Here is a 288,358-nt window from a genome sequence, read left to right as displayed (position 1 = left end):
TCTATTTCCAGTTTTGTTAATTTGTATATTTTTGGTATGTATCTCCAGCTTCATATAAATTTCAAAGCTTTAGGGGGCATACAACTGACTATTAGTAATTTCTGATGTTACTCATTTTCTCTCTATTTTTTGTAGCTTTTTTCTTTTTTATCTTGACAATATGGTTTTTCTCTCTCATTTTGGATTAAGTTACATAGTTGTTATTTCTTTGTTAATTAAAAAAAAACAACGGTTTTTTGGTTTCATTTGTTCTACTTTAAAAGATTGCTCCTCTCCTTTGGTTTAAAAAAATTCTTTTTGTTTTGAAACTAACAGTTAGTTGGTTTTCTAGTATTTAAAACATCACAGTCTTATTAGTCCTCCATTTTTCACTTTTGTAAATATGTATTCAGAGAAATGATTTTATTTGAAAGACCACTTTACTCTTTTTGTATAAATTTTGTTATGTTGTCTCACTGGGACCATTCTCTTTTCTAATTAGTGCATGAATAAATGAATGAAAAAGTATTTATTAAGAACATTCTATGTACCCAAACAAAGATGAAAGTAGAGACTGTTCTTGCCCTCTTGAAGCTTATATTCTAATGGGGGTAAAGGGCACATGGCATATTGGGAGATTGAGAAGAGTACTTTGGTCCAGAAACTTGGGAGGATGGTGAGTGGGGTCACAGGGAAGTAGCTTGCCATACCTTATACAAGAACAGTAGCAGATTTAATTTGATAATAGTTCATGATTCCAGAATTGGGGCTGGGGTTGGGGGACGGAAGAAGTAGAAAGAGAGGAGATAAGGAAGTAAATCATGGCTGGAGCTTTCCTCAAACGGTTTTTACCAATTAGGAAAATGGATCCTTAGGGCAGAATTTCTTCTAGGGTGACTGGGTATGCTCTCCCAGGCAGTTCTAGTGGAGGATGTGGAGAAGATGGCTTGAGAGGAGGCAGTGAGTCTTCTGATTTTATGATTTGTTACTTGACCCCCATGTTCTTTAGGATATTTTATTTAGTCTTTACTTATTTTCACATTTTGATAAAATTTCCAGTTTATTATTTTCATTGCATAATGATATAGAAAATTGTAATATTTTTAACTTTCTGCATTATTTATAGATTATTTATTCTCAGCTTTTCAAAAGATGCTGTTAATCCCTAAAAATGAAGCTATTTAAAAAAAAATTCCCATCCTAATTACTTAGGTTTGTTACATCTAGTTTCTCCCATTTTATGCTAAGATCCATAATCTTCATCTCTCTTTCTGTTAGATTTCTCATGTTCTGAGACACATTAAACTACCTACATTTGCTTTTTTACCTAGATCCAGCACATAGCACAATGTCTAGCACATAGCAGATGTTTAATAAGCTTATTGTGTACAATGGTTCTGGTTCTGCTCACTTCACTTTGCTTCAGTTTATGTAAGTCTTCCCAGGTTTTTCTGAAGTCACCCTTCTCATCATTTCTTATAGCACAATAATATTCCAGTGTGACTGCTTTCTAATGGTATCATATGGGTTAATCTACATTTAGTGTTTTCTCCTCAATACTTAGTTTTCTTATATGATTTCCTAGGTTTTGAATTTTATCGTGTTTTTCTGTGAGTTCAATAATCTTGGTGGTCATCTTGCTGAGTTCTAACTTCAAGGTAAGTTACTTTGGTTTGTAAAGAACTCCAATGTTCTTGCAATTTTGCTTGTCTTGATTTTACTTTGAGATTTTTTTTTTGTTCCATATGTACTAACTATTGCTATATATTTTTGTGTTGTTATGCTCTATCTCTATTTTTCAACATTCACTACATTATTAATATTTTCACATTTGTTCTAAATAACCGATTCCTTTGGTTGTCTTTTAAATTTTTTTTTAAAGAGCTCTAATTTCCCTCCTAAGCTCTTCTTTTAATCATTTCAATAATCTTACTCATTCTGGGAGATTTTCTGCTTTTCCCATTGTCATTTTGGAGATCCTACCTGTTGTTATTTCAATATCTTTCCTTTCTTCTGGAAATTTCTCCTCACTTTATTTTAGCCCTAATTCATTGTAATACAGAGTAGAAGAAAGGTAGCCTTGGAGGATGAGTTACTAGAAGCTGTAGTGGTCTGAAACGGCCTCCTGAAAGAAGTAATGCTTGTTCTAATTTTAAAGGAAGCCAGTCAGAAGTTCTGTTTCTATCAAAGGCAATGTAGTTCTTCCAACTTCGAAGTTTGCAATACCAGGGTTATCCTGGACTCTTCCCTCTTATTCATCCTAGTTGCCACTCCTTTAGTTGTCAAATATTACCTCTATAATATCTCTCCCATCTGATCCCTCTCTCCATTCACGAAGCTAGTTTTGGCCCTAATAATTTTGTGCCTGGACTATAACAATGACCTCCTAATTGAATCCTTTGTCTCAAGTCTTTCTTTCTCTTGTTTTCTTTCTTTCTTTTCTTTCCTTCTTTCTTTTTCCTTCCTTCCTTGCTTCCTTCATTTCTTCCCCTCTTCTTCCTTCCTTCCCTCCCTCCCTTCCTTCCTCCTTCCCTCTCTCTCTTGCTTTCTTTCTTTCTTTCTTTCTTTCTTTCTTTCTTTCTTTCTTTCCCTTCCTTCCTTCCTTCTATCTTTCCTTCCTTCCTTCCTCCCTTCCTTCTTTCCTTCTTTCCTTCCTTCCTTCCTTCCTTCCTTTTTTCTTTCTTTCTTTCTTTCTTTCTTTCTTTCTTTCCTTCTTTCTTTCTTTCTTTCTTTCTCTCTCTTTCCTTCTTTCTTTCTCTTTCCTTCTTTCTTTCTTTCCTTCTCTCTTTCTTTCCTTCCTTCTTTCTTTCCTTCCTTCTTCCTTCCTTCCTTCCTTCCTTCCTTTCTTTCTTTCTTTCTTTCTTTCTTTCTTTCTTTCTTTCTTTCTTTCTTTCTTTCTTTCTTTCTTTCTTTCTCTCTCTCTCTCTCTCTCTCTTTCTTTCTTTCTTTCTTTCTTTCTTTCTTTCTTTCTTTCTTTCTTTCTTTCTTTCTTCTCAGTGCTTAATATAGTAAATGCCCATGCTGATTGAATGATTGATCAGTTGTAAGGCGATGAAGGGTATCTCCCCTAGATCCTATGACTTTAGCTGAGCTTCCTCATTCTCCCCATTTTATGTTTGTGAAGACTTTTTAGCTGTACCTTTTTATATTTATTTCTATTAAATTATACACACACATACATACACACACACACACATGCTTTGACTTATTCTTGCCTGTTGAGATATCTTTTTTTTTCATTCTATCATCTAACATTTTAGCTTTTCTATTCCTCCATCCTATTCATTGATAAGAATCTTGAATAGAACAGGTCCAAGGATAGATGCGTGGAGTTAACATCAAATAGTAGTGGGCATAGATGGGAGAAGAACTATAATGAAGGGATTTTGCACCAAAGGTGAATATTGTAAGAACAAAGAGAACTCCAGTTGTATGGTAGAAAGACAGAGAGGTATAGACATTTTTCTGTAGGGTAAAGCCAAAGGCCCTGTGTCACAGTTGATACTTAGTTGCCTGAGTTGGGAAACAAAGAATCACATAAGAATGTCTACCCTAAGGTAAAGTGAGATCTCCAACAGAGACACAGCTTCAACTTTCAGGAAATACAGTTAAAAAATAAAATTAAGCCTCAGAATTCCAAATAGCTGGCTGTGGCCTTGCTGTGTGTTCTAAAAAGTGTTGTATTAGGGGAAAAGAATATCCTCCTGGCAATGAAAACTTCTTCTAGCCAAATCTTTGTAAGAAACAGGTAGATCTTTCCTTGAGGAAAAGAAGCTAGGAAGATTTTTTTTCCTCTTCACTAGTTTAACTAGTTTCCTAGTTTTTTTCCTAGTTTTTTTTCCCTTAGTTTTACTAGTTGGATGTGTTTAGAGTTTATACTTTCTACTGGAGGCAGATCAAGAAAAATGACCACTACAACCACAGCAATAACCTCAGACACTATGGCCTTTAAACTGAAAGAGCTCTCTCTTTCCATGAGAAAAAGGTAAAGATAATAGCTAAAGATAATAAATGAAGCCAGAAGCTGGAAGCATAAAAACCTACACAACCACATATATAGTGAAGCAATGCCCAGCAGAAGCCACAATAACAAGGGGGCCAATGAAATAACACCAAGCAACAGCCACCCCAAATCAGGAGAAACAATGGTCAAAAGAAATTATCTGGCAAAGACTATACATGTAGTAAAGACCATTTGTCCAGCAGAAACTATGAATTCTATAGAAATTACTTGCTACATGAGATTATAGGCAATCAGACCAGAGAGTAGTAGACAGATGATATCATGTGAAGACACTAGGGATATTGTGTATCAGAGACTATATTGCTGCCCTCCCATTTGTGTGCCTTGGAAATACAGACATTCCCTCTGTGTGTGCCCCTGCTTCTGTCTACTCATCCTACTAATGATATGTTTATTTGAAGGTCACACTATGACCTATGTTTCTGAGAAAAGTATTTATTATTACTTTTCTTGCCACATTATTCCATGAAATGGCCTTTCCTTGAACTAATCATATTCCCTGGCTGACTAGTAAAGGTAAGCACACCAGTAGGGGCTCATGATTTATGGTTTTGCTTGGATACAGTTCCATAGAGTATCTTGATACAGGAATAGACTTATTGGTGAATCCACATGGATCTGGGTGTGCTCCCAGGTGCTACAGTACCATTTGGTCTCTCTCTAAGCCAAATGATAGCGTATTTGTTTGATAACTTGTTTGCTTTTTAATTGCTCACATCATTTATTTAGTATTTCATAAACAGGCCCCCAGTAAGACTGCGCTTGTTTAAATAATGGTGTCTAGAAATCAGTGCTGATAAAATACAAGAATAGCTTGAATAAATAGATTTCATTCTTATATAACAAGTGATTAGCTTGGTGACCCTTGCTACATCATTTATTAGTAGCTAAATTATTAATAGTATCAGTAATAAAAATAATACTACTCCAACAGCTATTATAAGAATATATTGAAGAATTTATCTCCTAGGAATGTCCATTACCATTTAACCACCAAGTAGCATTTATAGCCATTTGATGGGGAGTGACACACATACTGGAAGTTTTGTGTTATTCAAAAGTTGGAAGTGCTAACTGTATCTTCTCTATAGTTACCAAAGAATCCATTACCTGCTATTCCTCAGCTTTCTCTCTCTACAGGCCCGGACTGGTTCACTGTCAAGGAGTGTACGGATTAGTGGATCTATCCAACTGTATTCTAGGAAGTGTTAGTCATGTGAGTTTAACAAATTGTTGTCTGCTTTATATAAAAAATGGTCAAAGATGCTGGGATAACACATTCTCCATTTAATTTCCTTATGCTCTATCCAATCAGTTGCCAAGCCATGCTGTTTCTACCTTGACAACACATCTTATATCTGATCCCTTTTCTCTTCACTGAGTCATCATGTTAGTTTAGGCCAGGGGTATGCTGAAGCAAATGATACATATCAGGGCTTGATTTTTTGATTATATAGACTAAAGGAAGTAACAGGAAAGTATTAACAATGCAGATTAAGCTTTGGAAGTTTGTCACGAACATTTTTTTCTGGAAAGCTGGTTGTTAAACATTTATCAGCACACCCATGGTTTAGGCCTTCATCACCTGTCCCCCATATTACTTCATTAGCCTATTAATTAATCTTGTTTCAAGTTTATTTACTCCAATCTATCCTCCACACAACTGTCAACGTGATTTTCCTGAAGTATGAATCTGATAGTTACTTCCCTATTCAATAAACTCCAGTGGTTCCATATTGCTTTTAGATTGATCTCTGTTTAGCTTTTAAAACCCTTCACAAGATGACCCCAGCCCATTTTTGTGGGTTCACTCTATATAACTCTCTATTTCATACTATGCAAGTCAGCCAAGTTAGTCTTTTCTCTGTTTTTCACACATGGTGCTCCATTTCTCATCTTTGTGTCTTTACATTGTCTGTCCCCATACCTGCAACATATTTTCTCCTCACTTCCACTTCACAGGGTTCCTCTCTGCCTTCAAGACATAGCTCAAGCACCATTGTATACATGGAGTCTTTCAGATTCCCTCAACTACTAGTGTCCTCCCTCACTAATTACTTTGTATGGATTTGTTCATATTTATTCTGCATGTGTATATATATATACACATATATATACATATGTATATATATATACACATACACACATATGTAAAATGTGTATATTTCTGTATACACACGTATATATATATATTTGTATGCATATATACATGCGTTTGAATTTATTTCCCCATTGGAAGATACTCTCCTTGATAGTAGGGATTGTTTCATTCTTTATATTCGTATCTTCAGTGCCTAACACAGTGACTGGTATACAGTAGTTGCTTAATAAATGCTTGTTGATTGGCTGATTGAGTATGATTGAGCCAAAAAAAATCGTAATAAAGCAATGGAACCTCTTTTAAGTGACTACAAATGTGTCATTTACTTAGATTCCAAGTCCCCAAACATAAACAGTGACCCAGAAGTTCCAGGAATTGCTTGGTTTGTGTTGGTCTAGTTCCCCTCTACTGTATCACTGTAGTTGAGGAATAGAGCCCCTATGGAACATTTGATTCACACTTCCAGTAAGATGGGTGGTCAGAAGCAAAGACAGAAACTCTAGACCTGGGACTAATGGCAAGGGAACATAGAATTCATGGAACTTGGGGTCCAAGTGCAAAATGGAGACTGGGAAGGTTCATGCTTTCCTTTGTCTCTCCGGGCTGGGAGTTGGCTGGGATTTTCTGGCTGCTTCTGGCCTGAGCTAGAATCTTGCAGATCAGGGTGACTGACTGGACTTAGTAGTCAAGCTGGGCAAAAAAGTAGTGCCACTATTAATGGTCTTCAGGTCCCTCCAACCTTGAGTACCTTACTTCTCTGCCACAGTGGCATCTCTCCCCTGATTTCTTATTGTGTCCCTCAGGAAAATCCTAAATTGTGCAGCAGGAAAGGGGAAGGACAGGCAAAGTGAGACAGGTGCTACATCTATAATGTATGATACAGAAATCAGCTATTTGAAGAAAGGTCATTTATAGCTCCCCTTCCTCCCAAGAAAAGCCCCTCTCATCTTAGCAATAAGACTGTAATAAGGAGCTCTCTGTTGTTTTGTAGCCAGCTAATTTTTCCTCATTCTCTTCCCATCATTTCTCCTCCTTTTAAATGAGAAAGCTTTGACCCAAATTTTCCCAAGTCAAAATGCATTCTAGTTCAGCCTCTTGCTCCTTGCCCTTCCCCTATAATTCAGGGTCAGACTTCTCAACCAGTCTCCATTGATCTATTCAGCATCATTACTGGGTACCAGGAAGATGGCATGTAATTGAATTGGTATCTTTGCTGTCACCATCAATTTATGCAGGGAAAGGGACTGAAGAAACACAAAAGGCAGAAACCATAATTGAATCTGGTAAGAGATAGTTGAGATTTTCAGAGTATGGAGAGTAGTGTGTGTGTGTGTGTGTATGTATGTGTGTGTGTGTGTGTGTGTGTGTGTGTACATGAAAAGGAGGACAGAGAGAATAAATAAAATTAATTATCCCTAAGGGAATAGGTGAGCCAAAGAGGCAAAATTCTGAGTCACAATGAATATCCAGGAACTTACAAAAGTTAGCCTCTTCCTGGCATCTCTTCAATTGTTTTTCTAGTCCAGTGGAAAGATGCCTGGGTAAATGCAAAGTCAGGAACACTGAACTCTCTACCTAAATGACTAGTTCTGTTAACCTTGGACAAATGACTTAATTTTCCTGAGTCTCAGGTCCCTCAGAAATGCCAGTTAAATCCAATCGAATCTGTAAAGTGAGGATGATTGTAACTGACCTACCTGTCTCACTATGTTGTTGTGAGGATCAAAGGAGATAATAAATTTAATATCTTCCAAATATTGCTTGAAAAAGTACTTTGAAAAGCATAAAATGCTGTACAAATGCAGATACTATTATTATTGTCATCAGTGCTTCTGAACTGACTGGTAAAAGCTGCTGATCCATTACGGGAAAACACCATAGACAAATGGCTGGGAGCAAATCACATTCACTTAACTTGAAACCCCTCAATTATGCTGCAATATCACGATGAGGCCTTTAAAGCTGTTGGGAAATTCAGAAGCTGAGATTTGAATAGAAGGCTTAAATTTCTTCCCCAAAATGTTAGATCAACTTCCTTCTTGGCAATTTTAGTTCTGGAAGTTAAGACGAATCCTATTTTATCATTGTCATCTTCTTCCTGTGTTTATTATAAAGTCTAACCTTGTAACCCTGCTAATTAAACGTTATTTTAGGGTGACTTTGATGAGGTGGTCACATGATTACACAAGAGCTGACAGTAAAAAAGAAGAAGGCCAACCATCTCATTTCTCCTTCACCTTTTTCTCTTCCAACTCAGCAATTTTCTCTTTCACTGTCTTCCCTTTTCCAAAGTCTGGTGTATTTCATTATATTCCAAGAGTTCATTTAATGGTTCTACTTCAGTACTGCCCTCAATTAGTCATTTAACAGGAGTGGTAGGAGCTGCTTATGTGATCCCTGTCACTCGCCTAATGCACATGCGTTTCTCTGTGTGCAAGCAAGGCCTAAAGGGACAACTGGCTAAAGCCTCCCCTCTGTGCTTCCCTGTCTGAAATGCTGGCAGCTAGATTAACAGCTGGAAGTTATCAATCCACCAGAGAGAGGCCTGGATGTGGATGAACTCCTTTGAGATTCTATCTTTGAATTACAGACTCTTAGAGCTGGAAGGAACCTTAGAACTCATTTTATTCAATCCCTCCCTCCTCTTCCTCCCCCTTCACCCATTTTACACACAAAGAACCGGAGAGTCAGAAAAGTAGTTATAATATCATCTAGTGTCAGAGTCTGGATTCAAATAAGACTCCTACTTTTTAGACCTAGAGGTAGCTGGTGGCTCAGTGCATAGAGTTCTGGCCTGGAGTCAGGAAGACCTGAGTTCAGATGCAGCCTCAGACACTTACAAGTTGTGTGACCCTGAGCAAGCCACTTAAGCTCTCTGTTTGCCTTAATCCATTGGGGAAAGAAATGGCAAACCAATTTGGTATTCTTGCCAAGAAAACCTTATATGGAATCATGAAGAGTTTGACAAGACAGAACAATTTATAGACTAGTTGTCTTTATAGGGAGCAGTTAAGTGATTTCAAATCTAGCTTCAGATGCCTGCTAGCTGTGTGAACCTGGGCAAGTCACTTAACTCTGTTTGTCTCAGTTTCCTCAACTGCAAAATGAGCTGGAAAAGTTAATGGCAAACCACTCCAGTATCTTTGCCAAAAAAACCCCATGTGGGGTTATGAATAGTTAGACACAACTGAAATGACCAGACAACACAAGTCTTTATAGGATCATAGTTTTAAAGCTAGAAGGCACCTTTAAGACTATTAAGCCTACCCCTGTAATTTATAAGAAACAGTTAATCAACAATCATTTATTGTTTTCTCCCTGCCATGCACTAAACCAGGGATATAAAGACAAAAGAAAAAGAGTTCTTGCCCTCAAGGAGCTTACATTCTAATTTGGGAGCCAGCTTGTCAATATGTAGGTAAATAAACATTGCAAATAAAAGGTAACCTTGGTGAGTTGTGGTGAGTTGAGGGGGCAGGGAGAAGGCCTCCAACAGAAAGTGGTACTTGAACTGAGTCTTGAGAACCATCTGGGGATTTAAGAGATGGAGTTTTCAAAGGAGAATATTCCAAGCTTAGGGGATAGTCTATCGGATAGACGATGCAAAATGAGCTGAAGACCTGATAGGTTCCAATTAGGAAACTGAGGTTTACAGAGGTTGTGATTTACCCACAGTTACACAGGGAGTAAATAGCAAAGATGTGATGCCAGAACGTGAACCGAAGTCCCCGATTCCAAATTCAGTGTTGTACCAAATCTCACTGATGTTGGGGGAAAAAAACCGCAAAAAACCACATAAAGTCTGTTATTGCAGTATTGGTCCTTAAAGAGAATTAAATGTTTGTGGTAAATCTCCGACAAAAGAGTCCCAGGGTTCTTATAAAGGTTACAGGAATCCTACCTAGGCTGTTGATAGTGCAAGAGAGATATATTCCAGCAGATAAAAAAAATAAAGGGTAAGTTTTATTGCCACAATATGGATTTTTTTTCCCCGTTGAGCAGCTCTTTTTATTTCATTCTCTAGATTTATAATTTACCAGATTCTTGCTAGTAAGAGCTCACACCTGTATAACACATGGCAAATTAGAAAAGCTCTTTCTTCTACACTGTATTGTCCAAGTGTTATTCCCATTTTATAGATAAGAACACTAGATCTCAGTGAGATTAAATGATTTATACTGGTTCACAGGATACGAAGTGGGAGAGTTAGGCCTGGAACCCAAATTCAGTTCTCTTTCTACTGAAATGTCTGGTGTGATTGAAGTTGAAATGTTGGTGGCCGGCTACATCATCTCCATGACCCAAGGCACCTGGTCCATTGCATCATGTTTCATGTATTTAAGCTTTGTGTTAATGGGCCCTCTTGAGTTTTCTGAGGTCGTAGTAATTTAATGTGAGTGATGAATTCTTGAACCAATCAGCAGGAGCAGAAGGCAGGAGTCCTTGGAGTTTTTGATTCCCAGAACAGGTGGTCCAAATAGACAATTAATTTCAACAATTCAGCTCGCTTTTATTAAGTGATTATTGTGTGTAGAGCATCATGCTAGGGGCTGGGTGGGTCACATCTGATGCATTCTCTGACTTCATGGAGCTTGCTATCCAGTAGCAGATTGTTTATTCAAGCACAGCTCTAATAAAAGATGCCATGCTAAGAGAAGGAAAGCAAAGTGCTTGGTAGGGTTCACAAGGGGCAGAAGGTCTTTACCAACTGAAGAGACCAAAAGAAGGCATGGTAGAGGAGCTGATATTTGAAGTGTCATTGGAGGATGGTCATGAATTCAGCAGACAGAGAGGGAGGAAGGAAGATCTAAGCATAGGGAATAACTCAAGCAAGATCATGGCAGTGGGAAATTACAGACTGTATATGTAGGATGTTATCTGCACTTGCTTTTGGAGAGTAAACATTGTAAGATTTCACACTTGCAACACATTTCTTGGCATGGTGGAAAAAGCGCTGACTAAGAATCAGTTATTTTTTTTTTCATTTAATGTTGGGGCCTTGAGCAGTTTCTTCTCCTTCCTCAGACTTAGTTTCCTTGTGAGTTAATTAGGATAATAAGATGTTACTACCTACCTTAAGGGACAGCTTGGTGGTGAAGTAGAAGATTGTTCTTCATGAGTTCAAATCTGGCCTCAGACACTTACGAGGTATGTGACCCTGGGGAAGTCACTTAACTCTGTTTTCCTCAGTTTTCTCATCTGTAAAATAAACTAGAGAAGGAAATGGGAAACTGCTCCAGCATCTTTGCCAAGAAAACTGCAAATAGGGTCACAAAGAGTTGGACATGACTGAAGCAATTGGACAGCAACAACAACCCACCTCACTGACAGTTTTGACAATCTGATGGGAACATTTACACAAAAGGGCTCTGAAAAATGTGAAGCAGTATAAACATTTTAGGCATCTGTGGGAGGGTTTTTTTTTTTTTTGAGAACCATTAGGGCTAAATTTTCTTCTGTGTAATTAAATGCTTCTTAGAAATCAGCCAAGCGATACACCCAATAAGTTCTATTACTGTTGTTTCGTCATTGCTTTCACAACGGGCAGTGTGAAAAATGCAGGTGCTATTTCTTAATCTATGAAACAATTTCTGGTGAATGGTGATGACTTATAAAAGTCCTTACCACATTCCTCACTGTAATCCTATGAGGTGGGAAATCCAAGCCATGTTATTATCATTTTATTTTACTTATTTTCATTTTTTATATAATTTTATTTTTCCTTCAATCATACGTTGCTACCATTATAAAGAAGAAGCCGAAGTCCAGAGAACTGAAGTGACTCAACCAGGGTAAAACAACTATTCAATATTAGTCAAGTTTAGAAGGAGCCAATACAGGAATTTGTTTTGTTTGACCATAAATATTTGGAACAGTTTTGCTTTCTTTTTCAGCTACGTGGCCCAGTGGATAAAGTGCTGAACCAGGTGTCAGGAACACTTGAGTTCAAATCCAGCCTCAACTAGCTATGTGACCCTGGGCAAGTCATCTAAAACACTGTCTGCCTCAGTTTCCTTATCTGCAAAATGTGGATAATAATAGCACTTACCTCCCAGAGTTGTTAAGGATAAAATGGTTGAAAGGAATTAAAAAGTGGTTGGAGATAGAATGAGATAATAGTCCTGAAGCACTTTGAAAATCTAAACAAATATGAATGCTACCTGACGTAACCCATCAGGTTGTGAGCTTCTTAAAGTTAGGGACTGTCTTTTTCCTCTTTTTAAGAGTATACACAGTTTCCTTAGCACAGTGCCAGGAACATAGTTGACACTAAATAAATGTTTATTGATTGATTTTTCAGTGGGGAGGGGAAGAGAGATAGAAAGAAGATAGATCTGCATGAAAATAAAATAAAATAAAACTCAATTTAAAAGTATCAGTTTGTAGTTTTTAAACCTAACACCACTAACTCGAAGATGGCTGTTCTTCACTTATTTACTTATCCATTCAACAAATAGCTACTGAGAATTTAATCATTATTGTTCAACTGTGTCCAACTGTAGATAACGGGAAATGAGGGCATGTTGGCTGAAGAGTTCAAGGATATCGGAGAGCTTGTTGAGAACACAGTAGGGATTGCAAAGGCCATTGAACACCGGTCTGGGAGATAGACCGCCACGGTATGAGTAGGCCTGGGTAACTCTTGTCATTATACCCTGCTATTGGTAGACTTGATGTATTTTCTCATTGATTCTTTTTTGGGGGTGGGGTGGGGGAGGCAGGGCCATTGGGGTTAAGTGACTTGCCCAAGGTCACACAGCTAGTAAGTGTGTCAAGTGTCTGAGGCTGGATCTGAACTCAGGTCCTTCAAAGTCCAGGGCTGGTGGCTGCCCCAACTTGAGTAGTTTCTGTCACTATGGTCCATCTGATGATGATGATGGTGATGATGATGATGATGATGATGATGATGATGGCAGTAATGATAAAAATCACAACAACATTTATATAGTGCTTACCTTGTGCCAAGTGCACTGTGCTAAACACATTAGAATCATTATCTTGATTTCTTCCTCACAACCACCCTGGGAGGTAGGTGCTATTATTATCCCCCATTTTACAAGTGAGGAAACTGAGGCAGAGGTTAAGTGACTTACCCAGGGTCACATAGCTAGTGAGAGTCCAGGTGGTACAGTGGATACAGCAATGGGCCTGGAGTCAGGAAGACCCGAGTTCAAGTCTGACCTCAGATACTAATGGTGTGACCCTGGACAAGTCACTTAACTCTGTTTGTCTCCATTTCCTCATTTGTAAAATGAGCTGGAGAAGGAAATGGCAAACCACTGCAGTATCTCTGTCAAGAAAACCCCAAATGGGGTCATGAAGAGTTGGACATGACTGAAACGACTAAACAAAAACAACAAATGTCTGGGGCTAGATTTGAACCCAGGTCTTCCACTTTATCCACTGCACCACCTAGCTGTAGTAGACATAGCCAATATCTTCAAATCCATAGGTATTGGAGACAGAAAGAACTGGCCACTGTTCCAGTTTTCACTCCAGAGGCAGCACGGTACAGTTGAAAGAACACTGAATTTGGAGTCAAAGGATTCAGGTTCAAATACTGGCTCTGCCATTCACAACCTGTGTGACCTTGAGCAAGTCATGACCTATTTAGACCTCAGTTTCCTCACCTGTAAAATTATAAGAATGGACTAGAAGGCCTCTGAGGTCCCTTCTAGATCAATGATTCGTCAGTCCTTGCCCACGTATAGAAGATGTGACAGTTTGGGGTTTAAGTTACATTCAGTTAATTCCCAACCAAATGAGAGTCTGAATAAAATATCCCTTTTAGGGAAACCATCACCTGTTTCTCATGCTAAACTAAACTGAAATCCAGGCCCTTTTCACACATTTCACAATTTCTACATTCTCCCTTTTTCCTTAGCAGCTATTTCTGGGAGGAGACAGATTATGAGCTCAGGCTGTCAATTGCATTCAGGTAATCCTATCAAGTACATGGATAGAGATAGAATGAGCACTCAGATTCTGCCAAGAAATCACTGTGTTGAAAAAAAAAAATCTGAGGTAGGAAAAGAGACAGCACTTGCAGGCCAATTCTTTATCTGCTTCTTGGGGATGTTTTCCAATTTCTTTTTCAGAGGCAGCATGGCAGCAGGCCATGTGACATAGCCAGGCCTAAAGGTTAGTTAAATGAGAGTAGGGCCTACTTATCCCTTGGAAATGGTGCTGACCACTCACAGCTGGATGAGGAATATGGTAGGATAACATTTTTGTGTTCTCAAACTCATTGGTTCTGTATTCTGTAAAGTTATTTTGTTTCTCTAAGCTGATAAAAAGTCCCAGGCCTTGTTCAAATTTTGACCATGCGATTTTTTAACCTGTGCATCCTTGGATAAATGGCTTTACTTCTCAGGGCTTCCATGCCAGGCTGGCATAGATCACCTCCAGCTCCTGAAACTCTGGACAAACAGAGCAGAATAGAAACAAACACCGTTCCAAAAGAGAGGTAACCAGGGAAAGACAAATCCCTCCCCTCTCACCAGTCCTTCATGGGACCCAGACTGGGTGCAGCAGATAGAAGGCCTCCAAAATATCATAGCTGAAAGAAGTAAAAAGAGGGCAAATGGCTCAGTCTTGCAAGTTTTAAAGATGCAATTGAAGGAGGCCACCCCTAACCTCACCCAGTGGACTCCACATTAGAACTGGGCATGTCCAGAAGCTCCCTACGTAGGTCTAACACTTCTATTTGGTAAGCCTTCAAGTATTTGAAAATAAGATTTATACCCTACCTTTGTCTTTTCGAGGGTCAACACCCCAATTTCCTTCAACCTTTTCTCCATTTGCAATTATCTTTGCACCCTCCTCTATGTAACACTGAGAACCCTTATTTCCATGACATCTATCTCTCTTCAATTTGATGTTAACATCCCCCTGTCTCTTCAACCTGATGCCAAGAGCCTGCTCTTAATTTTGTGCCCTGTAAGAGTTAGATATTGTTGTTTGAATTTCTCAGAGGTATGCCATTACTTCTAATAGTAAATATTATTTGTTTATGCAGAACATTGCAGGACTAAATAATGTTACAAATAAGTAATAATACCTTCCCCTTCTCCAGCCGGTAGATAGCTTTCAAGAGTTTCTGAGGCTAAGAGCTTGGCAGCCCAAGGCCAGTATGGGAATGGGCCTCTTCACACCCAGCTAGAGCAGTCCTCAGATGATGGACATGCCGTTCATCAGGCTAAGCTTGGTGGGATTTGTCAGTTTGCTCTCCTTTAGGATGGCCTTCCAGAATACAAGTTCCCCCCCAGACATGACATGATAAAGCATTGAAAAGGGACTTTTAGTGAAAGCACCAAAACCAAAATGAAGAATGTGTCTGTAACAGAGGGTTGAGAGTTTACTGGTGTCTTAGGATTTATAGTCACAGAGAAAAGCATTCCCTCTCAGCCCTGTTCTCAGACTTCTATTACACATCAAAAAAGGAAAATCTTTAATCATTGGCCATTTGATGAGTCTTATTGATTCTACCTCAAAAAAAGAAAAAAAGTCAAATCCTTCTCTCCACTCACACAGCCCCTACCCTAGTTCAGGCCCTGGTTGCCCCTTTCATGGACTATTGTAATCATCTCCTAATTGGTTTCTCTGACTAAAACCTCTCCTCATTCCAATCAATCCTCCACATAATTGCCGGAGCCTTCTGGGTATGCCACCCTTTTTTCAGTATGTTGTGATTCCCTCTCCTCCAGGGCTTCTCAACCATTTTTTGACATGGGCTCCTTTAGCAGTCTGGTGAAGCCTATGGATGGATCCCTTCTTAAAATAATGTTATAAATAATGAGTATAATAATAATAATAATAATAATCTTTTAAAGGCAAAAATATAATACGAAGTGTTATAAAAGAAAATCAATTTTATTGAAATTCAAATATCTAAATATTAAAAAAAATAGGTTCATGGACCATAGGTTAAGAAACACTAATCTAAAATCAAACAAAACTTCTGTTTGGCATTTAAGGCCCTTCAAAATCTTCACAGCATTCCTTTTCAGTCTTTTTAGTGATGGCTAGACTTATTACCCATTACTCCCCTTTAGGTGCTCTTTGGTCCAGCCAGACTGACCTTCTGGTTAGCCCTCACATAAAATATCTCATTTCCTTTCTCATGTTTTTGTACAGGCTGTCACCTCATGCTTGAAATCTACTTCTTTCTCATTGCCACCTCTGGGAATCCCTGGCTTCTTTCTTCACATGAGGCCTTTACTGATCCCCCATCCCTTAGTGCCTCTCCAGCCTGAAATCATCTTGTATTTACTTTGTACATATTTTGGATGTATGAGAGGTAGTGGTTGTTGTTGTGGTTCATCTTTCCTTCTCCAAGAGGACCAATGACATTGCGGAGATGATATCTGGCTTGCAAGTGCATTGGATTCAAGTGAGGCAGAGCTGCTCAAAGTCATTAGCCTCACTCTCTTCTCCAGAGTCTTTGGAGTCTGGTGTAGTGAGGCATAGTCGAAAGAGATTTGGCCTCCAAATAAGGAAAACCTGGGTTCAAATCATGTCATGATTCTATACTGTCTGCATGGTCTGAGAAAGTCATTTAATCTTTCAGTAACCCAGGCAAGTCTGTAAGACTGATTGATGAGAGGGTGTTGACCTTAGAAGATTTTCCTATAATAATGAAAACACAGACCTAGTCCAAAAAATATTTTAGATAATCATAAATATGCAGATATATTGTGGTCTAGTGGATAGAGGACCAGCCTCAGAACCAGGAAAATTTAGATTCAAATCCAGCTTGTGGATTCTAAACACATACTGGCTGTATGCTCCTCAGCAACTAGCTACGATTATAAATTGCAGAGAAAGTATGTATCTGCTTTGGTGGAGGGGTTTTTCTCCTCTGAGTGTTCTCTACACTATTGAAACTGCAGGTACAGCTTGCATATGGTTTCTCCCCATAGTCTGTGAGTCATGTTTTTATGACATTTTTTTCAGACATATTTTTATCTGCATATACCCAGTACCTACCATCCAGCACCCTACCTGGCCTATGGTAGGTGCTTAATAAATGCTTGTTGGTTGATTGATAGTCTCAGAAATAACCAGAGGTAACGGGCTATAGTTTCAATATGCATTTTTACACTTTGCCACTAAAATAGATATTTAAAATAAAAATACTACTCATGAATATGTATTAATAATAGCAATGCTTCTGTCTGGTAGGCTAGTCTTTCCTCCTTGATTAAATTAGTTTATTTCTTAAATGGCAGAAGGCACAGAGAGGTGTTTGGTGAATGCAGGAGAACATGGAATTAGTACTACTCCAGCTCCTTCTGGTAATCAAATTGGAACTGCAATCTTTCCCATCTCTCAGGGGATGTGGCAAAGAATAACATTTCATGGTTAATGTCCTACCCCCATCCCCCTCTCCTAGTGTCTCCTACTGACCCTTTCCCTTTCATCCTCCACCCAGCTGCCTGGCTAGCCTTTTCTTATTGAATTGGATTGCAAATTTATGAATGCCTCAGTGGAAGTGCATCCTGGCCCACCCCCACCTCCTTGGGGAAAGGCAAGAACCCTGAGGAAATGCAGTCAGCCCCAGTTAAGTGAAGCCTCTGATCAGATTAGCTCCCTCTCTAATAAGAATTTCCACGGGCTTCCCAGCTGCTCTCCAGCCCATTTCAGGCTGGGTCAGCATCGACAAGAGGGAAAGGCCTTTTGAGGCTCAGTGTGGGAAGTCATTTAGAAGCCTGTCCTTTCTTTGCAGTCCAGGATCAGGAGATTGCTGATGAGTTACGGTCTCCATTGCCACCTGCCTGTTTTGGAGTGGGAAGTCTTCAGATATAGTGGAAAAAGCGATGGCTTTGGAGAAAGAAGACCTGATGGTTACTACCTGTGTGACCTTGTCACACAGTCATCATCTCTAAAGTGAGGTGGTGGGAGTAGGAGGAGGATTGAATTTGATGGCCTATGTGGTCTTTTCCAGCTTTACAATCCTATGATGACATCCTTTCCTTTTTTTGTTTAGTCATTTCTGTCATGTCCAACTATTTGGGACCCCATTTGTTATCTATTTATTTATTTTTGGGGGCAAAGATACCAAATGGTTTGTTATTTTCTTTTCCAGCTCATTTTACAGATGAGGAACTGAGGTTAAGTGACTTGTCCAGGGTCACAGAGCTAGTAGGTGTCTGAAGCTGGCTGTAAACTCAGGAAGATGAGTCTTCCTGACTCCAGGCCTAGCACTCTATCCACTTTACTACCTGGCTATCTATTTTGGACATGGCTAATGTAGGTTGAAACTAATCAACATTCTTAATTTGGGTGGGGGATATCATCTGTTTCCAGTCAGAAATTCCATCACTATTTAAAGTCAATCAACCCATTTAATAGGTTATTAAGGCCAACAACTTGCTAGGTATTGTGCTAAAAATGGGCAGTACAGAGTTGAAAGTTGAAATAATCCTTGTCCTCAATGACTTTACATTCTTTTTTTGAAAAATTTATTTTTTATTTTTAGTTTACAACACTCAGTTCCATGAGTTTTTGAATTCCAAATTTTCTTTCCCTCCCTCTCCTCCCCCTCCCCCTGAAGATGGCATGTAATCCAAAACAGGTTCTACATATACCTTCACATTGGACTTATTTACGTAATAGTCCAGTTGTAAAGAAGAATTATAACCAATGTAATGAAACATGAGAAAGAAGAAATGAAATCAAAAAAGAAGGAAAAAGGAGAGCAAATAGTTTGCCTCAATATGCTTTCAGACTCCATAATTCTTTCTTAGGATGTACATGGCTCTTGGAGCTGTTTTTGAACCTTGCATTGATGAGAAGAGCCAAGTCTATCAAAGCTAGTCATCAGAGATACAGTATGTCTGTAATCATGTATAATGTTCTCCTGTTTCTGCTCCCCTCACAATGAGTTTACATGTTCTCTCTCTCTCTCTCTCTCTCTCTCACTCCCCGTCTCTCTCCACACATGCACACAAGATCTGGTCTTTCAAGTCTGAGCCAAATGATGAGGAAGATAATTGATAGAGTTACTTCTAGGAAGTATTTATATTCAGAATTTTCTTTCCGAAGTCACTGGACTTCACCCCAGTTATAACTGCCAAAATAGCTAAAACCATCTATGAAACAACATATGAGACAACTGAATCTTTCATTGTGACATTCACTAGAATGTCACCTCCTTGAGACGGCAACTTTTTTGTTTTTACTTTTTCAGTTTGCACATAGTAAGTGCTTAATAATTGCCTTTTCATTTATTTCATTCTTTCCAGTTGCCCCTGTAGAATCAGCCAGTAGTTTTGTGCTACCATCAGTGAAGCTGATATCAGGTTAATTGAATCTATAAAATTTTGCCAACTCTGTACTGACCTTGTTTTTTGGTTGCTCAATGCTTCCAGCTTGAACCTTCCTTCCCAGTGCTATGTAAGGGAAAGAGTCCTGGTTGTTGATTCTACAACAGACAGATGGATAGATACAAATGTACATATATATATATATATATATATATATATATATATATATATGTACAGGCATAACTTGGATATATTGTGAGTTTAGTTCTAGACTACTGCAATAAAGTGAGTCACAGGAATTTTTTGGTTTCTCAGTGCTTATAAAAGTTATCTTTATACTCTACTGTAGTCTATTAAGACTGCAATATATTATGTCTGAAAAAATAGCATATACACCTTAATTAAAAAATACTTTATTGTTCAAAAATGCTAAGCATCATCTGAGGCTTCAGTAAGTCATAATCTTTTTGCTGATGGAGAGTCTTGCCTTGATGTTGATGGTTGCTCACTGATCAGGATGGTGGCCTAAGCTTTTGGTCTATCTCAGGTTTTGATATGATCTTCCTCACCAAGGCTACTTATTTTTAGATTTTGATTTAACATAAGAGATGTGAGACTCTTCTTTCACTTGAACACTTAGAGGTCATTAACCTAATTTGAATATTGTGTGTCTCAGGGAATAGGAAGGTCTGAGGAAAGGGAGAGATGGATGGGGGAATGGCCGGTTGGTGGAGCAGTCAGAACACACATTTATCGATTAAGTTTGTTATCTCATTTGGGCGTGGTTCATGGTGCCCCAACACAATTAAAATAGTAATGTCAAAGATCACTGATCATAGATTACCATAACAGATATAATACTGATGAAAAAGTCTGAAATATTGTGGGAATTACCAAAATGTGACAGAGACATGACATGAGCACACACTGTTGGAAAAATGGCACCAATACACATGCTTGACACAGGGCTGCCACAAACCTTCAATCTGTAAAAAATGCAATATCTGTGAAACACAATAAGGTGAAGCACAATAAAATGAGGTATGCCTATACCCATGCATACATACAGCATTTATTATGTGCTCACTATGAGTCAGGTATTAAATGCTGGAAATATAAAAACAAACAAGCAAAATCAATCTCTACCCACAAGGATCTTACCATCTAATGGGGAACATAACACAACACATAAAAGGAAGCTCAAAAAGGAGTGTGTGTGTGTGGGGGGTGGGACACAAGGTGGAAAAGACTGGAGAGTTAGGAGCAGAGCCAGAAAATAAGTGAATGTGGATGGCCAGATGGCTTGGGCACTTCCTTATGTGGTGGTCCTGAGCAGGACCTCACCAGTAAGATGAAGTAGATGCAGGGGTAGAAGCATCCCCAGGCTGTGAAGGCTGCTGGAGGTGGAAGTAGAAAAGTTCATCAGAGGACATGGATTTAATTCCCACTTTTAAGGAGGTCTGTGTGACCCTGGGCAAGCCATTTGACCTCTTCAGTTGCCATATTTGTAAAATGAGAATGTTTGGTGTAGTTGGCATCAGATGTCCCTTTCAGTTTATAATCCATGAGCCTATGATCCCTGTTGTCCTCCAACGTGCAAGTCCTTTCCTCTGCTACACATTTTCGTTCATATTTCATATTTTGGTGTAAATCTATCATAGTTTTACTTCTCTTTAATCTCTCATTCTCTCTGCCTGACCTCCAGAACTCTGATCTATTGTCAACAAAATACTTTTTCCCCTAGAACTTCCTCTTGTATTCCTTCCATTTTTTTCCAACACCACTTTAAAACTAGTTTTACTCTACTGAGGTCTTAGCATTCCTCATCACCTCCTCCAATGTTGGTTACTTCTTCCCTCATAGCTCTCCTCCCTCCCTGTACTCCAGCTCTCAGGACCAGAAAGCAGTATCATCGTATTCCATATTCCCCACAGATAGGTACTTCAGATCTTTTCTCTTCCACCATTACTAATCAGTTTCTCCTTAGAAGTTCACCCCACTGCATCTCTCCCCTCCAGGCTTACCTTTGCTACTCCTATCTAATGCCTTTTAGAAGATTCTCCCATTTCCTCAATGATTTCAGAACTTAGTCTTTCTCTTTTCCTATCATCCTTGGTAATTTAGATATTCACATTAAAAACTTTGTTAAATCTCTAGCCTCTCAATGGCTTAACCTCCTCACCTCCCTACATATCCCTTTCCACTATGCTTTTTCTAGGTACAGGAGTTTTCATCCTCCAGTTCTGGGGTTCTTAACATTTTTTGTGCCTGGATCCCTTTCACAGTCTGGTGAAGCCAATGGACCCCTTCTCAGAAAAATATTTTTAAATGCATAAAATAAAACACACAGAATAACAAAGAAAGCCACTTATATTGAAATATAGTTATTAAATATATATAATATACATATACATGTATACACATACATATATTTCATACACCCCAGTTTAAGAACTTTTGGACTGGGTCATGTTATTATTTTTTTTGGCAGGGCAATTGGGGTTAAGTGACTTGCCCAAGGTCACACAGCTAGTACATGTGTCAAGTGTCTGAAGCCAGATTTGAACTCAGGTCCTCCTGACTCCAGGGCCAATGCTCTACTCACTGTGCCCTGGGTCATATTATTACTCAAAACTGCCTAGCCTCCAAGATCTGAGCTCTGAAATTCCCTTCTGATAATAATCACTTGTCCTTATAGCTCTCTCACATTCTCATTCCTGCTGATTTTGTTCTTTGCCTGGCAGTCTCTCAGTCCTTTCCTCTTCTCTGGCCTGTCATCCCTGTTCTGGCTTCAGTTTCCATCCTTCACTCTTTTACAAACCCTTAGGTCAGCCATTTCAGTCATATAGCACCCTCTGTCCTTGGATCCCTCATCTTTCTGACTGTGCAGTGATCCTATGCGGCCAATCTCTAACCTCTTCCTCATTACACTTGAGAGCAGGGACTGTTATTGCCATTTTTTGTATACTCAGGGCATAGCACAGTGCCTGACACATAGTACACACATAATAAATACTTGTTGATGACTTCTTTTGGTATTTATTTGGTATTATTTGGTATATATGGTAAAGGGTAACTTCTACCATATGACGTCTCCACTCCTTCTCCCAACATAGCAGAATGAATGTTGGACTTTGAGTCAGGTAGGACTAGATTCAAATTCCAACTTTGGCACTTAGTAACTCTATGACCAACAGGAAGTTACTTGACCTCTCAAAATCTCAGTCTCATCATCTGCAAAATGGGATAACATCACCTAGAATGCCTACCTCACAGGCATATTAAAAGGTGGAAAAGTGATAATGTATGTAGCAAGGACTTTGAGGTCATTGAAGTCTTAAACAAAATGACAGAAATTATTCTCTAGAACTGACAAAGTGCCTTGAATCGAATTGAATGAGTTGGAAGTATGGGGTTGGGGCAGGGAAGGAAAAACTGTAGAGAGGAAACTGTATTTGTGAAGCAATTCTTTTCTACCAGCATCAAACAAGTTGCTATAAATTGTTTACAAAGCAAGCAGAGCAGAGGAATTCCAGTTTACTTTTACTCTCTCTTTTTTCTAAACTTTCAGTTTTAATTCTGTAGCCTTCTTCCCTAATCTGAATAATCCCTTATGCTTAGTTAAAGTAAATCTTGGAAAAAGCCAAAATACTCAGACTATCAATCAACTAAATTATCAATAAGAAGTTATTAAGGCCGTTGTCAGGCACTGTCGAAGGACTGGATATGCAAAGGAGAGATAGATAGATAGATAGATAGAGACAGAGAGGGTGAAAGAAGTAGAGAGAGAGAGAGAGAGAGAGAGAGGAGAGACACAGACAGAGACACAGAGACAGAGGCACAGATAGAGATACAGACAGACAACAGACAGACAGAGACAAAGACAGTGAGAGACCCCAAGACAGAGGACAGAGAAAGAAACAGGCAGAGACAGAGAGAGACAGGGAAAGAATAAATATCAAAATAAGTCATCAACTAGCATTTATTGAATGTGTACTATGTCCCAGGCACTGTGCTAAGCCCTGAGTATACAAAAAAGGACAAAAACAGTCCTGCTCTCAAGTCTAATGAGGGAGACAACATGAAAACTACCATGTACAAACAAGGATCAGTTGTGGGTCTTCTCAGAGGGAAGGCATGGAGGATTGGGAAAGGTTCCTTGTAGAAGGTGGCATGTTAGCTGAGATTTGAAGGAAGTCAGGGATGCCAGGGGAAAGGGATAAGAGCTTTCCAGGCATGGCATAAGATCGTGAAGAAGAAGGGCACTGGTAACTGGTAGTTGAGGGGATCTTGAAAGGCTTGATCTGCATCTTGAAGGAAATCAAGAATTTTGTGAGGCATAGGAGAAGAAGGAGTGAATTCCAGAAATGGGAGACAGCCAGTGCCAAAGCACAAAGATGGGAGATAGAATGCTATATAGTTAAAATATTGGTTTGGCTGAACCATACAGTATGGAAAGGTGGTAATGTACAATGAGGCTAGAGCAGGCAGGGAAAGGTTAGCCAGGAATTTGGGCTGTATGCAAACCCCAGGTTGATCCAGTAGAGTCTACTGGAGATACTTCTTAAGTTATCCTGCAGGGATAACTTACAATCTAGGATTATTCTGACCAAACACACCTGTATGTTCATGTTAAAGCAAATCAAGTCAACAAACATTTATTAAGCACCTACTATATACAAGGCACCTTTGGATTCTCCGGAAAAAAAGGCAAAATACAGTCTATGCTTTAAAGAAGCTCACTGTCTAATGGGGGAGAAAATATCCAAACAATTAAGTACAACAAAAGCTATATATAAGATGAATTGGAAATAATCAACAGAAGAAAGACACTAGAGTTAAGGGGGAACAGGAAAGACTTCCTGTAGAAGGTGGGAGGTTTCTTGGGATTTGAAGGAAGCCAGAGAATGGCCTCAATTTTTTTCAGTGGAATATGAGGCAAGGTTCTCAACTGCAAGGGGGAGGGGAAGGAGCCATGGGGAGTTTGAGGAAGGATGAAAAGGTTTGGAAAAGTCACTCTAGTGAGTGGAATAGTGAGTTGATTGGAGTATAAAAGCATTGCTTTTCCACAATGAGGGTCCAGTTGAGGTTATGTAACATAAATATGTAGTGGTTCCAGTCAGCAAGTACTATGATTTTCTTCATCTTCATTAAGTAGCATGTGAGTAGGAACTAAGGCAGCAAATGGGAAGAGAGATCCAAGGCCGAGGCTTAGCAAGGTAAGAACATCAATAGGATAAGAGCACAAGGGACTTGAGAGAAGAGGACATTGTAGAGTTGAATCAGTTCACTTAAGGATCAAGATGAAAGTCTTGCAGTAGGGGGGCAGAGCCAAGATGGCTGGAAAGCAGGGACTTGTGTGAGAGCCCCCCGGCCCCCCCACCACCAGGTCACTCCAAAAACCTATAAAAATGGCTCTGAACAAATTCTAGAACTGCAGAATCCACAAAAGAGCAGAGGGAAGCAGGTTTCCAGCCCAGGACAGCCTGGATGGTCACTGGGTAAGGTCTATCGCAGGGAACTGGGAGCGGAGGGAGCAGACCCCAGAGTGAGCCACGCCTGGACCAACCAGACTGGGAGCCTGGTGAAACAGGCCCTAGCATCCAGAATCAGTGAGCTGTGGCAGTTACCAGACTTCTCAACCCACAAACAACAAAGACAACAGGGAAGAACTGCAGAACCTACTAAATAGCAGAGGGAAGCAGGGCTCCAGCCCAGGACAGCCTGGATGGTCACTGGGTAAGGTCTATCGCATGGAACTGGGAACAAAGTGGAGCAGAGCTCAGCATGGGCTGCTCATGGACCAACCAGACTGGGAGCTGGGCAGAACAGGCCACATTGCCCTGAATCAGTGAGCTGTGGCAGTTACCAGACTTGTCAACCCACAAACACCAAAGACAACAGAGAAGGTTAGTAGGAAAAGCTTCTGAGACAGAGTGAAAGGAGTTCGCAGGTCAGCCACTGCCCCGGGGGCAGCAAGGGTGGCACAGCTACAGAACCACAGCTGCAGTTGCTTCCAGCCCCAGGCCCACCTGGTGGGAGGAATTAAGTGGCAGGATCATAGTGGGAGTGCAGAGCCTGCTTAAGATGTGAGTCCAGTCTGGGTTGGCGGTTCTTGAGGGAGGAGAAGTGCTGGTATGGTAGAGCTGGCTGTATAGAAATAGCTCTGAAAACAACAGTGTATCCCCTCAAGCTTGGAACAAAGTACTCTCTACTCTACAAGCAGTCATACCCCGATGAAAAACTCAAGGGTCAAGTAGTTGGCTGGGAACACGGCCAGGGAGCAAAAACGGACTCAGATTCAGACTCAGACTTTGGAATCTTTCTTTGGTGACAAAGAAGACCAAAACATATAGCCAGAAGAAGTCAACAAAGTCAAAGAGCCTACATCAAAAGCCTCCAAGAAAAACATTAACTGGTCTCAGGCCATGGAAGAGCTCAAAAAGGATTTGGAAAAGCAAGTTAGAGAAGTAGAAGAAAAATTGGGAAGAGAAATGAGAGTGATGCAAGAAAATCATGAAAAACAAGTAAAGGACTGGCTAAAGGAAACCCAAAAAAATACTGAGGAAAACAACACCTTAAAAAATAGACTAACTCAAATGGCAAAATAGCTCCAAAAAGCCAATGAGGAGAAGAATGCCTTGAAAGGCAGAATTAGCCAAATGGAAAAGGAGGTCCAAAAGACCACTGAAGAAAATACTACCTTAAAAATTAGATTGGAGCAAGTGGAAGCTAGTGACTTTATTACAAATCAAGATATTATAAAACAGAACCAAAGGAATGAAAAAGTGGAAGACAATGTGAAATATCTCATTGGAAAAAACTACTGACCTGGAAAATAGATCCAGGAGAGAAAATTTAAAAATTATTAGACTATCTGAAAACCATGATAAAAAAAAAGAGCCTAGATATCATCTTTCAAGAAATTATCAAGGAAAACTACCCTGACATTCTAGAGCCAGAGGGTAAAATAGAAATTGAAAGAATCTACTTATTGCCTCTTGAAAAAGATCCCGAAAAGAAAACTAGAAATATTGTCACCAAATTCCAGAGCTCCCAGATCAAGGAGAAAATATTGTAAGCAGCCAGAAAGAAACAATTTGAGTATTGTGGAAACACAATCAGGATAACACAAGATCTAGCAGCTTCTACACTAAGGGATTGAAGGGCTTGGAATACACTATTCCAGAGGTCAATGGAGCTAGGATTAAAACCAAGAATCACCTACCCAGCAAAACTGAGTATCATGCTCCAATTCAAAATATGGATTTTCAATAAAATAGAGGACTTTCAAGCTTTCTTCATGAAAAGACCAGAGCTGAATAGAAAATTTGACTTTCAAACACAAGAATCAAGAGAAGCATAAAAGGTAAACAAGAAAGAGAAATCACAAGGGACTTACTAAAGTTGAACTCTTTTGTTTACATTTCTACATGGAAAGATGATGTATATGATTCATGAGACCTCAGTATTAGGGTAGCTGAAGGGAATGTACATAGATAGATAGATAGATAGATAGATAGATAGATAGATATAGATATATAGACAGAGGGCACAGGGTGAGTTGAAGATGAAGGGATGATATCTAAAAAAATAAAATCAAATTAAGGGATGAGAGAGGAATATATTGAGAGAGGGAGAAAGGGAGAGATAGAATAGGGTAAATTATCTTGCATAAAAGTGGCAAGAAAAAGCAGTTCTGTAGGAAGGGAAGAGGGGGCAGGTCAGGGGGGAATGAGTGAATCTTGCTCTCATTGGATTTGACCTGAGGAGGGAATAACATACACATTCAATTGAGTATCTTACCCAACAGGAAGGAAGGAAGAAGGAGATAAAAAAGGGGGGATGATAGAAGGGAGGGCAGATAGGGGGAAGAGGTAATCAAAAAACAAACACTTTTGAAAAGGGACAGGGTCAAGGGAGAAAATTGAATAAAGGAGGATAGGTTAGGAAAGAGCAAAATATAGTTAGTCTTTCACAACATGAGTATTGTAGAAGCGTTTTACGTAATGATAGACATGTGGCCTATGTTGAATTGCTTGCCTTCTTAGGGAGGATGGGTGGGGAGGGAAGAGGGGAGAGAATTTGGAACTCAAAGTTTTAAAAACAGATGTTCAAAAAAGTTTTTTCATGCAACTAGGAAATAAGATACACAGGCAATGGGGCATTGAAATTTATCTTGCCCTACAAGAAAGTAAGGGAAAAGGGGATGGGAGGGGAGTGGGGTGATAGAAGGGAGGGCCGACTGGGGAAAGGGGCAACCAGAATATATGCCATCTTGGAGTGGGCAGGAGGGTAGAAATGGGGAGAAAATTTGTAATTCAAACTCTTGTGAAAATCACTGCTGAAAACTAAATATATTAAATAAATTAAATAAATAAATTTTAAAAAAAGAAAGTCTTGCAGTAGTCAGTGCAGGAGTCATGGTATATTAGCAACTACACTAGCACACAGGGTGGGCTGCTAGCGCATGTTCTTGATCTGCTTTTCTAAAGGAAAGATAACTTCAAAGGGGTTAATGATCTTACTTTAATTAAACAACGCAGTAACAAACAGAGAAACAGCGAGACATTAGAAACAAGGTATCCAATAGACAGGGCTCCAACTATCTTAACAATCTTGCTACATACTTTACCATTTACATATATCACTAGACCAGGAAAGCACCAACATCTGAGTAGTTGGGGCTGGCGGGCTTTAGCAAACAGCTACCCAGAGTCCCACCCAGGAAATCAAAGGTCCTTCCCATGAGTAAGCCCCCAAGGTAAAATACCAATCTTCCAGTATATACAGTCTTGGCACCTGATTGGCTTGGAGCAGAAAAATGTAAAAACTTATGGAACCCAGCATCTAATTGGCTCTGTGCCTATGTGACTTGGCACCTGATTGGCTAGGCAAAATACTTGGAAACAGGAGATGGCTATGGCCATGGGTCCCGGAAAACTAAACTCCAAGAAATCTACTTTGCTTATGCTTACAGATGGCCTGAGAAAGAACTGAAGGTTTAAGGAACTGGAAGTCACAGTGAGGATAACGACAAGTTTTGGGGTTGTGAGGAAGAGGGAGAAGTGAAATGACAAAAGACTGTGATCAGATAAAGAACTTTCAGAGATCTTTAACATGGAAGTAGTGCATTTGTTGGGGATGGGAGATCAAGGGTATGACCATTTCTGGGTATAACTGAGGTGGGATGGAGTTCACGGCAAAAGAGTAAATTAAACACTACAAGGTTAGTGTGTTTGAGGGACTATCAATATATATACATATTGATGATTCTCAGATGTACCTTTCCTATCCCAAACTCTCTGCTGACCTCTAATCTTACGTCTCCAACTGACTTTCATTTATCTCAAACTAGATGTCCAGTAGACATCTTACACTCAATATGTCCAAAACAGAACTCATTGTCTTTCCCCTAAACCCTGCCTTCCCTCTTATCTTCCCTAATATTGTAGAGAGCAACACTATCCTCTGAATCCCTCAGGCTTACAACCTAGGGGTCATCCTGAATTCCTCATTGTCTCTCATCCCAGCAAATCCAATGTGTTGCCAAGGCCTGTCAACAGCATTTTTGCAACATCCTATGAATATGTCCCATTCTCTTCTCTGACACTCCAACTACTCTAATGCAGACCTTCATCACCTCACAACTGGATTATTGCAATAACCTGCTGCTGAATCATCCTGCCTCAAGTCTCTCCGCTCCAAATCCATTCTTCCTTTAGTCACTAAAGAGATTTTCCTAAAGCACAGGTCCAATCATGTCATCCATCTATTCAATAAACTCCAGTGGTTACCTATTGCCTCCAGGATCAGATACAGAATGCTGTTTGGCATTCAAAGCCCTTCATAACCTGATCCCCTCCTACCTTTCTGGTCTTCTGACACCTTCCTGAAATGCAGTCTTTGATCCGGTGACACTGGTGTCTTGTCTGTTCTGGGAATAAGACATCCATTTCTCAGCTCTGGGCATTTTCTCTGGTTGCCCCCCATGCTTGGAATGTTTTCCTTTCTCTACTCTGACTGAATTTGATACTTGTAATTCATTGTAATGGTTTCCTTTGCAGTCCTACATATTTTATTTTGTATATTAAAGAACATTACTCTGAGAAGGGGTCTATAGACATCACCAGTGTCAAAAACATCTAAGGTACCAAAAAGGTCAAGAACTGGTAGACTGGGCTCCCTTCATGTTCTAACATTCCGCAGCTTAATTATGTTAAGCACTCAGTATTCAAATGCTGCCTGGCGCCGTACCTACTAGGTGCTTAATGAATGTTTGTTCGTTGATAGATTGATTCACTGCTTTATGATCAAAGCTTCACCAAGTTGAAAGAGGTTACCTTAGAAGAAGCTTGTGCATTCTCCCCAGGTTTCCTTTCTTTGCATTTCCTGAACTGAAAGGGGTGGAGCTCTCAATCAGTTCTGTTCTTTAATGAAATTTAATTCAGTTCAGCTAGGTGGCTCAGTGGGTTGGGCCTAGAGTCAGGACTGTGAGCAAGTCATTTGGTATTTATATGCCTCAATTTCCTCAGTAGTAAAATGGAGATAATAATAGCATCTACCTCCCAGGATCAAATGAGATAACATTTGTAAAGTGCTTGGCACAGTGCCTTGTACATTGTAGGCATTTAACAAATGTTTCCTTCCTTCCTCCCTCTCTCCCTCCCTCCTTCCCTCCCTCCCTTCCTTTCTTCCTTCCTTCCTCCCTTCCTTCCTTTGTCCCTCCCTTCCTTCCTCCCTCCATCCCTTCCTTTCTTCATTCCTTCCTTCCTTCCCTCCCTCCTTCCTTTTCTTCCTAGGTAGTGAGTCCCTGTCCCCCCCCCCCACCCCCGCCCCACCTTGGAGTCAAAGGCTAGACAATCACTTGTTGGATATGGTAGAGGGGATTCTTGTTTGGCTTGGGTTAGACCAGATGACCTCTCAGGTCCCCCCAACTTTGAGATTCTATGATATGGTCATTCTGAGAGGGGAAAGACTAGGAAAGGAAAAGGAGATATGATGTAGTCTAGCTTGGCAGAAACAGCGCCTAGGTAAAGAGGGTCAGCATCAGATAAGGGGGAGTTTGGAGTATCAGTAGTTATATTGCTATAGGGGCACAGCTAATGTCTGACTCCCTTCAATGGGCACATGGAAGACTACTGCCATTTCCAGTATCATCAAGGGAGCTCTATCCACTGCCCAGGAGGTTGTTATCAGTAGGATCTGTGGGACCCCTCCCTCTGCAGTCCCATTCTTCAGCAGGTTTTCCAGTCCCTGTTAATTTCCCATTGTGGTATTTTTCCAGGCCCTGTTGAGTCCCCATTATAGTATTCCTAATATCTCTCTGGGAAAAGGGACCAGAGTAATGTTCACTATGGTTCAGGAGCCCCCTGCCCTGGGGTCAATGCTATCTATTTCATAGAATTACAGAAGCATCAATTTAGAGCTGGAAAGGACCTCAGAAACCTTTATTTTACAGATGATGAAACTGAGGCACAGACAGGTTCAATGACTTGCCCAAGGTCACATAGCAAGTAAGCATCTAAGGTAGGATTTGAACCTATAGCCCACTAAATCCAAGTCTGGGGCTCTGTCCACCACACTATCCTGCCTCTCCTTGAAGCCTGCTTCTCTCAGGGCGTAAACAGGTAGACATGGGCATGGCTGTACTTTGCTTTGTAATTTTACCTCTGGCCAGGTGCAGAGGGTGGCATCTGTATCTCAGTGGGGTTTAATGGAAGAAGAGAAAAAAATGCACTGCAGAGGTGACATCCCCCTGAAGAGAGCATTTCAACACCAGAGTCTTTGCCCCTTTGGTCCCTGCTGTCTACAACACACACACCTTTCCAGAACAGGCCCTCCAGCCACATCCTCCGCAAACACAAAGAAACGGAAGGCACGTTCTTTCATTGCTCAGTGGGCTCATCTGACTCCGTTACTGCAAAAGACAGGTCTGCATTTTAGCGTGCAGTTGCTGCTCTTCATCTCCCACACCAGGGGAAAATATAGAATGGGAAATGCAGTGTGGCAGGAAGCAAAGGAGCAGCACGCAGGCTATACTGCATGGGTGGAACAGGCAGCTGAGGCATTGGCTTGGGAAAGAGAAGAGGTTTTCTCTTTCTGCACACTACAGGTTATTCCAACACAGGAAGATGAGCAGAGTGCCTTCATATTTGCCAACACTGAAGGGAAGGCTGCTGTAGCCACTGTGGAAGTAGATTTACCGCTGGGGGTTGGAAGGCCAGAGAAAAAGGCCTGTTGTCTCAGATTAAACCATCCCCACCTTTAACCGCCTGTTTTATGTAATAAAATGGTCTTATCCCTGGCATGGTGATTTATCCTTCCACAGTCTCCTGCCCATAGAACATAGACATTCTCACTTCCTGCCATCTCAGTCTGGTGGAGGGAGTGGGTGGGAACAGATGCTTTTGAAGTGGTTCCTCTGTTAAAGTATTCCAATGGCTTGGCTCCTCAGGGGGATGAAATATTTTTTGAGGCTCCACAGCAGTTTCACTAAGCAATTGAAGGAGAGAATGAGTGGGGGGAGGGGAGGCAGGGAATGAGGCTTGGGTGGAGAGCTGCTTAAATGGATGAAAGTTCTAGGCATCAATCAGAGACTAGCGAGAAAGCAAGGAGAGATTCTTTCCTCTGCTATAAGGGAGTCTAATTAAAAACAATGAGATGAAATTAAGGATAAAAAAAAATTAGACCGTCTAGCAAAGAAAATTGGGCAGGCATTTAAAAATAGCCTGGTCACATCTCCACAAGGTATGTTGAAAAGGGCAAATGCATCTGGATTTCTCAGTTCCTGTGCTAGCTTGTTGTGGCAGCCAGGCTTTGCTGTGGTACACCCCCATGATGTGTGGATGCACAGGAACAGGCTAGTAGCATTGTTGTTCACAGCCACTGTCTATCGGTGCCATGTATAGAATCATGTAGGGAGAAGATTTTCCAGGAGTGTGTCTCAGGAGACTGACTGCAGGGACAGCAGACTTTGCCCTGGCGCCAGTTTTCCAGTAGGAAATTACAAACATGGTAATTAGGAGCTATCTTTGTGAACTCCCTAAGTAGGTAGAAGAGAAGGAAGATGAGGAGGAGGGGAAGGGAAGAAAGGGAAGAGAAGATGTGGGAGAAGGGCAAAGAAGGAGATGTTTACTCTCCCTGAAAACTGGAAGAAGAAGATAGAAAACAGGAAAAATAAGCAGGAAGAACTGGGTTATATGTTTACTGTTTGGATGTAATCTAAACCCACTGATTAATCTAGCGCTGGCAAAAAATGTAAGAGACAGGTATACCATTTATTACTGGTCTTAAAGTGTGAAGTTTGAGGGTTTATGCATAGCTGCCTTGTCATGGATGCTCTCTCACTCCCTTCTCTTTCTCTGGGTGGGGGACACATTTCTTATCCACTTTTGATTTTAAGCATGCAGAAATCCCACCCTTTCCCTGAACTCTGAAAGTTCAGAGAATCTCTGAAAAAGCCACTAGAGGGCCATTCATAACTTATGGCAGGGAGAATCACAAAATTGTAGAATGTCAGAGTCAGAAGGAGCCTCAAAGGTCACCTGGTCCAAATCCTTCATTTTACAGATTAGGAAACAGATCCAGAGGTTAAGTGCATTGCTCAAGGCTGTAGGGCTAGTAAGGGGCAGAGCTGGCTTCCATGCCTCTTGACCCCTGTGCTGTGTTGGAGTGGGATAGAGATGTTCTGTTATCTAAAGGTTATGGTAACATGAACTCCCACAGAAGGTTAATTCTTTTTGGAAGGGATTACATTGGATCTGTTTCTACTTTTTCAAGGTAACACTTTCTGACCATGAGAAGCTGTTCAGCTATGTTTTCATCTGTAATAAAGCTTGTCCCAAATAACTTCTGTTTGAGGGGAGTGAAGGGAAGGGAGGGAAACAGATCTTTATTAAATGCCTACTATACACTAGGCACTGTGCTCAGTGCTTTACAAATATCTTCTCATTCGATTCTCATGACATGTGAGGTAAGTTTTATTATTACCACATTTTACTGTTGAGGAAACTGAAGCAGGCAGACTTTAAATGCAGTCACTACAAGCACAGTTGTGCCTTGTCCTCATTCTATGAAATAAAAATAATTTTAAAAAACCAAACAAACCCAGATGCGGAGAGAATGACCTTCTACAACCCCTCACCAAGATGCCTATGGGCTCCCCAAGGGCCCAAACTAGGGACATGTTATAGTGGGTAGGGTGCTAGATCTGGAGTCAGGAATACTCGGGTTCAAATCCCACCGTAGATATTTTATTAGTTGTGTGACCATGGGGAATTTATTTAACCTTGTGATCAGTTGGACTTGATTGCCTCTGAAATCCCTTCCAGCTCCAAATCGATGATCCTATGAGTCTCAATGGCTCTGAAATGACCCCATGGTAAAAAGCAAAGACTGGATGAGAAAAGAGCAAAGCTTCTAAGGCAGAAGGAACATTTTCTATTAGGTTTTTTAATTACATGTAACAAATACTTATTCAACTTCTGCTGTGTCCATAGCACTAGGCTCTGTGCTAAGGGAGAAGCACCATTTTGCTCACAGGTTAGCAAGGGCAAAGTGACACCTTTGAAAATAATTGTAATGCAAAAGAGAACATAGCACATCCATAAAAGAGGTAAAAAATGCTGTATGGGACTCATCAAAGGAAAGGTCTGATTTCTGATTTGCTCTAGGAGGGGGAAGTCAACAAACACATTTAATGCAATAAACACTGGTTAATCGCTTACTATGTGCAGAGTGTGTGCTTGACTGGGAGAGCTATGACTTTTAGATAAGAGCTGTTGTCATCATATATGTTTATGAAACACCCAGTCTGCTACAGGGATAAAGACCACGATAAGTATTAGATCTGCATAGGAAACTGACAGATGAGGAAAATTCTACCACTGGATATCCATGCTCTCTCTGAAACTTAAAGTCATAGAAAGTTGCTTAAGCACTGAGAGATTAAGTAATTTGCCTGGAGTCACATAGCCTGGAGTTGTCAGAACTCAAACCCAGATCTTTTTCATTCCAAAGGTAGAACTCTATGCACTGTGCTAGGCTGCCTCTAAGTAGAAAGATGAGACACAATATTACACAGAAAACACATTGGAGACACTCAAGAGAGAATGCTACATGAGGTTTTAGGGAGACAAATGACTGGGGAGATGAGGGAAGATTTCATGGAAAGATCATATTTGAGTTGTTTTAAAGAATAGGTGAAGACATAGGAGAGACAGCATTCCAAACAATGGGAATAAAGGGTATATAGGGGGTGGGAAAGAGGAGTTCAGTTAGGCTGCAATAAGTTTCCCTCTTTGTAAAATGAGGGAAATGGAATGGAGATTTGGAGATTTCTAAACTCTTTCCCATCTCTAAATCTTGTGGTGTTCAGTTGTTTTTCAGTCATGTCTGACTTTTTGTGACCACATTTGGAGTTTTCTTGGCAAAGATACTGGAGTGGTTTGCCATTTCCTTTTCCAGCTCATCTTACAGATGAGGAAACTGAGACAAACAGGGTTAAGTGACTTGTCCAGGGTCAAACAGCTAGGAAGTGTCCGAGACCAGATTTGAACTCAGAAAGATGAGTCTTCCTGACTTCACGCCCAGCACTCTATCCACTGCATCACCTAACTGCCCTAAATCCTGTTATCCTATGAACTGATAGTAAAGCACTATGTGGTAGGAAATAGCATAAGGTAAAATTGAAAAGATAGGGAGACACTTTCGTGGAGGGCCTTGAAGGCTAAATAAAAGGATTTGGATTTGGAAGGCAAAAAAGAGCCAATAAAGATTTTTGAATGGAAGGGTAATGTGACTAGATCTATGCATCATGAATGTTATAAGTAGAAGCAATATGCAGGATAGATTAGTGTGGAGAGAGACTTGGTGTGGGAAAGACCTGCTAGGTTATTACATCTTCTGGGAACCATTGATGAAGTTTCATTGCAATGAAAGCTTGACAAATACAAATTATCCTCATGTCTGGAAAAAGGGAGAACTATTGCAACAGGCTAGGTCTTGCTAATGAGAGTCTGTGCAGGATGATGGCCATGAGCAAAGAGAGGAGGGAGTCAGGGAACTCCATGAGGAAGCGAGCTTCTTGGGAGCAGGGACAGTCTCTTGTCTTTCTTTGCTTCCCGAAGGCTTAGCGCAGAGCCTGGCATATACCACATGCTTAATAAATGTTTATTGGACAATTCAATGACTGATCCCATGACCTCGGTTTCTCAGGTGATCCTTTAAGACTGTAAGTTATAGAATGGTTGCTGCTCTGAACTGGTAGAGGGAATTTTTTCACTATGAGTTCTCTATAGCAATGAAACCATAGTCCAAACCACTCCCTCCTTCTGCAAGGTGGGGATGGGGAAGAAGCATGGGAACAGAAGGATTTCCACAGGTGCATGTATGGGTGGGAGGGTCATTATAAGCATAGGAGACAATATCAATGAGCAAAGGCATGGGAGGAATAGACTGTTTAGTCATTCTTCAGTTGTCTGACGCTTCCTCACCCAATTTGGGTTTTTTTTTTTGGCAAAGATACTGGAATGGTTTGCAATTTTCTTTTCCAGTTCATTTTCCAGATGAGGAAACTGAGGCAAACAGGGCTAAATGACTTGCCGAGGGTCACATAGTGTTAGAGGCCAGATTGGAACTCAGGAAGATGAGACTTCCTGACTCCAGGTCTGGCACTGCTAGCTGCCAATGGGAGGAGGAGAGGGCAGGATAAAAGCAGGGGATGAGGTATTGTCCAGTTTGACTGAAACACAGAAAACAAGGAAGGGAGTTGTTTGAGGTAAGTCTGGAGAAGCAGTATGGCACCATATTGTAGAAGACCTTGATTGCCAAGCTTAGAGGGAGTTGGAAGCTGCTGATCAATGAATGAATGATTTATGGGTACCTCTTTGCTTTCCACCTTCTTTGCAATCTTCCCCACAGAGTTAGACTAACTGCCTGATTTATTTTCCTCCTATGTAATTTTTTAACGGTAGTGATAAATTTTTTAAACACCTGTCCTTGTTTCAGTGAATGCTTCTGATGCCTCTTAAAAACCGACTTATTTCCAGAAAAGCCCCATAATGAAAGGAACAGCAGAGGGAATTCAGTAGCCATCTGGTTAGCCTGACCAAAGCAGGAGATTTTCCCAGTTGTAGTAGAGTAAGTGTGAAAAATTTTTTTAAAATGACTTAGAAGCTTAATTTAATTGAATTTAAAAATAAATGAAAAAAAAGGCTTTCAGAAGCCAAGTTTGCGCCTCAAACATGGGGAGAGTGGGCAGCAGCAAGCATTCTATGTTGCTTATTGTAAGGGGGAATCTTTGTCCCATGAATATGTAATCCTTTAAACATTGGCTCAGTAGAATACAGAGATATGACCTGTTACTTAGAATTGAGGCTATTGATGGCATCTAGTAGATTCTTCCCTCCATGGGAGTAAATGGTGTTTTGGAATTACTTATGAATTTCAGTTATCCATGCTCTCCAATTCCTCATTTCAGCAGGTAATCAATAATTAATTCCACTTTGAATGTTGTTCATACCTGTCTTCTAAGGAGGTTGAAAGCCTTGCATATGTTTTCTTGTTAACACTCTCAATGCTACAGCAGCTTCAGAGGTAGGTAGGCTCCAAAAATCTCTCAGACAGTAAAGTGTTCTTCAGCTTGTCTAATCCTTTTTTTTTTTAGTGTCACAGCAAGGCATTGGGTAGCCATAATCAACGTGCTGAAGAATACAGTGCAAATTCTATAGGCCAATATACTTGTGTTATTTAGATTTGCACTAGTGCACAGCATGATTAATTTTGTTCCATTCTATTCAACAAATACCTATTAGGAGAATCCTACATGCAAAACACTGTACTTGGGGCTGGACATCAGAGATGAAGATGAAATAGTACCTTCCTTCTATTTTAAGGGGGAGAGACACACACAGAGAGAGACAGAGACACACAGAGAGAGACAAAGAGAGACAGAGAGTGAGACAGAGAGACAGAGACAGAGAGAGGCAGAGAAAGAGGAAGAAAGACACAGACATAGAGAGCACAGCAGCTCTTGGTTGGGCTGAGAGAATCAGAAAAGAACCTTAGAATCATAGATCTAGAATGGAAGAGATGCAGATAAGGTACTTCTACTCTTCCTCCTTCATTTTGCTGATAAGTAAACTAAGAGAGATTAAGTGATTTGTTCAAAGTCACACAAATTGCAAGTTCCAGGGTTAGGATTCAAATCCAGATCCTCTGACTAAAAAGAGACTGCTCTTTTTACTTCACCTCAGAGGTCCACTATCTTAGCTGAGCCTTGAAGAAAGACAAGCATTCTGTGAGACTGAGATGAGAAGAGAGTGCCTTCCAGGCACAGAGATAGGAGATGGAATATAGATTTGGGAGCACTAGTAAAGCAGTTTGGCTGGAAGGTAGAATATGTGAAGAGGAGTAATGTGAAACCCAGTTGGAAATGTATGAAGGATCTGGGTTGTGAAGGTGCTTGAATGAGAAGCTAAGGAATTTGTATTTTATCTTGAGACAACTGGGAATTGCTGAAGGTCTTTGAAAAGGGGAATGACACTGTTTGACCTCTATTTTAGATTATTTTGGTAGCTAGATTGGAGAAAGGAGAAACAAGTCAGGAAGACTATTAGGAAGATGTTAAAATAGTCTAGATGACAGGAGATGTGAACCTCAAATAAAGGGATGATCATGCAAATGTAGTGAAGGGGACAGATGTAAGATATGTTATAAAGGCTGAGTCATTGAAACTTGCCAAAAGACTGGCTGTGGGAGATAGAAAGGGAGAGGGAAGAACAAAGAATAACTCCATTGCTATGAAACTGGGTGATTGGGAGGATGGTGGCGCCTTCAACAGAAATAAGGAAGTCTGGAGTAGATGAGAGTTTAGAGGAAGAGATGATTAGTTCCATTCTGGACATGTTAGTTTGAAATACTGATGGGTCTATGTTTATTGATTTGGCATGTTATGGGGGCAGGTGGTAATAGGGGGATTTTTTTTAAAGAAATGGGAAAGCCAAGCTCCCGAAGATTAAGTGATATAATATTGGGATCTTGTACAACAAGGAATCAGGGACACAGGACAAGAAGTTGGGATGAGAACAACAGAGATATGAAATTGCTGAAGATGTGAAAAAGTACATATCTAGGTAAGATGATAGGACCCAAGAAATACAGATGCCAGAAGTCAGAAACCATGTAAACAACCAAAAAATCCAACATGAAGCACCAGAAACAAGAACCTAATAATACAATTTCTGCCTCAGTCAGGAAATCTTTTATAAAGCTCCCTTCTAAGATAGGAACTAATACAAGGCCCTTGTTTTTGAATCTGTTTCATTTTCTGTGACCTCCTGCCCACTTTAAATTTCTGGACCTTGCAGTCAAATTGTATTCTTGGAATCTACCTTCTTTGGAAGTTCTTCTGTCTAGTTAAAAAGTCTGGACACTGAATCTTGACTGATTACTTAAAACCCTCCCAACACTGTAGCCTAAACAGTCCCACATACAGTCAAAATAACCATTGAATTTCCATTGTATTTGACTGTAAATCTTAGATGTATAAAACCCTAATGGACTGCCCTACCTTCTATACCCAGACTCTCCTGTCTGATAGTAATAATAACTCTTTACATGGGCCCTTAACACTTGAAAAGCGCTTTACATATATTTTCTCATTTGAGCATCATAAAAAACTTGTGAGAAAAAGAAAATTGAGGCAAAGAGAGGTAAAGTGACTAATCTTAAGTCACACAGAGAATAATGATCAGAATTGGGATCTGAACTAAAGTCTAACTCCAAGTTCACCATCATTCTATGATGCCAAAGTTCAGACTCTTGTAGTATAAATCTGGTCAAAGACATATAATATGACTAGAGCATGGACATTAACTAACTTCTCATGCCTGTCTTTAGAATTGTATCCTACTTAATCAACTAAAAGTTGGAGCAGATAACAGTTTTCAAAAGCCTATGATCAAGACCACCTATGCATATGTCCCTAGTAAAACATTAATGAAGGCAGAGATGTCATTTGTCAGAGAAATTTATTTTTCTGGTAGGATTTTAGTCATCAACTATAGAATGTTAAGAGATTATTTAGTTAATCTGGAAGTGCTACCATTAGGCAACTGGAATCACTTTTCAGAAGTTGTTTTAAGAGACTTGGTTCTGATGGTACATCTTGGCAAACAGTTGTTGGTTTTGTGCCTTCTGGAGAAACTAGGTCCTTCCCAATGCCAGTGGCCTATTTTCTTTGTAATATCATTTTAACTTTATGTACTAAATAAAAGTGCTAGATGAATTTATTCTGGAAAGTGAAGAGAAGATGTGGATATGAAAAAGATTTGTGAATGTATTTGTGATTGATAACCATAATTGTCATAGAAAGAACTCTAGTGGGTGGTTGCATATATGCAAATTCTGTCAGAGAGAGGAGATTTGATTATTTTGTTTCTGATTTGAAAACACACAGTTAATACCACTGTATTATTTGAATTTGGGTAATAAGCTGTGCTGTGGAGATACTAGGGGTATGTATGCATTATTTCTGGAATCTCAAAAAAACACCCTTAGAATAATGATTCAGAGTCTCAGAAACAGTGATATAGTAGAAATGAAATCTCAATTATCTCTGGTATCCTCCTTATTACATATTTTGCTTTTACTGGAATACTGACTCTTTACTGCATAAAAATAATGTCAAATGTTGCCATGAGACATCTAGAGGAGGAGGACACACACACACACACACACACACACACACACACACACACACACACCCATTACTACCCTGCTGCTTAGCACTGTAGGGTGAGGTGGGGGAAAGAAATATCCAAATCAGAGATGCTTCTCTGAAATCCTATATATACAGTGATATCCTTCCCACTCCTATTGCTTCACCTTAGTCTCGCTCTTGATTTGTAAAGACCTATAAAAGGCACAAAAGTAGAATAAACTAAATTAATCTACTAGACTCTTCTACCTCCTTAAATATTCTTTTAATGTTTCCCCTGAGTACCCTTGCAATATCAGTGGACTACAAGTGGCTGGCACTGTTCATTGCTTCAGTTCTGAGCTAGCCATTCAATGTTGATGTAATCTCTGACCATGGTGCTGAAACTTTTAAAACTACTGTAACAACTGTCTAGGAATACTAGAAAGCCTTTTCAGAACTAGGAAGTAAATTAAAATTTCTTAATTGGATACTGTGCTTTCTAGTTTGAAATTTTTGAAGGTTTTTTAGTTTGACTACAATTTAAGACCATTAGGTAGGTTTAAGTTGGAGGTTATTGGTAAACTTTGAGTGCTAGGTACATTTAGATATCCCACTTCCCAAAACAGGGTTTTCCCCCTATATTCTATATTATGTTGATGGCACCATCATTTTCTCAGTGATCAGGCCTGAAACTCCTAACTAATTTTTTATTCTTTCCTACAGTTCATTATCAATGACTAATTACTGAATTACTAAACAAGTCCTGTTATTTCTACTAGCACAATTTATCTTACATCTGTCCTCTTATTTCTAGCCCCATAGTTACCACTCTAGTTAAGACTCTTATAATTTCTTATTTGGGCTATTGTAATAGGTGGAGTCCCTTATCTAGTTGGAGTCTCTTATCTAGTCTTCCTGTCTCCAGTCTTTCTTCTCCAATACACCCTTCATACTACTGCCTTGCTAACCTTCCCAACCACATCAATCTATCCTTAAAAAAGTCCTTAAGTGACAACTCCCCACCGCTGTCTACAGAATAAAGCATAAATGCCTAACTTAAACTGTAAGACCTTCCACAATCTGGCTTTTTCCTACTTTGTAGATATTTTATGGTAATCCTATTTTTATACTCTACATTTCAGCTGGACTGGACTACACACTATGCTCTGGTCTAGCCTGGCCATTGTTAGTATAATAATTATGGATGTTCAGAGAGAGAGAGAGAGAGAGAGAGAGAGAGAGAGACAGAGAGACAGAGAGACAGAGAGACAGAGAGAGAGAGGGAGAAAGAGAGAGAGAGACAGAGAGAGAGACAGAGAGAGACAGAGAGAGACACAGAGGAGACAGAGAAAAAGAAACACATACAGGGTGTGATAGAGAAAGAGATAGAGATAGAGAGAAAGAGGGAAAGAGGGAGGGAGGGAGAGAAATATACAGGCAGCAAGAGAAAGAAAGAGAGAGAAAGAGGTAAAGTCCAAAAATTATTATTAACTTTGGCAAGAGGTAAAATGGCTTAGTGGATAGAAGGCTGGCCTTGGAATTCAGAAGACTTGAATTCAGGTACTGCATCTGATATATAACAGCTATGTGACCATAGGTGAATCAAGTCCTTTACCCTGTCAGTTGTCCAAGGAACTCTTTGAGACTGAAAGTTAAAGTCCTGATTGATATCAGTGGAAAATATTTTTCCCCACAATAGTGAAATCACAGGTCTGGATGATAAACACTCGCAGATACACACGCACACATGCACACACACACACACACACACACACACACACACACACATTCCTACACACAGATACGAACATACTGGGGCAAGCAGCCCAAAATATGCCTTCAAATTTACTTTGTAATTTATGGTGTGAAAATAATTCAAAACAATGATGAATTAAGATAAGTGCAGTTGAGTGGGGAGGAGGATTTGTTACTGTAATGACTCAGGAGATAGAATCTTAGAGTTGGAATGGATCTTCAAAGTCATCTATTCCAACCAATGGGATCTGGGGCCTCATGTTCTTTATACTCCATCAGAGATGTCTTGGAAAGGCTCCCTCCCAATCAACATGGAGAAGGTCAAATAATACTGGGATTATTATTTGTTCTTTCTAGGAGAAAATATATCTGCTTTGGAAAGAGAGCTGGAAAGGGGCTGATCTACCTGGTAAAGAGAAAAAGAAGGGAAAACTCTAGAAGTAGATAAGGTAGATTGGGTTGGGGATTTGTGTGATGGATGGAGAGAAGAGATGAGCAAACAGGCTTACACACAACAATAATCCTTACTAAAGCAGAGAATAATACCCTGTTTTTCCCATCTCCATCTATCCTCTGCAGGGTCATCAAATTGCTATTCCCAAAGCACAGATCCAACCATGTCAATCCTCTGCCTAAAAACACTCAAAGGTTTAAATCTAACCTCTAGGAAAAAAATACAAATTCCTTTGTTTGACACTAATACATCATTGGTGGAGCTATGAAACTGTACAACAATTTCAGTAATTTGGAGTTATTCAAAAGAAATGACCAAAATTTCCATACCTTTTGACCCAGAGATTTTAATGCTATGCATATACACCAAGTAAGTCAATGACAAATGGAGTGTCCACATATATCACTTTTTGTGGTAGTAAGGAAATGGAAACAAAATAGGTGGCCATCAATTGGGTAGTTGCTGAACAAGTTGTGATGCTTGAGTATAGTGGAATGTTATCATATTTTAAGAAATGGTGAATATGATATAAATAGAGAACAGGAAGAAATATATATACACACACACACACACATATATACATACACACACGTATACACACACATATGTATGAACTAATGCAAAAATCTAGGTTCTACTGGTAGAAGAAGTAAACCTCTTTCAAAGTTTTTGAGGGAAAAAAATTTTATATAGACAGTTCATACCAGGCTGTTTAAGTCTGACAGAACCTCCCACTCTATTGATAAGAAAGGGGAGAGACATAATACCCAGAATGAGGGAGCTAACATTCCCACTGTCTCTAACCTGGGAAAACATTAGACATTCTTTACTTTTTCAGAGGGCAGAAATAGTTGCAAAGAGCTCAAATTAGATTAGATTTGATGAAAAATTTCTTAACAATCAGAGCTATTCAAAAGTAGAATGGTTAGCTTCAAGAGGTAGTAGTTTTCCCTTTGTTGGAAAAGGCTGAATGATCTGTTGTCTTAGAGAGAAGTGTTGTTCAGGAAATGATTGGAATTGACATGCTCTGAGGTTTCCTTCAACTCTGAGATTCTATAATTCTTTTCCAAGACCTTGAACTGTATTTGTTGACTTTAGGTGTGTTTCAAGATGTCTGCCTACAACCACCAAACCACAGTGTTTCCTTATTATGGGAAAAGGTAAATTGTGACATACAGAATTTTTTTTGCTTGAGATTTCTAGGGTTTGGAAAGAACTAGTGAAAACTCCAGGATTTCTGTCAGTCTTGTTCTAAGAATGTGTCATATGACTGAATATAAAAGTTTGAATTCTGATTGACTGAGGGCCACCAGACTATGAGAGATAATAGCTTACCAATTTTCTTTTTGCTATGCCACTCTAGTACAATGTCTTAGGTAGGGGTTTTATAGCTGAAGGGGGTCTTTAGGTTTATATTCTTTGTGCAGGTAAGTAAGAAGGTAAACCTGGTGAATATGTGAGTCAAATGGTGTGCAAATGAGTAGAGTAACTTGAATAGGTAGGCAGAATAGATTCTTTCTTCTCAAATTGAAATAGTTTATTTTCATAGACAAGACATCTACCATACCATTCTTAGTCTAGAGTGGCTATAAAGTTATAATGTAAGAATAATAAGATTTATAAACCTTTATGGATTTTCAGACATTTCATTTCTCTGGGTTGCAGTAGTCAATATCATACCATTTTTTAAGGCCATTCTGGTGACTAACAATTGCCCATACCAGATATCATAATTCTGTTCTATTAGGATCAGTTCTCTTGAAATTAACAATGACAATTTATGTCTGTATCAAACCATTCTAATGCTATATCTAATATAAAACAAGATAAAATTACTCTAAAGATTTAAAAATTATCCTTAATACAAAGAAAAAACCAATTAGGTAGAATCTGCTCTTGTAAATCATATGAGTGTAGAGTAAGTAAGGCATATGAAGTATATAGGTTGGCTGGCCCTTAGTAGGGAATAGTTGCTTAATAGCCTGGCTTAGTGTGTTATTTTTATGACAAAATATTGGGATAAGTCAGGGTGGATTAGGATTAGAGCACATGTAAAGGATGACTTCAGGAGTTAGAGGCAAACTATGACTTGCATTTTTTTTCCAGTAGGAGTAGCCATTCTTTCTTGAGAATCCTGTATAGAGAGATACTATGATGAGAAACTTTAACCATTTGTGCAAATTAATAAACCACAGAAAACATTGAACTCTCCTGACATTTGTCAGCTAGGTGACAGTGAATAGAACATTGGACCTAGCATCAGAAAAACCTAATTTTGAATTCACATAGACACATACAAACTGTATGACCCTGGACAAGTCCTTTAACCTTTGTCTTACTCAGTTTCCTTGTCTGTAAAATGGGGCTAATAAAAATAGCTACCTCCAGGGTTGTTGTGAGGATTGAATGACATAATATTTTAAGTCATTTAGAAATTTCAAAATACTATCTAAATTCAAGCTCTTATTTCTATTATTTGTGAATAAATGCCACATTATGATAATTTATGCGAACCTTATATACAAGATCATGAACCTCAAGATGTTTTCTCTGCCCAATCAAACTTAAATTTCTCCAGCTTTCCACAGAAGCGATGTTCTCCCTGGTGCTACAAAATTAGATTTACATACTGGGATAAGCCTGTGTGATTTTCTGAAAAAAAAAAATTGAGCATATTATTAAAATATAATGCTATGGCTACTACATACATATAGGAGAGTCTTGGAAAACATCACAAAGTGTTGAAATAGAGAAGAAGCATTGCTGAACTAGAATAGCATTAGCATCCTTCTCAACACCACATTACAAAATAGTTTGAACTGCTGTTTGGGCAACATCCAAAAGTCATTTTCAAGACTTAATATTGTCAGTAGCATGATGTAGCAGCCAAAAAAGATAATACAAGCTTAATCTGCATCGAGAGAATAGAATAGTGTCCAAAGTGAAAGGACTGATTGTTCCTCTGTACACTTTCCTCATCAGACTTCATCTAGAGAAGACAGTTATTCCCCCCTTTTTTTTTTGCATGTCATGGACCCCTCTGGTAGTCTAGTGAGGATGATGGACTCCTTCTCAGGATATCTTTAAATGCAAATAAAATTCAGTTATCTAAATTAAAAAAAAAACAAATGCACAGACCCTCCAAAACCTATCCATAGACCTTACTGTATTAATTGTTAATGCAAAATATTGGAATAAATCAGAGTGTCCATAGACTCTACATAAAGAAGATATTAAGTCTGGCACCATTGGTGAGCTTACAGGAAAGGAGAAGGGGAGAACACAACAGGCTGCCTAAGGAAGGAAAATCAGCCTAAGTTGGAAATGGAGTCAGTCAAAGGTCCCATGCTGATCAGTAGTGGAATTGGTAGGGAAGTGACTTCTGTACTTCCAGACTAAGAAACACAAGGGAGACCCCCCCCCTCTCTCACACATACACACTCACAGACACACAGACACACACACACACACACACACACACACATGCTCTTGATCTGGAGTATTTGCATACAATTTTAGGTACCATATTTTAAAAGAAACATTAGCAAAGTAGTGTATATCCAGAAGTGGGTGAGCAGAATCATGAGGGGACTGGAAATTATGCCTTTGGAGGATCTGCTGAAAAGACTGGAAATATTTAGTGTAAAATAAGAGAAGATTTAGAGAGAATAGTATAGCTGTCTTTGAGAATTTAAAACATAGAGAAGGAATTAGCTATATATATATATATATACACATATATAATAAATATATAATATATATATATATAGTGTGTGTGTGTGTGTGTGTGTGTGTGTGTGTTGACCCAGGTGGATTGAATTAAGACCAATCAACAGAAAATTTCGGGGAATAACCTCCCAGTGACTGGAGTTATCAAAAAAAAGCTGTTGGTTCTTCATGGGTATAATGAGGTCCCTCTAACTCATGTCTTCAAGTTGAGGTTACTGACCACTTGTTATGCTGTGGAGAGCAGTCATGCTTTGAATAGGGATTGGTCCTTTACAATTCTGTAAGTATGATTTGATATTAAAACCACCATACTTACACCAATAACAATTGATTGACAATATTGACTAAGCATCTGTTTCGTGTCAAGTACTCACAAGGAGCTTACATTCTAATGGGAGAGATTTCAAGTATACACATATGTACATATATTCAAATGTAAGGAGAATAATCCAAAGCAACACAAAAGTAGTACAAGGTAGTTTAGGAGGAAAGTCACAAACCTTGCAATGATCAAGAAAGTATCCATGTAGAAGACAGTACTTCAGTTTCATCTAAAACAGAGGGACTCTATGAGGTAGGGGGAAGGAGGGAGTATATTCCAGGCATGTAGGAGGCCCAGTGCAAAGGCATGGAGACAGGAGATAGAGTGTGTGAAATTGAAAATTGATATCCCATTTTATTTTGTATAATTTAATAAAGCTTAATCAATTTATTATGCATTCATGATCAACCTACTGTATATTGGTTGGCCCCCTCATTACGTGAGTTTGAGCTCTGTTAAGCCTGTAACTTCAGTTGTCCACTATGAAATTTGAAAATTGATATTCTATGCTTAATCATTTATTGAGAATTATATCTAATCGGTGTATTTAATCAGAATCAACATTTGTGAATCACATTCAGACTTGTATAGGCCCTATTAGTAACATTCATAAGAGTTTAACTGCCTCATTCCTATGGGCTAAAGTCCACCCACAAAGTTTAAATCTGTGAACTTTTGCTGCCCATGGGGGGAGATGAGTCAATCTGGTGAAAGGATGTTTGCCCGCCATGAGACTTTCCAAAGGATATTAGTTAAGGGATGTTGGCCCACCTGTGAGGAACTGATGTAAGCAGCACCAAGCAATCAGGAGTGAAATATGTGTAAATTTTATAAGGTATTAGGACATGTAGAGCCATGAAGCTCTTCAGCAGATTAAAGGTTTATGAAGTTACTGGCTGCACTGGCGTGAAAAATGACTAGTACTGGGGATGCTTCCCTAGGGAAGGTAGCAGATGTAATGGCAATGAGAGGTATTGGAGCACAGGGATAGAAGAGAAGTATTTTTCATCAGTTATGTGGGGATGAGCTCACATACCTGGGCAGGAGCCAACTCTAGGGTGTGGTCAGCCTGGGCCTACAGGTGGAAGCAAGTGTCATGTTATGGATAAGGTAAGTGATGGAAGCTGGTAGGAGAATCTTACATGGATCCAAAACAGAGAGAGATCCTGCCAACTGATGATTGATAGTCAATAATAAAGATTCAGTTCATTTGAGCCCTGTGTTTCTGTGTTAGCCCCCCAATTGTGCTGTGTTTAAAGCATTTCAAATACTTTTATCACTACTACAGGGGAGTTAGCAATGCAACCCTCTCTCAATCTTTTTTTAAATCTGTATAATATTAGATACTTAAAAAACTTTTAAAGCAATTTTATCTTAAATTAGACAGTATTTGAATGATGCAATATATTGTCATCGTTAATTTATTTTTATAAATTTATTTCTAATGTTAACTCATTATGGCAATATAGGTCTTATTAATCAAGTATATTATGATCATCTTTTATTGGCATATAGATCCCTTGATAACAGGTCGATTGTCTAGATTGTCACTTTCTGAAAGAATGCAAAGTAGATAGAACCCACCCTGGAGCCAGGAGGAACTGAGTTCAAATCTGGTCTCAGAAACTTAGTAGCTGTGTGACCCTAGGCAAGTCACTTAACTCTGTTTGCCTTAGTTTCTCATCTGTAAAATGAGCTAGAGAAGGAAATGGCAAACCACTCTAGTATCTTTGCCAAGAAAACCCCAAATGGGGTCACAGAGAGTTGGAAATGACTGAAATGACTCAACAACAGCAGTAATTATCATTGTTATTATTTATACTTTGAAGCAATGCCAGGACTTTAATCCAGGTCATAGAATTATGGAACTAAAATTGAGGTCATCTATCCAACCTTCTCATTTTCAAGATAAGGAAGTGAGGCTTAGAGAGATTAAGTGACTGGCCTCTAAAATGTACATAGAAGCAGTTAGTAGCAGAGTAGGGATTCAAACCCTGGTCCTATGAGTCCAAATCCAGTATTTTTTCACAGTAGAAGAATGGTATAGGGGACAGAGAGATGGTGCTGGAGCCAGGAAGCATAGGATTCATAATCTGCCTCTGACACATACTAACTCTCTGACCTTGGGCAAATCACTCAGGTTCTTAATGCTCTGAATGACTCTCTACGACTGTATAAATTAAGCCAAATCTCTGATTTGCTCAGGTGGAGAGAGTTGCCACAATGAAGTGTTCTACCCTGATTGAAGTATGGTGTGGGAATATTAACCAGTTTTACCTTAAGTAATATATATACTCTCACAGCTAAAGTTTCTAGACTGGGGTGATAGCTTTGTGAATCTTTTTGATAGACCACATATACTCTTTTTATCATCTCTGGACACTGGAGATGAAGACAGAGAGGGATCTGCCTTCTAACCAGTCACCAGGGAACAAATGTATTTTCAGAGGCTCATGGATTCTAACTCTATGGTCATTGATTCACCTATAAATGGAATCAGGTCACTTCCTCCAGTGCCAGCAGGATATGCTGGTAACCTTGGCAACACCCTGAGCCCTACCCATCCCAGGGACTGCAAAATGGCCTCCCCTTCCTCTTTTAATTAAAAACAGTTGTTGCTAGGGAACTGCTTAAAGCCAAGTAGGGGAAGAAACAGGGAGGGGCAGAGAAAGCAGGAAGCAGCGGTGGTTGAAAGGCAGACTGGACACTGCAGGGAATGTGGGGTGAAAGCACAACTGTAGAGAATGGGGATAAAAAAGGAATGACGTTTTTTCCTCGCTAACAGCAGAGAATTTATCATTCATTTTAATTCTGGCTGTTCTCAAGCAAGTTACTCTTTCTTGTCATGAATATTTTAATGTTAATTTGGAAGTAGAGGATAGATTAGCTTATTTTGTATTTTTACTTATTTTTAGATTTTGACTTATTTTTTTCCCTTCAGGTAAGATTTTCCTGAGGGGAGGGGAGGGATACTTTATTAGCTCCAGTACCTCATTGGACCATTATGATCTCATTTTGGTACTGGAACCTGACAACCTGACAGTGAAGGGAAAAGAAGGGGAGAGAAGCGGAGGGGGAGGGGAAGAGAAGATGAGAAAGAGGAAAGGAATTTATGTAGTACCTACTATGTGCTAGGAATTGTGTTAAGTACTTTATATGTTTGTGCTTACAGAAGGGCCATGGATAGAGGGATGGACCTGGAAGACATGAGTTCAATCCGACCTCAGATACTTGTTAGCTGGGTGGTCCTGGACAAATCACTTAACTCCATTTACCTCAGTTTCCTCATCTGTAAAATGAGCTGGAGAAGGAAATAGCAAACCACTCCAGTATCTTTGCCAAGAAAACCCCAAATGGTGTCACAAAGAGGGAGACATGGCTGAAATGACTGAACAGTAACAAAAGACTGAGGGTAATCTCCAAGGGAGAAGCACCCAGGGTGGAGAGAGCAAGAAAAGCTTCCTGCACCATGTATGATTTGAGCTGGATCTTAAAGGATACCAAGGAAGCCAAGATGGCAGAAGTAGGAGGGAAAACATCCCAGACATGTGGGATAGCCAGTAAAAAAGACATGGAAAATCTAAGTTCTTCTGTCCTAGTAATCACCTCCTCAGCCTCTTCATGGAGAGAAGTTTCCTTTTCTTTTGTTCTCTGTGCTTAAACTATAGTAAGAGGTAAAAGGTTATAATCATTTTGGAGAGAATTGTAACTTTTCCCTCAGAAGACTAAAAATGAAAATCAATGATGAGTGAGACAACCCATAGTTATGGACTGAGCGCCCCCTCTACTTTGTCTTCAGAGGTAGTGGAAAAAACCCTGGTGTCAGAAGACCTGTACTCAAACCCTCCCTCCTTCTTTCATTCACTACTTATGCCAATCAACAAACATTTAGGCACTTAAGTGGTGCAGTTGATAGTGTTAAATTGGGAGCTGGGAAGACCTGAGTTCAACTCTTGCCTCAGACACTTACAAGCTGTGTGACCCTGGATGAGCCAAATAACCTCTTTTTGCCTCAGTTTCTTCATCTATAAAATGGGAATATTGATATAACTCACCTCCAAGGGCTGTTGTGAGGATAAAATGAGATGATATGTGTAAGTGCTTTGCCAACTTTAAAGCAGTCTATAAATGCTAGCTGTTATTATTTATAAAGTTCGTACACTGGACCAGGCATTGGGATAAGCACTGGGGATACAAAGAAAGGCAAAAATGATGTAACTCTGGGCATGTCACTTAACCAATCGAGGCCTCAGATTTCTCATATGTAAATGAGGGAGTCGGAATAGATGATTTCTAAGGTCTCCTCTAGTTCTGTATCTATGATTCTGCAATATCCCTCCCCCAATTCTAGACTGTGGGTGTATTATATATGATAATATGTAAATTATATATATACATATAATTTGTATATAATTGTACATAATAAAATGTACATATATAATGGATATAATAAGTTGTATGTAATATATAATGTATAATGCATGTAATAAATGCTTGCCACAAAGCAGTTCACTGCCTGTTTGACTTTGAGCACAGCATTCTCTGGCCCTGAGTTTCCTTTCCCGTAAGATGAAGGCTTGGATCAAATGAACTTTAAAGTCCCTTCCAACTTTAAAATGTAATATTTTCATGGAACTTTGTGAATGTGTCATTTGAGGTTAATGATCCTTAAGGTATCATCATCATCATCATCATCTTCATCATCATCATCATCATATCTAACATTTATATAGCACCTACTATGTGTCAGGCACTTTGTTAAATGCTTTACCAATATTATATCATTTAATTCTCACAACAACCCTGGGAGATATATGCTATTTTTATTCCCAATTTACAGTTGAGGAAATAAGGCAGACAGAGCTTAAGTGACTTGCCCAGGGGTCACACAGCTAGGAAGTGTCTGAGCCTAGATTTGAACTCAGTTCTTCCTGATTCTATTAACTGTGTCATCTAGCTGCCTCTGAAAGTCATTGATATTTTCCAGCAAAAGTTTATTTTGTGGGGGCAGCTAGGTAGTGCTGTGAATAGACCAATGGCCCTGGAGTCAGGAGGACCTGAGCTCAAATCTGGCCTCAGACACTTTACTCTTACTAGCTGTGTGACCCTGGGCAAGTCACTTAACCCCAATTGCCTCACCAAAAAAAAGTTTATTTTGCTAGGCATTATTAATTTTTGCAAGTCAAAGTCATTAGAAGACTGAGCCCGCCTAAACCCTCCATTGGCAAGTTGCTGTACTTTGTTCTCATGTAGGTTTTTAAGGTCAAAATAATAAGTGGACTTGCCTTTGAATCCAAAGTTGCTCTCTTGGCCAATGGTTTCTTAGATGGTCTTTGAGTGGAGTTCCTGCATACCCATTTTGAATCCTCATTCCCAGTTTCCTTTTTTTTTCTAGAAATGCATTCAACTTTGTTTTGGTCAGGTTCAAGGCTAGTGCCAAATAGATCAGAAACCGTTAGTTGAGAGGCTTTCCTAGGTCATCAAGAGCTAAGTTCGTTCTGGAGTCGATGTCAGCACCAAGTAATCCTTTTCAATACATTGCAGTTTATTCACTAGTTGATAAATAAATTCATTCATCTAGTGCTAGGAGGGACCTCAGAAGCCATCTAACATAACCCCTCATTTTTATAGACGAAACAGAGGCTTAGGGAGGTAAAATGACTTGTCCGTGATCACTCACATAGTTAAGTATCAGAAGTGGAATTTAAACCATGGTCCTCTGACTCCAAAACCAATGTTCTTTCTACTGCGTCATCCTGACATGTTGGTGGTAGGAATTTATTAGGGTAATACTCAGATAGCCAAATGAGTTGCCACTGGTAGACCCTAGCCAATGAAGGTTGGAGGAGGATGGCAAGAAGATTGCCTGGGTGGGATCTCCCACCAGACAAATTGAATATTTGAGTGTTACAAGCAAAGCAGCAATAAAATGTATGTGATAAGCATTGAAGATATTATAAACTCATCTAGTTTTACATACCCGGTATAGTTCCTGATGTGATCTTAATTTTGATCACAAAATTGAAATTGAAAAACTATTCTCATTGTAAGTAGGAAAAACTTCATCAGATCAGAAATTAAACAGCCCAATATTTTTATCTTAAGAAATGGGTCAATATATGGAGAATATACAAAATTATACAAAGCTAAGAAAGCAAGGCCAGAAAATATGGCAGCTACGTGTAAAAAAAACACTATAAATGTTACTTTGGACCAGTTATTTGTATATGCATCATCTCTCCCTACTAGACTCTAAGCTCTGTGAGGGCAAGGACTCTTATTTACGCTTTGTATCCCTCCCAGCACTTAAAACAAGGTTTGTTGTTCAGTCATTTCAGTCATATCTGCCTCTTCAGGATCCCATTTAGAGTTGTTTTTTGGTGAAGATACTGGAGTAGTTTGCCATTTCCTTCTCCAGCTTGTTTTACAGATGAGGAAACTGAGGCAAAAAGGGTTAAGTGACTTATCCAGAATCATACAACTAATAAGTCCAGATTTGAACTCAGGAGGATGAGTCTTCCTGATTCCAAGCCGAGCACTATATACATTGTGCCACCTAGCTGCCCTAACACAGGGTTTAATGAATGATTATTATGCATTATATACCCTTATACTGCATTTCATTGAATGGAAGATAGAAAAACATGTCATCACTCCTACTAAAGAAGATCTTTATCCTCCCAACCCCTTTGCTTGTTGTTAGGATTAAAGATGAAAACAGGTTACTATTACTTCATAGTTCTATTTTTCAACCATTTATTTAAAACCTGGGACTTTCCTTGCTAAGCTTCATATATCTTTGGCATTGTGCTTTGTTCAGCCTATATATGCCCTACGGAGCACAGTCAGCTAGGAATATCACAATGTGATATTGTCGCAATGTGAAGTCACATCTTTATTCAGGAGTTGTATTTCAGCTCTTTCTTCTCACTAATATAGTGGGAAGAAGACTGAAATTGGAAGTAGAGGACATGGGTTCAAATAAAGGTCCTCTTATTTACTACCTTAACAAATCACCTCTCTGGGTCTCGATATTCTCTCCTGTAAAATAAGGGGGTTGCATTAGGTAATCTTCAAGGTCCCCTCCAGTTCAGACATTCTATGAGACTATTGTCTGGCTTGGGACAGGGCTCACCATCTGGTTATTTGGGTATGGCAAAGTATGTGGACAGCGATAATCTCAATTTAGCCCAAAGGGCAGATGAATAAAATGAGGACCCTGATGATAAGACTTCTATCTTCAAGGTACATCAAAGATCGTCTAGTCCAATCTCCTTATTTGAGGGTTGAGAAGCCTGAGACAAAGAGAGATAACATGATTTGTCCAAGATTGTATGGCTGGTATATAAAAGAATCTGGTCCTCTTGAACCCAGGTCCTTGGCCTCCAGATCCAATGTTCTTTACAATGACACCATCCTGAGCTGTGAGTAGCCATTAGCCATTGGACTTATTGATCTTTTCCCCATGAACCCAAATCAGTCACTAAGTCCAGAACCACATCAATCTCTTTTTTCTTTCTTTTAAAATCCCTGTCCTCTCAGCTTCATGCTCATTGATATTTCTCAAGCTTTTAATGTTCCAACATCTTTATGATGGATCTTCAGAAGCCTCACCATTACCAGTACATGCATTCATCCTTTCTCTTTTTCATCCTACCTTTTAACCCTTTCACTATGTGGCAATTGTCTGTAAAATTGAGGCTGAGTGGGATGACTATTAAAAGAGTTGGAGGTTCATAACATGACTAATATGGGAATGTGTTTTGCATGATTACACATATATAGCCTATATCAAATTACTTACTGTCTCAGGAAAGGGGGGAAGGGAAGAAAAGAGAGAGAATTTTGAACTCAAATTAAAAAAAACATTAAAAGTCAAATATTTTTACATGTGATTGGGGAAAAAGAAAAATTTATTTTAAAAACAGAAAAGAGTTGGAGGTAAGGAACAAGACGGATGTCTCTAAGTTCTGAACATTCACAATACTTCAAACAAAATGAAACCCACAGGGTCAGGTATCTTTGTTCTTATATGACAGGAATGGATAGTATTACTTCTTGGCAAAGAACTAAAGCCCAGCTTTCTTACAATAGAGGCTAACATACCTCTTCCCCAAAGGGAAGCAATCATTTTTTGACATAGAAGGCCTTTCTCTCACAGCTTCTATGAAGATTAGAGTAAATAAAAATCCCATTTGCATTACAGCATTAATTAGATAGATGACAAGATCATTAAGGATTTGAAAGATTAGTTATAGATGTTCTGCCACTGGATAACTGAGTGTTGTAATCTGGGGGCACTTTCACTATTTGAGATTTACAGATCCTGATTTGTTTGAACAATTAGTTTTAGCCTATGAAATTCATCTCATACATGAGGTGAATTGCGGCAGCTGTTTGCCAAAGTGAATAGAGTGCTGGGCCTGGACTCAGGAAGACCTGAATTCAAATCCATCCCCAGACACATACTATCTCTGTGACCCTGGACAAGTCACTTAAGCTGTTTGCCTCAGTTTCCTCATCTGTTAAATGAGGATAATAAGAACACCTACCTCCCAGGATTGTTGGGAGGATCAAATGAGACGATAATCATGAAGCATTTAGCACAGTGCTTGGCACATTTTTGTTCAGTCACGTCTGACTCTTTGTGACCCCTTTTGGGGTTTTCTTGGCAAAGATATTGGAGTGGTTTGACATTTCCTTCTCCAGCTCCTTTGACAGATGAGGCACTGAGGCAAATGGGGTTAAGTGAATCGTCCAGGGTCACATAATTTGTAAGTGTCTGAGGCTGGATTTGAACTCACAAAGATGAGTCTTCCTGACTCCAGACTGGGTGCTCTGTCCCCTGTACCACCTAGCACCCTACAGCACATAGTAAATGCTATATAAATGTTAGCTACTACTACTCTTATTACCATCTCAAAAAAGAGAATAAAATCTCTCAATGTTCTCAAGATATCAGAAAAACTACCCAAAGAACTTTGGCAGAGAGGTACTGCCAACAATATTTCTCATGTAGCAATTTTAGTTTGGGGGGAAGGAGGGCAGATATGTTCATAAGCATGCATTTTCCCTTTTGACTCCATAACTAGGCTGGTGGCAATGCCCTTTTTAGCAGGTCCCTCGTGCCCCAAAGACAAAATAATGCTCTGCGGGAGGCAGTTACAATGTTAATGGAGAATGAGGTCTTAGAGATCATCCAAGTCAACCCATCCTTTTTCAGGTAATGTTTGATCTGTTCCTTCTTCCTCTTCTCCCCTTTCACTCAACACAAAGAGTTGGAAAAATGACCTCTGGAAATAAAAGTGGTTTGGAGACTTTGGGATTTTTCTTATTCTGTGCTATTTTGAGGATTACTTAGTTTCAGCCTGCAGCCAACTTTTATATTGAGCATTTAACAACTTTTGCTTTCATCTTGTCTGCTTCCTCTGCCCATTCTCTGCCTAAGAGCTCTTCCCTGTTACACCCCCTCTCCTATCATCTTCCTCTTCTCACTTTGTCTTTTTCCCTGCTCTCTCCTCCTGTTCCCTGAGGGAGGCTGCCTCCATTTTTGTAGATTTATGCGTGCTATTAATGAAACTGTATTCTATAGTTGATTATTTGTAAGACCATATATTTAGAGTTGGAAGGGATCTTAGGACTCATCTAGCATAATTCCCTAATTTAACAGATGAGGAAACTGAGGCTCAGAGTGGTATGGATAGTAAGTGGCAGAACCTGGATTTGAATGAAGGTTCTTTGACTGCAAACTCAGCACTATTTCAACAGTACCACACTGCCCCAAATACTGGGGTGTCGAAGTTTTCTTTTTAGTTTCTGGCAGAGAAGAGAAAGCCCTCACTTTCTGAAATTCCCATAATGAGATAAAGCTGATGAGAGAGAGATTGACAATTCCAGTAATGCCTCAGATGCTGAGGGATAAACACCCCTCCTTTGTACTCAAGATCATTAGCTCTCCTCTTGGCTTATCCCTTAAGGATGTTACATTGAAAGAGGTTACTGGCAATACCCCTTTCTTCTCTCTCACCCTAGCCCTTCCTCCATTTTCACAACCAGGTGCATTGCTTTTCTTCTGCCTGATGCTGACCTGAGAACTCAAGAACTAGTTCAGGAGTTTAACTCATAACCTTTTCACCTGATAATGGGTCCCTGTCACATTTTTCATGTGTAAAATACTATAATGACTGTTTTTCTCAAAACTAGTACCTGACCCATGAGCCATGGTCTCACCCATCCTCAGAAAGATGACCCTGATGTGCCTTGCATTTGTTACAGACTTAGAGTGTCACTGGCATGTTCCTTCATCTTTTCTGTAAAGTCTGAATTCAGGTATCTTGCCACAGTTTAATGAATCTAGCAGTTGGAAGGTCAAGATTGTTTGCTCTACCTACATTGACTCTGTGACATTGGCTGAATAATTTAATCGCTTAGACCTTCCATTTTCTACTCTGTAGAATCTAACTGTAGAATCTAATCTGACACTAATCAAACATTGACCCACGCATATGCTACATGTATTTCACAAATTTGTTGTACAAATAAGGTGAGAGAAACCACATTAAAGCTTGTTTCTCTTGAAAATAACTTGAGAAGTGATTTTGACTTTTCTCTTCCTAGAGTCAGAAGTTTGGAATAGCTTTGCAAGGGGTCACTCAGTCCTTTCAACCATCTTCAGACAGACTCACAGGGATATGTTTCCACACTGAGGAGAATTCAACTTATTTTCTAATGACTTCCAGAGAAAGAGATTATAAACTTTCCCCTGGTAAACCATTTGATCATCGGTCTGGAAATTCTTTTATCTGAACTCAATCTTTGATGTTACCATTTCAGCCCCTTTCTACTTGAAACAGAATTACAAAGCTCTTGAAGGCGATCTGTTCCAACCTCCCTGCCAGGGCAGGCATCCTCCCTACAATGACTCTAACTGATTATTATCCAGTCTTTGCTTGAACACCTCCAGGAATGGGTAACTTTCTATCTCACAAGGGAACTCATTCTACTTTAGGACAGGTTCTAATCATTAGAAAGTATCTTTACGAGCAAAATCTGTTTAACTTTCCATCCACGTTTCTAGTTTTGCTCTGCTTAACTTTCAGAATAAGCCGAATACCAACATTACAATCCTTCAACTTTTTGAACACAGTTAACACTTCCAACTTTCCCTCTCCTTTTTTCAAATCAAATTAATTTCATTTTTAATTTATGAAATAAAAGAAGTATTTCTATAACACAGTATGACAAAAAAGATAATTGTACCTGAAACTGTAAATCTGCTATATATAACTTGTTATTCCTTTTAAATATATAATAATCATGTAAATTTTTTCCCTTTTTTTCTTCTTCCTGCCCTAGAGATGACCACAATTAGACACAAATAGGTACACACACACATACATACACACATAAAATTATTCTATGTATGCTTCTATTATTTCTTCAGATGCAGATAGCATCTTTCTTCATATGTCCTTTGTTTTTAATTTGTGAATTTGTAATAGTCAAAAGGACTTAGTCTCTCAAAGTTGATCCTACCTTTACTTTAAAAGCCTCCCCCCTACCCCAATAAATCCATTCCTAGTTCCTTTTTCACATGATAGGGTTATGGCTTCCCACACCATCCTGGAGGGCCTGCCCTTGTACTTGAGTTTGTCAATATGCATCCTAAATCATGATACCCAGAAAAGAAGCTTGTGTGAGAGATATAAATTGAATGATATTGAGTGATTACTTTGATGAGAAGTAACTCTCCTGGTTTTGGACATGGTTTCAAACAAAGATTGCTCTGATGAGGCCTATCAAACGGGAAAGGTTTCTGTCCTCAGAAAAGTTCATTATTAGAAAATTGTCCACAAAGTGATGATCATTTTCAGCAATAGTACATTATGAAGGTCAACCAAAGTGTAGAGGTTGTTGCTAACTGTACATTCAAAGCTGTTTTCTCAGTGATGAAATGATAGGTCTTGGAAATATTGAAATATGTGTTACCTCTGAAATGAGTCAAGTATTACGTAAGTATCTGGGCTTTAATCAATCAATCAAAAAGCATTTATTAAGTACTTAATGCCCTGAAGATAGTCCAGGACTCTGAACTCAAGATCCTTTAGGTATAGCAATGCTTCCAGACTAGTGCCTGAAGCCATCATCCTGGGAAGTAACTCAGTGGAGATGCAGTCTGGCACCTGTTTTTACAAGTGCTATGGCCAAAGCTACTGAGGACCAAGAAAAAAAATTCTTGTCACCAAATTCCTTGGCATGATTCAACATCAGAAATTGGTATGATTTTATCAGAGGAAATAACATCAAAGAAGACACATTAACATCTGCTATGGCTCTATTCACTAAGGAACATGGGACTTTTCCACTTGAGAAACAGCTGAAACCTTCCATATCTGTTTTCTTCCTCATTATAATGTGAATCTATTGAGTGCAAAAACTGTCTCACTTTCCTAATTTATCCCCAATGTTTAGGCCAGTGATTTAAACAGTAAATATTTAAGTGGAAGTGGAGACAAGATGTTAGAGTAGAGGCAGGAACTCAGTTGAATTCTCCCAACATACCCCTCCAAACATCTTTAAAATAATGCCTCAAATATAATTCTAGAATGGCAGAGCCAATAAAAGGTTAGAGTAAGACATTTTTTTCCAGCACAACACAACTTATGAGGTCAGTAGGAGAGGTCTGTGGTAGAAGCTAGCCTGGAGTGCAGCCAGTGGCAGCACCAGCAACAGACATTGGAGGAGGCTACAATAGTGGCAGCAGGAGCTTCAGGTGCTCTCAGCACAGAGATGGTAAGGAGGTCAGAAAACTAGTCAGAAAAAGATTACATGGGACCCTTTGCTGGCACTGTGTACAGGACTCTGTTGCATTGCCCAAACAAAGTGCTAGGTCTCAGTTCCAGGGAGCAGTTCCAGGATGAAAAGGAACACTACTAGCACTTGTGGCTGCAGATGAGCTGGGGCCCTTGTCACCTGGTTCCATGATGTGATTATTCACAAGGGAGCAGGGGCCCTGATCTTAGTTCCAAGGCAGAAAAGAAAAGTAGCATTTGTCGCTACAGGAGAGCAGGGGACCTGGTCACAGTTACAGCGCCAAGAGTTATGTTATTACTTGCAGCTGCAGGGAAGCAAGGTCCATGAAAGGGTAAAGAGCAGGGGCTAGGAGTGACCACACCTCTCCATGGATCATACCACTTTGGAAGCACCAAAAACTTATAGACTCCTATATAGCAGCACAAAAAACCTGAAGTTTAAGACATCCCCCCTACCCCTGCCAAAGAGCAGAATCCAACTTTAATATGAAGTTAAAAGTCAAGAAATAGACTAGCAAAATAAGCAAACAACAAAAAAGGACCTGACCATAAAAAAGATACTATAATGACAGGGAAGATCAAGACACAAACTCAGAAGAAGCTGATGATGTCAAAGAAGCTATGAGCAAAGCCTCAAAGGAAAAAAAAAGTAAATTAGACACAAGTCCAACAAGAATTCCTGGAAGAGCTTAAAAAGAATTTTAAAAATCAAATTTTAGAGGTAGAGAAAAAGCGGGAAAAATGAGAGTGATACAAGAAAATCAAGAGAATCAACAAATTGGCAAAAGAGGTACAAAAAACTGAAAAAAAAAAAAACAACCCACCTCAAAAGCCAGAATTAGCCAAATGGTAAAAGAAGCACAAAAATTCACTGGAAACAAGAGTGCCTTAAAAAGCAGAATTGACCAAGTGAAAAAAAGAGGTAAAAAACTTGATGAAGAAAATAAATACTTAAAAATTAGAATGGGAAAAGTGAAAGCTAGTGACTCCATGAAACAGCCAGAAATAATAAAACAAAGTCAAAAGAATGAAAAAAATAGAAGTAAAATTGAGATATTTCATTGGAAAAACAACTGCAAAATAGATCAAGGGGAGATAATTTAAGATAATTATTAAGATAATTATAGGACTACCTGAAAGCCGTGATAAAAAAAGAGCCTAGATATCATATTTCAAGAACTTATCAACTAAAACTGCCCCAATATCCTAGAATCAGAGAATAAACTAAAAATTCTAAGAATCCATCAATCAACTCCTGAAAGAGATCCCAAAACACAAACTCTCAGAAATATTATAGACAAAATCCAGAGCTCCCAGGTCAAGGAAAAAATATTGCAAGCAGCTAGAAAGAAACAATTCAAATATTACAGAGTCACAGTCAGAGTCACACAAGATTTAGCAGCTTCCACATTAAAGGAGTAGAGGATTTGGAATAAGATATTTCAGGCAAGGGAGCTAGAACCAAAAATAACCTATCTGGAAAAACTGAATATAGTGGGAGTGGGGGTGGGGAGAAGGGGGGAGGAGGGGGAGGGAAATAGATATTGAATGAAATAGAAAACTTTCAAGAATTCTTGATGAAAAGACCAGAGCTGAATAGAAAATGTGGCATTCAAGCACAAGATTCAAGAAAAGCATAAAAAGGTAAATGTGAAAGAAAAATTTTAGGGGACTTGATAAAATTAAGTTGTTTACATTCCGACATGGGAAGATAATACTTGTAGCTCCTAAGAACTTTATCATTATTAGAGAAAGTTAGACCCAGTCTACATAGATAGAGGTCCTAGGTTATGAGTTGGCTATGATGGGAAGATTTCCAAAAAATGAAATTAAAGAGTGAGAAAGAGGGAGAAGAGGAGTAGGAAGAGGAAGAATGGGGAAGAGAATCTCACATAAAAGAGGAATGAAAGGAAGAGCTTTTATAGTGGAGGGGGAAAAGAGAGAGGGGAGTGGTGGGAAAGGCTTGAACTTCACTCTCATAGGAATTGGTTTAAAGAGGGAATAACATACACATTCGATTGGATATAGAAAATAATATGCACTCATTTAGGAAAAGAAATCTCTTTTACCCAACAGGGAGTTTGGAACAGAATGGGATATGAGGAGGGAGGTTGATAAAAGGAGGCGTGGTTTGTGGGAGACAGTGGTTAGAAGCAAAACACACTTTTAAGAAGGGGCAGAAGAGAGAGAGGGAGAGAGACAGACAGAGAGAGAGAGACAGAGAGAGACAGAGACAGAGAGAAAGATAAGCCAGAAAAAAAATAAGATGGAGGCAGTGGTGGGATTCAAATAAATTAACAACCAGTTCTCTGCCCTAAAGACCATTTTAAGCATACAAAAAGATATATCAAAAGATAGTTTAATATTTCATGCACTTAATGTTCAAATAGGAACAATGAAAGAGGTACACAAAACTAGAATTTGTTATAAGAAAGAGTTTTAAAATATTAATAAAAATATTAAATAATACCTGACGAAAACATATCCTTATGGAGTTAAAGCAGTCACATGACCACAGCAGCCAATGTTGGAACATATGCAGAACTAAAACTCATTCTATCTATTCTAACTCTTTTTTTCTTCTACTTCCATGGCTTCTGAAATGGGTGATGAGATAACCCTTGAAATCTATATTTCTATTGGTTCATTGTGTCCCAGCTTCCTATTGGTTTCACCATTCAGGGAACACCAGTTGCACTCATAATATCTCAGGGAAATTTTGGGCATAACACAAAGCAGAAGACAACTTGTCACCCCCTGGTTGTTTGGCACTTTTTCACTCTACATTATATGTTTGTTTACCGAAGTAATGAAAACAAAGAATTAAAATGTAGTATTTCATCAAAGGTATATTGAATTTTAAGAAATGAATAAATAAATGTTATAAGCATAATTCTGTCAATTTTTTTCACCTATGGAATGAACATTACTGCTGGTGCTTAGAAAATGCTGTTATGCAGATGAACGTTAAAAAAGAGTAAGGAATGTAAATTTGTGATTTCCACATTGGGTGACTTCCTGGCTGACCACTTTAGAAAGAACCCTGATTACAAGTGCCATTTTAACAATGGGTTTGCTGAACTCAACGTAAAATTAGGTATCAGTTCTACTGAACCAGTGCAAATGGGCTGAATCCCACCACTGGGGCGAGGGAAATGCACAGTCAATAATCATAACTGTGAATGTGAATGAGATAAATTCACCCATAAAATGGAAGCAGATAACAGAATGGATTGGAACCCAGAATCCAACAATGTATTGTTTATAAGAGACACACTTGAAACGTAAGGATATTCACACAGAGTAAAAATGAGCTAGACGACAGGGATCAGCACATAGTAAACATTTAGTAAATGATAGTTGACTGACTTTTTCCTGAGGTTAAAGTTTGATTATATCAGTCTCCTACTAAAACAACAACTAGTGGATAAAAATTCAGTAAGTTAAGTTCATTCTACTTTGGCTCCTTCCTATCTCTCAGTCTTGTTCACACTACTTCTTTTCACGAAATCTATGAGCCAAAACCAGCCACTAACTTTCCCCCACACTTGAAACACCATCTTCCACTACCATGCATTTGTATAAGCTATCCTTCATGTCTAGAATTTACTCTCCCCTTATTTCTACTTTACAAAAGCCTTATCTTCCTTCAGAGATCAGTTCAGATTCAATTTATTCTTTTCCCAGTTTAACAGTGCTCCCTAAGTCCTCAATTTTCCTTTTATTTATTTATGAATAGCTTTTATCCTCCCAGTAGGATGTTAACTCCTTAAAAGCAAATACTGCTTCATTTTTCTAGTATCCTGTTTAACTGAGTGTCTTGTCCCTAGTAGGTCCCTAATAAATGCTTTTGGGATTGGATTTAGTTGACACTGCAATTGATTTAAAAGGAAATTCAAGACTTCCAAGTCTTTAAAGTTTTAGGTTTGAACTTTTTCCCCAAAGGTCTTTTATTGATTACAATTTTTATGTTGTGCTCAGTAAAGGATGTATTTCATACATTTACTTTTCTATATTTGTTTATGCAGTTTTTATGTTTTAGCACATGGTCAGTTTTTAGAAAGATGCCATTTACTATTGAGAACCCCTTTCTGTTACCAATCATAATAACCAGACATTTATCATAAATAATGTTTGCAAAATTCTACTTAGGTCCTTAACTTTTTCTTCTTTCTCTTATAGATTTCTCTAGGTCTGAAAGGGGCACATTAGATTTCACATCTATTATAGTTTTACTATCTATTTCTCTATGTAACTCAATTTTATCTTCCTTTAAGTTCTTAGATATTATCCCATTCAGTGTACATGTATAAAATATTGATGCTGTTTCATTGTCTCCAGTATCTTTAAGCAAATGTAGTTTCCTTATTTATCTTTTCTAACCACATCCCTTTTTACTGTTGCCTTGTTTGAGATTGTGATTGATCATTATGATCAGAGTGTACTTTGGGTATGCTTTGGGTTTTCAGTCACTTTGTAGCTCACCAATCCAAGTACTTCAGGCTTCCTGCTTTCTAGATGCAGAGCACTGTAGGTTTCAAGAGTCCCTGAAACATCTTAGGTCTGAAAAACTACTAACCTGCTTACCTGTGCTCATGTTGGCTTTCCAGGTGAGACTGCTTTCCTAGCACCCACTGGCTTCTGTCTTTTCATATAACTATTCTTAGGTTGGATAAAAGAGTTTGTTCTTGTTTCTCTTTAAATTTCTTAATCATTATGCAAATTGGTGATCTTTTTAGATCTTTAAAGTATATGTAAGAGATTTCAGATCCTTACTGAAATTTTCTACCTCTGTATTAACTGGAAATAGAAGTCCTTACTTCTTAAAACAAGGACTGACTTTTCTATCTCAAGCACTGACTGGACTTAAAGACTTGGTTTTAAATCTTACCTCTGGTGCTTGCAACTTGTGTGATCCATAGGTTAGTCACTTCACTTTCCTAGGCCTCAGGTTCTCTATAAAATAAGGAGGGTTGGAGACTAGATGACTTTTAAGGTCCCTTCTAGCTCTGTACCTATGATCTTATAGTCCTATGATCCTTCTCCCTTTGTTGTAATCTTGCAATCCTTTACTCTCTCCCTTTCCTGGACTTTGAACATATGGAGTTTATGGAGGGCATAACAATCCTAATTTTAAAAAAATCTTTTATCAATCAATAGTGAGGGTTGGGAAACACTTGGCTTGAAAACATTTTTGAGTCACTGAAATATGATCCAAAGAAATCAGTAACTCCCTCTGGTTCCATGTTAGAAAGCCATCCCTGTCCTCATCTACATTCTACATTGACTAAAATTTCACCATTTAGATGAATTCCTTTGATTTAAAATAGGTGTGCAAATCCTCTAAAGACCTGAAAGACAAAAATCAAATGAATGTCAAGTACAATTTAAAAAACAATTTAATTTGGGACTTTGGAAGAAAATAAAAATTAGTCTGTTATTCAGTTTAAGAATGGGACTTCATTTAATGATAAAATTATTACAGTAATAATAACGATAGCTGGCATTTATATGGTGATTCAATTTCTGCAAATTCTTTACATATGCTATTTCATTTGATCCTCACAATCATCCTTCAGAATAGATACTGTTAATTCCCCCATTTTACAGATGAAAGAACTGAGGCTGAAAGAGGTTAGGTGATTTACCTAGGCCTAAAGAGCTGATAAAGTTCTGAGGCAGAACTTGGACTCAGGTTTTCTTGACTCTAAATCCAGCATTCTACCAATACAAAAAAAATTGCATTTCAATTCTATATAGTGGCCAATTAAAGAATAAAGAAAGGTAGAGGAAACAAGAAAAAGAAAGTAAGTGAAGAAAAGAATTTAAAAAGCCTGGGGTAAGGGAAGGACCAAAATTTCCCATCCACAGTCTTTCCCTTCCAATTCCATCACATTTAGGTTTCTGCCTTCGTGGCAATTTCTAGCTAACCAAAGGTTAGCTAGAATCATATCTATCCTGGCCTCAGTTCCCTAATAACAAAGGCTCTCTCTACTTTCCTGCTCAGGGTCTGATACCAGCTCTTTCTTAGGTAGTCATACCATTTTCCCTGACCAACTTGAACAAGGAAAAATTGATCCCTTTTCCTTCATCGTCAGCCAACATTCCCTGAAATCTCAGCCCCATTTCCCTGCAATCCTCTCCTTAGATGACTTACTGTTAAGACTGAAGCCCTAATCCTTCTGTTCCACTCTCCATCTGCCAAAGTTTTCTGTCTCCTTTTTGATTATCTTTGTAATCAGCATAAAGTGGGTCGAGCACACTGGGACAGCCTTGACCTTGTTACTGTCACTGTGGTACCAGTCCCATTTCCCCCTAATACTACCACCATAACAACCTTCTCTCTATGGGAATGCCATGCCAGAATCAAGTGATAAAGTTTGTTGTCTTCTGCAGTCACTTTAGTTTAAAAAACATGTTCAAGTCACATGAAATCAAATCAAGAGTTGGATTGATTTATAGGTTAAATTTCCCTTGTTCTTATTGTTCATTCATTTCAGTCATGTCTGACTCTTTGTGACTTCACTTGGGGTTTTCTTGGCAAATATGCTGGAGTGGTTTCCATTTCCTTCTCCAGTTTATTTTATAGATGAGGAAAGTGAGGCAAAAAGGGTTAAGTGACTTGTCCAGAGTCACACAGCTAGTAAATATCTGAGGCCAGATTTAACTCAAGAAGTTGAATCTTCCTGACTCCATGACCAGAACTCTATCCACTGCACCACCAAGAAGATATATCTATAAGCATGTTCTTTTAAAATACAAATACTCATACCAAAGAAGAGAAAAAAAATGTATCTCTCCCTCTTCTTTGCAGAGATGGGCAGCTATGGGTATGGAATATTGCATACATGATTAAACTTAGACTGATGTTAATTAATTTAATTAATTAAAATTAGACTGATGTATTGTTTAACTTGCCTTCTTGATTCCTTCTTTCTCATTTTTGATTACAGTGGCTGGCATTCTCAGTAGGGGAGGGAGGAGGTTAAATTTAAAAATGATGAAGATGTGAAGGCAAAAGATAATTTTTTTAAGAAAAGTAAAATAAAAAATAATAAAATGATAATAAAAAATAAAATTAAAAAAGAAGTAAAATAAGATTTTCCAGAAAGGGGAACTACATTGAGCTTTTATTTGTCATATATATATTAGCATGCATTCATTTATGAGATAAACCCAGACATAATCAGGAGGGCAGAGTGGGGAGGTAGAATATTGGAGGCTGGGCCGTGCTTAGATAGGATATTATAGATGGGATGCATATGGTATGTGAAGCCACTGGACTCTTAGGGGACTGGTGCCTGTAGGGGGGAATAGAGTATTGAAATAACAGAAATAGCTGAGGTACTGGGACAAACCTCACTTCCAAAGTTCTGCCTAGGACTAGGGCTTGGGCTTACAGTGATTATGAGATTCCTTGTTATGTGGTGAGGATACATGAGAGGTCAAAGAGAAAAAGGAATTCTGGAATTAGTCAGGAAATCTTGAGTGATCTCAACACTTAACTAGCTGTATGACCTCAGGCGAGTCACTTAGCTTCACTAAACCTCAGTTTCCTAACATGTAAAATGGGGATAACATTTCTACTACCTGTATCACAGGTGTGCGTGTATGTGTGTGTGTGTGTGTGTGTGTGTGTGTGTGTAAGCTTTGTAAATCTTAGTGCTTTATAACTAGTGAGCAACTATTATCTAAAATGAGAGATTTCAGCAAGATCTTTGGGTGTTGTCCTCATGAATGCTGTCCAAGTAACACAGGAGTCAGAATAAAATCAGAATTCAGCTGTAGGAGTGCAGTTTACACTCCATTTGCGGTGAGAAAATCCTTCTTTCTGTCAAATTTGGCAGGGAACCCTCTGCTGCCCCCTCCTCTCTTTCTGTGGCAAGGCGATGCTGTCTCTCCAGTGAGCGTTACTATGGTTACCGTGTTACTTCCCATTGAGATCCTGTTGAGGGGCAAGCTGAAGTTGATCCAACCTTGTATTAGTCCAGGAAGTCTAGATTTCCTTGACATACAGTTGGGGACACAGGTGTGTTTCCACAAATTGGTTTCCTCCCTTTCAGTACTTAAAGTATGGCTTACAGTCAGCAAAGAGATGCAAAAGAAATATTTCAGCATGCCTACAGGGAATATGGCTGAAGTGTGCATGTACGTGTGTGTATGTGTGTAGTGTGTGTGTGTATGTGACCTCCATTCATGGGGGTGATTGTGGTTCCCTTCTATACCATGAAGTGGAGATGGGGAGGAGCATATGCATGGAGGCAGAGGGACAGAAATGAGATCCATGGCCAACCTGAGTCAAAATGACTGCAGAATCACTAGGCAGCAGAAATTGTCAAGGCCATGGCAAAGGCGGAGATCAAGCTGAATGGGTGAGAAAATGAGAAATAGCCTATTCTGGGGGTCAGAAGCCATGCTGTACAAGGCTAACAAGTTGTTCTGATTGGTAGGGAGGTGGCTTAATGCAGAAGAGTCTATTCCAGGGGTGGGGAACCTGCGGCCTTGAGGCCACATGTGGCCTTGAGGCCACATGTGGCCTTGTGGATCCTAAAGGCCACACTTAAGGACCTATAAGGCCACATGTGGCCTCAAGGCCGCAGGTTCCCCACCCCTGCTCTACTCCAAGGTCCTGATTTGGGCTTCCCAGGGCAGCCAAACTAGATTAAAATGTGATTGGGAAATATTTAACAAAATAATCTAAAAACACGTAGAACACAGACAATGTTACTATTTGGTTTTCTAAGGCAATGTGTGGTCTGTATGTATCCTTATGTAAGGTTCAGTGGCCCCTATTTCTATTTCAGTTTGACATCACTTAATGGATAGAGCATAGGACCAGGAGTCTGGAAGACCTGGTTCAGATTTTGCCTTAGATGTCTACTAGCTGTATAATCTTTGGTAAGTCCTTTAACCGCTGAAACCTCAGTTTCCTCCTCCATTAAATGAGGAAAATAAGAAGACCTACCTGACGGTGATCTTAGGAGGATCGAAAGAGACAACATGTAAAGTGCTATATAAACGCTAGTTATTACTACTATTATTACTATTGGGCACTGTGGCCCTTAAGCTAGCTCATGTCAGATGGAGACTCAGGAAGGATTACTCTAGAACCCATCTCTCGAGTCCTCTGCCTCCCAGGAATGCCACCCCAGTGATGCTCTGGGGACCAGAGATGGTCTTAAGAGTGGACTGGGAGAGTGAGCTCAGAACCCATGTGCTACTTATTTGTTAAAGGTGAGAAAAGACTGCAGAAACCTGTAACATCAATGTTGCTAGCAGCTGCTGTGGAGGTGAAAGACCAACGTAAAACCAACAAGAGCACACAGGAGGGCTGCTAGTCCAGGTTCTTTGATGTGCTTTTCTAAGGAAAGCAACTTAAAGGGGTTAACAATCTCACTTGAATTAAACACACATGTATCATTCACTTAGTTCAGGGGGAAAAAGCCAGCTTCTGAACTTCAGAGAGAATACAAGAATACAAGCAGAAATTACATAAGCAGAGCAAATAACACCAACCAGCAGACAGCCTTCTAGCTGTCTGTCCAACATCTCAATACATAGTTACAAGAGAAGCACCAACATCTGGGTTTTTCAAACCCTAGGCGGGGCTACTTCAACTACTACCCAGAGTACCCAGAGTCTCGTCACCAACATTCTTTCAATGAGTGTGCCTCCCAAAGACAAAACACTAACCTCTGAGTTTATATATACTTCTTCAGCGTCAAAGGGCGTCACAACCACGAGACTCAAACCTATGTGAACTACGCTTTCTTGTTTCTTAAAGCAGGTCAAAGACTCTTGATTCAATCAAAGAAGCAAAAGACAATAAAAAGTTCACTTTGCTTGCCATTACATTTGAAAGGCAAGACTCATAAAAGGTACTTGATTATCTCAGCATTCTAAAAGAGAAAACAGAAAAGTCCCACCCTAATTACTATAACAAAACCTGACCTGGCCCCTAGGTTTGAGATCAGTGCTCTCCATCAATCAATTAACACTTATTAAAAATCAGACACTGGGCTACTATGAACTCTGAGAATATTTCATGTTGTGGGTAAATGGAAGGAACACATGTATACAGTGTAGAACAAAGGCAAAATTGGGAAGCAGGAGCCTGTCCTCACCAGCCGCTTCCCTTTCCTACACCAAACCCTTGATCTGCCCCACACTCCAGGGCCCTACACGGTCCAAGTTGCCTCTTACTTAACCCTAGACAAGTCCCTGTTAGAAGATCAGAATGGAGCAACTCTGGGAGGTCTAGAGGAGCAAAATTCCCGTTCTCCAGCTAGTCACATCAGAAAGGGAAAATTGAGAGCTTCTTAAATTTAGAGCTGGAAGGGATTTCAAGGGCCATTTAGCCCAACCCCCACATTTTACAGATGGGTAAACTAAGGCCAGGAAATGTTACATGACTTGGCTCAAGTTCATGGAGGTAGACTTGGTGGCATGGCAACAGAGCCAGGATGTGAGGCAGGGTCCTCTGATGGGAAATCCATCATCTCTTCCATTGCTTTCTTCCCCCCATAGCTTTTACAGTTGCAGAAATGGCTGTTAAAAGGGATGTTAGTTACACTGGCATGTTTCTCATGGGTGCCAAGAAGGCTGGTAGTATATTATATGGTCATCTATTTAGAGCTAAAAGGGATATTAGAATACACCCGGTCTAACCTCCTCAATTTAGATGTAAAAGGTAACAGAAATTAAGTGACTTGCTTAGGTTTTCACAGCTAAGTGTCAGAGGGAGGATTTGAACCCAAGTCCTCTGACTCCCTTGGACAGACTTCAAAAGATAGTGGAGGCTACAAGGGCCTGGAGTGCTATGGTCCATGAGGTCAGGAAGAGTCAGACACGACTGAACAGCAACCACTGACTCCAGAACCATTGTTCTTTTCACTGTACCATGCTATTTTCCACTATCTTATATAAAAGAGGAATTATTTTCAGAGATTAGTCATGATTTGAAATGTAGATATAGAATTTAATATTTGGCGTGGAGAGAATATTTGGCGAAAGAGTAGAGGAATATGGAGAAAGAATAGTAAAGTCTAGGAGATTAAGCAAATGGATAAAGGCACTAGATCTTCTTCCCTTGAATGTGTGTGTGTGTGTGTGTGTGTGTGTGTGTGTGTGTGTGTGTGATCATGGGTGTTGATGCAGAATTGTATCAGCTGAATTTCCTGTTCTTAGATCAGGGCATCCATAGTAAACCAGTACTGGACTTCTCTCCTTCCATCTTTCATATCCATCCTTGCATTTCTTTCCTCTGGCTATGTCCTCCTAAACCTATTCTTTGTTTTCACCAAGACTCACAGTCATTCATCTATCCCTCTCTACTTTTCTAGTCAATCACCCCTGCTCTGACTTCACTTTCTTCCCTTTGATATCCTGATCCTAGAGTTAACTCAATTCAAATAGAAATTACGTTCTGGTCTTGAATGCCTCACTCCCTGTCCTTTTGTCCTGTAGCTGCTCATACCTCACCAAGTCCTAACTCTGGGTGATTCCCACCACCTACTTTCCCTACTTCATGCTTCTAGAGACAGTCATGAGCCTGGGTCGACTACAAATTTATGCAGGACGTTTCCAGATGCATCAGAATTCTTTTTGTTCTCCCCTGCTTGACTACCTCACTCTCCACTGTGGTGGTTCAAGCCTTCTCTTCTGTCTTCAGGTCTTGTATCTCACCTCTTTATTCAGTCCTGTTCTCAGAAGCAGGCTTTGTCTCTACTTTACTCCCATCCCTAATGAGCTCCTTCTCCCCTACTCTATGCTTTAAACCCTTTATATTGCTGCCCATTTTCCTATAATTTTCTGTCTCTGATTAAGAAGTGGCTTGTCTGACTGAGGCCAACTTACTACTTTTATCCCATCTGCCTCCATCTTTGCTGAGCTTGCCCCTTTAATTAACCATTCTAAGTATATATGTATGTGTGGTGTGTGTGTAGTCATATCAGAAAGGGAAAATTGAGATGTATATATGTATGTACATATATACATACACACATACATACATATATGTGTATACACACACATAATCTATACCAAGCTTACCTTGTCTCCCAGCTCCTTTCTTGCTGCTTTCCATTGTGTCTAGGTCTCTTATGTCCCTAAAATATTAATAAATCTTCACATTACACTGCCATTGCCTCAAGGAACTGTTTCAGAGCTAAAATGTCTACTTGTTGACTCAGTAGCTCACAAGAAACGTGAGATGCACAAATTTAGAGACATCTTCTCTACTCCAGATGTCCATATGGCCTATTTGTGCCCCACCTGTGATAGAGCATTCTGAGCTCATGTCAATCTAAGCAGCCGCAGTTGGACACACTTGACCTTGACCTAGACATAGTAAGGCCATGTTGGTTCTCTTTAAGCAAGAAGGAAAACAACTATCAGCTTGTTGACTCCATATCCTCATTTCCCATTTGTCCCTCAATCTAACATAAGGTCTAGCATATAGTAAGCGCTCAATAAATGTTTGTTGATTGATTGATGTTACTACCACTTGACTAAAACTACTCTCTCTAAGGTTACTTGTGATCATTAAATTGCTAAATATGATGATTTTCCTAATTAGCTGGTAGATATATAACTCTTTCTAGTAGTTTTTGAATTTTATAAGAATATAAGAGGTGATCCAAAGGCACACATGCCTAAAGACAGAATGATAGGTACAGTATTTCTTACTCTGGAGATGCTGTTGCCCTATAGCTTTCTTTTATGATTGTTGAATCATTGGCCTGGATGGATATTTTATGAGGTGCCTTGGCCATGTTCAATGCATTCTTTGGACTTTACCTCCACCCCAAGGCTGTGGGAATCCACTCCCCCTTTCCCTTATTTCCAGCTCTTTTCTATTTGTCATATTCACCCATTAGAACATAAACTCCTTGCAGATAGAGACTGTTTATTTTCCTTGTATTTGTATACATGGTGCTTAGCACAGTACCCGACACACAGGAAGCAATTAACAAATGCTCTATTTTATTTGTCTATCCACTGAGTAGATAGGTGGAGTGGAGAAGGGGCTTTCTCAGTACTCCTTAAATCATACAATGTATGTTTTATATATGTATATATGCAGGACAGCTAGGTGGCTCAGTGGATAGAGTTCTGGGCCTGAAGTCAGGAAGTCTCATCTTCCTGAGTTCAAATCTGGCCTCAGACACTTATTAGCTGTGTGACTCTGACCAAGTCACTTAATCCTGTTTGCCTCAGTTTCCTCATGTGTAAAATGGATCTAATAAGGGCATCTACCACCTAGAGTTGTTGCTTAACTATTATTAGCTAACATTTATATAGAACCTACTACGTGCTAGGTGCTGTGCTAAGCACTTTACAAATATTATCTTTGCTAGGAAGCACCTCTGTTCCCCTGGACTCCTTCTTCTTGAAGATTACGGGCCTTGCCGCCAGGAAAATACCACCAGAGAAATTATGGGAATTGTAGGCTTCCCTCCATGAAATCACACATCTCTATGATTTCTTCCCAGGTACCAAATTTTATTGAAAGCCATTTAAATACATAAAAGATAGATTCATTTAAAAGTATTTTTCAGATGTAATTTTTTAAATTTCAAGAATGAAATGAAGTGAATGTATATATTATATTATATATTGCATATCATATATGTGTATGTAACATTTGTTTTTGTTCAGTCATTTTTCAGTCATGTCCAGTTCTTTGGGACCCCTTCCTGCCAATGACAGAAATGTAGAAAGTCCTTCCCCTAGTTTCATGACAGGGTAGCAAGCCTGCCAAGCAGAGGCTGCTGTTGTTGCTGTTCGGTTGTTTCAGGGATTTTCTTGGCAAGGATACTGCAGTGGTTTGCCGTTCCTTCTCCAGCTCATTTTACAGATGAGAAACTGAGGCAAGCAGTGTTAAGTGACTTGCCCAGGGTCACACAGCTAGTATGTACCTGAAGCCAGATTTGAACTCTGGAAGACAGAGATCTGGCGCTGTATCCACTGTGCCAGCTAGGTGCAGCTGACACAAACATAGAAGGTCCTTCCCCAATGGCCTAGAATCATGACAGGTTAGCATGCCTGCCAAGCAGGAGTAATCTGAACTTATTTACTATGGCTACCATGGCCTCTTTTAGGTCTTCTTCCTCCCCAAACCTCCTTTATTCATCTCAAACCAGTCATTATTGGTATTTTTCCCACTTCTTTTTTTTAAAGGAATAATTAAGCTCTCCTTCACAGATGATCCTTAAGTGTCACCCTTTCTTTCTGTTATTTTCTCATAGCTTACTTCCTGGGTAAAATAAGCACACTGATAGTGAGTAACTGCAGTGAGTAACTCCATCAATCCTTTGAAAATCATAAAGAATCCAAGGTACATGAACCTAACCTTTAATATCCACCATTTGGCCATTGTATTTGAAGTCTAAATTGCTGTGTCAGTCTGATGTAGTTCATTAGCTTCTAGGATAAAATCTATGTCTTTTTCTTTGTCTATTGGTGCACTATGTACTTGCTGCTTTAAAAAACATTAGGTATAATAAATAAAAAAATGATGACAGTTGCACCAGTCTTCTAAAATGCGTCTTCAATATCTCTTACTTGGAAAAGTGGTAAATACTTCTTAGAAAAATCCAAGCACTTAGTTTGACAATTCTAGCAAACATTAAAAAGAGTGAATCAAAGGAGATTATATTATCTGGTAGAGTGTGTTCCTAAGGTAGACCTTGAAAATAGGACAATAAGATAGCTGATCCAGGAGAGGGGTCCAGCCACCTGGACTATTTTTTCTATAAGTCATACTTAGCTCCAGATGAATGTTTCTCACATTTTTATTTTAATTTTTTCAGATCTGAATGGCATACTTGACTCTGGGTACCTCATTTTATTGATTTTTCATGCAAAACATTTCCATGTTAGCCACATTGAAAAAGAAAACAAACAAAAACCCAAGAAAAATAAAGAAAGTTTAAGAAATATGCTTCAATTTGCACTCAGAGTTCATCAGTTCTGTCTTTGTAGGGGGACAGCATTTTTCATCATGATTCCTTTGGAATTGTCTTGGGTCATTATCTTGTTCAGAGCAGCTAAGTCTTTCATGGTTAATCATCCTCACAGTACTGCTGTTACTGTGTACAATGTTCTCCTAGTTCTCACTTCACTTTGCATGAGTTCGTGTGAGACTTCCCAGCTTCTCCTGAAACCATCCTATTCCTCATTTCTTTTTTAAAAATTTATTTATTTATTTTTAGTTTTAGTTTACAACACTCAGTTCCTCAAGTTTTTGAGTTTCATATTTCTTCCCCTCCCTCTCCTCCTCTCTCCCCAACCAAGACGGCATGCAACCTGATATAGGTCCTACATATACCTTCACACTAAACATATTTTCACAATAGTCAAGTTGTAAAGAAGAACTATAACCAATGAAATGAATCAGCAGAAAAAAGAAACAAAACAGAAACAAAAACAAAAACAAACAAAAAAAGAGAGGAAATAGTGTGCTTCAATCTGCATTCAGACTCCATAATTCTTTCTCTGGGTGTGAATCGCTTCTTCCATGATGAGTTTTTTGGAGTTGTCTTAGAACCTTGCATTTCTGAGAAGAGCAAGTCTATCAAAGTTAGTCATCAGAGATACTATGTGTCTGTAACGAAGCATAATGTTCTCCTGGTTCTGCTCCCCTCACTCAGCATCAGATCATGTAAGTTTCTCACATTTTTATAACTCTAGACTAGAGCATGGATTCTTCACTTTTTTTCCTGTGATATGGACCTCTTTAGTAGTCTGGGTGAAGCCTATGGAGCCCTTCTCAAAATAATATTTGTAGCAGCTCTTTTTGTGGTAGCTATGAACTAGAAATGGAAAGGATGCCTATCATTGGGGGAATGGCTAAACAAGCTGTAGTATATGATTGTGATAGAATATTATTGTGCTATAAGAAATGACAAGTAGGATATTTTCATAAAAGACTGGAAAGCCTTACATGAACTGATGCAAATTGAAATGAGCAGAACCAGGAGAACGTTGGATATGGTAACAGCAATATTTTATGATGAAGAACCATGAATGTTATTTTCAACAATACAATGATCTAAGACAATCCCAAAGGACTAATGATGAAGCATACTATCTGCCTCTAGAGAATGAACTGGTATTGTCTGAGTGCAGACTGAAGCAGGCTATTTTTTGCTTTCTTTCTTTCCTTCTTTCTTTCTTTCCTTCCTTCCTTCTTTCTTTCTTTCTTCCTTCCTTCCTTTCTTTCTTTCTTTCTTTCTTTCTTTCTTTCTTTCTTTCTTTCTTTCTTTCTTTCTTTCCTTCCTTCTTTCTTTCTTTCTTTCTTTTCCTTTTATTAAAGTCTTCTTGTACAAAATGACTACTATAGAAATGTTTTACATGATTGCACATGTGGGGAGGAGGGAGGGAAGGATAGAATTTGGAACTCAAAAGTTAAAAAAGGTTAAAATTGTTTTAACATGTAATTGAGGAAAATAAAATATTAAAAATAATGTTTTTAAATGCATAAGTAAAATATATGGGATTAAAAAGGAAGCCAATTATATTGAAATTAGCTTCAAAATCTTTTTTAAAAGAAAAATTTTCAAAATATAAGTTAAGAATCCCTGCTTAGAGCTACATTTGCGATTAACAGTAAGCAAGAGCCATCTGACCCTCATGTGCCCAGGAGATTCTAGCAAAATGTAGCATTCTAATACAAAAATGAGAGGCTTTGAAGGGTCCCAGGTTACATGTGATGAATCCATGAGTATCATTGCATTAGTGCTCTAAGATCTCGTAGTAAAGCAAGTGCCAGGAAATACAATGGTTAACCTGAAGGTCACAATCAGTAGGCAGAAAAAAAAATCAGATATATATCTCTTTTTTAATGTCTTCAGGTTTCTAGATGGTGGGATCTAGATCTAGATTGTTCCAGAGTGTGATCACAGGAGGTAATGGCTCTCTTACTCTTTCTGCTCTTGGCCTTGGTTTAGAAATTGACTCTGTTCTCCTTGGTTCTTTTTTGAAATTTATTTTTATCTTTACAGAATAAAACAAGCATTTCCATAGCATAATAGAATAAAAAAAGATGACCGCACATGAAACTGTAAATCTACTATGCACAACTTGCTGTTCCTTTCAAATATACAACAAAATTATCATGTAAATTTCTTTTTTTCCTTTCTTTTCTCCCCACCCCTCTGCCCTAGAGATGTTTATCATTACACCCAAATAGGTATCTGTTCTCCTTGGTTCTTGACTTTGGCTTGACAGCCACATTCTTGTTTTCTGAGTTCCTGATTCCCTTTCCTCTCTGTTGCACCTGCTTTTCCCTTAGATCATGAACAGCAGTGGAAGGAAGGACAAGGACCATGGAAACAGAGCCCACAGCACAAGCTCAGTGTAGCAGTGAGGTCAAGAGGCCAACTCGACAAACCAATAAAAAATATATAGGAATAAGAGCAAGATGCAAGCCTCCAATGCCACACAAAGTCACCAACTATGAGATGTTCAGGGCAACCTGAAAAATCTTAGTGTATTTTTAAGCTTAAAACCACACTGAGATTTTTGAGATAACATTAGGTAAATTAGAAAACCAATGAGAGGCAGGTGGCCACAGGATCAGATACTGAGGGCAGTTTTCTATCTTAGCTTCAGCTGTTTTTACTTCTCTCTCCTCCTGGTTAAATCCAGTCTTGAGCAAACCTGGCCTAGACATTGGCAGGTGGTGACAATTGAAAACAGCTGACTGGTAGTACGCATAGAGTTAGTGAGCAGATGTGACTACACTGGCAGATATTTCCGTGACAAGATCCTGAGTGCCAAGTTTCTGATCCTCACCTGGCAAATGACCCTGGCCCCTCATTGCTATTTATCCCCTGATGAGTTGGCTTGGTATTCTGGACCCTAGATCTAATCATGACTCTGATGGACTCTGGGTCAGCATCTCAGCAGCAGGGACTTGAACCAATCCTCCTGATAGCATTGTAAAATAATGGATAAAGAGATGGAAACATCCAAATTTCAAGCTTAATCCATTTCTTCCAACTCTAAATGTCCTCATATTTTCCTCCAAAACTCTGCCTTTGTGACCACTCACACATTTTCAGAAAATTACTTAGAGCATCTCTGTAGGATTCTATTTAGGTTTGTGGGATCACATTTGGATGTAAAACCAAAAAGTTCACTTAAAAAGCCAAATGTTTGATTTACTTAATGTCAGACCTTCCAATTTTGGGGGAAAAAAATCAGAATTTTTTTTCCAGGTGTTCAAAATATCCAAATGTTTGGAATCAAATAACTAAAAACTTGGCTTCCTGATTGAAATGTTTGAGCTTTCATCCCAAGCTTTTTCAGCAGGTTGCTCCAACCTCATTCTTCAGGAGCAGTAGCTGTGCTAAAATGTCAATGGATTGTTGCCTTCAGAACCGGAAGAGACCTCAGAGATCACCTAGCCCAAATGCTTCATTTCACAGATTTGAAAACTGAGGCCCAGATTAATGAAGAGACTTGCCCAAAGTCACTAAGAAAGTGAGTAGATTTCCTCTTTGCTTATTTGCCTAATGTTTCCTATCTGACTATGCTTATAATATAGCCACAGCATGGAGGGAAAGATAGAATGCTAGGCTTCAGGTCAGCAAGCCCAGAGACCAAACCTTACCTCTAGTTATGTGACCTTGGGCAGGTCACTTGGGCATGTGATTCAAGCAACTTCTTATCCACCATGCCAAGGCAGGTTGGGATCTGCATTGGTGGAATGAGTTCCCAAACCTGGAATATCCCATGCTGACAAAATCAGATTTTCATTAACCTCTTAGTTTAGAAGTCTTAGTTTCCTAATCTGTAAAACAGGATTAGAAATAACCTGAAATACTTACTTCACATGGTGGTTGTGAGATTGAAAGAAGTATATGTAAAGTGCTTTGTGAGCCTTTAAACACTAAGAAATGTCAGTTATTGTTACGATTTAGGTCATTGTCATGGGGGACTCCCAGATAGGAAACCCCCTCAACCAATGGAGATTGGTACAGTTCTTCAGTTTAAAATCTTAGTTGTCTAGGGTACTGGGAATAAATGACTTGTATACAGTCTGATGGCCATTATGTTTTAGGTCTTTCTAATTCTGAGGTCTGTTTTCTATCTGCCTTCCTATCCTGCCCATCATTGCTTTGTTATTATTTCTCCTCTTCTTCCTCCTCCTCCTCCTATTCCTCCTCTTCCTCCTCCTTCTTCCTTCAAGTTCAGAAAGAAATAGTTGTTGCTATCCTGCTATTATTCTTTCTTATTTAATATTCTCGAGATTAATGTACAAGTGGATAAAATAATTGTTTTTTGCAATTTAATCAATAAGCACTTCAGTATCTACTATACGTAAAGCACAATGCCTATAATTAAATAAATGGATATTAAATGGATATAAGCTGATCTTCTGAATGCTCACTGAAAGCATCTTTGGGACAAATCTAGTAGCAGGCAGCATTTTAGTTTGATGACAGGGAGAATGATCGTGATGACAATGCTCCTGTAAAACTTCATTTGTAAACCTGAACAGCCTCATGACAGTAGCTCCTCCTATTCTTCTAAATATTTTTAGTCTGGATTCCCTAAAGCCATTCTGTTAGATTCTGCTCTTGAGATCTGATTTGGTTAAAATATAATCATCTTAATTTATAGGCATTTCTAATTCCTTGTGACATTTGCATGACTTCACTAAGGAAAGTAAAAAATTGACATCCAGGATTTTCCATCACAATTCCATATTTTGTATGAGTATGTACATAATAGACTAGAAAACCTATATAGATTGCCTGATGTCAAGTACAAGCCTCAGTTGTAGTGACATGACAGGTCTGACCCAGATGGGCAGCGTGCAGAACTAGGAGAGATAAGGAGAGCTAGTGAACCCTCTGGCTTCTCAGGGCTCCTGGGGAGCCTGAGTTCCTGGAAGATCAGTTCACCTTGAAGTGATCTATGTACCAAGCTTTCAATTTCTGTGTTCTAACATAGTGTTATCACGTCACTTGGCTAGATGACTGCATACTGGTGCGCCTCAGGTCACAAAGGTTCTTTGGGGGAAGCTTTAATGTCTGTCCCATGGGGTTCACTGGCGATCGAAGGTTCTCATTGGGTTAGCATAACAGCCTCTCAGATGAAAAGAACTAAGTAGCAGCTTCTGAGGCAGAGAGAGCAGGCACCAGGTAACAAACTGGTAAGAATTCAGCTAATAGCTGCCATTTGATAGAAACAGCCCATCAGATCAATGAAATGGCTAAGTGCTTTATTATAACCGTTACATTTGTCTCAGAATGATTGAGGCAATTTTCCCCGCTCAGTCACAGCTGAACAGTCAGTGTGGGTGACATTGACTGAATTTGCTTTGTTTGAACTTGGTGTAGCTTGTTGCTGTTTGCTAAGTCGCCCCCGGTGATGGGAAAACCTTAGGGGCAACGACATGTGTGCGTGTGCGTGTGTGTGTGTGTGTGTGTGTGTGTGTATGTATGTATATATACACACACTCTCTGAAGGTCAAACGCTCACCAGGATCTTGGTCCATTTGTTCCCACTCCACCCCCATCCCCTGGGCTTTTCCCACAAGGCCATTAATAGGGTTCAGAATTATGTCAATGAGATATTTACATCTGCCACATCTGTGTTATCCCAGTCTAGAGACTGGGATGCAGGACCTCCTCCATAACAATCAGCTTTAGGATTTCACATACATCAGGCTCTCTGGCTGTCCAGATTAGGGATGGAGACTAGGGGCGCTAACCTTTTGTGAGGCTTTACTTCTTAATCACCCTCCCCACACACTTCCTAAATTGACATTCACCCCAAAGTCCTCTAGTTGTTCAGGGATCTGCAACTGAACAACACCCCCATTCACAACCCAGGTTGACTCACACCCCACTGCGAATGCTCTGACTCACAGGCCTCCTACTTGTATGCATGCACACTGACTAGTTGCTCCCTTTATTTTCATACAGTCAAGGTCCACTCACAAAGTCTGCCACAAACACCCGGAAACCAGCTTCCTGTTCTGATGCTCTCTTCTAGCCTGAAGCTAATTACTGATTATGTGCAAATGGCTTTAAAATCTGGCATCTTGAGGGTCTAAGATGGAGGAGAAACTTTCACAAGGCCCTAGAAGATAAATTATAATCCTTCCTAGATTTGGGACTGGAAAGAACCTTACAGGTTATGTAGCCCAACCCCTCTGCATCTTTAAATTGGCAGGAAGGGGTTTCAAATAGATGGTTTCTAATGTCTCTCCTAGATTTCAGCCTCTGTGATTCTAAGAGTCTGCACTGCTTCCCATACCAGGGAGACCTCCATGAGCTCTGAGGAGTGATACTGCTTGTCCTCTACTAATACTCATGTACTTTGACAAACTTAGTAGAAGGGAGAAATTGATTCAGCATCTTCTATGTGCCAAGCACTGTGCTAAGGGCTTTACAAATATTATTTCATTGATCCTCATGGCAATCTTGGGAGATAGGTACTATTATTATCCTCACTTTTCAGTCCAGGAAACTGAGTCAGACTGAGGTGAAAATAACTTGCCCAGGGTCACAAAGCTAGTAATTGTCTGAGGCTAGATTTGAACTTCTGTCTTCCTGATGGGCATTAATTACTAGCTCTATCCACTGTGCAACCTACCTGTCTACAGGGAGATTAGTTGCTCTTTGGGGGCTGATATGAAAATAAACCATGAGAGGCAGTAGGGTACAATGGACAGAACACTAGATTTGGAATCAGAGAACTTGTTTAACTCCTGACTTTGTTACTTATGATCCGTATGCTCTTATCTCCCTGGGCCTCAGATTCCATGTCTGCTAAATGAGTGGAGGTTTGGGGAGAGAGGTTGGGGTAGGGGTGGTGTAGGGGGATGAACCAGAAGAGCAACACAAAGGTCCTGTCTAGCTCCAAATCCATAACGTTGCTACTTGTTTTGTTTTAATTCCTGTCACCATCATGGAGTCAGGCCACAAAGCAATACTAGGTTTTGGCCAAGGCAACTCCTTAAATAGTCTGCTAAGGTGCGGAGAGGCTATTATCTGCATCCATAATAGGGGTACCTATAGAAATGAAGTCCTGGATTCCCAAAGAATTGAATCACCATTGCCACATCTATCAAACATTTTTATTAAGTGGCTAATAGCACATAGTGTGTTGGTTGGTTGGTTGTTGTCCTTTGTTCTTGAAATACTACAAAAAAAATGTAGGGACTTAGCTCCTTCCTTCTACGAGGTTATGCTCTAATTGTGACAAGTTCTACTTTTCTCTCAGACTGCAACCCTCCTTGTGAATATGGGTGATAGCTCACAAGTTGTGAACATGAATGAGAGCCCAGATCTGCAGCTCCGGTCTACACATGAGATGGTATTTGGGGCCAATTTTCATCATCTGCCTCTGCCCCCAGGAGTCTCTCCTAGAATTGCTACTTCCCAGCCTCACACTTAGATAAGTACACCCTCCCCCACTTCCCCAGCAGGGAAGCCATTTAGGGCTCCCTGAAAGTAGTAGAACATGCACATAATATGAGGAAGGTTGGGAGCACTCACCAAATGGATTGGGGTCAGCATTCACTGAAAGTTTGGCTCCCCAAAGAGCAGGTTCATAATATTCAAGGTTATTACTCTGAGAAAACCTCAGTATTGTTGAAAAAAATGGCCCATCAAGGTAGCCAGCAAGCTAACCAGGATATGAACTCTCATTGGCACTTTATAGTTATGGTGCCATGGGTTCATTACTGGGTATATAGGATTGTGGCTTTGCTGAATGGGTTATAGCTATTGAGTGGAGTGTTTGTTGGCTGGCTGGAAAAGCTTGGGGTTTTCAGATCCTGGGCAGTAGCTGTTTTTCTGGACTGCAGTCAAGGTCTGGGTGCTGTCACTAATGATCAGTTTGGCTGAACACACAGCCTGGATAATTACTTGCCCCCTTATTTTTGTCCTGCTGAAAAGACCATTCAATCCTACGTGAAGTAGGCTATTAAATGACTCAAACCCCACCCCCCCCCCAATTAATTTTGGTTAAATTATTAGGGTAAATTCCTGGAAGTTATCTGAGGGTTTAAGGCAAAAGTGGGATAAGATTTTTTGGGGAGGAGCAAGAGGAAGAGGAGGGAGGGAAAGAGGAGAGAGGAGCGAGAGAGCAAGAGTGAGAGAGAGCGAGAGAAAGAGAGAGAGAGAGAGAAAGAGAGAGAGAGAGAGAGAGAGAGAGAGAGGGAGAGAGAGAGAGAGAGAGAGAGAGCGAGCACTGCAGTATAAGAAGTCTGACCTTTAAGGCAGAGAAAAAGAAAAAAAATGGGTGTGGTTAGGCACCTAGATACTCAGAGATAAAATTCTGGGGACTGGAATAGAAATACTCCAAGGAGCATTTTGGGTGGGTTGGAGGATTGCTGGAGGGAGAGTGTGTGAGATTTTTTGCAAAAACATGCTATAGAACCTGGAATTGAAATATCTCCTCCTCCACCTCCCTGCCCCCCCCCCCCCTTCTGAGGCTTGGGGAGGAATAAGGAGATTTTGATTCAGGACAAGTTGATTTTCATCATATCTACATACAGCACCCTGCCTTCTCCCCTCCCCCAAACCATTCAGAAGTTCCCTGTGAACTGATTGGCAACTGACAATCAGTCATGGGTTTCTTTTAAATGGTGAGTGGCTTTGTGAAAATCTTTTCTTATTGATCTGGCCAGATGTGTTGCAGAGTAACCTCATGTGAATTTTCTGCTCAGACTTTCCTCAGTAAGTGTCTTCTCATCAGAACCCAAGAGAATATCCATTACTTGTGCTTGCACAAAGAGACTGTCTATAATGACCTTCCACAGAGCTCAGAGGCCTGAGGCCAACCCAATTATATCATGGATGAGATGGAGCACCTTGTGTTGGGCTGTAAGAGAGTTTAGAAGGTGGAATGATAAATCCTTATGATAAATCCTTATTGTCAGACAGACGGAAAGAAGCCCTCTCACCCCACCCCAATTTTCTTTTTCATTAGCCTCCTGATACCATTCCCTGAATAACTTCTAAAGTAAGCAGCCCATAAATATTGCACGAGTTTCCAATACTAAAAGCTGATAAAGTTTATTGTACTTATAAAATAAATAGAAGGAAATGCTTTCAGTTTCCTATTTATAGGTCTCTGGGGGGGATCCCAGGTATAATTTATTACTTCAATTTTAAAAATGTAATCTCTTCACACATGCTCACTCCCTCATACATTTGTTCATTACATTCAGTCTTACACACATATACACACCCTCACACACATCTATTCAGACCCACATACACATTCACATGTGTAAATGATTAACACAGGTGCACATTCACACTAATACATTAACATATTTGCATTTATGCACATTCATTGTTTTACCTTCTGTTATTTGCTACCTTTTATTGATCTCATTCATGCACCATTCCCCACCCCACCTCCCACATTCAAAATAGAATAATTTCAGATTTTTTTCTCTTTCTTCTTGTGCCCACCTCTTTTCTTTGGTTAACAGATGCGCAGCTGTGGCTTTTTCCTCCCCTCTACTTTGTATTTCCAGTTTTACACTTATATTATGGGACAACCACCTACTTAGATATGCCCCCACAAATTAATAAGTTGGAAGAGCTGTCAAAAAGAATGCAAATATAGATGGCGCTATCAATGTAGAAAGAGAAAATGGTACATGCCACTTCTTCTCTTCGGGGGCCAAGAGGTAGCCACTATTTTACATCCTCCAACTACAGCCAATAGTGAAGAGAATCTGAATTATAACAGCAAAAGAGAAAGATTAATTACCCCTCAGATTTCACAGGCCTTCTATCTCCTCAATTCTGATTGGCCAGTCTAATTTACAACTTCTATCGGCTTCATTTTTCTCGGGTGTCAACCTTGGCAGAGGCAACTATGATCATCTGGTGGTATACCTCTTCATTTGCACCCCCATGGTTTCCTTGTTTCTGAGGAGCTGCCTGTCTGAAACAAGTTTAGACTTGAATTATCACCCTATATTTTTGGAATCAATTTTACATTTAAACCCTGCTTAATTAATTGCACATTCACACCAGACAATATCCAGCAAAGCAGCAGCAGTCTATTTTGTTTCAAGGTAGGAGGGGTGTGTGTGTGTGTGTGTGTGTGTGTGTGCGCGCGCGCGCGTTGGGGGAGGGGGCTGTAGGTGATTGAGTCAAAAAATAATTACCTGAAACAATATTTTTCTTTGGCATGGCTAATAGAAATGGAGAGCATTTAGAAAAAATATTAGTATAATAGTGAAGAAATGGAAGAATTTGCAGTGTGGAGTAGTGATATCTTTGAAATATAGGCACTTCACTTTATAGAAAGGATGCATACATGAGTTCGTATATGTGTGTATGTGTTCCTGAGAAGACATGTGTAAATTAATTACATTAAGGTTTCAAAAAGCACTAAGGAAATTTCCTACTTAAAATTCTCTGTGGCTGACATTTTTGCAAAATGAACAATCCCCCTATTAAATCAATTTCATTAGCTGAGTTTTTGGTACATAAAAAGGCTTTTTCTTTTTTAAAAAATGGGAGCACACCTGGATTATAATTTTGCTTCTGTTTTGAAGTTTATAGCTGCAAGGTGATTTATATTAATTTTTAGACTCTATAGTGTTGATCGAAAGTTTATACCATTTTGTAAATTGTTTAAAAAAAAACAAACAAGGAAGCTCATAAGCAATCTAGAGTCATGCTTTTACTCCTACCTACTAGACCTAAGGCAGCCTGTGGTCTTCTAGGGGAGACCCATAGTCCTAGCAAAGTATAATTCAAAGAGATCTGGATTGGTAATTAGGAATGAATGAATGGATGGATGGATGGATGGATGGATGAACAATACTGTTTCAAGTGCTTACTGCATGCCAAGTACCATGCTAAGCATTGAGGATTCAAATAGACAAATGACATAGTCTCTGTTTTCAAAAAGCTCACATTCTAATAGTAAGGAGATGATACATATATGAAGGTTCAGTTGCAGCAAGAATGGGAAGACACAGTGATCCTTAGGGTGGAGTGACAAGGGACATGGTAAGCCTCAGGAGTCCAGAGGCTGCAGTTGCGCAGTAGATGGTAATGCCTGAGGGTCTAGATGGTACAGTGGCCAGGCAGATAACCATGCCTGGGGGTCTAGAAGGTACAACAGCAAAATAACAATGTTTCTGGTCCTGGATCTACCACTCACTAGTTGTCCTGGATCTACCACTCACTAGTTGTCCTGGATCTACCACTCACTAGTTGTATGATTTTGGACAATTTAATTCACCAGCAAACATTTATTAAACACTATATGGAAGACATGATGGAAAGGGAAAAAAATGACTCCTGTATTGAACTTTATAATGAGGACTTTAAAAGTCAGAGATTCTCAAGGTAGAGAGCTAGGATGTGCCTCATTGCTGTAACCAGGGTAAAATATGAGTGGGAGCAATAGCAAAGGGGACTTGACATGGACTTGTCCAAGCCATAAATCCAATGAGTCCATGTATTTCCCTAGCCTATGACCAAATTGTTTTAAACCTACTATAAGGATACACAAGCAGATGAGTGGTTAAATGGCCCCAGATGAAGAGAGGCAAGAGTAGGAAGCAAGTCTAGAATGTTCTAGTGTTTCTTTCTTTCACTATTAGCCAAATTTCTCTACTCACTTTTCTCTGAACATGACTCGTGATTTCCCATTTCCCTATTTTTTTGAATGACCTTTTCCTCTCTCTGGTTATCCATTTCCAGCCATTTTTTGAGGCCATCCTCCAATGTCACCTTTCCTGTGAAGACTTCCCTGATCATAGGATCACTACTGAACCTGGAAGTATCTCTGTCTCTCCCCTGAATTCCTGTGCCATTCACATGGCCCTTTTCTCAAATTGCCTTATATTGTAGTTTTTAGAATATGTGACCTATATTGGAATGTAAGCCCCATGAGGGCATAGATCCTGTCTATACACTTACTATAATGCTTGTAGCTTTCTATTTTTTCTTTATGTTTCCAAAGTCACAGAATGGAGACTTAAAGTAAAGGCAAACATGATTAGAATTTTTCCTCCACTTAGAAGTTCATAGCTACAAAGTGATTTATACTCATTTTCGTGCTCCGTGGTTTATAGATAGTTCACCACGATTTTTTATATTAGGGGAAAAAACAACCAATGACCTCTCAATACATATTTGTTGAATGAATGATGAATGTGTGAATAAAGCAAACTAGTTCTAGATACTTTTTAGATATATTTGTAGATTCACTTCAATTCAATAAACATTTATTAAGTGCCTGTTACATGCCAGGCACTGTGCTAAGCACTGTGGATACAAAAAGAGGCAAAAACCAGTCCCTGTCCTCAAGAAGTTACAATCTAAAGAGGAGGCAACATGTAAGTGAATATATACGAAGCAAGCTATATGCAGGATAACTAGGAAATAATTAACAGAGGGAAGGCACTGGAATTAAGAGCGGTTCAGGAAAGCTTCCTGTGGAAGGTGGTATTTTAGATGAGACTCAAAGGAAGCCATGGAGGTTAGTAGTTGGAATGGAGGAGGAAAAGTATTTCAGGCATGAGGAACAGCCAGGGAGAGGGCCTGGAGCCAAGAGACAGAGTGTCTTCATCAAGGAACAGCCAGGAAGCCAGTGTCCCTGCAATAAAGAGGACATGTGTAAGAGTAAGCAAGGTGAATTTTAGTTATTATTTCTTGGAGTTTAGTTTCCCAGGATCCGTGACCATAACAATCTCTTGTTCCCAGGTATTTTGCCATGTCAATCATGGATATCTTGCCCTTTTGAACTCTGGCCAGTTCACAGCTGTAACATATCCAGTGCTGAGTCATGTAGGCTTCCAAAACTGATGGCACTGGGCCAATCAGGTGCTGAGTCACATAGGCTTTTGCATCTTCTAGCTCTAAGCCTATCAGGTGAAAGTGTATGTATTTTGGGGATTGGTATTTTGCCTAGCAGTTTGCTTATGGGAAGGACGCTTCACTAGGGATCTTTTGATTTCCCAGACCAGACTCTTGGTAGCCATTGTTCAATGGCTGGTTGTTTTGAACCCAGATGTTGGTGTTTGCCGGGTCTGGTGATATATAGGGGGAACCCTTGAGGATAACCTTTAGGGCTGAATGCACTAGCTGGGATGCTGTGTATGCCTTGACTGGCCCCCATTGAGGCTTGAGGGGATTTAGGGGAGTGCACAAGTTTTGCCTGTCTCAACTGACCCCATCAAGATGTAGGGGAATTTGCCCCCTCCCCCACTTCTCAATGACCCTCACGAGGAGAGTGATTAGGGAATGCTGTAGGAGTTGGTGCTCAACAACTCTTGGGAGAAAACTAGATAGAATAAACAAAATTATTAATGCCTCTGAAGCTGTCTCTGCTTTATAGAGCAGATTAAGAGTGAACCTGTGTTAGCAAACAGCCATTCGGTGCGGAAAATTACATTAATGGCTGAATGGAGAATGGATTGGAATTGGGAGAGACTTGAGGCAGGTAGGCCCACTAGGGGCTATTGTATTAATCAAGACGTGAGGTGATGAGGGCCTGTACTAGAGTGGTGGCAGTGGTAGAGAAGAGAAGGAAGTGTATTTAAGAGATGTTGCAAAGGCGAAATCAGAAGACCTTAGCAACAGCTTAGATATGGGGGTGGGGTGGGGTGAGACACTGAGGAATTCAGGATGACTTCTAGGTTGTGAGCTTTAGGGATGGGGAGGATGGTGTTGTCCTCTCCAGTAATAGGGAAGGTTTAGGGGAAAAATGGGTTCTGTTTTGACTTCATGGTGTCTGCTGGATATCCAGTTTCATGATGGGCACAATAGTGACTAGTAGAAGATGGGTTAAGCAGCACAGACAAAACACTTATTACCTCTTTACTTTCTTTTACGTCCTCTACATTTTTCACTGGCTGCCTGAAATCCTTCACTGAGCTGCAAGCGGCCCATGGGCTGTATGTCGTGTAGGTCTATCTTAGTGATTTGTAACTTTTGTAACCTATCTCAGCCTGAATCCTTCAGAAACTGAACTATTTCTTAAAAGAACCTAGTCTAGCTTATCTATAGAGCACAATAGCCATAGGCTTCCTGGACCAAGATTTAAACTAGTTTTATGACAATAGTAAAAGTATTCAGTTAAAACAGAAACAAACTCCAAGTTCAATAAGTTAATGAGCATAATAAATAACTAGAATCAGAATAGAAAACCATTGGAAGAAGAACAGAGAGCAATAAGCAATAAACCTTTGACATGCATTTGTTTTAGACTTTGTACTCTTTGAGGACAGGGGCTGTGCCTTTTTTCATTTTTATATCTTCAGCACCTGGCACAGGGTTTAAACAGAGTAGACAATAAATGTTTGTTGAATTTAATGTGTTATTGAATTCCCAAAATATATCTGTTTCCGAAATGAGTTTTCAATGATTTGGATTAGGAAACAATTACACCAGCTAAAAATTGAGTGAAAGACTTTTAGAAACACAGACTGATCTAGTTATATGATGCCAAATATATTTGGAGCCAGTCAGATAATTGGCTAGATTTTTGAGCTTTTATCCGAATGTTGGCCTCAGGTAGACAATGTCCAAGTCTACAAAGGCAGAGTGAAATCCAAAGTCTTTCAAATAACTGTGAGGTGGATTTATGTAGAAAGTCAATATGCATCTTTTCTGCCTACAGTACTATCTTCCCATTCATTTTGCTTGAATCGGTGCTCATGTTATTCCTTGTAACTGGCAAGCCTCCCCTTCTCTCCCCTGCCTCTTCAATTCTCTAAGATGGAGCTGAAGCCTTTTGCTTCCATAAAGCTGTCTCTTACTGATTTAGTGCTTTCTCTGAACTCTTAACAGCATTTAAGGTGGGTGTAATTATTTCTTCGGTGTTAAGTTTCCTGCTCCCAAATAAATTGTAAACTCTTTCAGGAAAGGAGAAGTAAGGTGCACACAGTAACTGTGTGATTTGGGCATAGCTCTGTGGATAAGCATACAAATAGAGTTAAGGCAATGTGTGGTTGGTATAGGGGGGCAGCTATTGACTAATGGAGCTCAATAATGGCCTTTCCGATATGAGAGCCATAGCTTTTCTTAACCAACCAACCAACCAACCAACCAACCAACCAACCAACCAATTATTCTATTATTCTGTCATCCTGGCAGGATTGAACTGTTCTGATTGTTCTGTTGCATCTGATCTACCACCATGAAAGCTTGAGCTAAAAGCACCCAGAATGATCTTTAGTCTATGCTTGTTATCATTTTTTCTCTCCATTATACTCTGATTGGAATAAGAGGGTATATGTTCAAATACTGATCCTAATACTTATTGTGTGACTTTGAGCAAGACCTTCATCAAGATGATCTTCTTCTACTCCTCCTTCTCTTACTCCTTGCCCTTCTCCTTTCCCTTTCCCCTTCCCCTTCCCCTTCCCCTTCTCCTTCCCTTTCCCATTTCCCTCCTCCTCCTCTTTTTCCTCCTCCTCCTCCTTCTACTTCTTCTTCATCATCATCATCATCATCATCAGCTTCTTCTTCTTCTTCCATTATATCATCAAATCTCCATTGTGTTTATCAAGAGTATTATCATGTCCTTATGAGTATGATAGTCATTGTATCAAAAGAAACTAGCCTGGAAGTTTCAAGCCACAGAGTTAGATTCATTTACATCCTTCTTCAATTTATCCCAAATATAATGTTGCTAAATTACGGGGAATACAAGGTCTCCTTCTGATCTCTGGCTTTGCTCCAAAGCTCTCTTCCAGTTTTTCAAGAACTAATCTCCTTATGCCTTTCTAAGAAAGCTTCTTTCCCACATTTTGATCCACCAAAGATCTTCTCATTCAAACTGGCAGATCAGAACTCACCTTAGATGCTTACTAGCTTTGTAAGTGACTGTGACCAAGTCATGTAACTTCTATTTGCCTTAGTTTTTTCAACTGAAAAAATATGAGAATCAAATGAGATAATATTTGAAATAACAATATTTGTAAACACTTAGCACATTATGCAGTACATAGTAAGTGCTATATAAATGTTTCTATATAGGCAAGTCACTGTTCTGGGTGCTGGTGACATCAAAACAAAAGGAGAAAAAGTTCCTGCCCTCAAGGCACTTACATTCTTTCTGTTTTTTGAGGCTCCATGGCAGAATGCAACATGAACACAAATAAGAAAATATAAGATCATTTGAGAAGAGGGAGCAAACCAATCCCTAGAACAAGTGTTCTTAAGCTGGGGAGCCATGAATAGATTTTAAGGGGTACATGAAATTGGATGAGAAAAAAATCACATATGTTTTCAGTAACCTTTATTTTACTTTGTAATCCTTTGTATTTTACTTAATTTATGTAATAACATTATTCTGAGAAGAGTTCCATAAGCCTTACCAGACTCTAAAAGGGGTCCTTAATTAAAAAAGAACCCTTGAGGGGGAGAGAGCCAAGATGGCAGCTGGAAAGCTAGGACTTTCATGAGTTCTCCCCCAGATCCCTCCAAACACCTATAATATGGCTCTGAACAAATTCTAGAACTGCAGAACCCACAAAATAGCAGAGGGAGGCAGGGATCCAGCCCAGGATAGCCTGGATGGTGTGGGGGAAGGGTCTATCACACAGAGCTGGGAGCAGGGCAGAGCAGAGCCCAGCGTGAGCTGTGCCAGGACCAACCAGACTGGGAGCTGGGTGGAACAGGCCCTAGTGCCCTGAATCAGTGAGCTGTGGCAGTTACCAGACTTCTTAACCCACATACTCCAAAGACAACAGAGCAGGTTAGTGGGTAGAACTGTAGGAATGGAGAGAAAGGAGTAAGCAGTCAGTGCCAGCCCCAGGGCATGGAAGTGGTGCAGCTCTGGGGCTGCTTCCAGCTGCAGTTGCTTCCAGTCCCAGCTCTACCAGGTGGGAGGAATTAAGCGGTGGATCAGAGCAGGAGTGCAGAGCCTGCTTGGATCTGAGTTGTGGTCCAGGTTGGTGGTTCTTGGGGGAGGAGGAGCCTGGTGTGGCAGAGCTGGCTGTGTAGAAGTAGCTCTGCAAACAGCAGCACAAGGCCCCTGAAGCTTGGGACAAAGCACTGTCTATTCTACCAAGCAGTCATACCTTTACAAAAAGCTCAAGGGTCAAGAAATTGGCTGGGAACATGGCCAGGCAGCAAAAATGGACCTAGATTCAGACTCAGACTTTGGAATCTTTCTTTGCTGACAAAGAAGGCCAAAACATACAGCCAGAAGAAGTCAACAAAGTCAAAGAGCCTACCTCAAAAGCCTCCAAGAAAAATAGGAATTGGTCTCAGGCCATGGAAGAGCTCCAAAAGGATTTGGAAAAGCAAGTTAGAGAAGTAGAGGAAAAATTGGGAAGAGAAATGAGAGTGATATGAGAAAACCATGAAAAACAAGTCAATGACTTGCTAAAGGAGACCCAAGAAAATACTGAAGAAAATAACACCTTAAAAAATAGATTAACTCAAATGACAAAAGAGTTCCAAAAAGCCAATGAGGAGAAGAATGCCTTGAAAGGCAGAATTAGCCAAATGGAAAAGGAGGTCCAAAAGACCACTGAAGAAAATACTACCTTAAAAATTAGATTGGAGCAAGTGGGAGCTAGTGACTTGATGAGAAATCAAGATATTATAAAACAGAACCAAAGGAATGAAAAAATGGAAGACAATGTGAAATATCTTATTGGAGAAACCACTGACCTGAAGAATAGATCCAGGAGAGGTAACTTAAAAATTATTGCACTACCTGAAAGCCATGATCAAAAAAAGAACCTAAATATCATCTTTCAAGAAATTATCAAGGAGAACTGCCCTGATATTCTAGAGCCAGAGGGTAAAATAGAAATTGAAAGAATCCACCAACTGCCTCTTGAAAAAGATCCCCAAAAGAAAACTCCTAGGAATATTGTTGCCAAATTCCAGAGCTCCCAGATCAAGGAGAAAATACTGCAAGCAACCAGAAAGAAATAATTTGAATATTGTGGAAACACAATCAGGATAGCACAAGTTCTAGCAGCTTCTATGTTAAGGGATGGAAGGGCTTGGAATATGATATTCCAGAGGTCAATGGAACTGGGATTAAAACCAAGAATCACTTGCCCAGCAAATCTGAGTATAATACTCCAAGGCAAAATATGGATTTTCAATAACAAAGAGGACTTTCAAGCTTTCTCAGTGAAAAGACCAGAGCTGAATAGAAAATTTGACTTTCCAACACAAGAATCAAGAGAAGCATGAAAAGGTAAACAAGAAAGAGAAATCATAAGGGACTTACTAAAGTTGAATTGTTTTGTTTGCATTCCTACATGGCAAGATAATGTGTGTAACTCATGAGACCTTTCTCAGTATTAGGGTAGCTGAAGGGAATATACATTCATACATACATACATACATATATACATACATACATACACACACACACACTCATACATAGACAGAGGGCACAGGGATATGATGGGATGATATCTAAAAAAATCAAATTAAAGAATGAGAGGGGAATATGTTGAGAGAGGGAGAAAGGGAGAGATAGAATGGGGTAAATTATCTCACTTAAAAGTGGCAAGAAAAAGCAGTTCATTGGAAGGGAAGAGAGGGCAGGTGAGGGGGAATGAGTGAATATTGCACTCGTTTGATTTGACTTGAGGAGGGAATAACATACACATTCAGTTGGGTATCTTACCCCACAGGAAAGAAGGAGGAAAGGGATGAAAAAGGTGGAATGATAGAAGGGAGGGCAGATAGGGGGAGGAGGTAATCAAAAACAAACACTTTTGAAAAGGGACAGGGTCAAGGGAGAAAATTGAATAAAGGGGGACAGGATAGGATGGAGGGATAGGATAGGATAGGATAGTCTTTCACAACATGACTATTTATGGGAGTGTTTTGCATAATGATACATATGTGGCCTATATTGAATTGCTTGCCTTCTTAGGGAGGGTGGGTGGGGAGGGAAGAGGGGAGAGAATATGGAACTCTTGGAACTCAAAGTTTTAAAAGCAGATGCTCAAAAAAAAGGTTGTTTTTGTATGAAACGGGAAAATAAGATATACAGGCAATGGGGCATAGAAATCTATATTGTCCTACAAGAAAGTAAGGGGAAAAGGGATGGAGCGGGGAGGGAAAGGAGGGTGAGAGAAGGGAGAGCTGACTGGGGAATGGGGCTATCAGAATATATGCCATCTTGGAGTGGGGGGGAGGGTAGAAATGGGGAAAAATTTGTAACTCAAAATCTTGTGGAAATCAATGCTGAAAACTAAAAACATATCAAATAAAAAAATCTAAAAAAAAAACAACTCTTCAAGTAGAAGGATCAGTAAAGGCTTCCTGCAAAAGATGATACCTGAGCTGAGACTCAAAGGAAGTTAATGTGAAAGAGAGGAGAGGACACTCCTGAGGGAGAGAGAGAGAGAGAGAGAGAGAGAGAGATTGAGAGTTTGAATTGGTCATAAGAGATATTATGTTGAGTGTTGGGAATCACCAGCAGGCCAGTTTGACTGCAATTTAGCTATGTGTATATGAGAGAGAATAATTTTAAATAATCCTGGAAAGGTAAACTGGAACCAGATTGTGAAAGGCTTTAAAGGCCAAGAAGAGAGCCTTAATACCCTGAGTCTTTATAGAGCTTTATGGTTTATGAAGCATTTTCATATTCATTTTTCCAACCGATATTGACAACAACCTTGTGAGGTTGGCAGGGCTAGATATGATCATGCTTACTTTACAAATGAGGGACCTGATGCTCAGAGATGTTAAATGAACTATCAAAACTAACACAGCTAGTATAGTTCTGAGCCAGGATGAGAACTTGTTTTCTGACTTATATGCAGTGTTCAAATGATAGGAAAATTAGAAAAATAATAATGCCCTGCCTAGAAGTTAGAAAGCCTGACTCACACTTGACAAGTGGTATTTAACATGAGGGTAATGAGAACCGATATATTTGAGGAAAAAATAATCCAAATATTGATGTCCATGGAGAAGCCTGGAGTTTTGCCTAGGCTAAGACGTGAAGCTAGTTGGAACTGACACTCCTTCGGTTCAGTTAAAGACTCAATGGGATTGCCCCTTCTCAAGAGCACCTTGGTGATCCTGTTCTTTCCTGACCCTTAGTCTCTCTTAAAAACTTAACCCTTCTATATCTTATTGCCTCATGGACCTCATTGTAGTTTATAAAACTGAGTCTGAGAAATGCATTCCTTCAAATATATTAATGAGCAATACTAACTTCTTCCCTTCCTGTTCAGTCATTTCAGTCACATCTGACTCTTTGGGACTCCATTTGGGGTTGGCTTGGCAGAGATATTAGAATGTCTTGCCGTTTCTTTCTCTAGCTCATTTTAAAGATTAGGAACTGAGGCAAACAGCATTAAAAGACTTGTCCAGGGTCATGTAGATAGTAAGTATCTGAGGCCAGATTTGAACTCATGAAAATGAGACTTCCTGATTTCAAGCCCAGTGCTCTATCCACTGCTCCACTGAGCACTAATAGGGGCCTTGACCTTGACCTTAAAGAACTTCTTATGTGGTTATTTCAGGTACTAGATCAGGCTGGTGGTAGAAACATTTTTTAGTAAAATCATGGCAGGTATGTGGCACCCTACTCTTCATACATAGGACTAACCCTGAGTAGGAGAAAGCTTGGAAACGATATGGGAGTTCTTTATTATTACTATTATTTTTAAAAAGTCTAACATATAAAACTTTAACATAACAAAAACATAAATTAGGTACGAAATGGATAAATTTGGGTTGTTTTTTTGTCACTAAAGAATTTTTATGAAAGGATTATGTTCATAGCAGAGAGTCTTTTAAATTGCAATTGCCCCAAAGAGGTAGTGTGGTGTAGTGGATAAAGCCCTAGACTTGGAGTCAGCAAGACCTAGATTTGAACCCTATCTCAGATACTAACTAGATGTACGACCCTGGGAAAATCACTCCATCTCTCAGCCTCAGTTTCCCCATCTATAAAATAGTGATAAAAATAGGACCTACTTCATAGTGTTGTGAGGATAAATGAGATAATACATGTAAAACATTTTGCAAACCTCAAAATGATATACAAACTTGGGTGTTATAATAGCTATTTAGTATGTACTTTGTTGACCAAAAAACAAAACAAAACTAGGAAGAGGTGGGAAAGGCATTAAAAAATGTTTTTGGCTCTTTCTTGGTGGTAAGGTAAGCCTCTGTGTAGGTAGAGGACCCTGGCTTTCCTCCTCTCCCCATCTCCTTAGCTCCCCACCCTAGCCCCCATTTGGGCTGTGAATGCACAACCCTGCTATTTCTTCTTACTGGGTTGTATTGAATATTTCTTTACCTTAGGTGGGGGAATATTGGGGACAGAACAAACTTATGGGCTCCTTGTGTCAGAGGAATGACAAGGAGCCATATCAGCCCTGAGGAGTACCTGCATAGCCTGGCCAGCAGAGAATGAAGAAGGCACCTAAGACATTATCACCTGAAAGTAAGAGAGCAGCTTTTCTATTCACTGCACCACATTCAGAAGTGACCTTGGCAGAAAGAATGTGGAAACCACTTTAAGTTGCAATTCACTCTCTCTAAGGACCAAGGCAGTAGAGAGAAGAGTGTACCCCCAGTTTTGGGCAGATACGTTTGTACTTCTTTTCTTACCAAATAACTTGTTGTAAAGTCTAAGATAAATGAATAATGAAATGAAATGGCCATATCTGGAATATGTTCCATTCTCCCTTCCACTTTAGCTTCCTTCAAAGCATGGCTCTACTCATGTGTCCTCTTCTGAAAGGCTTTCTTGATCTCCCTCATTCACTGATGCTTTCTCCCTCTTGAATTTTCTTTGTGTTACCTTTTATTTAGTGTGTACATTGTATCTTCTCCTCCTGGCTCAGTGTTAATGTAAATAATAACTGATTCTCTTTTGGCCAGCAACCCTGAGGGTCTACCCCTCCCAGCTTCATTTGTTTATTTATTTATTTTTTTGTTTGTTTAAATTAAAGGGGCCATCCCTTGACTCATTTCTTAAAGCCCACTGAATGGGTGTTATCTTACTCAAAGTGAGAACCTGAAAAGATCTTAGTCTAAAAAGGCCAGCATCTCCCATTGCATGGTGGGCCATCTCTGGTTGTCCTGGTGAATATCTGGCCACTGGACCCAGATGGCTCTGGAGGAGAAAGTGAGACTGGTGACCTTGCAGAGGCCTCCCTTACTCAAACCAAAGTCAACTGCAAGTCATGTCATCATTTCCCTGATATCATGGTCCTCTTCTAGAACAAAGGACAATCACAAGGACAAGCATAACAACAACAATGGGTTGTATCTTTGAAGTAGAATGTAAGCTTCTTGAAGCCAGGCTCTTTTTCATTTTTGTCCTCAGGGTTTACACATAGTAGGTGATCAATAAATGTTGATAAATCCAGTTATTGAATTATATAAGTCAATAGAAAATGGGATGTGATTTAATAATGTCTGGTTAAATGTGACTTCTCAAAAATACATCTATTCATGCAGCAAACTTTTATTTCCATACCTTAATCTCAACTGCACAGAGACCAAACCAGAGGTCCTAGCCCAAAGCCTGCTCACCCAAATAGCAACAGGATCTCCTCTTACTAAAGACCTCTGAACATTGCTATCCACCCTGAACATGACTTTCCTATGTATATCATCCCTCAATTAGAATGTGAGATTTTGAGAGCAGAGATTGTCTCAGCAGCATTTTTGTTGTTGTTGTTGAGTTGCTTCAGCTGTGTCCAGCTCTTCATGACCCCATTTGGGGTTTTCTTGGCAGAGATACTGGAATGGCTTGCCATTTCCTTCTCCAGCTCATTTTACAGATGAGAAAACTGAAACAGACATGGTTAAGTGACTTACATTTAGTAAACGATGAATAAATGCTTCTCTATTCCAGTAGGTGTCTACCATGTATGTATGAGAAACAAAGATGAAAGAGACATACTTCCTACCCTCAACGACTTCACAGTCTACTAGGGAGAAGTGGGACAGGGAAGGAAGAAGGGGCTAAGCATTTATATGATGCCTACTATGTACCAGGCACTGTGCTTTATAATTCTCTCCCTCCCTCTCTCTCTCTCTCTCTCTCTCTTCTAGAATCTCTCTCTCTCTCTCTGTCTCTCTCTGTCTCTCTCTCTCTGTCTCTCTCTGTTTCTCTGTCTCTGTCTCTTTCCATCTATGCATACATATGTATTGCTCTATTGTCTACTGTTGCAAAAGGTGTATGTAAATAATTATATTATGAGATTAAATCTGATAAATGCCAAGGGAGGGATATCACTAAGTTACTCTGTGGCAGGATAATGAATAGAGAGATCACTTTTAACTGAGGGGAACAAGGAAAGTTTTTAAAAGAAGGTGGCATACGGACTAGGCTGTGAAAGACTGGTAGAATTTCAAGAGACAAAGTTGATGGACAAGAATAATAACAATGATTCACATGAATATAATACATCAAGTATTGCAGAATGCTTTCTTCACAACAGCCCTGTGAGGTAGCTGAACAGCTAGACAAATGTTATTATATCCATTTCACAGAGGGAAAAAAAAACTAAGGCTGAGAGAGGTCCAGAGACTTGTCCATTGTCACACTGCTAGTTGTCAGAACCAAGATATGAACTAAGGTCTCTTAACTCTAAGTTCGTTTGTTTGTTTGCTTTTTTTCAGGAGCAGCAGGAGGAACCTGAACAAAGGCACAGAGGAGAGAAAATGCAGGATGGAGGCTAGTTTGTTGGAGCAAAGTATGTGAGAAGGGGATTAACTGAGGATAAAACTAGAATGATTGCTTGGATCCATTCTTTTACTCATTCAACAAATATTTACTAATCACTTATCATTAACTATATACCAGGCACTGTGCTAGATGCTGGAATACAAAGAGTTCCTTCTTTCAAGTTGTTGGCATTCTACTGGGGGAAGACACAACATACAGATAGAATTGCAAAATATATACAGAGTAATTGTGGGGAAGGGAACTAAGAGATGACAGGATAGGCTTTCTGTAGGGAGCACTTGAGTCAACCTTTGCAGGAAGTCAGGGATTCTTTGAGGTGGAGGTCATGCTTTGAGAGCACAGGGGATACCATGTGAAGATGCTAAGGCAGAAGATGGGAATCCTGGGTAAAAGGACCAGCAGCAAAAAGACCCAGTATTTAGAAACCTAGAGTTCATGAGGGAGAGAAATGTCTAGAAAGGAAGGCTGGAGTCAGAGTGGGAAGGGCTTTAAATGCCGAACTGAGAAATTTATATGTTATTCTATAACCAGCAATCACTCCATATTTCCCACTGCCTTACCCCTCCTAAAGCTATTCTTCCTTCACACATAATCCCTCTACCCCTGAGTAGTTTCTTGGGCCATTGACCTTGCTCTCACTTCACTTTCCATTCTTCTCAATATCAAACCTATAGTTAGCCAGTTAACTCCATACTGTCCTCTCTCTACCCTCAAATTCCTTGCCCCTTTGTCCTATCACCATTTAACCCTTGCCAAATCCCAATGCTAGTTTCCTCCTGCCATCCATTTCTGCTCTTTCTCATGTGCTCAGGTCTTTAACTCCATTCTGCAACACATGAGGAAGAGCAGAATAAATGGCAGGAGGAAACTAGGATTAGGATTTGGCAAGGGAAAGACATGCCCAAAATGATGAAGAATGAGCAGAACCAAGAGAACATTGTATACAGTAACAGCAATATTGTTTTAAGAATGAATTTGTGCAAATAAGTTAATTTGACTATTATAAACACCCAAATTAACTACGAAGGACAGGTGAAGAAAGACAGTATTTGCATCCAGAGAAAGAACTGATAATAGAAGTATATATAGAATAATTTTACATATCTATATGCACTGATTTGCATATAATATATGATATATTTGTGTATTATATACAATGTTATAATATGTATATATGATATATATTATATAATAATTATATATTATATATAGTATATATAATATATATTATATATTATAATATATTATATATTATAATTATATATAATTATATACTATATATATAATATATAATTATATAATAATATATAATATATTATATAATAATTATATATATAATATATCATATATATGATATATATTATATAATAATTATATAATAAATACACGCACTTATACTTATTTCTGTCTAATGGTGGCCATCTCTAGGGTGGGAGAGAAAAGGAAGAAAAAAAAGAAATTCACATAGTAACTTTATTATATATTTAAAAGGAATAGCAAGTTGCATATAATAGATTTGCAGCTTCATGTGCAATCATATTTTTATCATATCATGTTATAGAAATACTTGTTTTTTCCATAAATTAAAAATAAAAGAAATTTTACAAAAAGAATGCAGTTTAAGGAAGACAGATAACCAATGTGATTGGGAACGTTAACTTTAGCTGGAATCTCAATGAAACATCCAATCTTGTATTTTCCTAATTTATTCCTTTCCGTTACCCCCAGAAAGTATTCTATACCTTCCTTTTTCTCTTCAAGCTTCTTCCTCCGTCTTTCTCCCTCCACCCTTTTAGCTGAGCATTTTGCCTCTTACTTTACTGAGAAAAATGAGGTCATTCCTTATTATTCCATCTTCTCTACTTCTCTTTATTTCAAAGGCCCTTCATACCATTTGCCATTCTCTCCTTCTTTCCCCTCATCTCTGATAATGAGGTGGCCCTTTTCCTTGCCAAGGCCAAAAGCTCTATATATGCCCTCGATCCTATCCCCACCCATCTTCTTCAGTAGATTACTACCTCAATTATCCCCTCCCTGTCAATCTTTCCCTCTGTATTGCTATTTTTCTTACAGTCTTCTAAGTCTTTCCCATCTTTAAAAAAAAACCTTCACTTGATCTTATCTTCACTTCATGCTATCCAATATCACTCCCACGTTTTTTGCCAAAGTCCTAGAAAAAGTGGCTTTAGCTCACTTCTTTTACTTCTTTTCTCAATCACTCATCAAGCCTTTGCAAAGTAGCAGTTACCTAGGCCCCAAACCTCAGTGAAATTTTCAACTCCTTACTTATACTTACCCCACATATCTAATTGGTTGCCAAGTCTTGCCATTTTTAACTGTCACATCTCTAGCATCCCATCCCTTCTTTTTTCTTACACAGCCACCGACTGAGGTCAGAACCTCATCACTTCTCATATGAACTGCTTCTGATAGCCTCCTAATTGGTCTCCTGCCTCAAGTCTCTCTATACTCTAATCCATCCTTCATACAGCTACCAATTCCATTACTCAATAAACTCAAGTGGCTCCATATTGCTTCTAGGATAAAGTATAAAATCTGCTATTTGCCTTTTAAAGCCCTTCACAACCTGGCCCCCATATATCTTTCTAGCTTCATTATATACTACTTTGCTTCCTGCTCTCTACAGTTCAGATCAGCTGGCCTTCTCTCTGTTCCTCACACATGGCACTCCCTCTCTTATAGCTGTACTTTGCACTGATTGTCCCCCATACCTGGAATGTACTCCCTTCTCATCTCTGCCTTCTAGAATCTCTCTCTTCCTTCAAGATACAACTCAAGCCATACCTTCTACAAGAAGCTTTTCTCAGTCCTGCCAACTGTTAGTGCCCTCCCTCCTTTGTATTTATTTTATTATTTTATGTATATACTTGGTCTGTATATACTTCCATATGCATATATTATCTCCTCCCAATAGAATGTAAGCTTCTCTAAAGCAGGAACTATTTAATTTTTGCTTTTGTATTCCATAGCACAGAATTTGGTATATAATAAGTACTTAATAAATTCTTGTTGATTAAGAAGTTATCCTACAGGCAGGAGGCTACAATTAGAATTTTTGTACCAGATAAGCTGACATGGTCAGTCCTGTATTTTAGGAATATCAACTTGGAAGTTTATGGAAAGTGAATTGGAAAGGAGAGAGATTGGATTCAAGGAGACTGATTTGGAAGCTATTGCTGTTGTCCAGGGAAGAATAGTGAGGGCCTGAACACATGGATGGTGGCCATTTGTGAAAGGAGAGAAGGTGACAGATGGCAAAGATAATGGAGGATTTGAAAACCAGACTTTGGAGTTTGGATCTTCTTTTTATAGTTATTGGGAAATATACATGTAGGATAGATGGCAGGAAGGAGAGAGAGAAAAGATGGAGGAGATATTTAGGAGAATATTATAAAGTTACAAAAGTCTATAGTTATAATAGGGAGCCTAGGGGCATGAATACAAATCACAATTTACATGTTCAAAGGCAGCCAACATCATTTCTGTGGATTTAGTTGGAGGATGAAGCTTTTCCTGAAATAGCAGAGCTGACCCTGTGCATGTGACTGTAATGAACCTGCACTTGAAAAAAACATGCACAGTGTCTAGAAGAAGACCGATGCAGAAGAATAGAAATATTATTTGAAGTTCAGATAAGAAATTTCTGAGATGGGAACACTTGCATGACTACTGAAATGGTGATGAAGTGGGTTTTGATAATAATCTGGTGCCAGAAGAGAAGTCAGAAATAATGGTATGAAAAGAAACTGTGGTTGGTCAAGGACCAATAACATGAAAGTCTCTAATGAGTTATTATGCTAGTTGAGTCCAGCAGAGCCTGCCTCTTTGCCAAAAAGTGAAATTGGTTTCCTCTCAGATGATATCACTTACTTGAAACTCAGGAAATCAATATGATCATAGATTTAGAGTAAGAAAAGACCTTATAAGACCATTGAGTCCAATTCTCATTTTACAGACTTGTGAACAGTTTAATGACTTTTCTTATGTACTTCCAAATTGTTTTCCAGGACAGTTCAACCAATTCAGAGCTTCACTATAATTATACTGGTGTACCTGTCTTCCTATAGACCACCTAACATTGATTATTTCAACACTTTATTATCTTTTTTAGTAAAAATTATTTTAAATGTATCTAAGTGTCACTTGAATTTAGAAGATACTCAATAAATATTTGTTGAATTGAATTGCACCACTAGCCTCCCCAAAACCTTTAGTTTCAAGGATATGTAGACTAGTTGCCATGTAAACATCTAGAAGGCAGGAATTGAACTGTGTATGTTCTCTTTAGTTCCTACAGTGGGTATACAATGCATGTTTAATAACATTTGGTATGAAAATGGCCAGGAAATAGCATGCAGGCCTCATCTTTTAGAAGATGAGACAAAAACTCACTTATCAGAGCTGGGATTTGTAGCGGGTAGAATCTAACCTGGCAGTTGATGGAGGTTAGGGGTAAAGATGAAAGATGATGGCCAGAGTGTATGTAGCATAGTGAGGAGATGGATGGGAAGTGCCCCAGAACTCAGTTCGCTTAATTCCAGTACGGGGCCCATTTCTTCCTCTTGGCTTAGGTTTAGAAAAAAAGACATCTATTTATAAGAAATAGTAAGCATTTACATTTTCTGATTCTCTCATAAAAACATGCTTGTGGGATATGGATTCTCCCTTACCCTCCTTGTTTTTCATCTTCTCTAACTGTACCATCATCTCATCTCCTTTATCCTTGGCAGTCTAGACCACTGTGTTGGTAAGCAAAATGGGCTCTTAGCACTTAGTTCAACAAGTGCCCTTGAAAAGTTTGGTTTGTTTCCTTTGAGTAATTCAGTGTATTTCATTGGGCCTTGCTAGGTGCTAAGCCCCAGGCCTAAACCCCTATTATGTGTAAAACCTATGTGGGTGTGGATTGGTAACTAAGGTGGCGCCCAAGGTGGGGCTAACTCAGGGGAGGGCCTAGTTTACAAATGAGTTTGAGTGATAGGTTTGGGACATCAGAGGCTCTTAGACCACGTGGGTTTAAGTTGCCTCTTTGTGATGATTTTAGGTCACGTGGGTGAGTCGCATGTATGACTCACCCCTGACGCTGAAAAAGATATAAAACCAGGGGTTGGCCTTCTCTTCTTTGGAGCTCTTACCCACAGCCGTGGTGGCACGCGTGACTCTGGGCCAGCCCTTGTTCTGAGGTCCCGGGCTGAACCTAGATGTTGGTAACTATGAATTGTATTGGGTCTGTGTGTTTGTAATTTGTTTAGGGCTCTCACTTGCAGTGGTGCTGATGCAGAGACTCTGGGCAGCTGTAGCTAAGAGCCCTCCAGCTTGTAACCTGAATGCTGAGACTTTGTTAAACTCTGGTAACTATGTATTGGGATTTGAATCAGATAAAGTCTGTCTGTCGATGTTTGTACTTTGTTTGTACTTTGTTCTGAAGTTGAGGGTGCTGGATTTTTCCCCCGAACTAAGTGAATGATATTTGTATGCTGAATTAAAGTAAGCTTGTCAACCCCTTCACGTAGCTTTCCTTAGTTAAGCAGATCAAAAAATCCTGTGCTTTTGCAGGGTGCTGGTAGCGTTCTTGTTGTTGGGCTTTCACCCCCCACAACAGCTGCTAGCCGGGTTGTGGAAACAACCACATAGAATGCTTTTGTGCATGGCTAAGCTTGACTATAATGGGAAAGAATCTGGGGCTGTAACTATATGCATTTGAAGAATATCACCAGTATAGGTTCATGTTGCTCAGCCAGGATGGATCAGCTCTACAAGTACTCAAACCTTTTACCGCTAATGTGGTTAATGTCTCTGGTTACAAATTACTTAAAGAGGGAAGATGAATAGACCAGAGGTTTCTGAGATGATGTCTGGTCTAAGAATTTGGGAGTAAAAGGAAAAGTAAAGTGAGAGAGAAACTTAAAAGAAAGAAATAATAGGACTTGATCTATGATTAGCTGTTGGGGATGGAGAGGTAAGAGTGAAAAATAAAAGTTTCCATGTTGGAGCATGACAAAAAGAACAGTAACAGGGACAGAAGTAAATTCTTGGAGTAGAGGAGGAAGTTCAAGTGGGAGGTGGTGAGTTCAGTTGGTGAAGTCCTGAATTTAAGGATACTCTAATGTTATTGCCTCTTCCCAGGTAGTCCATACTCATTACTAGCGTTTAAGATATGGGCTTAATTAGTCTAATTTAAGACCAATTCTCATCAGCAGCTGCTACTCCTGGAAATGTTACTAAAGTGAATGAGCCCTCTGATTCCTTTCATAGGTAGAGAATAAAGAGGCTCCTGATAGGGGTCTTCCCTCTCCAGGATCCCAAACAATGAGATACATTTCTATAGGTCCATCCCATAAAATGCTGACTCTGAGTAAACATTTGCAGATGAACATGAAAGGTCAAATTAGGGTTGATAAAAGAATGCTGTGTGTTAAACTCACTACACCTCAGTTTCTTCATCTGTAAAGTTAGAGGCATTAGTCAGGATTAACTCTGAGGTCCCTTTAATCTCTAGATCAGTGGATATTCATAGATTCTCTCTCTCTCTCTCTCTCTCTCTCTCTCTCTCTCTCTCTCTCTCTCTCTCTATCTTTCTCCAGATGGTTGTAGATACAGATCAAATCAAACCATCTCTAGGCTTATCTATGGCTATATATCCATATCTATAACTATACACATAATATTTATTTATATTTAGTTCTAAATACATAGTGTTGATTTATATAGTATCAACCCTATTGCTTCCATATATGGGAAGCAACTATTTATTGGCATGACCACAGCTAGGACATTACTGACCTCATCTCCATCTCAGAATATGAGCCTTAGAAGTGTAAACCAATTTTATAATGGGGACCTCATTATATATCATGGCAGGTAAACGTATGAATAGGGGTAGCTACATGGCACAGTGGATAAAACACTAGGCCTGGAGTCAGGAAGACCTGAGTTCAAATCTGGCCTCAGACACTTACTAGCTATGTGACCTTGGGCATATCACTTACCCTTGTTTACCTCTGTTTCCTCATTTGTAAAATGAGGTGGAGAAGGAAAGGGCAAAGCACTCCAGTATCTTTGTCAAGAAAACCCCAGATGGATTCATAAACTGTCAGACTCAGCTGAAACGGCTGAAGAACAACAAACTATATGAATAGGAATGCTTAGTAGGAAGTTTTAAACAGGTCACTGAAATATAGGTAAGAGGTCAGGACTAGAACTGTAGATTAAGAGTCCAAAAGCTTATAGGAGACAGCTCCTGAAGAAGAAAGAGCACTGAATTTGGAGTCAGAAAACTTGAATTTAAATCCTAGGTGTTCCACTTGTGACCTTGTGCAAGTTACTTAATATCTATGGGCTCTAGCTTCCTTATTATAAAATCAGAGTCTCTCAGGTCCTGTATAGCTTTATGTCTATGATTCCCCGATCCTTTGAAGTAATAGCTGAAGCCATTAGAACAAATGACCTTCTTGAGGAAGGGAAGTGTGTCCCTCCTAAAAGTCTTAGTGTAGTTTTAAGCTTAACACTGTGCTAAGACTTTTGGAAAATGCTATGTATTAGACAAATTTAAAGGCTTATAGAACCCTGTGGAGTACCCAGCGGTAGGAACAGAAATAAGAAAAATATTCAGTAAAGGTGACAAAAAATTATTGAATTGGTAGCAAGAAAGGAAAGAAAATATAGTGTCATGGAAGCCAAGGGAGGAAAGAGTATTTTAAGGAGTAGGAGGTCACCAGTTTCAATACCAGAGAGGTCAAAATAAAGATTAAGAGAAACCTATTGGTTCTCCAAAATAACACTTTTTATATAGTGCTGGGAGCAGAAGTCTCGTGGCAAGGAGGAAAAGGAGTGAATAAATAGGATATGGGCATATACCACAACTTTGAGAAGTCTGACAGTAAAAGGAATAACGGAAATAAAATAGTAGATGTAGAGAAGAGAAGCATCAGATGAAGGTATCTAGAGAACCATTTCTGATCCTATTATTGAAATTAGTGGAAAGATATGAAATCACTTTACAAAAATTTAGGATATGGCAATTTTTTAATTGAAGGAAAATGGTATTTGAAATATTGCATCTCAGAACCAAGAAAAAAATGTATACAATGACAACAAGAATGGAAAGGGAAAGAACACCCCCTCCTCTCCAACAAAGCCCAGTATAATATGTAATTGTAGTAAATAAGTTTGTTCCTGAAGAAAAAAATTTTAAAAAATGCTCCTATCTCTCTTCTTTGAAGAGGTGAGGGAATTATGGAATGCAATATTTTATATACTTCACAGTCATTTGATCCATGATGAATTTTGCTGAACTACTGGTTTTTTCTCACTTTATTCTTTATTTGGGAGATGGCTTTGTAGAAGAGTGACATATGAAAATGAAGTTGCTAAAAATAAAATATATCAACAGAAATTTAAACAAACAAGAAGAGACAAAAGAAATATGGTTTCAAACTTGTTGGATAATTGTTAACAGACGTTGAGTTCCTTTCCAGGATGGGGACATAATAGCTCACCCTTCCCCATCTCGGTAGCAGTCAGGAAAGTGGGCTGCAAGTGAACCAATGTGGTGAGATTGCCTTGCTATTTTTAGCAGGGTAGGACCCTGTAGGTTCAAAACTAACTTGCCCCTTGCCTCATTGATCCTCACATCTGATACAGAGTTTGATGTTGCCTCGGACTTTCAGCAGGTGCTGAGGGGCAGACTATATATGAGGAAGACTAGAAAGAAGTCATTACATGTAACTTAACTAGAGCACAAATAGTAGGTGGGACTTGACAAAACAGGCATTCTGAGGTCTCAGGTAACACTCTTTTTACTCTTTGTTCAGCCTTCAATTGGTAGCTTCATAAAAGCTACCTGGCTAGGCATCAGAGAAGTATCCATAGGAAAGCCATTTTACCTTCTTTACAGAAATGCTTGGGCATTATATCTTTAGGGTTACTGTTAAATTATGCTGCCTGTTTTTTGAGTCATTTTAAATGGATTTGTATTTCTGTTCCTGAGCTCAGAATTTTCCCTGAAGGTCCATATGCTTCCTAAGTCCTAAAATAGCTTTCACTTTCTGGAGCAAAAGTGTGTTGATTATGTGGGGTTTTATCCACAAAGTGCCCTATTGTGCATTGCTTTTCTCCAAGCCTAATTAAAGAGAATATTGAACTTTAAAAATTTTGGTAGAGAGACATGGACAGAACAGGGACTTTTCTTTTTTCTTTTTTGCTTTTTTTTTTTAATACCCAAGTTCATAGCACAGCGTCTGGCATATAGTAGGGGCTTAATAATGTTTGTTGACATGTTGACTTGATTTGTAAGAATCAACTGTACCACACTGACAAAAGCATTCACTCCTCTGATGGTCCTATCGGGATTAACTTTGCATTTTCTTTAACTCTTTCTGTCTCTATAGGACAAAGGAAAAAAATTAACCTACTGAGATAAAAATGGAACTTCCAAACCTCTCAATCCACGTGACTTTTCTAGGTGTTTTTTTAAAAGCAATTTAAAATCAATCAACAAGCATTTCTTAAGTACTTACTAGGAGCCAGGCAAGGCAGTAACAGTGTCTAAAGTTCAGTAACAAGAGGAAACATGCCAACTCTTCAACCTAATAAAATTCAGTTTTCTGTGCTTATAAATGAGTGTGAAAAGGAGTTGTGAGCTAGAAAGCAGCTTTCTGTAATATAGCGGGACCATTTGAAAGGGGCTGGAGATTCGTAATTGAAGGTGTTTAGAAGTCTAGATGGAGTAAGTAATGATAATCAAAAAGGTTCATACTGGGGCACAGTGGCTTTCTAGAGTCTTCTGTTCTGGGATAGAAAATTGTTTAACTATGACAGATGCTAATACCAGGCAATTCTTTTGCCTTGCTCACCTTCCCAAAGTTGCTCGTGCATGCAAAGGCAATGGTTGGTGTCTGCTTCCATCCTGGTATCACAAAAGTTCTAAGGATAAAAAAAGACCAATGAAAAGCTGTATTGATCCATTTAAAGGTCAGCAACAGAATCATAGGCCACTGTGTTTCTTTTGAATAGGAAGGAGACTACAGCAAGGAATCTTTTTGTTTTTTCTTAAATCCAAGGCCATGGCCCCATAGTTAGAAAAAAATTAATTAAAGTGCCTGCCTGGAAAAAACAATTTCCATACATTCCTTTTTTTGAAGAAAAATATAAAACTATTTGAATCACCTACTTTTAAAATTAAGTACAAAATATATACTTTTTTCTGTTATTATGAATATATTTTAAAAATATACCTAGCAAGTAACTACTTTGAGGGATTCCGTCAGTCAAATTAAGGAAAGTAGATTGAATGACCTTTAAAACCTCTTCCAACTCCAAAATCTTATGATTGTTATTCTTAGATGTCAAAGAATAGTCCTAAGGGAGAAAGGAGAGGCAAAGGAGGAAAGAAGAGTGGAATACATAAGAAAGAGGGTAGGGAAGGGAAGGAAGAGAAAGGAGATAGAGGAGGAGAGACATGAGAAAGTCAACAAGTATTCATTGCTTTTAGCTCCTGAGTGTCTACTAGTTCTCAGATAAGGCCTGAGACAGGGGGAAGAGAGGGAGGAGAAAGTAAGGGGTTAAGTGCATACTATGTGCCAGGTTCTGTGCTAAGCACTTTACAAATATTATCTCATTTGAGAGTAAGACAGAGAGATAGAGAGAAAGAGAGCCAGAAAGGGCAAGGCTCAGGAGGTGTGAGGTGAGTGTATTAGAGATAAACTGCTCCTGTCACAACCTGCTATTCACCCCGCTGTGGGCGGCACAATAAATTATTTCCTCATATCATTGCCTGTCAAACTCTGATTAGCTCTCCAGCACTTTAAACAGTCCTTCCAGCAATGTGAAATAGCTTGTCTACCTTTTCAAATTCAAAAAGTTGATTCTTAGAAAGAAAACCTTGTTTTCCCATGGAATTCTCAAGGCCTTTGTCATATATAAAGGAATTTTGAGAAACTTACTTTAGTCCATTAGAAGGATCAGTTTGTCTGAATGTCATTTGCTATTCAAAAGCTTGCCTTATCTTCATTCTTCCAGAAATTAGGGTTTACTCTTTCCAAAAGTGCCTGAAGGTATATTAAGAATGAACATTTTTAAAATTAATTGTACTGTTTTGTTCTTTTTTTTTTTTTGCAAATAATGTTCTGGACATTTTTCTCCTCCTTTGGAAGGAACAAAGGAAGGAAGGAAGGAAGTAAAGAACAAAGGACCTATTAAACACTTCTGGTGTGCCAGGCACAGTACTGAGGATATTAATACAGGCCAAAAAAAGAAAGAAAGAAAGAAAAAGACTGTCTACACATCAAAGAGTTTATATTTTAATGGGGAAAGACAACACACAAAAGGGAACTGAAAAGAAACCTAGGGATGAAAACAGTTCAGGTTCCATCCCTCCATGGAGAATTCATCAGTGGAGGACCTTGGGGAGAGATATTCCATAGTCAATAGGCTTCAGTGGTAGTAGACTGTTCCAGGATGAGGATACTCCAGACATTTAAGGAAGTGGCAGAATGTGCCTCCAGTAGAGAGGGTATGGGTTTGAAATCCAGAAGTCAGAAGAGGGCCAAGAAGAAAATTAAAAGCTCTAGTTGTGTCCTAGTGACAATAATTTATAGTGGTAACTAAAAAATTCAATGAAAAGTTCTTTCAAGAATAAATGTTACAATTTACACTTCTTTAGTTCCCTTACTTTTTAGAGCATAACACTTAGAGTCAGGAAGACTTGGGTTAGAATTCTGCCCCAGATACTTACCAGCTGTGTGACCCCGAATCAACTCATTTATTGTCTCTTAAGCCTCAATTTCCTCATCTACTTCACAAGATTGTTGTTAGAAGCAAATGAAACGATATACATAAATCACTTTGCAAGCTACAGAATGCTACATGTAGGCTATTATTATTATCTTATTTTCATATTTTTGATGGGGTAAAGATAGACATAATCCTGGAACTTGTCCCCATTCTATTATATTTCTGTTCCACAGACTATTGTGCCAGTGACTAAAATAGCTGGTTCTAAAAAATAGATGAACGAAATTGTTAGGTTGTAAGCTCTTCTTCCATGAGCTCATCGAAAGCATCCTCAGTACAACTCCAGTAGCAGATGGGATGCTGGGAATTAAATGTTGGTCCTATAGAATTTTGATTCTTTGATGAGATTTCTATACTTTTAAAACCTTTCCTTCCATGTAGCTTGGAAATTATGAGTATCTGAGGTGGTAACATCTACTAAAAATGATGTTGGTATATTTTTAAAAATTGTTTTTGTGTTCAGGTGATTGTGGGAAATAGAAAAATCCATGATAATAGTTTGGTTCCAGCACAGTTTGTTGATTGAGTCCTCCAGGATATTTTGAGGTAGATAGGGAATTTGTTATCTTCTGGTTCACATAAGATAACAAATTTCTTGCTAGGTATTCAGGAGGTTCTGACTTCTTTTTAAACAACCTACAGAGATATAGCATCTGATTTATGTATATAATCTATATTGGTCAGTAGTCCTGGACTTCTTGTGGATAAACCTACTGCAGCTTCTGATAGAAATTACCTCTTCCTGAATTGCCATCAGACACCTCTCCATTTCCACAAATCAATTTGTTTGACTCAGTCATTCATATGTTTTCTTTATCTACATATTGTTGACTGAATTCATGCAGATGTCATCCATAGAGGGCCTTTTGATTTCAGCCTTTTATCTAAGTTGTTTTATAGACTCCATCTAGAGGTAAACTACTTTTGAAGACATTGGAAAAAAACTAATGCCATGTACCTGCTATCACCCTTTATCATTTTGGCATCTGGAAACAATTGCTGTAAGACTTCACTGGCCCTATTGGTGGTGGTCTTAGTCATCCCCTACATCTAGACCTAAGTCAAGTCATGCTAGATTTCACTTGCCAGAGATATTTTCACTAGATACCTCACCTTAACCAAGAAACCAGATCCTTGACATTTTTAAACTACACTCAGGCCTGACCTGCCGTCCTGCTTGATGGTTACTTCAGTCACCTGCTACATCTAGGCTCAGCCCCCATCATGTTTCACTTTATTTTTTCTTCTATCTAGTACCTTCCACCTCCCTCCACTTCCAGTTCTTGAACTATATTCAGATCAACTCTGTCATTGCTCCTGGAAAGGGTGTGGTAATCTACTCCTCCATGGCTCCAAAACAAAATACTAATCAATATTCCCGTATATGTATTTCCCCCTATTAGAATGGAAACTCCATTAAGTCTGGGAATATCTTTATATTTATGTCCCAAGTACTTAGAAAATGTTTGGCTAAGTATCTTCATTTACCGTATTAATTTTTGCTAATAAATAAATTGATTTAATAATATTAATAACTTTATTCATTTATTCCCTCATTCATTGGATTTTTGAACCTGTGCTCTACAAATGTCTATCAAGTCTCCTGCTCTCTTTTGACTTAGAAATGTTCATCTGTTATAGGCATCTTAGGGTGATGAGCCCTGTGTTTTGTCACTATAGTATACTGGTTTTTTTAGGATCCTTTCCAAATCTTATAATCCCAAAGATAGTATATTAAGACTTATATTCTATAAGTTTTAATTACATTAAAATCTGTTCTTGTGGGGAGCAGAGCAAAGATGGCAGCTGGAAAGCAGAGACTTTCCTAGGGCTCTCCCCCAGGACCCTCCAAACACCCATAAAAATGGTTCTGAACAAATTCTAAAACAACAGAACCCACGGAATAGCAGAGGGAATCAGGGCTCCAGCCCAGGACAGCCTGGATGGTCACTGGGTAAGGTCTATCATATGGAGTTGGGAGCAGAGCAGAGCAGAGCCCAGCATGGGCTGTGCCCAGACAAAGCAGACCAGGAGGCAGATGGAACAGGCCCTAGCACCCTGAATCAGTGAGCTGTGGCAGTTACCAGACTTCTCAACCCACAATCACCAAAGACAACAGAGAAGGTTAGTGGGAAAAAGCTGTGGGTGTTGAGGGGGAGAAGAAACTCAGGGATGCAGGGATCCCAAACCAAAGTTCCCAGGAAGGGGCCACCTAGAATGAATATGCAGACACAAGCATTCTTTAAGTCAAGGAGGCAAAGATTTATTATGCTTTTTCAGAGGGCAAGAGTTCTTAGGGAACCTGCCGTCATAGAGAGGCGCAGGGGGAATCTTTATAGAAGCTAATAGGGGATTGGGGGGCAGGGGAGACATGTCAGTTAGGTGTTAGGGAGTGGGATCAGGGAATGGTTTAGATGTGTTCAGGCAGTGGTTAGTTCTTAAAGGAACATGCACATTTAGTATTTACTGTGCAGGCCTATTACCCAGAGTTCTGTAGGAAATAGCCCACCAAGGGGGTTGGTAGGGGTGTGGTTTTTACTGTGAAACATCACTAACTTCATTGTCAGTCAGGGCTAAAGGGGAATAGTTTCTCATCTAGTGTCTTGTTAGACAAAATACTATGTCTGGGATACATGGTAGAAATATCAGTGAATAGGAAATATGGTTATGACTCAGTGAACAGTCAGGTATCAGCATTTGGAAATCAATCTATAGTTGCACATAACTGCTTACAAAGGAAGAAGCAGAGATAAGTTGGGGCAGGCTGCCCTTTGGCTAGAGAGAGACAGCCTGAGAGAGAATATATTTTGAGAACTAGATGTGTTTTGGAATTGCGATTCTGGCACAGGCACCCAAGCAGAGGCTGTTAGAATTTAGAGTCCAAGCACAAACACCTCATCACTGGGACAGAGTGAAAGGAGTTCATGGTTTGGCCACTGCCCCGGAGGCAGTGGAGGTGGTGCAGCTATGAGGACTACAGCTGCAGTTGCTTCTGGCCCCTGGCCCACCTGGTGGGAGGAAATAAGTGGTGGAGTGGGAGTGCAAAGCCTGCTGAGATCTGAGTAGCAGTCCAGCTTGGCAGTTCTTAGGGGAGGAGGTGCACTGGTGTGGCAGAGATGGCTGTATAGAAATAACTCTGAAAACAAAAGTGCAACCCCTCAAGCTTGGGACAAAGTACTCTATACTCTACAAACAGTCATACCCTGATGAAAAACTCAAGGGTCAGGTAGTTGGCTGGGAACATGGCCAGGCAGCAAAAACAGACTCAGATTCAGACTCAGACTTTGGAATCCTTCTTTGGTGACAAAGAAGACCAAAATATACAGCCAGAAGAAGTCAACAAATTCAAAGAGCCTACATCAAAAGCCTCTAAGAAAAACATGAACCAGTCTGAGGCCATGGAAGAGCTCAAAAAGGATTTGGAAAAGCAAGTTAGAGAAGTAGAGGAAAAATTGGGAAGAGAAATGAGAGTGATGCAAGAAAATCATGAAAAACAAGTCAATGACTTGCTAAAGGAGACGCCCAAAAATACTGAAGTAAATAACACCTTAAAAAATAGACTAACTCAAATGGCAAAGTAACTCCAAAAAGCCAATGAGGAGAAGAATGCCTTGAAAGGCAGAATTAGCCAAATGGAAAAGGAGGTCCAAAAGACCACTGAAGAAAATACTACTTTAAAAATTAGATTGGAGCAAGTGGGAGCTAGTGACTTGATGAGAAATCAAGATATTATAAAACAGAACCAAGGAATGAAAAAATGGAAGACAATGTCAAATATCTCATTGGAAAAACCACTGACCTGGTAAATTGATCCAGGAGAGGTAATTTAAAAATTATTGGACTACCTGAAAGCCATGATAAAAAAAAGAGCCTAGATATCATCTTTCAAGAAATTATCAAGGAGAACTGCCCTGATATTCTAGAGCCAGAGGGTAAAATAGAAATTGAAAGAATCCACTTATTGCCTCTTGAAAAAGATCCCAAAAAGAAAACTCCTAGGAATATTGTTCTCAAATTCCAGAGCTCCCAGATCAAGGAGAAAATACTGCAAGCAGCCAGAAAGAAACAATTTGAGTCTTGTGGAAAAACAATCAGGATAATACAAGATCTAATAACTTCTACATTAAGGGATTGAAGGGCTTGGAATATGATATTCCAGAGGTCAATGGAGCTAGGATTAAAACCAAGAATCACCTACCCAGCAAAACTGAGTATCATGCTCCAAGGCAAAATATGGATTTTCAATAAAATAGAGGACTTTCAAGCTTTCTCGGTGAAATGGCCAGACTTTCAAACACAAGAATCAAGAGAAGCATGAAAAGATAAACAAGAAAGAGAAATCATAAGGGACTTACTAAAGTTGAACTGTTTTGTTTACATTCCTACATGGAAAGATGATGTTGTATAATTCATGAGACCTCAGTATTAGGGTAGCTGAAGGGAATATACTATACATACAGACATACATACATGTATACACACACACACATACATAGACAGACAGCAAAGGGTGAGTTGAATAAGAAGGGATGATATCTAAAAAAATAAAATTAAATTAAGGGATGAGAGAGGAATATATTGAGAGAGGGAGAAAGGGAGAGATAGAATGAGGTAAATTATCTCACATAAAAGTGGCAAGAAAAAGCAGTTTTGTTGAAAGGTAAGAGGGGCCAGGTGAAGGGGAATGACTGAATCTTTCTCTCATGGGATTTGACCTGAGGAGGGAATAACATACGCACTCAATTGGGTATCTTACCCCACTGGAAAGAAGGAGGAAGGAGATAAAAAGGGGGGATGATAGAAGGGAGGGCAGATAGGGGGAGGAGGTAATCAAAAGCAAACACATTTGAAAAAGGTAGGGTCAAGGGAGAAAATTGAATAAAGGGGGATAGGATAGGAAGGAGAAAAATATAGTCAGTCTTTCACAACATGAGTATTGTGGAAGGGTTTTACATAATGATACATATGTGGCCTATGTTGAATTGCTTGCCTTCTTAGGGAGGATGTGTGGGGAGGGAAGAGGGGAAAAAATTTGGAACTCGAAGTTTTAAAAGCTGATGTTCAAAAAAAGTTTTTGCAGGCAACTAGGAAATAAGATATACTGGCAATGGGGCATAGAGATCTATCTTGCCCTACAAGAAAGTAAAGGAAAAGGGGATTGTGGGGAGTGGGGTGACAGAAAGGAGGGCTGACTGGGGAACATGGTAATGAGAATATATGTCATCTTGGAGTGGGGAGGAGGGTAGATATGTGGAGAAAATTTGTAATTCAAACTCTTGTGAAAATCAATGCTGAAAACTAAAAATATTAAACAAAAAAAATAAAATCTGTTCTTGTGTAGCTTTGATTTCAGGATACCAGTGAATCTCTTAATGTACTCATCCACCATCTATTTTCTTGAGATCTTTATGGTTAATGCATCTTGTCTGGAGGATGTCAAGGTATTTATATATATCACCTTCATTCTTTGGTTCAGTGTTATAGATTTTGTGGTTGATATGGCTGTTGCTGTTGTTGTTATTATTATTCACTCCATTCTGAAGTTCAGATTAAGAAAAAAAGAAGATCCCGGCATAGGTTGCTATTCTGGCAGCTAGGTGGTACAGTGGATAGAGCATGGAACCTAGATGCAGGTGACACAAGTTCAAATCCAGCTTCAGACGCTTACCAGCTGTGTGACTTTGGGCAAGTCTGCCTCTGTTTCAAGTTGCAAGTTTGCATCTGTATGCCTCAGTTTCCTCACCTGTAAAATGGAGATAATAATAGCACCTGTCTCCCAGTGTTGTTGTGAGGATAAAATGAGATAACATTTGTAAAATGCTTTGCATAGTGACTGGCACATAGTAAGAACTCGATCAATGCTAGGTATTGTTGCTATCATTATTGTCTTTTTGCATCTAATATCTTGCACAGATGAGTAAAAATTGCTCTTTTGTAATTAAAAAACATATTGGGATGTCAGCTTATTCTTGATAAGCTCACTAAAAGCATCTTTAAAACAACTCTACAGGATGTCCCTAAAGTCTGGATGCATAGGAAATCTCATTAACATCACTTTCACTGAAGACTCTGTGTTGTTCAGTGATTTCTTTTTCTTGGGTATGCTGAAGGAGAAGGTGTACACCATGAAAATCATAGATGTGACACACTAACACACTTGATTGAATGCATAAAAAGTGAATGTGCTAAAATTGATGCCAATGTGGAATTATTGTATTGAGTTCATGTGAATCTTGCAAAGTGCATCAATCTTTGCATCACAAATGATGGAAATCATATTGAAGATGTTATTTGTTAATATTCCAATTAAATAAAATGTTGTTGAAAATTTCATTCATTTCATTTCTTGAAAATATGCATTTTTGCTTATGTGTTCAGACTTTAGGAACACCCTGTACTAGCAGCAGGGATGACAGAGATAACAAATACTCATCCTATTCCAGCATAGTTTTGATTATTTTTGATAGGTCTTCCTATATTTTAAAAGCTTTTATCCAACATAGAAGGGCAAAGAAGATAAGAGTAGTGGATTAAAAATTTAGACTTAAAGTCACAAAGATATGAGTTTAGGTCCCATATTTGACATGTAACTAGCTATGCAACCCAGGGCAAATCTCTTAACCTCTCAATACTTTAGGTCATTCAGTCTATAAGTTGCAGAGAAGATGCTGCCTCTGTTGATAGTTTTCTCATTCTAGTATTCTTACACGAATGAAATCATAAGTCTAACGCTATCCCTGTATACTTCATTCCATGTAGCTTAGAAAGGATGAGTATCTGGCATGGTAACATCTGTTAAAAAATAAAAACATGGTTCTTGGATCCGTGTTATATCTGGATGATTGTGAGCTATGTCTTTTTTTCTTCTGTGATACAACTCTGATTTCAGTACATTTTGTTAAAGTTCTTATTCTCAAAGACATTTGAATTGTGTATTTGTAATTGTAAAGGAAATTTCTAAGAGGGATCTTTTAAAGAATTATACAGCTTCCAGATGTATACTTCTAACTAATAGGTTACATTTTGCTAGATATGCACTTATTTTTTTTTCCATGAGGGAAACCCTGAGATAGCCAGTTGTCCACAGCTGTAGCTCATTCTGAAGTACAGAGAATATGGTGTTGGTGTCAATATTAACTTACAAATGGTGCAAAGATGTCTTGAGCATGATTAATTGCCTATTCACTCAAATGCATTAATAGATAATTAACCCTTTAAGTTTAAATCTTGTTAGACAGACAGTTTTTCTGAACTCTAGTCCAACCTTGGCTGATGTTTCCCTCTTGATCTTTGGAGTCAGTTGGCACCATGTTAGCAATCTATTCTCTTGGTCCCTGGACTCATTCTATTTCAAGTCCTTACTTGATTTGCTTGCTCTTGAAATACCCTACCCTTCCATATGATCCATGCTCTGCTTCTGACACCTCATGAATTAAAACCTGACTTATACAGATTTTGCTATCTTGATGGGAGGGGTCTCACAACATGGGCTGCATAAAAACCCAGACATCTCCTTAGAGTTCTCTTGACTGCTCCTGAATGGTCCAGCATGCTTTCTTTACCAAACCTTCATGGGCTCTTCTCCATAGGTTCCTGGGCAACAGGGCTAGGTCTTCCATGCCTCAGTTTCTTCATCTGTGAAAAATGATACCTGTTTCCTTCCATCTATAAATATATCATCCTATGCTGCTTGCACTAATTTTGGCCTAACAATTAACATCAAGAAAACACAGATGCTCTATCAGCCACCACTACACCACTCATACGTGGAACCATCAGTTAAAGCAAATGGAAAAGTTTTGAATGCTGTGGATAAGTTCACTTACCTTGGTAGTGTACTTTCCAGAGACGTACACGTTGATAATGAGGTTGACGCACGCATTGCCAGAGCTAGCTCAGTGTTTGGGGGGCTCTGAAGGAAAGCATGGGAGAGAAGAGGTATTAGACTGACTACCAAACTGAAGGTCTACAGAGACATTGTGCTGACCTTATTGTTGTAAGCCTGTGAAACCTGGACAGCATATCAGCACCATGACAGGAAACTGAGTGGCTTCTATTTGAATTGTCTTAGGAAGATTCTGAAGATCACCTGGCAAGATAAGGTACCAGACACTGAGTTCCTTACTAGAACTAAACTGCCAAGCATTCAAATTCTGCTTCAGAGAGTGCAGCTTCAACAGGCTGGCCATGTTGCTTGAATGCAAAATGTACACTTGCCAAAAAGCCTCTTATGGAGAACTCACATAGGGCAAGGGTGGTCAGAAGAAGTGATACACGGACACTCTCAAGGTCTCTCTTAAGAACTTTGGAATTGATTGTGTGACATGGGAGACACTGGCACAGGATTACTCAGTGGGGTGTTGCCACATCAGAAAAAGGTGCTGTGCTCTATGAACAAAGCAGAATTGAGACAGCTCAAAGGAAATGCAGGATACCCAAATTTGGACTATTTGTGCTCAACCTGCGGTAGAGCATTCTGAGCTTATATTGGTTTGATCAGACACAGTTGTACACATTGAAACTTGACTCTAGCGTAGCGAAGTCATTTTGGTTCTCTTTGAAAATGAAGAACAACAGCTAACCAACCAACCAACCAACCAACCACCTTATCATCCTACATGTACTTGGCTGAGGCTAGATGAAATTCTTTAAGGAGATAGATTAACTTCTTGCAATCTTCTTTATTATATCTCCTTTTGTGTCCAGACAATTTCATTGTTGTGGGGAAGACCCAAAAAGAAACCCCCTGTAATCAATGCAGTTTGGCAACTGCTATGCAGCTTGTGCTCTTGGAAAACCATATGAGACATTGTGAGGCTAAGTGACTTTTTCAGGACTACACGACCATCATTTGTCAAAAGCGGGACTTGGATCCAGGTCTCCATGATTCTGAGATCATTTCTCTATGAGGGTTTCTTAATCTGGGCTCCTAGACTTCCAAGGGGTCCATGGATAGAGGTTTGGAGGTCCATAAATTACTTTTAAAAATATTTTGATAGATTTTTAGAAAATGTAACTGGTTTCCTTTTTAATATTATATATTTTGTTTCATGCATTTAAAACCATTATTGTGAGAAGGGGTCAATTTTCAAAGGGATCTATGACACAGAAAAGGATCAAGAATCCCCCTTCTCTACCTATACGGTATAAAACACTGTCTCTTAATATTAGCAGCTATACCACATCAAGATTACTGCTAATGAAGAAAACCATATCTGCTTATTTCTCAATGTTTCATTTGGTTCTTTCCAACAATGTTAAATGGTACTATCTTATTCTTATTTCCTAGATTATAGATACTGCAAGTGTAGAATTCTTGTTTTAACTTTTTTTGGTGTCTTCCCACAGCACTTCATACAGTGCTTTGAACACAATAGGTGTTAAATCAATGATTGTTGACCGACTAAGGAGAGAACTTTTGAGATTGCTGCAGAACAAGACTTCATTTCATAACCACCGTAATCTTTGATCACTGAGACAGGCTGCAGCAAAGCTTGCCTTTATACACTCAGGGAGGAAGCTGGGCATATTGAGTGCACACACAATTACAAAAGGGATGTTTCACTTACTTCAGGGAATAAGCTGTTTTCACACCCGAAAGGAATCCAGTTAATATACAAATAATGTAATTGCAGTGTGAGTAGAAACCAGCACTGCTTAGGCTGACATTTTTTTTTGTTCGCTGAAACAAAAAGCCATTCTTAAATATTAATCTGTTCATTAAAGAAGAGTTTCCACAAGGCAACATTTATTAGCCTAATTGGAATTACTACACTGATTCAAAAGTAATAAAGCTTCAGATATTATAGATACTACAATCACAATAAGCTTGAAATGGATATGGGACCTGAATATTAATTCATGCTATTAAAAAAATTAGAAAAAAAATCAGCTCAGGTATGACTGGGGGTTAAGGAAGTGGGGGAGAATCCTTAACCAAATGTGGATAGAGATAATTAGAGAAGAAAATAGATAATTTCAGTAACATGAAGTTAAAAAAATTGCATTGACAAAATCAAGGGTATTAGGATAAGAAAGGAAGGCACTATGAGCAATCTATTGGGAAAATTCTGACACTCTGGTAAGTCTCTGTCTGATATCCCAGATTTATAGGAAGCAACACAAATATATAAGACTAAAATCCAGTCCCCCACTAGATAAGTGGTCAAAGGATATGAACGTATTGTTCTCAAAAGAATTGCGAACTGTTAGCCATCATATGAATGATTGCTTCAAATGACTAAAAGTAAGACAAGTTGAAACAACTGAGTCTTCACCTCGTTCCCAGTAAACTGACAAAGATGAAAGTCATTGTTGGAAGATTTGTGCAAAAATGGCACACTACAGCACTGTTGCTGAAGTTGTGATTTGGTTCAACAATTTAAGAAGCCAGCTTTGTAACAACAACAAAAAATCAGCACTGAATGTCTTATAATTATAATGACCAAACTCTCCTTTGAAGTATGAAAAAAATGCTTCCTCCTTTGTTACAATGAAAGTGGGGGACTATGGATGTGAAATATTGCATATATTGTTAGATTTGATTGATACCTTTGTTTTGCTGAACTCTGGGTTTTAAAAAAAATCTTTTTTTAAATAAAAGGTGGATTTTTTAGGTGAGGGAGGAGAATAAAGGTGATTTAAAAGCAAAAACAATCAATAAGATTAATTGTATGAAAAGAAACAAAACCAACTTGATTAATATATACAAAAATTCTGACTTCTGAAATATTTAAACTGGCAGTCTACAATCCTAATGAAATGTAACCCAAAAGAATTAAACAATGCTGAGTCACTGTACTTGCGTTCTTCCTTCTTCATGTGCTTCTTGGGAATATGCATATGCTTTGTTGGGGGGAAAGCTAGCAATGGAGTCATACTAATGATGAAATACTAATTTAAAGCTAATTAATTAATATTAATTTAGGAGATATTACAGGTAATATTAGTCCCATCCTATAGATAAGAAACTGGGAGGCTCAGAGGAATTAAGTGACTTGCCCATTGTCATTCAGCCAGTAAACATCAGAGACAAGAACTGAACACAGGTCTTCCTGATTATAGGTCTAGTACTAGTTTTTACTAAATTTTAATGCCTCCCTAGTGAGGCATTAAGACTTGCCCTTCACCTGGCTCTTGAGTTTGATGTGGCCCTCTATGATTTCTTCCTTTGGCCTTTTGGCAAATAACAATAGAATTAGTTCTAGAACATTGGGAAGGTTTTTTTGGGGGGGAGGGAAATTGGTGGGGGGTATGCAGGAAGGGGGCAGTGTTGAAGAATGGAGCAGGAGGCATCTTGTTGTTTCTGTTGTGTCTGAGAGTTTGTCCTGTTCCAAATTTGCTCTAGCTCAAAGAAATCACTTTCAGACACTATTAGGAAAATAAAGATTGAGATCAAGACCTTCTCAAGTGTTTCCATCCCCGTGGGTGGAGCTTAATAATAGGGAAAGTAATTGATACTGGCTTCCTCCTAAGTCAGCAGTAGATAGAGCGCCAGGCCTGGAGTCAGGGAGACTCATCTTGATGAGTTCATATCCAGCCCCAGACACTCACTGGGTAAGTCACTCTTTGCCTATTTCATTTGTAAAAATAAACTGGAGAAGGAAATGGCAAACCACTCCAGTGTCTTCGCCAAGAAAACCCCAAAAGGGGTCATGAAGAATCTGACACAACTGAAAATGACTGAACAACCACCATCCTCACAAATCAGTTTGAATTGATGGATGATATTCTTTTCTTTATGTTATATACACTGCAGTATTTCTGGAACACAATCTTCTTGGATCCAGTACAAGAGGGGTTTAGTTACTAGAAATGCAAGGAGGATCATGTTAGAACAGTCACATTTGTAATAACGATTCAGAGCATGGATGCTGAAGAAGGCTAAATAACACAGATGTGAAAATCAGGATGCCGTGGGTTCAAATCCTGCCTTAGATACTTTTATCCTATATATATTTTGTTTGTACATAGTTGTTTGCATGTTGTTTCCTTCACTAGACTGTGATTTTCTTGAGAATGGGCTGTTTTTGTCTTTCTTTGTATCCCCAGTGGTTACTACGGTATCTGGGGCATAACAGGTGCTTGAAAAATGTTTTTTGACTTGTTGGCTGTATGACCTGCCCAGAATTATACAACTAATGAGTGTTATGGTCAGTGTTTTTTTTTTTTTTTTAATTTTTTTTTATTTTTTTTTTCCTTTATTTATTTTTAGTTTACCACACACGGTTCTACATAGTTTTGAGTTCCAGTTTTTCTCCCCTCCCTCCCCCCTCCCTCCCCAAGACGGCATGAAGTCTCATATAACTGTCATGTATAACTTCGCATTGAATTAATTTATGCTCTATTCAAGTCGTGGAGAAGAATTTTGATGGTCAGTGTTTTAACCAAGGTCTTACTGACTCTAAGCTCAACATCCTATGCATTATGTTACACTGTTTGCTGTATGTTTGGCACATTATAATTAAAGCCACTATCTAGTCATACGATTAATACATATTTACTAATTGAAATTACTTTTCGGTGGCTTTAAATTTTGTTATAAGGGATATCTAAGCTAATGAGAACTAAGTTGTTGCATCTTTCACACCTTTTGCCAATTTATAAGAAGCAGCAAAAACTTACAAGCCAAAGGAATAATTGATGCTAGGGTAAAACGACAAAAAAGGGAGTTAATGATGCTTTCTGGACTTAGTATCTTCTATATTAGATAGATACAGAAAATGAGTTGAGAAAAAAAGTAGGAAAAAACTTCAAAGCCTCATTAAATGCATCTTTTGCCACATGGAACTTTTTCTAATTGGTACTGTTTTTGGAAATATCCAGCTTTGTAGTCTTTTCTTTTGATATTTCAGTTATATCATCTTCATAGATTTACAGAAAAATGGCAGGTTTCACTGACTGAAATCGACATCATGATTGGCTGTATTTTGAAACATAACATAATTTCTTGCACTTGCCAAAAATGACTGAAGAGTATGTAGCAAATAAGACTTGCCACCAGGAAAGATTTTTTTTGCACTTAGTAATGTTTTATTTTTTTCAATTATGTGTAAAGATAATTTTCAACATTCATTTTTATAAGATTTTGAATTCCAGAATTTTCTTCCTCCCTCCTTTCCCTTCCTTCCCTCCCTTCCCTTCCTTCCCTCCCTTCCCTCCCTTCCCTCCCGCCTTCCCAAGAGAGCAAGCAATCTGACATAGGTTATACATGTACAATCATGTTAAATATATTTCCACATTAGTCATGTGAAAGAAGAATCAGAACAAAAGGGAAAAACTATGAGAAAAAAGCAAAAAACAACAAAAAAGTGAAAATGGTATGCTTTGATCTTCATTCAGACTCCATAGTTCTTTCTCTGGATGTGGATAGCATTTGCTACCAGAGTCTTTTGGAATTGTCTTGGATCATTGTGTTGCTGAGAAAAGCTAAGTCTATCATAGTTGGGCATGTTGCTATTACTGTATACAATGTTCTCCTGGTTCTGCTCACTTCACTCAGCATCATCTTGCTTTTCCATTTGTATTCCCAGCATTTAGCATAGTGGTTTGCACATACTAGATACTGAATAAATACACCCATTCATTTATTCAATCATATTTCCAATGTCAATTTTGTCCTATTGAAAATGTGGTAGGAGAGCTATCACTACAGAAATGATATCTGTACTCAAATATCTGAAAAGCAGTTTCAAAATCTTCAGAGAAATTTACATTTGAACCCTGAAGCAATTCAAGTTCAGTCTTCTATAAACTATCAGGTCCTTTAATGGCATCAATTGCTACTTTTTTTTTTAAAGAGTGGATTTATTTCTGTAAATTCTGAATGTATGTTACCATTTCATTCCATCAAATATCCCTGTATGACTTCCGCATTTCTAATTTGATTCTTTGCCATCTTTCTCGAAGATAGAAGCTCCACTCTGAGCCGGTTTAATGTTTGATGGTTTCTTTTGCTCTAAGAGTGTCCAATCTCATTAGTTATCAATCCCTCACAGTTATGTCATTAAGAAGCACACTTAGACCATAAGATGCCAATTCAATCACAGTACTATGTGGATCCATTATGCTCTCCCATGAGACATTCATATTACTTGTACTGTTGGTTGGCTAAGCAAATGCTTTACCACTTCCTATTTCTGTGAGACTTCACATAACTTATAATTGATTTTTACTACAGTAAGTCTGTTCACTCCTATTTTAGGGCTTCTGTCAAAAAAATTGGTGAGGTGTTACCATGAAACTATGATTCCTTTTCCCAGTATATTTGTCTAGTTCAGTTCAGTAAGTCATCACCACAGGAAGTGATTCTCCCTGTGCAGAGTCTATCACCCATTCATAGTTGGACTCTCCAGAAACACTTGCTCAAAGAATTCATGCTGGGCAAATATTATAATGGCCTCAGCAATTTGAAAACTTTGCAATCCTACATTTTGAAACTGCCTACAGAAGACTATACTGCTCTTGCAAAAACTTGGGAAATTTTTCTTGATCTTCAGGTGTCGTCTTGTTTATGCATGAAGCTACCTGTTTGTGAGTGGCTATCTACAATCTTTGGTAACCAAGAAGTTTATTGGGCAATCCTTTGAAATGATGATAATATTAACATCACAGGAGCAGCAGGTTAGAGGGAAAATTCTAGATATAGAGCCCCAGAAAACAGTCTTTTTACTTTCTTCATCATAGTGCCTTTTGTATTTTTGGTTAAGACTAAGTAGGATTATGGTATCATAGGATTTAGAATTAAAAGGCACCTTAACTATCATCTAGTTATAGAGTTATAGGTTTAGAGAAAGAAGGCACCTTAAACACCATTGAGTTGAATCTCCTCTTTTTAAAGATGAGGAAACTGAGTCATAGTGAGGTTAAGTGACTCACTGGAGATTACACAAGTAGTAAATGGAAGAGACAGGATTCAAACACAGGTATTCCAACTCCAAATCCAATGTTCTTTCCTATGTACCATGCTGTCTTTTGTTTTAACAAGAAGATTTCCTGATCATTGTAGGATCCTTTTACATCAAAAGATGATGTATTTAGTACCTTCTTCCCTTAAAGCTTCTAGTTGTTGAATTTATCCACTGCGATGCCTGCAATTATTACCTCTGTACTCCCAAGTCTATATCTTTAGCTCCAACTTATTTTTCAACTTTCATTACCACATTTTCAATTGGATGCCCAGCTGGCATTTCTATTTCATCATGTCCAAAGCTGAACTTATCATTTTCTGCCCCACACCTGAGCCTCCCAACACTTTTATGGTTCTGGGTGATGCCAATATCCTACTCCCATTCTTCTAGGCTTCAAGTCTTGAAGTAATCCTGGTTCTTCCTTCTATCTTATATTCATGTCTAATCAATGTCCAAGTCTTATCATTATACCTCTATATTGATTTCTGCTTCTCTTTCCAACCTGATATCATCTTATTGCAGGTTGTTATAGTCTCTTTCCTGGAATATTGCAATAGTCTCATATCTGGTCTACCTGACTCCCAATTCTCACCTCCTTATTCTTTACAGAGGCCACCAGTAGGTACACTGCATAGCACTGGACTTGGAGTCAAGAAGAGCTGCATTCAATTCTCACCTCAGACATTTACTAGCTCTGTGACTTTGAGCAAGTCACTTAACCACTCTTGGCTTAATTTGGCACTTGTAAAATGGCCCTATTTCACAAGGTGAGAATTAAATTGCAAAAATAAAATAATAACTGATTATGAAAGCATAATCAATTATTATGTTATAATAATAGTACCTGCCTCACAGGGTGAGGATTAGTTGAGAGATATACATAAAATACCTTGCAAAAGTTTATATATATATATATATATATATATATATATATATATATATGTATATGTATGTATGTGTATATATATATATATATATATATATATATGTTATTATCACTATTATAGAGCTGTCAAAACAAACTCCTAACTCTGACTGTGCTACTCCTCTGATCAAACACATTCAGTGACTCCTACAGGATAAAATACAAAATCTTAACCTGCCAATCAAAGGTTCCTGAAATTTATCTCAAGCCTAGCTTTCCATACTAAACAATCAGTCAATCAGCAACATTTATAAAGTGCCGGCTATACGACAAGTACTGTATTAAGATGCTGAGGATAAAAACACAAAAGTTAAATATCTTTATTATGGACTACTCGCTTTCATAGATTCTATCTTCCATTCAGAACATGTGGCTCATTTTTCCTAGATTTCATCACAGCTATCTCTTCCACATGTACTTTTTGTATCCATCCCCCATGCCCACTATGACCTTCATTTACATCTCTGACTGTTGAAATATTTCTCTTCCTTTTAAAGTCCAACTCAGGTAGAACCTCTTTTGGACCTCAGTTTCCTCTTCTGAAGAAGAAGCACAGAGGACTGGATGATCGGTAAACTCACTTTCATTTCTAGTATTTTAGGAAACCAGTAGACTTGCTCTTACCCCTATCTGGACAGAGCCTTTTGAGCAAGCAGAGCTATGAGCTTCTTGTTTCTAATTACCTTAGGAAGAAGTAGAAGCTACTACATTACCCTTTATGCCCAGGATTTTGAAGGCCTAGTCACAGAGTCGTGATTGTTTTCTCCACCAATGATGAGAGTCTTTTGCAAATACATGTTATGCAGAGAAATAATCATTAAAATAACAGCAACAATACAAAAACTGGCATTGGTATTCATAATAGTACTGGTACTGGATAAAAAGTAGAAAAATAGATCTGTGGGATAGATTAATTAAGAAACAATAATCATAACATAACAACAATAATAAAACAACTCATATTTATATAGATGTTTGCAAAGTATTTTATGCCCATTCTCAATTGGTCCTCACAATAATACTGTGAGGGAGCTGTTATTTTTAACCCTGTTTTACAAATGAGGAAACTGACTCCAAGAAAGGTTAAGTGAGTTGCCCAAGGTCACACAGATGATGAGTATCTGAGGAAGATTGCAAACCCAGGTCTACCTGACTCCTACTGCAACACTCTATTTAGCACACTATGTCATGCTATCTTTTTCTACAAAATAATCCAGAATCACATCAAAACAGAAAATCAGTGTTCATTAAATCTAAGAACAAAACTACTGGAGGGGGGAACCCCTTATTTAAAAAGAGCTTTTGAGAAACCCGGAAAACAAATTGGCAGAAAGAGGTTTAGACTACCATTTTATACTACATGCCACAATTAATTCCAAATGGCTAAACAACATCAGTGTAAAGAGCCACATCATAAAAAAGTTGAGAGAAGTTTATTTCTTTTTCGGTTGTATATAGGTACAACATCAAGAAACATACAAGATTATAAAAGACAAAATTGGAAATTTGATCATATAAAATTTTTAAAGTTTTGCACAAACAAAATCAGTTTATCTCGAATTAGAAGAAAAGATCTTTCCTAGGGAAATTTGCATTAAACATGTCTAATAAAAATCTAATATCCAGAACATATAAGATTAAGCACCATTCCCCAAAAGACAAGTGGTCAGAGTGTATTAATAGATTTCAAAAGAAGAAATTCAAAATGTCAAAAACTACTTTGTTCAAAATCACAAATAAGCATCCTAGTTATATAAATTAAAACAAGACTGAAGTACTATGTATACCCACCAAATTGACAAAGAAGGGAAAAATTCAGTGTTGGTGAAGTTATGGGAAGATAATACATGCTAATTCACTAATCCTGAGGCTATAAATCTAACCATTTTTGAAAATAATTTGGAATTTTGCAAGAAAAATTAGGAAATTGCTTATACCTTCTTAATCTGAGATTGAACTCGTGGGTTTAAAAGCACCAGAGAAAAACCTGCATGCCTCAAAGTAATCATATCATGTTTATTTGTAGTTTTAAAAATATATAAATAAAGTATGTAAGCAATAATTTAAGAATTGTTATGGAAATTATGTATGAACATAATTATTCCATTAAAAACATGAATATGGAGAAGTCTGAGAAAAGGACAGATTCATATGAAATTAAGTAGAATAAAAAAATAGGGGGGGCTTTGAAAAGATTTTTTTTAATTATGACACAAAGCTAAAATATTTTTAAATAAAAATGTATTCAAACTGTACTACATTTTCATGACAAAGAATTAGTTGAGAAGCTTATATTTATCAGCTATATTTTCCCTACTAAATGAGTTAGATTTGAGTCTCTAAGGCCCTATGACTACAGTTTTTAATTTGTGTAATAAAATGAATACAATTAAGAAAAAGTTAAAAATTTGGTGGAAGTACACACAAAAGAATAATTGTGAAATGCTCCTTTCATTTTCTGAATTCTCAAAATCATCAGAATTGACTAAGAGAAGCATCATCAGCATTCTTTGTGAATACTTGGAAGCAATTTGGGAAATCCTGGATGTAGACCATCCACAAGCAGAAGCAGCATTGGTAAAATTTGTGGACTATTAACACAGTTGTGCATCTCCCAAACAGCCATCTCAGAGGTGTGAAATGAGCAGAGCTGAAACTATGAATTTCTCCATCTCGGCAAAGCCCCACAAGTAGTTGGGAGTCAGGGCAGAGGGGGACAGGGCACTACCTAATGGAGAAAGCTAAGGCTGGAGCACTTAACCCTGTTGGCTTCAATTTCCTCATCTGCGAAATGAGCTGAAGAAGGAAATGGCAAATCACTCCAGTATCTTTGCCAAGAAAACCCCAAATGGGGTCATGAACAGTCAGACACAACTGAAATGACTGAACAACAACTATGTAATTCAAGTTGGGAATTACTAATGTTATTTAAGTTCCTCATTTCATAGATAGGGATAGTGAAACTTATATCAAAGAAGTAATTTGTTCATCGTTGTACGATCAGTGGCAGAACTGGTACTAGAACTCAGATATTTTGGATCCTAGTTTGGTTTTTCCCAACAACATCATGAGGAGGGGTAGGGGTCTGCTCAAACTGAAGCTGATGGTTAAATTTTTAGCGTATTTTCACATTGGACTGCAAACAAGTCAGTACCAAATTTATTGTTTTGCTGATTTGAGCATGAACAAACAGGGATTTGGCTCTTGGGCAATAGTCTGGCAAACTCTCTATACTTAAGAAAGTGATGGTGAATATCTTAATAATGCAGATTAAGCTTACAAATGTATTCTGCTATTTGGAGAGCTATATGAAACCTCTACCAGTATTAGAGAGGGGACACTTTCACCCACAGCTAGCTCTCCTCCCCTGCTTTCCTTCCAGACAATAGATAAGAAGTATCACCTGCAGAAAAAAATGGGGGCCACAAAAGGGAATCTCAGTGCTCTGCTCTGGGTGTCAGGAGTATCAGGCTTCAAAGTTAGAGTTGGGGATTAGGAGTACCAACAAAGGAAGAGGCCTGAATTTCCCACCCAGAGATTCAATTGGATTAACAAATTCCTCTTTTAAAATGCAAATACTTCTTAAGCAGGTCAATCTTATCATTTATTAACCTTAGTGTTAATGCCTTTAATCAGATAATCAAATCAACAACTAGACCTAACTAGGGTGGAGGGGAGGGCTGACTTTAGGCAGCTTCTTGAGTTTTGACCCAACTATTTTACCAAGATTGTAGCAAAAACGGATCTGAAAGAGTTTCATTTTCTCTTCCAATCCCTGCCCCACTTCTGGCACAGATATTTAAAGGTGTATTGTTGCTTGTCCTTCATTCTTGAAGAGGACCATGACTTCAGGAAGGTGATACCAGGACTTACAAATGAATTGGACTTAAGTGAGAGAGGGCTGAACCTCACTTTCTCCTGGGGAGCCATCTGGGTCCAAGTGGCCAGATACAGATCAGGACAACCGGAGGTGGCCCCCTATTTAAAGGCAATGAAGTGATTGAAAAATAAGAGGAGAGCATAGAAACTATAAACTTTGAATAGCTGCAAATGGGATAATCAACTTGAACAATCGAGAAATGGATTAATAGCAACTGCGTAATGACGGTCAAACATATTGTTTCATCAGCATCAGCATCATCATAGCTTGCATTTATATCATGCTTTAAGGCTTGTGAAATGCTTTATACCTATTATCTCCTTTCATCTTTACAACAACCTAATAAGGTAGGTACTATTAGCAGCCCCATTTTACAGATGAGGAAACTGAAACTGAAAAAAGATAAATAACTTGACCAGGATGGCACAACTAAGTATCTGAGTCAGAATTGACACTCGGGTAAGTTGGGCACTTTATCCACTATGCCTCTTATATAAGTATATTATGTAACATTTCATATATATGTATATATACACACATATGTATGCATGTATATACAAACACACATATACATACACATGTATATATGTATGTATTTATTTTATGTATGTATGCATATGTATATACACATGTATAGACACATGTATGTATGCATATGTATATACACATATGCATGTGTGTATGTGTGTGTATGTGTTTCACCCTCAAGGGTAGTTTTCTTCCCAATTCTTTTATACATTTATCATCTTCATCACTTCTGGGATGGGGATAGGGGTGGAAATAGAGGCCAACATGATAACTGGCTTGAAATATTTGAAAGACTGTCACATGGAAGAGGGAATAGATATATCCAAGTGAGTATAATTGAGAGGATGGTATTTTTTGGCTCTAAATAGAGGGAAGGACATTATATCAGTATTAGCTGTTCAGCAATGAAAGAGGCTGCCCAGTAGACTATAAGTTCCTGGAGGGGAGGAATCTTCTAGTATCCTTAGTTCCTAGTATTTTGCCAAAAGAAGGAATTTACTAAATATTTAATAAGTATTTGCTTAATTTAATTAAATTGTATAATAGTGGTTAGCCCTATCATCAGTAATGTTCAAGCAGTATCTGAATTATGATCTTACAGTAACTGTATCAGGAATGTTGGAAAGGAGATTTCTGCCCTGTTACGGAGATTGGGCTAAATAACTTCTAAGACTCTTTTCAAGGTGGTACAATGGAAAGAATGGTGACTCAAAGTTCAGAGCATTTATCTTTGAATTCCACTTTTGATGTAAAAATGAAGGGATTAGACAAAATGACCTCTGAGCTCCCTTCCAATTCAAAATCTATGATTCTATAGTAATGGTAATAGCTAACATGTATATAGTGCTTTAAGGACTGCAAAGCATGTTATGTATTTTCTGTCGATTGATCCTTACAACAACCCTGTGAGGTAGGTGTTATTATTATTCCCATTTTACAGATGAGAAAACAGAGTTAAATGACTTGCCTAAGGTCACAGAATTAGTAAGTATTTGAGAACGTTTACAAATCCATGCCTTCCTAATTCCAAATATAAATCCAAATTCTTAATTTTCAAATTTGTTTCATCACGAAATTGTCTTTCCTTATCTCCACTAAATAATGAACTCTGAGGTTCCTAACTCTCCCAACTTCTCCCTTTATATCATCAGTACTACTTGTCCGTCCCATTTTGTTCCCCATTCTTATGGCTTTGCATTTGCTTTTATCAAGTCGTGCTATGTCTTTTTTGGTAAGCTATTGACTCATTTAAGGCACTCACTTGCCTTTAATTCAGTTCGACAATTGTTAAATGTATACTCTGCCTGTTCAAGATACTTTGCAGGACACACAAATATGAAAAAACAACAGTTTTTGCTTTCAAGGATGTTGCTGGTGATGATAAAAGTGATGTAACAGATAGTATGTTGGTGCTATTATTTAGTTGTGTCTAACTCTTAATGATCCCATTTGGGAGTTTTCTTGGCAAAGATAATAGAGTAGTTTTCCATTTCCTTCTCCAGTTTATTTTACAGATGGGGAACTGGGAGAAACAGGGTTAAGTGCCTTGCTCAGGGTCACACAGCTAGTAAGTGTCTGAGGCTGGATTTGAACCCAGGAAGATGAGCCTTCCTATTCCAAGTCCAGTAGTCTATCTCCTGTGCCACCTGACTGCCCCACTCAGATAGTATACAATAAGAAAAAATGAGGAAGGAGAGATGAATTTCAGCTGAGAGGATCAGGGAATGTGTCATGCATTAAGGTTTCTCTTATATGGATTTTAAAGCAAGGTAAAGACTTTAATAGCCAGAAATGTGGAAAGGGTGCATTCCAGGAATAGAGGATAGGTTGTTTCCTGGAGAGGGCTGAAGAGAGCAGGCCATAATTTATTAGAATGTTGAATGGGTGAACCAGGCTAGAGTGAAATGAGATGGAAAAATTAACTTGGAGACAAGTTGTGGAAGACAACTTAACTTGGAGAAAACTTTGAGGTAAGCTGGATGAAAGAGGGTAGAATTGACAGGCAGCTGATTGGATTCATGAATGAGAGGGAAGAGTTAAGGACAACTCTGAAGTGACTGGGATGATAGTGGAGATGGGGAGGGCAGATGACGAATTTAGTTTTAGATATTTTGAGTTTGATTTGCTTACCTCCATCTTCTTCTTAAGGCTACTACAATGCCATCTGTCTATAGTTTGACTGCCTTCCCTATGACTGGGCTCAACTTTTGAACACATAATTATTCTTTCTTATCTGTGCACTTTCCTCCTCCAAAATGAGGCATAATTTCTTATGAGTGAGCTACATAGACTGCATGTTCAGGATTCACAAACACAGTCTTTGCTTTTTCTTTGGGCTTTTCATCTACAAATTTTCTTCATGCTCTTTCATCCCTGCTGCATCCTTCTCTTCCATGCCTGAAATATTTTTCCTGAGTACATAAACCTCAAGAAAACACCTCAGTGTAGCTGTAGCATTCTTTGCCTGCTCCTCACATTAGCCATTATCCTTTTCTGTCCCTAAAGGAAAAGCATTTGGCATATGGTTAAGCTCTCCTGACCCCCATCCTCCTAATCAGTTTGCTTGTATTTTCCAGCTTAAACTTTTTCTATTTTTAAAAGAAGACTCCTTTTACCGGTCCCATTAATATATCAAAAAAATCTCTGTAACCGAGTCACAATGTGGCTTATATTCCCTGCTTCATTTCTGATGAGAATGAATAACATCTTTATACTTGGCCTAGGTGGAATAAGCACAGAATTCTCCCAGAAGTCCTGTCTTCTTATCTCCTGATATTGCCTCAAAAATAAATTCAATTTCTCCATTATCTGAAGCTCACATCAAATTCCTTACTTTCAGGGATTTGAATTACTGCAAATATGTCCCTAGAGTTTCTCCTGATTGAATTAATAATCAGGATCCTCACCAATTGCAATTTCTTGATGCAAATCCACAGCATGGGTTTTCCCTTGAAGGAGCCCTCCTGTTGTACTTACCCCAATCACGGTTATGAATGTTGTTTTATCTTTCTCTGTCTTCTACCTCAGTCCTAATGGAAGACAAAATGGACAAACTAGCAATTTCTACTTCTTTTCTCTCATGCCCTCCTCCTCTTCCTTCTTCCTCTTTCCTCCTCTTCTTCCTCATCCCTTTCTTTGTCTCATTCCAACTTTCTTTAGTTTGTCACATCTTTACTATATTCACCCTGCTTCAAAATCCTTATGTATAGCGGACACTGGGAGCAAATATATTGGGGTTTTGTATATTCAACTCCCACATGTCTGTTCAAAGTACTGTCATTACTCATTAAGTACATCATCTTTCTCCATCAAGTTCAGAGCAGCTTGGATCCTAAGCCCAAGCTTGGGCTTACTGTCATCTATCTCCTTCCTCTTCTGGTCTACCTACTGGAATTGCTATAAAGTCCTCTGCATTACCTTACCCTCTTTTGCATTCTCATCAGCAATGCCCATGTTTTCTCTATGTACTAGTCCCTCATACAAATGAAAATACTTCTTAAGTTCACAATAATTTTAGGGAAGGATAGGTAAAATTCCCATTTATAGATGAAAAAGAGCAAGGCATGTATTTGTGTTGGAGTTAGGTACAGAAGCAGTTTTTCTGACTCCCAGGTTTAGACTTTTGTCTTTTAGACCAATACTTCTTAAGCTTTGCCTATTTGAGATAACTAATATTGGAGAATTGACAGGAACACATTGTGGCATGAAGTCAGTAACTGATGTACTCCCTTTCTCTCAAATACAGGTATTCAGAGGTCTAGCTATGTGTCTGGATAGAATGTGTACATGAATGCATATACATGTATGTAAATGGAAAAATATGGAATAATTGTAGTCTCAGAAATATGGGATATCCCAGCCATGACACAGTAGTTCCAGTCCACTCTTCCTCTCCTGTGGGAAAATTGGGATTATGAAAGAAAGAAAGGAAGGAAGGAAGGAAAGAAGGAAGGAAGGATGGAAGGAACAAAGAAAAGAAAGAAAGAAAGAGAGAAAGAAAGAAAGAGAGAAAAAGGAAGGAAGAAAAAAGGGAGGGAGACAAGGAAGGAAGAAAAGAAGTAAGGAAGGAAGGAAGGAAAGAAGATAAGAAGGAAGGAAGGAAATACCTTAGTAAGTGCTCAATACATGATAAGCACTGAGAATACAAATACAGAAACAAATCACTTCCTGCCCTCAAGAAGCTTACCATCTAATATGACAAATATTGGAGGGGATGTAGGAAAATTGGGACACTAATGCACTATTGGTGGAGTTATGAACTGATCCAACTATTCTGGAGAGCATTTTGGAACAATGCCCGAAGAACTATAAAACTGTTCATAGAACTTTGACGCAGCAATACCACTACTAGGTCTGTATTCCAAAGAGATTTTTTTTTAAAAAAAAAGAAAAAAGAATCTATATGTACAAAAATATTTATAGTAGATTTTTTGAGGTGGCAAAGAACTGGAAATTGAAGGGATGCCCATCAATTGGTGAATGGCTGAACAAGTTGTGGTATAAGGTTGTGATGGAATACTATTGTGCAATAAGAAATGATGAGCAAGATGCTTTCAGAAAAACCTGGAAAGACTTACACAAACTCATGCAAAGTGAAGTGAGCTAACCAAGAGAACATTGTACATAGTAAGAGCAATATTGTACAATGATCAATTTTGAATGACACCTATTCTCAGCAATACAATGATCTAAGACAATTCTGATGGATGTGTGATGAAAAACTTTATTCACATTCAGAGAAAGAACTGATGAAGTCTGAGCAGATCAAAGCATACTTTTTAAAACTTTATTTTTCCTGTGTTTACTTATGTATTGGTCTGTGTTTTCTTTTACACCATGACTGTTATAGAAATATGTTTTGCATGACTGCACATGTATAACCTCTATCAAATTGCTTGCCTTCTCAATGAGAGGGTAGGGAAGGGAGAGAATCTGGAACTCCAAATTGATTTTTAAATGAATGTTAAAAATTGTTTTTACATGCAGTTTGAAAAAAAAATTTAAAAAGTGAAAAAAGAAGCTTACTTTCTACCAGGGAAGTAAAACATGTAGGGAAGAATAGACCTATGGTCTGGAATATCACAAAGGTAGTGAATAGAATAAGGTGTCTGTCACTTACAAATACTTGTTCTTATAATGCAATTGCCATTCTTTTGTAAGTAAATTTTAAAGTTCTTATTTCAGGATTAAGATCATTTTGAAACTGTCAAACTCTTCAAGTCAGAAAATTTAGCTTGAAGGTTTTTACTGCAGCCTAAAATGACCTTTCATTTGGATATAATAGGATACCTACAGTTGCCACATTTGCATCTGTGACTGTCTGTTCATTCAGCCAGGCTCTGTATTACTAGATATTTGAGTCTGAAATTTAGTATCACATCATAGAAAAAGACTGCATAAATTCCCTCAAGTTATGGCCAATGTGGAGATGCTAATTCGGAATAGATATGTAATGACCACTATTGAAAGAACAATGTTATTATTCTGTTGAGGTTATTAAATGCATTTGAAAAACCAGTGAGAACATCTTTTTACAAAGATTTAAGACCCACTGTGAGAGAGCATACATAAACCTAGAAAAGTAATGATGAGCTGAGAGAAGCTGATGGCCCACACAGCATCCGAGTGACCTCAGTTGTTAATTAGCCCCACAGGACATGCCCTGGATGGTAAATGTTAGCTTCTTGAAGGCTTTCCTGGCTAATGTCAAATCAAAATTGTTATTGCTAGTGAACAGGTTGTGGAACCACCTTTGCGGAACATCTCAGGGATGAAAATGTCTAGGACTGGAATATCTCTTTGCTTAAACTGCTCAGCTACAAATGGCGTATTTGAAATGGCCCAGAAACATCGCTCATGACGTCCCTTCTTTTTCAAGTGGAAATTGGCATAGAATCAGAAGAGAAATCTTTTCATTTCAACACTAATCCTGTATATTTGTTTGAGTGCAGAGATCCTGTTGGGGGAGGCATGCTGGCAATGCTTGGATAAACCTTGCCCACAGTTGTCTGAAATCCTTAGGCTTAGAAACAATCTAGCAAGGCTGCCAGATTTTCATTTGCCTGATTCATATTTACTAGCATCAGCCTTTCCCTTAGAACCATTTCTACTTCTGCCTAATGAGAAGAATAAGTTCTATAGTCAAAAGAGTCCTGGACCTGGAGTCAGGAAGACATGAATTCAACCAAGACTGCAGACAATTGCTAGTGGTACGATCATGGGTAAATCATTTAACCTCGATCTTCCTAAGTTGCCTCATCTGTAAAATGGGATAATAATAAAACCTACTTGACAGGTTTATTGTAAAGATAAATATTTAAGCACTTTTCCATCCTTAAAGCATGATGTGAGGGCTATCATTATTATTATTTCTTAACCTCTTTCAGAGTCAGTTTCTTCATTTGTAAAGTGGGGTTAATAGTAGCACTTACCTCAAGGGTACTTGTAAAGGTCATATGCAAACCTTAAAGCATTAGAAAAATGTTTACTGGGGTGGAGCCAAGATGGCAGCTGGAAAGCAGGGACTTGCTTAAGCTCTCCCCCAAATCCCTCCAAACACCTGTAAAAAATGACTCTGAATAAAATCTAGAGCTGCGGAATGCACAAAATACCAGAGGGAAACAGGTCTCCAGCCCAGGAGAGCCTGGATGGTCTCTGGGAAGGGTCTATTGCATGGTGCTGAGAGCAGAGGGCAGCCCAGCATGGGCCATGCCTGGGCAGACCAGACCTGGAATCAGCCAGCCAGAACAGGCCTTGGGGCCATGAAACAGTGAGCTGTGGCAATTACCAGACTTCTCAACCTACAAATGCCAAAGAGCAGGTTAAGGGGAAATTGTGGGATCGAGTTCAGAGCGGTTTGGCTGCCAGCTCTGGGGGTGGAGGAGGTGGTGCAGCAATGGCGGTAGTAGCAACAGGAAGCTCCTGAGGCTGATTCCAGAACTCCAATGTCAGCTGCTTCCCGAGTCCCTGGCTCACATGATGGGAGGAATCTAGCAGCAGATCAGAGTGGAAGTACAAGGAGCACTTTGTGTGCACAAAGGCAGATTCTCTTGCTGTGCCCTGCTTGGATCTGTACTGGGGTCCAGGCTGGCAGTTCTTGGGGGAGGAGGAGCACTGCTGGGACAGGACCTGGGGTGACAGTGGAGTAGAAGTAGCTCTGAAAACAGCAGTGCTTGGACCCTAAAGCTTGGGACAAAGTACTCTGTACTCTACAAGCAGTCATATCCTGACAAAAAAGCTCAAGGGTCAAGTAGTTGACTGGGAACATGAATAGGCAGCGAAAATGCACTCAGACTCACACTCAGACTAAAACTCAAACTCTAGATTCCTTTTTTGGTGACAAAGAGGTTAAAAATATACAGCCAGAAGAAGTCAACAAAGTCAAAGAACCTACATCAAAAGCCACCAAGAAAAATGCCAGTTGGTCTCAGGCCATAGAAGAACTCAAAAAAACATTTGGAAAAGCAAGTAAGAGAAGTGGAGGAAAAATTGGACTGAAACATGAGAGTGATGCAAGACAACCATGAAAAACAAGTCAATGACTTGCTAAAGGAGACCCAAAAAATACTGAAGAAAATAACACCTTAAAAAATAGACTGACTCAAATGGCAAAAGAGCTTTAAAAAGCCAATGAGGAGAAGAATGCCTTGAAAGGCAGAATTAGCCAAATGGAAAAGGAGGTCCAAAAGACCACTGAAGAAAATACTACCTTAAAAATTAGATTGGAGCAAGTGGAAGCTAGTGACTTGATGAGAAATCAAGATATTATCAAACAGAACCAAAGGAATGAAAAAATGGAAGACAATGTGAAATATCTCATTGGGAAAACCACTGACCTGAAAAATAGATCCAGGAGAGATAATTTAAAAATCATTGGACTACCTGAAAGCCATGATTAAAAAAGAGCCTAGAAATCATCTTTCAAGAAATTATCAAGGAGAACTGCCCTGATATTCTAGAGCCAGAGGGTAAAATAGAAATTGAAAGAATCCACTTATTGCCTGTTGAAAAAAATCCCAAAAAGAAAACTCCTAGGAATATTGTAGCCAAATTCCTGAGTTTCCAAGTCAAGGAGAAAATACTACAAGCAGCCAGAAAGAAATAATTTGAATATTGTGGAAACACAATCAAGATAATACAAGATCTAGGAGCTTCTACATTAATGGATCGAAGGGCTTGGAATGTGGTATTCCAGAGGTCAAAGGAGCTAGGATTAAAACCAAAAATCATTTACCCAGCAAAACTGAGTATAATGCTCCAAGGCAAAATATGGATTTTCGATAAAATTGAGGACTTTCAAGCTTTCTCAATGAAAAGACCAGAGCTGAATAGAAAATTTGGTTTTCAAACACACAAATCAAGAGAAGCATGAAAAGGTAAACAAGATAGAGAAATCATAAGGGACTTACTAAAGTTGAACTGTTATGTTTACATTCCTACATGGAAAGATGATGTGTGCAATTCATGAGACCTTTTTCAGTATTAGGGGAGTTGAAAGGAATATAGACAGAAGGCACAGGAGGAGTTGAATATGAAGGAATGATATCTAAAAAAATGAAATAAACTAAAGGGGTGAGAGAGGAAGAAAGGGAGAGATAGAATGGGGTAAATTATCTCACATAAAAGTGGCAAGAAAAAGCAGTTCTGTTGGAAGGGAAGAAGGGGCAGGTGAGGGGGAATGAGTGAATCATACTCTCATTGGATCCAACTTGAAGAGGGAATAACATACGCACTCAACTGGGTATCTTGCTCCACAGGAAAGTAAGGGGAAGGGGATTAAAAAAGGGGGGGGGATGATAGATGGGAGGGCAGATAGGGGGAGGAGGTAATCAAAAGCAAACACCTTTGAAAAGGGACAGGGTCAAGAGAGAAAACTGAATAAAGGGGAACAGGATAGGATGGAAGGAAATATAGTTAGCCTTTTGCAACATGAGCATTGTGGAAGTGTTTTACATAATGATACATGTGTGATCTATGTTGAATTGCTTGCCTTCCTAGGGAGGTGGATGGGAAGGGAAGAGGGGAGAGAATTTAGAATTCAAAGTTTTAAAAGCAGATGCTTAGAAAAATTTTTAAAAAGTTGTTTTTTTATGCAGCTGGGAAACAAGATTTATAGGGTATGGGGCATAGAAATCTATCCTGCTCAACAAGAAAGTAAGGGGAAAGTGGATGGGGGGGAGTGGGGTGAAAGAGGGGAGGGCTGACTGGGAATGAGGCGATCAGAGTATATGCCATCTTGGAATAGGGGGAGGGTAGAAATGGGGAGAAAATTTGTAACTCAAAATCTTGTGGAAATCAATGTTGAAAACTAGAATATTAAATAAAAAATAATAATACAGAAAAATGTTCACTAAAATCATTACTGTTTATTATTATTATTACTTTTTAGGGCAGCTATGTGGTACAGCAGATAGAGGACTGGGTTTAGAATCAGAAAGGCTGATGTTCATGAGTTCAAATCTGGCCTCAGACACTTACTAGCTGTGTGACCCTGGGCAAGTCACTTAACCCTATTTGTCTCAGTTTCCTTATCTATCAAATGAGCTGCAGAAGTAATGGCAAACCACTCCAGTATCTTTGCCAAGAATGCCAAATGCGGACACAAAGAGATGGACAAGACTGAATATTAACAAATTCATTTTTCAAGAAAATACAGCTGCCTGACAGAAAATGGAGATTCTCATGAAAACTGAGCTAATAGGCAGTATTAGTAGTAGATAATATATTAAATTTTAAAAACATACACTGCTTGATTTCTTTTATGTCTTGAACCAATGGGCATGTTATTCATCTTCATATCATTGGGTGAATTTCTGAAAACCTGAGAAAAACACATGTTAACAGCTGACACAAATTACTTGTTTGGTGAAGGACAAATTTGAGTGGAGATGAGAAGAGTGGCGGGAGTGGGGGGCTCAGTTTTGTGACCAGTTAGATTGACAAAGTCTACCAACATGCTTAAGTTTTCATTAGCCTACCAAGCCCTGGTGTCAATTGGTCCAGTGGAATGAACATTGGATCCAGAGTCTGAGTGCAAATCCTTCATCTCTTACTACCTTTATGACTTTGGGCAAGTCTCACCTCTCTGGGCCTCAGTTGCTCATCTGTAAAATGATGAGATTGAACTAAAGGCTTTTGAGGTCCCTTTCAATTCTAGATCTGTGATCCTATGAAGATCTTGGTCAAATCCCTTTACATCCTTGGACCTCAGTTTCCTCATCTGAAAAATGAGGAAATTGGACTAGTTGGTCTCTGAGGTCCCTTTCAGCTCTTTCTGTCATCTTCTCATCCTTTGACCCTCTGACCTTTAGAAGTCCACAAAGTTCCCAGGCCCACCTGAAGGAACTTTGGAGAACAAAGATACTTTTTAAATTTTTTTCTCCTCTCGAAGCAGGGAGCATACACTTGAGCTCCTAAGCAGCCAGAAGAAATTCCTTCCAAGTTGCCTCCATCTCCACAATTTCCAGTTGTTTGGGGGAATGGCCGAACAAGTTGGGTATATGATTTTGGCAGAATACTGCTGTATCACTGCCATAAGAAATGATGAGCTCAATGATCTCAGAAAAACATGGAAAGACTTGCCTGAAATAATGAAGAGTGAAATGAGCAGAACCAAGAGAATATTGTATACAGTAACAGCAATATTGTTTTAAGAACAACTTTGAGGGAATAAGTAATTTTGACTATTATAAATACCCAAATTAACTATAAAGGACATATGAAGAAACATGCTGTCTGTATCCAAAGAAATAACTAATAAATAAAAGCACGTAAAGAATAACTTTACATACACACACAATAGCAAATTGTGCGTAGTAATTTTGCAGTTTTACATGCACTCATTTTTTTGTTGTTCTGTGCTATAGAAATGCTTGTTTTATTCCGTAAATTAAAAATAAAATAAATTTTAAAAAAATTGCCTCCATCTAAGTAGATGTCACACACAAAGCATTTGTTCACTTCTTCCTATCACTCAGTCCATTTGAACACTTCATTGCTTTCTGCTCCCCTCCCCCAGTGTTTAGGTAGTTAAATGCCTGATTATCTGCTTCTCTCTATCTTCCAGTACATAAAGATTTCAAAGGAACTTTAGAAGCCATCAATTCCATCCTATTCAGCTTACAGAAACTAAAGACCAGAGAGGCCTTTGTCTAAAGTTACACAATCAGTAGCATTTTTTACCTTTGTAAATTTCTCAGTTTTACACAAGTATTAATTTAAACAAAAAGTTTTTAAAATCATTAGTGAGGACAAAGAGATAATATAGATTGGTCTAACTCATGTCAAGCATTAGAAATTTTGATTCAAGAATTTGGGGTCGTCCTCAGTGAAGGTCTTCAAGGAAAGTATGGCAGATCATTTTGGGAGGGAATTCTAGCCATGAGTTTGACGAGTTGGTGATTTAGATCCTTTGCAAATATGAAACTTTGTGACTCTGTTATCCTAGGAAGATTTAAAAAAAAATTTAAACCCTACCCCAAGAACCTGGTTGATATTCACATGGTTTCCATTCCCTTGCCTATTCTCTCACCTCCTAGGAATGGAAATGGAAAGTTTCTGAAATCTATAATAAGGGGGAGGCTGAGAAGAGAAATTGTGTTTGAGTTTAGAGGATCCATCACTAGATCTGAAGTCCAATGGTTTGTTGGTAAGTGATTCACGTTACAACAAGTAAAACATTCTGTATAATTTACTTCTACTACCATTAAACTGAAATTTGTAGTGATTTGAACATAGGCTGGACTGGTTTACACTATCTATAATTATTCAAAAGGCACATTAGCCACATGCCTAAACTGCTCTTCTCCCCAATGTGTCTGAGGAAAGGATTCTTTTGGTGATATCTTAATGACCTGGATTTCCTTACTTCTCTTTTCCAGTTTTAGTTCAGGTGTCAGAAGCAATGAGGAGGGAGTAGAAAGGGAATAGTTTGAGTGCTTTTCTGGTACTCCTGAAATGTTCAAAGACCTAAAGTACTTTCTTCTGGGCCTTTCTTGCTTCTTTTGCAAAATTAAGATAATAACATCTTATATAGCTGAAGGCAGGCTAGAATGCATGATTTCCCAAGGTTCCTTTGAGCTTTAAGCTCTCTAGTTTATAGAGTAGAAAGGCAGAGCTCAAGTTTCTCCCCTTACTTCATTTTGTTTTTTCCTTATCTTCATATAGAGAATTGTCTGGGGGTGCTTAGCATTACTTGATATCTTAATAATGTTACCACCTTTGAAGGTAGGATATTAGCTGTATTGACTCATAAGTCACTTATTTCCCCAGACATCCTTCCATTTTCTTTTTCTTTCTCTTGCCACCTCTGTGAAATGAAAACTTAGAAGGGATAGAGAAGAATGTTTGGATTTCATTCTGCTGGGCCCTACAGGGCAGACATAGGGTCAGTGTGAATTTCTAGGAAGCAGATTTTGTCTCAATACAGGGAAAATTTCCTAACAATTATTGCTGTTCAAAAATGGGATGGGCTTCCTTGAAGGAAGTGACTTTGCCATTGAAGTGTTGAGTTGGAGAATGAACTCCTCCTTGGCAGCAGTATGGTAGAAGAGATTTAGAATATGTATGTATGTGTGTGTGTGTGTGTGTGTGTGTGTGTGTGTGTGTAAGGTGGGGTAGATTAGATGACCTATAAGGTTTATTACAATTTTGAGATTCTGTGGAAGGACTGTAGTATACTACAGTATACTAGGGAGGTGGATGGGAAGGGAAGAGGGGAGAGAATTTAGAATTCAAAGTTTTAAAAGCAGATACTTAGAAAAATTTTAAAAAGTTGTTTTTTTCATGCAGCTGGGAAACAAGATTTATAGGGTATGGGGCATAGAAATCTATCCTGCCCTACAAGAAAGTAAGGGGATCTTGCATGAAGAATTTGTAGGAGGACATGCCCCCAAATCACATCATGTTAGAAGGAAGTAGATGGGTTGTCACTTGCAACAGTGGAGATAAGGCCCACTCACAGGTCATGGAAAAATTAAAGGAAGAAGTGGGTTTGTATACAAATAGAGGGGACTTAAGAAGGGAGAGTGTATTTGGACAGATGGATCACTGGACAGGAGGGAGCAGTATGTCCTGGAAAGCCCATATGTATGGCACAGACTCAACATAGCTGAGAAACACTGAATTAGAGCACTATGCTAATGAGTCTGAGGTGATGGATTCATTCCCTTTGTGACACAGATCCAGTCACATATGTTCATAGCACTTCCCACTTGCCATTAATTATGCCACACCTAGCCTTTCAGTCTGTTGGCTCTCTTTTCCCTTACAATGACTACTTAGAGCTCAGAGCTATAGTAATCTTATTTCTATATCTTCTGGGAACAGATTATTATGCCTCCCAAAATGTTGCTATTGCTTAGGGGTTAGCCCTAGGATCCAGGGTCCACAAATTTTCTGGTAAACAACATAGGCAAGAGATGTTTACTTTTACTTGGTCCTAGAACCCAAACCTTCAAACCCAACACAGAATCAACTCAGAAGATATTACTTGACTGCCCTTCCTCCATCACACTCACTTATTAATATTCTACTCAGCTCTGTACTCACTCACTAATAGATACTATATTATCTTTGTCTCCAGTCCTTCCCTCTCTGCTCTTCAACTGAGAATGAGTTAAGATCTCAACTCAAATTCAGAGAAAGAATGACCTTGATTTTGCCCAAATTCATTTATGTCTCATCAGTCTCTAGAATTGCAAGCCATTGAAGTCAAACATGATGGTGCTGGTTGCCATACTCCATAGTCCAGAGGATAGCATTCTGCCATTTCAAATCAATCTCTCTCTCTCTCTGTCTCTGTCTCTCTCTGTCTCTCTCTCTCTCTCTCTTTCTGTCTCCATCTTTCTCCCTGTTTCTATCATTTTGTTTTTATGTCTGTCTCTCTACTTTTCTCTTTCTCTGTATTTCTCTGTCTATTTGCATCTCTCTCTTTCTCTTTCCCTCTCCCCTTCACTCACTCGGTAATAACCACTACATACTCCTCACACCAGAATGCCAGTAACAATCACCAACATCAAGAGGATACCTTGACACTTTTATAGCCTGAGGGGATAATGAACAATTGTGGATGAATACAGGAACACTCCATCTTCCTTTCCTGGCTGTCTGCTTTCCCCCAGGGTTCTTGACCTTAACACTTTGCTTAGTTCTATTTGTTTTATTCTATAGCTACAGATTGGACTCCTGACCCTGATCAGTCATTGTGCATGCTGTGAGTCATGCAGAGGGAAGGTGGGAGGATGAGGATGGGTGAGCACAAACACATTACAACATGGCAATACCTTAAGGATCTTTCCTTTTCTCTGTGACATACTTCCTCACCCAACTCTTCCTTAATAGATAGGCCTTAGTGCCCAATCCATAAGTCACACAGTAGGAAGTGTGAGCAGCAAGATTTGAGCTCAGGGTTCCCTGACTCCAAGCCATTGTCCTCTATTGCTTCTCTAAATCTGTAACCTCTGGAGAAAGGCTCTACTTACGATGGATAGGTAGGATGGTTTACTTGCTTGCATTGCTACATTCCTAGGGACAGCTAGTTGGCGCAGTAGATAGAGTGCCAGGCTTCAAGTCAGGAAGACTCATCTTCCTAAGTTCAAATTTGGCCTCAGATACCTACTAGCTGTATGGTCTTGGGCAGGTCACTAAACCCTGTTTGCTTCAGTTTCTTCATCTGTAAAATGAGAAACAGAAGGAAATGGCAAACCACTCCAGTATTTTTGCCAAAAAAACCCTAATGGGGTCATGAAGAGCAGGACATGACTGAAAATTACTGAACCAAAACATTCCTATATTAACCTACAGGTTTTCTTGTGCGTTAATGATAGATTATTATTACCTAGGTTCAAATGGTGGCTTAGAGAGAAACTGTTGAAACATGGTCTGTCTGACAGTGACTGAAATAGAATCTGTTACAAGCGCCATGTTTGGGGAGGGTGAAATTTATTTATACAGGTGGACCTCAGATATTGTGGGTTCAGTTCCAGACCACCACATTAAAGCAAATATCACAATAAAGCAAGTCACATGATTTTTTTGTTTCCCAATACATATAAAAGTTATGTTTACACTATTCTGTGGTCTATCAAGTATATAATAATATTATGTCTAAAAAACAATATATATATATACCTTAATTAAAAATATTTTATTGCTAAGAAAATGCTCTCATCTGAGCCTTCAGCAAGTCATAATCTTGGTGGAGGATCTTGCCTCAATGTCGATGGCTGTTGACTGATCAGGGTCATGGTTGCTGAAGGTTTGGGTGGCTGTAGGGATTTCTTAAAATAAAACAACAATGACGTTTGCCTTATCAATCAACTCTTCATTTTTCCTGAACACTTAGAGGGCATTGTAGGGTTATTAATTAGCCTAATTTTAATATTGTTGAGTCACAGATAATAGGGAGGCCTGAGGAGAAGGAGACAGAGACAGGGAACTATGGGTGGGTGGAACAGTCAGAACAGACAACTTTATCAGACCAAAACAATTATAATAGTAACACCAAAGATTACTGATCACAGATCATCAAAACAGATATAATAATAATGGAGAAGTTTGAAATATTGCAAGAATTACCAAAATGTGGCACAGTGACACAATATGAGCACATATGAGCTGTTGGAAAAAATGGCACCAATAGACTTGCTTGCCACAGATTTTCAATTTGTAAGAAAATGCAATATCTGTGAAGAGCAATAAAGTGAAGCCCCAATAAAACAAGGTATACCTGTAATCGTAGAACTAGAAAGAAATTTAATGATACTCTTTCTTCTTAAGTACTTCATCAGCACTCACCCTTCAAACACAGCTTCTCAGAACTTTCTCAACAAACCTAAGAGATAGGGAGTATTAGTATCATCACCATTTTATATATGAAGAAGATGAAGCTCTGAAAGGATCAGTGATTTGCTTCAGTCAGGGTCATATAGCTAGTAAGTATCAAAGTCAGCATTTGAACCTAAGTCTCCTGACTCTAGGTCAAGTCTACTATATTACATTCTACTTCTTGCACCTTTCCATTCAGTTAGCAAGAGGTGCTGGGTTCTTTGGCATAGATCCATATAGAATTATTATTGTTTGTTCTTTTCAGTGTTTCAAATGCAGAACATCATTCTATGGATTTAGTGGCTAGTGATGAGCAAAATAAAGGGAAAGATCCCTAGCACATTCAACCAGAAAAAAACAAACAACAACATTGAATTACCCACTAAATTTCTGAAAAGGAACAACTGTTTGGCTTGGATAGGCATCACTGGGCCACAGGAATGGTTAAGAAAGAATGATGTCATTGCACCGCTTTAGCCTTGGGTGGGTCATTGGATCATAGATTTTAGAGTTGGAAGGAACATTAGAAGTCATCGAATTCAACACCCTCATTTTACAGATGAAGAAGCTGTGGCTCAGAGAGTGACTTCCTCAGGGTCACCCAGCCAGTGTGTGAAATGAGATTCAAACCTAGGTCTTTATGATCTTTAGTCCAGATCTCTATTCATTCTAGCACATTGCCTTTCAATGAATCTTGCTTCCATTTCTGCCTACAAAATACTCTACCACTTGAAACATCTGCTTGCAACTCATTAAATACCAGTTTGGTTAACAATAGCCAGAGGCAGAGGATGGGAAAGAATGTTTTTGCTATATGACAAAGTTCTTTGTAGCTTTCTATTCCATTGATAATTAGACAGTAAGGTAAGATGTGGAGTATACCTGATGCTTGCTAAATATAAGGTGCAGGGCTAACCCAAGACACAGCTAAAATATATGACTTCAAACAACTTACCAAGCACATTAAAACAATCCCTTCTGAACCACTCATGGCTATCACAGAACCATTTCAGGGAATCCAGTGATACCACCATATTCTACCTTCATTTCTCATCTCTGGTGATGCTTTTAGGGATAAGTGTTCAGAAATTTTAAGTGTGACAAACTGGAGAGCATTGTTCAATAATTTTGTGGGTCCCCTTGACCCAAAGTACCACTAATGAAAGAAATCATTCTCCTGGTCATTTGTAAGGACACTAAATGATAGTAGCAGGGCCATTACCAGTTCTGACTTATGTCTTGCCACTGGACTTTGATGGCTCTGGAGGAGAGAGTGAGGCTGATGACTTTGCACAATTTTGCCTCACTTAAATTCGATTCACTTGCAAGTCAAGACATCACACTCCTGGTGTCTTTGGACTTGTCTGAGAACAAAGAATGAACAACAACAACAACAAATGAAAGTGATTCAGAGACTCATAAAATTTGAGAGGGACCTCACAAATGATTTTACAGATGAGGAAACAGAGACCCAGAAATGTGACCTGATTAACATAATTAGACAGAAGCAAAGATAGGACTCGAACCTAGTTCTATGTACTCTCAGGTCAGAGTTCCCTCCACAATACTACATTGCTACTCATAATGATACATTAACTGAAATAGAGTTAACTCTCAATTATAGTACACCAAGACGGTTTTCACCAGCTTGAAGTCCATGTAGGTCCTTGGCTTGTCCTATTTAACTATTGCCTTAGAAAGGGGAAACAGTTTGGTAGAAAGGAAAGAAAAATGACTGTGGAGTCAAGGAAACATTTTCAAATCCTGTATCTGATGCTTACTAGCTATGTGACCTAGGCAGAATTCTGCCTCTGACTCTTAATGGACATGCAACCCTGGGTGAGTCTTAACCTCTCTTTGACTCAGTTCCTTTAACTATAAATTGGGAATAATAACCCAACCGCAGGGTTGTTGTGAGGATGTATGGCCAAACTTCATGCCTTTGCAACTTTGGGCCAGAGACTACATGACCTGGAGTATTTACAGCTTCAACTCTGGAAATCCTGCCCAGGGTCTTACCACCTCTGCTCCACCCCACCCCCTACTCCCACCTCCCCTGCCCTGCTATTCCTGTCCTGATGGGTGAGTGTTTCACCATGGCTCACTGATCTAAGAGGCTGAAGCCATACTTCATTTTCACCCTGCATTTTCTCTTTTCACCAGCTACCAAGTCATCGTATGCATACCCTCCCCCCCTTTCCCTCTGTTTTAGATCTGGAAAGAAAATTATGTCAACACTGTCATTGCTACTGGAAAGGATGTGTCAGTTTATCCTTCTGATTCCACTTGTAGTCCCAGTAACTTTTAAGATCAAAATGCCCCTCCCTTATATATTCTTTCTTCTTCATTAGATTATAAGTCTCTCGAGGGTAGGGGCTGTTTCCACCTTTTAATTTGCTTTCCCAGAGCTTAATACAATGCCTGGCACGTAGTAACTGCTTGATATTCTTCCTTTCTCCCTTCTTTCATTCCTCTCTCCCTCCCTCCCTCCCTTTCTCCCTCCCTCCTTCTCTCTCTTTCTCCCTCCCTCCCTCCTTTCCTTCCTTCCTTCCTTCCTCCCTCCCTCCCTTCCTTCTTTCCTCCCTCCCTCCCTTCCTCCCTGACTCCCTTTGTTTTTTTTCCTCCCTCCCTCCCTTCCTCCCTTCCTTTCTTCCTCCTTCCTTTCAAAGTTCTTGGCAGACCTTAAAATGCTAGATAACTATCAACTATCATTACTAGAAATATCCTCACTATAAAGTTGGAGAAGGTGAGGAACACAGATATTTGACTTAACCAAGGATGGTTTCAAAACCCACCGTCCAAACTGAATGCAGAGCACACAAGTCCTTAGTCTGGCTGTAAATAGCAGATCATGCATTTCCCCTGCCCCCACCTCAAATTTTATGTTGCAGGAGAGCATTTTTTTTTGTTTTGCATTGAATATCTATATCTATATATAAAGTGAACGCCTGGTGGGTGGGCGTATGGGGGTGTTCACTTTTATTTAGTGTAATGTGAACATGTCAGAAGCATAGAAAATAGAAGGAGTTTTATGCAATGCTGTCAGTTCTCACGCCTGGTGCTTTTTTGCTGAGATGGTGCAGAAATGGCTCAAACTTAATATCCATATCCATTTGATCACATCAGATCTGATCATTAACAAACACTGTTTGAATGATAGCTATTTCCTGTCAGGCATTAGCCATCCAGCGGTACCCACATTTCCATATGTTTGGAACTGATATGACTCAGAGAGGCTGGGGAACAGTGGGAGGAAGGAAGCAATTTAAAGATGAAGGGTAGGAAGAGGCCAGGGGACAGATTCCAGTTTGATTTTAAGTTAGAATATCTCTATATACATTTCCCCTGGAAAGTTGTGGGTGGGTCCAGAGAGGTTATTTTAAAAAAATTGCTGCATCCTCTGAATGACATGCAGCCTCATTTTCCTTAAGATGGGTGAAGTCAATTTGTCAGAAAAGCCTGAGGGTGGGCACTGGTGCTCAAGATAAAGCCAATACAGTAATATAAAGGGAATTAATAGACTCTAGAATGTTGGAAAAATGTGTGCAGCACCAATTTGTGGATGCACAGTGTTCCAAGCTAGGATATTCTAAGTGCATCTTTAATTTTAGGATGGGAAGAAGTAGAAGACACACCGATGAAAGTGTCTTTCCCCTTTCTTTCCCTTTGTCCTCTCCTCCAATATCCAGGATGCTTAGACCCTTGGGGATGCTAGGGAAAGAATGACATGACTGTTCACACTATTTGAATGACCTGACAATTACCAATTATAATTTCTCCAGGGGGAGGGAGGACCATCAGGCCTTACAATCTGTCCTGACACTGCATCCCAAGATTCTCTGGACCTTAGCCTCTGCCTTGCTCCTACATGCTCCAGAACTTTAGACACTGTCATCAAATCTGTAGATGTCAATTAGTCAGTAAACATTTGTTAAACATTTACTATGTACCAGGCCCTGTGCTAAGTGCTGGGGATATGAAAAGAAGAAAAAGACAATTACTGCCCCCAAGGAGCTCACAATCTGATATGGGGGAAATAGCAAGCAAACAAATATATACAAGTAAATTACATAAAATAAAGAGGAAAACTTAACAGAATGAAAGCACTAGAATTAAGTGGGGTTGGGAAAGTTTTCCTGTAAAAGATGGAATTTTAGTTGGAACTTGGAGGAAGGCAGGTAGGCCACTAGTCAGAGTCCAGGAGGGAGAGCACTTCAGTCATGGGGGCTAGCCTGAAACAATTCTTGGAGCCAAGGCATGGAATGTCTTCTTCAGGAACAGCAAGGAGGCCAGCATCATCGGACAGAAGAGTATGTGGCAAAGAATAAGGTGTCAGAAGACTGAAAAGGTAGGAGGGGGCTAGGTTGTAAATGACTTTGAACATCAAATAGAGGATTTTACATTTGATCCAGGAGGTTATTGGGAGCCACTGGAGTTTATGGAATGGGGGAGGGGGTGCATGATTGGACTTAAGCTTTATGAAAATCTATTTGGTGGATGATTAATGGATGGATTGGAGTAAAGAGGGAACTGAGGCAGGCAGATCCACCATAAGATTATTGCAATAATCCAAGCATGAGTTGATGGGGGTCAGCTCTGGGTGGTGGCATTGTCAGAGGAGAGGAGGAGTCATATTTGAGAGGTATTTCAAATGTGATATTATGAGAAACGAAAGAAGGAACTTTGTTTCCATAGGATTAATACTACTCCCAGCTTTGCAGGGATGATAGCAGGAGTGATAACAGGATGTAAGTCAGAGGTGACTGGTTCTAATCGGAACTGTGACCTAACCAAACCAGCCTTCTGATCAAGTAAAAGGTCGGAAGTTTGTATGCATGCTTAACAAGCTTTTTAATATTATCGAACACACCTCCAGGGTGGAGCAAGTCGATTTAAATGCACATGTGATACATGACAAGGGGAGGGGAAACATCAAGGAGAAGAACATGGAAGAGCATTCATGCCCAGGAAGTTGCATTCAGCCAATGGGGAACCAAGGGGGAAATTTGAATTGAGAACAGGAAATAAATAGCCTTGTATTAGCCTTACCATGTGTGCTCCTTTAAGGAATTACCCATTCACAAGGAATATAAAATAAAATTAGAGCTTTCCTGGCTTCATAATGAGTTTTGTTCTTTCTACAGCAAGCACATTTCTCACAATTTCAACAGGCCTTGGCTACAGGTTGGACATCTGAGGTGAGAGGTAGTGAGGAGTTGATGTTGACACTTCAGTTGTTAACAGCCCTGCTGATTGTACTCTTAGAACTTCTCAGACTTTCTATCCACCCTACAATTGAACTATATTTTATGTGTTGTTACTTCCAATCAGTGTAAGCTCCATGAAAGTAGAGAATGTGTAGCTTTTATTTGTTTTTATATTCTCAGTGTCTAGCCCAGTGACTGGTATATTGTAAGCACTAAAAAAATGTCTTTTCATTCATTCTTCATTTGTACAGCAGAATTATAAATTCAGAATTTTAAGTCTCTTTCAGCACTATATCCCAACAGTGGAAGGATAAGATCTTTTGGAGACCTATGGATGAGGAAGTTCAGGTTCAGAAGGGTTTTGACTTGCCTGAGGTCACTGAGTGAACAATATAATTAAAATAACAAAGCACAATGTGCAAGAAGTTTGTGTGTTATCATGGAATTAAAGGATCAGACATATAGAGGAATTAGACTTTAGAAGTCATCTAGTCCAACACTCTCATTTTATAGTTGAGGAAACTCAGATCCAAAGAAAGTAAGACATTTGCTAAACCTCAAACATCACAGCCAGGATTTGAAGCCAGTTGTAGGGAATGGTAAGAGCAAAGACACAGAGGTGGGAAATCATGGTATAGGATGAGACTTGCCTAAGGGAACAGTGATTAGTCCAGTTTGGCTAGAAAATGCATGAGGAGAGTCATAATAAGGTTGGGAAGGAATGTTCTTACTTAACAAGGAAGCCACAAATTCAAATTCAAGGATATAAAGAAAAATAGAAGAATCAACTTTATATTCATTTTACTAGTAAATTTTCTTTTTTGTTATGAGCTTAACAAACATAAAAAGTCAACATTTCTGTATAATTTAACCATCCAACTCTACCTGACTCAGACCCACCAGGCTGTATCATTTCATTTTCATGCAGTGGCTAAGTGAATACCCCCTCTGTCCTTCCCTATAGCTTTGAGAACTGTAATCAAATCCATACTTCAAATTCTTAGAAATTAGGTGTCAATCAAATGTCCTGTGACTCCAATTATAAACCCTGTATTTTCCTTGATCAAAACACCTCTCTCTGGCCACTACATTTCTTGTCTTCCAATTTTAAAGCATAGGATCTTAAGGGAAGGGACTATCTTGATTTTTGTACTTGTATTCCCAGCACTTAGCACAGCATATAGTAAACACTTAATAATGACTTTGAAAATTCATTCATTATATTATTGTTCCATAAGAAAAGATTAGCAGAAAGGCTTCAGAAAAACTTGGAAAGACTTGGATGAACTGATGCTGAGTGAAGTGAGCAGAACCAGGAGAACATTCTACGCAGTAGCAGCAGCATTGCATGATGACTAACTTTGATAGACTTACCTCTTCTTAGCAATGCAAAGATCTAAGACAACTCCAAAAGACTCATGATGGAAAATGCTATTCACATCTTCAAAAAGATCGATGGAGTCTGAATGCAGATCAAAACATGCTATTTGCTCTCTCTGTCTCTCTCTCTTTGTTTCTTCTTTCTCAGGGTTCCTCCCACTGGTTCTAATTCTTCTTTGCAACACGACTAATGTGAAAATATGTTTAAAATGAGTGTATATGTAGTGCCTTTATCAGATTGTATGCTATCTTGGGGTGGGGGGAGGGGAGGAGGAGAAAACTTGAAGTTCCAAATCTTATGGAAGTGAATGTTGAAAACTAAAAATAAATAAATTAATATTTTAAGAAGAAAATTCATTGATTTATTCATTTTATGTGAATTTGTGATATTATATAAACATCTCTTCAAAAAGTATTCATGGGGGTGGGGTGGAGCCAAGATGGCAGCTTGAAAACAGGGACTCACTTAAGTTCTCCCCAAAAATCCCTCAAAACACCTGTAAAAAATGACTCTAAACAAATTCTAGAGCTAACAAAGGGAAATAACAGAGGTAAACAAGTCTCCAGCCCAAGGTGGCCTGGATGGTTGCTGGGAAGGGACTATCACACCATGCTGGGAGTAGAGCACAGCCCAAAGAGACCAGGTGTGGAGTGGGCCTCAGGGCCCTGAATCACTGAATTGTGGCAATTCCCAGATTTCTCAACCCACGAATGCCAAAAACAACTGAGCAGATCACTGGAAAAACTGTTGGATCTGGGTGAGGGAAGTACAGGATCTGGTCACAGCCCTGAGGTGGCAGAGGTGGCTGCAGCAGAGGCAGCAGAAGCAGCACTAGCAACAGCAGCAGCTTGGCAGCTTCTTCCAGCCCCAGGTCCACACAGTGGGAGGAATCAAATGTCTGATCAGAGCAGGAGTGCAGAGATCACTTTGTTGGCGCTGAGGGAAGGTTCTATTGTTTTGCTCTGCTTGCATCTGGGTTGCAATCTTGGTTGGCGATTCTTGGGGGAGGAGGAGTGCTGGTGTGGCAGAACTTTGTGGTGGCTGTGGAGAGGAAGTCCTCCTGGTGGTTACACAGCAGAAAAGAATTCCTGCACCCACAGACCAGGACACAGGCCAGGAGTGGAGCATCATACCACCTCAGAATAGAAGTAGCTATGAAAACAGTAGTGCAAAATCCCTGAAGCTTGGGACAAAGCACTCTTCACTCTGAAAGCAGTCATACCCTGACAAAAAGCTCAAAAGTCAAGTGATTGACTGGGAAAATGAGCAATCAGTGTAAAAGGACTCAGAGTATAGAATCTTTCTTTGGTGACAAAGAAGATCAAAACATAAAGCCAGAAGAAGTCAACAAAGTCAAAGATCCTACATCAAAAGCCACCAAGAAAAATACCAATTGGTCTCAGGCCATGGAAGACCTCAAAATAGATTTGGAAAAGCAAGTAAGAGAAGTAGAAGAAAATTGGGAAGAGAAATAAGAGTGATGCAAGAAAATCATGAAAAACAAGTCAACAGCTTGCTAAAAGAGACCCCCCAAAATAGTGAAGAAAATAGCACCTTAAGAAATAGACTAACCCAAATGGCAAAAGAGTTCCAAAAAACCAATGAAGAGAAGAATGCCTTAAAAGGCAGAATTAGCCAAAAAGGGAAGTCCAAAAGACCACTGAAGAAAATACTGCCTTAAAAATTAGACTGGAGCAAATGGAAGCTAGTGACTTGATGAGAAATTAAGATATTATAAAACAGAACCTAAGGAATGAAAAAATGGAAGACAATGTGAAATATCTCATTAGAAAAACCACTTACCTGGAGAATTAGATCTAGGAGAGATAATTTAAAAATTATTGGGCTACCTGAAAGCCTGATCACAAAAAGAACCTAGACATCATCTCCCAAGAAATTATCAAGGAAAACTGCCCTGATATTCTAGAACCAGAGGGTAAAATAGAAACTGAAAGAATCCACCGATTGCCTCCTGAAAAAGATCCCCAAAAGAAAACTCCTAGGAATATTGTAGCCAAATTCTAGAGTTTTCAGGTCAAGAAGAAAATACTGCAAGCAGTCAGAAAGAAACAATTTGAATATTGTGGAAACACAATCAGGATAACACAAGATATAGCAGCTTCTACATTAAGGGATAGAAGGGCTTCGAATATGATATTCCAGGGATCAAAGGAGTTAGGATTAAAACCAAGAATCACCTACCCAGCAAAACTGAGTATAATACTCCATGGCAAAATATGGATTTTCAATAAAATAGAGGACTTTCATGCTTTCTTGATGAAAAGACTAGAGCTGAATAGAAAATTTGACTTTCAAATACAAGAATCAAGAGAAGCATGAAAAGACAAACAGGAAAGTGAAATCATAGGGAACTTTCTAAAGTTGAACTGTTTTGTTTACATTCCTACATGGAAAGATGATATCTGTAATTCATGAGACCTTTCTCAATATTAGGGTAGTTGAAGAGAATATACATATATATAGACAGAGGGCATAGGGTGAATTGAATATGAAGGGATCATATCTAAAAAATAAAATAAAATTAAGGAGTGAGAGGAATATATTGGGAGCAGGAGAAAGGCAGAGGTAGAATGGGGTAAATTATCTCAAATAAAAGTGACAAGAAAAAGCAATTATAATGGAAGGGAAGAAAGGGCAGGTGAAAGGGAATGAATGAATCTTGCTTAATCAGATTTGACTTAAGGAGGGAATAACATACACACTCAATTGGGTATCTTACCATACGGAAAGTTGGAGGACAGAGGATTAGAGGAGGGGATGATAGAAGGGAAGGCAGATTGGGGGAGGAAGTAGTCAAAAACAAACACTTTTGACAAGGGATAAGGTCAAGGGAGAAAACTGAATAAAGGGGGACAGGATAGGATGGAGGGAAATATAGTTCTAGTCTTTCACAACATGATCATCATGGAATGTTTTCCATAATGATACATGTGTGGCCTATATTGAATTGCATGCCTTCTCAAGGAGAGTGGGTGGGGAGGGAAGAAGGGAGAGAATTTGGAACTCAAAGTTCTAAAAACAAATGTTTTAAAAAGTTGTTTTTTATGTGCAACTGGGAAATAAGATACATGGGCAATGGGGTATAGAAATCTATTTTGCTCTACGAGAAAGTAAGGGGAAAGCTGATGGGGGTGGGGAATGGGATGACAGAAGGGAGATCAGACAGGGTAAATGGGCAATCAGAATTTCTGCCATCTTAGGGCAGGGGAAGGGTAGAAGTGGGGAGAAAATTTGTAACTCAAAATCTTATGGAAATCAATTTTGAAAACTAAAAATATTAAATAAAAATAAAATTGTATACATTACATTTAACATGATAGTAACAAATTTGCCCTGCTTCTCTGTGTCTTCTGAATTTTCCTCTAATCTCATCTGCTTATGCATCGCTATTACCACTATTGCTTCCTACCCCACAATTCTCTTCCCCTCAATAAAATCCCTCCCTTAGAACAAATTAACACAGTCAAGCAAAACAAATTCATACAATGGTCTTGTGAAAAAGTATGCTTCATTCTGCTTTTGTAGTCTATCACCTCACCACTAAGAGGAGGGAAGCATGCCTTCTTCTCAGTCTTCTTGCATCAGCATTGGTAACTGCCTTGATCCAAGTTCTTAAATCTGTCAAAATTGTTTCTCTTCACATTGCTGCAAATATTGCACAAATTGTTCTGGTTCTTCTCACTTCATGCTGCATCCATTCATACAGATTTCCCCAGATTTCTCTGAATTTCTCCTTTTTTGTAATTTCTTATGATACAAAATTCCATTATATTCCTATACTATAATTTATTCAGCCAGCCTCCAATTATAGGTACCCACTTTGTTTCCAGTCCTTTGCTATAACAAAAAGTGCTTCTATAAATATTTTTATACATCTGACTCTTTGATATCACGAGGGTATATGCTTAGCAATAGTGTTTCTGGGTTTAAGTATATGCATTGTTCAGTGATTTTGGAGGTATAATTCCAAATTGTTTTCCAGAATGGTTGGACCAATTATCCATTCTATAAATGCATTAACCTATTCTCTCAAGACCTTCCAAACCATTGTCTAATTTTATACTCTTAAGTTAATTTCTCAATTTATTCTTGTCTTTTCCTATCCCCAGTCTTTTCTTCTTCTAGCCATTGTCAAGCCTGGATTTAATCCATATTATACTACATGCAATTATCTATGTTTTAGAGGGATGTTCAACCCAACTGATGTAATTCAATGCAATCAACTTATGTGATTTTTCATTTTTAATACCACTATGATGACTCTCTAGACCAGTTATGAATCTTTTTTCAGTAGGCTCGGTAATGTACTAGCACAATTTCATCTGCTTCTGGAAGACTTGACCACTTAGAGGAAATCTCTTCTATTTAGACTATGCACTGGATATCTTTAATGCATTTGCAAATATCTTTACAGTGGAGATGTCAAATTCTCGGCCTCTGGGTAGCAAGTGGCCAACCAAACTCCCTAATGTGTCCTGAACCAGCTTAAAATGTAATTGGAAAATGTTTAATAAAATAAACACAAGTACAATACAATACAGATAAAGTTAATTTATCATTTTCTAAGTTAATATGCTGCCTTTAGGGGTCCACTTCTATTTGAGTTTGAAACCACTGCTTTAGAGAACAGGTTATATCACTTTGATGTTGCTTGTATTATGTCTATCAAAGAATTTTGTATTATTTTAACATATCCATGGAACATATCTTGTTGGAAGAGAGCTTTCTAAGACCACACTTTGTTCTATTGAATCACTATTTTCTATAGTCAACAAACAGTGGCATTTTATATTCTCTGAACCCTTCAGTGAAAAAATTGTGTGACCGTAAAGATGTGGGTATCATATAAGCAAAGAAATATGAGATGGGCAAATTTAAAGACATCTCTACTTCATATGTTCATGTGGACTATTTGTTCTCGTCTGTAGTAGATCCTTCTGAGCTCTTATTGGTCTGATCAGCCACAGTGATCAGACACATTGTACCTTGACCCCAATGTAGTCATATCATTTTGGTCCTCTTTGTGCACGAAGGACAACAACCAACCAACCATTACATATAAAATACATATGTTCAAGATATATAGAGAGTAGATGAATGGTAACCTTAGAATGAAAAGCTTTGGCAGCTGGAAGGGACTGGGAAAGGTATCCCGTAGAAGGAAGTATTTGAGCTTAATCTTGGAGGAAGTCAAGCATTCTAGGAGGCAGAAGTTAAGAGGGAAAGCATTTCAGGCATGGAAGACAATCAGGATAAAGGCATAGACATGAGAGATGGAGTGTTATATGTGAGCAAAAGGCAAGATCTTGAGTGTGTACAGGGAAGTAGAGTGGAAGATGACTGGAAATGTAAGAACAGACCAGTCTGTAAAGAATTTTTAAATACCAAACATGTGATTTTGCATTTGATCGTGATGGGATAGAGAGCCACTGGCATTCATTGAGTGTGTGTGTGTGTGTGTATGTTTGTGTGCATGTATATGTATGTCTGACATGATAACACTTACATTTTAAATAACTGCATGAATAGCATAGCAGTTTGCATTGGTGAAGGAAGTTTTCTCAGTGGAAGTTTCTTATACCAATGAAATTACAGGTAGGTTCTTACCTGCTTTCCACCCCACTCCCACCCCTCCCCCCCCCAAATCATGGAATCACAGAATCATAGTCAAAGAGAAACTGAGAGGCTTCCAAGTTTGACCCATTCCATTAGAGATATTAACTACAACAATCCCAGCAAGTGACAATCCAGATGTCATCTGACCATGGCAGAGGGCAGTGGATTTATCATCCCCAGTGTTCTAAACTCTGGCTCTCCTAATAGAATCCAAGAACCTGGCAGGTTTCTTGGCTGATCATGCCACACTATTGACAAATCTAGTTTGGAAAAAGCCACTAAAATACCAGCATTTTAAAAATATGAATTTCTATTGAGCCTTGCTTGCCCCATCTTTTATACTTGAAAACTTTATTTTTTGAACCGGTGTAGTATTCTTAAAATTTATCTTAACTAAATTTAATTTTATTAGATTTCATTCATCATTCAGTCCTGACTGCCATCTTTATTGGTGATTAGTCCCAGCTTTGTGCTGTCTACAAATTCGATAAGCATTTGATCTACAGTATGTTTTCATCTAAGTCCATTTTAATTTAAATGGGTGGGAGTGGTAGAAGGAGAAGAGAACAAATGCTTGTTAACAAAAAAAGAAAAGCATTTTCATCACCTGATCTTGGTTATATATGTATGTGTATATGTATATATGTATATGTATATATGTGTATGTATATATGCATATATGTGCATATATATATACACACACAGATATGTGTGTGTATCTCTCTTTATCTACTTATCTATTTACCTATAATTTTAGCTAGTAAGTGCCTTGTCTAACCACTTTGGTCTTTTTACAGGGCTTTTTTTTTTCTCCCAATGGAGTAGTTTCTGTCTGGATATTTAGAATTTCATTCCTGAGAACTTCTCTTCCTCCTTGGCCTAAATTTCCTCATAGAATTTAGATAGGTCTTGATATCCTACCTGTGTTCCTCCCCCTCCCCTGATTCCTTTGAGATCTGCTCTTTCAAAGTCTAGGGAGCAAAATGAATTATGCCTGGTTGTCATCTTTCTCTATCATAAATTTCATGATGAAGGAATCACTTCTCCTGAAGGTTCTTACTTTTCCTACTTTAGCAACCAATTATATCTTGCTGGTCAGAATCAAGTACAGATCAGCAATTTCCTTTATGACCTCTTTTACCCTTTGAAGGTAGATGGAAAAGCAAGAATTAAGGAAAATCAAGAATTAAAGGTGTTCAAAATCATAAAATTGTTTCAGTGAGTTGGGTTGACATGATAAAGGTTATGTTCAATATTGTGGTTTTTTATTGTACAAATTGAAGTATAAATTAAAGTATAAAAAAATCATTTAAAGCAGCAAGCTTCTACCTCATCAGCCACTTGGCAGGCTATCAGTACATCAGAAGTACATGTCAAGTATTGTTTCCTATTCCTAGTTATCCACAAAACTGAGAAATACAAGTCTTCAACTGTATAAATGATTTGTCATCAGTAAAAGTTAAATTTGGTTGTACTGAAAAAGTGCATTTCTGAATCATGGTCTTAAGGTAAGAATCATAAGAATCACAAAATTATAGAGCTGGACTTTTAAGTACATAGATCATAGAATGGAATCCAGCAATGGTGTGGTAGTAAGATGGCTAGATCTGGAACCAAAAATTTCGGGTTTAAATCCTGTATCTGTCACTAAGTGTGTGTCAAGGAGCAAATGCTTAACCTCTTTGTGATTCACTTTCTTTATCTGTAAAATGGAGTTAATGTCTGTACTGCCAACTGCACAGACATCTCACAAAGGAGGTAATGAGTATAAAGCTTGATTTTGTAAATGTTCACTTACTATAAAAAATATGTGAAATGACCTTCAAGAGCCATCTAGTCCAAGTTCCCATCAAAACTAAACACTCTTTTTATAGAATTCCAGACTCATAACAATACAAGCTCATGTTTAAGTGGGGCAACTCTTTAGAAAATTCTATCCTCACTATAACCTTGTGTACAGTTAGGGCAGTTATTATCATTTCCTTTTTAAAAATAAGGAATGATCATTTCAGCACTCAGAGCCCTCCATAGCCTAGCCCTGTCTTCCATTTCCAGTCTCCTTACACCTTACTCCCTGACACACACTCTTTGATCCAGTAATACTGATGTTCTGGTTATTTCATGAAAAAGGCACTCCATCTCTTGACTTTGGCTAACCCCCATACCTGGAATGCTTTCTCCTCTCCTCTGACTACTGAATTTCCTGGCTTCCTTTAAGCACCCCCCTCCAAATTTCTTCCTTTTCCATGAAGTCTCCCCTAAATCCTCTTAATTCCAATCCTTTTCTTCTTTTAATCACAATATTTTCAATTATCTTGTATATAGCTTTCTTTGTATAGGTTTGTTTACATGTTATCTCCCCCATTAACTGTAAATTGCTTGAGGGCAGGGACAATCTTTTGCCTCTTTTTGTATCCCCAGTGCTTAGCTCAGTGCCTGGCACATAGTAGGCTCTCAATACATATTTGTTGAATTGAATCACAGAGAGTCTCTGTGACTTAGCAAGGTTACGTGGAAGAGTAAGGTAATTTTGACTCAACTAATATCTTTTAGAAACAATACATTGGCAAGAATTTATTAAACACCAGGCACTATGCTAAGTGTTGGAGATACAATAACAGTCCTCTTTCTCAAGAAACTTATGTTCCACTAGGAGGAAGCAAAATATTCACAATTCTAATTAAGAATTTATTCCTTATATTAACCAAGACCTTTATCCTTATAACTTCTACCTATGAGGCTAACTCAGGCCTCTGGAGCTATAAAAACTGTCAAATATCTCTTCCACATAACATCCTTTCAGATTTCATCAGAAGAGAACTATCACGTTCCAATCCAATCCAATCCAATCAAATTCAACAAGTCTACTCTGTTCCTCCAAGTCAGGGGTTTAAAACTTTTTCTGTCAAGGAAATTTTTGGCAGTCTGCTGAAGCTTATGGACCCCTTCTCAGCAAGTTTTGAAAAATATAAAATACATAAGATTACAAAAGAAGCCAATGATATTGACAGAAAAATGTAATTATCTTATTCCCAATTCATGGGCCCCTTGAAATTTACCCATGAATCTCAGATTAAGAACCCTTCCTTTAAATCACCCTCTTCCCTTCCTCCTCTGCCAACTAAACACCTCCAATTTCATCAACTACTCTAGACATTCGCTGTCTGTGGGACTGGGCAAGCCACTTAACCTCTGTTTGCCTCAGTTTAGTCACCTTTAAAATGGAGATAATTACAGCACCTACCTCCTAGGGTTGTTGTGAGGTTCAAATGAGATATTCATCGTAAAGTGCTTGATGTGGTGCCTGGCACATAAGTAAGAGTTATATAAATGTTAGCTATTATTAAAAATGTCTACAGACCACTTGTTCTGGTTATCCATCTTTTGATAACTTTAACTTTGATTTAGATTTAAAACTTTAATTTATATTTCTGATGATTGTAATTTGGAACTTTTTTTTCCCTATGTGGCTATTGATAGCCTGGATCAAAGTCAACTATCTTGTTAAGATAGTGTTCCAAAGTGACCATGACACTCTAGTCAGCCAATCAATAAGCACTTACTATGTGCTTACGATGTGCCAGGCACTGTGCTAAGCACTGGCAATGCAAATACAAGCAAAAAGAAAGACAATCTTGCCCTCAAGGAGCTTTCATTATGGTTTGATGAGCACATGGGGGAAATATCACCATTCTTGTTTTGGACACATGTTTCTGTGAAGCATGGCTTAGTGAAAAACAACATGGGAGCCTAGCTCTGAGAAAGGAAGGAAGAAAAGGAGAAAGGAAGGAAGGGAGGGAGGAAGGAAGGAAGGGAGGAAGGAAGGAAAAGAAGGAAGGAAGGAAAGCAAGGAAAGGAAGGAAAGGAAAGAAAAAAGGGGGAGGGAAGAAAGGAAGAAGGTAAGGAAGGAAAGGGGGAGGGAAGATGTTTGATGGTAGGTCATAGACAAAATGTGGATAATAATATTCATCCTAGGCTTATGGGCTATAGAATTGGAAGGGACTTGACTCACAGGACTATTTTGAGGAAATAATTATGTAAAAAACAATGTACTATATAAAAGGGAATGATATCCTTTACATATTGTTTGCAAGTTGTCTCCTCCATTATACTGAGAGCTCTTTGAGATTGGGGGACTGTTTTTCCCCACTTCTTTGTATCCACATCACTTAGTATGGAGACTGACTCATACCAGGTGCTTAATAAATGCTTACTGGCTGTTAAATTGACTGAATGACTGGTGACAAACTTGCTGAGACGGCCCAAGATTTTATTAGCTGTTCTGGCTGTCATGTCATACTGTTACCCCATTTTGAGCATGCTGCCAACTAAATGTTTTTTTTTTTCACATGAACTATTTTTAAACTAGGTCTTCCCCATCCTGTACTTATTGAATTCAAGTCCTAGATTTTACATTTATTTCCTTTCTATTTCCCTTTAAATATAAGATTGGGCTCATCATTTCAGCTTGCTGAAATCTTTGCAATTTAATTTTGTCATCCATTCCTGGTTCAAGTGAATCAATCCCATAGGACTTCATCACCCCCAGATGAACTAGAAAAAGGATAGTTTCTGAACCTACAAAATGAAGATGGAACTCTGCCACCAATGTAGAGTCACTTGGGACATCATAGTCTGCAATAAGAGCCAGCTTACTTTATCATAGTATTCCACATATAAGGCAGTGGAGAGTGTCAGTGTGGTCAACATCAGAGGCCAGCATCACATTCAGGATTATTTGAGTTCAAATTTTGTCTTATACATATACTGCCCAAGTGAGACTACATAAATCTCTTAACTTTTCAGTGTATCAGGCAATTTTCTAATTGTAGAATAGTTGCCATTTAGCATTGGTGGAAGGAGTTTCCTTACCAATGACATCGCAGGTCTGTTTTTTTTTCCCTCTTTTCCCCTCCTTCCTTCTTTCCTTCCTTCTTTCCTTCCTTCCTTCCTTCCTCCATCCCTCCCTCCCTCCCTTCCTTAATTTTTTTTAAAACAGTAGGAAATATAATCATAAATCTAGAGCTAGAACTCAGCAATCTTCCAGTCTAACCTTTTCATTTTATAGAAGAAGAAACTAAAATCCAGAGAAGATGTGATTTACCAAGTGTAACATGTAATAAACATCAAGGGCAGGATTTAAACCTAGGGCCTCTAACTTGAAGGTCTGTAGTATTTTCACTGTCTCCTAAAAGTGTTCCATTCTCAGTGCCATAACTAGGAATTCTGGGACCAAGGACCAAAGAAAAAGGGAAGGGTGAGGTAGGAGAAGACTCAGACCCTGAGGCTGGTGTACTCTGCCATTACCATTACTCCTCATGCTGGTTCCTAGTATCCCATGAGGCTTAGGTACTCTGCACCAGGCAGTTTGTCCCTTTGTGAGTTTAGTAGCATAGGCACAGTGGTGGGTGAAAACCAATGGGAGATGGGAATAACAATGGCACCAAACTCAATCATAGTGGTCCCAGATGAATAGGTAGGTTTAGGGAGAGAGAAGTGAACTTCCTCCCAGGCACCCATCATAATACAGGAACTCTGGAATGTTGGCACCCCATGACTGGTAGCTCTGACCATTCTCATTATACTGATCTTTCTGAGAATATTTGCTTGAATGGCTATGTATGTATCCTAAAAAGTCATCTTTGTAGTATCTTCCAAATGCCAAAAAACCAGGACCAGGAAGCTCGGATTTCCAGTAGGCCAAGCACTTTCCTAATTAGTTGCCCTCTCAGAGTATTACTGGGCTAGGTTATGGAAACAGCTTCATTATAATGAAATAAAGATGGAGACAGGATCCTTTAAATCTCTTCTGAATTAGGCTTGGGGTTTGTTGGTTGACAATCAGAGTGTGTGTGTGTGTGTGTGTGTGTGTGTGTGTCTGTGTGTGTGTGTGTCTGTGTGTCTGTGTGTGTGTCAAGATGAGAACCCTGGGTGTTTCAGGAACAAGGTAAGTTTTCTTTTGCGTACTCTAGGGCCATAGCTAGAATGAACAGAACTCTCCCCTTCCCTGCTCATTGCTATGTTTGCTCCCTCAGAGGTGTCCATTTACTTCACCTCTGCCCCCTCTGCCCAAATGCTCCCAAACCCTCCCCAGAATTGTCCTCTTGAGGGAAAGGACTTCTTACAGCTGGTCAAACAGCCCTCTGCTTCTGTCTCCTGTTCCTTGCCACTTCCTTTATCGGGGAATTCTTGGCTGCCTCAGCACCAGGAGACAGCTGCTCTCCTTCTGGTTTCCATGGAGACCCTAGCATGATGTAAATGGGGGCTACAGAGGAGAGAGAGGAAAAGGAGCAGGGGAGGGAGTGTTTGTATTTAAATGAGGGGAAGTGGGGGAGGGGAATGGAAAGGGGAGGAGAGAGAAGAGCAGGGCTAAGGAGAAACTCGCACTTTGCTGGTGCACTAGAGCTGGTGAAAGGGAATATGAAAAATCCCTTTGGATTACTGAACCACATCACGCACACAAGAGGAAAAAAAAATCAGAGGAAGAAGCAGCAGGGCACAGAGGGGGGTGTTTATTTCATGCCTGAGATATATATTTTTTAAAGAAGCAGTTTCCTATTTCAGGATGCCAGGGACAGAATTCCCCAGGTGCTTAGGGGACCCTCCCCCCTTCTTTGAAATGGCCTCAGGGAAGCTACATTTTCCTTTTCTTAGGGAGGCAGGAGAGCTGTGTCAAGGTCCTCAGGCCCTCTTTCCAGAAGATATCTGCCATTGGTGGCAGAGGGGCCACACCCTTTCCTTTCATCTTCTGTCTCTCTCCCACCCCAACACTTCTCCAGAGCTGTGGGGAGGGGCAGGTGACAGGCACTTTTGTTGACTGGGGCTGCCTGAATCTTAGAGCAAGGGAGATGGGGAGGGTGGGTTGAGGGTCTGGGATATGGCCTGAGATTGTATGGCACATGAGTTCAGATAGTGTCAGCTCGAATAAAGGTCCAGCTAGTGAATGCTAAATGTGGTTTAGTGATTGAATCCTCAGAGAGGATCTGCAGCAGAAATCTCCATCAGAGGGCTAGCCCTCACCCTTAAAATATTAAGCAGGTGGTTGTGCTGACTTCTAGCTGGAACTCCTGCAGTGTCTGCCTCGGTTACTGACATAGATAACTGAAAGCCATGAAGATTTGGGGGGAAACAAAGAGCCAAAAGACTTCAAACTACAAGAAAAAAACCACATGAGCCAAGCCCACCCCCAAGAAAGTTTTGGTACAACTCCTCTCCCTGTCTCCACTCCTCAATAGGGCTTTGCACAAGGAAAAGATCATTATAAAGAGTTAGTTTACTTCCAGGGATACCCAGGGAAACTAGAGGGAGGAAAATGAAAAAAAAAACAAAAAACGTTTTGCATTAAATGTCTTTGAGATCTAGTGTTTTATGATCTGTACAGTAGAGAGGGGAGCATGAGAAAACTGCTGCAAGTGTGCATAACAGAAAAAGAAATAGGATGAGATGTCCTTCTGCTCAAAAACACCAATTCCAGAGACCTGTTTGATAGCAAGTAACCCAGTGAGCTAATCTTCCTGTATACCTTTCCCCTCAGTAGACCTGCTGTGGCTATTTCTGCAATTTATAAGCGATGGTGATCTCAGTTTAGCCTCCATTCAATTTCTATCTTTTGCTAAATCGCTTTCATTTGGCAAGGTTAATGGTTTCATCTTAAGTCAGACTCAGAGTGGGGATAGAGAGAAAAGATGATGTTCACCAAGTCTGGGAACCTGAGGACCAGAGAAGAATTCCTAAGGTTTCAGGTGGGAGACTTTCCCACCCCATAGGGGTAGGGGAGGCTGCCCTACATGGGAGGTGCTGGTGAGAAGTAAGAGTCAGAGTTCATCATCAGAGCCATGTCTTGACTGTGACAACTGGTACCAGAGTTGAAGCTGTCACTGAAAAGGCTTTCAGAATATCTAGAATACCTATCTGTAATTGTCTGAGCTGAGTGCATGCTTTCATAAGCAGCAAAATGTCACCAAAGTCCTGACAAGAAACCTTTTTCCATTTAGAATGCAAATTGTCAGCTCTGTAATCTTCACTGTTAAAATAAGGAAAACATAGGTACCAGCTAAAGTAACATACGATGTACAGAAGTGCCCCCTGTCTAGGCGTGGCAGTGAATACAGTTCTGGACTTGGAGTCAGGGTAGGCCTGAGTTAAAATCCTGGGTCAGACACACAACAGTGATATGAATCTGAGCAAATCGCTTGACCTCAGAGGTAAGCCTCACATTTCACATATGTTAAATGGGATAATTTCTTACCACCACTCACATTATGTTGCCTCTATTCTGGCCATCATTTCCATCTCTCCTTCTCTCCCATCCTCACTCCAACCAACCTTGGATTCTACCTCTGTGACTGGAATCTGTTAAGTGGGATTTCACCTTATCTTGGCTTGAATGCTTTTCTTTGTAATAAGTCTGGAAAGCTAGGGTGAATCGAGGTCGTGAAGAGCTCTAGAATCTAAATGAAAGAATTTGTTTGATCCTAGAGACAACAGAGGGCCACTAGCACTTCTAGAGAAGGGGAATGAAATGTTCAAACCTGTGCTTTCAGAATATCACTTTGGCTGCTTTGTGGAATATGGATTGGAGTGGGGCCAGCCATGTCAACAGAAAGAATAAGAAGTCTATTGCAATCTAATACAGGTGAGAGGCAATGAAAGCCTGAACTTGAGTGGTGGATCTGTAAGTGGAAAGAAGGGAATGGATGCCAGATGTTGAGGAGACAGAATTGGAAATATATGCTAACTCATTGGATATGGGAGGAGGAGGGTCTAAAATGACTCTAAGGTTATGAACCTGGGCAACTGTAAGGATGGCATCTTGGTAAATAGGATGGTAATATCCTTAACAGTAATAGGGGAGCTAGGAAAATATAAGTTCTGTTTTGGGCATAATGAATTAGAGATGCCTACGGGAATTCTAATGAGAAGGAAGCTTACCCTGTTGAGGTTCCTATCTACAATTGGAAAAACCCACAGCAACATTCTTTGTGGCACTGGATGTATAAACTCAAAAAGCTACGTCTTAATTCCACTGAGCTCTCTGCCCAAGATTTAGGATTTCCAGCATGTTTAGAAGTATACAATTAAAATGCTTTGGTTGTGGGTCTCTTGAGGATGATATGACATCTTCTAAATTTAAGTCCTGACAAATTGAAGAACTCTGAATAGTTTGGCTCTGCACCTCGATCAGAACTGATCTCAGCAGAAAAGTCATACAATGACAAATGACTCTTCTATAATATCTGTGCTCCTGGAGAAGCCTTAGGTCTGTGCATATTGGTCACCACTGGGATGTTGCCTATATTCTTTCCATACCATTTAGATATGAAGTTTATGATTATTTTAAAAGGCTTATGCACTCTGAGTTAGCAACAGGAGTCAATAACACTTTCCTCTGAACACAGAACACAGGTCTTCCAATTCTCTTGTATATATGCCATCTTGACCAATGGAACTTGTTTTGTCCCAGCCTCAGAGTTATCTCTGGAATCAAAATCATCATATAGTTAGTACTTCATTATTATCCTATAATACTCTGATAGCCTTTAATTGGCAGGCCTTGAATAGTACTTTAAAAAGAAAAAAAAGTGCCTTAAGAAGAAAAAAAAATCCCTAAACCATGAAGGACCACTTATAATTCAGTAGAGTATTCTATTGTATATCTCTAATATGTTCTCTTGACAGCAGGGTACCTTCTTTAGGCTCAAGTCCACCCCTTTCTCTTGGCCTCTGTCATAGGATGGTAGTATCAAAGATTAATAGTGACATTAATAGGATGTTAGAAGTTACAAACCATCTAAGTGTCACAGTGGATAGAATGTTGGGCCTGGAGTCAAGAAAACTCATCTTTGTGAGTTCAAATCCAGCCTCACACATTTCCTAGCTGTGTGACCTCAGGCAAATTGCTAAACTCTTTGCCTCAGTTTCTTCACCTGTTAAATGAGCTAGAGAAGGAAGTGGCAAACCACACTAGTATCTTTGCCAAGAAAACGCCAAATGAGGTGACAAAGAGTTGGAAATGACTAAACAACAACAAAAATGTTAGAAGTCATCAAGTCTAAACCTCCCTAGATGAGAGAAAAGAGGCCCAGAGGGGTAGTGATTTGCCCAGTCACTTTATAAGTATCTGAAATAGGATTTGAGTACAAGTCTTCCTGACTTCAAGTCCAGTGATCTATCCAATACCCCACAGGGCTTCCTCTCACAGACAATTATCCAACAACCGTGTTTGGTGCCAGTTGTCCATAGATAAGCAAAGGAGGCAGAACTATTTCAATGCTACGTTTACTCCAATTGATGGCATATGAGATACTTTCCTATGTAAGTGGCCTTTGATTCAAAGAATACCTTCATTACCTCCATAAATATCTCCATGGGTTCAGTCTCAGGAGGCTTATAGGATAGGAAGTTTGCATCCAAATTAGTGTTCCCTGAATGATAATGAGTGATAAACATACCTGACTAAAGCTCTACTACTAATATCTGGCTGATAGAATCCAATTTAGCTCTTGTCAAAATGTCAGGGGATGCATTTTACTCTCCATCCATACCTGGGATTAAGCTATGCATACATAGTCTCGTGCCTTAACTGTGACAGTTCGCTTCAAAGCCAAGGACTCCAATATATGGATTGGATAATGACTCACAATGTCAGTGAGTTTTCTACCAGAAAATACTATATGCTTCTGATGGCTTTGGTGTCCTTGTATAAAACTACTCTTAAGTCCTCTAGGCTGGCATCTGTCTGACACAGAAGGTTTGCTTGGACAACACTAGTGTATAATTGTAGTAGCTGACCAATTCCTTAAATTCCTACTCACATTTCTCAGCACCAACAATGTCTATGTGTTGCCAGTGGGTCCTGGACAAATTGCTCCATTTTGTTCTTCTGATGTTGGTTCTTCTCAATCAGGTAGTCACAGGTAAGGTCACCAAAAGGCTTTGCGATGTTGATATAATATTGTAGTTGCCAGACACTAGGATTAACTTCAGCTACTGATAATTCTTTAGTTATAGCCAGAGGAGGAGCACCACTCCCTTCTTGGGTTTGAGAAACACTCCCTGATAAGGAGGTATTTCATGACTCCTATTCTTGAAAAAAGGTTTTGAAGAATGACCTGATTGATGTTGTTTGATACTAAGTTATTAGACCAACAGCCTATGGACCACCTTAAAAGTTCTCTTTATTCATATTCTTCCAATGTTTTTCCAAATATAATAATAACAATGTCATCCAGATATACTAACACCTTCAGGTCATGTGAGCAACTGCTAAAAAATGGCAGAGACCCAGGGAATCTCTTGAGATAGGCAATCAGGACACATGGGCCTACTTTGTCCACAATTGTAGCAAAATACAGCTTGGACTCTTCATGTATGCTCTCTGGTACTATTACCAAAATTCCCGACATTGACCTCTGGGAAAAATAGTCCTGTAAGTTGGTCCAGATTGCAATTAGCTTGTCCTACACTTCCCCTGGACTGGCTTATTTGAACCAATCTCTATTTTGGTTTTGGTGCCTATGTTTGATGAGATTTCCTGGGGCCAGAGGAGACCAAGGTGTAGTACTTCCAAATGTGCTTTCTGTCTGTCAACTTCTTTTCCAGCTTCCTAATTACCAATATGAACTCTGCATGAGTGACTAGGAGTCTCTTTGCTGAAACAGTGCTATGTGCAACCAGTTTTTCTTCATGAGGCAACACCAAGAGCATTTGGGACTTTTCATCATGGTCCTTCTACGCTACCACTCCTTGAACTTACTGTCAATCAATGTCAGTCTGCTCTCTGAAGTGGGCTTTCTCACCTTCATGCTGAGTCAGAGGTGCTGCTTTCTCTTGTTGGAAGGTTATTAGGAATGGCACAGAGCTGTTCTTCATGTTCTCCATGCCACCAAAAAACTGTCCAGTCCTTACACACACTTGAGTTCTATGACTTAGGGTGGGGCTGTATTTTAAGAATGCATTGGATAGCAAAGGATTAGTCCCCTGAGTCTATCTAGTACCCTCTTTCAATTTTCTGGATCAGTTTCCAGCTATTACCTTGGAGCAACAGTTCTCAAAATGTGGTCCATATGCCCCTCAAAGATCCTGGGGATCTGTAAGGTCAAAATTGTTTTCATAATAATTCTATCATGTTATTTACCTATTAAAATATTCTTCCTTTTTCCAAATCTGCATGTGTCTAGGTTTTCTTCAAATCCTTCAGCCAAAACAATATAACTCAATAGATTGAATGCACAAGCAGATATGAGAATCCAGCTGTCTTCTATCAAGTCAAACATTAAATAGATTTGCAAAAATATATTAAAGATGTCACTCTTCATAAGTTATTTTTGTTTTGGAAAATGGAGTTATTTTTCATATAATATGTTATTTATGTTAATATACAATAGGTATGCTATTGTTATTTTAAAATGAATTCAATACTTTAAAAGTTTATCAGTTTTTGTTTCTAGTATGGTAGATATCATTGGTTTATTTATCTATGTAACTCACATAAACAAAAGCTCTTTGAGTCTTTAATACATAAGTATAAAGCAGGATAAAGGAGTCCTGAGACCAAAAATTTTGAGAACTGTGACCTTGGAGGCATGTCCCAGTTAGGATTCATTTTGTTGTTCTCCCCAAACTACTACAAAGTTAGCTCAGGTCTGAACTCTAATCTCTTCTGGAAGAGAGGACCAAGGCAGAGGAGGATACCAGGGCTAATTTGATCAGAGGGAATATTGGGGTGGGAGAAGAGAGGCACTTCTCTCTAAACATATAGTAGGAAGGATAAAGCATGAATAATTTAAATATGAAGCAAGTTTGTTGGGTCAGTGTTATATGGAACTATCCCTGTATAGAATACCCAGGTCAAAGGTTAATTCCTGGCTTTGGGCCTAGAAATATAAATCAGGAGGAGGAAAGAGGATTAAGAGTGTGATAAGAAAGAGAACAGGAGACACATATGTTTGGACTTGTAGTAATTTCAGAAATCATTGCCTTTAAAGAGGTGAGAACATCAGTTGATTAGAGGATGGGGAGGCAGTGGTAGAAATTTTGTCCTCAAACATTTGAAAGTCCTTTCAGGTGATGAGATACGTGTCTACAACCAGACTTCCCCCTCTTCCACATCATTGTCATAGCATCAGTATTACTGAGAATTATTGTAACAGTAAATTCAAAAACAAAAAAAGGAAATGTCTAAATATTTTTACTCACATCATTTGATTCTTATAAAGTCATAATCTTGATACTGGAACAGAACAAAAGCACACATTACTTCATTTCCATCTCAGGATGATTTGTTAAGTCATGCCCCTCCATGTTCTTCACAAGGCTGTTGTCAAGAAAATACTTTCCAAAGAGTGTCACCTAAACATGAGGATTTTTTTTGATCATTACAACTTTGTCACATATGGAGAATTAGCTTTGGTCAACAATTAAGAAGCATTTTTGAACACCTACTAGGTGCCAAGAACTGTGCTAGGTTTTAGAATCCAGGTAGAAAGAATGAAACTATTCCTCCTCTCACCCTGGGAGTTCATATTCCAATTAAGGAGATAACAAAGACAAAGGCTTGATTCCTGCCTGTTATATATTTTGTCTGGGATCCTAGACAAGACACTCTCTCAGTGCTCCTTTTTGTTGTACAATCCTGCCTGACTCTTCCTGACCTTGTGGACCAACTCTCTAAAGGTTTATAAATCCCAGGTCAGAGTCTGATCTGCATGGGTCGAAGGAGTTCCCTCACTGGGCATTCCCTATATCAATAAACCCCGAAGTTTTGTCCGATCTCCATCCCCCCAAAAATATGATCAGAGCCATACAGCGATAGAAAGAACCCTCTTGCTAAGTTGTTGACTCCGTATCTATCACTGGAGGTATTTAAGTGTAGGATGTATTGACCTTTTTTCCAGGGATGCTTTAGAAAGGGTTTCCATACTTTGTGGGAACTTGGACAAGCTATCCTCCCAGGTCCCTTCTAACTTTTAAGATTATATTATCCTACATATTCGGAATGAGTAAATTTTGAGTGAACAAAAATTATGGTATCCAAACTTTGAATTCTGCACCATTGACTGCTCTCAAATGTAAGATTTTATTTTGTGTAGTACCTTTCAAGAAGAATATATTCTCCAAATGGCTGTCATTGAAACTATGATCAAGAAAAAGGAGGGACACATAAAGAAGGAAGAAGTAGAGATGGCTTAATAAACGTTAGCTGGTTTTGAGAAATACAGAGGGGAAAAAAGACTTTTTCTGGTGAGAAAAATGTTGAACTGCTAGGTGAACAAACATATAGAAATGTGTGTGTGGGCAAGTACACACACATACATTCTACATAAGGGGATCTATGGAGTGAAAAGTCCTTGCTTGGACAGGTGTCACATTGTAGAAAGAGAGAAAGAATTCAGTTGCTATATTAGTCTAGGATAGATAAGAAGGTGGGAAGAGAGAATAAAAAAGAACAACATTGTCTTGAAGATGGTTACCAGGAACAGCAAACTCTTTGGCAGTTTTAGAGCTTTATTTGCTACATGCCTGGAATCTGTTGTCAGGAGTGGGTGTGTTCATCGAACTTTGAAAAAGCATTTAGTACCTCAACTGAAAAATTAGTTTTCAATATAGACTCAGAGTGAGACTGACTAATAAAAAAGGCTTCTTTGTTTAATGCTTTGAGGTACCCTTCTCAGGATCTTGGGAGGACGGGATCACTGAGTCAAAGCTAGCCAGAGAAAAGTCAATGAGGTCATTTCCCTGACAAGGTTGGCATGGGTTCGGCTTCCAGGAATGAGGAGCTGCCTCAGCCAATTTTATGTTAATAACTTGTGTTAGGATGAATTGAGTTCTCTGGGGCTCCTCCAGGCTGTGAGCCCCACTGCCTTTGTACTGTTCCATGACATCTGTCCTTATTTTATAGATTGTAGTTTGTAAGGGTGATATTCTAGTGGCTATTTGTTCTTCCTAGTTAGTACATCTGCAATTTGAGTAAGCAGCTGCCAGGCAGGGGTGGGAGTGGAGGTGGGGATGGTGGCTCTGGCCTCATGGTCTGAACAGATCCACAACCCAAAACTTAGACAGTGAGGATAAATACCAAGTGCATATTATCTACCTTGATATATACTAACATACCAAGAGTATATTATCTACTTTTTACGATGTACAAGATATTCGAAGACGACAGTGTTAATCCACCATCAGTAAGATTTGAGGAAGTTTATATGGTAACAAGAGTATGAACTGGGAACCACAGTGGAGTTTCAACAACACGTCCCTGAGACACGAAATATCTTTGCTCACAGCTTCCATAGATTTGTGCAAAAGATGAAGACTCTGATCTAAGACAGAATTGACGTTCTTGAAATTTGTCTTTAGTGTCACCAGCCATCCTTTTCTGCCCATTTTCTACTCTCTGTGGCAACATCTGCCCCAACCACTTCTCTAAGTCAAAACATGGAGAGGATCTGATACACTCATTCACACTCACATACTTATTTCTCAAGCATTTGTATTAGAGAGTCTTTTTTCTCTCTTTGGGTAATGAAACCGTCAGGAAGAATTTTAGGCTCTGGATGCCTGCAAGTTACAGAGATTTTTGAAGGGACAGGTGGTTTTCTCCTTGACCTTGAAATAATACTACACAGTCACTTCTTCTTCCTTCCCTCAGCACTAAATGTTTTATCTTAGAGTGTACACCAAGATGTGGGTGATCCAGTGTCCTTTCCCTAGTTTGTTCCAGGATGCTTGTCCTGGGTCTCCCTTCCCCTCTCTCACCTCATTCCACATAGCATAGTGACCATACTGTGACTCCACCTGCCAGCAGATGCTCCACAGTCTTGTGGCCCAGAGTTTTTGCTGCCTCAAGCCCTTCAATACTTAGAATCTTAAGCCTGGAGGTGAAGAGTAAGGGACAAGTGCTTCAGACTCTTCAGGGGTGTGTGTGTGTGTGTGTGTTTGTGGGTGTGTGTGTGACAGAGAGAGAGAAAGAGAGAGAGAGAGAGAGAGAGAGAGAGAGAGAGAGAGAGAGAGAGAGAGAGAGGACAAAAAGCAGCATGATGAAGTAGACATTTTACTGCACACATGGCAAGATTCTATTCAATTCAACCTTTATTAAGCACATTTTCTTTGAAAGAAAATGTGTTAGGTTCCGAGGTAAAAAGAGAAAGAAGATAAATTCAGGTAGCTTATAATTTAATAAGATAGATGAAAATAAACACAAATAATGTTTTGAGGGACAATGTGGTTGGCCTTACCAATGCCATGGTAAGGCTCACACAAAATGCTGTGAGAAATTCAGGAGAATCTTAGGATCAGAGATCTACAAATTTAAGGGACCTTAGTGGTCATCTAGTCCAATTCCCTTAATTTACAGATGAGGAAATTGAGGTCCAGGGAAGTTAAGGGATCATCCAAGGCAGAGGATATGTTGGTATATATTTAACAACTAAGACTCAGGGTTGGGGGGGGTGAGTACTCAGACACACTTTTCAGTTTAATCTGCATTATTAACATTTTCTCCATCCATTTCGTAAGCCTAGACAATCAACAAAACAATAAATCAAGCCCTGATTTGTAGCATTTGCTACACTGAAAATATAGCAATTCTTCTGCTGGCTCCAGCACAGTCCTTCCTCTAAGGTTACGTAGGTAACAAGTAGAAGAACCAGGATTTAAAATTAGATTCTGTGACTCCAGATCCAGATTTCTTTTTGTTGTATCACACTTTCTGCTGAAGGGGTCAGAAATTATCTCTTAGAATAGGTGGGACCTGCATTGGACCTTGAAGAAAGGGACAGATTTCAAAAGGTGTAGATAAGGTTAGGAGTTGGTGGGAGAGGTTAATAGGGGATTCCAATCCAGGTATTGGGGGACAATATTTATAAAGGCATGGGCATAGGAGAGGGCAGAGTGAGAATAGGGGATTGTAAGTTTGACTGGAAAATTCGACAGGATGCCTGCCTGTTTCAGAGATTTTTGAAGGAACAAGTAATTTTCTCCTTGACCTTGAAACGATACTATACAGAAGGTAAAATTGCTTTAGTCATTTCTCCTTTCCTAAGCACTGAATGTTTCATTCCACAGTCTACACCAAAATGACTAGAATGTAAAGACCGTGAGAGGAAGTAACATGAGATAAGGCTCATATAAAGGGAGAATGGAGAAAGATTCTAGAGGGTCTCAGATGCCAGGATAAGGAGTTGACGCTTTAGTCCAAAGCCACTAAAAGTTTTTCAGGAGAGATGTGATGTGATCAGAGTCGTGCATTATGGAGATGATACAGACAGCAGTATGAAAGATGGATTGGAAAAGGGAGAGAGTAAAGCAGGAAGACCAGTATGGAGACTTTTTCAATTATCTAGACAAGATGGAATCATAGGTAAGTTAATTGTAGAGGAAGTAGAACAGATATGAAAGATACTGTAGGGATTGATTTGATAGAATTTGACAACTGCTTAGATGTGAGGGGTGAATGATATCGAAGAGTTAAAAGATAATTCCAAAGTGATAAGACTGTATGAGTCGCATCATCAAAAATAGAGACGTTAGAGGAGAGATACATTTTGAGAGGAATATGTGGCGCTCAGGTAAAATATATCAATTTGGAGGGCAGTGATTCAGTGAAGTGGAGTTATCCAGTAGGCAGCTGGAAAAATGGGAGTATATCTTCAGAGAAAGATTGGTTGGAGTATGGTATAGTGGAAAGAGAGCCAGGATTGGGGTTAGAGGATCTAGGTTCAAATCCTGACCTTTCCATGGGCAAATCACTTAACTTCCCTGGAGGAAAGTAATTTACTTTCCTCATCTGTGAAATGGGGGGCAGGGTTGGACTAGATTACCTTTAAGATCCTTTCCATCTCTAAATCTATCCTGTAATGTAGATTTTGGAGAGATCTTTAAAGCGAGGATTATTGAAATCATTGGAGTGTATAAGATCACAATGATGGATTACAAAGAGGGAAGAAAATAGAGCCAGAGACAGAAATTTGGGAAGCCCTCAGATTTAAAGTATGGAAAGAGCTAGCTAAAGATATTTATTGGAGAAGGAGCAGTTGGCGAGGTAGGGGAAGAATTATGAAGGTGCAATGTTATAGAATCCAATGTTGTAGAATCCAAAGGAGTATCAAGGAGGGAGCATCTAACAGTGTCAAATACAATCAGAGGATGAGATCTGAAAATAAGACTTGTAGACAAAGTTGTTGGAGAGAACATTTTAAAAATAACAGACTAAGTCAATTTGTACTTTGAAACTCAGTGATTTTAATGCAAAAGTTAACACAGTGTCCATATTTTTGGAAAATATGGTTGAGGACCATGAAATGAAAATGTTCAAAGGTTATTAATAATCCTCAAACCTGAATATTGTAAAAACTTCTTTGAGAAGAAAGTTGGAGTGTATATGCACCAAATAGAGCAATAAGCTAGAAACTAATGGTCTTAAGAGGCAGGAAGTAATTGTAATTAGTATTAGTCATTTCAAAATCAGCCATCTTTGTGGTTAGTTCATCAGCAAGTTAGCTCAGAAACCAGGGGAAAAAAACATTAAAAGAGAGGATAATGGTGTGAAGTGGGCATTGTATTAGGGAAGCTACGTGGTGCTTGGGTGGAATCAGGAAGACTCCTCTTCCTGAGTTCAAATCCAGCCTCAGACACTTACTAGCTTTGTGACTCTGGGCAAGTCACTTAACCCCATTTGCCTCAGTTTCTCATCTGTAAAATGAGCTGCAGAAGGAAATGGCAAACCACTCTAGTATCTTTGCCAAGAAAAATCCAAGTAGGGTAATGAAGAGTTGGAACTACTGAGCAACAACAAGAAATATTAGATTAGTAGCTTAAACCTCAATTAATGAGTCAATAAGCATTTATGATATGTTTACTTATATGCTAGGCACTGTGATAAGAACTGAGGATACAAAGGAAAGCAAAAACATGGTCCCTGACTTCAAGGGACTTACATTCTAATGGGGGAGAAAACATTCATATAACTATGTATATATGAGATATATACGGGGTAAATGAAAGGTAATCTCAGAGGAAAGGCATTAACAGTGGAATGAGGGTGAGAGTGAGAGATCAGGAAAAGCCTCTTGCAGGAGATGAGATTTAAGCAAAGTCTTGAAGGAAGACAGGGAAGTTGACACCTTAAAAAAATTTTTTAAAGCAAGTTGTCAATTAAAAAAGAGGAAATAAATGAACATGAGGACTATGACTATTACCATACTCTAAAGGAGGGTTAAAAATTCAAAAACAGTTGTCCCAACAAGGAAATAAACTGAAAGGGCCTTGAAACTTCTCTAGCCGGAAAGCTGTTATTCAAAGAAGAGTCACAGCAGCCAAGGATAAACCCTTTAAGCATAACAGCTCATTTGTAGAACACCTTGGAAGAGAATGATGGAAGATTAGGAGCTGCTGAGGAGAAAATGAACCTGCAGAGAGTTTGGTGTGAGATCAAAATAGGCATGTTATCTGAAGAATGTTTGTAGAAGAAATCAGGAGGATAACAGATACAAAATGACTTAGATCTGCTGGAGTTTTAAAAATAGATTTTTATTGATATCTTTTATTTGTATATTGCTTAATTCCCTCTCTACCATCTTTCCCTCTTTCCCCTGCCAGAAGGCCATTCCATATACCAAAGGTTTTTTTAAAAGATAAAAAGACAGGAAAAAAGGGGGAGGGAGATGATCAGCAAACACACTCAAAACATTGGAAAAATTTTAATGATATATGCGATGTCTCAGATTTGTGGACATAGTTCTTCCCCACCCCCAACCTCAACAGTGGCTCAGGGACATGAGAAGGTATGTTCTCATATGTCTTCTTTTGTCTGCCAGCATTTCCATAGTGATCTGTTCTTACCAGCAACGATAGCAGAACTGCCATATTTTGGACTCCACCTCTATACCTAATGTATTACATGAAAAAGTAGTAATAGCTTTTAAAAAATTGAAACTGATAAGATGGCTTTGTCCTGACCAAGCACATAAAAGAGAAATACATACTGGAAGTGACACAATTGCAGACACACTCAAGGATCATTTCTCAAGGTAGCTCAAAGATTCTAAAGGATGGAAAAGATCACAAATGGGTTTTGACTGAACCAAAGGGCAAATGAAAAGATAACAATAGCTCCTGTCCTGTGCACATATTTTCTCTTTTCTATAAACTTTTGAGAGTTTATGAGAATGGCCTATCTACCCATTGAAGGCATTCTCCAAGAAAACAAGAGAAAGCAATAGACAAGCTTTGATAAGTGATATTCTATAGATGATTATGTCCTAACAGTCAATCACACTCCCTCTCCACCAAAGCCAGAGGGAAATAGAGGACAAAAGATCCTATTGCATTTCTTTTTTTGTTATTTTATTAATTAGAAAAATTTAGCTCATTAGAAAGATATGAAGGTCTAGAAAGGCTCTTTTTTAGATAAGGCACTTCTCAAGAGTATAATAAAATTATATGAAATTTTGTGACTGATATGTCTATGAAGATAACTTTGTTCCACACCTCCTGAGTGGCAGGGGAGGATAATTTGCTAATTTGTCGGATGGCGATGCATACTTGTTAAACAGGGGGTTATACATTCATGGAAGGCATATACCATTACCATGGAAGATACTCCTCATAGAAGGGTTCTCTATTGATAGCAAGATCCTCCAAATCCCCGATGTAAAAAGAAAATAGATGCGTTGAGCCCAGAGTCACTTACAACACTTCATCAGAAATATCCAGGGCCACAGCTCAAACCTAAATCCTCTGATTCCGAATTTATAGTTCTTTCTATTGTTCTATGTGTGCTACATCAATCCACTAAAAGTACTTATTACATGCCAGGCACTATGTTAGGACATAGTCATCTATAGAATATTGCTTATTAAAGCTTGTCTGTTGCTTCCTCTTGTTTTCTTGGAGAATGCCTTCAATGGATAGATAGACCATGGATACAAATACAATGAATGAAACAATACCTAGTTGCAAGAAGCTTGCATTCTAAAGGGGAAGGCAAGTACATACATAAATATATACAAAATAAATACTATTTCTGGGATGAAGACCAGGTCAGCTGAAGAAATTAGAGATGTTTAGTTTGGAGAAAAGGAGACAGGGAGATAGGATAGCTTTTTCCCCCCAAAATTTTTGAATGGCTGTTATATGAAAGAAGGCCTAACCTGTTCTGGTTTTAGGGTGCAAAACTAGAACCAATGGGTCAAATTTAAGGTAGATTTTTAGCTTGACAAAAAGAAAAAAATATTCTGACAATTAGAGAAATGGCTACTTAGATGTGTACCAGGGTTGCTTTCTCTGAAGATTGTCATGCAGAAGTTGGCCTCTTGTCAGTGATGTGGCAAGGAAGAATAAAAAACATTTTAATTTTAAAAAAAAAGAATTAAAAAGTGATTTGCCTAAGCTCACACATCATTCAGGTCCCTTCCAGCTCTGGGATTCTGTGACGTACAAAGTTGAATAGAATTTTGCAGAGGTGAATTTGAAGTTATGTTCTCTACCTTTAAATACTCATCGTTTCTAATATCTCATACTTCCCATTACCTAAAACAGAAGGTTCTTGTGAGGATGAAATGAAATAGTGTATATTACAGAGTTTTGTAACCATAAAATATTATAAATATGAATTACTATTATTGTTATGCTCTTTGTTCTACTTGAATTGCTCTCCCTTTCTCTAACAGGTTTCTTTTCCTCCTTTGAAACCCTTTTCAATAATGTAGTTAGCTAAAAAGAATATTAAAAATTCCTTTTATTCCAGCAAAACTTACTCTGAGTAATTTTGCCCTACAGTGCTCATGCCTTCCCTTCACCTTCTCATCTGTGCTCATGTATCATATTGATTTTTCACTCACTAGTATGCTGCTTGGTCTAAGTTGTCTTTTTCTCATAGATCTCTTTTGTAACCTTGATTAGATTATAAGCATTGTGATGATGGAGACAGGACCTTGTCACTGATCCTTCTTGTATACCCCTTTGGGGGCCTAGAATACCATTCGGCTAGGAAAGAACAGTTTACCAGCCTTCTGGTGCTCCTGGAAAGTGATACAGGGGACAGAAAACGCAGGAGAAAATAAGGAGTGTCAGGGTAAAAAAAAAGATGATGGAAAGGAAAAGATGATGGAAAGAAGAGACAAGGAGAAAATAAAGAGATAAATGGAAATTTCTTCCTGATCCAGAATGCTCTGATTCTGTGATTGTTTGAATGTGGTGGGGAGTGGTAAAAGATGACCTTCAACTGCCCTCTGCATTACTTTAATGTGACTGTCTTGGTATTGTGCCATGAAGGTTGATAGAGCTATACCTAAAGCTGGGTGAGTTGGGCATTGACCGAGAACACCAGAATTTAGAGGGCACTGACAGCCCTTATATTCTTTTGGCAGGAAGAAACAACGGAACTTAACACCTAGCCAGCAAGAATAATTATTCAAAAGAGGACGGTATCAGATCCTCATATGCAACTTTGAACTTGAGATATCCTAAAACCTCTGTCACCCTCCCATGGGGCTATGCCCCAGGTCTTTCTCTCCACAGGGCATTGTAACCCAAGCGCTGAAGCCAATCTTCAATCCCCCCATCTTCGCAATTGAATTTGTCTTAAAAGCTGATTTCAGGGTGCCTTAATGCTGCTTGCCCCAGGTGCCAGAAATTCTAGTTAAGATTCTGGGAGCGAGCTCTCGTCTACTTGTGGACCCTTTTTAAAAGCCTGGACTTTTCTAGCATTTAATAAAAATGCCAGGATGCATTGGCTTATCCTTAGATATTGGACATATAGGTTTTACTTTGAAATTGGTTCTTGATTATCAGGAACCAATTGACTATCATTAGTGATAGGCAGTCAGGAAACCTAATTCTCTCACACTCATCTCAATTGAGGGAGAATTTTGTTTGCTAACCAAGAAGGCTAGAAAATGTTAGACCCCCACTCCTTCATTTTACAGATGAAAAACTGAAGATTCAGCAAGTGAAATGATTTGCCCAAGGTCACACAACTCATTGGCGCAAAACCAAACCCAAGACCCAGGTCTCCTGACTCCTCGTCTACAGTTCTTTGCACCAAACAACCAAAGGCTCTGTATATGGCTCCAGTTAATCCATAGCATCCATTTATGGCAGGAAGTGACTTTAGAGGCCACTCCCTTCCTTTGGTAGATGAGAGTGCTAAAGCACAGAGAAGATAATTTATTTGTCCAGGATCACCCAACTAGTCTTTGGCTGAAGTGGGATGTAAGGGCAAGCAAAGTGGGACTTCCTACTGTTTTTTTCTTTGGAGTGCTTCTTAGCACTATGGGAACCAAATGCCTTCGATTGAGTGTTGCCTTTGTTTGTAGGAAGGCTCATACCTTTTTGCTAAGTAGGACATGAGAGGTGTGGAGCCCTGGAGAGGTGTGAAGCCCTCAGGCCCAGAAGAAGGGTATATATACTCTGTCGTTAGCATTTTGTTTGGGGCTCACTCATTGGAAGGGTGTTGGTGTGGATACTCTGGGTAACCCCCTGGCTTTGAAAACCCAGATGTTGGTGCTTCTCTGTCTGGTAACTATGTATATATAGGTTTGATCAGACAGCTAGAAGCCTGACTGTTGATTTATATTATTTGCTCTGTTTATGTTTTCCCAATTTGTAATTTTGGTTTGTATTTGCTCTGAAGTTCAGGGTGCTGACTTTTTCCCCTGAACTAAGTGAATGATATACGTATGTTTAATTAAAGTGAGATTGTTAACCCCTTAAAGTTGCTTTCCTTAGAAAAGCAGACCAAAGAACCTGTGCTAGCAGCCCTCCTGTGTGCTGGTGTTATTGGCCTTATACTTCCACAGCAGCTGCAAACAGCATTGTTATTACATGGGCTTTGAACCTAAGTTTCTCTGAATCCAAGTCAAGTCCCATGCTCCCTCTCCCAGCAAAGCTGCATTGGTTAGCAATCCACATATCCTGATGCATGTTAAAGTTAGATTAGTTTTGGAGTGGTTTGAAATTTTCCCTGTATACCTGTCATTCATCCTTGTTAAGTTGTTTTTCAATTGTATTTGACTCTTTGTGATCTCATTTGGAGTTTTCTTGGCAGAGACACTAGAGTAGTTTTGCCATTTCCTTCTCCAGCTCATTTTATAGATGAGGAAACTGAGGCAAAGAGGGGTAAGTGACTTGAAAATTCAGTCATTTTACAGTCACATCCAACTCTTCATGACTGCATTTGGGGTTTTCTTGGCAAAACTACTTGAGTGATTTGCCCTTCCTACTCATTTTACAGACAAGGAAACTGATGGTTAAGTGACTTGCCTAGGGTCACACAGCTAGTGAGTGTCTGAGGCCAGATTTAAACTCCTGAGGATGAGTCTTCCTGATTCCAAGCTGAGTGCTCTATCCACTGCATCACCTAGATTAATGTGGTTCAAAAGATTTCTGGACTGATGATCAGGAGATATAGGTTTTGGTCCTAGTTTATCAATGCATACTTGTGTCGCTTTGGGCCTCAGTTTCTTTATCTGAAAAAAAAATGAGAAAGTTGTGTTTTAGATGATTTTTCAGGTTCTTTCTTGCTCCAGTAGTTTAGAATTTTAAATTGCGCCCTAGCTGGGGTCTGCCATAACACTCATTTCATCATTTCCTTCTTTCCTCTTTTATTCATTCATGAGGCCAGATACCATCCCTCAGATAAACCTAGAGTGTTTAGAACAACACTATGCAGTCAGTAAGCCCTTAACAAATGTTTGTTGAATTGGACCAAATTAAAGAATAGGATGGTAAGATTTTAGATGTGAAAAGGACTTTAGAAATCATCAAGTCCAGTTTACTCATTTTACAGAAGAAGAAACTGGGTTGTAAAGAAGCTAACTCTCTTGTCTAAGGTCATACAAGTCAAAATAGCAGAGCTAGGTTATTAGCCCAGTCTTGTTTTTGTTTTGTTTCTACTCCAAATCCAATATTCTTCATTCTTTCTCTCAGATTGGTGAAATGGTGGCAGAGCCTAAAACTTCCGAACATGGACTCTCCTCCCTCTACCCTACAGTGCTTCCTCTTTGAAGTAATCTTTCCCATAAGTAACTATCTAGGGCTTAATATGGGTTTAGTACTGTGGAGGATGGGCACATACACACACACACACACACACACACACACACAAAAGAGAAGAATATGCCATGATACTTGCCCAGTAGAACCTTATTAGGTATTAAGAAAAGTAGAAAAACAAAGGGGGAGGGGCAGCCAGAACACACAGTGGATAGAACCCCAGGCCTCAAGTCAGGAGGACCTGAATTCAAATTTGGCCTCAGACACTTACTAGCTGTGTGACCCTGTCTGTGCAAGTCACTTAACTGTGTTTGCCTCAGTTTCCTCATTTGTAAAATGAGTTGGAGAAGGAAATGGCAAACCACTCCAGGATCTTTGCCAAGAAAACCCCAAATGGGGTCACAGAGACTCAAACATGAATGAAACAACTGAAATGAAATGAGGGGAAAAAAAGAGACTCAAATGAAGGGAATTGTCAGAATATAAATTCAATCAAGAAAGATGTGATGTTAGTGACTGGCAGAAACATTTGCAGATGAAAATTCTAGACATTTATAGCAGGGTGATGGCCATCACTTGATCCTGTGATAGCAAACTCTAGTTATATCCAATGAAGAGTTTCTGAAGGTGACAAATATATTTCCTAGAAGAAGGCCTAGGGCTGAGGTTGGGGAATGAGTGCAATCCTCTTCAGTACTAAAGGCTGCACTCTCAGTGGCCCAGACGGCAAGAGGCAGGATGGTTTCAATCACTTCTGCCTGCCATCCAGGCACTGCTGACATTACTTGGCAGTCAGCCTGCCTCTAATGGAATGTGTCCTGCAGCTGGGAATTAGGTCATCTGTAATTCACTTAATAGCATTTTATGAGCTGGGCTCTGATACAGGAGAGCAATCCTGCCTTACGAGAGAGAGCTTTCCCCTGTGTGCACAATTGGGGGTGGGAAGAAAGGCGCAGGGTAAGGCTAGGTATACTATTGTGTAGAAGACAGAGTGAAAGGTTTGTGGTTCCTCTATTTATTCCCCATCCCCACTTAAACACAGACCCCTCCTTCCCCCAACAATTCTTGCTAAAGAGAAGAGTGTGAGGCATTTTTATTTTTTAGACCTTTATATGTATTGAAACACAGCTTTGTTTATCACATTCTGAGACATGTGACACACTACATACTCCTTTGTTTTCCATTTTGGTATGAAGCAATTTTCAGACCTTTCCCCTTTTTATGGATGCCTCTGTTGCTACCTTGGGGTTGCTTGGGTGTCCTTTCAAAAACCAATGAATCTATGTGCATTTATTAACTATATGTGAGGCCCCAATGGATAATCCTTTTCAGTAATATGCCCACACTCACTCAACAAATTATTATATGTCTGTTAATACAGCAATCAATGTTCTTTCTTCATCTCTGGACCTCAGTTTCCTCATATGTGAAATGATGGGTTGGACTCAGTGATTTCTAAGGTTTCTTTCCATTTTAAAATCCTGTGGTGTCAATGGAACCAGAGAACTCTCCCTGGAAGCCAAGAGAGTTGGTTCTCCCACAAATAGCTTCATGATTTTAGGTAAGCCCCTTCTCTGACCTAAGCTTCCTCATTTGTAGAAAGGTCTAGATAGTTTTTCAAGTTCCTTCTAGCTTTAACATTCTATGACATATGGATCCTATTTTATTTTCTTCTAACCCCTAGGAGCCTACATCCTTCTGGGTGAGAAACTTAATATGTGACTCATGAATTGTTCAGAGGGGTCACAAAGGAATCAAGCTTTAGGAGGAAAAAAAGCAATAACTGAGGCTGGATTTCTGCTTTTCACTTGAGCAAATTCCAGGTTTCTTCTTAATTTCTAACTTACAAAATGGCACAGAATAAAACATGCTCTGGGGTCCCATCCAGCTGAATCTAAGAAAGGAGGTACTGCTTCCTCTAGATCCTGAATCTTTGGTATAGCCTAATACTGTAAGGAGCTAGGCATTGAGACAAAAGCCACAAGAGAGACAGATTTGTTCTTTCTTTCTAAATGGCTTATTGTGAAATCAATTTTTTAACATGGGCAAGCATAATTAAACATATATTTTAAATGGTCTACATTTATTTTTAAAAATTTATTTATTTAATATATTTAGCTTTCAGCATTGATTTTCACAAGTTTGAATTACAAATTTTCTCCCTATTTCTACCCTCCCCCCCACTCCAAGATGGCATATATTATGGTTGCCCTGTTCTCCTGTTAGACCTCCCTTCTGTCACCCCACTCCCCTCCCATTCTCTTTTCCCTTCCTTTCTTGTAGGGCAAGATAAATTTCTATGACCCATTGCCTGTGTATCTTATTTTCTAGTTGCATGCAAAAACTTTTTTTTTGTTTTTGAATATCTGTTTTTAAAACTTTGAGTTCCAAATTCTCTCCCGTCTTCCCTTCCCACCCACCCTCCCTAAGAAGTCAAGCAATTCAACATAGGCCACATGTGTATCATTATGTATAACCCTTCCACAATACTCATGTTGTGAAAGACTAACTATATTTTGCTCCTTCCCAACCCATCCCCCTTTATTGAATTTTCTCCCTTGACCCTGTCCCCTTTCAAAAGGGTTTGTTTTTGATTACCTCTACCCCCATCTGCCCTCCCCTCCATCATGCCCCCCTTTTTAAAATCTTCTTCCCTCTTCTTTCCTGTGGGGTAAGATACCCAATTGAGTATGTATGGTATTCCCTCCTCAGGCCAAATCTGATGAGAGCAAGATTCACTCATTCCCCCCTCACCTGCCCTCTCCCCTCCTCCCACAGAACTGCTTCCTCTTGCCACCTTTATGTGAGATAATCCACCCCATTCTATCTCTCCCTATCGCCCTCTCTCAATATATTCCTCTCTCATCCCTTAACTTGATTTTATTTCTTTTAGATATCTTCCCTTTGTCTTCAACTCATCCTGTGCCCGCTCTCTCTCTCTCTCTCTCTCTCTCTCTCTATATATATATATATATATATATACACACACATATATATATACACACATACACATATGCATACATACACATTCACTTATATATACACACACACACACATATATATATATATATACATAAACATATATACATATATGCATATTCCCTTCAGCTACCCTAATACCGAGGTCGCATGAATCATACACATCATCTTTCCATGTAGGAATGTAAACAAAACAGTTCAACTTTAGTAAGTCCCTTTTCATGCTTCTCTTGATTCTTGTGCTTGAAAGTCAAATTTTCTATTCAGCTCTGGTCTTTTCACTGAGAAAGCTTGAAAGTCCTCTATTTTATTGAAAGTCCATATTTTGCCTTGGAGCATGATACTCAGTTTTGCTCGGTAGGTGATTCTTGATTTTAATCCTAGCTCCATTGACCTCCAGAATATCATATTCCAAGCCCTTCAATCTCTTAATGTAGAAGCTGCCAGATCTTGGGTTATTCTGATTGGGTTTCGACAATACTCAAATTGTTTCTTGCTGGCTGCTCACAGTATTTTCTCCTTGACCTGGGAGCTCTGGAATTTGGCAACAACATTCCTAGGAGATTTCTTTTTGGGATCTATTTGAGGAGGCGATCGATGGATTCTTTCAATTTCTATTTTGCCCTGCTGCTCTAGAATATCAGGGCAGTTCTCCTTGATAATTTCTTGAAAGATGATCTCTAGGCTCTTTTTTTGATCATGGCTTTCAGGTAGTCCAATAATTTTAAAATTATCTCTCCTGGATCTATTTTCCAGGTTAGTGGTGTTTCCAATGAGATATTTGACATTGTCTTCCATTTTTTCATTCCTTTGGTTCTGTTTCATAACATCTTGATTTCTCATCAAGTCACTAGCTTCCACTTGCTCCAATCTCACTTTTAAGGTAGTATTTTCTTCAGTGATCTTTTGGACCTCCTTTTCCATTTGGCTAATTCTGCCTTTCAAGGCAGTCTTCTCCTCATTGGCTTTTTGGAGCTCTTTTGCCATTTGAGTTAGTCTATTTTTTAGGGTGTTGTTTTCTTCAGTATATTTTTCAGTATTTTTTTGGGTCTCCTTTAGCAAGACATTGACTTGTTTTTCATGGTCTTCTTGCATCCTTCTCATTTCTCTCCCCAATTTTTCTTCTACTTCTCTAACTTGCTTTTCCAAATCCTTTTTGAGCTCTTCCATGGCCTGGGACCAGTTCATGTTTTTCTTGGAGGCCTTTGTTGTAGGCTCTTTGACTTTGTTAACTTATTCTGACTGTATGTTTTGGTCTTCTTTGTCACCGAAGAAAGAATCCAAGTCTGAGACTAAATCTGGGTGCGTTATTCTGCCTGGCCATATTCCCAGCTAACTAACTTGACCCTTGAGTTTTTCAGTGGGGTATGACTGCTTGTAGAGTTTAGAGAACTATGTTCCACGCCTGGGGGGATGCACCAGCTCTGCCACACCAGCACTCCTCCTTCCCCAAGAACCCCCAATCTGGACTGGACTTAGATCTTCAGCAGGCTCTTCACTCCTGCTCTGATCTGCCACTTAATTCCTCCCACCAGGTGGGCCTGGGGCCAGAAGCAACTGCAGCTGTAGTTCTGTAGCTGCCCCACCTCTGCTGCCCCGGGATGGTGGCCGAACCAAGAACTCCTTCCGCTCTTGCAGCTTTCCCCACTAACCTTCTCTGCTGTCTTTTGTGTTTGTGGGTTGAGAAGTCTGGTAACTGCCGCAGCTCACTGATTCAGGGTGCTAGGGCACACTCTGCTCAGCTTCTGGTCTGGTTGGACTGTGCTGCTCATGCTGGGCTCTGCTCTGCTCCGCTCTGCTCCCAGCTCCGTGTGGTATAGACCTCACCCAGAGATCATCCAGGCTGTCCTGGGCTGGAGACCTGCTTCCCTCTGCTGTTTTGTGGGTTCTGCAGTTCTAGAATTGATTCAGAGCCATTTTTTATAGGTTTTTGGAGGGACTCGGCAGGGATCTCATGCTAGTCCCTGCTTTCCAGCCACCATCTTGGCTCCAAATGGTTTATATTTAACAAATAACTTCTATAGATCATTACTATAAAAACTTGCCAATTACTCCCCTTTGCCTCTTTCCAATCTCTTGTTTTGTTTATTCACTCCTGTGATTTTTTCTTTTTATCTAAGTTAAGAAATGTAAACATTGTTTTTCTAGTAATGCTTTATTCATTTTTCATGATTCTTTCTATATTTCCATATTTCCTTATATCCTTTTTTGTGTTGTAATGTTTCATTCCATTGCTCTGCCATATTTTGGTTAGTAATTCTTGTCCCATTGGACCCCAGGCTGTCTCCAGGTTTTTTCTACTATAAACGGTGAAGCCACAAATATTTTTACACAGATGACTTGTTTTTTTTTTATTTAAAGGTATATTTCTTTTTTTTTTTAAAAAAGCATTTTTTTATTTTTAGTTTACAACACTCAGTTCCACAAGTTTTTGAGTTCCAAATTTTCTCTCCCTCCCTCTCCTCCCTCCTCCCCCCCAAGACAGTATGTAATCCAATATAGGTTCTACATATACCTTCACATTAAACTTTTTTACATACAGTCAAGTTGTAAAGAAGAATTATAACCAGTGGAATGAATCATGAGAAAGAAAAAATGAAACCAAAAAAGAAGAAAAAAAGAGAACAAATAGTTTCCCTCAATCTGCATTCAGACTCTGTGAGGGTATGTTTCTTATAGTAATATCACTAAGTCAAAGATTGGATTTGGGTTCTGTTGTTTAACTACATGTTTGTCCCTTCTAAGCCTCTTGTTCCACTTCTGTGAAATAAGGGGTTTGAATTCAATGACTTCTGAGATCTCTTCCCTCTCTAATTTATGATCCCATGATCCCATTACATAGGGTTTTGTTTCTTTGTTTGTTTTTGTATAACCCCTGTTGTATATTCACGAGAGACTTCAATATTTCAAAAGATATGAGATCTCATCAAAGTGAATACTCCTTCCAATGGTGCAGAAAACAACCTTTCCATGACTTTTGATCTTTTTCAACTCTATTCCCCATGCTCTTATAAGTCCTTCATAGAGGATAACATACTAGGAGCTTCCCACTATGTTTCTTGATATTATGTAGGTACTAGTGTAGCATGCAGTCAGTCAATCTATAATCTTTTACTCCTTTCATATGACTGATACAATTTCTGTTTCCAGTGATACATTTCTTTGGTGATAAGCTTTATGTTCATCATTGGTAACATTGGCCATTTATGGCCCCCATTTGTTTCTCCATTTACCATAGGTGACCCATAATTTTGATTTCTCAGAGCTGGTAATATTCCATGATTCATAGCTATATAGTAGTATTGGATGAATATTGGTGTTGAAAAAAATGGAGTTAAATTTCAGGGGAATGCTTGATCATTGAGAGAATAGAGCATTTTCCCTACTACAACCCAGGCAGCTCTCTCCATCCTATTCAAATCAGGATGCAGATCATTGTCTATAATGTCCAAAGAAGTTATGCTTTATGGTGTGTCCATGTAAATTCACATCATATTCTAGAACACATTCTTCCTACACTTGGCTTTTCCTGTGTGGATAGTTGTACTGAACTGTTTTGAATGATTATGGGTGTCATTGATGAGATTTAATGGTGCTATGTAGCTTGATGCAAGTGGCCTAATATCACCTGTAAATGGGAGCATCTGGAGGACATCACTATTTGTAGGTGAAGATGCAAGGGTCCAGACATGGTGTTTCCACTGTCAGTGATAGAGAAAATCATTTGCCATAAAATATTAACAGATCTTTTCCATTTTTGTCTGTCTGTTGCCTTCCTTTCTTTTCACCTACAGATGTTCTTGGGGTGACATGCTTTAATAGGATCTCACATCAAGCTTTTTTATAAGCTCATTTTCCTTTTGCTGCTTCTTGCTGCTCTATGAGGTGATAACCTTTCTCTTTCCTCCTGTGTGAGCTCGTGCAAATAAGTTTATATTCTAAACTTGTGTTGCCCTTGACTGTCATATCTTTCCACTTGGTGAGGAGAGATACTGCCAGTTAGCAGCTCCCAAAGATTCTAGGATAGCAGAATTTGTCAGTCACTTCATTTCTACTTCCACTAATGAATTGGTGAATCTACTGAAGCATAAAAGGAAAAAAAAAATTACCTATTGAATGCCCGTTATGTATTTAGCACTCACACGAAGCCTATGAGAGATAAAAGAAAGAATATAAGTCAGTGAATAAGAGATATGGACTTAAAACTAATGCATTAAGCAATTAAAGAGCAGTACATGTCAGCAGGTAATCAAGTGCTAATGGATGTTGAACAAATTGTAAACTCAATAGGAAGTCAGAGAAGGAAGGGATCAGTGAGAATAGCCAGGCAAGGCTTCAAAAAGAAGATAAGGTTTGAGTTGGGTCTTGAAGTAATATTTGAGTAGGTGGGGAAGAGCAGAAAGGTATTCTAGGCTAGGCAGTAATATAAGCTAAGGAATGAAGGAGGGAATTAACATGGCATGATGAAGATGGATTGGTGAAGAAACTGATCTGATTGAATTGGAAGGTAGCTCCAACAAAATTGTTATGTTGCAGTGAGCAATCCTTTTTGGGTGAGGCAATTGGGCATTTCCCTTAAGGTGGAAATATGTCCAAAAGATGGAAACTTCCCCCAGAGTGAGAAATATGAAGGTTGACTAAGGAAGTAGGTGGGAACAGAACCAGGCCCGGTCGAGGTGGGGGGTTGGTAAGCTCGAGCTGTGGCCATGCTGAATTACTGACAGGATAGTGATAGCAGGGGAAGGAGCAGTTTCCTAGTTAGGCCAGAAGTGGTTGACCATCTCAAAGAGTTCTTCAGATATGAGGGAAGAGATAGATGGTAAAGGATGTGGCTTGGGGGACCTAACCCTTGCTTGGCATAGGCGTGGAGTGGGAAGGCCCCCCTGGTCCAGTACTCTGGTCCTCTTAGTGTTGACAATGTTAGCCTTTCGGAAGCTACTTCAATCCATATATGCTGTTCTCTTTCCCAAGGGAGAGGGGACAACACAGCTTCACAGTCCCAGGAAAAATAAAAGTCTGGAAAGCCCACCCATCCCAGGCTCCCATACACCACTGGACTGAAAAGAGGTGAGTCCTTCAGGTAAGGCTAGATAAGGTAAGGTAGATAGTGCCTCAGCCATTACTCTTGGGTATCCTTGGCCTCCCTAGACCTGAGAATCATCTTTGCCTTGAAATTTTATCCTTCTCAGCTTCTTAATATTTCCCAAGGGGATCTATGGGTGTTATTTAGGTGACTGGACCCTGGGGGAGCAGGGGGAGATGGGGTAGAAATCAGAGAGCCTGAGAAGAAGAATTGCTTCCTTAGGCCTTGGAATTCTCTGTGGCCTTTAAGCCTTCTCTACCTTAGGAGAGGGGTAGTGCGAGGATATGGGTACTTAAGATGGGGTAAAGCTGGGTAGTTTGCCACCCATCTGCCTCTGCTGGTTGGTGTTCCTTCCTGGGGATGGCTCTGTCTTTTATTCTACGGAAGTTTTGCCTTGAAACTTAGCCACCATCCTCACTCACTCTCCCAAGCCACTCAAACTTTGTAGAGGATTGGATCCTGAAGTAGAAGGTGATATGGATTAGGTTGCAACTAGAAAGACCAAGGGGAAACTCCAGCCTACTCAACTGCTTGTTCTGAGTTCTGAGACCTGCAAAAGTTGGTGCCCCTCACCCCCTCCCTGAGACCAAATTTCAAAAATCTGGCTGATAAACAACGGAATAAGAACCAGGTAATCTAAGTCCTGGTTCCTGCTCTGACATGACTCTGGGTCTTTTACTAGTAATAAAGGTTGTTTTCCAGTGTGGTCTTTGGGGCCTCTTTCAGCTCTGACAGACTATGAGTCTGTGAGATTTGGACTCCATTTGACTCCATGTTAGCTAAGCCTTAATTTCAGTAAGAGTTAAAGTTACTTCCATCTCTAACATGATACACTGAGGGTTTAGGAGGGTGGGGTGAGCTTCAAGTCCTCTTTCACCGCCCTCCCAAAAAGCATTTGTGATTTTGTGGTAAACCTCCCAGTAATTAGGGTTTTTAGCTGCCAAGTATGAGCAGAACACCAGGTTATCAAGGATTAATTAAAATGGGAAGCTACCAAAGGATCTACTCCCTCTGGTATAAGAAATGAGCAGCTTCATTCCCAGCAATCTTAGGGTTTCCCCATCTCTGCCTCCTACCTCAGATCTGTGTTCACACCCCACCCCTTGCACCCTCTGTACCTCAGGGCTCTTTCATTCCATTTCCCCACAGTTTGGGGTACAATATTGGTGCTTGACCCAGGTGTAAAAATTCCTACTTAATGCTCTGCACCCTGTAGTGTGCTGCTGTGGCTATTTTTTCTATTCTGCTTAATCTCTTTCTCTTCACAACTTTATTTTATAAAGATTTCTGATTCATTCTTTTGCAGTGGGATAGAGACCAGATTTGTGATTTTATTGGTATAGGGAACTCTCTCCTAATGCAAGACTGCACCTTCCCTTAAACACAGTCTTAGAAAGTCACCTAAAGCACTGAGAGCTCAAAGGACTTATCTAGGGTCTTACAGTCAGTGTATATCAGAGGAAGGACTTGAATCCATATCTTCCTGGCTTTAAGGCTGACCATTTTTTCATTATGATACATTATCTCTCATCATTCTTTTAGAACCCCTGTATTTGGGAGGAGGTAAGGGCTTATCATATATGTTTTCTAGAAGGATAAAATAGCATGCTCTGAGAAAAGCAATACAATATCTCAAGGATCCATGATCTTGACGCAGTGGGTATTCCTTCCACCAATACAGGACATAGAACCCCTTCGTTTTAGTAAATAATTAACAAACTAGCAAATGATGACAACTAGCATTTATGATAACAGTATATATACTATGCCATCTATAATGTGTAAGATGCTAAATATAATAGCATAGCATATATAATAAATAATTACTAGCATAGTGTTTTACAGTTTGCAAAGGTTTATATCCATTATGTCACTTGACCCTTTCAAGAACCCTGGAAGGTAGGTGCTATCATTATTCCCTTTTTTTTTACAGATGAGAAGATAGACAGAAAAGTCAAATGATTTGCCCATGATCACATGGCTATTAAGTATCTGTGGCAAGATTTGAACCCACATCTTCCTGATTACAACTCCAATATTTTCTCTACTGTGCTAGCTAGTTGGTCTTTGTGAATTGCCACAGACAGTCCCCCTTTGGCCAACCTTCTCATGATGAGTTTCTCCAAGATTATCTAGACTTGTCCTTGAACAGCTTATCTTTAAGCCTTTCCAGTTAGGCTCTTCTAGATTTTGTATTTCATTTGCTTAGAACTGCAGAATCCTAGACTACTCAGGGACTTCAGAGACCACTTAGTCCAATCTATGCATGAACAATAATTTAGTCTATAACACACCTGCAAAGGGGTCACTCAGCCTCTGTTGGAAGACCCTTAACATTGGGGAAATCCATTCTATGGGTGGATCCTATTCTACTTTGGGACATCTCTACCTGTTAGAATTTTTTTCCTCCCCCTCCTCTCTTCCTATAACTTCCACCTGTCCCTTCTAACTCTACCTTCTGGGGCCAAGCAGAAGAAATCAGGTTCTTCTTTTCTGTGATAGCTGTCCTACTACTCTTTAGTCTCTACTTCAGGATAAACATCCCCAGTTCCTCCAACTGTCATTTCTATCATGTTACACAAGTCCTTCACTATCTTGGTTGTGCTCTTCTGAATGATCTCTTCCATATTACTGTTATTCCTAAAATGTGGTGCCCTGAATTGAACACAGTACTGCAGTTCCATGGTCCAATCTGTGAAAAATGTAACAGGATTCTCTCTTCTAAGCTCAGCTCCTTAACTAATCCTCTATTTGCCTGTCTCTTCACTAATAAAATAGGGATAATAATAGCACCTACTTCCTGGAGTTGTTGTGAGAATCAAATGAGATAATATTTGAAAACTGCACAGAGCAGAGACTTAAGGCTTGTTTTCACCCTTCCTTTCTTCCTCCCAGGTTTTGAACACTAGGCATCTCAATGAAACCTGAGATCACAATTTTTTGAGCTGTCATACATCACTTAACTTACACTGAATTTGACTAAACTCCAAGATTTCCTCCAGGTAAACTCCTATCTAGCCATGCCTCTCCCATCCTATACTTGTGAAACTACTTTTTTTTAACCCAAATCTAAAACTTTACATTTGTCTTCAATATGTCTAACATTCAGCCCAGTCTTCTAATCTGTCAGTGCCCTTTTGGTTCTTGAATATATATAATAGCATGCTTTTCATCTCTTCTAGCTGTTTCATCTGCAAATTCAATTATCATGTTACTTTTACTTTTATTCAAGTCATTGATAAAAATATTGGAGAGCACAGGGTCAAGGACAGATTCTTGAGACACACTCCATTTAAGATCTTCCAAGTTGATATTGAACCATTAGTGACCACTCTTTTGCAACCAGAAGTCTAAAACGTGTCCACAGATGTTATCTTCTTAGCTAGCCATTCACTTCTTAAATCTGTCTTTCTTTACTGAAGTTTATAGCTTCCATTAAGAATAGTGATAACAAAATCATCTATTTTTCTAAGGCTTAAGTTTCTTGGCCATTGTTCATAATCTTTCACAATGCTTTTCAAATTCTTCAAGGTCATATCATTTGTGTCTACTGGAATCATTAAGAATTAGCAGTGGTCAGGTTTGACAAGTCTCGAGAGGTGTGGTACATCAGGCGGGGGTCCTCCATCATGTCCTATTATAGATATGTGCTCTGAAATGACAGCAGACCTAGCTATAGATTTTGAGACTCCTGATCCATCTTCATGCTAAAATGAAGCATTAGAGGAAGACTTCAGGGAATTAAGAACAGACCACTCTTAGAAAATCCAGACATTTCCTTTTATTGTGAGGTATGTGGGGATAGAACCTCAGTGGAGGCCATTGTTAGCTTCTCTCTTACCCTAGCTTCATCCCTAGTAGCACCATGGAGAATGTTGCCAATTCCAAAAAGTTAATCATTTCCACATTTTATGGGTTTTTATTAACTTAGCCAAGCCCAAAACTAAGAATTATCTCTCCCCCACTCCATCTACCTAGAATTCACCTTGTGTGTTAGGGAAATGGAGTTCCTTCTTAAATATGTCAAAACAAGAAGTCATTGTGCCAACTTCATGTAAAGGGCCTAATGGGGGGCATGGAACTAGTTTCAAAGTTTTCTCATTTAAAATGTAGAGTTCTGTATCATAAATAAACTAGGCGTATCAAGGTGGATAAGAAAAATTGTCTAGTTGGTGTAGGATTCACAATTTTTGTGCCTTCTCTCTTCTTGGTCTAAGGTCTAGTCCTCAGAAATTTTGGGTCAAAACTCCAATCTATCTGTTTGCCCATAGGTTGAACAGGATTTAGTAAATTGGTCTATGCTGATGGATTATTGGGTTCAAAGAGGAAAAGGGTCTTGAGAGATCATTTAGTCCAAACTCCTTCTTTTACAGATGAAGATACTGAGGCCCAGAGATGTGAAGTGGATTCTCTGAAGTTCAACAGGTAGTAGCTCAACCAGATTTTGAATCCAAGTGCTTTAACTACAAATCTGGTGCACTTTCTACTTCATTATTATGTCCTCCAAAGCTACCAGTTGAACTCCCAAAAGACTGATTAATAAGTCAGAAAACCAGCTTCATAGAATTTAGAAGTGAAAGGAAACTTAAAGGTTTTATAGTCAAAAAAAGGGAAACCTGTTATTAATTTAGATTGAGAAATATAACTGTAAAGGGACAGTTGTACCTGCATGTGGATGTAGGTACCATCTCTTTCTAGTAGAGAAAACAAATTAAAATCAGAAGGTTGTCACATGAATACAGATTCAGAACAAAGAGAGTTGGAAAGTCTTAAGGGACAATGTCATTGAACTATGGTTGCCTGGTGACTCTCCCTTCCTTACTGTACAGATAAACCTACCTAGCAGCCTGGATTGCTCATGTTAGTCCATCAAAGTATTCTTTCCACTGAACAGCAATGGAGACAGAAGACATTTGTGCTCTCTTCTTGCACCCTTTCCAGACTTCATACAGATGACCCCCTCTGTATTCTAATATCTATATTCCCATTATATCATTACTTTTATTCACTACAATATACCTTCATATAAATTTACATCTGCTAAGATTAGAAATTAGTCTACATTGACCATAATTTAAGTTGGCTTTTTCTTGGTGACTTTAGGGAAGTATCATGATCTTAAAACTTTATTAATCATACTACAGAAGTGACTCCTGAGAAAGTCTCCTGTATGTATCAAATACTTTCTATTTTGGGAGGGTCCTTACTAACTTCAATCAAAGCAAATGGTCATTCCCATATAAGCATACCTCAGAGAGACTTTACGTTTGGTTCCAGACTACCACAATAAAGTGAATAGTGCAATAAAGTGAGTCACATGACTTTTTTGGTTTCCTAGTGCATATGAAAGTCATGTTTATACTATATTGTAGTCTGTTAAATGTGCGATAGTATTATGTCTAAAAACAATGCACACAATTAAAATACTTCATTGCTAAACAAAAAATGCTAACCATTATCTCAGCCTTCAGTGTGTTATAATCTTTTTGGTGATAGAGGATCTTGTCTCAATGTTGATGACTGTTGACTGGCCCGAGTGGTGGTTGCTGAAGGTTGGAGTGGTAATTTCTTAAAATAAGACAATAATGAATTTTGCCACATTAATTGGCTCTCCCTTTCATTTGAACATGTAAGGGCCATTGTAGGGTTATTAATTGAACTAATGTCAGTATTGTTGTGTCTCAGGGAATAGTGAGGTCTGGGAAGAGAGAGAGACAGGGAACAGCTAGTCCATGGAGTAGTTAGAACACATGCAACATTTTCCCGTTAAATTGGCCATCTTATATGGGAGCAGTTCATGGTGTGCCATAACAATTACAATAGAAACACAAAAGATCACTGATCACAGATTGCTATAACAAATATAATAATAATGAAAAAGTTTGAAATATTGTGAGAATTACCAAAATGTGACACAGAGACAGGATGCGAGCACATGCTATTGTAAAAATTACACCAACAGACTTGCTTGATGCAGGGTTGCCACAAACCTTCAATTTGTTAAAAAAAAACCACATCTGTGAAGCACAATAAAGCAAAGCACAATAAAATGAGGTATACCTGTTCCAGAGTTTTCTGTCCCTCCCCCCCTTTTTACCTTTTCTTCAATTGTCTCTTAGAATCACAAACTTGTTATGGATAAGAGACACTTGAATACCACTTGGCCTAATATACACATTTTATAGATGAAGAAACTGAAGAGATTAGATGATTTAATCCAGGTTCCCAACTACCAGGATATTGTCCTTTCCCTCCTGCCTCCCTTTATCCCTCCCTCCCTTCCTCCTTCCTTCTTTCCTTCCTTATTTCCTTCCTTCCTTCCTTCCTTCCTTCCTTCCTTCCTTCCTTCCTTCCTTCCTTCCTTCCTTCCTTCTTTCCTTCCTTCCCTCCTTCCTTCTTTCCTTTCTCCCTCTCTCCCTCCCTCCTCCCTCCCTTCCTTATTTCCTTTTCTTTATAAGAATAACAAATTTTATTGATACCTTTTCCTCTATTTTCTGCATCTATTCCCTCCCCCCAACCCCTTCCCATTCCTGTGGATACCATCTCTTAAAATATAGAAAAACTGTTACATAAAACCAACCATCACAGTGGACATACCTAAAAATCTATGGCACTCTGAATCCATAGGTCTCCTAGCTCTCTTTTGATAATAGAGAGGTACATTTTCTCTTCTCTTACCTCAGAACAAGATTGGTCATTAAAATTACTCAGCCTTCAGTTTAATTTTCTTTTCATTTGCAGTTTTTGTAGTCACTGTATATATCATTTTTTCCAGTTCTGCTTAAATCACTGCAACAGTTCATACAAGGATTCCCATGTTTCTCTGCATTCCTGATATTTATTATTTCTTCAAGTACAATAATACTGCATTTCCTCCCTTTGCCACAGGTCCTTAGCCATTGTCCAATGGATCTGCATTCACCCCTCTTCACGCCCCCGCAACCATTTTTTTTTAGCTACCACAGAAAATTCTGTAATGCTTATCTGACATACTTAGGCTCTTTCTCTATAGTGATTGTTTCATTATAGTCTATGCCTAAACTTGGGGATATAGTTTACTCTGGGTCAGAATTTTCTTTGCTTACTAATTATACTTTATTAGTAATAAGACATTGAAAAGTAAGAGAGATATTTTGCAATATTCCCTCAACATAAGAAAATTACAGACGGAAATTATTTTTGTGTTCATTTGTTTATTTTTTTGCATGTAGAGGGCATCATTTTAAAGATCCCAATATACCTTAAGCCAAGATCCTGAAGATGTCCAGTGATACAGGTGAATGAGAAAAATGAATGCATACAGGCCCTGACCTAAGCAAACTTATGAACCAGAAATATACCTTCATCACTCAGATACTTCCCCTACTGGTTCTTCTTCTTTCCTGCTTTGTACCACTTTCTCCTTCTACAAATTTGTATCTTTGTGTTGTATGCATTCTTATCCCCTGATGTATATTACTTCGGTTTGTGTTCCCTTGATGGTGCTTGGTATCATCAATGAACCCCCTTCTCCTCTGCTTGCTGATCTCAGATAGTTGTCTGGGAGTAAAGGAATGAGTCAAAATCATTTATATTATGGTCCTATAAGACTAAGAATATCTAAATGTGTTGCCTCTCACCTCAAGGGAATATTCCTTGTAAAAAGAATGATTAACTTTGTGACAGATAGAAAGAAGGGGAATATTTGTGAGCAAAAGAATACCTAGGCTGCTCTACAAATGAGTAAGGTGTGTCCTGAGCATGTAGCATAGAATAAGGTGGAAAAGTATGGGACTGGGTGTCATAACTGGGTTCTGGGAATAGCTCCATCAGTAAATTGCTATATGATCTTGTGCAAGTAATTGAAGCTCTCTAGCCTTAATTTTCTTGTCTATAAAATAAGATACCATTTGAAGTCCATGACATCTCTTGCATACTTCCCTTTTTCTCCACTCACACACCACCAATCTAGTTATAGTTCTCATCATCTCTTGCCTGGGTTATTGCAATGGCTTCTTAACTGGTTTCCATATCTCAAGCCTCTCCTCTCTCCAATTCATCTTCCACCCAGCTTCCAAAGTGATAATCCTAAAGTATGTGTCATTTCACTCTTCTACTCAATAAACATCAGTGGTTCCCTATTATCTATAGTATCAAATTTATAGTCTTTTAAGCAGTTAGGTGGCATAGCGCTAGATCTGGAGTCATAAAGATCTGAGTTAAATTTTGCCCTCAGACACTTATTAGCTGTGTGACCCTGGGTAAGTCACTTAACCTCTGTCAGCCTCAGTTTCCTCAATTGTAAAATGGGGATAATATTAGCACCTACTTCCCAAGTATGAGGATCAAATATTTACAAAGTGCTTTGCACAGTGCTTGGGATGGAACAGGTGTTTAATCAAGGTTTGTTTTCTTTCTTCCTTCCTATTTAGATTCTGGGCATAGGTGGCACAGTATATAGAACACGAGGCCTGGAGTCAGGAAGACCTGAGTTCAAATCCAGCTTCAGATACTTACTAGCTGTGTGACCCTGGGCAAGTCACTTAACCCTGTTTGCCTCAGTTCCTCATTTGTAAAATGAGTTGGAGAAGAAAATGGCAAACTGCTCCAGTATCTTTGCCAAGAAAACCCCAAATGGGGTCATGAAGAGTTGGACATGACTGCAATGACTGAACAACAGTAACAATTCAGTATCCAAAGTCCTTCACGACCTTCATTTCCAGCCTTGTTACATATTCCTCCTATTTATGCGCTATATAATATAGCCAAACTACTCTCCTTCTGTTTCTATGTACAAGTTTTTCCTGTATACCTGTAATGTCTCCCTTTCTAAGCTCTAGCTCTTCTGATTTCTAATTTCCACTGAAGTGCATCTCAAATACCACTTTCTGTATGAAAACTTTTAAGATCCCCACATTACTAGTGCTTTCCCCCAAAATTATCTTATATTTACTTTGTATATACTTACATATGTACATGTAGGATCCCCTAAAGGATATAAGCTTCTTGAGGGCAGGGATTGTTTCTTTTTTGTCTTTGTATCACTAGCACCTAAAATAGTTCCTGGCACATAGTTTATCCTAAATAAATGCTTGTTGGTATTTGATTGATTGTTATGATACCAATGAATATTTTTGTTAATTTGTTGTTCATCCTTCATTTTCAAAGAGGATCAATGACATCACAGGTGATGTCGTGATTCTTGGGTGCACCAGATTTAAGTTTGGCAGAATTGCACAGTCATCAGCTTCATTCTTTTTTCTAGAGTCATTGATATCCAGTGGCAAGACAAAAATAGGGACAACTGACAATGGCCCAGGATTCAGTGGATGACTTTGGCATCTTCAATATCTGACCAAGCTCCAAGCCCACCACAGTACCTGCTTCAGTTGCCTTCATGGCCATTGGAATAAATTGTTCTTATCTGCCCATTCCACCCAAGGAAGTCTTCACATGCTTGGGGTAGACACCCCTTAAGTAACTTAGAGGTTTGAGGCTTGATGGTTACCCTCAACCTGGCTTAGTCCATCTGCTGAGATGGTTTTGCCAGGGTGTGGCCACTGTACATTCTACAGCTTCTTGGAGCCACAGGTAAGAGCTGGGTGACACTGTAATGGCAAGCAGGGTGGGAATTTTGCTGTTTTTTTCTTTTGGAGTGCTTCTCAGGACTAAGGCAATCAAGTGCCTTTGAGTCTTGCCTTTGTTTTAATCAAAAGTCTTTGATTGAATCAAGAGTCTTCGTTGACCTTCTTAAGTCACAAAAAAGTCTAAGTCGCATGAGTTTGAGTCACATGGTTGTGATGCCCTCTGACCCTGAAGAAGCATATATATACTCGGAGGTTAGCATTTTGCTTTGGGGCTCACTCAGTGGAAGAGCGTTCCTGTGATTTCACCAGATGAGACTGTGAGTAGCCGTTAAGGAGCCCCCCAGCTTTGAGAACCCAGATGTTGGTGCTTCTCTCTCTGGTAATTATGTATGTATATATTACAGTGGACAGACAGCTAGAAGCTCTGTCTGCTGATTTGTGTTATTTGCTCTATTTATATAATTTCTGCTTGTAATGTCTGTTTGTGTTTTCTCTGAAGTTCAGGGTTCTGGCTTTTCCCTGAACTAAGTGAGTGCTATATGTATATTTGATTAAAGTGAGATTATAAACCCCTTAAAGTTGCTTTCCTTAGAAAAGCAGATCAAAGAACCTATGCTAGCAGTCCTCCTGTGTGCTGGTGTTATTGGCCTTACACAGCCACAGTAGCTGCAATCAGCATTGTTGTTACAGACACCAAAGATGGATGAGTAGCCCTGAAAAGGGCTTGATAAGCCCTCACACTAGAGGTGTTTGTCCTCCCTGAATATTCCATACACCCCTCCTGACCCTGGCGCAAGACACTTAACTTTCCCCTGTCTCAGTTTTCTAATCTGTAAGTAGAATGGAGATAATAATAGCACTGGGGTTGTTGTAAGGAAAATGGAATAGTATATGTAGAGAACTTTGCAAACCTTAAAATGCTATACATTTAATTTTTTAAAAATTTATGAAATAAAACAAGTATTTCCATAACATAGTATAATAAACAAGATGATTGCACATGCAACTGCAGATCTACAATTTGCTATTCCTTTAAAATATACAATAAAATTATCATGCGAATTTCTTTTTTATTTTTCTTCTTCCTCCCTGCCCCAGAGATGGCTACCATTAGGGACAAATATATAAATGTGAGCTATTATTAAGGCTGCTACTTGAAAATTCCTAGTTCTTTATAAAATAGAAATCTGGATTGGGGGAGGAGAGGCAGAAACAGAGAGACAGAAATAGAGACAGAGACATACACACAAGGAATGGACAAATATCCCCACTTATATATTCACTCCCCTACCCTATTCTCTCTGTTTCTGTCTGTCTTTGTCTGTCTCTCCCATACATATGCCTTAGGATAGTTCTGATAGAATCAAAAATCCTTTTCTTTCTTTAGTTTCAGCAATGTGGCTCTTGGTCTACATTCAACAGATTTTAGTCTGTTAGGGAATTTGTATCATTTCTTTAATAGCCATGGAATTCTTAGCCCTTTTGATGACTCTTCATCTCCTGTATCCTGTAATTTATACTCATTCTTTCTCCTTTCTTACCTCAGTTGGCAGTGAACAAGGATTTCTAGATCCTTGGATGATACCAGCAGTCCTAAATTCTTGTATGTGTCATCAGGTATTTTTTAAATCACTGGCAGACCAAACTTATGGAATCTTACAGGAACAACTAATGAAAGGGAAGGGAAGATGGTGGCAGCATGGGGGAGGGATAGTGTCCAAGACTGACAGTGTTGCCTTCCAGAAGTCTTTTTTGGCCTCTAGCCGATGTTACCATCCTGCTCATTGCACTCAGCACTCCCTGACCCTGGTTCTGCAGGGAGCCTATGAAAAAGGAAAGGAATTGAGTACTTAATTGAGGAAAGGTTAAGGAGTGGGAGCAGCCATTTCTCCAGCTATTTGCCATATCCTCCTCCCTTCCTCTTTGTCTGTCTACATCTTTCACTGCTCCCTGAGGCTACAGTGACAAGATCCACTGGCCGCCTGAATGATGTATGGTTTGTGGTCTATGTACTACAGTCATGGAGCTAAAGAGGCTATGCACCTTTTGCCAGAGATCAGATTCATTCCTCAATCAACAAGTATTTGTTGTGGCCCTCCTGTGTCTTGGAACTGTCCAAGGTGCTGTGACAGCTGCAAGAGAGGCAGTCCTTTCCCTTATGCAATTTATAATCTAGATATGGAGACAAGATTAACCCATGTAGACTGGACTGCCTCAGGAAGTGATGGGCTCTTCATTGCTGGAAAGCTTAAGCGGAGACTACATGACAAGCACCAATTCGAATATTCTTGTGCCAGGCACTGTGCTAGGCAATGGGGATAAAAGCATCTACATGATACATACAAAAATTACTCTGTGTGTGCGTGTGTATGCATGCATGCGTGTGTGTGTGTGCATGTGTGTGTGCGTGTGTGTGTGTGTGTGTGTGTGTGTGTGTATGTTGGGGTGGACAGGAGAAAGTTTAGTGGCTGGGGATGTCTTCTGTCATGAATTCAAGTGCAATTTCTTCTACAATTCAAATTTAGTCTCTAAAAGATTTCCCACCCCAGGCTTTCTCAGTCATTCAATTGGCTATGGGCATGTTTCGGGGCTGTGCTCACTCTCACTGCAACTCTATGGGAGGGGCATGGGTTTACAGAGCACTTTCTTTAAAATAACCTGGTTTGAGGTAGAAAATGAAGATATTATTATTCTTTTTACAGATGATAAAAACTGAGGTTCGAAGTCAAAGTTAAGCAAATTGCTCAGTCATATAGCACATGAGGTTCAGAGCCAGGACTCAGACCCAGGTTTGCTGACTCTAAGACAAGTGTTTATTTCACTACCTCATATTCTCTAGAAGGGTGACTTCATGTTTCAGACCAGATAGGCATTAAACTCAACATTCCCATAAACACATGAATTATTCTGCCCTTCTAAGCAAACTAGCTCCTCCTCCTGACTTCCCTGTTTCTCTTAAGGACACCAACATTCTCAGAGTCATCCCTCTCGTGGACCCTTCAGGGACTGAACGTCACACTTGACATTCAGTAGTCAGTCACTAAGTCCTATCGATTCTGTCACCTTCCATAATATCAAAGGGACAGTGTGACATGGTGGATAGCATTGACCTTGGGATCATATACTAGTTATGTGACCATGGGGTGATCGCTGAACCTCTCAGGAGTTAAAGTGCTTTTCAAATCTTAAAAGTACTACATGAATGGCAGCCATTAAAAATCCTGGTTTTTAACAACAATGATACAATGACAATGATAATAACATTTATACCTTGCTTTATGGTTTGCAAAAACACTTTATGTATAAATTATCTCATTTGATCTTCTCAATCCTAAGAGGTAAGTCCTATTATTGTTATTCCCATTTCACAGATGTGAAAACTGAGCCTGGCACAGGATAAGTGACTTACCTAGGGTCATACGACTAGCAAATGTTTGAGGCAAGATTTGAATTTGGGCCTTCTTGAATTCAAATCAACCACTCTATTCACACTGCAGTGAATACCATCTATGTGCAAACATTTTTTTTCATGAAGCTTTTCCAGATCTCATCAGTCAAATTATGTCCCCTGAAATCCCATACCACTTTGTATCCCTTTTACGACATTGATCATATTCTATTTTGATTTATAGTGATTTTTCTATATGCCATGTTATCTCTACTAGACTCCTTAAAAGCAGGAATGGTTTCATTTTACCTTTCTGTTAATCTAGAACTATGTCTTACATAGGGTAAGTACTCAGAAAATGTTTATTAAATAAATGAATTAATGGATGTATGATAAATGTCACTGACTGAAAAGCTGATTGGAATTCAGAGAGAACATTTCCCTCACCCCAGTCTTTGTTGTCTGTCCTTGATTCCTTGGCAGTGTTTGGCACTACTGGGTTACCTCTTACCATAAGTATAATGAGAAATGTGTTATATCCTATGTTACCAGTGGTTTTAAAAATATGCTGAAGTTCATTCTCCCTGTGGACCTACTTGGAATTGACAAGGCACCTCCAAATTCTTCTATCTCTCATCTTGTACTAGGTGTAGTGAAGGGAAAAAAGAGAAAATTATAAATATTTAAGACCTGCCAAAGTTCTGGGTACTGGGGAGTGATGTGATGAGAGGGGAGGATATTATGCAGTTCCACAAATTATATTTCCTGCTAAGAAATAAATCACATTACTAACCTGTCATTAGCAAGGGACAGGCTTTTGGTAAGTCTCCATTTTCAGACTGTGTCTATATCTAATAATCTTGCTGACTGGAGCAGGGTGGGAAATCTATTTTGTATATGTGTTATGTGTATAATATGTGTATATTTGTGCCTGTATGTGTTCTCTTTGTTTGTCTTTGACCTACCTCATCACTACAGCAACACACACATATGCATGATACATACACATACAAAAAACAAATTTAAAGAATTTTAGACCTGGAAAGGACTTAAGAGATCTTCTAGTTCAGCCCCTTTGTTTCATAGTTGAGGAAATTAAGGCCCCAGAAAGGATACCACTTTGTCCAAGATCACATGACTAGTTTGCAGCAAAACCAGATCTCTTGACTCCTAGGCAAGTATTCTTTCTCAGAGACTCTGAGACAGTGAAGGGCATCACACAGCACTAACACCTCTGACCCTGGATATGCTGTATGGCATGCATTTTTAGGTCAGGAATAACCTGGGTAGATGAGATGGTGCCAGTTGGGTGCAAGTTTGTCAGGCAGGTGGTGGGATAAGGTGCTCCCATGTCCTAACGAGGGAAAGGAATCTTTTTCCTCCACTGAAGATGTCAACATCTGCATGTGACATGTTTTCTCCCCACTATATCCTTCATTACCCTCTTTCCTCTCATCACTTATGATTGCTTCATGGAGGAAGTACACAATCTTTGTTCTCCAAGCCTTCCCCATGGTGGCCCAGAGCTTTGCATATGCTTATATTAGAACTTGTCATCATTTTTGGTATACCTTTCATTTACCCAGTTTGGGCTTCCCTTTCTCTTAAGACGTAAGATTGATTTTAATTGGGGAGAGGAAGTAAGCTAAACAATAAACTGAAGAGTCTTCAAAAGCAGGCTTCAAGTAAAACAAAAAGTAAGTTCCATGAACACAAGGAACGTTTTGCCTTTTTCTATTTTTTATCCCAAGTACCTGAAACAGGGCCTGTCATGCATTTATTAAGTAGGCACTTAAAAATGCATATTATTAACTGATGGATTGAAAGAATGGCAGATGATCTTGGACATCAAAAATCAGCATGGACTAGTGTAGAGAATTCTGGATTGAAAGTAAGAATAGCTAAGGTTTCAATGCTGCCTTAGCTATTTGCTACCTTTGTGGTCTTGGGAAAGACATTTTACTTCTCTGTGCCTCAGTTTATTCATAAATAAAATGAAGAGGTATGATGAGATTTTTAAGGTCCCTTCAAGGTCCCTGAGATCCACTTTTGTATGAATCACCTAACTATTCTGGGCTTCAGCTACCTCCTCTTTAAGATTTAGGGTCATAATGTGTATCTATTTCCCAGAAATATTGTGAGAAAGCATTTAGAATGAGTGATTGTTTCATGCCTTGCCAGTATAAAACAGTCTGTGCTGAAAACCTTAATTGTTTATAACTTTCTGACTAATATAACCCGTGATATTTACAAACATAACAAATATTTGCAGAATAACTCATCTTCCTTCATGTCAGATGAAGGAGCTGTAAGTGCTATGTTTGGGAAAATAGCATTGCAGGGGACTTGGGTGTTTCTTCTGTGTGGAATGCTATCTTAAAGTGGAATGATGATGACAATGATGCTGGTGGTGATAATGGCACTGTGCTTTAAGGTTTGCAAAATTATTTATGCATTTTACATCATTTGATCCTGTCAACTGCCCCATGGAATAAATGCTACAGGTAGTGTTATCTCCATTTTACAAGTGAGGAAACAGGCTAGGAGAGATTAAGAGATTTGCCCAATGTCCCACAGCTAGTGAATGTTTGAGGTAGGATTGGAACCCAGCTTATCCTGGAGCTTTTTAAAATAAGTTTTTGTTGATATTTTCTGTTTCTTACATCATCATAGTACCCCATTTATTTTTCTCCCTTCTCCTCCCAGAGAGCCATCCCATGTGACGAATTGAACTCTTTGGAGAGAAAAAAGTTGGCAGAGCAGATTGATACATTGAAAAAATCCAAAAACATTTGAAATGTATAATACCTATGGATATTCCACCTCCATGAAGGGGTAGATTGGGGGCAGATTTCATTCAAGTCCTACTTGATCTTTATAATTTTGTTATATTTACTTTCGATTTGGGGTATGTCATTGTTCTTTACATTTACATTGTTGTAGTTGCTGTGTATATTGTTTTCTTGGCTCTGCTTACTTTATTTTGCATCAGTTTACATAGATTTTTTCACACTTCTCTGTATTTATCACATGCACTACTTCTTATAGCACAGTAAAATTCCATTAAATACCACAATATGTTTAGCCATTCCCAAATTGATGGCATCCACTTTGTGTCCAATTCTTAGTGATCACAAAAAGTGTTGCTACATATATTTTGGAGTCTTTGGGGACTTTCCCCCTTCTAATTATTGGCTTTCCTTGAGTATAAGCCCAGTAATGGAATATCTGGTTTGAAGGACGTGGACATTTTAGTTACTTTATTTTCATAATTCCAAATTGCTTTCCAAAATGGTTTTTTACCACTTCACAGCTCCAACAACCATATATTAGTGTTCTTGTCTTCCCACAACCCTTCCAACATTGACTGTTACCAATTTTTTTTGTCATCTTCCTCAACTTGCAGAATGTGAGGTGAAACCTCAGGATTGTTTTGATTTGCATTCCTCTTATTATCAGTGTTATAGATCATTTTTTCCCATAGTAGTAAATATTTTGCATTTCTTCTCTTGAGAACTGTTAATGTCTTTTGTTCATTTATCTATTGGGGAATGACTATATACACGTGTGTGTGTGTGTGTGTGTATGTGTAGTGTGTTTGTGTATCTTGGATACCAAACCCTTATCAGAGAAATTTGATACAAACATTTTCCCCATTCAAGCACTTTCCTTCTTCTAGATGCATTAATGTTGTCTGTGTAGAAACTTTTCAGTTTCAAGTAATCAAAATTTTATTTTATTTTATGTAATTGCCTCTATCTCTGGTTTGGTTTGGAATATATTTCTCTTCTATTTTTTAATAGTATGACCTTTAAAATTATGGTCATTTATACATTTGGAATGTATTGTGGAATGGAGTGTAAGATATTGGTCTAAACTTAATTTCTGCTGGGCTGCTTTCCAGTTTTCTCAGGAGTTTTTTTTTTTTTTTTTTTTTTTTTAGCAAATAAGAGCTTTTCCCTGGGTAATTTATTTCAATTACTGGATTATTGCACTCTACATGGTGTTCCTAAAGTCTGGACACACAGGCAAAAATGCATATTTTCAGGAAATGAAATGAATGAAATTTTCAAGAACATTTTATTTCATTTGAATATTAACAAATAATATCTTAAATATAATTGCCATCATTTGTGATGCAAAGGTTGATGAACTTTGCAAGAGTCACATGAACTTGATGCAATAACTCCACGTTGCTGTCAATTTTAGCACATTCACTCTTTATGCATTCAATCATGTGTGTTGCATCTGTGATTTTCATTGAGTATACCTTCTCCTTTAGCATACTCCAGAAAAAGAAGTCAAGGGGGCTAAGGTCTGTTAATATTCCTAATATTTGAAAACATGCATTTTTCCCATGTGTCCAGACTTTAGGGACAACCTGTATTACCATTGAATCTTCTTTGCCTCGTCTGTTCCATTGATCTCTATGTTCTTAACTAATAACAGATGGTTTTGATGACTGTTGCTTCATAATACAGTTCTTCCTGCAGCTTTCAATTATATTTTTTCCTCATCTAATATTTTAACGTTAGTTCACCATTATTCTCATATTAACATCTAAAGCAAGGAAAAACAGGAAAATTCCTTGGCTAAAATATTTTGATATTGGCAAAGTATATGGATAATGGCATAAAGTTTATTTATTTAATGGTCACCTTAATTTGAGGATGATCATGAATGAGAAGAAAGAAAGGAGAATGCATTCCTGTAATATCATCTTGATGTTCAGGAACCATTTTTTAAGGGAGCAGAGAACTCTTAAGGCAACAATATGAGGGCAGGATTAAAATGCTTAAGGAGGGAGAAGGAGAACAGGTAATGCAAAGGCAGTAAAGAACAAAAGTGGAAGAAATGTAAAAACTGTTTTTATCATATATTAAGATTTAATTTAAAAACAGGTAAAATAGGAAGGGATAAATAGATCTTTTTTTGAAAAGTTCTAACATTGGATTATCCCATTGACCTTCATTGTTCCAGGGATTAGTACTCAGAACAACATGTTTTTAACTTTTTAAACACATTATCTAGAAGAAATACATAATGAAATCCCTGTTGTCTGCAATATTTCTGAGTATTGAAATGTCAAGCATAGAGAGATACACTATAGAAAGATGCTCCAATGCAGTATAAGTGCCCCCAAACTGGCAAACAAACTTCAACATGAGAACCATCATATATGCTACAGGATAAGCTCAGATGCCATTAGCTTGGCTAATAGCTCAGGAAGAGCTAATAGCTCAGAAACACTGTTGACTATACCCTGAAAATATTAAGTGCAGTCACCAAGTCCCATAACATTTTGGGCAACCTCAGGAAGGCTTATGGAATTGTTTGTCCCAAACAGGCATATGACATGAAGAACTGTTCACTGAACTTTACAAGAATCCTATAATGCCAAATATGGTGGAGAAAATGCAGAGACTCACTTGAGATCTCCCAAATTCTCCTCCAAACAACTTTAAACAATGCCTCAAAACAAATTCTGGAGCATGAGAACCCACAAAAGGACAGGGTGAAAAAATTTTCCAGCCCAAGACAACTTTGAGGTCAACAGGAAAGGTCTGCTCACCAGGGTGAGAGGGGAGTGAACTTATATGCAGGCTATACCAGTAAAGGTTGTGCCACAGGAAACCAGCAGCAGGCCTTGGGGGTGACTGATTCAGCACCAGGCAGTAGCTGCTTCTGGAGCTCTCAGCACACAGATAGTAAGTGGGTCAGACAACTAGTTAGAAGATTTCAAGGGTCCCTTTGCTGGCACCAGGTGCAGGACTCTGTTGCATTATACATACATGGATCGGGGTCATAGTCCTAGGTTGCAGTCCCAGGTGAGGGAGGAGCACTAGCACACCAGAGCTTGTAGCTGCAGGGGAGCAGGGACCCTGGTCACAGTTCCAGGGTGGAAAAGAGTGAGTGTGGTTGCTCACAGACCAGAGTACAGGCCAGGAGATTAGTAAACATACCTCTCCTTAGATCATACCACCTTAAAAGAACTGAAAGCTTTCAGACTCCCAGAACTAGCTCTGAAAGCAGTTGCACAAAAGACCCGATGTTTGGGACAATGCCCTCTTCACCCCAGGAACAGAGTCCAACTTTAATATAAAGCTAAAAGTCAAGAAATAGGCTGGAAAAATGAGCAAACAAAAATATCCTCACTGTAGAAAGTTGCTGTGGTGACAGGGAAGATCAAAACACAAACTCAGGGGAAGACCACAAAATCAATCCTGCTACTTTCAAAGTCTCAAAGAAAAATGTAAATTGGTTGAAGGCCCTAGAAGAGCCCAAGAAGGATTTTAAAAATTAAATAAGAAAGGTAGAAGAAAAATTGAGAAAAGAAATGATAGTGATACAAGAAAATAATGAAAAAGGGCCAAAAGCTTGGTATAGGAAGCACCAAAAAAATACTGAAAAAAAACCTTTAAAAAACAGAAGCCAAATGAAAAAAGTGGCATGAAAATCCAATAAAGAGGGATCCTTAAAAGGTAGAATTGGCCAAAGGGAAAAGGAGGTACAAAAGCTCAAAGAAGAAAATAATTCTTTAAAAATTAGATTTAAGCAACTGGAAATTAATGACTATATAAGATATCAAGAAACAGCAAAACAAAGTCATAAGAAGGAAGAAAGTAGAAGAAAATATGAAATACCTCATCAGAAAAACAACAGACCTGGGAAATAAGTTGAAGAGAGATAGTTTAAGAATTATTGGAGTACCTTAAAGCCATGAGCAAAAGAAGATCCTAGACATAATCTTTCAAGAAGTTATCAAGAAAAACTGCCATGCACTTTTCAGATGAAATTAAAGCTATCTATAGTGATATAAAAATGCTCTAAATCACTCTTGATTACAGAAATGGAAATTAAAACTACTCTGAGGTACAACCTCACACCTATCAGTTTGGCTAATATATTGAAAAAGGAAAATGATAAAGTGTTGGAGAAGATGTAGGAAAATTGGAACACTAATGCATTGTTGGTGGAGTTGTGAACTGATCCAACCATTCTGGAGAACAATTTGTAACTATGCCCAAAGGGCTATAAAACTATGCATACCCTTTGATTGAGCAACACAACTGCTAGGTTTTTATTCCAAAGAGATCATAAAAATGGAAAAGGACTCACATATTCAAAAATATTTATAGCAGCTCTTTTTGTGGTGGCCAAGAATTGGAAATTGAGGGGATGCCCATCAATTGGGGAATGCCTGAATGAGTTGTGATATGAATGTAATGGAATGCTATAATGCTATAATAAATGATGAGCAGGCAGATTTCAGATTTGCATGAACCAACACTGAATGAAGTGAGCAGAACCAGGAGAATATTGTACACAGTATCAGCAACATTGTGCAATGAGCAACTTTGAAAGATTTAGCTCTTCTCAGCAATACAATGATCTAAGACAATTCCAAAAGACTCATGATAGAAAATGCTATCTACAGCCAGAGAAAGAATTATGGAGTCTGAATGCAGAGCGAAGCATTCTATCTTCTTTGTCTCTCATTTTTTTTCATGGTTTTTCTGATTCTTTTGTTCTGATTCTTCTTTCACAACATGACTAATGGGGAAATATGTTTAATATGATTGTATATGTATAGCCCATATCAGATTGCATGCCATCTTGGGGAGGGGTAGGGGAGGGAGAGAGAGAAAAAATTCGAACTCAAAATCTTATGAAAGTGAATGTTGAAAACTATCTTTACATGTAATTGGAAAAAAATAAAATGCTACTAAAACAACGACAACAAAAAGAAAAACTATCCTGATATTTTAGAACCAGAAGGTAAAATAGAAATGGAAAGAATCCACTGGTCACCTACTGAAAGTGATTCCAAGATGCAAATTTATAGGAATACTAAAGCTAAATTCCAGAGCTCCCAGGTCAAGGAGAAAATATTGCAAACTGCCAGAAAGAAACAATTCAAATGTCATGGAGCCACAGTCAAAATCACACAAGATTTAGCAGCTTCCACCTTACAGAATCAGAGGACTTGGAATATGATATTCCTGAGGGCATAGGAGTAGGTTTACAACCAAATATGGAGGGAGACACACAGTGATCGCAACTGTAAAAGAAAAGTATAGAAAGTATCTCTGATAAAGGCCTTATTTCTCAAATTTATGGAGAACTGAGTCAAATTTATGAAAATAAGAGCCACTACCCAACTGATAAATGATCAAAGGATATAAACAGGAAGTTTTCAGACAAAGTAATCAAACCTATCTATAGTCATATGAAAAAATGCTCTAAAACACTATTGATTAGAAAAATGAAAATTAAAACAACTCTGAAGTACCACCCCACATCTATTAGATTGGCTAATATGACAGAAAAGGAAAATGACAGATGTTGGAGAGTATGTGGGGAAATTCACACACTAATGCACCATTGGTGGAGTTATAAATTGATTCAATCATTCTGTAGGAACTGTGCCCGAAGGACTATAAAACCATGCATACCCTTTGATCCTATAATATCGCTACTAGGTCTGTGTCCCAAAGACATAAAAAACAAAAAGGAAAAGGACCTATATATACAAAAATTTTTATAGCAATGCTCTAATGGTGGCAATTATTATAAATTTAGTGGGTGTCCATCAATTGGGGAATGGTTGAACAGGTTGGGGTATATGATTGTGATTGAATAATATTGTGCTATAAGAAATGACAATTAAGATGCTCTCAGAAAAACCTGGAAAGACTTATGTGAACTGATGCAAAGGGAAGTGAGTAGAACCAAGAGAACAGCATAGACAGTAACAGCAAAATTATAATGATGATCAGCTGTGAATGATTTAGCTATTCTCAGCAATACAATTATCCAAGACACTTCTGAAGGACTTATGGTGAAATATACTATCCATCTCCAGAGAAAGAACAGATGGAATCTGAATGCTGATTGAAGCATACTTCTTTAGGCTTTATTTTTCTTAGGGTTTTTCTTGTGTTTTTTTTTCACAACAGGACTAGTACAGAAATATGTTTTGCATGACTGCACATATATGGCCTATGCCAAATTGCTTGCTTTCCCAATGAAAGGGCTGGGGAGGGAAGGGGAAAATTTGGAACTCAAAGATTTAAGAAATGAATGTCAAAAATTATTTTTACATTTAAGTAGGGAAAAATAAAATAAGAAATAAATTTTTAAAATAAAAAAAGAATACTATAAGGCCAATATCTGCATTCATGTCTCATTAATTCAAATAGGCCATAGGCTCTTGGGTTCAATGGAAAGGGTATTGGCACAGTGGGGTTAGAGGACCTGGCTCAAATCGTGGCTCTACCCTCTACAACCTTGGGGATCTTGGGTAAGTCATTTAACCTTTATCTGCCTCAGTTTCCTCATTTATCAAATAAAGAGGTTACTTTAATGACCACTAAGGCCAGTTCTAACCCCCAGTCAATGATCTTACGGTTGTAGAAGTGCTATGTCTTGTATGCATTGATTGTGCAATCACCCTTCAGGGATCATAGTAGGTGCTCAAATATTTGTTGAGTAAACGTCAGAATTGAAATGTTTCTGTAGAAGGTCAACTAAATGTATATGGAATTGCTTACATATAAAGAAATATATGAGGCCCAAAAAGATTGTCTCAAGTCAGGAAATGTGAAAGCCTGGTTGAAAGTAGTGGGGCAAATGTTGAATTCTGTAAAATAATAAAGAGTATGTATAAAGAGAATGTGAACTTGCTTTCCAAATCCTAAAATACCAGAAGTGGGTTGTGGAAGCTCACAAGTGGTCCTTTTTAAAAGTAAAAGGAAATATACTATTACCCTACAAGCACTCTACAGTCTGGCCCAACTACCCTTATTGTTCCTTGTGCCTGGACTCCATGCACTCCCTCCTCACTTCCTTCCACCTTATAGAATCTCTACTTTTCTTCATGGGTCAACTCAAGTGTCACCTTCTACATGAAGACTTTCTCTATCCCCTCTCCCTTATATGCTAGTGCATTTTCTCTCAAAACTATTTTATATGTATTTATATAAACCTTGCTATATACATATACATATATATATACACACACACACACACACACACACACACACACACACACACACATATATATATATATATATATATATATATATATATATATTGCTCCCCAATCCCATACCAATAAAATGTAAACTAATTTAAGCCAAGATTTATTTCATGGTTTTCTTTGTATCCTTGTCACCTGACAGTGCCTAGTATATAGTAGATGTTTAATAAATATTTGTTGATTGATTGACATAATAGGAAAATGCAACTTTTTAACCCAAGAGTTAGTAAAGTTGGACAGTATAAATGTATGCAAGTGAAAGTTGTAATTTGTGATAACTAAGTAGTTATTAAAGGAAAGCTAGGGTTGTTCAAGTTACATTATGCTCTAAAATTTGATGTTATAGAAGCCCTCTATCAGATACCTTTATTAAATATCTTCTGGGGTTCACTTTCAGAAAGGAATATTGGATTAGGCCAGAGGTGGGGAACCTGTGGCCTTGAGGCCACAGTTGGCCCTCCAGGTCCTCAAGTGAGGCCCTTTGACTGAATCCAAACTTCATCGTGACTTCTTTTCTAGTCATTCAAATTCTTGTTTGTGATTTTTATTCCCCATTTTATATGAACAGTCTTGTTGGAGCCCAGTAAAAATGAGATACGAAAATGGATGATATTAGTGATCTATTGGTACCTATATGGAGGATTTATGTGATATCACAGATGCAAATTACCACAGGATGAGAGGGTGTCGCAAAGTTGATTTCACTGTTAATGTAAGGTTCACCCACAGCAGTGAAATCATAAATATCTCAAGGTATGAAAGTAAAGTAGATGACACTACAGAAATGTATTGACCAAAACATGACAGGAGTGTTGACAATGAAAGAATACGACAACTTGAGAATTCAAGGTAGATGGGACAAAATGAAGAAGGGAGGGAATGGGGTGGGAAGGAAAATCCAGAGTGAAGAGGGACCAAGATCAAAAAAAAAAAAAAAAGAAAGGGAGACATGAAGGAGTGAATGGAAAGAAAAATGAAGCTTGAGGAAATAGTTCTAGAGCAGGGGTTCTTCTTAACCTTTTCTGGGTTGTGGTCTCCTTTGGTAATCTGGTGAAGACTATGTGTCCCTTCTCAGAGTAATGTTTTAAAATTCATAAAATAGAAAAACAGAATTACAAAGGAAAGCAAGGAATTGAAACACAATTGTCAAAATATTTTTGAAAGTTCCTGGACCCCAGATTAAGAACCTTGTTTTAATTTAATATTTTCCCAAATAACACGTAAAAATAATTCTAACATTCTTTTTTTGTTCAAAGTTTGAACTCAAAATTCTCTCCTTCCCTCCCCTCCCTCAATTGAGAAAGCAAACAAAGGAACCTTTGTTTTAGAGGTGCCTGCTTCTTAATTCTGTGAGAACAGTTGTTGAAGTAGTCCAGGTGTTCTTAAACATTTTTGTGTGCCATGGACAGCTGTGAAAGTCTGATGAAGCCTATGAAGTATTTCTCAGAATAAAACCTTTAAATACATAAAACAAAATATATGGAATTTCAAAGTAAACAATTATCAAATTATCAATTATCAAAATATTTTTTAAAGGAACCAAGTACACGGACCTCAGGTTAAGAGCCCCACTCGTGATTTGGAGAAGCAGTTTTGCCTATAATATTCTGAGAAATTGTCTCCGGGGCTAAACTGGTCAAATGTGAAAATGAAAAACCTGTAGAAAATAGGAGCTCCAATCTACTTGGACAGCATTGCTGCTACCAGAGCTAATTTCAAGGTGTGGCTGGAACAGAGGGATACAGGAGCAGCAGAAGCTTCCAGATCTGATGAGTGCTAAAGTCCTCCTGGGAAAGGTTGGGTAACATCTGGATGTAGGGAGGAAGTGCTCTTTTGTTCCCTGTCCTCTCCCCTCTCCTCTTCTCCCCTCCCCTCCCCTCCCCTCCCCTCTCCTCTCTCTCTCCTCTCCTCTCCTCTCCTGTCCTCTCCTCTCCTCTCTTCTCCTCCCCTTTTATCTCCTCCCCTCCCCTCCCCTCTCCTCTCCTCCTTCCTTCCTTCCTTCCTTCCTTCCTTCCTTTCTTTCCCTTGAGCCTGTTCTCTGACAGACACAAAAAGGCGTGAGGCAAGAGCACAGGGATGAGGAGTTGATAAGTCTCCTTCAGCTCCAAACTTTCGTGCCTTCTCAGTTTCATGATCCTATTGTTCAGCTACTTGTTCTGCCTCAAGTCTGCTGATCTTCTTTTAGAGATCAGAGCTCACAGTTGGAAAAAAAAGGACCATTAGACCATAGACTAGCCAGCAAAAGCAAGGATAGATAAATTAGATGAGATGATCCAGCACCCTTGTGGCTGCTAAATTATTAAATGACCAATGTGATTTACTGGAAAGAGTTGCCTGAGAGTCTTGATTTTACCATTAATTATACGGGTAGGGTGGCTAGGTGGCAAAGTGGGTAGAGTACCAGGCCTGGAGTCAAGAAAATCGGAGTTCAAATCTGGCCTCAGACACTAGTCATATGACCTTGGACAGTCACTTAACCCTATTTACTTTAGTTTCCTCAACTGCAAAATAAGTTGGAGAAGGAAATGGCAAATCATGCCAATGTCTTTACCCCCCAAAAACCCAAAACAAAACTCAAAAGAGGTCACTAAGAGTCTGACATGACTGAAAACAACTACAAAATTATATGGGTGACTTAGGTAAATCATTTACTGGTTCTTGGCCTCAGTTTTCATATCTATAAAATCAAGGGAACGGAACAAGCATTTATTAAGAGACTACTTTGTACTAGGCACTGTGCTAAGTGCTTTACAAAATATCTCATTTGATTCTCACAACCCTGAGAGATAGGTGTTGCTATTGTCCCCATTTTATAGCTGATAAAACTGAGGCAGATATAGGTTAAGTGCTTTCTCCAGGATCACACAGCTTGTCAGTATCTAAGGTCAGATTTGAACTCAGGTCTTCCTGATGCCAGGCCCAGTTCTTTATCTACTGTGCCATTTAGCTGCCTCAATGGAGGGATTGTACTGTGTCCTTCAAGCCAGGGATGTCAAGAGGAGGAGAGCATTCCAGATATAGGGGGCAGCCAGTATAAGACCATGGGAGACTGGAAGAGCTTTACATTCTATGATTCTCAACTAGGAATTTAATCTAACCCCAGTATTTCTAGGTCAGGGTGGAGGCTTACAAGGAAGGGCACATTTGCATGTCTGCTCTACGTTCAGTGCCCCTTAAATGGATAAAAATCTTGATGACTGCATCCTCTGGGGCATTCAATTAAGCAATCCAGCCTCTTCCATCTGCACTAAATTGATCTGAAGAAATTGTATGCTGAGCGTCAAAGGGCTACTTCTACAAACTCTTTTCCTGCTCTTGTAATGATGCTTATATTTCCTGCAGTTCGGAATCAGTCCCCTTACTTGAAATTCTCTGAATGTGTCTGTCTAGGCCTAATGTCTTCATCACAGAACCACAGAATCTCTGAGTTGAAAGAAATGTCATCAGCCATGCAGGCCAACTTGAACCTGCCCAAGAATTCAAACTCCTCCTAGATCAACCTGAGGTCAACCAGCCTTTGTTTCAAGTCCTCCAAGTAGGGGAGCCAGCTACCTCCTGAAGAAGAACATTTCACTTTTAGATAATTCTAAATATAAAATTTTTCTTTACATGAAGCCTATATTTACCACTTTATATTTCTACTAATTGAATCAAGCTTTTCCTTTTGCGGGGGGAGGGAGGGGAACAGAAAATATAAATCTCCTTCTGTAAAATAGCCTTTCAACCTTGAAACCCATCATCTTGGTTTCAGGGTGTCCCCTGAGCCTTCTCTTCTCCAGGATGAATGTCCCCAGGTTCTTTAACCTTAGGATGTGGATTCTAGGTCTTCCATCATTCTGTATGTTCTCTTCTGAACATGCTACACCTTATCAATCTCCTTCCTAAAATATGGTCTTCAGAGCTTAATACAATACTGCAGATGTGGTTTGACCAGGGCACAATATGGCAACATTATCATTTCCTTATTCCTGCTTCTTGGAATTCCAACCAAGATCATATTAAGATGATTTTGGCTACAATATCCTACCACTGACTTTTATTGAGCTTGTAGTCCACCAAAACTCCCAGAGCACTTCTAGATTCACTGTCATCCGACCTTGCCTTTCCTACCCTGTACTTGTAGACACTCTATTATCTCTATTTTAAAGTTTTAGTCATGATAATTTTATTACATATATATGTATAAAAACATATGTGTGCAGGTATACACATATAGACACATTATACATATGTACACACAGTATCCATACATATATTGTGTATGTGTACATACATACATACATACATACCCATGAACCAGAGGATTAAAAACAATTTATCTATATGCTTGAAACTCAGATGAATGGCTAGAAAGATCCTTTTAGGTGACTTCTCATCAGGAACTAGTCTCAGCTTAGCAAAATAGTTAGAATTGTATAATAGCTACTTTAACTCTTGTCTGTGATCTAGAGTCTTCTTTATGCAAATGATCACACAGGCACACCCAGACATCTATTTCCTAGTCATCATCAGCCAATAGCTAATTAAATTTGATCACCTAGATATAAGTTGCAGTCTCATTAAGTTTGTTATATATCAGTTCCCAAAGAATTACTTTTGGTTGGGAGCCCTGAAATCTAAGTTAGAATACATGTACATATTATATCACACACATACATCTATATGTCAATAAACTCAATAAGAAGATATCTTGAAGGATGTGTGGTCAACAGTCCAGACTTCATACCCATCATCCAAAGAATCAACCAATTGCCACCCACGAGGTAGTCAAGGCACCCTACCAGAAGCAGCAAAGCATCCTAAAGGGAAGGTAGGAGGCAGCATGTGCCACCACCACCATATTGACCTCCATTTTCTCTAGGACAGCCTGGGACCCTGAACTTAAAAGCCTTGGGAGTAGCAGTGCTTCCAGCCTCAAGAATGGCAGTGCTTCTAGCTCAGTACTCACTGACATCACACTGGGAGACAAATCTTGTGGAGACAGTCTGGCAACTGCTTCTGCAAGTGCTGTGGCCATAAGTGTTGTTTCTTCTTGTTGTATCTGTTTAGTAGTTTCAGTTGTGTCTGACTCCTCGTGATTCCATTTGGGGTTTTCTTGGCAAAGATACCAGAGTGGTTTGCTATTTTCTTCTCCAGCTCATCTTGCAGATGAGGAAATTGAGGCAAACAGGGTTAAGTGACTTGCTCAGAGTCACACAGTTAGTTAATGTCTGAGGCTGGATTTGAACTGAGGAAGATGAGTCCTCCTGAGTCCAGATCTGGCATTCCATCTGGCTGCCAAGCCACAAGTAGCTGGTAAAATTTGGCAAAAGGCTTCTTGTAGAAAGTAACAGTTGTGCTGAGTCTTGGAGGAATTCAGGGATTGCTAATATGAGGAGGGAAAACATTCCAGGGATGTGGGATAGCCAGGGAAAAAGCAGGGCAATGGGAGATGGAATGTCATGTGGAAGGCACCCCAAATAGACTGATATTGCTAGATCTTAAAGTATAGAGAGGGGAGTAAATTGTGGAAAAGACTAAAAAGGAAGGAAGGGGTTTGTTTGTGAAGAACCTTAAATGCCAAAGAGAAAATTTTATATTGGATTTGGAAGTTAATAAGGAACCATCAAATTTTATTGACTAGGCAGTTGGTATGTTCAGATATAGGCTTTAGGAAAAACACTTTAGCAGCTAGAGATGGAATGGAGAAGGTGAAAATCTTACTTTGAGATAGTGGACTCAGAGCCACAGACTATTACAAAAGATCAGGTAAGAGCGATAAGGGCCTGAACCAGGATGGAGGATGTGTGAACGGAGAGAAGATAAAGTAGATGAGAGATGTCGTGAAGGTATAATCAACATGACTTGGCAACTGATTGGATATGTTGGGGGAAGTAAGAGAGAAGAGCAAAAAAGAATACTGAGATTGTAAACCTAGGCAACTGTGATGCTGATGGCTAGCTCATCAGTAACAGGAAAAATTGAAAAAAAGAATTTTGGGGAGAGAGAAATTCTGCTTTGGACATGTTGAGTTTGAGATGGCTATGGAACATCTGGTTTGGATGTCTACTAGGCAGCTGGAGATCATAGAATTAGGGCAGGAAGGGATCTTGGAGGTCATCAAGTCCAAACCCCTTATTTTATGTATTAGGAAACCGAGGCACAGAGAAATTGAGTGACTTACCCAGGATTATTATTGTTATTGCTGAGCCATTTTTCCAGTCACGTCTGAGTCTCCATGACTGCATTGGGGTTTTCTTGGCAGAGATACTAGAGTGGTCTGCCATTAACCTTCTCTAGTTCATTTTAAGATGAGGAACTGAGGCAAACAGGGTTAAGTGACTTGCCCAAGGTAACACAGCTAGTATATGTCAGAGGCTAGATTTGAACTCACAAAGATGAATCTTCCTGATTCCAGGCCTAGTACTCTATGCACAGCCCTTTTACACAGGATTACAAAGCCATTAAGTGTCTGAGGCAGGATTTGAACTCAAGCCCTCTTAACTTTAAATCCAGTGTCTTATTGACCTACCACACTGCTGGATTGGAGCTTAGAAGAGAGATTAATGCTGGATACTTCTGGAAACAATCTCCCTAGTGATGATAATTCAATCTACAGGAAAAGATAAGATCACCAGGTGAGACATGGCATAGCCTCGGACAGATTCTTGGAGTAGACACAGAGTTAGGCAAGGCTGAAGACAGAGCAAAGGATATTGAGGCCTGGTCAAACAGGCTTTTTTTTTAAAAAAAGAGAGACCGATGTCAGTAAAATGGGAGAGGAGAGAGTAACCAGTAGGAAAAGATGTTCACAGTGTCAAATGCAACAGAGAGGTCAAGAAGGGTGAGCATTGAAAAGGGCCATTATTTTTGTGAATTAAGATATAACTGGTAACTTTGAAGAGATCAATTTTGGTTGAATGATAATATAGGAAGCCAGAGAGCAGAGGCTTTAGAAAAGAGATGAAAGAGAGGACGTAGAAGCATCAAGTACTTTTTCAAGGAGATTAGCAGAGAAGGGAAGGAAAGATATAAGATGACAGCTACCAAGGACAGCTACCAAGGACTACCACAGGATCAAATAAGGACTCTTTGACCATGAGGGAGACATGGGTGTGTTAATAGAGAGTAGAAATGGAGCCAGTAATTAGGGAAAAGATTGAGCTGGGGTGATGATGACGGCAATCTACTGTAGAAGATAGAAATGTCTGGAATAAAGATGCATGTAGAATATTCTGGACAAAGAGAGGAGCCCCTTCTTCGTCAGTGACTCGAAGGAAGGAAGAGGTATTAGAGAAAGATGTAAGTAATCATGAGAAGAGGAGAAGAGGGAGGTCTCAGCTAATATCCCCATTTTTCAGTGAAATATCAGGTGATATCTTTAGCTAAGAAATTTTGGGGAAGGAGCAACAGGGGAAGCTTGAGGAAAGTTGAGGTTTAGAATATTTCCTCAAAGGTTTGAGATTTCCCAGGAGAATGGAGACTATGGGCACCTGATGGGAATATATTAAAGAGACCACAAGATAACTGAGGGAATGGACAGTTTCATTTTTGTCTTTGCATTCTCTCTGTAACTAGTAGAGTATTTGGGACACAGTGAAACATTGGTTGATTAAATGAAAGTCCCCCAGAAGATTGCTGATTGATAAGGGCTTGATGATAGGTCTTTAGGAGATTATGGGAGTGGCAGCTTTATTGATCTTTCCAGTGGGAATCCTGGCAAACTTCAGAAAAAGAAGAATAAAAAGGGGAGGAGTGGCAGCAATGAACTTGGAGATCTACCAGATTATGCTTTGAGATCCCACTTTCCTGTGTTAAGATCCCTGACTTTAGGTTTGTTAACAGCCTAAGTTAGAAAATTTGGTTAACTTAGTTGGAGGAAAAAAAAGGTAAAAACAATTTTGAGGTGGGGGGCATTCGTGGATGATCAACTGGTTGACTGTTTGCAATTTTCACTTTTCGTCTGATTATTTTGGCATCATAAGCCACGTCCTCTCATTTAAACCATTTTAAATAGCTGATCATACTTTTTCAAAATGCATTTGGGCCTAATCTTACTTACCTTAAGGGTCTAATGACATAACCAAGGGATGATAAAACTCTAAACATGCTAGTTTTGAAAAATATCATCTGCCTTTAGACAGAAATCCTTGCCAGGGAGGGCCTTGCCTCCATCATTCAGGGTCTCTAACACGGAGCCATGCCAGTGTATTTTAATTAAGAAAACCCCCTGTGTCTTCCCCAACAGCTGGTTTATTTGTAAGCAAGAGAGCTTAAAAATGAATGAGAGGAAAAACACTTACACAATTCCTAAAAGAATCTAAGTATATATAGAAGTGTGACTCTGTAAGTGTGTGTATGTATTGTGTGTGTGTGTGTGTGTGTGTGTGTGTGTGTGTGTGTGTGGAAAAAGAAGCAGAGAAAGCATGTGAGTGCTTGCAAATATGTGTGATTTTGGGAATGTGTAAATGTTGAAGTGTGGTATTTGTAGATTAGCTTGTGTGTGTTTGCATAAGTATTGAATTTATTTGTGAGTGATAACCCCAAACAATTCCATGTCAGCATAAGGACTTGTAAACTTTTAATTCTAAGGAAATAAATACAGCACCATAGACATTGACATAAATTACAATATATACCCGAGGGTTTTGTGTCTTCATTAATGTGAGATTAGACGCTTACATGGTAACAGACGTTAGTTTAGTTTTAATTGTTCCTGAATGTTTGTATTTGCCCTTTTTCTCCCTTTGTAACCTGAGATGGCATTTGTCAGTTTGTCCAAAGAACAACAGGTGGAGCCTAGTGTTCAAAGACAAAAAAAAGGAGTTACCATGGAAACCAGATGCTATTCAAACACTATGCGGTCACCACCTTTTCTACATGTGAAGAAGTCATAAACTAACAGTAGTGGAAAGTAAATTGGACATTTTGGCTTCACATTTTTTCTAGTTTTTCTTTTTTAAATTGTGTCCAACTTGATGAAAAGCAACTGGTTTGAAGTGCATGGAGGTCCTTAATTTTTGTGCAACATTGTTACTAATCCTTGCATTTGAATCATTTACCAGAAATCTCTGAATGTTTATATTGAATTTTATAGGCATCATCAGAAAAGGTGACAGAGAAAACAAAATTAGCCCACAGAAAAGGTGACTCCCAATACTTTATGAAAAGTGTTACTTTTCATAAAAATGTGGCTTGGGCAGGGACTCCTGCAGGCTCATCTGGGGCTTATGGAATGGAAAAAAATATTGACAAAAACTCATGGTGGCAGAAAGTGGATAGATGCCTCCTGGGACATTCCTATGATTGGAAATCTGTTAAAATGCTGAATGTGCAGAAATTGTCACAGGATCCTGGTATTTAACTCAAGAAGATAAGAGATTTGATAGATTCACCCTTTTTTATTTAAACCACAGAACTACAGGATGTCAGAGCTAAAAGGGACCTCAGAGGTCACATGAGTAAATGAGAATGAAACCCTCTATGACATGTTTTGGTCCTTTGGTCATCTGGCTTTTGCTCAATATCTAAAGAAATTCCCTGTTTCACCTCTGGATACCTCTACTTGTTAGAAAGTTTTTACCTTGTATCCAACTGAAATCTCCCTTCCTTTGACTTTTATCCATTGTTCCTATGCCTTTTGGAGCCAACTAGGAGAAATACAATCTCTTTCCCATATGATAGCCCTTATGTACTTAAAAAAAGTTACCATGTCCCCTCTGAGTAAGCTCTTTTTCATGATAAGCAACCCCACTTCTTTCAACTGATACTCATTTAATTATCTTATGCACTTCAAGATGGAAACTGTTCTCTCCCAAGTTGCCAATGACTTATTGTTGCCTCTTTTAGAGGATGTATTGCTTATCACTATCTTTCCTAAAATGTGGCCCCATTTCCTAAAATTGCCTCTTTTAGAGGATGTATTGCTTATCACTATCTTTCCTAAAATGTGGCCCCATTTCCTAAAATTGCCTCTTTTAGAGGATGTATTGCTTATCACTATCTTTCCTAAAATGTGGCCCCCAGATCAAACGCAATATTTTTGATTTGGCAAAATATCCCTTATCTGGGTGTTACGCATCTCTTAATGCAAACTAATATAATATTAGCTTTTTTCTGCCCACTATATCATGCTGATGACTACTATTTAACATCATTGTTCAGTTTTGTCTGATTCTTCGTGATCCTGTGGAACGTAGCACACCAAAAACTGTCTATAGGGTTTATGGGGCAAGGATACTAGGGTGGTTGACATTTCTTTCTCCAGTGGATTAAAGCAAACAGGTTAAATGACTTTCCCAAGGTTATACAGCTAGTAAGTGTCTCAAGCTAGATTTGAACTCAGGTCTTCCTGACTACAGGCCCATGACTCTATCCACTGAGCCACCTAGATGCCTCTATTATTGAATATACACTTCATTAACCACCTCCCTCCCTGGTCTATTTTCAGTTGAATTGATATATAGCTATACTCACTTCCTCATTCTGTATTTATATAGTTGATTTTAACCCTAATATAAAACTTGCATTTATCCTTATTACATTTAAGCTTATTAGACTTAGTTCAATGTTTTTTGTAGATATCTTTTTGGATCTTGAATCTGGCACAAAAATGCTGCTTATGCTTCTAATTTTGTGTCATTTGCAAAACTGAAAAACCTGTCATCTGTGCCTTCATTAAAGTCATTGATAACATTGTTAAACAGTACAAGACCAAGGATAGCTATGTTGAGGGAGAAATGAACCCAGGGATGTAGAAATCCCAAACCAAAGTTTCCAAGGCAAGGCCGCCTGGAATGAATTCATGGACCCAAGCATTCTTTAAGTCAAGGAGGCAAAGATTTATTATGCTTTATGTAAATAAAGTGGGCAAGAGTTCTTAGGGAACCTGCAACCATACAAGGCTACGAGGGAAGTTTAAGTATAAGATTTAGGGGTGAAATCTGTCAATTAGGTGGTGTTTTGGGGTGGGATTAGGGAGTGGTTAAGGTGTGATCAAGGGATGGTCAGTTCTTAAAGGAACATTCCCTTTTTGTATCTACTGCACAGGTATCTTACCCCAAGTTCACTGGGAAATAGCCCATGGTGGGGGGGGGGGCTATCTGTGGGTGTGGTTTTTGCTGTGAAATGTCACTAAGTCACCAAAAGTTCACAGCTGACTGGGAACATCCAGGCAGATTCCATCACGTGTCTTGTTAGACAAGATTAATGTAAGGGAGTATACATTTGACTATGTCTAGGATACATATTAGACTCAGTGTACAGTCAGTTATCAGCATCCTGAATCAATCTATAATTGGGCATAGCTGCTTACTGAAGAAGAAGCAGAGATAACTTTGGGGCACACTGCCCTTTAGCTAGAGAGAAACAGCCTGGGAGAGAATATGTTTTGAGAACTAGTTGTTTTGGTAAGGCATGCTGGCCTTGAACTGGAGAGAGGCTGCCTGGACCAATACTTTGAAGGTAGGGAGAGATGTGTTTTTAGAACTGGAGTTCAGGCACAGGCACCCAAGCAGAGGCTAAGGAGAAATGTGATGTTAGAATTAGGGTTCAAGCACAAGAACCCCCTCAGATAGATACCTAGTTCTACTGTATATTCCACTGTAGACCTATCCACCGTAGACATAGTGCCATTAATGACTATTCTTTGGGTTTGACTAGTTAACCACTTTCTAATGCAAATAATCATTTCCAGTACCTTTATGTTGTGAAGTACTAAAGAGCGTCCTGGATGAAGAGTATACCCCTCCCCATGACCAACCTTAGAAATCATAAAGGATTCCAAGACCTTACTTCAATTTCCTGTGTGATATTGACTGTGACCATGTTTCAATTAGAATAACTAGTCCCATCACCAAAGAGGCTGTACTAGATTGGAATTTGTTAAAATTCTTCTGCCTTCCTAATTTGGTGTTCCTCACTGTGTAATAGAGATTATGTAGGATAGAGGAGAAAGAAGGAGGTCTGGGCTATGCATGGAATCACCATGGAAACAGCAGCTCTGACCAATGAAAGGAGAGATGGTAGGGAATGTGTTTCCTCTACTGCAAAGTCCCTTGGTGGTACAATGGGCTAGAAATCCCTCAGCACTAGTGCCATTTATAGCTTATTTGTTTGTTTACCAAACCTAAAGACACAAAACATATATCTATTATACAACCCATAAAAATCAAACATTTAAATTTCTTGGAAAATTATATTTTGGGTCAATTATTTAACTACTGTCCTTGTAAGTAAGTCAGCCCTCTCTCTGTAACACCCTCTATTCTTTTAACACATTTTTTTCTCCTCTAACTGTATTTCTATATACGTATCCACCTCAAACTTCATTTATTTTCCTTCGTCTATTTATTCCAATTCATTTTATGTCATCTACAGTATAGAATTTCCTAAAACCCCAAGAAAAAAAGTCTCAAGCATCACTGAATACTTCGTGGTATTTATAGTGGGATATAATCAAAGCTTGGGAAAATGTGGTGTTATGTTATGTGACATTATGTTACATTATGTAACATTATGTTATGTTACCTTATGTTGTGTTAGGTTGTATTGTATTGTGTTATGTTACATTATGTCTTGCCATATCAGGAAACAGCAATTGAACACAGAAGGAATATACTAGAACTTTCAGGAACATAAGTGGAGTTAGAATGTGGGAAGATCAGAAGGATCCCCTGTTCCTAAAAATCCCCCAACACCGCAAAGATTGAAATTTTTATTGGCTGTGCTGAGGCAATTCTCTTAAGCCCTGCTCTGTGGTGTGAAACAATAAAGGTACCTAATGCTTTTCCTCTTCTGCACACCCAAGTTACTTTGTGCCCTAGAGCTACAACGTAAAGACAAGGCTAACAATCATGTTTAAGAGAGAAGATCCATTGGAAAGTCATCTACAATAAAAAGAATTTTAAAAACTGAGTGGTATTTATAGCCATCCAGTCAGGAGCTGTACTCACACTCTGGTGGTTTGCACATACCCATCTGTTTTATATGAAGAGATGACTCTATTTCTTGCCAAGGCAAACCTTTCCACATACATAAGTGATCCCATTCCATCCTATCTTCTCCAGCAGACTGTGTCCTCTATCATACTTACTCTCACTTATTTTCAGTCTGCTTTTCTACTGCTTACAAACATGCCTATGTATCCTCTGTTCTTAAAAAATCCTTCAGCTGAATTATCCATCTCCACTAGCGATTACCACATCTCTCTCCTCCCTTTTGTAGCTAAACTCCTTAAGAAGGTTGTCTACAATCATTATCTCCACTACCTTTCTTCTCACTCTCTTTTTAACTTGTCATAGTCTGGCTACTGACCTCATCATTCAACTGGAAACTGTTCTCTCCCAAGTTGCCAATGACTTATTGTTGCCAAATTGAATAGACTTGCCTCAGTCCTCATCATGCTTGACTTCTGTATTGGTCACCTTCCTCAACTTGATACCCTTTTCTCCCTAGGTTTCCTTGAAATTACTTTATCTTGGTTTTCCTCCTATCTGACTGCTTTTTCTCAATCTCTTGTTAGATCTTAATCTAGGTCATGTCCGGGCTCTCTATTGGATCCTCTTCTCTTCTTCCTTTATGCAATTTCACTTGGTGATTCCATTACCTCCCAAGGATTCAATTATCATCTCTATTCTGATGGTTCTCATATCTACTTATCCAGCCCAAATCTTTTCACTGATCTCCATGCTTGATCTTCAATTGCCTATTGGACATCTCAAGATGGTTGTTCCAGAGACATCTTAAACTGGACATGTCCAAAACTGAACTCGTTAGCCCCCTTCTTCTTCCTAACTTTCCTTTTATTGTTGAGTGTGCCATCTTTCTGCTGAGTTACCCAGGCTCCCCTCCTCCCATATCCAGTCTGTTGCTAAGGCCTATTGATTTCACCTTTGTAACATCTCTCAAATTGCCTCTTTCTCTCCTCTGACACTGCCACCACCCTGGTTCAGGGCCTCACTACCTCATGCCTAGACTATTTCAATAGCCTGTTGCTTGGTCTCCCTGCCTCTTCCCTCTACTGTAAAACTGATTTTCTTAAAACATGACTTTGACCATGCTATTACTTCAGCAGCTCCCTATCACCTCTAGCACTGAATAGAAAATCCTCTGACACTGAAAACCCTTCATAACCTGTCCCCTCCCTGCTTCCTAATCCTTTCAGATCTTGCTGCACATACTCTGCTTTCCAGTGACACTGGAACGTCTCCTTGCTGTTCCTTGCACAAGATGCTACATCTTTTGACTCCATGCATTTTTGCTGGCTATCCTCCATGCCTGGGATGCTTTTCCTCCTCATTCTTTCTCCTGGTTTCTCTGGCTTCCCTCAGGCCTCATCTTCTAAAAGAAGTCTTTCACAGTCCTCTCAATTTTTTATTGCCAACAAATGTCTTTTTAAATAGTACAATTCAGCTAAATCTTTCAATCCATACAACTGGGAGTAGAAAAAAGACCTTATTCAGAGGCTGAAGTACCTGAAATGATTGGAAAGAGGAAGAATTCAGAGGCCTAAAGTATTAAAGTTATGAGGTTTGTTTGTCCACCATTTCAAGCAGAGGTTTTCAATAGAAGGGACTTGGTGCTCTATTTCTTTTCAAGCTGACCAAAAGGATTCTCATAGGCCATACCATTCTATCTCCGAATTCTAATACAAACAGCCAGCACAATATTTTCATAGCGATAAATAGGTTTAAGAACTTAGCTTTCAACACAAGAAGTGGAGGCAGCCCTAAACACTGACTACTTAAGTGAGACAATATTTGGCTATTTGGAATGTTAGTGCTGTCTCTCTAAGAATACTCCTCATTTATCCTGTATATCTCTTTAATAGTTCTTTCTGTGCTGTTTCTGCCCCTCTTAGAGTGTAAGCTTCTTGAGAGCTGGGAATTTTTGTTTTGTTTTGTTTTGGGCTTTTTTTTGTATCCTTAGCACTTAGTCCCTGACACACAATAGGTGCCTAATAAATGCATATTGATTGACTGGAGTAATTGCCAAGTTCTTTATGGTTTCCAGGAACCAATAAGCTCTGTCCCTCTGTTTTACCTAACTCTATAGGGTGGTCTTGACTCAATTTCTAAGAGAAGTAGATTTGTGGATCTACTTAATGAATGAGCCCTGAGCCCCCACCTACATGTAAACCCATACTTCTCTTATATTGAACTTACTATGTTTCATATGATCCTGGTATAATAGCACTGACTTGCTACAAAAGCAGACATTCATGCCAAGAAATTGTTGGTCTTTACTCTTAGCATAGAATCAGTTGGCAAATGAACAGTGTGTGAAACCAAGGAAAGATACATAAAAATAAAACATTTATCAAGCAGCTAGGAGCCCACTACTCTTCTAATCCTTAGAAATCTCCACAGGTACCAGAATAATCAATCTGCTTTCAGGAGCTCTAGAATACGCACAATTTGCCTCTGTTTAGTTCCGCTTAGTTGTGTCTTTGGGAGTCACTAAAGAAGCATAAAAAAACACAGAATTTCCAAAGGATATTTGACTCACACTTAGAGTAGACCTGGTCACCAGCTACAGAGAGAAATTCCAGAGGAGCTCTGATGCTGCCACTCTCATGGCATACCCAGGCTATGAGACAGTGTTGGATGCTAATAAGAATACATCAGAGTTTGATCTTTCCCTGGTGTCAGCTGTGGCATCTAACAGGGTCCTCTGACCTGGTCTGGCCTTGGCTAATCCACTGGAGAGCAGGATGGGTGGGCTCAGCGTTTATCACAAGCAAGAAATATGATTTCATTGTCACTTGGCATCCTCTCTGTCCTTGACTTTTCTTCTATTCTCCTTATTGCTAAAATGCATTTGTTTTTCACTTTCTATTGTTAACCATCTCCCCCAAGTCAAATCCTCATTGCTACTCAGAGGAGCAGGGTGGGGGAGGGACAGCCAGGATCAGAAACGGTCTGTACATGGGTTAAATAGCTGAGCCAGCATGGTGGGTAGGAGCAATGCTAGCTAATCCTACCTCTGGCTGATCTCCACAATTGTCTGGCAACAGAATATCTTTGACCTTTCACTGAAGGTGCAAAAAGATGATGAAATCAGCAGACATAATTTTGTTTTCAATCCATGAAATTAGCTTGCTCTCTGTGAGCAACAGGTAAAAAAAGTGTGAAACTGCGAAAACTCCAGGATGATGACATTTTCTAATCAACAAAGGTTTTATTTTATGGGAATCTGAAGCATTAGACATAGAAGAGAACAATCAATCTATCCTTTTTCTACTTAAATCCATGGGCATAATGATTCATTGGGACTTGGCAAAGTCCAAGTTGGTGAGATGTTTGAGTCCAGATCAGGTTTTTTAATTTTTTAATTTTTAACTTTTTTAACCAGTAATGCAAAGCTGTTCAAGTGAAACACTATGCTTAGAAATGAGTTCTTTAAGTTGATTTAGTTCAACAAATCTTCATTAAGGACCTACTATATACACTATGCTAGGTTCTGGGGATACAAAGACAAAAACAGAAAGTGGCTTCTACTCTCAGATTTTACAAAATTCTTCATGGTAACATGATTTGCTGACAAATTTAGTTTTCAAATGCTCTGTCTTGAGTTGCAATGACAGAATCTTCCCCAAATACACATACTTCAGTCAACTACCTTTATTCAAAAATTTATTTTGCCTTTTTTTTCAGTTAGTTTTCAGCCAGAGGCAAGGACATTCTCTGATGTGTTAACGGAAAATCACTCCTATGAAGCTTGGCAGAGATCCTCTAATTTAGCCAAATTTATGGCGTGGTACTGATCAGTAGCTTTAGATGACCCTGAATATGCAGCAATTTTGAACAGCAAACTTCCATGACTGAGGAGGTGAACCAATATTTTACTGATCCATGAAGATTTTCCATTATTCTTTATTTTCATAGTCATGGATACATATCAGTTTTCTGTTTATGCTTCTACGCTTTGCCTTCTATCAGAAGATATTTGGAATATAGATAAGAGTCTGTTGCAGAGCCAGCTCCAACTGGTTCATGTGAAATCCAGTTATTAGATTTTCAGTTTGACCATTTTTGCCATGAAAATCTGCAGCTATTATAAACTGGGCCCTGATTTATTGTCTTTTTTTTTCCCTTTTGGTTGTCTAGACTTAGTGATGGAGAAAATGTTAAGCATAAGATTAAACTTAAGGGTGTGTCCTGCTTACACTTTTTTTTCAGAGAGCCAGTTGTTAGACAATTATTAGCATGCTAACTAATTCACATCATAGGGTGGTTTCTGTGTTTTAACTGTAGCTCTGTTCTTGTACTTGCGTACACATCATTATACAGACTGTTACAGCACACTATTCTATTGTGCCTATTACAGGATCATATGATTTAAAAATAGGAGAGATCTCATAGATCATTTAGTCCAATGCTTCATTTTCGAAATGAGAAAACCGAGACCCAGAGAGGTAAAATGATTCGCCAAAAGTTGCCCAAGGTGAAATCTATATCTAGATATTTTCCAGCTGTACCACAACACTATCCTTACAGCTTATTTTGGTACTATTGATTTTGAATGTCCCCCCCTCCCCTTGTCCCCAGTTGCTAAACTCTGTTTAGCATGGTTGAAGCTCAGCTCACTGATGCCTTTAGGGACCATGGTTAGGCTTAAGAATGTTAGGTGACTCAAAAGTTTCAAAAAGCTGGAAGAGACTCAGAGGCTAGTTATCCAGGCCTCTCATTTTACAGATGAGGAAAGTATAACCAATGACTTGGTCAGGATCACATAAATAGTAAGTGTCATAGGCTGGATTTGAACACAGGTCATTTCACTCCGGAGCTTGTGTTCTAGCCGCTTCTGATCTTTCTCTTTTCTTATTTCCTCTTGCCTTCAGATATTTCTCTCAACATTCATTTATTTCATGAAAAACAAAAGAAAAAAAACAAAAAAACCCAAAAAATCCTGGCCTCATATAGGTATCATCAACCAATCAGAACACTTGTTTCCTTCTTGTTGGATAAGTGACAAATCATAGCATAATTCTTGGATCTTTTGCTCTTCTTGGCTATTTTCATTGTTCCTAGGTGCCAATAGTTTTCTTGGCCTACTTTCTTTTTAAAAAAATTGTTTTGAATTCTTAGTATTTTATTTCCCCCCAATTACATGTAAAAACAATTTTTTACATTTGTTTTTAAAACTTTGAGTTCCAAATTTTCTCCCTTCCTCCCATCCCCGCCCCCCCCCCACTCCATTGAGAAGGTAAGCAATTTGATATTTGCATGTGTAGTCATGCAAAACACATTTCCATATTAGTCATCTTGTGGAAGAAAACATAGACAAAAACCCCTCAAGAAAAATAAAGTTTAAAAAAGTATGCTTCAATCTGTATTCAGACATCATCAGTTCTTTGTTTGGGGATGGAAAGCATTTTTCATCATAAGTCCTTTGGAGTTGTCTTGGTTCATGGTATTGCTGAGAATAGCTAAGTCATTCACAGATGATCATCTTACAATATTTCTGTTATTTTGTACACAATATATTTCACTTTGCATCAGCTCATGTAAGTCTTTCCGGGTTTTTCTGAGAGCATCCTGTTCATCATTTCTTATAGCACAACAGTATTTCAACATAATTACATTGCACAATTTGTTCAGCCATTCCCCAATTGATGGGCATCCCTTCAATTTCCAACTTCCTGACACCAGAAAAGTGCTGCTATAAATATTTCTGTACATATAGGTCCTCCCCCCCTACTCTTTTTTAAAATCTCTTTTTGGTTACAGACTTAGTGGTATTGCTAGGTCAAAGGGTGTGCACAGTTCTATAGCCCTTTGGGGATAGCTCCAAATTGCTCTAAAGAGTGGTTGAACCAGTTCACAACACCACCAACAATGCATTTATGTCTCATTTTTCCCACATCTGTCATTCTCCTTTTCCATCCTATTAGCCAATCTAGTAGGTATAAGGTAGCACCTCAGAATAGTTTCAATTTGCATTCCTCCAATCAATAGAGATTTAGAGTACCTTCTCATATGACTATAGATAGCTTTGATTACTGCATCTGAAAATTGTTCATATATCCTGATCATTAATTAATTGGAGAATGGCTCCTGTTTTTATCAATTTGACTCAGTTCTCTATATATTTGAGAAATGAGGCCTTTATCAGAGAAACTTGTTTCAAATTCTATTTCACAGTTATGATTGCTAAATGTATTTCCCTCCATCCTATTACCTGCTCCCATTTATTCTATACTCTCCTTTCACCCTGTCCCTCCCCAAAAGTGTTTTGCTTCTGACTATCACCTCCCCCAATATATCCTCCCTTCTATCACACCCCCCTTCTCTTTTCCCCTTGTCATCCTACTTTCCTGTAGGGTAAGATAGATTTCTATACCCAACCGAGTATGTATATTACTCCCTCTGTGAGCCAATTCTAATGAGAGTATGGTTCACTCACTCCCCCCTTATGTCCCCCATCTTCCCCTCTACTCTAAAGCTTTTTCTTGCCTCTTTGATGTGAGAAATTTACCCCATTCAACCCCTTCCTTTCCCTTTCTCCCAGTACATTCCTTTCTCACCTCTTAATTTTAACGTTTAGATGTCATCCCTTCATACTCAATTTGTACCTATGCCCCTCCATATACAGATACATACACATACACACACACACTCACATACACATATATACACATACATACTACATATTCCTTCTAGCTGCACCAATAATGAGAAAGTTTTTATGAGTTCAAGTATCATCTTTCCATGTAGGAATGAAAACAGGTTAACCTTATTAAGTCCCTTATGGTTTCCCTTTCCTGTTTATCTTTTTATGTTTCTCTTGAGTCTTGTATTTCAAAGTCAAATTTTCTATTCTGCTCTGGTCTTTTCTTCAAAAATGCTTGAAAGTCCTCTATTTCATTGAATATCCATTTTCCCCTCCTGAAGGATTACACTCAGTTTTGCTGGGTAGGTGATTCTTGGTCATAATCCTAACTCCTTTGTCCACTGGAGTATCTATATTCCAGGCCTTCTGATCCTTTAATGTAGAAGCTACTAAATCTTGATTTATCCTGACTGTGGCTCCATGATATTTGAATTGTTTCTCTCTGCTGCTTATAATAGTCTCTCCTTGACTTAGGAGCTCTTGAATTTGGTTATAATATTCTGATGAGTTTTCATTTTGGGATCTCTTTCAAGAGGTGATTGATGGATTCTTTCAATTTCTATTTTACCTTGTGGTTCTAAAATATCAGGGCAGTTTTTTTTGATAATTTCTTGAAAGATGATGTCTAGGCTCTTTTTTTTGACCACGGCTTTCAGGTAGTCCACTAATTTTAAAATCATCTCTCCTGGATCTATTTTCCAGATCAGTTGTTTTTCCAATGAGCTGTTTCATGTCCTCTTTTATTTTTTCATTCTTTTGGTTTTGTTTTATTGTTTCTTGATTTCTTATAAAATTATAAGCTTCCATTTGCTTAATTCTAATTTTTAAGGAATTTTCTTGACTGAGCTTTTGTATCTTCTTTTCCATTTGGCCAATTCTACTTTTTAAGTTTTTTTTCTTCAGTGAATTTTTTTTGCCTTTTTCCATTTGGCCAATTCTGTTTTTCAAGGCATTCTTCTCCCCCTTGGCTTTTTGTACCTTTTTTTTAAAACCATTTTTCCTATTCTGTTTTTGAGATGTTATTTTCTTCAGTAATTTTCGCATCTCTTTTACCAATCTGTTGATTCATTTTTCATGATTTTCCTGCATCACTCTCATATCTCTTCCCAATTTTTCTTGTACCTCTCTTACTTAATTTTCAGAATCCTTTTTGAGCTCTTCCATGGCCTGAGACTGATTCGTGTTTTTCTTGGAGGCTTTGGATATTGGAGCTTTGACTTTATTATCTTCTTCTGAGTGTGTGTTTTGATCTTCCTTGCCACCATAGTATCTTTCTAAGAATCTTTCAGAATCTTTTTTTCTGCTATTTTCTCATTTTCAAGTCTACTTCTTGACTTTTAACTCTTTGTTAAAGTGGGGCTCTTCTTCCAGGGTGGAGGGTGCATTGTCCCAAGCCTTAGGGCTTTGTGCAACTATTTTCAGAGATACTTCTAGGGACCTGTAAGTTTTCAGTTCTTCCAATTTGGTATGATCTAAAGAGAGGTGTGTTCACTACTCATCTGGCCTGTGCTCTGGTCTGAGTGTGACCACAAACACATTTTCTTCCCTGGAAATGTGATTAGGGTTCCTGCTCCACTGGAGCTACAAGCTCTGGTATGCTAGTGCTCCTCCTCACCCTGGAATTGCCACCCAGGACTGTGACCCAGATCTGAGTAAGGACAAAGCAACAGAGTTCTACCTCTGTGCTTTCAAAGAGACCCCTGTAATCTCCTTCTGACCAATTGTTCAACTCCCTTACCTTCTGTGGACTGAGGACTCCGGAAGCAGACACTACCACTGATGACTCAGTGACTCCCAAGGTCTGCTCCTGGTTTGCTGTGGCCTGGTCTGTGCTGGCCCAGGCTGTACTGGACCATGCTCCGCTCTTGCCCAGGTGTGATGGAACTTTCCTGCTGACCTTCTAAATTGTCTTTGGCTGGAAAATTATTTCATCCCATCCTTTTGTAGATTCTGCAGCTCTGCGAATTGTTTTATGGCATTATTTAAAGGTGTTCTGAAGTGTTTTGGGGAGAACTTAGGTGAGTTGCTACCTTTTCTCTGAAATCTTAGCTCCACCTCCCTCCACTTTCTACTTAATGCCACTCTAGCTACTAGGATGGTGGTGCAGTGGATGATTATCAGACCTAGGGTCAGGAACGCTCATCTTTAAGAGTTCAAATCTGCCCTCAGACACTTACTAGCTTTGTGACTCTGGACAAGTCACTTAACCTTGTTTGCCTCAGTTTCCTCATCTGTAAAATGAGTAGGAGAAGGAAATGGCAAACCACTCCAGTATCTTTACCATGAAAACCCTAAATGGGGTCATGAAAGGATCAGACACAACTGAAATGACTGGCCACCAACAACAACCTTCTTGAGGGTATACCAGAAGACTTATTTCTGGATAATCATGAGTGATTTCAATTATTTCTCAGAAAATTCTGGAATTTGAAGTCAATTCAATTTCCTGAAACCAAATATCATTTTATTTCTACCTGGATATGGAACTGGATTTTGTGAAAGACCTTTATGTCACTAGACTCTAACAATTTGAGAAAGAAAAACACCAACCAACCAACCCATAATTGTCACAATCACTGTGGAATCTTCAGCTGCTCTGCAAATTAGAATTCCTCCCTAGCATAAATGTAACTACTGAGGACAATGGAAGAATCAAGCCTGAAAGTGTTGAGAATTTTATTTAGTTCTTTAAAAGAAAAAAATCTTTATTCTAGATGGTAGATAAATGGTTGCGAGAATACTTTAATATAAAGAATAAAAGGAATAAAGGGCAACCTTATGCAAACATAGACTAAGTGTCTGCTTATCAGATTCTTCTGTAGGTAGAAATGTGAAGAAGAATGTAAGCTCCTTGAGAACAAGAGCTGTTTTTGCCTTTCTTTGTAGCCCCAATATTTTACAGTGTCTGTACACTATAGCCATCTAAGTCCTTAATCACTGCTTGTTGACCCTTTATCATCCTTTTCTCTCTAGGGGTTTATTTAAGATCCTGTACTGTCTGGCCAGACCTTGCTAATAATAGCCAACCTAATGGCAAGCCTTTATATAGCTGCTTTACGATTGTCAAACCACCATACATGGGTTATCTCATTTCATTCTCACATCTATTCACCTGTTCACTTCTCAATGTTTTGGTATGAATCCCCTGCCTGTAATAAGAGATAACATTTATATAAGACTTAAAGGTTTTGTGTGTGGGTGTGTGTATATGTGTGTATACATATTCACATATACAAACATTCACACACATACATGTATATATATGTACATATATATGTACATACATATATGTACATATATATAATTTGACCTTCACAATAATCCTATGAGTTAGATGCTAGTATTGTCCTCATTACACAGATGAAGAAACTAGGGCTCAGAAAGTCAAATGACTTACCCATGGTTACAGAGGTAATGATTATTAGAAGATGGATTCTATCCCCTGGTACTCTTGACTCCAAATACAACGCAGTCTCTGCTACACCATGTTGCTTCTTTGTGTATAATGATTTATGGTATAAACTCTTCAAAGTCAACAAGTCTTTATTAAGTGCTTATTATGTGCTGGGAATACACATACAGAAAAAGACAGTTTCTGTCTGCAAGGAGTTTATATTTTAATGGGGGAGGGGATGGAAGAGAGACAAAAACATAAAAGGGAGCTGAAAAATATGTAGGATGTGGGGCAAGATAAAGAAAGTTATGAGAGTTGGGGGGTAGACTCTGGAGAGGAATGAAGACATTGCTAGCCTGGGTATTTTCCTTAAAATGGAGGATTTCATTCAAACAATATTTGTAGTTTAATAGAGAACTACTGAAGAGCAAAAAAAAAAAACCTTTAAAGACACAAAGGAATGAATATTTATTCATGGAATGAAGACATATAGTAGGAAAATAAGGGAGATATTTTGAGGGTGGGGGCATGGATCTTCCCTATGCTCCAGAAGTAAAAGTGCAGAGGCAATTATCTAAACCCTTATATCCTAAGACTGCTCCTAGTCCCTTTATGAATTATGATTTAGGTGGCCTTCACAAGTCTTCCTTTTTCAAGTTATCTTCTGCAATAGGCTACGATGATGTCAGCCTTTATTTGCTATGATGAGAGTCTTTCCTTTGGGTTAAGGCATTTTATCTCTAGATAACCATTGCCAAAATGTAAATGTGTCATATTGGAACCAATTCAATTCAACAAATATGTCTTAAGGAACTACTGTGTGCAAGGGACTGGGGTTACAATGAGAAAAATCTTTAAAACAGGGGACCTTATTTTCTACCAGTAGACTGGCCACAGAAAACCCTACTCAGACACTAATTTTATAACCCGTAGCTGTTAAGTCACTTAATTAGCCTCAGTTTTTGTAAAATGAGAATAATAACAGCTGTAGTGCCTCACACAGTTACTTTGGAGATCTAATAAAATAATGTATGTAAATTGCTTCGTAAACTTTAAAGCATTACAAAAATGTCAGTTATTGTTGAGGTTACGGGCCATATAACATGTGACTACACAGGTAAATTCAGTATAAGTTTAGAAGAGAAAAATCAAATGCATTCATATAGGAAGTGAGCCTTAAAGTAAGTTAAAGATTCTAAGAAACAGAAGTGAGGAGAGAGAACATTCGAGGTATGGGTGGATGGGAGAGGCAACATATGCAAAGCCAAGGACATAGACTTATGAAGCTAAGTGTGGATAGAAGGGATAGTGCATGAAGGGCAGTTTAAAGTGGGGTATTCTAATGGATATTGGGCAAATTGTTTGCAGGTAAGAGAAAGTAAAGCAAACAATTTAACAATTTTTCCTAGGGCTGTCAAGCAATGTTCCCTTAAATTTTTTTTACATTGAAGGGAACAAGCATTTTGCAAGAGTAGCAAAGTATAAAGATAAAACCCTCAAGTTTCATGTCAAAATTAATAAATCATTCTTAATGTGTTGCATGTTCCTTAAGCATAACTACAGGTGACTAAAAAAGGGAGCTATAATTAAGAAAATTTTACATTATCAAATAAAATAACTAGTTTTTCTCTTCACACTTTGTGGCTTCTTCTATATTTATACTGAGTATCAATGTCCTAATATTCTTTAAACATTTTTGTCTTCTTTGACATCACAGCTGACATTTGTATAGTTTTAAGGTTGGCAAAGCATTTTCCTGCATTTGATCCTTAAAACAGCCTTGTGAGCCATGCACTATAAATACTATTATCCTTGTTTTACACGTGAGGAGAGTGGAGACAGAAAGAGCTTTAGAGACTTGCTCATGGCCACATACCTAGTAAGCATCACAGTCAGGATTGAACTCAGATCTGCTAGCTCCAAGTCTACCACCCTTTCCACTATTCCACACACTTATGTTAAAAAGACATTTCTTTCCCTAGTGACTAGGGTTCCTTTGCCCTGCCCCCCACCTCTTGTCCATATTCCAGAGTTGAGGTTGCCTGTGATCCACCAATACATTCTCCTCTCCACCATTTCTTGTGTCCTTCTTCTAAATGGTTCTTCAGCAATAATTCCCTGTTCTCTGTCTTCAACCCACCATAATTCTAAGATTGTAACAATATGATCATCTTGTTGAATGGGAGGAGTGAGACAAAGGAGTCCTAGAAGAGGGTAGTAGCATAAGGGAAGGAAGAGAAAACAGTAAGAACAGTTTTACAGTTTGAAGACCTGGTCATTTTGGAGTCTTGGGATGAAACTCCCTCCATACATTCTGCTCCTGCTAAAGAACCAGAAAACAAAGTCCTTAGCACCACTGAATACTTCAACAGCAGAAACTTACAATTTTTTAAAATGGGAATGAAACTAGCTAGTCATACTATGTGTCAAACACTGAAACATGAAGAAAGGTAAAAATCAATTCCTGCTCTCAAAATGAATATATTCAAATAGGGGAGAAAACAAGTAAATAACTAGATGTATATACTAGATATGTAGAAAGTATATGGAAAGGTAATTTGAAAAGGGAAGTACTAGCAGCCCAGAGGACTAGGAAAGGTTGCAGGAAGATGCTGCACTCTAAGGACCATGGGACTTTTCCATCTCACTGCTGAAATTTCTTGTATCTGTTGTCTCCCCTTATTAGAATGTGAACCCCTGGAAAGGAGAGGCTTTCTTACTTTTCTGTTTGTCTTTTTGCATTTTGAGTGCTTTACACATAGAAAGTGCCTAATATATATTATAAATAGATACAATATATATATGCATAATACATACATATACATTATATACACTCATGTATGCATATCATATGTATATACATATGTTATATATATGTGGATATGTATTGTACACACACAAGTACCACATATTAATTCATTCATTCATTTTCAGACAAAAATGAGCAATGCATTAAGCTACTCAAGTCCTGCATGGCAAGTCTACACCTTTTCGTGAACTATGCTCCCCTAATTTTTTTGTAATCCCCACATAGATGGGGGTTAATAACACTGATTAATTGATTAATCGATTGTAGGGGAGGCACTTTCAGGAAGGCTGGCTAAGTGAATTTCCATATATCAAACCTCATTTTCCCACTGACTCTTATTTTTAAATTGGGAAAATATCTTAATGAACCATCAGCCTTTTAAATAGAGAGTTCCGGTGTCCCCTGGTATCCTATCCAGATACTTTGATTGACTTAAAAGTAAGACCTAGGAGACCATCAGGAAACATCTAGATTTTTGTGCCATGATTTAATATTTCACTTTTTATCTAGATGTTTCTGTGTTGAATATAAATAAGAAAAATCATCATTGAAACGTCTGTAGGGGCCATAAATTGAGATAATTCTATCTGTTCTATCACTTGAAACTTTCCTTGTGTTATAGGCCACAATTTAAGGAAAGAAGGATAGAAGCATTTGTTAAATGCCGACTGTGTGCCAGGAACTATGCTAAGTGCTTTACAAATATTATCTAATTTGATCCTCACGACAACCCTGGGAGGTAGATAGCTGCCATTATGTCCATTTTATGGGCAAGAAAACCAACGCAGACAGAGGTTAAATGACTTGCCCAGGGTCACATGGCTCATAAGTATCTGAGACCATATTTGAACTCTGGACTTCCTGACTCTAGGCCCAGCACTTAACAATTGTGCCACCAAGATGCTTCAAGATGGAGCAGTTAGGTAGAAGGTAGAAGTGGGAACTTGAGGAGAGGATAAAGGTAGAGAACATCCTAGTACTTTTCTTGAAAGTCTAAATTCATCCTGGAACTTTTAAGCAATACTAAAAGTGACTCCTTTCCTCTAATCCCACTTGTAACTATTTCCCTGTCCTTATTCCTGTCTTACTCCCTCTAACCCCAAAGTTTTCCTTCCCTTTCCTTCTCTTGCCTGTCTCTTGGGTTTCCTTTGCCACAATCTCCTCATTCCCCTTCTCCCTATTCTTTTATCTCATTCCATCTTTTTCTCTTATTTTTTCCTTTCCCTCCCTCTTCTCTCTCCTTGTTCTCATTTTCAATGACCCTAAAGTAGGAGGGCAGTTTCTGAGGGAATGAGGAGCTATGTCGGTAATAAAATAGAGCACTGGGTTTTGAAACAGAGGGGAGAGGTGGGAGAAGGGAAAGAAAATGCTTCTTCAAAGATTCCTTTATTTTCTCAGCTTCTTCAAAGATTTTCTCATTTCAGGGATTGGCCACATCCCTTTAATTTGTTTTTCTTCTTGGCTCTTGTACCATAGGGCCCAGTCAGCTCAGCTGTATATCCTACTCTTTGCAGAGATGATCATAATGGGTTGACCTTTAGGACATGGCTTAAAGCCACATACATGACCTGAATAGATATGAAGAACACACTGACTTATACAGGCAGATAGTGAAAATATAATTAATTGCATGTTCTAAAAATGTGCCCTGAATCTCTTAAACGAATGCATTTCACAGCAAGACAGTAACAATGATAGTAATAATGATAAAGTTGATGCCTACTACAGGAACCACAAATGCACAAGAAGCCTCATGATAGGAATTCCTGAGGATTAAATTCAATTTAAGGTACAGGCTGCTTAGCAATCAGGGACCTAGGTCATTATCCACCTTACCCATGATTTACAGAGCACTGTGCTTGATAAATGTGGGATAAAAGTAAACATTAATATTTAAGAAACAGAAAATGTCCTCAAATGAAATGAATTACATGAGAAGATACACAGGTGGCAAAACATCAACTAATAAATAATCTCCTATTAGATACTGCTGGGTACTGTGGGTTACAGATCTGCCTTCCTGAAACGAGGTGTCTGAAAAACAGAGACATTTTGAAAAATGTTACCTATGCCATAGAACTATTATAACTAAGTATTTCATTCAGTTTTTTTTTCTGGTCCCCTGATCTTAACTCAGTTGATTTAGCATGGCTTTCTTTAATATATTATATCAGTACCCAGACAAATTCAAAAATGAATGACGAGCTGATCTACGATGTTAGAAGCACTTTATTAACAGTGGTCCAGAAATAATTAATTCCAGAGAAACACAGGTATTCTTCCTAGATGGGCTCTGTTGGCATTAATAAGGATGCATGCCCCTGTGTCATAGCTGGGAATTTTGTTGTAACATCATTAACTTCTCTCTATTTGTCATATTATTCATCTATGGCCTTATCTGGTCTAATAAATGAAGCAGGATCAGATTTGGTTATTCTGTATTTAGGAGACCACGATGATTAGGAATGAGTGCAATTCATTCAATCATCTACAGAGTTCTCTTTTCAGTATGTACCACAGTACACCCAGGGTTACAGGACACCATGCAAATAAAAAAACAAAACCACTATAAAAACAACACCAATTAAAGAACATATGTTTTCTGCAAGAAAAAAATGCCATGGTCATATCTGACACAATTCTGAGAAACATCTGCAGTTTTAGGGAAGAAGATACAGAACAAAGAACATTAGTCTCAGAGTTAGAGGTTTTGACTTGTGTCTGATTCTAATTTTATGCCATTGTATGCTGGATGACAGCCTGGGATCCGAAAAGATCTGGATGGGGTAGATGATGAGCCAAACTTAATGAGATGTGATTTAGTAGAGATAAATGCAAAGTCTTTACCTGGGTTAAAAAAACAATAGCATAAGGACAGCATACGGAAAGATATAATGGTTGTTGTTTTGTTGTTGTTCATATAAACAAAGGGGTGTAATGTCTTGCAGTCTTAACATGGGACAACTATAGAGCATTTGGTCTGGAGTCAGGAAGACTTGAGTTCAAATCCAGCTTCAGACACTTATTAACTGTGTGACCCCAGACACATCACTTAACCCTGTTTTCCTCAATTTCCTCGTCTGTAAAATGAGCTGGAGAAGGAAATGGTGAACCATTTCAGTATCTTTGCCAAGAAAACCCCAAATGGGGTCATGAAGAATTGGACATGATTGAAACAACTGAAGAGCAACAACAACAACAAACCATAATATGACTTCTAATTGATCTTAGGCTGCAGAGTCCAAATGGAGTGTGGTTGCTGGGCAATAAGCGCACTGCCCTTTTCAGACCACATTTGCAGGGTTGCGTTTAGTTCTTGGGGTCATATCTTAGGAATGCCTTTGACAAGTTGTAATATGTTTAAAAATGATGACTACGATAGATGGGGGGATGGTAATCCTTTCTATATGCACATTAGTTGAAAAAACTGAAAAATGCTTCTTGGAGGGAGACTTGTAGTGAGGCATTATAACTATCTTCAAATATTGAACAGACTGTGGTTATGAAAGAAACATCAGGTTACTTTTGCTAAGTCACAGGGGTACAGACCTAAGATCAACGGCCAAAGCTGTGAAAACATGAATTTTTAGCTTGTCATAAGGGAAATCTTTTAAACAGAATTATATAAAGGAGAAATAAACTACCTTAAAGGGTAACACATGCCCTCTCTATTTCTACAGATCTCCAAAGGAAGAATCCAAGTAGAGAATCCTGGAATCTCAGAGCTAGAAGGGGTATCAGAAGTCAGCTAGGCCACTGATTATCTAAGACAGGAACCCTCTCTCTAACAGCCCTGATAAATGATAATCTGGCCTCCACAGAGCCCATCAAAAGATTATGTGAGTTATAATCGCCCACCAAGAGCTTGAAAGTTAAAGTCAAACTAAGTATGGAGAATTGGAGAATTTTTCAGTGCCTTGTTTTGATTGTGCCATGTTCCTATGTCTTCCATGGTCACTTGACTGCAGTTCATGTTGGAAATTCAACTTAGGCTCCATTCTGGATAAAGAGTAGCAGCTTGAGAAACATAGGTTATCAGGGGAAATAAAGTGTTCAGAGTGGGGGAAGGAAGAAAAAAGTAATTGTATGTGAAAAGACAATGGATTTGAAAAGGCAAAGGGGAATCCTGAACAGGATGAAGGTGATGGAAAATAGGAATAAAAGGAGTCATTAAGCAAAGAGCTAAGAAACAAAGTTGAGATTTTTCCTGTGCCAGTGCTTGGCATAGTGCCTGGCACATGGTAGGCATTTACCAAATGCTTATTGATTTGATTTGACTTGACTTGAGGAAAGAGCCACTTGTCCTCCAAGGAATGATAAAGTAGAGTTGTCAGCTAAGAGATCATACTGTAAGGATTAATAGAAGAAGAAAAAGAAAGGAGCAGCAGTGATTGGTGGCCTCCTACTAAAGGGTACTGAGGCAGCTATTTACCAATATTATATCTACAAGGGAGAGAGGTCTTCCCAGGACATGTAACCAAGATGTGAGAGAGAGCCCAGAGATTTGTTAAAATGAATGACCGGTATTCACTTCTGGTGAGTCACATGTGCACAAATTAAATGGATAGGAGAAATCTAGGAAGCATGGTCAAATATTATTAAATCTTGGGCAAGGAAATGAAAACCATAGGGTCACAGGAGATTTTCATCACTGCTGCCAATCAAAAGCAAAGGATGTAGGAGAGAAAGGCAGGTTTAGAAAGTGAACAATTGGGTAAGAAGACTGTCTGTGAATATGATTTAGGTTTTGAGACTATGGTCTAAAATATCAGAATAATAACCTCTTTGAAAAGATGAAATACACTTGTCAGCCTCTAAAAAGAACACATTCAACTAGTGATTTGCAAATTTAATCAAGAAGGCTTTAATCTGGTATGCTATAACCACAAAATGAGATAGTACAAAGTCCAACTACAATGTAGGGAGAAACTATTGAGCCTCTCTGAAGTCAACAAGAGACATCATCCAAGAGAGGTACCTGTAAGAGAAGCTCATATCCTAAAATATTCATACACAAATATATAAAGAATAGAAACCATCATGAAACAGGTTTTGATGCATGGAGGCACATTTGGCCTCTCAGGTGTCAGAGACTTCAAAGATAAGACCCATGACTGGAATATAGTGACTCTGAAAGTACATACCATATTCAAAAGAATCAAAAAAGATCAAAAGGGTGAGACAGATTAGTGCTGCATATTAAGGAAGCATAATCATGTGAAGGAATCAAGCAACAAGTGTGTGTGGGGTGGGGGAGAAGAGGAGACATTGTGGAGAGTATTTGTGTGACCTTAATAGGAGAACAAAGAAGGCAGAAGCAGAAATGATATTATTGATTTTCAGTTGAGGAACATGCACAATATCTAGAAAGAAAAAAGAAAGAGTTGAAGAATTTGGGAAACATCACAAGCCTGCTGCAGAGGCACATTGTTGGGATGGGAGGTTTCTATTATCCAGACAGCTTCTAAAGCTGACCTCTCCCTACCAAAAGCAAAGCAGCTATATAGCCTGATATGTACTCTAGATTTCAGGAAAGCATTATTTTCTTCAGAAGGACAATTGTTAGGATCTGATACACTACAGGAAAAGTCAAGGCAAGGAGGCTAAAAGGATGGGAAATTCTCACAAAGAAAATTCTGATGAAGAAAAAATGGAAATTGAAGAGAATTTCTCATGGAGGCAATGTGGTATGTTGGAAAAGTATTGGCTTTGGAGTCAGAGCATTAAATTCTGGTTTTGTCACTTACTACCTCAGTGACTGTGGACAAGTCACTTAATTTCTCTGGACCTCAGTTTCACCATGGGCAGCTAGGTGGCACAATAGTGGATAGAGTGCTGAGCCTGGAGTCAGGAAGACTTGAATTCAAATGTGACCTCACATATTTACAAGCTGTGTGACCCTGGGCAAGTACTTAACCTTGTTTACCTCAGTTTCCTCATCTGTAAAGCGAGCTGGAGAAAGAAATGGAAAACCACCCCATATCTCTGCCAAGAAAACCCTGAAAAGGGGTCATGAAGAGTTAGACATGACTGAAAATGACTAAACATTAAACAGTTTCACCAATGGTAAAAGAGGAGTGTGGACTGGATTATTCCTGAGGTCCCTTCCATCTCTACATTTATGATGACCAATGACTATCATGGTCTTTTTTTCACTCAAGGAGGGCACTCCTGGCAAGATTTGTATAAAGTGAGAAGATTCGATTAGATGACCTCTAACCATCTTCCAACCCTAAGGAACTCATTTCCCCCACTAAGCCCCACCTGCTCCACTTTCCCTAGGAATATAGAAGGCAACACCACCCTCTCATTCCCTCAGGCTCATAACCTAGGAGTCATTCTGGATTCATCACTATCTCTCATTCCCCCTGTGCCATATCCAATGTGCTGCCAAGACCTGCTGATCTCTCCTTTCTAACATCTCTCCAATGCACTCCCTTTCTCTCTGACATGGCAACCACTCTAGTGTAGACCCTCATCATCTCATACCTGGATTATTATAATAACCTGCTGGTGGCTTTGCTCCCTCAAGCCTCTCCCCACCCTTTTCTATCTATCCTCCATTTTGTCACTAAAATGATTTTCCTAAAGGGTCATTCCCCCCTACTCAATAACCTGGATATAATAAATATAAATAAATAGGCTTGGTTTCTTATTGCTTCCAGAACCAAATACAAAGCGCGCCATTTGGCATTCAAAGCCCTTCATAACCTAGGCCCTTCCTGCCTTTCTAGTCTTCTCACACACAACACATACTCTTTGATCCAATAACACCAGCCTCCTGGCTGTTCCACAAACAAGACACTTCACCTCTTTGCTCTGGGCCTTTTCTCTGGTTGTCCTCTATGTCTGGAATGCTCTCCTTCCTCCACTCTACCTATTGACTCTGTGGCTTTCTTTAAGTCCCAACAAAAATTCCATCTTTTACGGGAAGCCTTTCATAACCCCTTTTAATTCTAGTGCCCTCTCTCTGTTAAATTGTTTCCTATTTATCCTGTATTTAGCTTGCTTTGTATATATTTGTTTGAATGTCATCTCTCCCATTAGATTGTAAGCTCCTTGAGGGAAGGGACCATCTTTTTTGCCTCTTTTTGTATCCCCAATGCTTAAAGCAGTGTCTGGCACATAGTAGGAGCCTAATAAATGTTTGTTGATTGAAGAGATTGCTTAAGAATAGTAGGGGTAATGAGCATAACGCTGGATTTAGAGATGTAGAACCTCTAAATCTGGAGGGTTTAAATCTTGGCTTTGCTACTTGGCAGCCATGTGATTCTGGCCATGATATTTAACCTTTCGAGACAACAGTTTTCTCACCTGAAAAATGAGGGGATTGAAGCAGAAGATCTCAAAGGTCTCATCCAACTCTAAATCTAGGGAACCTATGATTCTTTGCAGAGAAAACTTATGTAAAGAGAAGACACTAGGACTGCACCCAAAAGTACACCATAGATAAAATTACTCTGGTGACCACTGATGTAAAATATGCTAAAAATCCTTGGGGCTGGGGAACAGAAGAGCCCCTCAGAGTGTGCTACTCTGCCAGCTGGAAGCCATGGAGAGATGTTGCATTAAAGAGGGGAGGCTGATTAGGAGACAGGCTGATGAGGCAAGCAAAGATCACTAAGGGAAGACTGAAGTATACTATGAAGGTAGGGAACGCTTTATTATTTTCCTTGGTTTCTCCAGGCTCCAGGCAGTGCCTCGCATCTAGAAGGCACTTAATAAATGTTTGTTGAATTGAATTATGCTGAAATTTAAAGGAAGATCAGGTGTTATCTAGCCTCCAAGCCTATCCCAGGCAGTAGTGGTACACTGGATACATGTTAAGCATGGAGTCAGGAAGTCCTGAGTTCAAATCTGCCCTCAGATCCTTACTAGCTTTGTGACAATGGGACAAATTGCCATTTACCTCAGTTTCCTCAACTGTAAAATGGGGATAATACTAACATATACCACCCACCCTGTGTTGTCTTGAGGATCAAATGAGAAATTTGTCAAAAAAAATGCTCAGTACAGTGGCTAGTACATAGTAGGCACTAAATAAATACTTATATTTTTCCATTTATGTGTGGTAGCATGATGTTGTGGGAGGCCATTGGCTTCCTGATAAAAGCACTGGACTTGGAGTCAGAAGATCTGGTTCGGGGTCCTTGTTTTGCCAATTACTAGTTGTTTGACTTGAGTGAGTCTGCTTACTTAAGGATTTTGTGAGGAGATGTACTAGGAAAACCAGCCAGGGGGTAGAGAAATAAAAGCAGGACACACTTTCAAGTTTAATCTGCATCATTAACATTTTCTGAGGCACTGTCTTGGAATCAATAGTCAAGCCCTAATTTGGAGCCCAATTTCCTAGGTATCAATGGTCACGCTGAAAACTTAACAATTGGTTCCCAGACCCACTATGAGCCAGCTCTAGCTCACCACTTGTTCTGGGCCTTAGTTTTGTTTTTTTAATCTGTATAATGGGATAATAATAAGTGTACTACCTTATCCACAAGGTTTTTATTAAGAATAGATAAGATAATACATGGAAACCTTTCACAACTGTAAAGCACTACATAATTATGATATATTGTTGTGTAACTCCCTGAAGAGAATCTGGAACCAGTTATCTTCTCTCTGGAAGCTAGATGCCAGAGGACCAGGATTTCTCTTCTCCTAAGCTCTAGCCAACAATCTCCACCAATGGCAAGAATCTTATATAAATAGGCTTTGAGCTCCAGACTGTGTTCTTAAATCCATAAATATGGTTTCCCTGTTGTATGTAGCGTCTTCCTATACTCCCACCAGAACCACTTCCATGCATCTAACCATAGCATGCACATCTAAGCTCACACAAACACATCACAATGATCATAAATACATTACCCCCTAAAATACAGCAAATGCTCAACCATTCATGTAAATTTAATTCTGTGTTCATCTACCTTCTCAGACACGCCCACTCAATCTCTTCTGCATTCTGATGAAACCTATATACATATGCTAAGCTGTTACTTTAAAGGACTACCATTCTTGTGTGTTTGGGCTTATACACGATCCATATAAGTACTTTGTCATAGTTCTGTGCTCTCCAGGAGATGTATGTAGGAGCAACTCTTTCATTCTGGTATGTACAACATTTACCTCCTTGGCTGCAAATGCTTTAGAACAATTTCCTCATAGGCCTGCTCTTATATAAATACACAGCCCCCACTTTAGACAGGTTATTTTGACATCCTGTTTTGACATCCTTTGACATCCTTTAGACATCCTGTTTAATGATGTTCTTTTTGGTTTCACAATTCCTTAATTAACCCTATTGACTACTCCTTCCCCTCTTCTTTTTCTCCCCTCCTCCCATTCTCTGCCTTTCTTTCTCCTGCCTCTCCTCACGCTGGGGTGGTTTTTCTTATGATACTCTGATGTCTGGAGTCTGTGTCTTGGTAAATAGACAATTCCAGAAGGAAGGTGATGTGCGCAGACAAAATAACCTGGGTGTAAAGAGGAGCTGGTTCAGAATACGCAATTAGAAGTCCAATTTCCTCTTCCTTCATGAGAGCTATGAAATTCCTTTCAGGGGTGTCTTGACTGTATGGAAATTGAATGTCATTGAGAATTTTTTTCCTCCTCTTGTTTCCTTGGCAACAGGTTGGTGATGCAGGAGCTGAAATGCACTTTGTCTTCTTGTCTCCGTGGAGATGTGGGACGTGGGTGGGTCATAGACCCCTGGTGACAGCTGTGATGGATATGGAATTCTACCAATCTTTCTGCTTTGGCCCTTCTCTACACATTATACAAGAGGGTTCAACCCCAGGGAGGAAGGTGTTTCTTATTATTATTTTTAGCTACGTAAGTGTCAATGCTGTGTTTTTAAAAATCACTTTGCTTTTTCACATATATCAAGACAGCAGGTCTTGAGATTTAAAGATTCCAGTAATTACATCAGTTCAGTGTGAGAGCAACAAGTTGAAAAGGAAATTTCTTTGTGTTAATGTAAAATTTGAGAAAGGTAGGCAAGGGAGTAAAGGTCAGGACTCTTCCCTCTGGATTCATGTCAGACATATGGCAAGCCTTGTGCCACAGTGACTACTGATTCATCAGGCAGCCCTATCCTATAGCTACTCTCCATTCCTCAAATGTTCTGAAACAAATCATGCCTGTGAGCTGCAGATAAAATGTGAGAGGATTGTAAATGGAGATCATCAGTCAGTGTTCTCTCCTGGAAAACTAGAGAGAGAGGGCAAATGAAGAGGTCAGCCAAGATGAGAACACTACTCAGAAGGAAATGCATATGAGGAAGCTGGAAGGACAGGCCAACAGAGTCCTTGGAGTCACAGATGGACAAGACAGCTGGGGTACAGATGGACCCAGCTTCCAAAGAGTAGATGACTTAGCCTACTCAGGAGCATATAAGCAAGGAAGCAAAGACCATTAACTAGAGGGGAGGGCCAAGACCACAAAATGCTAAGAAAGAAAGAGCAACAGGTAAACATAGGAAGGAGCCAGGATTAATAGGCAAGAAAACAAGCAAAATAAGATGATTCCATACACACAAACCTATATGAAGAAAAATTACCTGAAGTCAATCAAATAATTAAGTTTAAAAAAATAACTGAATTCAATCAATTAAAATAATTTTTCAAACTTGTTTGTTTGGACAGATTATAGCTCCACACAAATGACAGGGAAATGAAGGAAATTACAGAAAGGGGAAAGGAGAGGAGAGAAGAAAGAGGAGAAGAGAGAAAGGAGAAGGCAAGAGTAGAAAGGCAAAAGTAAAGATGGGAGATACGATACTGACAAAAAGAACTGAAGAAACAGAGGTTAGAAGGTCAAGAATGTGAATAGGAAAAGAGCTTGTGGGGACAGATGGATAGTGGAGGTACCTGAGAGACAGATGGAGAAGATTATTCAAAGGGCAGAACGGAATATAAGGTCAGAAGATAGAAAGCTAAAGAGTTCAAATGGTCAGATATATTTGTTATATCAATCAAAAAAACACTTAAAGAATGCTGACTATATATTAGGAGAGTGGGAAGGCATTAAAAAACCCCCAATGATTGCCAATGACAAAGTTATCCTCAAGGAGCTTATACTCTCCCTACGTATTCATTTTCATCTTACCTCAGTGGGGTTCAGTGGCCAACATTGTGAAATGAAAATATGGTCATTTAGAATTTCCTTCTGAGGCCTACAGTCTAATCAATCTCTTGCTCCCACAAGTAATGGGCGGGGAGGGGAAGGAGGGGGAAGGGAATAAAACAGGCACTGTACTAAGCACTTTATAAATATTAACTCATTTAATCTTGACCACACCCCTGAGAGGTAGGTGCTGTCATTATACTCAATTTACAATTGTGGAAACTGAGGCAGATAGAGGTTAATTGACCTACCCAGAGTCACATAGCTAGTAAGTATCTCAGACTGGATTTGAACTCATCTTCCTGAGGTGCTCTATCCATTGCACCTACTATTTTCTACAATGTTCTTTTTAAGTCATTCTTTGGCAAACTGCATTGTCATAACGGTTAAGATCAACTGAAGCAATAGCCATACTTGCTTTGTATCCCTAAGATTCCTTTTATGGTTTGTAGGAAGACACATAAGCCATGACCATAAAAGAGGAAGGATAGTGGAAATGAGGCAACCACACCCACGAATATGACCAAGGTAGGCAGCCAATCTAGAAAATTTGAAATCTAAATCTAAACAGTCTCAGTTAGTTGAATTTGTTGCTCATGTTGATCACAATGGGATAATCACCTGTTTTCTAACATCCTATATAAACATAAATTCAACCTTTTTATGCTTTCCCTAAGTGTTCGCCTCTTATTTGGCATTCAAGCTCCTTGACAATCTAGCACACTATCTTTCTTGTTTTATCTGATACTATTTCCAGTTACATATACTATTTTCTAGTCAATGGTCTACTCCCCATATTCCTTCTTATTTTGCACTCTCCTTATCTCCATACCTTTGCTAAAATCATCCCCATGTCCTCCCCTCCTCCATATCTATTTTTATAAATCTCTATTTTCTTTCCTACAAATCCCAACTGAGGTATCAATCAGTACTTCTTCCATAAAGATTTCCTTTCCACCTTCTCCCACCCTCAGATGAGCCCTTCTTTGATTTCTCCTTCCTCAATTTCCTTATAACTCCTTGTTTGGACCCCTCCTTTGCATTTTTTCTCACCTTCTTTCATACCTTAATTTGGGTAGTTGAATTTTCCTTCATTAGTTTGTAATCTCTTTGATAGTAAAATTTATGAAAACTTCATTAAATTATGTTAAGAGGAATCTGGAAGGAGAGGATCCCTGAATTATGCTCAGGTAGTTGTGAAGTACAGTACAGTTTCAGTCTGGACATGAGTTCAAATCCTGCCTCAGATACTTACTAGTTATGTGACTCAGGGTAAGTCACTTAACTTCTCTAAGACTCAAGTCTCTCATCTGTAAAATGCAGATAATACTAGCACCTGTCTATCTCACAGGGTTGTTGTGAGAACAAAATGAAATTGTATATAATATAAATATATGTGTACGTGTATATCTAACTCATAATATCAAACCTTAAAGTGCTATATAAATGTCAGTGATGATTGATGATGATGACGATGATGATGATGATGATGATGATGATGGTGATAAGAGGTCCATCTAGAGGCAATAAAACAGGTCAAGTGACCCAAATTCAGGGGTTAATTGATTTTGGAAGAGAGGGTAGGGTGGACATAAGCAGACTCATAAGAGCATAATTAGTGAGTCAAGCTGCTTTAAGCTAGTTCAGTTGCAGAATTATTGCTTTCCTATATATAGCTTATATCCCAAGACTTCCTAGCACTATTTTAAAATAGTCTTAGCACTTTAAATGGCTGACAACGAATAGTGTGCTGAACAGAATACAGAGGAAGAATGCTAGTGAATGTTAAAAAAAAAAGTAAAGGACTGGGTCTATGGAAGAGAAACCTCTGAGTATTTGCAAAGTGGTGGTTGAAAATTACCAGGAATGTACTGCTGGAAAACTTTCTATTGATCAGTACCTTGATTGGTTTTCAAGCACAGGACAGTTCTTATGTTCTTATAGAGATCAGCATCTTCAGAGGATAGTAAGATAAGTTGGAGACAAGTAAGATAGAGAGCTTGCAAGGTTCCTCAAAGATTACATAGTCCCACACTCGCTCGTTGTATAAGTGAGAAAACTGAGACCCAGGGAAGTTGTGACTTGCCCAAAGTCAGCAAGTAGCAAAATAGCAGATTTTGAATTTGAACCCATAGCTTCTAACTCTATACCCGATGGTATTTCCATTATACCTCATTGTGTGTAGAACTTAGTTCTTTTTAAAAAAAAATACCTAATTTTTTAAAACTCAGAGCCTAGTACAGTGCGTTCATCATAATTATAGGAACTATGATATGGAATAGGTCTGTGATTTCATTAATATAGAGAATTCCTAGGGAAGAACTCCCCCCCCCTCCCAATGCAGACCTTCTCTGAAACTTAGAGTCTCAGAGAGTCACTACTTCAGTGACTTACCCAAGATCTTATAGCCCATATGGGTTGAAGACTGAGGAAAGAAATATGATCATCTAGAGGAAAAAGGATTTTTAATGAAATAGAAGACTTCTAAGCATTCTCGATGAAAAGACCACAGCAGCGTAGAAACTTTGAAGTTCATACACAAGATTTAAGAAAAACATAAAAGGGTAAACAGTAATTAGCAATCATAAGGAACTAAACAAGGATAAACTGTTTACATTCTGATATAGGGAGATGACACAAGTGAGAGGGTTCCAAGAATCCCCTTGAAATCCTATCATCAGGGGTCACAAAAGTATATAGAACTAGACAAAAGGTCTGACAGTGGTTCTGTTACATCTCAATGATGTTAAAGGAAGAATGAAAAGAGAGGAAGAGGAATATGTTGGAGGAGAAGAGAACAGAAGATTAGGGAAAAGTAGCTCACAAGATCAGAGTATGCAAGTAGAAGTCTTTGCAAACAAGGAGTAAGGGGGACAGAGGATGCTTAAACCTCAATCTCATCTAAACTGGTCAAAGAAGGTAAGAATACACACAGACACACTCAGAGTTGGGTACAGAAATACATTTCACTCAAAAGGGAAACAGGAGAGAGAGGGCAGAAGGGAGAAAGGGGAATTAGAGGGGGGGATTAGTACTAAGTAAAAGAAACTCTAAGTCTGTACAAAATTATTTATAGATCATTTGGAGGTAGCAAAGACTGGGAATTGGAGGGCATACCCTCCCACTGGGGAATGTCTGAATAAGTTATGGTGTACAAATGTGATGGAATACTAGCATGCTGTAAGAAATAGTGATTTGTTTCAGAGATACCTGAGAAGATTTGTATGGACCAATACAAAACGAAATGAACGATTTATACAATGACAATATTGTAAAAACAAACAACTTTGAAAGTCTTAGACACTCTAATTAGCATGACCAAGCATGATTCCAGAGTTCAAATGATGAAACATGTGACCCAAATCCAGGGTCTACTTATCTTTCTACACACATATATGGATATGTTATATGCACATATGCACGAATATGTACACATACACATGTGTCTATGTACATACAACAGCTAAATAAATATACATGCGTATGTACATATGTATGTATGTGAGTATGTTTCTTTTGGACACTTGTTCCCTCTCTTCCACATCATAATGTTTCAAGTATTTGAAGCCAACTATCATGTTCTGGGTCTCCAAGTCTTGTCTCAGCTAAACATTCTCAGTCCAGTTAATTGATTTTAAATGTTTATTGAAATATTTATACTGTTTAAAAAAATGATTGTTTTGTTAAAACATATATATTATGGAAGAGGAGCTAATTTACAACTTATCCAGGCCTAAAGACTAGCCTAATCAGAGGGAATATGCACTTGGCACTATGGCAGCTGATGAGAGAAAAGGAACTGGAGCTGGACCAAGACCTAGTGCGTGACAATCAAAGCAGCTGGGCCCAGGTCAGGACTTCCGGCCTTGAATAGGTGGAGAACTCCAGGGTTTGGTTTCTGGACTAGGTGTCATGGTATCTAGTGATAACTAAGAGTGAGGATGATATGGATACAAATGGTGCCCTGAGGATTAATATTAAGAGTTGTCTTTTTCAGTACCTTGTGAGGGCTCCTCCTGAGCCTGAGGGTGCCCTAAAGTATCTTCCCTTATCTTGAAATACCATAAAATTTCCCCCTTATCTTGGGCCACAGAATTCCTTGTCTCCCTCATCCTGGGTCATAAAGTTTCCCCTGTCTTCCTTATCCTGTCCTTATAAAAACAATCCCCTGTCCCTCTGTAAATTGCTAGCCCTTCTTCCAGGGCTAGCCCACTGCTCTTTTGTCAATAAACCTCCCCTTGGTTGCAAGAAAATCATCTAAGTGAATTCCTTCACACCTGAACCAGCTCTCCCAGCTCTAACCTCATCAATGACAAAGGTAGAAGTTTGGCTTACTTTTCTCTCCTCATCTACTCTTAGGTACCTAGCACTTTTATAGTGTTTTCCCTGTGCCACAAGAAGATTTAGGGCCACCCTCTCTTCTCCCTTTCTCCTCACGAAATGGCCTTATCTTCTTGAGGTTCTCCTTAGCCTTATCTGTGGTTTAGGTTCTCAATTCTCTGTTATTCCTATTCCCCTGGTGTTTACCCTTATCCTTAGAGGAAATGAGAGCTCTTTGTTGAGTTCCCCTTTTTCCCCTAATGTAATCAGGATGATCATGGGTGCTTAAAAGTGGGCAAAAAGTTGATAAAAAGGACTTCAGGTGGTTGCACCTCTGAAAAAATCTTCAAAGTAGTTAGCATTCAGGCATTCTAAGTATTCTGCCCATTCTCTCATTGGATAAGAACATCCTCTTAGGTCACACATCCACGCAGCTTCATAGAGTTAGAGCTGAATAGAACTTTGAAGGTCAAAAAGTCTAACTCCCATCTCGCAGATGAGAAAATTGAGGGCCAGAAGGTAAACAATTTGACTTTGCTACACACATGTAGTACTCGAGATTTGAACCCACATGCTCCAACTTCAAATCCAGTCCAATGCTCTTTCAATAGCCTAATCTCATTTTAGACATAAAAGGTACCAGTGTGTTTATGTTTTTTCTCATCTGTCAAGAGAAAATTCAAATTGCTATTTGAAAATTCATTTGCTATTTTTTTTTTACTTTCTTACACTTAAATTCAATTCAACCCAATCCCACAAATAGTTTTTAAGTACTGAAAACATGCAATCTCTTGTGCCAGGCTCGGGCTAATAGAAAACTGGCTCTGGCCAAATAAGTCACTTCAGTGACCTGGCTCTCTGTGTTTTTAACTCAGGGGCAATGGAACCAGAAAGACCTTTGCCTCCTTGCTGGCTGACCTTGTTGCCAACTGGTGAAGAGTTCCCTTTGCTATCCACAGGAATTCAACAGCTTGTTTAAACACACACACACACACACACACACACACACACACACACACACACACACACACAGAAACAAAACAAAATGAAAAAACAGTGAAGAGAGGGAAGGCTCTTACTCCCACTTGTCTTACAGCACAGACCCTGAGGCAAAACAGTTGGAGGGAACTCACACTTGAAAGGAGGGTGGTGGCAGCATTGTTTAGTTCTGCTAAAACTGCAAAAATACTTTTTCAAGGCATTGCAATGTCTAAGATTTGAAATATACTTACCGTTTGCATGCATCTCGCATTGTCAAAGATAGGAATTCAATCTAACCATGAGCATTTATTAAGCACCTACTATGTGGCAGGTGCTGGGGGTAGAGTGCCCCCTCCAAGCTTGTGCCTTCAAGAAATTCACATTCTACTGGAGGACACAACGTGTACACAGATAAGTAAGAGGAGATAGTATGAGGGGAGAGAGCATTACCAACAGAGAGAAGGGAAGGATTCCTACAAGAAGTAAAGGTGAGTTGAGCCTTGAAGGAAGCTAGGGATTCAGAGGAGAGGGGTGGAACCACATTCCAAGCATATGGGAAAGCAGGTGGGAAGTTCCAGAGTGGGATGTCCATCCTAGAGTGGATGGATCAATGGGTAAGGGACAGAAAGCAACATGGGATATACCTGGTAAGGTTAGTAGGAGGCACCTAATAGAGAACTTTAAATGCCAAGTTGAGGCATTTGCATAGTTTATCTCCTGCTCCTTCATTTTTCCTTGCTCCCCTTCCCCATGCACACAATCCTTCCAATTTAATTACAAACTAAGGAAGCTGTTGTAAGAATGCCCCCAGAACGGGTTGGGTGAGAACCAGAGATATGCCAAAGCATTAGACTCGGAGTCAGGTGAAATGGCTTCTTGTCTCCATTTTGCCATTAAATAGCTATGTGATTGGAGGCAAGAAATGACCTTTGTGGCCCACAGTTTCCTGACTCAGTAAAATGAGGGGGTTGAATTAGATGATACCTGAGGTCGAAGGAAGGTGTGTAGGAAACAATCTCCAGTCACTTCTTGTATATCTCAAAAAGGATATCCCATGGACATCTTAAACTCAACATGTCTAAGATAGAACTCATTATCTTTCTCTCTAAACGCTCTTATTTTTAGATGGCTTCAGAAAGCCTGGGAAGACTTCTATGAACTAATACAAACTGAAGAGAGCAGAACCAGGAAAACATTATACACAGTAACAGCAATTACAATGATGACCAATGATGACCAACTGGCAAAGACTTAGCTACTCTAATCAATGCAATAATCTAAGACAACTCTAAAGGACTAATGATTAAAAATAAAACCATGCTATCTACCTCCAGAGAGAGAGAACTGATGAGTCTGAGTGCAGATTGAAGCATGATTTTTCTTTTCTTTTTTCTTTTCCTTATATTTCTTTTTTTCTCCAACATTGTTAATATAGAATATGTTTTGTCTAATATAATTGATATCATATTGCTTGCCTTATCAATGAGTGGAGGAGGGACTGGAGAGGGGAAGAGAATTTGGAACTTAAAATGAAAAACAAGGAATTTTAAAGATAAAATTAAAAAATAACTCTTTCCCCTTTTGAACTTCCCTATTTTTGTTATGCACGTTACCATGTTCCCAGGCACCTAGGCCTGAAACTGAGGTACGTATCATCCTCAACTCCTTCATCTCACCCCCCCACATACACACATCAGTCTATTGCCAAAATCTTATCATTTTTACCTTGAAAATGTCTCTCATATACATCCTCTTTTCTCCATTCATATAGCTACAACCCCAAGTTAGACTCTTGTCTAAACTATTGCAATAGCGTCCTTACCAGTCTCCCTGACTTAAGACTCTCACCACTCAAATTCAGCCCCTTCTCAGCAGCCAAGCTAATTTTTTTCCCCATAGCATAGGTGTGACCATGCAACTTGACTGCTTAACAAGCCCCTGTGCTTCTGTATCACCTGTAAGATCAAATATAAAGACTTCATTTTGCCATTTAAAGTTCTTCATAACCTGGTTCCTTCCTACATTTCCAGCCTTCATCTACCTTATTCTTTTCTATGCCCTCTACAATACATGTTCACAGCCTACTTGTATTTCCTCTAATACAATACTCCATCTCCCATCTCCATGACTTTGCGCTGGCTGATCCCCATGCCTGGAATGCCCTGCCCCCAACTTCCTTCAAGATTCAGCTAAAATCCCACCTTCTGTAAACCTTTCCTGATTCCCCTCCCCCTATACCTGCCAATGATTTCATTTTTCAGATCACCTTATATTTATGTACGTATTACATGTGTACGTACGTACACAAGTATGTGTATCTATATACACACATATTTATATACACACACATTACCTTCTCCATTAGAGTGTTCACTCCTTGAGAGCAGGATTGTTTTTACCCCCCACATCTCACTCTATTCCCAGCACTAAGCACAGTGTCTGGCACATGGTAAGTACTTAATATTTGTAGACTGCCTTACTGACTGAAACAATAAAATGACCTTGGTGGAGGAGGAAAAACCCATTTTCAAGGAAAGAAAGAAAAAACTGAAGGCTTTGGAAAAAGATATGCTTTTGTTGGACCACATGGTCTTGATTTTTGACTTGGAAAATACCATCACCATAGGAAAGAATTTTTTTTCCTGTGATGAATAGATGGATGTCAAAGCGATTCAGGAAGGGTGCTCAGTGTGTGCTGTTCTTGACAGACTGGTATAAAAGAAACCACTGTGAAACCAGGAAGTTAATTCCTGTCGTGGGATTAGAAGGCTGCCCTTAACTCTGGCCCTGGCGGTCTCAACGCTAAGATCTGTCAGAGCCAGGAGTGTTCCTTGGAACACTGAACTGTGCGCCACGAACTTCTTTCTGTCATAATGATAAGGCTACATTCAGGGGCCGCAAGGACTGACTGTGACCTCCAGCAGTCAGCCTGGCAGGAGAAGAGGCATAATTTCAGGCAAGATGCTCCTGGCTAAACAAAGGTCTCCCCTTCAATGAAGCCTGAACTTCCTGGATAGAAGTTTCACTCCTTTAAAATGCAAATTCATCCCTGAGAGGTAACACTTTAAAAGTTGTAATTTATTTTAGTTTTAGAATCTGCCTGCTAGAGTTGACATACCTCAGAGGTCATCTTGGTTCATGGAATAGTAGACTAAAAGTTGGAAGGGACCTTCAAGACCATCTAGTTCAACACCTTCATTTTAGAAATGAGGAAACTGAGATACAGAGAGGTAAAATAATTTGTCTAAGGCCACATAGGTAATAAATGACAGAAGTGGGATTTGAATCCATGTCCTCTGACCCCAAGTTCAACCGTTTCCCCACTATTACCACACTGATCTTCCAAATCAGGAATTTCCTTTTAACAATGCTGATACATGGTCTCCCAATCTCTGAACAATTCCTGTAATGGAGCCTCACTACTTTTTGCTCTGGGCATCTCTGAAAGTAGGACGCTTGCCCTTAAATTGAGATATAATTTGTCTCTCTGTAAATTCCATCCATTTTTCACGGTTTTACACTCTGGAGCAATATGAAGTATCCTCCTCCTCCACTTTACAGATATCCTTCCTCCTAGTCTTTTCTTTGGACTCCTCTTCCTTGTCTAGTGGTATGGGCTCCTCTGTTAGACACTTCACCTAAAGTTTACCGTAACTATCCCAGAAACTTCTGTTTTCAATCTGGGAAAGATGAACTATAAACAACATAATTTATTTGTCCATTAACAATCAAATAACTCTGGGGCTTGAGATTGCCTGGGTTTTAAACCCTATTTATCTTTTATTCTCCCATGTTAATCAATGGACAGAGAAAGGACACAGATGAAAGTCAAGCCAAGGGGTGTGTGTGTGTGTGTGTGTGTGTGTGTGTGTGTGAGAGAGAGAGAGAGAGAGAGAGACAGAGAGACAGAGACAGAGACAGAGAGAGAGACAAAGAGAGACAGAGACAGGGAGACAGAGAGAAGAGAGAGACAAGGAATAAACCCATTGTCTCTGTTACCTTTAGAACCCAAATCCGTTTTCCTTTTCCTTTAGAGATGTGACCAACCTTCCTGAGTGGGGCTTAACTCAGGCCAGTCCAGTGATATACTCATGGACCATAAGATGAAATTAAGATGACTTTATAGCAAAGGATTTAAACATCATCACTACTAAAAATAAGTGATACTCACTTCTACCTCCACATTTGAAAGGCCAGCAAGGTTGAGTCAGAAAGATATCTAGAAGGGTGGCATGAACTGTGCCAAAACTCACGAATGCCACCTTCCCATAGGTAGGGCATTTTATACCCCTAGTCTTCCAGATTAACTAGGATAGATTTCTTTCTTTCTTAATGGGAAATGATCACAGCCTTTGTAAACTAAATTCTGTTTCTAACACACTAGCAAAGGTCTGAAAGGGACTTTGCCCCACATCATTCTGTCTACATAATTTCAAATACTTTTCCAGCAGGTTTGGAGAAAAATAAATTCACAGCTCTGTCAACAGTGTATTAATGTGCTTATCTTCTCACAAGGACTCCAAAATCAACTATTTCTGTCTTTTTTTTAATCATGTTTGCTAATTTAATGGGTGTGAGATGAAACCTTGGAGTTTTGTTGTGCATCTTTTATTATGTCTCATTTTCTTAGTCATCCTTAAATCCTTTCTGACCAGTGTATTATGAAGTCTGAGGATCACAGAATTTGCAGCCAGAAGAGATTTCAGAGATAGTATAATTCAGGATCTTAACTTTAGAGATAAGAAAATTGAAAGTTTGTGCTGTTAAGTGACCCACCCAGTGTCTTATATATAGTGAGTGAACAGCCCAGTCAGAATTTGAACCGAGTTCCTCCAACTTCAAGGTCATTGCTCTTTCTACTACAAAAGACCAGAGGATTTAGAACTAGAAAGTACCTAAGATATCATCTAGTCCAAACTCCTCATTTCACAGACAAGGAAACTGAGATCTAAAAAGGTGATGTGATATTTCCAAAATCACCTAGATGGCAAGGAGGTTACCTTGAATTCCAATCAGGTCATGTGACTCCATATCCAGTGCTTACTCAATTAATTATATTACATATTTTACCTTTTCAGTCATATATCACCATCTACTGGGTATATCTATCTGGATGTCCCATAGGCATTTATTTATTATTATCTCAAACTCAATTTCCCCTCACTCCCAGCCCTATTCCAAACATCCCTATCCATCTAGTCACCCAAGTTCACAGCCTTGATATTATCCCTGACTCCTTCGTCTTGTCCCATATGTCTAATCAATTGCCAGCTCTTGTTATTTCTATCTCTGCAATGTCATTTGCATGTGTCCAATTCTTTCTACTCACACAACTACCTCCCCAGCTCAGGCCCTTGTCACCTGTCCCTTGAGGATAATACAATAATTTCCTAACTTGTCTCCCTGCCTCAAGTCTCTCCCTTCTCCAATACATTTTTCACATAGCTGCCAAAATAATTTTCTTAAATTGCAGGTGAGATCATGTCACCCCTCTGCTCAAAAATCTCCAGTGAATACCTGTTACATCTAAGGATCAAATAGAAACTCCTCCATTTGGCATTTAAAGCTCAGCAAATCTGTCCCCTTCTTATTTTTTGAGTCTTCTTAAACATGACTCTCATACTCTGCTATCTAGCTTATTTTCTGTTTCCCTCATTGGATACTCTCGTTTCTATACCATAATACTGGTTTATACACAGACACATACATAGGCGCGCCTGCGCACACACACACAAACACACACACACACGCACACACACACACACACACACACACACACACACACACACGAAATGCACTCCCTCACCATTTCTTCTAATCCCTGGTTTCCATATAATAACAGCAACAACTAGCATTTATATAGAGCTTACTATGCACTACACAACTATGTACTATAAGCATGGGCACTATGCTAAGGGCTTTATAAATATTACCTCATTTGATCCTCATAACAACCCTTTAGAAAGAGGTGTTATTATGACCCCTATTTTTTACAGTTGAGTAAACCGAGACAAACAGAGTTGAATGACTCGCCCAGAGACACAGAATTGATAAGAGTCTGAGGCCAGATTTGAACTCAGATGTTCCTGATTCCAGACACAATGCTCTAGCTGAAGGTAGAGACAAACGACCTTCATTCAAACCCTGCTCCTGTTGCTTATTACTTTTGTGATTTTGGGCAAATCACTTTAACTCTTTGGACCTCGGTCTACTTATTTATTCCAATCCCCATAAACCAAATTAGTCAACCAATCATTATTTATTAAGTGCCTAATGTCAGGCACTGTGTTATTTAACCCTTTTGCTGTGCTGTCTTGTGTGTTGGCTTCGTAGGTAACCAACTAGCTTTCATCTTAAACCTTCTCTTTTCTTACTCCCTCTATCCTTTTGTCTCATTGAAGTGTCAGGTTTCAGACCTGGTTCCCTCCTGATGATGCAGTTTCCCTGGCCACCCTTTCCAGAACTGTTACTTATACCCCGCAATTCACTTGGAATGGTAAGGAAGTGGAATACTCCTTGCTCCTCACTCCAACTTTGAAGCTCACCCTCTACTACCATCACTTGGTAACCTCTCCTCCTTTGAGGTTCAATCAAACTGTATCTATCCAATCCAAGTGCTGACAGCTATTGTCTACCAACCTCCAGGACACTACTCTTATTTTCTTGACACCACAATGTCCATTGCAGTCCTCTGTATCTGGGATCATTGCCAGCAAAAGAAAATTACTGCTGTTCCTTTCAGAATCTTGTTTTGGCATAAACATCATTACAAAAGCATTTTTCAATATTGCAGAGTTTGGGTTAAAGGAAAAGAGCAAATGTTAACTGCTGGTCTAATATGATTTTCAAACAATTATCTATTCCAGTAAAATGAAACAGTAATATATGTATAAATAGTTATTTGAATAACTTAAATTTATTTGTCTACAAAACATGATCTTGTATCCTTGTAATAGCAGCTCACATTTCTACAGTGTTGTAAAGCTTACAAAATCCCTTCTACAAAATAAGTCCATGAAATATTTAATATAGATATTATTCTCTACAATTTATAGATAACAATCTGAAGCTTGGAGGGCTGAAGAAGGGACCTGAATTTTTTTTCATTTTTGATTCAAAAAAGTAGACTTTCCTCTTTCTCTTTTAAAATCATATTAAGTATACTTTATCTAGTTTTTCTAGATGAAATAAAAAAAAAGTTGTGACAGATAGTGGATATGGAGCCTGCTTCAGAGCCAAGAAGACCTAGGTTTAAGTCTGACATATAGTGGTTTTCTTATCCTAAGCAATTCACTTAACTTCTTGGTGTTCTAAGAAACTCTTTACGGCTAAAAGAGGAAGATCTATATTGGTAGAGGGAGTTTGCTTAACTGGAAATTCCCCTGGATCACTGAAATAATAGATTCAGTAACTTTCTATTTCTATAAAAAGCAAACATAAAAGGTCTTAGTTTTAATGATCAATTGTTTGGTTTCTTTTCTTTCAAATTTCTTTTTTAATTCCAGAATTTCTAATTTGGTGTTTAGTTTGTTTTGTCTAATTTGTTGTTTTTTTCTTTTTTTAGTTGCATGCCCAATTCATTGATCTGCTCTGTCATTTGTTGATGCAAATATTTAGAGATGCAAATTCTTAACCTGATAGATTTAGCTGAATTCCAAAAATGTTCATATGTTTTCCAAATGTAGTAATTTTTTGATGAAATTTTCTAATGTTTCTATACATTTTTCTTTGACCACCAAACTCTTTAGAAATATATTATTTATTTTGATATCAATTCATAATCATTTATTTGAAACCTTTTTATTGCATATAACTTTTATTTTATTGTGGTCAGTAAAAAATGTATTTAATATTTCTCTTTTTCTACATTTTGTGAAGTTTTTAATGCCCTAATACAGGATGAGTTTTTGTAAATGTGTTATGTATAGCTGAGAAATAAGCATACCATTTTCTGTCCCTAACCATAAATATCTAGAAGTCTATCATATCTAAGTTTCCTAAATTCTCATCAGGTCCTTAACTTCTTGCTTGTTTATCTTTTTGTTAGATTTATCTAAGTCAGAGAGGAGTATACTGAGGTCCCCTATTATTATCATATTATAATGTTAGTGTCTTTTTCTCCCTGCAATTAGATTAAATTTAAAGTGCTTAGATAATATGTTACTTGGTGAATATAAATAGCAATATTGAATCACAACCTCCATCAAAGTTGTCTGTCTCTGGGATCATTTCCAGCAAAACGACTTATTGCTCTTCCTTTTAGAATCTTTTTTTGGCATAATCATAACTACAAATCATCTTTTAATATGCCAAGTTTGGGTTAAAGAGAAAGAGCAAATGTGCCTTTAAATAGTGCTCTTCTGTCAACCTTGGCACCTTTAAATACAATATAGTTTCCTTATCTCTTTTAGTTATGTCCATTTTTGCTATAACCTAGTCTGAAATCATGGTGATCTCTCTGGGTTTTTGAATTGGATTTTTTTTTGAGCTGAGTATAATAAATTTTGTTGTAGCTCCTTATTTGAACACCATGTTAATCTTTTTGTTCTAAGTGTGTTCCTTGCACAACTTATTGTTGGGTTCTGCCTTCTAATCCTTTCTGCTTTCCTATCCTATTTTATTTACAAGTGATTTCATGCCATGTTTATGGCTATCCTTATTTCTTTCTATCCCATCTTCTTGTACTTTTCTCTTTTTTTTTGGCCAACCCTTCTTTGTCCAGTTCAGATCAAAGGAAGGTTCGTGTGATGCTTATCCCCAAATCCCATTTTTGATTTTTTGCAGAGTCTTTATCATTTGCACCCATTATATATGACAGGGATTGTTCTTTCCCCTTCTTTTTCATCTGGTATATTCCTATTTCCCTCCCTTTTTTCATACTAAGATTAACAAAATAGAACAAAGCCATCCCATTTGTATTGTTTAACTCTTTTTATGATCCTTAAAGACACTGGGACTCTAAAGGGACAATTTCTTTCACCCCTTTTATAATATAAGGACTTCATTGTATAGCTCCTTCTAAATTTTCAGATATATTTAGTTTTCTCATTTTCTCTTGACTTTTGTGTTTGTATTTTGAACTTTCTTCTCAGCTCTGTTCTTTTCATCAGAAGACCTGAAAGTCTTCTATTTTATTAAAGGTCCCTTTTCCCCCTCCCCTACAGTATTATATTCAATTTTGACAGTAAATTATTCTTCATTGTAAATCTTTATCTTTTACCTTTTGGTATATAGCATTCCAAAATCTCTTTTCCTGTGTGGCTAGCATTTATATAGCACTTTAAAGTTTGTAAAACAATTGCGGTAGATACTGTTATTATTTCTATTTTTCCCATTCCCATATATTAGTATACTGTTATATTCCCATTTTACAGATGAGGTAACTAAGGCTCAGAGAATCTAAATGATTTATCCAGTTTTACATAGTTAGAAAGTGTTTGAGAAAGGAGATGAAGTTTGGTACTCTATTCACCATGCCACCTACCTTGTCACCTTTGTGTTGTGCTAAGTGCCAAGCCTTATGTCTGTGGCCTCTTGTTGCTTGAACTCTATTTCTGGCTGATGAGGATATATTTTCTTTGACCTGAAAGCTCTGGATTTTGTCTATGGCATTCCTGCAAGTTTTCCTTTTGGAGTTTCATTCCGGAAGTAACCTGTAAATGCTTTCTATTTTCACTTCGTCCTTAGGTTCTAATAGGTCTGGGTAGCTTTTGTTTATAATTTCTTGAAACATAGTACCTAGGTTTTTGTTTTGGCTGCCATTATGATTTTCAGGTAGTCTAACGATTTTTAGATTATTTTTCTGCAAGTTGTTTTCCAGGACAGTAGTTTTTTGATAATATATACCTTACATTATAAAATATTTTTTAAATTCTTTGATTTTGTTTGGACATTTCTTCTTATTTCATTTTTTGATAGACTATATATACATATATTATATTTTAAAATACTTTGATTTTGTTTTTATATTTTTTGTTGTCTCATGGAGTCATTAAATTCTGTTTGGCCTATTTTAATTTTCAGGAAGTACGTTTTAAAACTAAGTTTTACCAATCTTATGTTCTAAGCTATCAATTATTTTCTCCAAAGCTCTCATTTTGCTTAACATCACATTTAATTATGTCTTCCTTCATTTTTCCCAGGTATTGTTATACTCCTAGTATCCTGGTTTTATTTTTCTCCGAAGTTCTACATGAACTTGTAGTGTTATTTTCTTCTATATTCACATCTTGGGCTTCTCTCAGTTTATGGTATTTCTTCATTGTGTTCAGCATTTTCTTCTTTTTACTTCTTACTTCCTTCTTCTTATTTAATTCTCCAGCCCATTTGTGGACTGAGGCTCTGTGTTTGGGTAAAACTCTATTCTTTTCCATACTCTCAGAAGGCATGGGGAGGGCCTGCTTGGTCAAGGATGTGCCTAACGTGGGGCCTTGCTCTCAGTAGGAATTCTTAAATTTGGGCTCAGTCTCATGGTGATTCAACTTAAATTTTAGCCTTGGCCCTTTCTGTGTCTTCTCCTTGAATATTGTCAAGCTTGTAGTTGACTCTATTTCGTGTGATCATCCTGACATTCTCTAATCATGTATTTTCAATTAAACTGATGCAGACTTTCTGCAATGCTCAAATTGGATGCTTTGCTTCTCAGTTTCTGTCTTGGCCTTTTCTCCAGCTCTGTCCCCTACATTTTCTACAACAGTACCTCAGGATCTTAGAGGCAGAAGAAAACTTGGAGCTCTTCATTGTCAACCACCATTTTGTAAACAAGGAAAATAGAGCCTGTTGAGGTTTCCTTAGAACCTATTTCTTCCCATCCCAGTAGTCTTTTCATTAACATTGTGGGTATTCAGTACATATTTGTTGAATGAATACATTAATAGAAACAAAAAGCCTAGATCAGGAGTGAAGAACCTGTGGCTTCAAGGCCATATGTGACCTTTTAGGTGCAGCCTTTTGAGTGAGTCCAAGTTTTACAGAATAAATCCTTTTATTAATGGGATTTGTTCTGTGAAGTTTGGATTCAGTCAAAGGACACACTTGAGGACCTCAAGGGTCACAGATTCCCCACCCGTTGCTTAGATTTCACACTGTACATAACAATGTGTTAGAAAAGCACAATTTTGGGCAGCTAGGTGGCCCAGTGAGTAGAGCACCAGCCCTGGATTCAGGAGGACCTGAGTTCAAATCCAGCCTCAGACACTTAACACATGTACTAGTTGTGTGACCTTGGGCAAGTCACTTAACCCCAACTTGCCCTGCCAAAAAAAAGAAAAAGAAAAGCATAATTTTGCTTCTATTCAAATACACAGTTATTGTTAAGGACTGTGACCTGAATGTTCCTGGCAAAAGCTGCTTCATTTTTCTCTTTTGCTTTTTATTTTTTTCTCTTTAAATAGTATTTTATTTTTCCAATTACATGTAAAGACAATTTTAACATTCATTTAAAAAAGTTTTTGAGTTCCAAATTTTTTCCCTCCCTCTCTTCCCACTGCCTTCCTAAGACGGTAATCAATTTGATATAGGTTGTATCTGCAATCATCTAAAACATAGTCATGTTGTTGTAAAGGCAATCAGTAAATGAGAAGATCTTTCCCGCCTGTTTGAATAGGCTTCAGGGGGTGCTCTCAGGGTCCTAGGGGGAGTGGCTAAGACCGGAGCCAATGGTAGGTGCCTGAGTTCTGGTCGCTCAGATGATCTTCTAGTTGATGGGATGATGTCTGGCAACTATATAAAAAGAGAGAACACAGCTTGGAGATTGAGACAGTGGAGGGAAGAGAAGGAAAAGAGGTGGCGGTGGTGGCAGCAGCGGAAGCAGTGGCGGTGGCAGCGGCAAGCAGAAGAAGTGGTGGCGGTGGTGGCAGCAACAGGCACTACTAAAAACAGGACTGACCCTTGTGCAGACCAGAGAGTGCTGAGCAAGGGCCTGAGGCCACTGGGCAATCTTCTTACTGGAGGGCCCTAGCATTGGGGGGAAGCACCAGTATGGCTTGGCTTGCTGCCTTAATATTTTTCTATAACCTCTTGGTCACTATTGTGAGATGGGAATATTGGTTTTGGAAGGTTCTTGCCAGGATATCGAACTGGGGACACTGGTCTGTGGGTCTGCTATTTTGGAGCTTGAATAAATGCTTTCCTCTTCCTTCTACATAGAGAATTCCTTATATCCTGTGATTCTGGAACATTCAGGCATATTCACGATTTTCTTTGAAATCATGAACTCTGCCTTAATGACATAATTGTGAAAGAAGAAATCAACCAAAAGAAACACACACACACACACACACACACACACATACATCCCCACACTCAAAAGTAAAATAGTATGCTTTGATCTGCATTCAGACACCATCAGCTCTTCCTCTGGATGTGGATATGTCCATAAGCTCTATGGCTGGATAGCATTTTCCATTAGGAGTCCTTTGGAATTGTCTTGGATCATTGTATTGCTTAGAAGAACTAAGTCATTCATAGGCAATTATCTCATAATGTTTCTGTTTACTGTGGACAATGTTCTCCTGGCTCTGCTCACTTCACTTTGTATCAGTTCATATAAATCTTTCTATGTTTTTCTGAAATCTGTCTGCTTATCATTTCTTATAGCACAATAGCATTCCATTACATTCATACATCACAATTTATTCAGCCATTCAAATGATGAGCATCACCTCGATTTCCAATTCTTTCTGGCAAAAGCTTGTGACAGAGATAAGAGGTCACATGAGAAGACTGATGGAAAAGACATGAAGGTAGGAGGCAATAAAGGGCAAAAGGAGGCAGGAATTCTGGGTTCCAAAGAATGCAGCTTTGAGTTGGTGCAGAAACCTATCTATCCTCACCCTTTCTATTGTTCTTTTTTGGCACTTATCTGCCCACTCTGAGGCCCACAGACAAGGGAAGGAAAACCAGTAATGATCCACAGGCAGTGGTGGAAAGAACTTGATGGGGAAAGGATGAAAGACAATAGAGGAGATAATGTGTAGCCAGAGATGGGATTTCAGGCATGGACTATGTTGCTAAGGTAGGTGGGGAGGGATGTTTTCTTGGCAGCAGCATAGACTATTTACCTTTTTATGGATCAATTTCTGGTAGTCCTATGAAAATTGTGGGCAACACTGAGCTAAATGCCTCTGTAATAGGACTAGTGCCAGTCTCTGTTGTGATAAACAGAAATTCTTGGAGGCATATGAGCTGTTCTCAAGAAGGAGGCTTAGTCTTATTACAACAGCGTGTATGCTGAGAGTAGGCAATATTTAGATAAAGAGGAGAGGAGAACTTCAATCATGTCTTATTTCAATTATGTGTAATGGCCAAGGTCCATGGCTTCTTTTACATAGACAGCCTTCCTTGCTCTATTTGACCTCAGCCCTAGTGTAAGCATTTAGCCCTGGAATCTATAAGGCATTAAGTTTTTTTACCTGTTTATGATGCAAATACATTTAGTTCACGGGTTATTACAGCAATGTTTTTTCTTGCTCTTACACACTGTTCCTGTGAATATGTGTGCATATCTGTATGTCATTCACATCGACAAATCTGCTCTTACCAATCTCCCTTGCTCAACCCTATTTGTATGCATGTATGAGTTGCACACATGCATATACACACATACACATACCTCTGTGTGTTTCATGAATTCATTTTTGGTGAGGATGAAGGTCATTATTGAGAAAATGCAATCCTACCACTTAAAGCAAATAAATCAGAAACTTAGCCAAAGTCTTACATTTCTTTGCAATAATGGGACTAAAAATTTGAACTGGAAGGGACCTCAGGTGCTATCTAATCCAACTCTTCACTTTACAAATGAGGAGGCTGAGACCTAGGATATCAAGTGACTTGCTTTAGGTCACACAGGTAGTCAGGAGTCTGGAGTCAGGTGCTCTGACTCCAGAGGCCAATGCTCTTTCTACTGCATCACAATGTCCCTATGTGCGTAGGGGGAGCAGGCAGGGGGTGGAGAAGGAAATGGCAAACCACTTCAGTATCTTCGCGAAGAAATCCCCAAATGGTGTCATGAAGAGTCAGACACAACTGAAACAATTCACAACAATAAAATGTATACATATGTGTGGGTGTTTGTGTGTGTGGCTGGAGAAGGAAATGGCAAACCACTGCAGTATCTTTGTCAAAAAAAAAAAAAAAACCAATGGTGTCATGAAGAGTTGGATACAACTGAAACAACTCAATGACAACAAAATGTGTGTGTGTGTGTGTGTGTGTGTAACCCAGATTTAGATTGTGCCTAGTTTGCTGAAAGTGGGTTCTGCTTCACTGTAGAGGTGGAAGGAGTGGTAGCCTCCTTGATCGGTTACCTGCATCTTTAAAAGTAGGGTGACTGCCTGGAAAGACTTATATGAACTGATGCTGAGTGAAGTGAGCAGAACCAGGAGAACACTGTACACAGTAACAGCAGTAGTGTATGATAACTGATTTTGATAGACTTAGTCCTTCTTAGCAATGCAAGGACCTAAAACTTTTCCAAAGGACTTATGCTGAAAAATGCCATCCACATCCAGAGAAACAACTATGGAGTTGGAATGCAGAGCGAAGCAGACTATTTTCTTTTTTGTTTTGTTTTTCTTTCTCGTGGTTTTGCCCATTCATTATGATTCTTCTATGCAACATGACTAATGTGAAAATGTGTTTAATAGTAATATATGTGTAGAGCCCATATCAAATTGCATGCCATCTTGGGGAGGGAGGGGGAGAAAATTTAAAACTTTTGGAAGAGAATATTGAAAACTGAAAATAGATAAATAGATGTAAGAATCCGGAAAAAAAGTAGGGTGACTGAGCCATTTGCTCTTTTTAGAGTTTAGACCATAGGTTCCCAAAGTGGGCTATACCACCCCCTGGGGGTACTAGAATGATCGGGGTGGGGTGGTAGTAGCTTCAGGTACAATTGGAGGCATTGAATAAAAATAAGGGGGTAGTGGAAACATAAGGAAAGAAGAGAAGGAAATAAAAATTTGAAAAACCATTCATACATGTTTCATCTTTTGCGTAGCAGAGTTAAAGTTGTAGTGGTTACATTATTTTACAAATAAACAAACAAAATGCAAGTTATAACCAGTCAATGGTCAAGTCCATGGACAGAGAAGTCCAGCATGCACTGGCAGGAATATGCGTATGTAATGACTTCTTTACAATACAATACTTTACAGTCACACGACATGATATTACATCATCAAAATTTCAATGCAGGAAAAATACCACACGTTTACAATAAATCATTCAATCTAAGATGCACCATTTAATATATATGTAATTTTTGAAGTGATGCGAATTTGGAAAAAAAAAGCGCTAAAGGGTTAAAGAAAGTACATTTCCGGGGAGGGATTGAGTAGTTTTTTTTTGAAATGTGGATGGTAAGCCAAATAAGTTTGGGAACCTCTGTTTTAGACCATCTTTTCATCTGTACTTCTAGCTGCTGCAGCCATTGTGGACTCCATGAAATACACGGGTCAGAGGGGGAAAGGACTTGCTCTTTCCCTGCTCTCCCTTTTTTACCCCAGCTCTAAGAAATAGACCGGGTGGTATTTGTTTCTGCTTTGTGTTATTTGTCTTCAGTTTCAGGTGCCAGAGGGGATACTCATAGGATCAAGATTTCAAACTATGGTGACCTTGGAAGCAAGATTATAGATTGGATGGTGCAGTAGCTATCCATCTTAGCATGACTGGCCCGAGAACCCTGGGTGTCTGTGACTAGAGGGGTGTGTGGTGGGGAGAGTTGGACTGTGAAGTGGGACTGTTCTGTATGGGAACAGAAATAAGCTATGAAAATAACCTCCTCCTACTAGAGACTGAGGTACAGATGAGGAGGAGGATTATGCCCCCCCCATGAGTTAGGGAAAGTCTTTGTATGTTGGTGATTATCTTTTGAAGTAATTTTATTCCTTTCTGTTATGAGTATGTATATGTGTGTGTGTATGTATATATATATATATACACACATATATGTGTTATGTATATATATTAAAGTTTGCAAAGAAATTTATGTTTTAATCTTATTTCGGTCTCATGAAAATTAAATGAAGTAGATACTATAATTCCCATTTTAAAGATGAGAAAACAGGTTTCAAGGTCAAATGTCTTGGCTCCAATGAGATAACTAGTAACTGTCAGGGGTGATTTTGTACCTAGAGATTGCTGATTTCAGGTCCAGCACTCTTGACACCCATGTTATGTAAAACATTGGTTTGAAAACATAAAAAATTCACTTAAAACTATAGATACTCTGTCTTCACACTGTTCTATTTGGAGAAAATATGGCATTTTGACTTTATTTCTTAGGATCTCATATGAATGTTTGCCACTGGGTTGCTATAACCAAGGGCTGGCTTCTGACTCCACACCTCTCTGGTCTTTTCTACCTCTTCCTCAATAGCCTTCTTACTCTGGGAATGTATTCCAGGCATGGCATGTAACACTCATGTTATAGGGGAATGTCTGCCCCAAGTACACGAAGACTTTCCCAATGGAATGGGCACATGAGAACAATTTGTTCTAACAGCCATGAAGGTGGTTGAAGCAGGTGCTGTGGAGCACCTAGAGCTTAGTCAGGCATTGAGGACACCAAGGTGACTCATTTTATCATGGCCATTATCACCAGTCATCCTGACTTTTCTCCTGCCAGTGAACTTCAATGATGCAGGAAGAGAGAGGGTGAGGCAGAGGACTTATTGCAACTTTGCCTCACTTAAATCCAATTCACATGCAACATCACCCATTATGTCACATTGAAAATGAAGGACAAACAACAACTCTGGAGAAGCATTGGCTCTGTAGCCCTCCTTTCTGATTGGTGAGTCCATGGCCCAGATTGCCATGTCATGAGACATCCAGGCCTTGCTCACTTTGTTTCTGGCTACATTTCACATTCTCCAGACTCATTCACCTCTTCCTCAGAAACTTTGTACTCATTCTCTTTCCAAGTCCTTTTTATAAGTAGTCTTTCTCCATTAAAATGCAAATTCCTTGAGTATGGGTTCTATCTTTTTTTGGTAAATATTTGTATCCTTACTATTTATGCTTAGTAGTCAGTAAGTAAACAGTTATTTAGCAACTAGAGTGTAGGGTGTGTTCAGAGAAGACCAGTACCTCTGGTGTGATGTCTGCTGAGCCCTCTTCAGGGTTCTTTCCCCCTTTGGTGTCCACCTGTTCCACCCCTCTCATCTGTGGCTCCAAGAAACTGTAGCATACACAGTGGCCACACCCTGGTAAAACCATCTCAGTAGACAGGCTAAGCCATGTCAAGGGTTTCAAACCCATTGGTCAGTTGGGGGGGTGTCTACCCCAAGCAAAGATTTCCCCTGGTGGAATGGGCAGATGAGAACAATTTGTTCCAATGGCCATGAAGGCAGCGGAAGCAGATGCTGTGAAGTGCTTAGAGCTTGGTTAGACATGGAAGATGCTGAGGTCATCCACTGCATCTTGAGCCATCACCAGCTGTCTTGATTCTGTCCTGACACTGGACCATGATGACTGTGGAGAAGAGAGTGAAGCTGACGACTTTGTGCAACTCTGTCTCACTTAAATCCAATTTATGCATGAATCAAAAGACATTACCCATACCATTTTACCATTATACCTATTTCAAAGTCCTGTGACAACAGGCAAGCAATGAAGTAGCAGGTGTGTATATACTGGGAGCTGTAGTTACAATCCTGCACGCAGATGGCCAAGGCCATAAGTAGCAGCGGGATTCAGCAGTCCACTGGGTGTCTGAGCAGCTTTTTAAGGATCGCACTGCTCACCTCCTAGTGTGAGGAAAGGGCTAGAAAAGGTGCCCTAAAATTGTTTGCTTACCCAACCCTGGCCTGATTATTGTAGCAGCTGGGGAATCTCACTCTGTGGCCAAAACACAAAAAACATACAAAAACATCTGCAAAGATGATTCCACTCACCATCAGCACATGGAATGTGAGCACAGTTATAGACAACACAAAATCCAGTAGACCTGAAAGATGAACAGCTCTTGTTGCAAGAGAACTCAGCAGGTATCACATCCAAATAGCAGCCCTGAGTGAAACAAGGCTGGCAAATGGAGGCCAGCTTACTGGAGCTGGATACACATTTTTCTGGAGTAGCCATAGTGAAGGGGAGTGCCATGAAGCTGGTATAGGTTTCATGATCTAAACTAATCTAGTCAGCAATCTTGTATGCTTGCCAAAAGGAGTGAATGACAGGCTCATTACAATGTGATTGCCACTTGCAGGAAAATGCCTTGCCACCATCATCAGTGCCTATACAGCCACCAGGACAAACCCTGATGAGGTCAAAGAAAATCATCAATGTGCCCAAAGAGGACATGCTTATAATTCTGGGTGACTTTATGCTAGAGTAGGCTCAGATTACCTGTCTTAGCTTGTTTACCTAAACACAATAGAACTTTGTGGATGCCCCCTCACAGAAAACATTGGCATTTAATAGACTATGTGATTGTAAGGAGAAGAGACAGACAGGATGTGAGAGTGATAAAGGCAATGTGTGATGTAGAGTGCTGGACTGATTGTAGACTTATCCTCTCCAAGCTAAATATTCATATTCAACAAAAGTGGCATCCCCAAGGCGAAATGACTACCAGAAGAAGTAATGCCAACAAATTAGAGCTCTTCTCTGAGCAGGAACAGTTTGTTGCTAATTTGGAGAGAAAGTTGAGCCAACATGCAGTCGGCAACAGTGGAGCAGAAAAGGAGTGGGCAGCTTTCAGAGATTTGGTGTATAGCACTGCATTTCCTCATCTGGGCCAGAACATTTACAAACACCAAGTGGTCTGATGAAAATGATGGGGAAATTCAGAAGCTGCTAAATGAAAAACGAAAACTCCACAGGGTTTACCAGCAGGATCATTCATCCTTCTCCAAGAAAGCAGCACTTCATGCCATCCAAAGTAAAGTCCAAGCAAAGCTTAGAGAGATGCAGGATTCTTGGCTCAGTGAGAAGGCATATGAAATTCACTTTTATGCTGATAGTAACAATCCAAAGCACCTTTAGGATGTCCTGAAGGCTATTTATGGGCCAAGGACCTACAGTGCATCTCAACTACTCAGTGCTAATGGAGCCACATTGATTAGTGATAAGTATATGATCCTAGAGAGATGGGTTGAACACTTCCATAGTATTCTCAACAGACCATCATCAATCAATGCTGAGGCCATTGACCATTTACCTCAGGTTGAAGTCAATCACTCCATAGCTGAAGTTCCAATGGAAGAAGAGGTCTTGAATGCCATTAGGCTCCTTACATGTGGCAAAGCACCTGGTACTGATTCTAATCCAGCTGAGATTTACAAGGTAGTGGGTCCATTGCTAATACAAAAGCTGACTGAAATTTTCTAGGTTATATGGCAAGAGGAGGTTCAGGATGCCCCAGGAGTTCAAGGATGCCCTCATTGTCCATCTCCATAAAGGTAAAGGAAACAGATTTTCCTGTGACAATCACAGGGGAGTCTCTCTCTTAGTCGTTGCTGGCAAGTTTCTTGCTAGAGACCTCTTTAATAGCCTGATCCTTCACTTAGAAGATTGTCATCTACCTGAGAACCAACGTGGTTTCAAAAAAGGCTGAGGAACAGTCAATATGGTGTTTGCTACCCAATAGCTCCAGAAGAAATGCCAGGAACAGAACAGAGGTCGCTACATAACATTCGTAGATCTGACCAAGACTTTTGATACTGTTAGCTGTGAGGGCTTATGGAAGGTTATATTAAATTTTTGATTGCGCAGAGGAGTTCATCAACATTGTACATCAATTTCATGACAGCATGCTTGCCCAGGTTTTGGATAATGGATAATGCTCTCGTGCCTTCCCAGTCACGAGTGGAGTGAAACAAGGCTGTGTGCTTGCTCCCATGCTTTTTAGCATGATGTTTTCAGCCATATTGTCAAATGCCTTCAATGAGGATGAACACGGCATCAAGGTTAGCCACTGAACTAATGGTAAATTCTTCAACTTGAAAAGGCTACAAGCCAAGACCAAAGTAGAGGGAGTATTGGTACATGATTTTCTGTTTGCAGATGATTGTGTACTCAATGCAGCCTCTGAAGCTGAGATGCAACGAAGTATGGATCAATTCTCTGCTGCTTGTACTAATTTTGGCCTAACAATTTACACCAAGAAAATACAGATGCTCCATCAGCCACCACCATACCATCCATATGTGGAATCATTAGTTACAACAAATGGAGAAGTTTTGAATGCTGTGGATAAGTTCACTTACCTTGGTAGTGTACTTTCCAGGGATGTACACATTGATAATGAGGTTGACACACATGTTGCCAGAGCTAGCTCAGTGTTTGGGAGGGTCTGAAAGAAAGCATGGAAGAGAAGAGGCATTAGACTGACTACCAGACTGAAAGTCTACAGAGCTGTGGTGTTGACCTCATTGTTGTATGACTGTGAAACCTGGACAGTCTGCCAGCACCATGCCAGGAAACTAAATCACTTCCATTTGAATTGTCTCAGGAAGACTCTGAAGATCACCTGGGAGGATAATACTATCAGGCACTGAGGTTGTCCTTACTTGAACTAAACTGCCAAGCATTCAAACTCTGCTTCAGAGAGTGCAACTCCTATGGGCTAGCCATGTTGTTTGAGCGCAAAATGTATCCTTGCAAAAGAGACTATTTTATGGAGAACTCACACAGGGCAAGAGTTCACACGGTGGTCAGAAGAAGTGATACGAGGACACTCTCAAGGTCTCTCTTAAGAACTTTGGAATTGACTGTGTGACATGGAAGACACTGGCACAGGACCACTCATCACGGCATGCCCACATCAGAGAAGGTGCTGTGCTCTATGAGCAAAGCAGAATTGAAACAGCTCAAAGAAAATGCAGGATGGACAAATTTAGAGTATCCACCCCAAATGTTCACATGGACTATTTGTGCCATGGTAGAACATTCTGAGCTCGTATTGGTCTGATCAGCCACAGTAAGACACATTGAAACTTGACTCTAGCATAGTGATGTCATTTTGGTCCTCTTTGAGAATGAAGGAGAATAACCATTTAACACCTACTATGTGCCAGGCACTGTGCTAAGCACTAGGGATACAAAAAGGCAAGAGACAGTCAATGCCCTCAAGATGCTCACAGTCAAATGGGGGATACAATAAACAAATATACAAAAACAAATTGTGTATAGGATTTAGTATGGAAACAGAATGTGCTATGAAACCCTTAATGTCATGCAACCAGTACATGAGGTTGGTTTCTTTGGGGTACTATATTTTGAGAGCCATGTTTACTACATAAAAGGGCAAGCAGGTAACATGGGAGAGGGCCCAGGCAGAGACTTTCCACTATTTTAGATTGAGCTAACATATTTTCCCTGAAATAAGATATGTGTTTCTCAGAGCGAGTTAGCCCAGGCTATTGACATGGATCCATGATCATTGCTTAAATGGTACTGTGGTTGGAATACTGCATGTGGAGTCAGGAAGACCTCTGTGTGAAATAGCCTCAGATATGTACTAGCTATCTGACCCTGGACCTCTCTGGGTCTCAGTTTCTTTATAAAAGAATGCTGTTGGATTGTAAAGATAAACAACTTTGACCTGCTTCTTAAGAACCATGATCAATACAATGACCAGTCATGATTCCAGAGGGCTGTTGATGAAACATACTACTGACCTCCTGGCAAAGATGGATGGACTCAAGGTACAGAATGAGACATACTTTTTGGACATCACCAATGCAAAAATTTATTTTACTTAACTATGCACATTTGTTTTTCTTTTTTAATTAGGGGAAGATAGAAGGGAGGGAAAAAGAAAGATTTTCATTAACTGAAAAATTTGAAGAAATGAAAGGGTTGGATCCCATGTTCCCTAAGGTCCCTTACAGTTCTAGATGTACAATCCTGGGATCCTTTCAGAATCTCAGGTTGACTTTCTGAATCCCTGCTGCTCCCAGAGCCATGAAAATCCCTGTGTGTGTTAATCTGGAATAATGCAGACGGGTCCAGCTAATCAATCCAAATAGAAATTTACCATTCTGGTTCAGTTTGCTGACTGCAAATTTGCATGATGCCAAGAGATCTTAATGAAACACAAATATTTTGGTGTCAAATAGGCACAGTTTTCGTGAACAATAATCCATTCAGATTTTTTTTTCTGAAAGCGTCATATGCTTTGTTTGTCAAGATATCTAACTGGATATTCTCTTACATTCTTCCTGAAACTGATCATTTCCTGTCAGATGAACATATAGTCAGAATAGTCAGTCAGTCAATAAACATTTATTAAGCACCTCACATGCTGAGCACTGGGGATACAAAAAATCAAAAGATATTCCCTGACCTCAAGGAGCTCATAATCTAATGGGAAAGAAAGCATGCAAACAAATATGTGCAAGCAAGCCATATATAGGAAAAAAGGAAACAATTTTAAGAGGGAAGGCACTAGAATTAAGAGAGATTGAGAAAAGCTCCTATAGAAAATGAGATTTTAGTTGGGATTTGAAGCAAGTTAGGAAAGCCAGTTAGTAGGGAGGAGGAGGGAGAGCATTCGAGTATGGGTGACAGCCAGAGAAGAGGCCTGGAGCAAAGGGATTGAGCGTTTTGTTCATGAAACAGCAAGGAAGCCATTATAATTATGTTGCAAAATATGTGGCAGGGGGTAAAGTGTAAGAAAATTAGAAAGGGGGGCAGCTAGGTGGCACAGTGATTAGGGCACCAGCCTTGGAATCAGGAGGACCTGAGTTCAAATCTGATTTCAGAAACTTGACACATTTACTAGCTGTGTGACCTTGGGCAAGTCACTTAACCCCAATTGCCCTGCCTTTCCACCTGCAAAAAAAAAATTAAATTAAAAAAATTAAGAAAATTGGAAAGGTATGTGTGAGTGTGAAGATGGTTGTGAAAATTTTTAAATGCCAGAGAATTTTGTATTTGATCCTAGACATGGCTGGACTTGTGCTTTAGGAAAATCACTTTGGAGGCTGAAGAGAGAATGGATTAGAATGGGGAGAAACTTGAGGCAGGTAGACCCACTAGCAGGTCATTGCAATAGTCCAACGGAGATCATGAGGGCCTGCACCAGAGTGGTGATGGTGTCTGAGGAGAGATGGGGGTGCATTTGAGAGATGCTGCAAAGGTGAAATCAACAGGAGTCAGTAACAGACTAGATACGGTGGATGAAAGACAGTAAGGAGACAAGGATAACATCTAGGTTGCAGGCCTGAGGAACTGGGAGGATGGTATTCCCTCTACAGTAATAAAGAAGGTAGAGGATTTAGTAGGAAAGATATTGGATTCAGTTTTGTTCATGTTGAGTTTAAGATGTCTACTGGACATATAGTTTGAGAAGTCTAAAAGGTGGTTGGAGATGAGAGACGGGAGATCATCAGAGAGGTTAGGGCAAGATAGGTAGATATAAGAACAATGACCCTAGAGATGATAATTAAATCCATGGGAGCTGATGAGATCACCAAGTGAAGTGGTGTAGAGGGAAGAAGACAAGGGCCCAGAACAGGGCCCTGTGGGGCACCCATGGTCAGTGGGTGTGACCTGGATGAGGATCTAACAAAGAACACTGAGAGAAAGCTGTCTGATGGGTAGCAGAACCAGGAGAGGGTGGTGTTCCAAAAACCTAGAGAGAAGCAAGTACCAAGAAGAGAGTGATAAAAGGGTAGCCTTTGTTTTTCACAAAGGGTGCCCAGGGTTGAGTGTGCACCATAAAACTCTGCTCAGTTTTCATACTAGATTCAATTCAATTTTATTCAGTCTTTCTCACAAGAACCCTGTGAGAGGTTGCCCTTTAGAGTTCCTCAAGAGCAAGGACAGTCTTTTGCTTTTTTTTTTTGTATCCTCAGCACTCAATAGAGTGCCTGGCACAGTCTACTAATTTAATGACTGGTCCGTAGTACAAGTATTATTGTTTATTTTTTATAGATGAGAAGCAGCTGGGTACTGAGTAGAGATGAAACTTTAAACCAGGTCAACTCTGACCTGGGTTCTAGTCCTTCCACTGAAACCTATGTCTATGTTAAGTGATTGGCCAAATCAATTAATTTTCAGTTCCCCAGTAAACTTTGTAAGACTATAAATTGCATAGAAGGCAGTTATCTGAACTGATGGAGTTTCCTTATAATGAGTTCCCTATACTATTAAAATCACAGATCCAGTTTCAAAATTTTACAGATGAAGAAATTCAAGATCTGAAAGTGTAAGGAGCTTACACATATTCACCTAGCAATAAATAAGTGTCTGGAGCAAGAGTCAAACCCAGGTATCCCAACTCTTTAGTTGGGATAAAGGAAGAAAACAATAAAATAATAATTAATAATAGCTAGCATTCATGTAGTACTTTAAGGTTGGCAAATCGCTTTACAAATGTTATCATAGTTAATCCTCACAACAACATTGGAAGTTGGTGGTATTATTACCCCCATTTTACAGATGAGAAAACTGAGGCAAACAGAGGGCAAGTGACTTACCCAGGGTCACACAGAGAGTGTTTGAGGTCATTTTTGACCCATGTCTTCCTGACTCCAGGTCCAGAGCTTTATCAATTGTGTCATTTGGCCGCCAAAAAAACAACATTGGTCAATTGTCTTGTTTGGTTCATACAAAGGATTCAGGCCAGATTGAGCTGCCTTCCTTAGGATGAAAAGCTGGATTCAGAAGGGGTTAAAATGATATACTTTATGCCTCTTTATATGCCTTACAACTCTTAGCACAATGTTTGTACGTTACAGAAGATCAATAAATATTTGTTGAATGAACGGATGTGTGAATGAATGAATGCCCTCTCAGAAAACCTCATACTTCCTCTTTGTTCCCTCCAAAGTTCTTTAGGTTGTTGTGATCTGGAGACTTCAATAGTCATGAAAAAGGAGGATTTGAGTCACACTTCTTGATAGGAAGCTTCTATTTTGTAACAGATATGGAGGGTCCTCTTCAGAACACCCCAGAAGGCCCTCAAAGAAAAGTCTCTTGGGAGCTAATTAAAGCTCAAACAGCAACAGGAGTCCAAGGAGAGAAACTTCAATCCTGAACAGCCAAGAAGTGACCTTGAGGCTGAAGGCACAATGTAACTGAGGAAGGGTTGAACCACTGATTGAGGTCAGGAGACTGACTGTCAGGAGTCAAGCACCATGGCCAGATGGCTGGTTCCAAAAGGCCTCCAAGGAATCCCTATGGGTCTCCAGGTATATCCAGGGAGAGGCCTTGGAATACGAGACACTTCCTAGGCTGGCTTAGATTTGGAAAAAAACAAACAAACAAACCCAAATTTGTTATTAGAAGGCATTGTTTGACTGAAGTACCCCCTTCCATTTTGTGGCAAACTAAATGTACCAAACCTGATTGAATGTAAGTTATGTGGGCCTCCCTTTCAGCCTGGAACCAATTCCCTCATATCTTTTCCTGGAAGTTAACTCCACTGCCCATGTCTGAGATGCCCAACCCAGACCCAGAGGAGGAAGTTGCTGAAGATATCCCCATCCCAAATGGAAGGGCTTGGTGGAGGCAGCCCAGGAGGCTGGTAGTTATGAGATCCAGGAGTATGAACAGCTAAGTGGATTAGTACCTCGGTTGAGTCAATGGACTGGGATGCAGCTGTGCAAGCTGGCTTCACAAAACTTCATAATTACATTCAAGGCAAGAATGAAAAAGAAGTGAAGATCAAGATGACTACCCCAGTGACAAGCTGTGTGGAACCATGTTCAGGGCTGTTGTGCCAGTCTACAATTACCATTTCCTTGTACATCCCTGCTGAACAGCAATCTGATTCACAGAAGCCTTTAGCGTCAGATGTCTTTATTGAAGACAGAGCGGCAATGACAGTGTTTGTGCGGTCTTTTGATGGATTTTCTAGTGCCCAAAAGAACCAGGAACAACTCTTGACATTAGCAAGCATTTTGAGGGAGGATGGAAAAGTCTTTGATGAAAAGGTTTACTACACTGCAGGCTATAACAGTCCTTCTCAATTGCTTAATAGACACGGTGAGGTGTGGTTGATCAAGAAAAATGAAGCTCCCAAAGAAAATGAATAAAAAAAATTCTGCTAAGGGCAAAAGTTCTGCTTAATGTAGACCTCAATACTACTGTTAAACAAATTGCTAATCTCATCTTCTGTATAAGAACACTATCAAGGAGTTTTATGTACCTCTTCCAATGCCTAAAGCTTCCCTTTGCTTCGAGAATAGGGTGGCAGCTCACAATTCCAGCTAAAAACAACAAACATTTAATCTGATTAATGGTAATAGTCTTTCTCCTTTTTCACCAGAGGGTCAGAGGAAATATCCATGGATATATCTTTCCTCTTTTCTGATATTTTTTTTTCTATTCTTACTTTCATGGGTAGAATACTATGCTCTCTTCCACCAATGAAATTCTTAAATATTTTACTATCTGTGGATAGTGCCAAGCTATCAGCCTAGGAGATCCCAAGTTCTCAGTTGATAGTAGTTAATCAAGATCCTAAACTTCCCATCACTATGGACAGCAGTTCTCTATTCCATTGTTAGCTAATTTCCACCCATTCTCTGAAAGGACCACTGGTTCATAAAAGTTGCAACCAAGAATGGGGCGTCTAAGTCAGTGATTTCTAACCCTGCTTTTTTGACTCAGAGTATTCTATTTCAAAGGATGCCTCAATTATTTTTTTAATCTAAGAATAAATCTTAATTAAATTTCAAACCTTACTGAATGGTATCCCCTTTTGCTGCATCTGATTTAACTACCTCCATCTTGCTTAAGCTGAATACACAAAACCCTGTTGTGTCAACACTGTAGCTTCATAGGATTTCACAAATGTACCCAGCATACAACTAGGGACATTCCAGACCCACTTTCTTATAGGGATAGACTGCATCCTATTGGTCCATTCAAATGCTGTAGATTGCTACTGATTGGCTGTGTACTCTAAGCAGGCCTGGAAAAGATTTACAAACTAAGTCTATACCCTAGGATGCCAAGGCTACTATCAGCAAGAAGTCTTCCTTAGTTCTCCAATAGATTCTTCCCAATTCATCAGACTCTCCCAAGGCTCTCAAGGAACCCAGGCTGAGAACTTCCCCAATAGTTGACATAAGCAGGGGATGGCAGAGAATCAGAAATCCTTCCTGCAGGTTGTCTCTGAGAAAGCCCGAAGCTCAAATCTGTTGGTTCTCTCGCTATAGAAGAACTTTTAAAGCTCATGGTTTTGCTCTTTTTAAATGGGCACCTGGGGTTTCCACAGGTGTTAGATCTAGGCATCCCTGAAGAGTTAATTGTTACAAATTACTTCTTCTTATAACGATCTTATAATTACATTTTTTTCTCCTGTTCTGATGTTGTTACTTGTTTAATGTCGTTTAGTGTAACCCCTGGCGAACGGAGCGCCAAGCTGTTCCAGCACATGTCTGTGGCTTAGCTCACTGCCAGACAAAGAGCATCTTTTTTTTATAAATCCCCCTAGCCTTTTTGGCTACAGTGAAAAGTCTGGGGGCAAACAAGCCCACTTAGGACAAGGTGCCCAGAAGTCTATTCCAGGGGCTGTACAATGATGACTGGTAGGGATGCATAGGATCAGACCAGGGTTGAATAACAGGGGGTCTGGGACAATCAGATAATTATAGTTGATAATACTTTATTCACAGCAGCCTAGAATAATACAATCCATGAACCCAGGGAATGATGGAATTGCTTTGAGAGAGAGGGCTGGATGATGTAGCTTTCCAGCTTCCTTCCTCTGAGCAGTAATGCATCTTCCGTGACCTCATATGGCTATGGAACCCTCTAATTGAGTAGGGGAGTCCTAATGGGGGGGGAGGTGAGGATTCCCTAGAATCCTTCTCTTGCCCAAACTAAGTGCTCTCTATTCTTGGGGAAGCTACACAGATTCCAACCATCATCAACAAAAGAAAGCAGCAAATCCCTCTAATCAGAAAGGCCATTTAAAGGATTAAGTGGGAAAAGGTGAAGCATGTGCCAGAAAAGATGAAAGGTTTCTTCTTCTCTCCTTTCTTGTTTTAAATTTTAATCATCTTTGTGTGGAAGTGTTCCTAGATGAATGCCCTTGGGACTAGGTAAGAGCACCACAAGGGCAGAAAGAATGAACAAGTCATCCCGGACCAGGCCTAATAGAGCTGAGATAAGCCCCCATCACTCAGGGCAGGTCAGCCTTGTGGGTTGTGATTTTTCCTCTAATTTTTTTTTGGTTTTGTGTTTTATTTTTAATTTTTTTCCTTTCAGTTTTTAGGGTACTAAAAAGATTTATTCAGACTTTGGAACAAGCTGTTCATTTGGATTTGGAATTTTCTTTGGTTGAAGGAATCAGAGATATAGAAGAAGCTACAGAGTAGGTGGAGTTAATAGATGGCAGTGTTGGATATGAGGTGAGTCCATTAAATACAGCACCAGAAGCAGCTTGTGCCATTCATGAGTGGGGTCCCTGTGTTTACTAACAGTTGTTAATATTCCCACTATGAGGATATCTTTCTTCTTTTACTACCATTCAGGTTATTGGAAGAGGAAACAGTAATGAAAAAACTTTATGATTCAATAAAGTGTTCAATAAATGACTTCATCATTTGATAAAGGACAAGGTGCTTCATGGAGGTTGACATGTTAATGTCCACATGAGACTATTCATAAAAAGATTCTGATGTTTCATATATCATAGAGGATAGGGACTGGACCTGTGATCTCATCGATATAGGGAACTCTAAGATGAAGAAACTCACTCTACCAATGCACCTTCTCTGTACCTTCTCTGCAACATATAACCTGAAAGATTTGCCTAGAGCAATAACATGTTAAGTGACTTGTCCAGGGTGATATAGTCAATACATGTGGGGGGGGAGGGGGAAGGCAGGTGAAGGGGGTGGAGGTAGGGGCAGAGGGAGAAGGAGAGGGTGAGAGAGAGACAAATTCTATAATGATGGAGACAAATTCTATAACAGAATCACTAGCATGAAGAGTGAAAATACAATTCCTCTCCCCTACCTCCATTTACATGTGTACAAAAGCAAATTGAGATTTTAAAATATTATTTAATATTATCACTGTTTCTTCTATGAGGGCTTCTGGGAAGCCAATAATGTCCTCATATCTTCTTAGACAGCATGGAAACGACAGCCACCTATTCTTGTTATCTGTAGGGACAGAAGAGAAAAAACTTTTCTGTCTCTTGAGGATATAACTAGGGATATTTCTTAGATTCTGGAGAGTTTTTTTCTCCTTTAATGACAAAATGAAAGCTCTCTATACATGGACCTGGGTATTGGCAATCTTAATCATTTCTATTTCTGTACATATCACTTCCAAATCCAAGCTTTTGGCCCCAGTCTCTCCCTAACGTCCACATGGGTCCAACAGCCACCTTAAACTCAGCAAGTCCCAAAGTGAGGTTATTTTCTTTCCTCCAAACTCCCATATGACTTGAACATTCCTTCAGGATCACAGCCATTCACCTAATTTCCAGGGGTTGAAACCTTTCCTAATTTCTCTTCTTCCTTATTTCTCAGACACGAGCAAAACCCAAGTCCGATAGATGGTAGTACCATGAGCAAATCTCTAATACCCATCCTCTGTCTTTTATTTCTTTTGCCACCAGTCAGGACCACATTACTACCTTGTTAGGGAACATAAAGTTTAGTTTGATTGTTTTTTCTTATTCCTGCCTGGACCTGTTGGGGAACATGGATCCATTTGAATTATCTTCCCACCTATAGTAAAGGAGAGCTGTCTAAGCCTAAAGAACAATAAAGAAGGAAAAGAAACAAATATGCAAAATTGGTCAATACTTTCTCTTAGAATATTTGACTGTTTATCAGGGGTGAGGAAGCTGCTGCCTCCAGGCCACATGTGGCCTTCTAGGTCCTTGGGTGTGGTCTTCTGAGTGAGTCCAAGTTTTACTGAACAAATCCTTTTATTAAGGGGATTTGTTCTGTGAAGTTTGGATTCAGTCAAATGGCCACACTTGAACACCTAGAGGGCCACATGTGGCCTTGAGGCTGCAGGTTCCCCATGGTTTGAATGTATATTGAATGTTAGTAGGCTGTCCTTTTGGAATGTAAGCCCTCAGTAGGAAGCAAAAGCTAAGTTCTCTTTGGAATCTGTGTACTCAGTACACACGGGTCACTTGTCTCCCCTACATGCCCAGGAGAACACTTTATGGGAGGCAATGTGCATCAAGACATTAACAGGGGCTTCCACTGTTGCAGCATCAGGAGAGAAGGCCATTTAAAGAAAATTGCTTCGGACTTCTGTTTAAGGAATGGTAAGATCAGAAACTTAGAGCTGGCAGGGACATCACAGACTATCTAGTCCAAATCCTTCATTTTACAGATAAGGAAATTGAGCCCCAGGGTGGCATTAAGGCAATCAGACTTTTCCCTGTTCTTCTCTTTTGGGATGCTAAGACTATCAAATCTCCCCTTTGTTTGAATTGGTGGGAAACCTTTTGCTGTCTTTGTTATGGAAAATTTCTCAGCTATTCCTCAGCACTGAGGCAATCAGGAGTCATTGACTCATATATGATGTGATACTGGGGATGGGGAACTTTCACCCACCCAGCCTGGGTGATGTCAGAGTCCTCAGGGCTCCGAACAGGATATAATTGAGGGGAACTTGGTGCTTGACTTTTGGAGTTCACTCATGGAAGGAGTGTTGAGACTCTGGGTAAGCCATTGGAACTGCCCCCCAGCTTTGATAACCCAGACAGATATTGGTGCTTCTCTGGTAACTATGAATTGTGATTTGAATCAGACAAGGTCTGTCTGTTGATGTTTGTAATTTCTGTTTGTATTTGCCTTGAAGTTCGGGGGGCTGATCTTTTCCCCCTGAACTAAGTGAATGATATATAGATATAGATTAGATATGTATGTTTGATCGAACTGAGATTGTTAACCCCTTAAGTAAGTTGCTTTCCTTAGAAAAGCAGATTAAAGAATTTGTGCTAGCAGCTTTCTTGTTGCTGGGCTTGTGTCGGTCTTTCACCCCTGCAACAGCTGCTAGCCACATTGTTGCTACAGGTGGTTAAATTCCTTGCCCCTGAGTCACACAGATAGTGTCAGAAGTAGGATTTGAATCCATCTCCTTTGGTATCAAAGTTGCTGTGCTTTCCCCATAGGGAAAATCATAGGATTTAGAGGACCAGAAAGGTGGTGACTTTCCTAGAGTCTATGTGATTTTAGCAACAAATAATGAATAATAAAGTTCATATTTTAACAGATCTTCTGGCTCCAACGTGCTATTTCCATTGTATTATTTTAATGCATTCAGTATGAATGTGTTTTTTAAAGGCACAGGTTTCTTTTGAGAGTGGCAGGGGAGACAGAGGAAGGCATTGCCTCTTTAAGAAGCAGTCTATAGTTCTGAGTCTGTGACAAAAGTCTTGTTAGAAGTTTGCAGGCCACAAAGGGTTAGTGAGCATGATTCCCTAATTTCCATGTTGATACCAAACCCTAGATTCAAAAAGTAGGGAGCTGGTGAAGAAAAAGAAGAATCAAGAATAAGAATATGTTGCTCTGATTGAAAAGGCATCATCCTAGGGTTTTGCTAGGACCCATAAAGTACATGGGAAGTTCCTACTTTTTGCATTTATCACAAAGGAAAAAGAGAGCAAGAAAATTAGAAGGACAAAGAGGCTCATTATCCTGAGAAAATAGATACTGTGATTCTGAACAAAGGTGGGAGAAAGCTGATTTTGGCACCCAGCTGCTTTGATATCCTGCGACACCCACCAGAGCTGAGCACAGGCCTGGAAGGCTTCAGGGCCAGTTGTTTTACTCCACAAACAACTCTGTCTTGAAACAGAACCAGCATTAGATCAAGTAGTAATTGATAATGTTTGAGAATGTGTGAAAAGCTTCCTTGTGAACTTCTTTATTTATATTTTTCAAATCTTATAAATGTATCAGCACATTTTATGCATAGTAATTGCTTGTTTTGTCTTATTATTTTAATAGGATAGAGTCTGGATCTGTGTTTTCATTGACATGCATTACATGAGGCAACTCTGTCCACCAAATGAAGTCCAGCACTCTTTCTGAAATTTATAGTCTTAGAGGGATGCCTACAGCACCGAGAGGTCAAATGCCTTCTCTGGGTCACAGAACCATTATGGGTCAGAGAGAGGAAGTAATTGGACCCTAGTCTTCTTGGCCTTGAGGTCAGCTCTTTGTCTAGTAGGCTGTCTTTTCTCTCCAGTTAATAAGGAATTGATTTTTAAAATATATAATATTTTCTTTTCC

The 288,358-nt window shown here is 39.0% G+C and overlaps 1 pseudogene; it reads left to right on the top strand.

Annotated features, from left to right (window-relative positions):
- Window positions 1-281,565: 281,565 nt before the first annotated feature.
- LOC118835329 lies at window positions 281,566-282,172 on the top strand (annotated as a pseudogene).
- The last annotated feature ends 6,186 nt before the right edge of the window (window positions 282,173-288,358 follow it).

Source organism: Trichosurus vulpecula, chromosome 2 (assembly GCF_011100635.1).
Source record: "Trichosurus vulpecula isolate mTriVul1 chromosome 2, mTriVul1.pri, whole genome shotgun sequence".
In the NCBI taxonomy this organism is placed as follows: domain Eukaryota; kingdom Metazoa; phylum Chordata; class Mammalia; order Diprotodontia; family Phalangeridae; genus Trichosurus; species Trichosurus vulpecula.
This window is presented reverse-complemented; position numbering and strand designations above follow the sequence as displayed.